A 288,358-nucleotide genomic window follows, 5' to 3' on the forward strand; every position below is an offset into this window, starting at 1 on the left:
AAAGTTAAATTACAGATCTCCATCATCAAAGTTGTCTCACACACACACACACACACACACACACACACACACACACACACACACACACACACACACGTGCGTTTACCTCATCATAACCAGGACAGCAACAACACATAACTGAACTGTTGCCAGTGTAACAGGGGACGCCTGACAGAAACCATGTTCAGCCTCACAGCCTCCTTTCTCCCTTCTCTCTTCCCTCTTCTCTCTGCCTCCTCCCCCCCTCTTTCTGTCCCTCCTCCCTCTCTGCCTCCTCCTCTCTTCCTTCCTTCCTCCTTCACCTAAACACCTCTACATCATCCTCACCTCCCTGATGTTCTTGACGGCATTAAAGACTAATTAACAATAAATATTACCTGTAAACACACAGTACCTCACCTTACGTCCTATATACATTTAGATTATTATTTACTTTACTTAAATTAGCAATATCGAACCAGCAAGGTAAGTCTCTGCGTCAGTGAACATAATTTACCTTAATGACTTTTTAGTTTGCGTTCCCGAGAGAAATAATAATCATCTCTCATTATTAATTCACTTAGTGTCCCTCGGGCGTGAGCTCCAGTAAATGTGCTTAATTAACCTGTGAGTTTATTTGATTGTTAATGTGTTCACTACTGTGTGCCTGATGCTATTAACCTGAATCACCTTTCTTCTGAGGATAGTTTGTGTTCAGGTGATCATGGCTTTATTGGTGGGTCTCACACGCATATGTTTCCTGAACTTGTAGTTTTAAATTTTCTGTGTCTGAGCACCACCACCAAAAACTTCTTCTCCCCTACTGAGCACCACCACCAAGACTCTTCTCCCCCACTGAGCACCACCACAGACTCTTCTCCCCACTGAGCACCACCACAGACTCTTCTCTCCCCCACTGAGCACCACCCTGACGTAACAATGTATCACCCATCCATCTGGTCATTGGTCCATCTCTAAGCTTTATATTTACCTCGTAGATCTGCCTGGGGTCGCTTGAGGCCACTGCTCTACCACCACCACAACCTCCCCTGGCCTCTACCACCACAACCTCCTGACCTCTACAATATCAGTTCCTCTTAATAATATTCCCGTACTTTAGTTTTCTCTTCTTAATTATCTTTACTTGTTTTTTACGTCTTTTATCCATCTCCCGTCGAGTGTATTTATAAATTTTCATATACAGTGGGATTTTGTTTTCATTTTTGAATAACAAGATTTTTCACACACACACACACACACACACACACACACACACACACACACACACACACACACACACACACACACACACACACACTTATACCCTCTGTACTTGTGTTTTTACACTATGGCTTCTGATGTTCGATTAATTATCTCGTGTGTTGATTGGACGGGAGAGAAGCAGATGTGTATCAGCACGACCAATCAGATAAATGTAAACACGGTGCTCCAGTGACGTATTTGTATTCACTTGACGAAGGAAATAATGAGAGAACGACTCACGATTCACTCATCTTCTGACACACACAAACCCCCCCTCCCCCACACACAAACACCCCTCCCACACACACAAAACACCCCCCTCCCTCACCACACAAACACCCCCCTCCCCCACACACACAAACACCCCCCTCCCTCACCACACACAAACACCCCCCCCCTCACACACACACCCCTCCCCTCACCACACACACAAACACCCCCTCCCCTCTACACACACACAAACACCCCCCTCCCCTCACCACACACACACCCCCTCCCACACACATTAACACCCCCTTCCCCCACACATTAACCCCCCTCCCCCCACACACTAACACCCCCTCACCCACACACACAAACCCCCCCCTCCCTAAACACCCCCCCACACATTAACACCCCCCTCCTTACACCACACACCCCTCCCCCTAACCCTCCCCCAAACACCCCCTCCCCCCAACACCCCCCCTCCCCCCTGACACCCCTCCCACACACACAAACCTCCCCCTGACCACCCTCCCCCACCAAACACCTCCCCCTCCCCACACAAACACCTCCCCTCCCCTAGCCACCTCCCCCTCCCCCACACTGAACCTCCTTCCCCACACACAAACACCCCCCTCCCCCACACACACACCCCCCTCCCTTCCCCACACACACACCCTCTCCCACACACACCCCCTCCCCCACACACACAAACCCCCTCCCCCACACACTAACACCCCCCCTCCCACCCACACCCCACTACCTCTACACAACACCTCCCACCTGAGCACCCCCTCCCCACAAACACCCCTCCCCTGAAACACCCCCCTCCCCACAAACACCCCTCCCCACCCCAAACCTCCCCTCCCCACACACAAACACCTCCCCTCCCCACCAACCTCCCCTCCCCACACACAAACATCCCCTTCCCCCCCACACAAACCCCCCCTCCCCCACACACAAACACCCCCTCCCCACACACACACACCCCTCTCCCCACACACAAACACCCCCTCCCCCACACACCCCCCTCCCCCACACACACAAACACCCCCTCACCCACACACAAACACCCCCTCACCCACACACACAAACACCCCCTCCCCCACACACAAACACCCCCTCCCCACCCTCCCACAAACACCCCCCCTCCCCCACAAACACCCCTCCCCCCACAAACACCTCCCCTCCCCCCACACACACACAAACACCCCTCTCCCCCACACACCTCCCCCTCCCCCACACACACAAACCCCCTCCCCACACACAAACACCTCCCTCCCCACACACCTCCCCTCCCCCCACAAACACCCCCTCTCCCCCACACACACCTCCCCTCCCCCACACACATCATCAACTAACATCCTTTTCCCATAAACAGATCGAGTCGTTATCGTAACTTGAGTCGTGTGTGGTCGTGCAAGGTTCCTCATCACTGACAAACGACCACCTCAACCATTACAGACGAACGACCATCTCAATCATTAATCTCTCTGGGGGTAATATAGTATAGGGTGTTTGGACAGATGCTATGATGTATAACTGAACCTTACCTGGTGTTGGATTGGTGGGTTATGGTATCAGCTGTTAATTCTGTCTCTGTCTGTCTGTCTGTCTGTCTGTCTGTCTCCATCCTTCACATGTAAGTTTGTCTCTGTGTTTGTGTGGTGTTTGGAATCTGTTTTATTATAATCATTAAATGGCCTCATGATACTGTGTTTTATTATTTAACATTATTATTTTGGATACCTGTGTGTTTATTTAATCATAACTTAAATATAACACTAATTAAAAATATTCTTATAACATCTTAATTAACAACTGAGGCTATTACAGTTATGGGTTGTGATTATTATTAATTTTATTTTATTATGGAGTTTATTTCATTGTTGTAATTAATCTACCTGGTTACAGTTCTTTTACCTGGTTCTGTCTTTAATCTTGATTCTTCTTATTCTACTTGTGTTGAGGTGTACCTGGTCCTGCCTACCTTAATTACTCCCGCCACTCAAGGTAAGTAATATTGACGCATTTTAAGATAATTTGTATATAATTTTACTATTTTTTTCATGTTTTTTGTAGCTATGTATTAAATTATATCTCTACATAAATCTGTTATAGTTCGTGTTTGTAGCGCACTGTGTACTTAAGTTTGCGTACACAAGGTTGCATCACGGCCGACACAACGCACAATCCCGCCTTCACATTCCCAACTTGTAAAATTCAGGACGCAATTACCGTTGGGTGGACTGGGATTACCTTGGCATTTGAGGTTAAGTTAGGTTAAGTTAGGTTAAGTTAGGAATCGTCCCCAACTGCAGTCTCACGCTATGACAGTCGTAATGACTTTTCCAAACTTTTCCCTCTGGTAGATATATACTTTGGAAGAGACCTGGCCACGAGTTATATACTTTTGAGAGAACCACGATACGGTTATATACTTTGGAGCCTGGCCTGAGTTTATCTTTGGAAAGAGACCTGTGTATACTTTGAGACAATACAGTTATATACTGGAAGAACCACAACCTGAGGTTATATACTTTGAAAACCTGGCCACGAGTTATATACTTTGGAAGAGACCTCCGCTTCACCTCCCATTCTCACCACCACTGTTGCCATCATCACTATCACCATCAACACCACAAGCATCACTACCATCACCATTAAAGTCATTCTCACTATCCTCGTCACCACCACCACCACTACTATCGTCATCACTACCACCATCATCACTACCACCACCACCACCACCATCACCACTACCACCATTACCACTACTAGACCCTATTCCTTCGTGATAAAATACTGTACAATGGCTAAGATTGGTCCATACCTTTTGTAAACGACACACACACACACACACACACACACACACACACACACACACACACACACACACATGCTTAGTTGTGTTGGTAAGTCATTTCTCTTAGTTCAATCCATCTGTTATCATATTGCTTCATTGTTTATATTTGTGTTTGGTTTGGTTAGGTTAGGTTGTTTGGTTTATGTTAGGTTGATTGGGTTTGGTTGATTGGGTTTGGTTTGTTTATTTAGATTTGGTTTGGTTATTTATTTGGTGTTATTTGGTAATAGGTTGAAATAAAAAGTAAATTATTTTATTTAATTGTCAGTATAATTTACCATATTTATCTTTGTCTGTCTGTCTGTGTTTTGTCTGTCTTCTTTGTCTGTCTGTCTGTGTCTGTTTGTCTGTCTCTCCTTCCTTCCTCCTTCCTTCTCTCTCCCCCCCCCATAACCTAGCACTAACTACTCAACCTAAACAGTTCAGCTAATGGTGTGTGTGTGTGTGTGTGTGTGTGTGTGTGTGTGTGTGTGTGTGTGTGTGTGTGTGTGTGAGACTTACTAGATAAATAGTAAGAAAAGAGTTTTTACAATTTATCATCTTTTTCCCTTTACTATATTGAGTTACTGCGGACGACAACAAACCCAAGGAAAGAACGAAAGGAAAGATGGAAAAAAAAAATTAGGGAAAAAATCATAAGGAAAGAAGGAAAATAGTAGATAGAAATAAAGGGATGAAATCGAGATAAAGAGAGAGAGATAGGAGGGTGAGATATTGAGAGAGAGAGAGACACGAGCGGCCGATAGTAGCAGAGGAAGTGAAATATGGTAAGGTAACACCGTAGACTTGTGGATTTTTTCGTTTTTTACATTTTCAATAATTAATGTTTATTTGACTTTATAGTGGTGATAATGATGGTGGTGATAGTGGTGATGATGATGGTGGTGATAGTGGTGATGAGATGGTGCAATTCTGGTGTTTCCGGCAAAAAGTGAAAAAAAAATGTGTTGGTGAAAAGATTTAGAAGAGACACTTTTATCTCTGTGTGTCCGTCTCTCTCTCTCTCTCTCTTTTTTTTATGCCACTCAATATATATCTCCGCCTCAACGTTTCCATGCCAGTTGTCATCTCGAGTCAACTTGATGATCTGGCAAAAAATATAAATTATATTCGGGATTAAAGAAAGATTATTTCGACCTGGTGGTTGGCAACACTGTAGGGCTGAGGATGGTATGGTGTAGTGTGGTGTAGTGTGGTGTAGCGATGGTGGTGTGACACGCAGCCTCCTGGGAGTCTTATAAACAAAGGCATTATTCAGCCTCATTAATGGTTGTATTCATGGATGTGTTTGTCAGGTAATTCCAATCGTGGTTTTCAATTATCTTTTGTTAATTAATTATAAAACTTAATTTTCCGAATTAGAGGCCTAGTGTTGAGGTGTTTGTGGTGGTAAGTGATTGAGCAGGTACGGCCCTGCCTACCCTACCCTACCTACCTACCTTACTCCCTACCTACCTTGCCCTACCCTACCTGCCCACTACCTACCCTACCTACCCTACCCCTACCCACCCACCTACCCCACCCTACCCCTGCCCCTACCTGCCCCTACCCACCCTACCCCCCTACCCCTTCTAACCCCACAGCTAACGTGGAACAATAATCAAAGCATGAGGCTACTGCATAAAGGGACGAATGTATACGGTAATGCAAAATATATCCCACCAAAAACACAAAAAACAGAAGAAACTGATTGAGATTTTCGATAAATTATGAATAACTAAAACAACCAATAAAAAAAATATAGACTATTCACATTAATACTTGAAATATATTTTTATTTATGAGTCAATCTTGTTTTTCTTCTTATTTTGTCCATCAACACGAGTACCATCGCCGCACATGAGTACCATCGCCGCTAGTACCATGGCAAGTACCATCGCCGCACATGAGTACCATCGCCGCACATGAGTACCATCGCCGCACATGAGTCCATCGCCGCACATGGTACCATCGCCGCACATGAACCCATCGCCGCACATAGTACCATCGCCGCACATGAGTACCATCGCCGCATTTTCATCGCCGCACATGACACCATCGCCGCCCTCAGTTCTGTTTTATCTCCCTCAGGTGTTTGCGTCACGTAATACCTGAGCAGATCTTTCATCCTCCTTCAGAAGTTGTATTCCCAGTGCCTGGCCTCAGCGCCTCCCTCGGTGAATATTTCCTGCCGTCAACTAAGGTGACAGCTCAGGCCGCGACGTGATGCGTCTAGCCTGCTGAGTACCTTGATCTTTCTGACCTGAGGACCCGTGGGAGGAAGGTGGGGAGAGTGAAGAAGGTGGTGGAGGTGAAGGTGGGTGGAGGTGAGGAGAAGGTTGGAGGAGGGAGGTGAGAAGGTGGGTAGAAGGTAGGGGAGAAGTGAGAGAGGAAGGTGGGGAAAGTGAAGGTGGTGGAGGAGGTGAGTGGGTGGAGGGTAGGGAAAGGTGGTGGAGGGGAGGTGAAAGGTGGGTGGAGGGGGTAGGAGAGAGAAAAATTGTTGGGAGGTGGCTGAGAGGAGGGGACAAGACAGGGTCAGGGAGGTGAGAAACTGGGGGAGAGGGGATGGGAGAAGGTGAGGGAGGGAGGGAGGGAGAGGTGAGATGTCTTCACAGTTCCCTCACGACCCTGGCGGCATTACTCACAGTTAGGGCCTGGATCAGCGACTCTAAACACAAAGTGGCTTCCTCTTCCCACCATAAATCTCAAGTACGCTGTTGTCTGGCCTCCTGCCGTGACCATCTGCTCTGCCCCCCTTCCCTGGTCTCTTGCTCTGACCTATTGCTCTGGCCTCTTGCTCTGACCTCCTACGCTGACCTCCTCCTCTTGCCTCCCGCTCTAGCATCTTACTCTGACCTCCTCCTCTGGCCTCCTGCTCTTCCCCCCTTCTCTAGTCTCTTGCTCTGGCCTCTTGTTCTGACTTCCTACTCTTGCCTCCTCCTCTGCCCTCTTGCTCTGGCCTCCTCCTCTGGCCTCCTCCTCTGCCCTCCTCCTCTGCCCTACTCCTCTGGCCTCCTTCTCTGGCCTCTTCCTCTGCCCTCCTCCTCCTCCTACACATTTGTTCCAATCTTCCGCCGCTCCAGTCGTAGTGAATAGCGAGCACCAGTTTGACCCAGTTCTAGTGACCTTAAGCTTTCCCATCTGTAATCCAGTCATTAAGGTGATTGACCCACAGTGAGATAGTTAACAAGATCATTCTATTGTACTGTGATAAGGAATTTTATATCTAATTGGTGGTATTCGTGGTGTAATGTGTGTAGGAACTAGTTAAACGAATCTGAATAACTGTGCCTTATACGATGTTGGTGTGTGGAAGTGTGAGGGATAATTTATTACGCCTTGGAAAACAAAAATGACGCCTCAGATATCCATGAATATTATTAGCTCTTTGTCTAGTAATTTCTACATTCATTATGACTCGCTTTCAGAATATACCCGCAGTCCAAAGTCTTTTTCTAAATGATCTTTCTTAATGGTATAAAACTCCTTTATTGGGTAGAAGATACAATATTCTTAAAAGGTAAAGTGTTTCGACGCGTCAGAATCTGTAACTAAATGCAGCTTGGGTGCACTTAAAAACTTTTACGTAAAATAAAAATAAATTTCCAATTAGCATAATGCGTTAGAAACATGACCACAAGTTATAGTAGTCTTGCAATTTGTTAATGAGTCTTACATCTCTAAGACCTGGGTAACGAAAATCTCTGTCAGGACTCAAAATTAACAAGAAACCTGCAGAAATATGTCTAGTTTCTTTATGTGTTAGGATAGGTCAAGTCAGGTCAGGTCAGGTTAGGTCAGGTCAGGTCAGGTCAGGTCAGGTCAGGTCAGGATATTCCTCAACTTCACCTCCAACTCCTCCCCACCATCTTGATCGTTCAGTAAAAGGAAAATGTTTCAATGTTTTGGTTTAAATATCTCTTGTTCATCATTCATCATCATTGTTCATCATTCATCATCAGTGTTCATCATTAATCATCATTGTTCATCTTTCGTTCATTCCACCAACTTGTTCTCCCACACAGACTCCGGAGCCTCACTATCCTTGTTCCTGGAAGATGTGTAAATTACCTTATTTTTTTTAAGCATCTCAACTCCTGCGTAAAGCGAAAAAAATATATGATAAAAAAAACAACATACACATTAATGATAACTGTAATGGCATTTTAAGTGACCATAATAAACTACTACTACTACTACTACTACTACTACTACTACTACTACTATTTCTAACAACACCAACAACAACAGCTAGAATATACAGAAGATTGTTAAAGGGAAGAAGATGAGTTAACTACTAATTAAGAGTCATTAATTACTTTGTGTATAGACTTAACCACGCTAGTATGTGATGATTGCTTTAATAGGAGCTAGAAGGGGGGGGTATTGGGGGGGGGGGGGCAGGAAGAGTTGGAACGATATGTAGGAAGGAACAGGTAAAGATGGAAGAAGGTGGAAGCAAGGGGGAGATGTGTGAGGGAGAAGGGACTGAACCGCCTCGCCTGGTATGTGCCAACCTCGTGATGGCCTTGTTGTGGTCTGGCATCAAAGAGACAATTGTTGGGATATGACTATTATACTTCCTACCACTGTGGCGTTATTTGGTGGCGAAGGTTGGTATGTAGGTTATGTGTTCTGTCCTACATAACACTTGTGGCGTTATGTGGTGGTGAGGTTTGGTATGTGGGTTCATGTGTTCTAGTGCCCTACATAACACTAGCGACGTCAAAACACCAACATAATGCGTGAAATAATATCTCTAAACTACTATTGGCTAATAACACATTGACGTCACAAGTAAACATAATATCTCTAAACTACTATTGGCTAATAACACATTGACGTCACAAGTAAACATAATATCTCTAAACTACTATTGGCTAATAACACATTGACGTCACAAGTAAACAAATATACAAGACCCAATCATCAATCAGTTTCTGCTATTGTAATCGTTTATTTGTGTTTTATTCGTCAAATATCGATTACTTCAAGAGGATTATTGTCCCCGATTATTCTCCATCCCTTGGTACGAGTTATTACTCCACTAAATAAACAATAAACTTGGGCTTTTGTAGACGACAAGTTTATGAAGCATGAACTCTCTCGAGGCTCTTCCTGCCGGCCATCGACCGCCTCCTCCTCCTCCTCCTCCTCGACCTCCTCCTCGACCTCTTCTTCCTTGTCCTCCTCTTCCTCGTCGACCTCCTCCGCATCGACACCTCCTCCTCATCGACCTCCTCTTCCTCGACCTCCTCCTCCTCCTCTTGTTCTCTACCAGTCTCACGTCATCCCAGGTTGATACGGCCTCATGTGTAAAATTCCATTGAAATTAACCTTACTAGTTACTTTGCCCGCAGGTAGGGATAGGGAATTGCTTTCTGTCCCGTCTGTCTGTCGGTCTGAGTACGATATCTTAACCCCTTGAGTACGATATCTTAACCCTTTGAGTACGATATCTTATCCCTTGAGTACGATATCAACCGTGAGTACGATATTTTATCCCTTGAGTACGATATCTTAACCCTTTAAATACGATATATTAACCCCTTGAGTGCGATATCTTATCCCTTGAGTACGATATCTTAACCCCTTGAGTACGATATCTTAATCCCTTGAGTACGATATCTTAACCCCTTGAGTGCGATATCTTAACCCCTTGAGTACGATATCTTAACCCCTTGAGTACGATATCTCACAGCTAGTCGTTTACTGCATCAACAAACACATTTTATTTCTCTTCTCATAAGTTATCAACAGAGATCTCATTCGGTCACCTGGTAATTAACCTTCCTAAATTGATCTGATTCCATTCCCAAGCAAAATTGATTTATTGTAATTATTCCTTATAAAAGAGATTCTATGTTTGAACCTGAATGATACTTTGTAAATTGAGATTATGATGAGAGACTAATTATATCTCTAAAAAATCTCATAAGAATTGTCCCTCATTGACTTAATTCACCTTTAAATTAACACCTGTATATCACCTTGAAATAATTACCCCCCCCCCTCCCTCCCCCCCAACTAAAAATAATAATAATTCCCCGTAAAAGAAACATCTATAATCCTCCACTTTAAAAATTCTATTGAGTGAAAAATCATAGAGAGAAAAGTGGTTTAATTACACACTAGAGGCAGGTGAGAGCAGGTGAGAGCAGGTAGTGTGTTGAGGCTCCACCTTCTTGAATTACCCGAGGGAGAGGGGGAGAGGGGGAGAGGGGGAGGGGGAGGGGGGGGGGAGGGCTGATTTAGAAAGGATGGGAGAAAAGAAAGGATGGAAGATGGTGAGGGAATAGTGGAGGATAGGAGAGAGAGAGGAAGGAGAGAGTGGGTGAAGAAGAGAGGAGAATGAAGGAGAAAGGAAAGAAGGAGAAGAGAGGAGAGTGAAAAGGAAAATGAAGGCATTAAATCTCCCTCCCCCTAGACACTACTCCTGCTATCAAATCCATTAATCCCTTCTAAATCCCCTTCCTAACTGGGATTAAATACTTCTCCATAGGGTTTGATGCTAGTGACGCAATGTATAAGAGCAACACTATTTTTTTTATCATAGCATCAATTATAATTTACTTCTTCATTCTCAAGGTAAATTATAATAGTTTCTTTGGGATTTTTTGTTTATATAATTGTAAACTTTTGAAAAAATATATATCCTTTTTTTTTAAATGTTTACTTGAAGAGGATTGAGTTTGCTTGGAGTGGAGGAGCTTCAGTGTGTGTGTGTGTGTGTGTGTGTGTGTGTGTGTGTATGTGTGTGTGTGTGTGTGTGTGTGTGTCCCCTTTCTCACCCTCCTCCATTATTTCTATTCAATAATGCTTCATCATTCAGAAACTCCACATATTCTTACTATTTTTCATTTTCATTCACTCATTCACACACAAATCATCAATATATCGTTCATTTTCATTCACTCATTCACACACAAATCATCAATATATCGTTCATTTTCAATCACACAAATCATCAATATATCGTTAGATGTTTATATTTACAATTTACCTTAATACAAACTTTCCCACGATACTAAAAATACATCACATTAAAAAAATCGTCAAAGGAATTTATTTTTTATTTTTTATTTTTTATGAAACCATCGAGGTAATGGGATGTTTATCTTCAGGGTGGTTGAGTTTGTCTGTCTGTCCTTCCATAATTTATTTTCATCAGAGGCGTCCGTGTTTGAAGAGGTCCACGAGTAACCTAGAAGCCTTTAATGTCTCGGGAAACTGAGTGTGTGTGTGTGTGTGTGTGTGTGTGTGTGTGTGTGTGTGTGTGTGTGTGTGTGTGTGTGTGTGTGTGTGTGTGTGTGTGTGTGTGTGTGTGTGTGTGTGTGTGTGTGTGTGTGTGTGTGGTTCTGACTGTCTTAGGGAGAATACTTGCCTACCCTGGTGTATCGTATCTCACCTGGTGTAACTTATCTCACCTGGTGTACCTTACCTTACCTGATGCACCTTCCCTTAATTGGGTTGTGAGCCAGGTAGCTTACACTACACGCCTTGGGGTACTTTTAGACTCATTAACTATAACCTTCCTTTCTCTTCATTTCTTAACAATATTTACCTCTTAGACTTTAAAAGGCTTATGTATAAATAATCAAACACCTGAACTCTAAATTAATTACTAAGAGCTTCAGACTTTTCACTAGAGGCCGCTTAATACATGCCAGGTTATACAGTATACATGCATCTATAATTATGAATACTGTTTGATATCTTAAAGTACACTGAAACTTTAAACCATCAATGAATGTTTGAAGTACAGGGGGTAAGGTTTAGTCTTGGGTTAACAGGAGTCTTGTTTAACCTTCCGAAGCCTGTCTCGTGGTTTATTGGTTTAGTGTAGGTTATTTAAGACCATCTGGAGGCTATTCATCTTATATTATCAGGTAACTTAAATAACACACGTGATTGGAGACTTAACCTAACACAACACACCTAACCTAACCTAACCTAACACACCTGACCTAACCTAACCTAACCTAACCTAACCTAACCTAACACACCTGACCTAACCTAACCTAACCTAACCTAACACACCTAACCTAACCTAACACACCTGACCTAACCTAACACACCTGACTTAACACACCCGACTGAAGACGTAGTGTAAACAAACAATGACGTAGGCGGACAGTGATGACGTAACAACCATGACGTGGGAGGACAGTGATGACGTAACAACCATGACGTGGGCGGACAGTGATGACGTGGGCGGACAGTGATGACGTCATAACCATCAGAAACAGCGAATTTTATGAATGAATATTAAACTCCGGCTGTAATTAGGAAGTTCTCGGGTGAATCTATTTTTAACTTGGGAAAACATTTTTATAATATATTCATAATCTCATCAGTAAACCTAACCTAACCTAACCTGTTGACAGAGAAAGCAGATCACATGCTGAGTTAGGTTAGGAGAAGAAGTAGACTGGCCAGGTTAGGTTAGGTTAGGTTGTGGTTAGGTTAGGTTGGGTTAGGTAGACTGGGCCAAGTTAAGTAGCTAGGTAGGCAGGTTAGGTTGTGTTAGACTGGGCCGAGAAGAGGTTAGGTTGGGTTGAAGTAGACTGGGCTGGGTAGGTTGGGTTAGACTGGACTGGGTTTGGGTTAGGTTAGATTAGATTAGGTTAGGTAGACTGGGCTGGTAGGTTAGATTAGATTAGGTTAGGTTAGACTGGGCTAGGTAGGATTAGATTAGGTTAGGTTAGACTGGCTGGTAGGGTTAGGTTAGGTTAGACTGGGGTTAGGTAAGGTATGAAGACATTAATTAACCTGTAGTAGCAATAGGATACACCTGCAAGTACCCTAGGGAAGAGGGAGGACGAGTCGTCTCTCTCCTCTCTCCCTTTATTTTATCTTCTCTTTGCCCCTCCTCTTCCTCTCTACATCCTCCTCCTCCTCCTCTACATCCTCCTCCTCCTCTCACATCCTCCTCCCCCTCTACATCCCTCCTCCCCACATCCTCCTCCTCCTCCCCCCACATCCTCCTCCCTCTCCACATCCCTCCCCCTTCACATCCTCCTCCCCCTCTACATCTCCTCCCTCCCTCACATCCTCCTCCTCCCTCACATCCTCCCTCTCTACACCTCTCCTCCCTCTACATCCCTCCTCCCCCCTCCATCCTCCCTCCCCCTCCCATCCCTCCCCACATCCTCCTCCCCACATCCCCTCCTCCCTCTCTACCTCCTCCCCTACATCCTCCTCCCCTCTACATCCTCCTCCCCCCACATCCTCCTCCCTCTCTCTACATCCCTCCTCCTCCCCACATCCTCCCCCTCTCTACATCCTCCCCACAACATCCTCCTCCCTCCTCACATCCCTCCTCCTCCTCTCTACATCCTCCTCCCCCTCACATCCTCCTCCCCCTCTCTACATCCTCCTCCCCTTAATCCTCCTCCCCTCACATCATCCTCCTCCCTCTCTCTACATCCTCCTCCCCCTCCACATCCCCCCCTCTCTACATCCTCCCCTCCCCACATCCCCTCCCCCCACATCCTCCTCCCCTCCTCTCTACATCCTCCCCTCTCTACATCCCTCCCCCCCTCTACATCATCCTCCTCCCCTCTCTACATCCTCCTCCCTCCCCCACATCCTCCCCCACATCCTCCTCCCCTCTCTACATCCTCCCCCTCTCTACATCCTCCTCCCCACATCCCTCCCTCTCACATCCCTCCCCACATCATCCTCCTCCTCCCACATCCTCCTCCCTCCTACATCCTCCTCTACATCCTCCTCCCCCCTCACATCCTCCTCCCTCTCTACATCCTCCTGGTCAAAAGGATTCCCCCACCTACTCTTTTATTTACACTACCGCATCGCCTTTTCTTCTTGGGCTTCAACTTTAATTCAGGTTTAACTTAATTGGGAGTTAATGACGGGATTAAAGTTTTATTGAGTGTGTGTGTGTGTGTGTGTGTGTGTGGTCCTGTAGTTAGGGGTCAGCAATGATGAATTGGCATTCAGTAAGTCCGTTAGACACTATTCATCCTTAAACTGCTAAAGAAATTCAATCTATACAGTTATATACAGTGAAACCTCTATTTAACGGACGATATGGTGAGGAAGATTCTTTATATCGAAGGCCCGTTATATATGAAACCTCCATCTAAAGAACTACATCGATTTAAAATTCCGTTATATCGAGATTATCTTGATATGAAAACCCCATCTAACGAACTATTTAGAGATGAAAGTCCGTTATGTTGAAATTCCGTTATAAAAACCCCATCTAACGGATTATATGGAGAGCTAAATCCGTTATATCGAAATTCCGTTATAAAAACCCCATCTAACGGATTATATGTAGAGCTAAATCCGTTATATCGAAATTCCGTTATGAAACCCCATCTAACAGATTATATGGAGACTAAATCCGTTATATCGAAATTCCTTATAAAACCCCATCTAACGGATTATATGGAGAGCTAAATCCGTTATATCGAAATTCCGTTATAAAACCCCATCTAACGGATTATATGGAGAGCTAAACTGTTATATCGAAATTCCGTTAAAAACCCCATCTAACGGATTATATGGAGAGCTAAATCCGTTATATCGAAATTCCGTTATAAACCCCATCTAACGGATTATATAGAGAGCAAATGTTATATCGAAATTCCGTATAAACCCCATCTAACGGATTATATGGAGACTAAATCCGTTATATCGAAATTCCGTTAAACCCCATCTAACGGATTATATGGAGAACTAAATCCGTTATATCGAAATTCCGTTATAAAAACCCCATCTAACGGATTATATGGAGAGCTAACCATATCGAAATCTATAAACCCCATCTAACGGATTATATGAGAACTAAATCCGTTATATCGAAATCCGTTATAAAAACCCCATCTAACGGATTATATGGAGAATAAACCGTTATATCGAAATTCCGTTATAAAACCCCATCTAACGGATTATATGGAGAACTAAATACGTTCTCTGGGGCCGCAGTCGATACAGATGACCATGCAAACCTCTAGTAATGTCACAGATCAAAGGCCCTGGAAGGCTTTATATTGCTTCTGTAATATATGTTGGTAAATAACTTTCTATTCTTATATATTTACGAAGCTTGTGAGAATATGTAGTTGTTTTTGGTTGTTGTTTTTTTTACATTTATTTACAGTTGTTTGTTTGTTCATTGTTTAAAAATATGTACTCGTTTTATTTATTTTTTTCAGTTATTTCCATTTCTATTTTTCAAGTTTTAAAAATATGTAATAATAGCGATTAAAGAATGGTATAAAGGAGCTTTATCGTAGTGGTGTGTGACATATGGTAAAAGGTTAATGGCCCCTGGCTATAATGACCAGCGCCATAACATTAACTCATAAGGTAGAGACAGGTGTGAAGATTACGGTCATTACCTTGTTATAGATTAACCTCATACGTCTTAATTAATAGACTCACCTGTACACTACCTGGTGGTGTTGATGTATTGCTCTGTAGAAAAGGTAATTTATTCTCACCTGTTAGCTATCAATATTATCACTGGCCTAAGGTGATAAGAACTCTCAGGTAAACACGTAATTATGCATAAGTGTATTTTGTAAGTTAATTTTTATGTAGTCTGGGGAATAGTAGTAACTTCAGATGGTATTTAAACGAAGGTAAAAATGGTTCTCTGTGAAAGACGCTTAAATGAGTCATATTTGTCGCTTTTGATATGATTGTTAAAGTTGTTTAAGACGTGTGTGTGTGTGTGTGTGTGTGTGTGTGTGTGTGTGTGTGTGTGTGTGTGTGTGTCTGTGTACAGTTTACCACACACACACACATACTGGGTCATGACGGTCTCGAGGTGGGTGGTGGGGGGGTTGATGAGAGAGGAGGAGTAACTGGGTGGACGTGTTGAGATTAGGGTGTAGATACATGGGTGGTGGGTGTATAAGGAAGGATGAGGCAGTTACTGAGGACTAAGAGGTGGGAGGTTAGGTTGAGTTAGGTTAGGTTAGGTTAGGTTAGGTTAGGTTAGGTTAGGTTGGGTTAGGTTAGGTTGGGTTACTGAGAGATGGGGCATCCTAAAGTGGCACCTGATATCCATAGTGCTAGGAGGGTTGGGTGGGAAGGGAGAGAGGGAGAAGAAAGAAGGAGGAATGTTAAGACAGTGTACCCACAGAATTCCAGAATTTCCACTCGGTGTGATACGTTCCAAGCATCAGGAAAGTAAAAAAAAAAAAATGAGACTGCTGAACGTGCTCACCGACGCAGAGGAGCATTTCCTGAGGCGAGTGTAGAGAGAGAGAGAGAGCGACCCTGGTGGTGTGTGTGTGTGTGTGTGTGTGTGTGTGTGTGTGTGTGTGTGTGTGTGTTTCTTTATTATACAAACCACATCATCGAGTTTCATAAATTTCCTCTGTTATTATTTCTTCCATCGTATATCTCTAACAACAGCAACTCTTGGCACCGGTGGGAACATAAACTCCTCAAGACTCTCGGGAGTAATGGAGACTCTTGAAAGACTCTTGGGTCAGTCACTGGTCCGGAGCCTAAAAGACTCTCTGGCAGTCACAGGGGTCGGGGATTATATATACTAAAACCTCCATAAAACGGACCTCGATCTAACGGATTAGCTACTTACATATAATCCGTTAAATAGAGGTTTCATACATAACGGACTACCCTACTCATATAGTTCGTTAAATAGAGGTTTCATACATAACGGACTACCCTACTCATATAATCCGTTAAATAGAGGTTTCATACATAACGGACTACCCTACTCATATAATCCGTTAAATAGAGGTTTCATACATAACGGACTACCCTACTTATATAATCCGTTAAATAGAGGTTTCATACATAACGGACTACCTACTCATATAATCCGTTAAATAGAGGTTTCATACATAACGGACTACCCTACTCATATAATCCGTTAAATAGGGTTTCATACATAACGGACTACCTACTCTATAATCCGTTAAATGAGGTTTCTACGACTACCTACTATATAATCCGTTAAAAGAGTTTCATACATAACGGACTACCCTACTTATATCCGTTAAATAGAGGTTTCATACATAACGGACTACCCTACCTATAATCCGTTAAATAGAGGTTTCATACATAACGGACTACCCTACTTATATAATCCGTTAAATAGAGGTTTCATACATAACGGACTACCCTACTCATATAATCCGTTAAATAGAGGTTTCATACATAACGGACTACCTACTCATATAGTCCGTTAAATAGAGGTTTCATACATAACGGACTACCCTACTATATTCAAATAGAGGTTCGCCCATAACGGACTACCCTATATATAATCCGTTAAATGAGGGTTTCATTACATGGATACCCTACTCATATAGTCCGTTAAATAGAGGTTTCATACATAACGGACTACCCTACTCATATAATCCGTTAAATAGAGGTTTCATACATAACGGACTACCCTACTCATATAATCCGTTAATAGGGTTTCATACATAACGGTGTATGTATCTTATGTAGTACCTGTGAGTGTGTCTTTTGTAGTTTGTGAGTGTATCTTATTGTACCTGTGAGTGTATCTTATGTAGTACCTGTGAGTGTGTCTTATGTAGTACCTGAGTGTATCTTATGTAGTACTGTGAGTGTATCTTATGTAGTACCTGTGAGTGTATCTTGTAGTACCTGTGAGTGTGTCTTATGTAGTACCTGTGAGTGTGTCTTGTACCTGTGAGTGTGTCTTGTAGTACCTGTGAGTGTATCTATGTAGTACCTGTGGTGTATCTTATGTAGTACCTGTGGTGTGCTTATGTAGTACCTGTGAGTGTGTCTTTGTAGTACCTGTGAGTGTCTTATGAGTACCTTGAGTGTGTCTTATGTAGTACCTGTGAGTGTATCTTATGTAGTACCTGTGAGTGTATCTTATGTAGTACCTGTGAGTGTATCTTATGTGTACCTGTGAGTGTGTATGTAGTACCTGTGAGTGTATCTTATGTAGTACCTGTGAGTGTGTCTATTTAGTACCTGTGGTGTATCTTATGTAGTACCTGTGAGTGTATCTTGTAGTACCTGTGAGTGTATCTTTTAGTACCGTGAGTGTGTGTTAGTAGTACCTGTGAGTGTATCTTATGTAGTACCTGTGAGTGTGTCTTTGTAGTACCTGTGAGTGTATCTTATGTAGTACCTGTGAGTGTATCTTATGTAGTACCTGTGAGGTGTGTTTATGTAGTACCTGTGAGTGTATCTTATGTGGTACCTAGTGTGTCTATTGTAGTACCTGTGAGTGTATCTTATGTAGTACCTGTGAGTGTATCTTATGTAGTACCTGTGAGTGTGTCTTATGTAGTACCTGTGAGTGTGTCTTATGTAGTACCTGTGAGTGTATCTTATGTACCTGTGAGTGTGTCTTATGTAGTACCTGTGAGTGTGTCTTATAGTACCTGTGAGTGTGTCTTATGTAGTACCTGTGAGTGTGTCTTTTATTATCTCTGGGTGTATCTTATGTAGTACCTGTGAGTGTATCTTATGTAGTACCTGTGAGTGTGTCTTATGTAGTACCTGTGAGTGTGTGTTATGTAGTACCTGTAGTGTATCTTATGTAGTACCTGTGAGTGTGTCTATTGGTACCTGTGAGTGTCTTATGTAGTACCTGTGAGTGTATCTTGTTAGTACCTTGGTGTATCTATGTAGTACCTGTGAGTGATGTTATGTGGTACCTGGTGTATCTTATGTAGTACCTGTGGGTGTGTCTATTAGTACCTGTGAGTGTATCTTATGTAGTACCTGTAGGTATATCTTATGTAGTACCTGTGAGTGTATCTTATGTAGTACCTGTGAGTGTGTGTTATGTAGTACCTGTAGGTGTGTCTTATGTAGTACCTGTGAGTGTGTCTTATGTAGTACCTGTGAGTGTGTCTTATGTAGTACCTGTGAGTGTATCTTATGTAGTACCTGTGAGTGTATCTGTTAATGTTTGTATGGTAAGGAAGATGAATCCAATGGTGATAATTCCTCTGACAGTCAGCTCATTTTAGCAGAGTTGTACGGAAGTCGAGGTGATGGGACGCCAACTCTCGTAAAAACAGGTAACAGAATAATTACTCCTTGATGAATTTACCATAACACTTGAATAAAATGTCTAGATGTTATTATTTTCTTTATTAAACTCATGCCGTCGTTTCAAGAGTGTTTTCAGCCATTGAGCAACAAATTTTTCATAAGGAAAGTCAATGTCATAACTCTTTACAAACATGGGTGGGAAATGTTGATTATTATTTTTATTTTTGGTATTTGTTTTGTCAAGTTTACAAACAAGTTTTATTTAAATCTGTTTTCTAGAAGATTCAGGTTAGGTTAGGTTAGGTAAAGTTAAGTAAGGTTAGGTTAGGTTAGGTTCTTCTGGTTTCTCTGGGTAGGAGGTTTCGTTAGGTCTCATTTCGTCAATTTTTTGCATGTTGCTTACCCCACAAATTCCCTCTACTTCAAAGCTCTGTTCTGCCCACATGGCGACAGAAATAAAGGTCAGATCTGCTTAAACCATCACAAAATACCCTAGAAAACCTTATTTTGTTTAGTAGTTTTAGTGGTTGACCTTTTCCGTATCTTAACCACGCTACCTCAAAAAAATTATTGATTGTAAGTTTGGCGACAGACGGACGTGCGAACATGGAGGCGGTGTTGTCCTTCCAGCATCATTAAACAGATATTATTTTCAACGTTGAGATAAATTATTGGTTTTTATCACTTATGCTGAGAATAAACAGAGATTTGATTACCTTTGCCCTAATTATGCAAGATCTTAATTACTTATGCGTAAAGGTAAACAAGATTGTGATCACCTTAAAGAAACATCAACTTTGGCTTATTATAGTTTGTATAAGGGGAGGGTCCTAACCAACTCTCTCTCTCTCTCTCTCTCTCTCTCTCTCTCTCTCTCTCTCTCTCTCTCTCTCTCTCTCTCTCTCTCTCTCTTCTTCTCTCTCTTCTTCTCTCTTATCATCATCATTACCCTCTTTCACCTCTCACTTCCCTCCCATCAGGCACCTGGTCATCAACAAACACGTCCTCCACTCCCCGTTTATTGCTTTCATATTTTCCGGTCCATGGCGGCAGCTGAGCCAAGGGAGGGAAGTGCTAATTATCTGATCGAAGGGTTGAGGGTCGTCTTCCAGTAGTGGGTGGAGGGGGTCGTCTTCCAGTGGGTGGAGGGTCGTCTTCCAGTAGTGGGTGGAGGGTCGTCTTCAGTAAGGTAGAGTGGAGGGTCGTCTTCCAGGAAGGTAGAGTGGCTGGGGTCGTCTTCCAGTAGTGGGTGGATGGGGTCGTCTTCCAGTAAGGTAGAGTGGAGGGGGTCGTCGCTTACCATTTAACACTTTATTTTAAGGTAACGTGTAAGTGCATGATTACACTTGACCTCAGCAGTGAAGCCTAAAGTTCCCCTAAAAGCCTAAGTCCCTCTTGAGTTGGTGGAGGTGACAGTAATACGTGTGAGGGAGAGGAGGAGTGAGAGATAGGAGGAGTGAGGGAGAGGAAGAGTAAGGGAGAGGAGGAGTGAGGGAGAGGAAGAATGAGGAAGAGGAGTGAGGGAGGTGGAGTGAGGGAGAGGTGGAGTGAGGGGAGAGGAGTGAGGGAGAGGAATTGGAGTGAGGGAGAGGTGGAGTGAGGGAGAGGTGGAGTGAGGGAGAGGTGGAGCGAGGGAGAGGAAGAGTGAGGGAGAGGAGGAATGAGGGAGAGGAAGAGTGAGGGAGATGGAGGAGTTACTACCATCACCCTCACTCTCTCCTTCTGCGTCAACATCATTCATTTATAAGTCCATCTCAAAACACCACTGCCATCAACCATCACTAAAACACACAACTTGTCTTAATTATCTCTGTCGTCCGTAAGTTTGTGATGAGTAAAACATATATGTCTTTTTCTTAACTCACTTTCAATAGTTGTCAAAACAATTTCGCTTTCTTCTGTCACCAAAAAAAATGATTAGCTTAACTTTCTTACCTTTCTTTAATAATTACCTGTGTTGACCTTACCTGGCTGTGTTAGTCTTTATAACCTGAGGCTATTTATCTTACCTCAAGGAGACATTATTCAGGTGCTTGTTGTGGTTAGGTTAGGTTAAGTTAGGTTAAGTTTGGTTAGGTTAGGTTAGGTGTTATATGCATATTGTCTCCACCATCTCTCTCCTCATCCTACTTCTTTGTCTCCTCTCTTTCCCACTTCCCTTTCATCATCTCTTACTTCACTCCCCCTCCATCATCCCCCCTCCTCCCCTCACTTCTCATCCGCTTTCCACCCCTCAGCTCCCAGTAGACTACCCACATCCTCCTGACATAATTAAATTCAAAGTGAATATCAAATCACCTCAGGAATAATTAACAATATAACTACAGCTACAGAAACTACTGAAGCTGACATAATGTGTGTAGGTTCAGAGACTGGTACAGCAACCGGTACATAAACTGGTACATAAACTGGTACAGCAACCGGTACATAAACTGGTACATAAACTGGTACAGCAACCGGTACATGAACTGGTACATGAATTGGTACAGACCCCGGTACATAAACTGGTACAGGTACAAATTAAAAGAACTTGTACGGATCTAAATACTCGTTAGATACAAATACTAATACTGTTACGGAGACAGGTACAGTTACGGAGACAGGTACAGGTACGGAGACAGGTACAGGTACGGAGACAGGTACAGGTACGGAGACAGGTACAGGTACGGAGACAGGTATAGATACGGAGACAGGTACAGGTACGGAGACAGGTACAGGTACGGAGACAGGTATACCTATCTGTATCTGGCCAGGTAGGGAAAAGTGTGGATATATGCTTTCAAGATCTAAGCTGACTTGGCTACCGGGAATCGGAGTGAACCAGTGGGCGGCGGTGAAGGCCAGGGAGTAGAGGTAACAGAGAGAGAGAGAGAGAGAGAGAATAACACTTGAAAGACTTAGTAAATATTGAAGGTTTTTAAGTGACGTCAGAGGGGCTGTGTACCTGTGAGGATGCTGAAGGAAAAGTGTATTTGTAGTAGTAGTCACCCAGCAGAAATATCACTCCTTGCCCCTCCACCGAGACTGGGAGGAATGGGATTGACCAAATCAGAGGAGATTGCTGCCACCGAACATCAAAACTCAAAGCTCACGGCAGCCCTCACGGACCACATAATAGCTCAGAACGCAACGAGGGAGGTGGATACCAGTGAAGTAAACAAGATTCGAAGGTCCATTACGACAGAACGACAGCACAACCAAAGTGATAAGTTGCAGCAACTGTTGCTGCAAGTACCAGAGAATTTGAAAAAAAACGTAGCTATAGCGCAGGAGGTGGGCGCCTAGAACTGGTTAACTATGTTACCGATAAGGGCAAATGGTTTCAGTCTCAATAAACAAGAATTTACAGATGCCATTGCTCTAAGGTACGGTCGGCCAGTAGAAGGTTTACCCTCCCAATGCGTGTGTGGCTCTTCCTATGACGTCGATCACGCCATGGTGTGCAAGAAAGGGGGCTTCATATGCATGAGGCATGACGAAGTAAGGGGTCTCACAGCAAATATGTTGAAGGAAATCTGCCGTGATGTCAAGGTAGAACCGACCCTCCTTCCATTGGACGGTGAGAATTTCCAACATAGGATTTCAAACACATCCAACGAAGCCCGTGTTGACGTCAGTGCTCAAGGATTCTGGACCCTGGGACAGCGAGCCTTCTTCGACATCAGGATTTTTTATCCCATGGCCGCATGTCACCGTAACTTAGCTCTCGATGCTGCACACAGGAGGAACGAGAACGACAAGATAAGGGCATACAGGGAGAGAATCCAGAACGTTGATCAAGGCAGCTTCACTCCTCTAGTGTTCACAACCTCTGGTGGGATGGGACCAAGTGCAAGATGCTTCGACGCCAGACTCGCGGAGGTGATATCCGAACAGAAGCAGCAGCCCAGAAGTTATGTTACAGCCTGGATGAGGTGTCGACTGTCCTTCTCTCCTTCGGTCGGCTTTGCTCTGCCTCAGGGGAACGAGAGCATCGGCCCCAAAGCCGACAACAGTTGCAGATATTGACTATGAGGCTACAGTCACTGAATGCCGCATGGATCTGCGGCTCAACTAACCCAACACAGCCATTGTAGCTACTTATGTATTGGGGTATTTAATATTAGGGTAATAAAATGGTGGCGAAGGTGTGGCTATTGGGGGAGGCTGGAGGCCATTTTATGATTTATGTAGTAGTAGTAGTAGTAGTAGGAGTAGTAGTAGTAGTAGGAGTAGTAGTAGTAGTAGTAGTAGGAGGAGGAGTAGTAGTAGTAGGAGTAATAGTAGAGACAATAGCACCAACCTTAATAGAATGACAAGGAGATAAAGGGAGTTAACAGAAGGGTCAACAGAAAGAGTTAACAGAGACAACAGAAAGGGGGAGGTGAGGTGGAAAGCTCTATTTTATTATTATTATTATTATTATTATTATTATTATTATTATTATTATTATTGTTATTATTATTATTATTATTATTATTATTATTATTATTATTATTATTATTATTATTATTATTATTATTATTAAAAACAAAAATCATCTCTTTTTGACGTATTTGTTTTATCTAAGAATATCCTGGGGGTAAATCTACAGTCTTTGTGATGGTGAAGTCACAGCATCCATCCAATCTCACGAACCCCACGCCACACTACACACGCCACACTACACACGCCACACTACACACGCCACACTACACACGCCACACTCCACACGCCACACTCCACACTCCACACTACACACACCACACTACACACGCCACACACTACACACGCCACACTACACACGCCACTACACACGCCACACTACACACGCCACACACTACACACGCCGCACTACACACGCCACACTACACGCCACTCCACACGCCACACTCCACGCCACACTACACACGCCCACTACGCCACTACACGCCACACTACACATACACTACACACGCCACACTACACACACGCCACACTACACACGCCACACTACACACGCCACACTCCACACGCCACACTCCACACTCCACACTCCACACTACACACACCACATCTTCCCCATTGTAAGAGAGTCGTGTGGTTTAAACAGTGAACGATCAATATGCAACAAAGTTAATAACAAAACATCAAAGAACACATACAGAAAATTATTTACAATGCATGAAATGAGATATTCTCTTTGGTGTACGAAGATTCACTACACACAGAAAGATTTGTATTATATAAACGAAATTGTCTACGGGAAGATTTTTTTTTTTATGTACTTAAGAATATATTTATTGAGATGGACAGTGATGAATTCAGTGTATGGTAGAAGTTTGGGATAGTTTGATGAGTGGTGGTTGTGGTAGGCGGTTGTCTCTCTCTCTCTCTCTCTCTCTCTCTCTCTCTCTCTCTCTCTCTCTCTCTCTCTCTCTCTCTCTCTCTCTCTCTCTCTCTGTTACAGTATAATAACATCTCATTAAAACTGTCATCAGAATTTCTAAAACTCTCTCACCTACTTTATTTTTATCCTTATTCAAAAGTGTGTTAGTGTGTGAGCCAGCCAAAGCCACCCAGCCAGTGAATAGCTTCCATAACGAGACGTGATTCCCCGAATGACTTGTTATTTCCATCCCTAAAAATTCAAAGCCTTACAGTAATTACCCTACAGTTGAATCTTGTGGTGAGGATTCTGGGAAACACCTTCTGCCGTCTATTCAGAAACGTAATAATTTCCTCGACTCTTGAAGGGGTAAAGGTTAAAGGAGAATAATGCTTTTTTTTCAGTCATTCAATAGCCATAAAAGTTTAATGGTGTTAGGCGTGAACTAAAGAGGTGTAGAGGTGGTATAGCGATGATGTAAGAGCATGTTATAATTGGACGATGGTACTCTATGACACCTGTATGGCACTCTATGACACCTGTATGGGACTATATGGCACCTGTATGGCACTCTATGACACCTGTATGGGACTCTATGACACCTGTATGGGACTCTATGACACCTGTATATGGCACTCCTACCTGCGGCACCTGTAGCTCTATGGCACCTGTATGGGACTCTATGGCACCTGTATCACTGACATCTGTATGGCGCACTATGACACCTGTATGGCACTCTATGACACCTGTATGGCACTCTATGACATCTGTATGGCACTCTATGACACCTGTATGGCGCACTATGACACCTGTATGGCACTCTATGGCACCTGTATGACACCTCACATACATATGATTATAAACTTGTTGTAATCATTTCCTATTTAATTCATGATTTGTTTTAGGCACACACACACACACACACACACACACACACACACACACACACACACACACACACACACACACACACACACACACACACACACACACACACATTATACTTCCCTATGCTTATCAATGATGCCCTAAGAGAAACCCGTGCTCGCTGGAAATAATCGACGATTCCACCATTGGGATCAGTGTCAACAATTCTGCTCCCGACTATACCGCCCTTCAGGATTTATTGAACAGACTCCAAAACTGGGCCACCAACAATCATGTCACCATCAACCATACCAAGACCATGGTTATGCACATCAACCTCTCTTTCGACGTTGTTCCACCCCCTTCCATTACTTTAGGTCCCAACACACTCCAGGTTATAGACTCCACTAAGCTCCTCGGCGTCACCAAAGACAACAAACTAAATTGGAAAACACACGTCAGTGAAGTTGTCAAATCCTCCAGTTTCCGTCTCCACCTCCCCCGCCGACTCAAGTCCCTCGGAGTTCCTGCACCCGAGCTCCTCAGTGTTTACTCAACATTCATACTTCCCAAGCTCACCTATGCCTCCCCTACCCGGTCTTCCTCCCTAAATGCCACACAACGTAAACACCTAGAAAAAGTGCAAAAGAGGGCATGCAAGATTATTCTCTCCCCTTCCTACTCCACATATCAAGAAGTGCTCAACACACTAACCCTCTCGGCTCTCACTGGCCATCACCACGACCTCATCAGCAAATTTGGTGAGAAGCTTCTGCACCATCCTCGACACCGGCTCCTACTACCATCCGAGATCTCTCGTCCGAGAATTGCTGTTCAACACCACAACCGCATCTAGCCCATACGAGCACAAACTGATCGGTATAAGAACAGCCCAGTCCCAACCATTGTAAAAAATTTCAATAACTTGAAATTAACCAGTGTATTCACTCCCAGTCAATCTTACGTTTTGCACTGTCACTATGTTGAAATGCCCTGTAGTTTGAGATTCTCCCCACCTAGTTATTATATGTCATATTTATATCACTTATGTTACTTGTATATTATTTGTAAATCAAGAGACCCATTCCCCAATTGTGTAACTATATATTTTCAGCCTTCCGCCTACCATGCTCTTTCAATAAACCGTTAATTATTACACACATACACAACTTACTGTTACTAACTGGATTTTCCTTTTCTTAACAGGTTCGTATGGCTGGAGGTGTGTTTCTTAACAGTGAGTATGTCTGTATGTCTAGTTAAGAGGATCTCTCTCTCTCTCTCTCTCTCTCTCTCTCTCTCTCTCTCTCTCTCTCTCTCTCTCTCTCTCTCTCTCTCTCTCTCTCTCTCTCTCTCTCTCTCTCTCTCTCTCTCTCTCTCTCTCTCTCTCTCTCTCTCTCACACACACACACACACACACACACACACACACACACACCTTCACCACCACACACAATACCACCACCACACACACCTTCACCACCACCACACACACCTTCCACCCACCACCACACACACACACCTTCCACCACCCACACCATCTCAGCATCTCGCATATATTAAAAATATATATATCACAAGGCGTCCTGTCAAATTCTCTCGAGGAATTTGAATGAATTAACCGCTAATGTATGCCTTTCAACACACACACACACACACACACACACACACACACACACACACACACACACACACACAAATCTCATGTACTAATATTTTATACTTTATGGAATCCTAAATCAAACTGGTTATGCCACAGAAGAAATTTAGTATGAATAAAGAGAATGAAATGAGATATGCCCGGTATAATATGTCATTTATAAAGAATATCTGTTGTTCGTCATGATTTACTTGCCATTGGAGGGAACACGACGTAAGCGGCTTAGCACGGGGGAAGCTGTGCGGCCGCTCTGGTGGGGTGGATGTGCTGGGAAATGGGTGTTGGATGGTGGAGGGAGGGGTGGGTGAGGTGAAGTCAGGAAGGAATGGTGAGGGTGAGTGAGATGAAGAATGAGGTGAAGTCAGGAATGAGTGTGGTGGGAGTGAGGTCAGGGGTGAGTTGGGTGGGATGTGATGGGAACGTTACAGAAGAAAGGGGTGAGAAGAAAGAGGGTGAAAGAGGAGGAGGGGGTAGAGACAAGATGGAATGTAGAAGGGAAGTGGAGGTGAAGGAGGAAATATGAGTGAGGGAAGGAGAGAGTGAGGGAAGGAAGAGAGAGAGTGGGGGAAGGAAGAGAGAGAGTGAGGGAAGGAAGAGAGAGAGTGAGAGAAAGAGGAGAGGGAGAGGGGGAGTGAGAGTGGTTAGGAGAGAGTGAGGGTGAGAGTGAGGGGAGTGAGGAAAGAGTGAAAAAGGAAGAGGAGGAGAGAGTGAGGAAGGAGGGAGAGAGTGAGGGTGAGGGAGTGAAGGAAGGAGGAGAGAGTGAGGGGGTGAGAAAGAGTGAGGGAAGGAGGAGAGAGTGAGTAGTGAGAGAGTGAAATTGAGGAGAAGTGAGGAAAGGAGGAGAGTGAGGGAAGGAGGAGAGAGTGAGGGGGTGAGGAAAGATTTACACTATCTCTTACTCACACCCACACACACACACACACGAGCCTCACCACCTCTGCTACTCACACCCACACACACACCCACACAAGCCTCACCACACCCTCTCACTCACTATCCGCATCCACACCCACACACGAGCCTCACCACACACCCTCCTCCACCCACTCACACACCCACACACGAGCCTCACCACACACCCTCTCACTCACACCCACACACGAGCCTCACCACACACCCTCTCACTCACTATCCGCATCACACCCACACATCTTCATCAAACTATCCCTCCTTCATTATGACCCACTAACTGCTCACACTTCTGCCCCACCTCTCAACCTAGATCAATCTCTTAACTGATCAATTAATATATAAATCCTAAACCACAACCTTAATCCTCTATAAGTGTTCATGATAATCCATATAATCCTCTTCTTCTAATCCTTTACATTACCTATAAATCCCGGTAAAGCCACAAAATAAATCCCTTCTTATCGTTATAGTAAGTGGTGTGAAGGTGGCTGAGTGGATACTGCTCTCGACTCCTATCCTAAGGGTAAGCTAGTTCGAAGCCGGGGATCCCATAGCCCACCCAGTGACATTTGTTGTGACATGACTAAGAGAAAAATATGAGTAATTCTTCTTTTTTGGGGGGGTATCTATCTATCTATCTATCTATCTATCTATCTATCTATCTATCTATCTATCTATCTATCTATCTATCTATCTATCTATCTATCTATTTGTCTATCTGTCTGTCTGTCTGTCTCTATCTATCTATCTCTAACTGTGTGTCTGTCTGTCTGTCTATCTATCTATCTATCTATCTATCTATCTATCTATCTATCTATCTATCTATCTATCTCTAACTGTGTGTCTGTCTGTGTGTCTGTCTGTCTGTCTGTCTATCTATCTATCTCTAACTGTGTGTCTGTCTGTCTGTCTGTCTCTGTCTGTCTGTCTTCTCGTACATAAATCATTTCCCACAATGGTACGGGGTGACAGGGCAGACGCTAATCCCCTGGACAATAGTACTCAGTTGGTAACTCAGGTAAAGGGAACACACGGGCCGGAGTACTCAGCCAGGTAAATGGGACACACACGAACCACTCTGTCCTAAACCTTGTACTCATTAAATGGTGAGTGCACAAGGACCAAAGCCTTCACACAGGTATGATCAAACACCTGATCAGACCATTCGCTTTCAAGGTCTAGCTATGGGGTCTGCCACTAATTGAGTTTCCGCTAAAGAAATATTACCAATAACTCGAATATATGAGTTTATTGGTGTTTGTAAATGACAGATATATATATATATACCTGAATTAATATATCTGTGAGTGACTTTTTTTTTTTTTACTCGCTACACATATCTGAACATTCGACAAGAGTTATGTGGTTGTTAGTGGTGAAGTTTGGAGGGTCGGTTAATGACGGGGTATTATTAGTAAAGTCATTGATGTATTTTACGGGAGATGGAAGCCGTTCTTGGAGAGCTTTGTTAACCTCAGCTAAAATAATGCGAATTGCACTCAGTTGGATGTCTTCTGTCGCCAGCTAACTTAATCTGTGGTTTGTTTGAAGTGTTTTATTTATGAACTTTGTTTATTTGTTTTTTGATGGATTGATTTTGTTTTTATTCCCAGTTTTGCGTTTTTGTGTCGTCCAAATTTGATATATTTTCTTTGTGTTTTATTCTCATTATTCCTGTTATCTTTCTGTTTCCTTGTCTTCTTTTTGTTAGTTTGTTGTTTATGTATTTTTTTTTATTATATTCTTCATAACATTACATTTGTTATTCACTTAAGACATTGAAAGTTATTTATTGTGAAGGATTCTGTGATATGTTATTCATCTTATTACGTACATTAGTTTTTATTTTGTCACACACACACACACACACACACACACACACACACACACACTTTTATCTTAATATTTATAAACATTTAAATACAGTAAATACACAAGCGGATTTCCCTGTACATGAAAATTTATATAATATTTTTTTTATTACGTGTTGTTCAAGGAGATAGGTTCCCACTGTGTCCATTACCCACAACAACATTAAACAAGACTTGGCCTGAAACACCTTATCTACCAGGTACATTAGTCTCCAAGTTGACCAATCACAAGTCTTAGAAGTTGACCAGTCATAAGTCTGCAAAGTTAACCAATCATAAAAGTTGACCAATCATAAAAGTTGATCAATCATAAAAGTTGACCAGTCATAAGTCTTAGAAATTGACCAATCATAAGTCTTAAAAATTGACCAAACATAAGTCTGCAAAGTTGACCAATCATAAAAGTTGATCAATCATAAAAGTTGACCAGTCATAAGTCTTAGAAGTTGACCAATCACAAGTCTTAAAAATTGACCAATCATAAGTCTGCAAAGTTGACCAATCATAAAAGTTGATCAATCATAAAAGTTGACCAGTCATAAGTCTTAGAAGTTGACCAATCATAAGCCTTAGAAGTCGACCAATCATAAATCTTAAAAGTTGGCCAATCACAATTTTTAGAAGTTGAACCAATCATAAATCTGGAACGCTTAACGCTCGTGTCTTTTCTAGAGAGTAAATTAACCAATGGCAAGACAGCTTAATAATAATCACCAAAAATTTAACCAATCAGAACCTCGGTTGCAATTTGTAAACAAGATCTCAAGTTGTCGGTATCAAAATCAAACTGACCAATGGGAAGCTTAGTTTTCTCTGGATCTAGACTAACCAATTGAAAGTCAGGAAAAACTGTCAAGTCACTACGTGTTTCCGTTAACTCGCCGTCATTGGCTATGATTGGTTGCCACATCAAGCCACACCATTTCTGATTGGTTATTAACGACCACCGCGAATTCCCTTCTTAGTCTTAGGAAGAAGAAGGACGAAGAAGGAAAAGGAGGAAGAGGAGAGGAAGAGGAAGAGGAAGAAAAGGAAGTGAATAACTAGAAAACGAAGGAGAAGGAGGAGGAAGAGGAAGAATAGAACGAAGGGGTAGAAGAAGAAGGGGGAGGAGGAGGAAGAGGTAGAATGAAACGAAGGAGTAGTAGAAGAAGAAGGAGGAGGAGTAGTAGAAGAAGGAGGAGGAAGAGTAAGAGTAGAAGGAGGAGTAAAATGAGGAGGGATATTGAGTGAAACGAAGGAGTAGAAGAAGAAGGAGGGGGAGGAGTAGTAGAAGAAGGAGGAGGAAGAGTATAAGGAGGAGGAGAAGGAAGATAAGGAAGTAATGAGGGGTGTGGACCTCATAGTAGTGTGTGTGACCATCGCGCTCCCTGACACGATATTACCTTTTGTTGTGCGTTTATTAAAGTTCTCGTGTAATTAATTCTCTCTCTCTCTCATTTTTTTCACACTCACACACATACATGTCACCATTACAAAGTGTAAGTGTGTGATGTAGGTGTGTGTAATAATAATAATAATAATGTAAATAATAATTAATTGTTTATTGAAAGAGCTTGGCAGCCAGAAGGCTGAAAATATACAGTAACATATTTGGGGAATGGGTTACGAATTACAAATAATATGCAAGTGACACAAATAAGACATATAATAACTTAGATGGGGATCAGCTCAAACTACAGTTCATTTCAACATAGTGACAGTGTAGGGAGCAGTGTTTACTGGGAGTGAATACACTGATTTATTACATGTTATTGATAATTTTACAATGGTTGGGACTGGGCTGTTCTTATAGCGATCAGTTCGTGCACGTATGGGCTGGATGCGGTTGTGGTGTCGAACAGCAATTCTCGGGCAGGGGATCTCAGGTGGTAGTAGGGGCCGGTGTCGGGGATGGTGTAGAAGCTTCTTACCAAATTTGCAGATGAGGCCGTGGTGATGGTCAGTGAGAGTCGAAAGGGTCAGTGTGTTGAGCGCTTCTTGATATGTGGAGTAGGAAGGTGAGAGAATAATCTTTCATGCCCTCTTTTGCACTTTTTCTAGGTGTTTACGTTGTGTGGCATTTAGGGAGGAATACCAGGTGGGGGAGGCATAGGTGAGCTTGGGAAGTATGAATGTTGTGTATACACTGAGAGCCTGTAGCAGGAACTCCGAGGACTGAGCTATGTGGAGGAGGTGGAGACGGAAACTTGAGGATTTGATACAACTTCATCGGACGTGTAGTTTCCAATTTAGTTTGTTGTCTATGGAGATTTTTGAGGATTTCTGTAACCCTGTGTGTGTGTGTGTGGTAATCACGTATCATCAATTCACTAATGACTCACAATCTCCTACTAAGCTTAAGCTGATAAAGAGCCTTGAAATATCCTTCAGCTTATCTATAAATCTGATAATTGATATTTTATGTTGGGTTATTTTCTTATTTCGCGGTGATTCTATTGAGGTGTTAGATCTGTTTCCATCTGTTGGTAATATTTCCCGACACCAAGTTTCCATAATTTAGTTGAAGATCATAATTTTGTCTTTCTGGATTAATACAAGAGTAAATTTTGTTTTGTTTTGAGGGACGAGGAGAGGGAGGGGATAGGTTGAAGTATTTGTGTCATATTAGTAGTTTAAGTTTCCAATAAGTGAACACGGGACAGCCTCCACACACACACGTTGTTCAAATACTTTTCTTATTATACTGACAGCTCACAATGGTTAAGTATCTCTGAGGCATTCCTTCCATTATGACTTCGTTTGATTTCGCCTGTCTGCTTTATTTATTTTTTTCATAGTTGACACCAAAAGGTTTTAATGTGAATATTCCATGATTTTCCCCCTTGAATAGTTCACGTCGATATATATTGAGAAATTGTATGAAACTGTTGAATAAAACTGGTCAATGACATTTTCAGTCCTAATCTATAATGCTTGGTTTTCATTCAGTTCTTGCAGTTAAGTAAGAATGTATACGATTTGTGATATAATGCCTTCACGAGTATAATGATATTGATTTAAGGAGCGTTATTAATATTGAGAATTGTGGTGGTGGTTGTGGGGGTCCCAGCTGAGTGGAGTTTAAGTTCACGCCTTTACCCAATACCATAAACGCCATTACCACCAACACCATAAACTATACAATGTGGGTCTTTAAGTACATCACAAAACAACATTAGGTAATTCTAAAAAAAGTTTCCTAATTAACGAAAGTACTTATAACACAGACCATAAGTATCATAATTATAAATCCTTTTGGGGTCATTAAAGACTCCCAATAATGCTTTACAATCTCTTATATATATTTTGAGTCTTAATAATAGTCTCACCAAACAACTTATAAAGTGGTTTGTCATCCTGTAATTACCTTGAAAATTTGTGTCTATTCTCTGTGATGATTGGACGGGTATTTTAGGTCATTAAAAGTTAGTATTTTTAGTCAAAGGTTTTTAAATTAGTGATTGAAATACTGTTTTTGTGTTTTTTTGTTATTGTCTTTATTTTCGATGGAAGTAACGTAGTGTTTTTGTTATTATTTCCTGTTTTTTTGTTGTTCTTTGTTTGATGTTTGTTATGGATTGTTTTGTAAGAGAGGAATTTCACTGGGTCTGCCTCACCCTTCTGTCATGTTATTCATTGATGGTGTTCCCTTTTCCTTCCCTCCTGGTGCTTCGTTCCTTCCTTCCCCTGGTGCTTCCTTCTCCTTCCCTCCTGGTGTTCCCTCCCTCTGGTGCAGGCCCCCCCACCCCCTGCCCCATGTTCAGTATATGTTCAGATCCTTAATTAATGATCCATGGATTTTCAGCAACGTGTTCTATCATGTACAGTTGAAGCCTAACTTGGTAGTAGACACGACCGCGCCTCCGGGAATGAGGTGCGTGTTGTTGTTGTTGTTGAAGGTTGTTGTTGTTGTTATTGTTGTTGTTGTTGTTGTGTGTGTGTGTGTCTATGAAGTATTGGACTGTGTTATGTCACGTTGTCTCCTGGGGAAAACTTAGCCATTTGCCTTTACTTTCTAATCGAGTTTATTTATTAATATCATGGCGGCAGCATCCTGTACAGTGTTAACAATTTATTTAAGATATACAGTCCCCTTCACTAGTGCGTTTACAGGAGCTCGTCATATAGCCTAGGTACAGTCCCCTTCACTAGTGCGTTTACAGGAGCTCGTCATATAGCCTAGGTACAGTCCCCTTCACTAGTGCGTTTACAGGGGCTCGTCATATAGCCTAGGTACAGTCCCCTTCACTAGTGCATTTACAGGGGCTCGTCATATATCCTAGGTACAGTCCCCTTCACTAGTGCATTTACAGGAGCTCGTCATATAGCCTAGATACAGTCCCCTTCACTAGTGCGTTTACAGGGGCTCGTCATATAGCCTAGGTACAGTCCTTCACTAGTGCATTTACAGGGGCTATACAGTCCCCTTACTATAGGTACAGTCCCTACAGGCACGCTCGTCAGGCATTTACTGCAGGAGCTCGTCATATAGCCTAGATACAGTCCCCTTCACTAGTGCGTTTACAGGGGCTCGTCAGGTTTTATGCAGGGTGGCAGCCCTGTGTTTGTTGACAGTCGACAGAAGGAAACTATCTCAATGCTAATGATTTGTGGAATGTTTATATGACGAGCCCCTGTAAACGCACTAGTGAAGGGGAACTAAAATACCCAAACATATCGTTTAATATCCTTCAGCCACATTTAGACAGTGTAGTATTTATTGTTTACAAGAGAGAGATATAATAAACAGATTATAAAGTAAGAGAAATATGAAACACCACCACTTCACCTCCCAACAGGATTCTGGCCATCATCTCAGAGCGGTAGGTGAGAGGGTGCCAACAGGGGTAAGGGATTTAACTATTTGTGGTACAGGTGTTAGTGCTTCTCTACCACTCTGAATGGTTGTGGGGTTCGAATCCTGCAAGAAGGAAGAGAGTGGTGTTACCCGTATATCTGTGTATAGTATTAAAATTTGTATCTTACGACCAAGATATACAAGAAATTGATGTGTTTGTTTATCTTCTGTGAGCCAAGGCCAACTATTACCCAATGACACAACATCTTTAGCTCAATAGGTGCCACACACACACACACACACACTCACTTAGACTTACTGTCAGTGTACCAAATGACCTGACAGCTCCACTCCTCAACCGGTAAGTGGGATTGGCAGATGATCCGTGCAGACCTTAAGAGGCGAGTGAAAGGAAACTGTATTAACCAACTCTGTGGTTATGAGATGAAATATAAATTAATACAAAGGTTCTTATGAATGACCTTGGCGAGGAGGTATTAAGTCAGCAAGCAGAGGGGGGGGATGGTGTTAAGTGATAGCCTGCGTCTTGAAAGGTTGAGTGTGGCAAGCTTCACCTTACACGATGGAATGTCAATTATATAAGCAAAGTTACCTAGACGTCATGCGTTTTGTGTATATAATAAGAGCGTTGATATGAAGAGCTTATCATATATCTCCCTGATGAAAAACTTGATGGAAGGATTTAGATATCAACACAAGGATGTTCTTTATACCTCCTTGACGTAATCGACATTGATATATTCATTTTAATTTACCATATGTCAGTCCATACTAATAATGACCCTTCAGTGTGTGTGTGTGTATAAACTATATAGCATACTTTCTCAGTTCTTAGATAAGGCGAAAATTTTAATATATTCATAGGTACTGTATGTTGATTGAAGTAAGTGATGTTAAATAAGAATATACACACACACACACACACACACACACACACACACACACACACACACACACACACACACACACACACACACACACACACACACACACACACACACACACACACACACATATGCGTGACTCTTCCTTGCTAAATAATTCATGACGAAAAATCACAAGAAAAAAAAATTATTTCAAGATGATAAGAGAAATCCCTAAGCCATGTTTTCCGTCTACCTGCCTTAGACCAAGACCATTACATGCAATTTTAACAGGGCAGCTCTCTCTCTCTCTCTCTCTCTCTCTCTCTCTCTCTCTCTCTCTCTCTCTCTCTCTCTCTCTCTCTCTCTCTCTCTCTCTCTCTCTCTCTCTCTCTCTCTCTCTCTCTCTCTCTCTCTCTCTCTCTCTCTCTCACACACACACACACACACCGCAGCACCCACCATTAAGATCTATAAGCGGCATGCTTTTTCCTCCTCACGAGACAGATGTCGTGGTCATATCTCTGACAGCTCAGGTCCAGAAATCTTTTAATGTATAGCGGGGGAGAGGAGGAGGTGAAGGTCAGCCGGAGAGGAAAGATATAATGGATGGAATGAAGAAAAAGAGAGAAGGGAGAGGGGTGAAGGAGGGGGGAAGAGAGAGAGACAGAGAGAGAAACATAAATACACGCTCGACAATTTACTCAGTATTTACCATGTTAATCCAAAAGCCATAAATGAATCACGGTTAAAAAAATGATCTAAATGAATTTACACTAGAGGGAAAACATTGTTGACAGTGAATATCCCAGCAAATTGGTCCTCTCAGGGGGTCATGTGGGGGAAATACGACGTAAATATATCACAGCGAGGAATGGTGAAGTTTATGGGCTGGTTTGTTTCCTCTACCCTACGTGTGGTGGTGACTGGCTTGGTGCTCCTCTACCCTACGTGTGGTGGTGACTGGCTTGTTGCTCCTCTACCCTACGTGTGGTGGTGACTGGCTTGGTGCTCCTCTACCCTACGTGTGGTGGTGACTGGCTTGTTGCTCCTCTACCCTACGTGTGGTGGTGACTGGCTTGTTGCTCCTCTACCCTACGTGTGGTGGTGACTGACAGTGGCCCTGTTTGTGAACTTGGTGCCTCCTTAGAGATATTCCTTAAGGCAATGGCTGGTCACCGTGGCTGATCTACACACACACACACACACACACACACACACACACACACACACACACACACACAGCTGGGTGGGGTTGGGAGATTGCGTGCGTGTGGGGGTGAGAGTTCTGTGAGTGAAGGAGTAGGGGAATATGGGGTGGGAGGTGTGTTGGGGGGGAGTATGGGATGAAAAGGGGGTGTGGAGGTGGGGGAGTGATTGAAGTGGAGATGACTGTGGGGGTGGAGAGTGGTGTGAGGGTGGAGAGTGACTGTGGGGGGTGGAGAGTGACTGTGGGGGTGGAAAGTGAATGTGGGGGTGGAGAGTGACTGTGGGGGTGGGGAATGATTGGGGGTGGAAAGAGTGATTGTGGGGGGTGGAAAGTGACTGTGGGGGATGGAGAGTGACTGTGGGGGATAGTAGGGATGCAGTGGGTAATGGTTTGGTTCCTATATAGCAAAAGGTAAAACGAGTGATATCTGAACAACTTTCCGTGGACCGAACTGTTTTATAATCTGTCTGTCCGTGAGTATGACTGTAAGAGGCGAGTCAGTTCATGTATTATAATCCTGCTGTTTGTGTGTATGTCTCTGTGTGTGTGTGTCTCATGAGTGTTTGTCTGTCTTATGTGTGTGTCTGTCTCATGTGTTTGTCTCATGTGTGTTTGTCTCGTGACCGTCTTATGTCTGTGTCTGTCTGTCTCATGTATGTGTCTGCCTCGTGTGTGTGTGTGTGTGTGTGTGTGTGTGTGTGTGTGTGTGTGTGTGTGTGTGTGTGTGTGTGTCTGTCTCATGTGTGTGTCTGATATTGTGTTGTCTCATGTGTGTTTGTCTCATGTGACCGTCTCGTAATGTGTGTCTGTCTCATGTGTGTGTCTGGTGTGTGTGTGTCTCATGTGTGTGTGTCTGATGTGTGTGTGTCTCATGTGTGTGTGTGTGTGTGTCTCATGTGACCGTCTCGTGTGTGTGTGTGTGTCTCATATATGTGTATGTGTGTGTGTCTGTCTCGCATGTGTGTGTGTGTGTGTGTGTGTGTCTGTCTCATATGTGTGTGCGTGTCTCGTGTGTGTGTCTCTCTCTCATGTGTATGTGTGTCTGTCTCATGTGTGTTTTCCCAGGCTGTAGTGATTCAAAATGGTACGATTTACATGTGTTTGTTGATGTAGCGAAAGACTTAAAAAAATAATGTTGTTTTATCAGTGTGTGTGTGTGTGTGTGCTCTGAAACTCCAACACTACAGTATATTTACACACACACACACACATCAACCCTCTGATAGAACCATTAACATAAATATAAAAATGAACCCCCACACACACACACACATACACACACACACACACACATACACATACACACACACACACACACACACACATACACACACACACATACACACATACACTAAGCTGAAATCAAGCTTGGTTAAAAAATGAGGTAAAATACAGCTTGTTGATAAATTCCTGGTGAAAAAAATGAGAACAATTTGAATTTCAGGAAGGAACAAAATACTCACTCATTAGGTAGCTGGTCTCCTCTCCTCTCCTCTCCTCTCCTCTTCTCTCCTCTCCTCTTCTCTTCTCTTCTCTTCTCTTCTCTTCTCTTCTCTTCTCTTCTCTCCTCTCCTCTCCTCTTCTCTCCTCTCCTCTTCTCTTCTCCTGCTCCTCCTTCCCATATCGTTTCTCCCATTTCTGCTTCAGGAATTCCCACTATATTTATTACGTTATTTTATCCCTCTTTCCACCCCTACCTTTTTTCTGTATGTTCTCTGTAAACATTTATCCATTTTGCACTTGGTTATTCTGCTCTCCATCTCATCATTCCATCCCCCTTTCATCCTTTTCACTTTATATTTTGCTTCATTCTCTTATTCACTGTTTTCTTCCATTTTTCTTTATTTTTATTCTCTGTTTCGTTTATCTCAATATTCTCGTGTTATCTCTCCCCCTCAGTTCTTCTCTGTGTAGTGTTGAGAGCAGAGAGTTAATGGCCACCACCACACCACCACACCACCACCACCACCACCACCACCATCACCACCACCACCACAACCACCACCACTACTAACAATATTTCCCCTCCCCTCTCCTCTCCATCTTGTGACTCCTCCTACACAGCTTATGCCACCGAGATAAATATTGCCCCGAACACATGAAACAGACATATACAGTATCCATACACACATACATACATACATATACTGAGTGAGTGTATGTACAACACTCTAGGGTTTGTAAGGGTGACAGATACACAGACAGATAGACAGACAGTCAGACAGACAGACAGACAGACAGACAGACAGCTCACATATACTTTGATGGGGGATGAGATGGTCGTGAGATGTGTCAAGTGAAAGACATGGTGTGTGTGTGTGTGTGTGTGTGTGTGTGTGTGTGTGTGTGTGTAATAATAATAATAATAATAATAATAATAATAATAATAAACGGTTTATTAATATAGTTGCAGCCGGTGGCTGAAAATATACAAACTTACATTTGATTTAGACAATGATATGCGTTGAATACATTTACAGGGCTGTACAGTACATAAATCAGGAGTTGTTTATTATTTTAACAATAGATGGGATGGTGCTGTTCTTATATCTATCGGTGTGGGCTCTTATGGGCTGAATTTTGTTGTAGTAGCGGACTGAGCGAGGTGTGTGGGGGACTGCCGGTGGCAGGAGGTGGCGATGACGAGGGTGGTGCAGTAGTCCACTGCCAAACCTTGCTAGTGCTTGGTGGTGGAGGACACTGAGGGATGGCATTTCCAGGGTGGAGAGAGCGTTGATGTAGCCGGAGTAGTCTGCGCTGAGCATGATTCTGCAGGCCCTCTTCTTAATGATATTATTGATATTATTATTGACCAATATTATTATTATTATTGTATTATTATTATTATTATTATTATTGGTATTGTTATTATTATTATTATTGTGACCGATAGTTTACCTAGCCGTCATTCAGAATACCCCACTCAGGAGAGATTCACAATCCTAGCTACTAGACCTTACCTGTATAGAATAGAGAGAAGAATTTACATTAATGGTTGGTCCCCTCTCTCTCTCTCTCTCTCTCTCTCTCTCTCTCTCTCTCTCTCTCTCTCTCTCTCTCTCTCTTATTTATATTTATCGTTCTCGTACTTATTTATCGTTTTATTATCTCTTCTCATTCTCTTCTTTTTTGTTTTTATTCCTCTCCTCTCCTCTCTCTTGTCTCTCCATACATTCTCTCTTTACTTCTTCTTCAATTATCTCTCAGCCTCACACTCCGTTTATTACCGTTCCTCTCCCCTCACTTTTCTTCCTGTCTTCTCTCCTCTATCCGTCCCTCTTCCCTCCCTTCGCTTCCTGCTTCCTCCTCCTTTGTCATCTCTTAATCTTCCAATTACACAATATCTCTTGTCCTGTCCTGTCCTGTCCTGTCCCGTCCCGTCCCGTCCCGTCCCGTCCCGTCCCGTCCCGTCCCGTCCTGTCCCGTCCCGTCCCGTCCCGTCCCGTCTTGTCTTGTCTTTATTCAATTCCTTTCGCATTTTCCTCTATTTTTGTCACATGAAAACCCTTCACTAGTCATTTCCCCTCCTCCATTTTCTTCTACTTTTCCGACCTCTTCCTCCTCCTCCTCTCCCTCTTCCCGTTCCTCTTCTTCCTCTTCCTCCTCTTCCACACCACACACAAAAGAGAGTATTTAAACACGACAGAAAAATATCAATTTGAATTACAAGAACTTTCAACGCTATATGAATGAAGTGAAAAAAAAATGAAAGAAAAAATTCAACACACGAATGAATTGCTTTCTATTTTCACTTAAGTTTTTGCTGGGTTTTTGAAGCGTAAAACTTTTTTTTTTAATATGAAATGAAACTTTTTTACGCGCTTTAACAGAAGACTTTGCTGGTTAAGGAAAGTAGTTTATTTTTCTCATTATTCTCTTCATTTTTTTCATTGAATGTAAAAGTTTGTAAAAGTTTTCACGAGTTACCGTTTTGTTAATGGGAATTCCTTCATGAATTCTTTAGTGTATATTGCCTCAAGAAATTACATTTAGAGCAAAAATAATTTCCATTAATGGAGAAAGTACATTCCCCTTCACTAGTGCGTTTACAGGGGCTCGTCATATAGCCTAGGTACAGTCCCGTTCACTAGTGCGTTTACAGGGGCTCGTCATATAGCCTAGGTACAGTCCCCTTCACTAGTGCGTTTACAGGGGCTCGTCATATAGCCTAGGTACAGTCCCGTTCACTAGTGCGTTTACAGGGGCTCGTCATATAGCCTAGGTACAGTCCCCTTCACTAGTGCGTTTACAGGGGCTCGTCATATAGCCTAGGTACAGTCCCCTTCACTAGCGCGTTTACAGGGGCCTCATCAGGTTTTGTGCAGTGTGGCAACCCTGTGTTTGTTTATATTCGACAGAAGGAAACTCGCAGGAGTAAACATAATGTGGAATTAAAGTAAAACAATATGAAAACATACTGTATATCTCAATGCTAATGATTTGTGGAATGTTGATATGACGAGCCCCTGTAAACGCACTAGTGAAGGGGACTGTAACTACGCTATATGACGAGCCCCTGTAAACGCACTAGTGAAGGGGACTGTACGTAGGCTATATGACGAGCCCCTGTAAATGCACTAGTGAAGGGGACTGTACCTAGGCTATATGACGAGCCCCTGTAAGCACTTGCTAGTGAGAGGGGACTGTACCTAGGCTATATGACGAGCCCCTGTAGAAATGCACTAGTGAAGGGGACTGTGCCTAGGCTATATGACGAGCCCCTGTAAACGCACTAGTGAAGGGGACTGTACTAGGCTATATGACGAGCCCCTGTAAACACTTTCGTGAAGGGGGACTGTACCTGGAAGCTATATGACGAGCCTGTAATCACTAGTGAAGGGGACTGTACCTAGGCTATATGACGAGCCCCTGTAAATGCACTAGTGAAGGGGACTGTACCTAGGCTATATGACGAGCCCCTGTAAACGCACTAGTGAAGGGGACTATACCTAGGCTATATGATGAGCCCCTGTAAACGCACTAGTGAAGGGGACTGTACCTAGGCTATATGATGAGCCCCTGTAAATGCACTAGTGCAGGGGACTGTACCTAGGCTATATGACGAGCCCCTGTAAACGCACTAGTGAAGGCGACTGTTCCTCACCTGTCAGGCTCACTATGCTACCTGGAGACCCACCTGTCATCCCTCACCACAATGGAAATACTTTGTTGTAATCCAAGTACACCGAGCAGTTGGATGTGTGTGGAATGATGAATCTCTCTCTCTTTCTCTCGCTCTCTCTTTCATTCTTTCTTTCTTTCTTTCTATTTATATGTATAATGCTATTTCATATAATTTAATATATATCTCTCAAGTTCTCTTCTTTACATGTACTCAAAAGGTTAAGTTAGGAAATGTTTCAAGACTTAGAGTGTGTTGTGTTTAAAAAATCCTCACTTGTGTTTCTCTGTGTTAAATGTTTAAATAATGTTATCTTTCCGGTGAAGTTAGTCTTGTGATTCAACTTTATTACGCGAATTTCAACATTTCCGGAGCCGGGGTAAAAATGCTTTTCAATTATCTTAAAAGGTTAGGTTAGGTTAAAATGGTTTCCAAGATAGTGTTAGCATTCTTAAGCCTCTCTTGCATACTACCGCTACCATGCTTACTGCCGCTTACTTTTTTAGTTTAGACTATTTTAATGGAGTATTACGAGCAACAGGTCTATAACACACACACACACACACACACACACACACACACACACACACACACACACACACACACACACACACACACACACCAAGGAGGAAGACTTTACGATTATGAAGCAAAAACTAACTAAGTCACAGTAAGAAGTGGGGAAACTAATTATTACTTGGCAAGGAAGACGGACGTTAGTCTTCCTCAACCACATATCAAAACCCTCTCCTGACATCCGTGACACCTCCAGGCACCACTAGTCCCCATCCCCTGACATATCCATCCCTAACCCCCTGACACCTTGATACCCCTGGCTCATGGCACCCCTCCCCTTACTGACCCTCTCCCCCCTGACACACCTGACTCCCCCTGACCCCCTCATCCCCCTGGTGGTGAGGTATGATATCCAGGGTGTGGGAAGGGTGAAGGAGGATGGCGGTGCAAAGGGGGACCAGTTATCTTCCTCTCTTAGTCTTGACAATGACAGAGGACTGGAGACTAAGAGGGAGGGGAAGGGGGAGGGAGGGGGGAGGTGTTTCTCTTGGTTATCACGATGACAAATGTTCAGCTGTTCTGCCTTGGTCCAGATCCTGACAGTTTGGAAAATAAGGGGTTGTGTGTGTGTGTGTGTGTGTGTGTGTGTGTGTGTGTGTGTGTGAGAAATTTATAAAACAGAATTTACCGAACAATGACTCGATCATACGTGTACGCCATAAATTTTTAGATAAACTCAAAAATAAATAATAAAATACATCACTAATTTTGTATTACAGGTTAAATACAAAAAATAAAATAAACCAACGTTACAAAACATTTAGTACGGACGTTAAAACTGACGGTAGAATTATTTTCAGTGAGTGGAAAACATTTTATGAAAGTGTCTGAGCACGAACTCAGGTATAGCGTCTGATTGGTTCCACACGCAGCTAATCAGAGAACGAATTGTGTTGCTTTCCATTACCTGATCAAAGTACATGTTTAGTTCATGTTTTCCAGTTTTAGTTTAAAGTGAAGTTTATTTTGCTGCCATGGATGGAAATTGTTAGTAAATATCAGACATGTTGAGCGGTGGGTGGTCTCTCTCTCTCTCTCTCTCTCTCTCTCTCTCTCTCTCTCTCTCTCTCTCTCTCTCTCTCTCTCTCTCTCTCTCTCTCTCTCTCTCTCTCTCTCTCTCTCTCTCTCTGTTTACTAGAAATTTTCGCTTATCTTTCATCGTCATCGTTAGATCAGGTTAGGTTAGGTTAGGCTAGGCTAGGCTAGGCTAGGCTAGACTTGACTTGACTTAACTAAAGACACAAAATAATAAACGATTGATTAAATAGTCAACTAACAATTAATTTTTTTTAGTATATTTTCATATTAACAAAAGTATAAAAGTTAAAAGTTTATAAAGAGATAAACTTTTCCCTCGATGTAATAACAAACTTTCCTCAAGGTATTAAGATAATCTCCCAGTTGTGTAAACCCCTCGAGTACACCCACAGGAGGCTGGCTTAAGATAACCTGGAATTAATCTTTGTGTAAAAGTACCAAGAGGTTTTTTTTTTTTTTGCTAGAGAAAGTAATTTGGTTAGGTTAGGTTGAGTGTTTGGGTTTGGATTAGGTTTTGGTTTGGTTTTGGTTATAATAGGTTAGGTTATGTTGGGTTGGGGTTGGTTTTGGTTGGAGTTATTGTGTTTGATTTGGTTTGGTTACATTGAGATGACTGGTTATTATTCTGTGTGTATTTTAGCTGGCAGAATAGACACACACACACACACACACACACACACACACACACACACACACACATTCATTCGGAATATAAAACTACCACAACCAGCAACCATCCAACCAACCCAACCATCAACCAACCCAACCATCAGCCAACTAACCATCAACCAGCAACCATCCAACCAGCAACCATCCAGCCAACCCCTTCATCCCAACCAGCAACCATCCCAACCAGCAACCATCCAGCAAGCAACCGTAACCAACCCCAACCCATCCCAACCAGCAGCATCAGCCCCAACCATCCACCAATCAATCTCAGCATTCACTTATTCTACTTTCATTCCCTTCTGTCTACTTCTCTACCTCCTCCTCTCCAGTTGCCATACTCACAGTCTCATTATCACTGACTCTCTATCCTCACTACTTGCCCTTGGTACCCTCGACTCAGGTTGTCACGCTCTTGTCTCTGAAGCCAGACACAAATATGCGTGCCTTGTTGACCGGGGTGTCAAGGTCAAACTGTTGTGGATCCCCTCTCACATAGGTCTCATAAAACATGACAGAGTTGATGCCCTCGCCAAACTCGCGTCTAACAATGACACCGTTGAATACAATTTGGGTCTGTCAAAAAGAACCCTTAAACTGTAATTAGGAAAGAACTTATTGATGAGTTTGACGCAAGTAGACTAGTGCAAACAGGCACTAGTCGATCCATAGTTTACCATGATGAGGTGTATCAAGTGAAACATATATATGGAACAAGTAACAAGATCACTAGATTACAAGATGTTGTTACCGCTAGATTAAGGTCAGGATATAAGTACCTTTGGCAGTATGTTCCTCAAGCAGATGTAAACAAAACTAAATGTAAAGTGTGTGGCCAGACATATGGCCACACACTTGAACACTACGTCCTCGACTGTGTGGAGATAGAACCTTTTAGGGACAGGTCCAAGCATACTGCCTCACACGCCTGTACTCACGCATTTGTGAGTTGGAAAGGAGAGAGAGAGGAGTTACCGTAATCAGTTGTAGAGAAAACAATCTCTCTCTCTCTACAGTATCTACACACGACTTGTCTCACTATCATAAGGAAGTACTCTACCTGTCGTAATTCACCTGTATGAGATAAGTGACTTTATGTATACAGGTAAAACTCCACCATACATCAGGTTTTAGATATTCATACGTGTATACATTTCCATAATACATTCCCTAAGTTCAAAAATAACTTCGAGAGGATACCAGCCAGACTAGATGATAATAAAATTCCTGACATGTGTAAGAATAATACGTGGAATTAAAATAAACTTGGAGGGAAATGTCAGAGAATACATACGACTGTTAGCAAAGTGTCCTAGAGAGAGGGAGATTTATCTGACGCAGCACCTTCAGGAAATATTTATACTGTAGAAGGAGGATAGCTGGGTCCTAGAGGCACTGAAGAAGGAGGAGAAGAGAGGACACGGAGGAATAGGAAGAAATATTATAAAGAATAAAGTGATAAATGAGGAGAAGGTAAGGAGGTGGGGAGGACAAATTGGTTTATTAAGACGCCGCGTGTGAGTTGGTTTGGTTAGGTTAGGTTAGGTTAGGTTAGGTTAGGTTAGATTAGGTTAGGAAGGGTGGAAAACTGATGGAATTGGGAGACATAATCGTATGGTTTATATATGACACACACACACACACACACACACACAAACTTTTCCAATAAACCGTTTATTATTATATATGACACACACACACACACACACACACACACACACACACACACACACACACACACACACACATCCTCCTTGTCACCTCTCTCCAAGTTTATCCAAATAGTGGGACTTTCTTCTTTGGGATGTCATGAAATTTATCACCTTTGCTTTCACCAATTGTTCCTTGACTCACTGTAATATTTCACCTTTCTTGATACCTGTATTTTCTAACTATATATTTGTTCCACCTATGTAAAGTCTCTTCTGTACAAGGTTGGGGTAGTTTTAATTCTTTGTCTTATAATAAATACTTGTGTTTCTCATTTCAGTAATTTTATTTTATTTTAATATATTTTTCTCTGAAGAATAATTAATGATATTCAAAAGTATTAGAGAAAGTATTATAATTCATCTACTTTTTTTTAGATAATTTTACAAGTACCATAAATTTTTCATTTTTTACATCGTTAAATAGTAAAGTTAAATCATTTATGTCCAATCAAAAACTTTGTATGTATGAAGATAAACAGACAATAAAAATGTGAACATAAGGTGTGTGTGTGTGTGTGTGTGTGTGTGTGTGTGTGTGTGTGTGTGTATGTGTATGTGTGTGTGTGTGTGTGTGTGTGTGTTGGAAAGAGTTAGAGCGAAAATGTAAAATTCATGAGTGTCTCTGGGTGAAAATGTGTCGTGCGGAAGTGTGAAAGTTTAGCAGCTATCTGAGGTGACAAGGCCAGAGAGTGTGATGAGAAATACGGATGGTCAGTTCTACGTTTACCTAGCACGAGATCTGAGGATTCGCCCTCCAGTTGAAAAGACCTGACACATGCTTGCCCCTGTGTTTTGTGGGTTGGTGTAGTTATTTGTAATATTTCTACGTGTGTGTGTGTGTGTGTGTGTGTGTGTGTGTGTGTGTGTGTGTGTGTGTGTGTGTGTGTGTGTGTGTTATAACCCTGTGTTTACTCTCGTCATTGCATTCGTCTCTGTCTATCTCTCTTCATTTCTCCTTCTCCTTTGTTTATTATCGTCTGTTTCTCTGCTCCTCACTTAAATTTAATCTCGCGGTAGAGAAAAAGAAAGAACAGAAAGAGACAGAAAGATAAACATGGTGGATTAAAACTCTACGGATAACACCTGCTTTAATTAATTACCTGTGTACCTTAAGCTCAATTTACCTTTAATCTTACTCTTACTTCACTACTGAGTCCATCATCTATTACTGAGGCCATTCCTGAGTCCGAGATATACTAAATGGGCCTCGAAGATAAAAGAAAAATAACGAAAAATTAAGGAAATGGTTAGTGAAAGGCTTGACACGAATAGTTCCTCAAATTGGCCAACAGCACGGAGACATAAACCATAAACCATCAAGTGTAAGACATAAACCATCAAGTGTAAAACATAAACCTCACACATATATACCATTTTTTTTATTACACCCTCTACCATGCATCACCAAACACAACACCAGCAACATCACCAGTAGTAGTCACCAATACACATTCATTTGTGAGAGAGCCAGTCAGTACGCCAGGTTAGCTACGAGTCAATCAGATTCCTCATGTACGATTTATCATCCATGGAATTATTTTTAACTGGATTTTCTGTTTTATTTGATGAAAAAATAATCTTGGGGAAATTTTTAGTTACAGATGAAATTTGTTGATATTTTTATTGTTAACATTAATATAATTACTCCTTGAAGATACTGATGTAAAATTGGAGTTTGAATTAGTCTGAATTTACATAGGCCTATTACACCACTTGATTACTTTGTTTATAACTGTTATTTAATGTTCTTGCTGGTTGTTATGCATTAATTAATCTTTGTTCATTTTTACCTGTAGGATTTCAACTTATGTTAGTTATACGCTTTTTTTAGCTCTGTAAAGTTAAATTGGAGTACAGTTTAACAATTAATAGCTCAGTGGCTTGTTTAATATATTTTATTTCGAGGTGATTAATGTATTTTGTGATTTATTTATTTTATTCTATTTGTATTATTTTGATGTTATTTTATGTTTTTAAGTTGAATAATAACGAGAAAAATTTATCGATTAAACTTTGGTTGAACTTAAATATTATACTAACCTTTTTAATACTATAAATATCATATATAGACACTATAATTTCTATTCAGACAATAAACATAGTCTAACCTAACCAAAACCTGACCTGACCTCACCTCACCTGACCTCACCTCACCTGACCTCATTAACAATAATTCATAAAACCTTCAATCTAATGTCTCTAAAGAATTTGCATACATAATGTCCGTAGGTTTGTAGATGAAATGTTGTGGAATGAACAGTGCATCTGGCCAAAAGTAAAGACGATTTTTTTTTCCAGTTTTAATAAGTCGGTTCATTAGATACGCAAATACTGTATTGTGAGGACGATTACATACACACACACACACACACACACACACACACACACACACACACACGCACACACGCACACACACACACACGACCTAATTATCAACACCATATCATCCTTTGTGCTGTGGATGAGTCGCTATCACCCGTCCTCTCACTCACTGGGACAATGGTTCGAGACATCATCTTCTCTGTCTAAACCCATGTTACTCTTACCTCAATATTTACCTGTCTCTCTCCCAGGTGTTCTTCATATACCTGTATTTACCTGTCTCTTCCCAGGTGTTCTTCATATACCTGTATTTACCTGTCTCTCTCCCAGGTGTTCTTCATATACCTGTAATTACCTGTCTCTCTCCCAGGTGTTCTTCATATACCTGTATTTACCTGTCTCTTTCCCAGGTGTTCTTCATATACCTGTATTTACCTGTCTCTCTCCCAGGTGTTCTTCATATACCTGTATTTACCTGTCTCTTTCCCAGGTGTTCTTCATATACCTGTATTTACCTGTCTCTTTCCCAGGTGTTCTTCATATACCTGTATTTACCTGTCTCTTTCCCAGGTGTTCTTGATATATTTATTTTCTTTGCGATTTTTATATTATTTCTCAAAGTTTTTCTTCTATACATATTCTCTTGTTCTCTTTTCTCTCTCATTCGTAGGTTTTATTCTCATGTTATTCGTTATATCTCTATTTCTACTCATATTTATCTTATTATCTCACCTGTTAGTGTCTCTCTCATCATCATCCGTCTCTCTGTCTCACTTCTCTTTGTTCTCTCTTTCTCCCTCATCTTGCGTTATCCTCTCTCTTTTTTCTACTTCCCTCTCTTACTTGTTCTCCTGTTTCCCTTTCCTTCTTTCTTCATCTTTTTCTAATTCATTATTTATCCTCTTTCACCTTCCTCTCACTTAACTCTTATTTTTCTCTTATTTTCCATTCACTCATTCTCTCCCTCTATCTCTTCTTCCTTCCCTCACCTCCCTCTCTCTCCCTCCCTCCCTCTCCCCTGCCTCTACCATCCTCTCTCCCTCCCTCCCTTTACCATCCTCCTCCTCCCCACATCCTCCCTCTCTCACTACTCTCCCTCCCTCTCTACCATCCCTCCTCCTTCCCCCTACCATCCTCCCTCCCCTACCACCTCTCTCCCTACTATTCCCTCCTCTCCCTCCCCCCTCAACTCTTCACCACTTCACACTGGCAACCGACCGTCGAAAAAAAAAAATCTCTATATTGTCAAACAGGAATCTTATACCGAGCTTGAGCCAAAGGGTTAATTTGCATACTGTCAATATTACCCACGGTCAGACATCACGGCCAGACATCACGGCCAGACATCACGGGCAGACATCACGAGCAGACATCACGGGCAGACATCACCTCACGAGGCTACACCAAACACGATCGTTTATTTAGATTTTTTTTTTTTTTAACAGGAAGGAAAAAATATATACACGAGTGGTCCAAATTAGTTCACTGAGAGATTGTTTGACTTTGAGAATGGAAGGAAGATTAGTGATGGCGTGGAGGAGGAGGAGAAGGAGAGAGGGTGAAGAAGAGGAGGAGGAGGAGAAATGTGAGGTGAGGAGGAAGAAGAGAGGAAGGAAGAAAGGAGGTAAAGAAAGCAGGGGGAAAATTGATTAAGGTGGAGAGGAAGAAAAAATGAGGAGAAAAGTATTTGAGTGAGTGAGTGAGTGAGAGGGAGGAGGAGGTAGAGGTGTTGGGAGACGTAGGAGATAACTACAGAGGGAGAACAAGAGATAAACAGAGGGAGGACGAGGAGACGAGGAAGGGGAGAGGAGGGGGAGAGGGAAAGAGGTCCAGGAAGGGAGAGAGAGAGAGAGATGGATAAAGGTTCAATATCACTTCAACCTTCAAGAACTAATTCGTATCTTTCTCTTCTCTACAGATTCGCCACCTACCACCTCTGCTGTCAGTGGCCGTCATCACCCCCACGCAGGTAAGGACACGGCAAACCATTTATTCAAATCTTTTTCCTGTTACTACCCACGTGATCAGGGCGACTCTACTCACCTCTGCTGTAATAACTCTTCGCTCGTGGGGGTCATTACCTAAAGTGTGTCAATAAAAGTAGCGTATAAAGGTTCTCAGGGTTTTTTTTTTTCATTTTGTATTTTAGTTTACTGGAGTTTATTTCCTGTTTATTCCAGCAAGTTGGGAAATATATGGTGTGTGTGTGTGTGTGTGTGTGTGTGTGTGTGTGTGTGTGTGTGTGTGTGTGTGTGTGTGTGTGTGTGTGTGTGTGTGAACTCTAGTTAGATCTGATATTTTATTTCTGTCATTTCCTAATTACCTTTGACCCAATAATGGTAAAATATATCACAGAATATTATAACCACACACTGTACTGAGAGACACACCATTATACTCCACTCTTTCGTCACTCACTCGTCACTCACTCTCGTCACTCACTCTCGTCACTCTTTCGTCACTCACGCATCACATTTTTACATTCCGCGTGAGATAACCTGAATCCGGGTGTCGATTGGCCTTGTGTATATGAAACCTCTCTATCCCTACTCTCGCTAATGACTGGCTAGATGCTCACCAATTGCTGTTATGTTTTGCCAAGGACCAATCAGAGCCTTTGTGTGTTGGGGGGGGGGGGGGGGGGGGGGAGGTGAAGATGATGGCACGTAGAATGAATGAACCTCATTATAGATAGTGGTAAATAATAAAGCTAGGGAAGAGGGAAATAGGGATGAGATGAATGATGGAGTCGGTGGATGCTGGAAGGTGGGTGATGGGGAGGATGCTGGAAGGTGGGTGATGGGGAGGATGCTGGAAGGGAAGGAATGGTTAGGATGCTGTTTGATGCAAGAAGGTGAGGAATGGGGAAGTTCTCCTTCTACCCACACCTCTTACCCATTGTGGTCTAACAGTAAGATAACACGTGTCTGTCTTTAGTTCAGCCAGCAACCACAACAAACACTCCTCAGAGACGATAATGTGTGTACTGTGTGGCCTTGTATCGAGCTCACTGCCCCCTCATGGACATACCTGCCTGTGATTAAAACAAAATCATTCCTTATTATGTACTAGAGAAGGAAGGGGAACGGTATTGGAAAGGTGGATGTGAAAGGAAATGATAATCTGTTTACTGCATCCACCAGCCTCTGTTTACTGCCATTATTTAAGGTGTCAAGGCCTCAAAAACTCAATAAATAATGAAAATATACCGTGAATGATGAATTAATTATATTACTGTTGTATAAGTAATGGTGTAAGATAAATAATCCAAGAGACGGGAATACACACTAAATGTCCTATACACGCCTTGTAAAAATCTCAAGCACATTCAACCTCCAAGACGTTATTTTAGGGAGAAAAGAGATTGGAAAATTGGAGTGCAGTTGAGTGTGAAGGATTTTCTGCGAATGTACATCCACATAACACACACACACACACACACACACACACACACACACACACACACACACATAACACACACACACACACACACACACACACACACACACACACACACACACATTTTATCAAGATAACAGCATTGACCGTCACTCCCCCCTCAACCATACGACTCAGGTAACAGGCAACCTCACTTACCGTTCTCACCAGTGTTCGAAAAAAATCCTTACACGTACGATTCACGCTTCGGACGCGTTAATTTCGCCGTCAGTTGGCGTGAAGAGAGGCGGACGTGCTGGTTTACTGGGGAGGAGACATCACGCAGGAGGCGCTGCTGGTGTGAAAGGCAGGTAGAGGGGCCGTGTGTCAATATCCCCGATGGAAGAGGCAACCAGGAACTGTCGGAGACCCCGTAGGGTGACGGGAATGAAGCAGGGAGGTAGAAGGGGAGGAGAAGGGTGGAGAAGCATTAAGGGTGACGAAAAGAGAGTAGAGATGAGGGAGAAGGGAAATGTAGATTGAGACAAGGGCTAATGAAGCTAGAGGTGGGAGACAAGATGTGAGGAGAGGAGAGGTTGTTAATAGTGAAGGTGCAATAGAGAATATCTTTGCGTACAATATAGGAATAGGCAAATGGTGGATTGAAGGTGAGGGTGGAATGAGGATAAGGGAGTCACGTTAAAGATATATGGTGGTCATGATGATTAGTGTTGGTGGTGATGAGAAGTGATGGTGGTGACTGCTAATGGTGTTGCTTGGTGGTGATCGAGGAGGTGAGGGTAGTGGAAAAGGACTTAGGAATAATCACTAGAACAAACCCCTGTGAGGAATGAACTCTTAATGGTCAGGGTGAGGATCTGGTAACACTGAGTTGCTGTATAAAAGATTAAGTGTCGTGGCTTGGTTTGGTTAGGTTAGGTTAGGTTAGGTTAGGTTAGGTTAGGTTAGGTTAGGTTAGGTTAGGTTAGGTTAGGTAAGGTTAGGTTCCAGGATTCCTTTATTATTTTTGAGAAAATATATTTTTTCGAGTATTTCACCACTGCTCTTGAATCTATAGTCCTACAGCAGCTCTTTTGTAACGGGAAATACAATAAAAGTAACAGCGAAGAATAAATTGCAGTTTGTAAATGATAAACAGAGTGTGGGCGAAGAAATGCAGCCAGTTGGATATATTTTTGCAAATGTAGCAGCGTCAAGCGCCAGCCGCTGAGAAAAGTGATGCTCATTTGTTATTGTTTACATGAGCAGCTGGCGGGGGGGGGGGCCTTGTTTATACTGTACCGTTTCGTCTTCGTCTTACGGCTTCTTGTGTTGCAACATTGTAAGACCCGTTGACAGTTTATTTATTTGTCCGTCTGATTATGTCTGTCTGTGCAAATATGTCTTTTTAAACACACACACACACACACACACACACACACACACACTGCTTACTTATCATTGTAAATTACTGGTAAATACCTGTCAATATCCCAATAATCTTCGTGTGTGTGTGTGTGTCAGCTCTCTCTCTCTCTCTCTCTCTCTCTCTCTCTCTCTCTCTCTCTCTCTCTCTCTCTCTCTCTCTCTCTCTCTCTCTCTCTCTCTCTCTCTCTCTCTCTCTCTCTCTCTCTCTCTCTCTCTCTCTCTCTCTCTCTCTCTCTCTCCCACCTCACCCCTCATCACCACTGAAATATGAAGAGTGGTAACAGCGGCTTGAGTGAGACCCGACAGAATAACACGACACCTCATAAGAAATGTTATTCTCTAATGGATACTAACAACAACAATAACAACAACAAACAAATAAAACAAACAACAACAACAACAACACTTTTTTGGGAGGGGAGACTTTTTTTTTTTTTGCATCGATGACATTGGTTAAAGGAATCGAATCTCGCATTTATGGCCCGGATGTGGCATAGCTCTGTCATGCCCTCGACGACCTAAATTAAGTGTAAAGTGAGGAGGTGGGGAGGGGTAAGAGGGGAGGGGTGTGGTGTGTTGATTTCCTAGGTTAGGTTAGGTTAGGTTAGGTTAAAAGACTTTACAGCAAGGTAGACTGACACAAACACAGAAACGCACATACACACACACACACACACCGAACGGCTAATGATACACACACACAGGTGAACTAAATCACTAGGAAGACGAAACAGAAAGACAAGTGAGAGAGATAAGATGTAACTAACTATAGGAGACAGTGATAAAACAACAACAACAGAGAGATAAAGAACGGGAAGGAAGAGAGATACACGATAAGCAACAGAGAGATAAAGAACGGGGAGGAAGAGAGATACACGATAAGCAACAGAGAGATAAAGAACGGGTAGGAAGAGAGATACACGATAAGCAACAGAGAGATAAAGAACGGGGAGGAAGAGAGATACACGATAAGCAACAGAGAGATAAAGAACGGGGAGGAAGAGAGATACACGATAAGATGAAGGATGTGTAAATAATCACCTGGGAAATACGTGTGAGGTACCTGAGTGTGGGGGAGGGGAGAGGAGGGGAGTAAGATGGGGAGTGGAGGAGGAGAGGGGAAGGAGGGGTGAAGGGAAGAAGTAGGAGGGATGGAGAGATGGGAAGGGGATAGCAGGTGGGAGGGAAGAGGTAAGAGAAGGAGAGAAGGATGAAGTGAAAGGTGGAGGAGGAGGATAAAGGAGAAATGATAATACAAAAAGAGAACGATAAGAAGTAGAGGAAGGAGAAGGAAGTAGAGGAGGAAGATAATAAAGGTAGGAGGAGGAGGAGGAGAGGTATAGGAAAAACAAGAAGTCATCTCTTAAATATATCAACAAAAATAATCATTTCTGAAACTCAAAACATCATTCACCATTCCCTTCCCATCCCTCCTCCCCTCCCTTCCCATCCCTCCTCCCCTCCCTTCCCATCCCTCCTCCCCTCCCTTCCCATCCCTTCCCATCCTTCCTTCCTCCTCCCCTCCTTCCATCCCTCCTCCTCCTTCCCATCCTCCTCCTCCCCTCCCTCCTCCCCTCCCTTCCCATCCCTCCTCCCCTCCCTTCCCATCCCTTCTCCCCTCCCCTTCAATAATAAAAATAGTAGTGAATTACGAAGGAGGTGTACAGGAATAGGAGAAGAGAGAGAGAGAGAGAGAGATTACCAACCTGTCCAGAATTTAATAAAATAATCACGTTTATGCGTCCTTACCTTACCTTACCTTACCTTACCTTACCTTATATTAAATTGAAAAGTAATGAATATTTATGTGTTATGGTGGGGTGGAGAAGTCTCTCTCTCTCTCTCTCTCTCTCTCTCTCTCTCTCTCTCTCTCTCTCTCTCTCTCTCTCTCTCTCTCTCTCTCTCTCTCTCTCTCTCTCTCTCTCTCTCTCTCTCAATTGAAGTTATAAACTATAGCCAAGTCTTCACCCAAGTCTAAACTGTACTGAAGGTATAACTTTTGTCGAGGTGTAACTCTTGTGTGTTTAAGCCACTGATAAACTCCTGAAGCTGACGTCAATGAACTCTCGGCCAATATTGCTTTTAAACCATCTTTGTCAACTTGGATAACTTTGTCTTGGGTGAAGTTCTTGCTGGTGTATAAACTCCAGTTAGGATTTTGTTGTGTTAATTTCTTGTGTATAAAGGGAAAGTCTTATTGATTTACCCGCCATCTGGTGAGTTAAGGCTATACTAAATACATTAAGACGTATTACTTACTGACTGGCCTAATGCTCTTGCTGACTTTGGTGGCTATTGGTAACACTGTCTTGTAAGTTTATGGTTTAACTTGACTTAGCCATTGGTAACACTGTCTTGTAAGTTTATTCTTTAACTTATAATCACATCAATGGTCATAGATATCGTCGATTTATTCCATATTTCTACATTAGGTTAAGTTTTATGTTTGTTTGTCTGTCTTAGTGAGGTGTGTTTATCTTCCCTTGTTTTACACACACACACACACACACACACACACACAACCTGCATAAACGTAAGACATCACTGGCCGTTGCCCTTGTTGACTTCAGGAAGGCTTTTGACCTTGTTGATCACTGCACTGTTATCAAAAAGGCCATTGCACTAGGGATGCCCACCAACCTCGTCTCATGGCTCACCGATTTCCTGAGTGAGCGTCGTCAGGCAGTGAGGTATCAGGGTTCTGTCTCCACATTCCAACACCTCACCTGCGGTGTTCCCCAGGGGACCAAGATGGGACCACTGTGCTTCCTAATCCTGATCAACGACGCTCTGTCGGACACTACTCACAGGTGGAAGTACGTGGATGATTGCACTGTGGGGGTTACAGTGGACAACACCTCACCGGACTACTCATCGCTACAAGGCACCCTGGACAGACTACAGGCATGGACTACGGAGAACAAGGTCACCATCAACCACACCAAAACCGTAGTCATGCACATCAATACCGCCACCACTCCAGTGCAAGCTCCAGCAGTCACAGTGGGTGCCCATCCTCTCCAGTTAGTGCAGTCTGCCAAACTCCTGGGTGTAACTATAGACCACAAACTGGACTGGAAGGCTCATTTATACAACACAATCAGGCAGCCTCGTACCGACTCTACATACGTGAGTGCCCCAAGTGACTCAGGTCACTTGGGACACCCACACCAGAGCTGAGGACCATCTACAACGTCTTTATTCTCCCCAAACTAATGTATGCGTCACCAGCCTGGTCGTCTTCTCTCAACTCTACCCAACAACGTCAGCTAGAGAAGGTACAGAAAAGGGCCTACAGAATCATGCTCAGCGCAGACTACTCCGGCTACAACAACGTTCTCTCCACCCTGGAAATGTCATCCCTCAGTGACCTCCACCACCACGCACAAGCAAGGTTTGGCAGTGGACTACTGCACCATCCTCGTCATCGCCACCTCCTGCCACCGACAGTCCCCCACACACCTCACGCAGTCCTCTACTACAACAAAATTCAGCCCATAAGAGCCCACACTGATAGATATAAGAATAGCACCATCCCATCTATTGTTAAAATAATAAACAACTCCTGATTTATGTACTGTACAGCCCTGTAAATGTATTGAACGCATATCATTATGTCTAAATTACATGTACGTTTGTATATTTTCAGCCACCGGCTGCAACTATTCATAAACCGTTTATTGTTATTATTATTATTACACACACACACACACACACACACACACACACACACACACACACACACACACCCACCCACACCCACACACGCCCACACCTACATACCTTCATCAACAAGCTTATACTCCTCCTCACAACACCCACGCACTCTATTCCCATAATGCACCAGAGAATAGAGGTAACTGAACATGTAAGTTAGATTAAACTCACAACAGAACTTTAGACACAAGAACTATAAAACAACTTATCTCATTTAACTCGATATAAAAACGGTAGAAGTGTGTGTGTGTGTGTGTGTGTGTGTGTGTGTGTGTGTGTGTGTTTGTTTGTTTGTTTGTTTGTTTGTTTGACGTTATTAGTAAACTAGAAATAGCAAATCGCCTTATCTATTTCCCCAGGTAAGAGCTATGTCATTACCGGGTCTTTAAAGCTCATTTGGGTGTTATGTCATTCCCTGCTTCTGGTGATTTACTTCAAAGCTGCAAGTGCCCGTACCAGGAGTTAAGTCGAGTTGGCAAATTCCATCCTCAATTTCCAGAATCAGGTCTTAGGAGTGCAAATGTCACTAACTCACTCATTCACTCGCTTACCTCACTCACTCGTTTACTCACTCACTTGTTTACTCACTCACTCACTCAGGAGTAAATTACAGTTGTTTATGATTGAGATTTATACACAAATGATGAAAGTGTTTTGGCACGAAGAAAATATCACAGAATGTTTGTTGTTGAAGACGAGTCCTTTTCCGTCCCCCCCTCCCCCCTTCCCCTTCCACCTTCCACTGTCTCCCCTCCACTGTCTCCCTCTCCCTCCTACCCCGTCCTTAATGAGAGGTATAACTCAGGTATATGATTGTGGAGAGTGATTGTCAGTTTACTCAATTTGCATTTATATTTGGTAATTTGCCGCGGTAGAAGGGACCGCTTGCAAGTCATATGTGGAAAACTGACTTGACGATAGATGGAGTCATTAAAGAACAACAACAAGGGAACTGAAGGTGATAGGAGATTAAAAAAAATGAGATACAAATGATAAGAATTCAAGATTACCTAATGAACGGTAATAAGAGAGAAAGACAATAAGGAAAGAGAATAGTCAAAAGATAATGAAAAATTGAAGCAAAATCTGGAATGAAGTCAAATGAGAAACTTTCCTTTCATATAATTAAAAGAAAACACAGCAGCCACGTGTATGCGACCTTTAGGCCTCCCATACAGGATAAAGATTAAAAACAAAAACACTTCAGGCTTCCCACACTGATGACTCTTTGGGCCTTAAGGCATAGAGTCTGTGGCATAGAACATATTGAACAGGATATAATGAAACAGGAATATGGAATGAGATAAAAGTGACGATAATTCAATGTTTAATTAAATGTAAGCAAGGTACAGAAAGATTTGCCACCACCACTACATAACGTGTTGCTTTATTCCTTACAACTTACAGAATATATAATACTGTATTCTGAACTTGTGAACTATATGGACTGTAATGTTGGGCGTCTTGTATCCGCTGAGCACTCATGACTTTCTGTAATGTGTTTTTCATTTCATAATTATAAGTAAAATAAGTGATTAAGGGATTAGAAATACTGTGTACTAAAACAGAATGCATTATAATTTATTGTTCTCAAGAGATTTATAAGAAACGATAATTATCGTGTATCATAGTTTCCTAAATTTACTGTAAACAAAAGTAAGAAAGAGACGTACAATCCCCTTCACTAATAATAATAATAATAATAATAATAAACGGTTTATTAATAGAGTTGCAGCCGGTGGCTGAAAATATACAGACTTACATTTAATTTAGACATAATGATATAATATGCATTGAATACATTTACAGGGCTGTGCAGTACATAAATCAGGAGTTGTTTATTATTTTAACAATAGATGGGATGGTGCTGTTCTTATATCTATGGGTGCGGGCTCTTATGGTCTGAATTTTGTTGTAGTGGCGGACTGCGCGAGGTGGGTGGGGGGCTGCAGGTGGCAGGAGGTGGCGATGGCGAGGGTGGTGCAGTAGTCCACGGCCAAACCTTTCCAGTGCTTGGTGGTGGAGGTCACTGAGGGATGGCATTTCCAGGGTGGAGAGAGCGTTGGTGTAACTGGAGTATCCTGCGCCGAGCATGATTCTGCAGGCCCTTTTCTGTACCTTCTCTAGCTGACGTTGTTGGGTGGAGTTGAGAGAAGACGACCAGGCTGGTGACGCATACGTAATTTGGGGAGAAGAAAGGCGTTGTAGATGGTCCTCAGCTCTGGCGTGGGTGTCCCAAGTGACCTAAGTCTTCGTAGCATGTAGAGACGGTACGAGGCTGCCTTGACTGTGTTATTTACATGGGCTTTCCAGTCAAGTTTGTTGTCTATAGTTACACCCAGGAGTTTGGCAGACTGCACCAGCTGGAGAGGATGGGCACCCACTGTGACTGCTGGGGCTTGCACTGGAGTGGTGGCGGTATTGATGTGCATGACTACGGTTTTGGTGTGGTTGATGGTGACCTTGTTCTCCGTAGTCCATGCCTGTAGCCTGTCCAGGGTGCCTTGGAGCGATGAGTAGTCTGGTGCGGTGTTGTCCACTGAAACCCCCACAGTGCAGTCATCCACGTACTTCCACCTGTGAGGAGTGTCCGATAGAGCGTCGTTGATCAGGATGAGGAAGCACAGTGGTCCCATCTTGGTCCCCTGGGGAACACCGCAGGTGAGGTGTTGGAATGTAGAGACCAAGCCCTGATACCTTACTGCTTGGCGGCATCCACTCAAGAAATCAGTGAGCCATGAGACCAGGTGCGTTTACAGGGGCTCGTCAGGTTCTGTGGCAGCACTGTTTCACATTCGACAGAAGAAAACTCGCAATAGTAAACATATTATGAAGTCAAAGTAAAATAATATTAAAATAAATATCTCAATGTAATGATTTGTGTAATGACGAGCCCCTGTAAACGCACTAGTGAAGGGGACTGTACATAAGTAAGGTATTATGTAAATAAAAATAATAACAAGTGTGTATATCAATGACAAGTTTCTCTACACTTAAAACTCAAGGTCTAAAATTTATAAGATTATAAAATTTACCATCGACCACAACAATAACATTCATGAGTCTGGGGTCCATACAGACATGGGGACCCATAAGAGGCCATAACCTCCAGCAATACAAAGTTAGGTACCTCTTTACTCTCAGGTGGACTTGGCATTCCCTGGGAGCGAACCAGTGCCCCTTAGGACGTTAGGTGAAGGTTGTATCCACTCACCCACGGCCTACCTAAAATATATAGTAATAAGTAATAACAAATAACAAGAACCCAGATTTCAAGGTGTGAGTCTGGAAAAATTTAGAAAGAATAAATTATTTTCTAAAAGTCAAAGTAAAAAAAATAAAATCTTTCACTTGGTTACTGACTCAACTTTTCTCTTTATTCCTCTACATTTGACAAAGACAAAATATACCTTACGATTAAAATCTTACAATTCAACAAAAGTTAAGAATAGAAGAGTGAGGAAGAATCAGGATAAGACTCTCACTGTTTCTCTCTCTCATTAGTCTCAGAGGATCACAAGTCTCATATTGTCAGTCACTACTAGCAAGATATTGATCCCATTATGACATCAACCCTAACAATAGCACGACTCATTACGACATCACAGGACCAGACTCTTGAGATAACGATGACGTAATTCTTACCGATGAGCTATTGATTATATAGGGATGAGGTGGTCGAGTGGATACAGACCTCGATTCTAGTCCTTAAGGGTCGTTGGTTCGATTCCATGGTAACTCTCAGTCTAGCCAGATAAAAATGATAGTTCACTTTACATGACACACACATACACACACAAACAAACATACAATCTCTTCTTCTGTATATGACCCGGAATTAAGTACCAACGTCAAGACTGAGATAAAACAGGGAATAAAAATATGGAGAGAGAGAGAGAGAGAGAGAGAGAGAGAGAGGAAACCATAAAATAACCCGAAATTAATGAAGGAAAATGATAATAAAATTAATAAAGAAGAGGAAGAGTAAAGGTGTGATATACAGAGACGAGGAAATAGAAAAATTGGGATGAAAAATACCAAACAAAGGCAGTGAGGCAATTGTCTAACCCCGGGTCATGAAAGGTGCATTCAGAAGTGCTTTTAGTGTAGCATTAGTCGCCCCGTCCACCACAATAGTGGGGAGGGGAGAGGGAAGATAGAAGGGGAGGATGAAAGGAGGAAGGGAGGGGAGGGGAGATGAGGGTGAAAGGAGGGAGGGAGAGGGAGGAGGGGAGGAAAGATGGAGGGTGAGAGGGAAGGAAAGTAGGGAGAGAGAATAGAAGAAGGAAGGGAAGGAGAGGAGGGAAGGGGTGGAAGGAGAGAGAGAGAGAGAGAGAGAGAATGGAAGTAGAGAAGGAAGGAAAGAACGAAGGTAACCATATTAAAAGACCCCCTCTTCTTTTCTATTCCTCTTCCTACTAGTACTGCTCTCTTTGTCTTCCTCCTCTCCCTCACTCTGTCTTCTTCCTCTCCCACACTTTATCTTCCTCCTCTCCCTCACTTTGTCTTCCTCCTCTCCCTCACTTTGTCTTCCTCCTCTCCCTCACTTTGTCTTCCTCCTCTCCCACACTTTGTCTTCCTCCTCTCCCTCACTTTGTCTTCCTCCTCTCCCACACTTTGTCTTCCTCCTCTCCCTCACTTTGTCTTTCTCCTCTCCCTCACTCCTTACCTTCTCTCCCTCACTCCTCTTTGTCTTCCTCCTCTCCCTCACTTTGTTTCCTCCTCTTCCTCACTCCTCTTTGTCTTCCTCCTCTCTCACGTTGTCTTCCTCCTCTCTCTCACTCCTCTCGTGTGTGAGGTGTGAAATGCGTTTATCAAGTGCAAAATACTCCTCTGGGTGTATTCTGCGGGTGTAAAGATCTTATATGAGGTGAAAACGGCTTCTGTAAGGTGTAAAGTGTTTTAGTAAAGTGTTTTTGTAAGGTTAGGTTAGGTTAGGTCAGGTCAGGTCAGGTCAGGTCAGGTCAGGTCCAGTCAGTTCTCCGTCCTTTCTATGAACCTCGAGACTCATAAACCTGTGGGTGATACCTTAATTAATGGATGACTAAGGTGTAAACAAAAGGTAAATACAATATATATAAGTAATTAACTCAATAGCAGGAAAAAAATATAAAGATAAACGAAAAAAAAAGAAAAAAAAAGATTGCGATATTGAGAGAAAGCGATAGGAAAAATTATGCTAAATTGAGAGAGAGAGAGAGAGAGAGAGAGAGAGAGAGAGAGAGAGAGAGAGAGAGAGACGCACCTGTGACACTCTAATACAGTTCTCTCCGTCAATCACCCAGGTAATAAGCTCAGACGGACCTATCATGGTCAATACAGGCACTGGAACAACTACCCTGCCACGCCAATCTCGTCTTTATCCTGATCGAATTGGTTCCTTTTCACCCCCCCCTCCCCCTCCCCCGCAGGCAGGTAGGCGAGCTTCTCCCACCTCGTATTATAGAATGGTAATATTGAGTTACCTGTAGGCAGTAACATCTTCACTACAATAACCTGATTCATCCTCTACCTGTTATTATTTCCTATTGGTTGGTAAATTAGATTAACTATTTTGGGTGTTGTGTTTTATATGCGTGTTTTATGTGTGTTTTATCTGTGTGTGTTTTATAATGCAGTGTGTGTAGGGGGGGAGGGGATCAAGGTTTAAGGGGTTTAATTATATCTATATTTCTTTAACATGTGATTTTAAATTAATATACTTTTTTTATTTAATGTTTTTTCTTCAATATATTAAAAAAAATCGTTCTTAGATCTGTGTTTCAATTAACATATATATAGACAAATCTTAACTACATAATTATCATCTTTTATAAACATTAACCTCAGGATTTTTCACATAATAATAATAATAACAAACGAAAACATTATCCACTGTATTTTTTTCCCTTCCAAGAGCCAAAAATTTCCCTAACTATACAGGGGAAAAAAATATTAACTCAATACCTGAACCTTGGCGCAGGTGTATACAGGTGTGGTTCACAGGTAAGTTATCATCTACTTCAGGTACGTAAAAAATATTTCATGAGGTGGTTTGAAAATATTCCTGTTGGAGACTTGAGCAAATTTGGCTTTACTGGGGGGTGTAGGTAGGGGTGTAGGAGGGGTGTAGGTAGGGTAGGAGGGAGTATGGGTAAAGGGGGTGCTGGGGGGTGTAGGAGGGGTGTAGGGGGTGTAGGAGGGGTGTAGAGGGGGTGTGGGGGTTGTGGGTGGTAGGGGGGTGTGGGTAGGGGTGTGGGGAGGGTGTGGGTAGGGGTGTGGGGGGTGTGGGTGGGGGTGTGGGGTGTGGGGTGTGGGTGGTGGGGGTGTGGGTGGGGTGTGGGGTTAGCCAGGTGGGGTGTGGGGAGGGGGTGTGGGAGGGGTGTAGATAGAGTTGTGGGAGGGGTGTGGGTAGGGGTTAGTAGGAACCCAAGACAGATTGGTGTGGTGGTGATAACAAGACAACACAACACTGTTGGTCATCATTAGCGCTATTAAAGTCTCTCTCTCTCTCTCTCTCTCTCTCTCTCTCTCTCCCACCACCACCAACTAACTAACCTAAACCTAACCTAAACCTAACCTAACACAACTAACCTAACCTAAACCTAACCTAACACAAACCTAAACCCCTTTGGCCTAAAGCCTGCTAACACAACCCTAACACAACCTAGCCTAGCCTAACCCCAACTGCCTAACCTAACTAAACCTAAACCTAACCTAAGCCTAAACCCTAGCCTAAAGCCTAACACAAGCCACAAGCCTGCCCTAACCTAGCTAGCACAACCTAACTAACCTAACCTAGCTAGCCTAAACCCACAAGCCTAACCTAACCTAACCTAACCTAACCTAACCTATTGATCTGTTCTTATACATCACTAAGAACGTTTATTTATACAATATATGTAATTATAGAACCACTTAATTCCACCTTAATGAACATCTTTGTCTAATTGTTCCTGCCAGCTCGTCGTGCACACTGTGGCTGTGAGAGAGATAAGGAAGAGGAGGAGGAGGAGGAGGAGGAGGAGGAGGGGGAGGAAGAAGAAGAGGGGGGAGGAGGAAAAGAAGGAGAGAGAGAAGGGAGGAAGAGGAGAGGAAATGATATCACGTTTGTTATCATGATGAAGGAAGGGAGTGTTATCATCTTCTCTACCTTCACTATTTCCCTCTTCTTTTCCTTCCTTCCTTCCTTCCTTCTCTCTACTCATCTCCATCATCAATATCTCTCTTTTCTCTTCCTCCCCCCTCCCCAATTCACCTCCTCATCTGCTCCTCCGGGCATTACCCCCCCTCCCCCCCTCCCCTCCAGAGTCTCTCCTCCTCAGCACTCTAGGAGCCAGAGAGAGAGAGAGAGACACATACACACGGACAGGAGATTCAGAGAATAACAAGTAATTTGACTGCCAACTTATGAGAGCGATCACCTACTTCCATCATTGGTCAGAAATGGGAAAGGACTTGTAGAAACTCGAATTGCTTTTCCATATCTCCTCTTCCTTTCCTCCTTTCCTCCTTCCTCCTCCTTCTTCCCTCTGTAACAATATTTCCATAGAGGCGAAAGATAGATAGATGAAACATGGGATGGGGAGGGAAGGGAACGGAAAAGGAATTGAGGAACACTGATAAAAGGGAAGGTGAAAGATGCAGAGAGAGACTTATAGGTAACGAAATAAAGTGAGGGAAAGACAGACATACAGACAGACAGAGACAGACAGACAGACAGAGACAGACAGACAGACAGACAGACAGACAGACAGACAGACAGAGACAGACAGACAGACAGACAGACAGAGACAGACAGACAGACCAAATTATTACCTCATCACCATCCTGACAAAACAAAACAAATCCTTTACCAGTTTTCAAGGGACAGGATAACTGGATATCATGGTAAGAAGTTGTATGTAGGATATAACCAGCGGCAGGATATTTATAGACTTAGTTCTTGTTGAAATCCTTGAGGAGTTAGATGGATAAGCTATGACGACAATATTAATTAGAGTTTTATTTTTATTTTATATATATTTTTTTTTCCGTTTAAAGTTTCGTTGGATTTTATTCTCTGGTTTATGAAGATAATTGAAAGTGGTTTACAAAGAGAATTGTTATTTTATGTTATGTTAATGTGTGTGTGTAATAATAATAATAATAATAATTAACGGTTTATTGAAAGAGCTTGGCAGCCAGAAGGCTGAAAATATATAGTTACATATTTGGGGAATGGGTTACGAATTACAAATAATATACAAGTGACATAAGTGACACAAATAAGACATATAGTAACTTAGATGGGGATCAGCTCAAAATACAGTTCATTTCAACATAGTGACAGTGTAGGGAGCAGTGTTTACTGGGAGTGAATACACTGATTTATTACATGTTATTGATAATTTTACAATGGTTGGGACTGGGCTGTTCTTATAGCGATCAGTTCGTGCACGTATGGGCTGGATGCGGTTGTGGTGTCGAACAGCAATTCTCGGACAGGGGATCTCAGGTGGTAGTAGGGGCCGGTGTCGGGGGTGGTGTAGAAGCTTCTTACCAAATTTGCAGATGAGGCCGTGGTGATGGTCAGTGAGAGTCGAGAGGGTCAGTGTGTTGAGCGCTTCTTGATATGTGGAGTGGGAAGGGGCGAGAATAATCTTGCATGCCCTCTTTTGCACTTTTTCTAGGTGTTTACGTTGTGTGGCATTTAGGGAGGAAGACCAGGTGGGGGAGGCATAGGTGAGCTTGGGAAGTATGAATGTTGTGTATACACTGAGGAGCTCGTGTGCGGGAACTCCGAGGGACTTGAGTCGGCAGAGGAGGTGGAGACGGAAACTGGAGGATTTGACAACTTCACTGACGTGTGGTTTCCAATTTAGTTTGTTGTCTATGGTGACGCCGAGGAGCTTCGTGGAATCTACAACCTGGAGTGTGTTCGGACCTAGGGTAATGGAAGGAGGTGGGACAATGTCGGAGGAGAGGTTGATGTGCATAACCATTGTCTTGGTATGGTTGATGGTGTGTGTGTGTGTGTGTGTGTGTGTGTGTGTGTGTGTGTGTGTGTGTGTGTGTGTGTGTGTGTGTGTGTGATTAAGCTTTCGTCAAAATTTAAGCTTCATCTACTGTAATATTTATTCTTTAGTAACTCAAAGTCATTGATATCTCTCTCTCTCTCTCTCTCTCTCTCTCTCTCTCTCTCTCTCTCTCTCTCTCTCTCTCTCTCTCTCTCTCTCTCTCTCTCTCCCTAAAAGGCAAATGGCAGTCCAGTAAATTCTCTTAAGTTTTTCCCTTAAGGATAATCTTTACTTTGATGTTACGTTTAAAGAAGAAAATACTCTCACTGACGTCAAGGAAGGGATTCTTAAACCAGCCAGCCCAGCCCAGCCAGTCCAGCCCACCCAGCCAGCAGTCCAGACCAGTCCAGCCCAGCCCAGTCCAGCCCAGCTCAGCCCAGCCCAGCCCAGCCCAGCCCAGCCTGAAGCCCACCTAACTAACCAACCTAACCTAACCTAACCTAACCTAACCTAACAGTAGATCATTTGACTTTTTTTGGTGGAGGCTTCATCCCTCTGTTGTGAAGCTGGAACGATATATTGACCGCGAGAGCCTGTGTTGTGTGTACCTCAAGGCAAGCAAAAGTCAGGATGCACTTACCTAATTATGACAAGACCCTCCACGTAAATAAATGAATAGTAAGAACCTAACCTAACCTAACCTAACCTAACCTAACCTAACCTAACCTAACCATTTACGTCTCTTTTGTTGTCTTGACGCCCTAGACTTTCTTTTGTTGACTTTAAAAAACTTGCTTGCTCTTCATCACGTTAGTTTAGGTTAGGTTAGCATCAGAGCAACAATGGCAGCATTGTGTGTCAGATCAAAGGTGAAGTTATCAACAACACGAGACGAAAGGTGTTCAGCTGTCAGCCTTCCCAAGTGAGTCCCCCACCGTCAGCCGAGTCTCCCACTATCAGCCGTCGTCTATTGTTATACACACCTATTGTCTTACTGAAGGTCTAAGGTTAGGTTAGGTTAGGTTAGGTTAGGTTAGGTAGCGCGTCTAAACAATTGAGTATTATAGTGCAAAGTGGTTCATTTATTGAGACAGAAGTACTGATTCTTGAGTGGAGTTTCTCAGAGTATATGAAGGTTTGTGTTTGACTGAGACGAATGTTATCAGTAGCTGGGAATCTTACCGTGTGTGATGTTAGCGTTAGATGGGTAATATTATCATAGAGGGAAGTTTTCATCTGCCATCTAAGCTAATGTATTCATTGTATTAAAATTATCATATATTCCCCCCCAAAATTATTATGGTATTATGGTGTTAGTGGTATAAGTATATCATCCGTTTTTTATGAAGGCGTTAAACTAGGTATATTTCTTCATGTTATTCTTATTAATGGTTATATGATGTCACTGTTCTCTACAATCTTGGAAATTTTCAAGTGTTGGACCAATTATTAGTTTTTGAATTATAACACAAATAATAATAATTACTTTGATATAATTTTAAAGTTGAATGAATCGATGCTGAAAATTTCTACCACGAGTGAAAATTGTTGAGGATGAAATAATATGATGGTTACCTGTGAGTCTTTTAATGCCTTGTTAGCCTCAGGTAGGAATGATTATACAGGTGAACAGATATTACCTTTGTATTTCTCGTACACTACTAGTACTACTACTACTACTTTTTAACGACTACTACTACTACTACTACTACTACTACTACTACTACTACTACCACATCACCTACGCCTACCCCAACCGTAAACACGAGGCAGGTGTAGAAGAAAGGCAGTACTCACAGCTTAGCTCTACCTGTACATCACACTCACCTGCTGGCTCTCACCTGCCCTCTACACCTGCCGGGGGGGGGGGTGAAGTGAAGAAGAAGAAAAAGAAGATCAGTGAGAGGAAGAGATACACACGTTGATATGAGATGAAATGGTAGAGGTTTGTTACTGTTTGTTCCTGTTGTGTTACTGTTTGTTCCTGTTGTGTTACTGTTTGTTCCTGTTGTTACTGTTGTGTTACTGTTTGTTCCTGTTGTGTTACTGTTTGTTCCTGTTGTTACTGTTCTGTTACTGTTACTGTTCTGTTACTGGTTATTGCTCTATGTTATAAGTTATTGTTATTTATTATTTTTTAGTGTTATTGTTCTTCTTTGCCGTTATTATGAGGCTTAATTTTAACAGTTGACGTTAGGGAGAAGCGGTGTGCCTTACTGAACAAGGAGTCCTACTGAGAGCTGTACAAGGGAGTCCTACTGAGAGCTGTACAAGGGAGTCCTACTGAGAGCTGTACAAGGGAGTCCTACTGAGAGCTGTACAAGGGAGTCCTATTGAGAGCTGTGCAAAGGAGTTCTATTGAGAGCTGTGCAAGGGAGTCCTACTGAGAGCTGTACAAGGGAGTCGTATTGAGAGCTGTGCAAGGGAATCCTACTGAAACCTGTACAAGGGAGTCCTACTGAGAGCTGTACAAGGGAGTCCTATTGAGAGCTGTACAAGGGAGTCCTATTGAGAGCTGTGCAAGGGGGTCCTACTGAGAGCTGTACAAGGGAGTCCTACTGAGAGCTGTACAAGGGAGTCCTATTGAGAGCTGTACAAGGGAGTCCTATTGAGAGCTGTGCAAGGGGGTCCTACTGAGAGCTGTACAAGGGAGTCCTACTGAGAGCTGTACAAGGGAGTCCTACTGAGAGCTGTACAAGGGAGTCCTACTGAGAGCTGGAGGTTAGAGAGTAGCGTAGGCGGTCGTGTATCAGTATAGAAGTTGCTAAGGATACTGGTGGAGGATTCTTGGAGCTCTGGTATAACTTTATAAAGGGCCCAAACTTTAAGGTGTTCTTTTCCCGTCAACACCATATTTTTCTCCCCGACAAATTCCCACTACCGGTATATAGTCAGAGAGAGAGAGAGAGAGAGAGAGAGAGAGAGAGTCCGTCCGTCCAGCTGTCCGTTCGGTTACACAGGTTTTTCGGTATCGAGGTATCCGGCTTCAGGAAAGGTCTGTGGATTCATTCCCGGTAGCAAGACTTTCTACTGATTTCTCTCCCTCTCTCGCTTCCTCCTCCTCCTGCCCTGTTCATCTATATACTGTATCTACATAAAATTTATTCACGTGAGATTAACGATTACCTTTTCTTAATAAATTCCTACAGTGAGTAATGTAGTTTGTACCTTTAATGATTTCTTTAAGGCTATACGTGTTAATTAGAGCTATAATAACTTAGTACATCGTTAGTGTCAAAACAAACGTACATACACTAGTTAACGTCACTAGATCTTAATAATCATATTTTAGTAACATAATATATCAATAAATAATGAGTCTTTTATAATCTATACTAATATCCCTTCCCCCTAAAAAATCGTTGGGTATTTCTATTTTTCATATCAATATTACGTAAAGAACTTGCTGCTGTCGATACCTGATAAGATGGTGTTTTTCTTCAGTATATTCCTGTGTTCTGATTACTGCTTCTGATTGTCATACATTAACATCACCACATCTTCTATGAGTGGTTGATTTCGTCACAGGAGTCTGATTGTACCGTTGGTTATCGTCATTACACACACACACACACACACACGGATGTTTCACTCTATAGTTTCCAAACTAATTATTTTATTTTTACTCTCATCACCAGTAGTGTAGCCGACTGCCAGCTTACACGCACCCTACTGCCTTCGCTAACACACTCACTCACCTACTCACGCACCCACCGATCACACGCACCCATCGACCACAAGCACGCAACGACTCACGCACCCACTAATTTAACAACCCATGCCCCCACCCACCTATGTATCAATTTACCCTTGCTCCCATGACCCCACCTAACCCATGACCCCATCTACCCATACCTCAACCTACCCATGCCACCACCTACCCATACCCCCATTTACCCATGCCCCCACCTACCCATACCCCCATCTACCCATACCCCACCTACCCATACCCCAACCTACCCATGTCGCCACCTACCCATACCCCCACCTACCCATGCCCCCACCTACCCATGTCGCCACCTACTCATACTCCCACCTACCCATGCCCCACCACCAGCCCCACCTACCCATGCCCCCACCTGCCCATGCCCCCACCTACCCATGTCGCCACCCACCCATGTCGCCACTACTCATACCCCCACCTACCCATGCCCCCACCTACCCATGCCCCCCACCCACCCATGCCCCCCACCTACCCATGTCCCCACCTACCTACCCCACCTACCCATGCCCCCCACCTACCCATGCCCCACCCTACCCATGTCCCCACCCACTCATACCCCATCTACCCATGCCCCACCTACCTATGCCCACCCTACCCATGTCCCCACCTACCCATGTCCCCACTCCCACCCATGCCCCCACCTAACCATGTCGCCACCTACTCATACCCCCATCTACCCATACTCCCACCTACCCATGTCCCCACCTACCCATACCCCCACCTGCCCATACCACTATCTTCCCATGCCCTAACCTAACCTAACCATCACAACACTATTACCACAGGAAAGGAAAAAAAATAGTTTTGTTTTCTCGAATTTATACATCAATTTGGGTGACTTAGTTTCTCCTTTCCCCCTCCGGCCTGAGTCCTTTAAAACGTAGTGAGGCTCTTTTTGTCCTGCGCTGAGTGAGTGTTAGTAGCAGACGTAGAGGTGCTGAAGGTCTTTACACTGGACTGTACTTTCCTCGATAAGGTATTCGGTCACTTTTATTGAATTCGAGGCCTTTGTGGTGAGATGGTGACGAGATTTTTAGCAACATTTGATTTGAGTCTCTAAGATCTGAGGACTAGTGTGTGTGTGTGTGATAATAATAATAATAATAATAATAATAATAATAATAATAATAATAATAATAATTAACGGTTTATTGAAAGAGCATAGCAGCCAGAAGGTTGAAAATATACAGTTACATAATTGGGGAATGGGTTTCGATTTACAAATAATATACAAGTAACATAAGTGATACAAATAAGATATATAAAAACTAGATGGGGAAAAGCTCAAACTACAGGGCATTTCAACATAGTGACAGTGCAAGAAGTAGTATTTACTGGGAGTGAATACACTGGTTTATTACAAGTTATTGATAATTTTTATAATGGTTGGGACTGGGCTGTTCTTATAGCGATCAGTTCGTGCTCGTATGGGCTGGATGCGGTTGTGGTGTCGAACAGCAATTCTCGGGCTAGGGATCTCAGGTGGTAGTAGGAGCCGGTGTCGAGGATGGTGCAGAAGTTTCTTACCAAATTTGCAGATGAGGTCGTGGTGATGGTCAGTGAGAGTCGAAAGGGTCAGTGTGTTGAGCGCTTCTTGATATGTGGAGTAGGAAGGGGAGAGAATAATCTTGCATGCCCCTTTTGCACTTTTTCTAGGTGTTTACGTTGTGTGGCATTTAGGGAGGAAGACCAGGTAGGGGAGGCATAGGTGAGCTTGGGAAGTATGAATGTTGAGTAAGCACTGGGGAGCTCGGGCCAGGAACTCTGAGGGACTTGAGTCGGCGTAGGAGGTGGAGACGGAAACTGGAGGATTTGACAACTTCACTGACGTGTGGTTTCCAATTTAGTTTGTTGTCTATGGTGACGCCGAGGAGCTTAGTGGAATCTACAGTAATGGAAAGGGGTGGGACAGTGTCGGAGGAGAGGTTGATGTGCATAATAATGGTCTTGGTATGGTTGATGGTGACGTGGTTGGTGGTATAGTCGGGACAGAATTGTTGACACCGATCCCAATGGTGGAGTCGTCGACATATTTCCAGCGAGCAGGGGTTTCTCTTAGGGCATCATTGATAAGCATAAGGGAGCAGAGTGGTCCCATCTTGGTGCCTTGGGGGACGCCACAGGTGTGACTGAAAGGTGGAGACAGCCCCTCGGAAGCGTACAGCTTGGCGTCGGTCACTGAGGAAATCTGTAATCCATGGTATAAGACTTCTCCGAAGCCCGAGGTCAATAGCTTTGTTGATGATTAAATTGTGGTCGACTAGGTCGAATGCTTTAGTGAAATCAATGAAGGCGACAGCTACAGACGTTTTTCGTTTCTCGATATGGCGGTATATGTAATCGAGAAAGCTGACAAGACAGTGAGTGGTGGAGGAAGTTTTCATGTTGCCAAATTGCTGAGGGTCTACGACTCCTGCAATATCAGCATAAGCCCAGTCGAACACAAAACTTTCACAGATTAGGCTGGGTATTGGGGTGATTGCAATGGGTCGTAGCTGATTTAAGGATTGTGGGCTGGTTGACTTGGGCACTGTTGATACATAAGAGGTCTTCCAGTCAGCTGGGCATCTGGCTTGACTGAGAGAAGCATTGATGATGGAGCATAGGGGTTTAGCAAGCTCCGGGGAGAACTCCTTGAAGAGTTTCATTGGTAAGTCAATGGGGGTGGTAGAGCGTTTTAATTTTAGTTTGTCCAGGCGTTTTGCTACTTCAAATTCTTCTACTAAGTCAGTGGGAAGGGGGGCTGGTAGGTAAGCAGGGAGAGTGGTTGTGTCAAGCCGGGGGAGCGTCTGGCATATAGTAGCGAAATGGTTATTTGTTTGCTCAGCTGCGTCAACATTAGTGAGATGGCTAAGGAAGGGGAGGGGGCGTGTCTTATTGTTTAGTCCACAGAGTTCTTTAAGCTTACCATACCATTGACTGATGTTGGTCTGCTTCAGGTGTTGCAATTTGGTTGGGTAGTGAGACTTCTTTGCAGTACGTATTTCGCGGATAACTCGGTTGCTAAGGGACCTGTAGCGGTTGTGGTCATTGAGATAAAAGGCTTTTTTTTTTTTTACGGGAATTAGCCCACCCGGGCACAGGTCAAACGACCCACAACGGAGCCTGGGGAGCGAAAAAAAAAGAACGGAAAGAAATTGTAAATATAGAAAAAAAGGTTATACTGTATTAATCTACACCACGAAGATGCCGGAAAACCAGCTTTTTAAAGTGAGACAGATTGTAAGAGCATGGAAACACAGAAGAAGGCAAAGCATTCCACAGTTTGGTTGTGTGAGGAAAGAAGGAGGTACTATAACTGGTTATTCTCGTGTGACCGACATCCACAGAGAAACGGTTGGCACCGCGGGCAAGACGTGTGTTACGAACCCACGGCCTTGCCGGCGGTACACAGGATGCCAAAGCCACCGAACATTGCCCGTTAAAGTACCTGTAAAAGAGAGAGAGTGAAGCAACATTGCGGCGAAGAGAAAGGGAAGAGAGATTGTCGACTAAAGGAGGAGAGTTAATAAGACGAAATGTCTTTGATTCCACCCTATCTAATAGTTGGACAGAAGAAAAGCCACACCAGATATGAGAGCAGTACTCCAAGTTAGGACGAATGAATCCCTTATGTACTTGGAGCAACTGCTCAGGAGTGAAGTAGCTGCGGCATCTGTACAGCATTCCCAACTTTCGGGAGACAGCTTTAGTTATACTGAGGATGTGTGATTTCCAGGACATATTGCAGGATATGGTGAGGCCTAACATATTTATTTTAGAATTTGGGAGGATGATAGCGTCCTGAAATGTAATTGGTGGGAGATCGTCTAATTTACAAAGTGTAATTGGTAAATATTGAGTTTTATTACTATTGAACTTAACCAAGTTTGTACCTCCCCATTCAGAGATGCTGCACAGATCCGCGTTGATAGAAGTAATGATATCAGTTCTAGAAACAGATCTAGTTTGAGAGTTAGGAGGAAGGGGAAAATGTGAGGAAGAGTGAAGAGTAGAATCATTAGCGTAAGAATGGATAGAATTAGTTGTGAGTTGATCCGAGGTGTGATCCAGGGCAAGTCAGTTGGGTGAGATCTGACGAGGGAAGAAGTGGTGGTGAGCTTCCGTGGTGGTGTTGGTATAATTTTTCCATTTGGTTTCCACGTCATCCACACTAAGTACTTCAATCCAGGGATGGTGAACTATCCACTGCCCGAAGAGGCGCACTGCAGAGTCAGTAATCGGCCTGTAGGTCTTGATGTAGGGTCTCTGTACTTGCGTGGTAGTGGCAGCTGGGGACCAGAGCACTGATAAGTGTGTGCTACACCCGATAGGAGGCATTGATTGAGGTGGTGTGTGTGTGTGGGTGTAATAAATCAAACAACAATAATATAAAAGTAGTACAGTCGTTTCAGAGCACCAACTACAACCTGACCTAACCAAACCCAACGATATACTTTCCATATAAAAGAGGTAAAGCCAGGCCAAGATATAGGTACACAGGTTCTTGCTATACATACAAATTAGCCCAAGCGTTGGGCCAAATAGGTCCGAAGTAGAAAGTTTTTATCGACTTTCCCGAAAAGTAGATTATCTACTTTTCGGGAAAGTAGATTATCGGCTTTTGGGGAAATATTAATTAATTTTCCGAAGTGGATTATCATAGAAAACGGGAAATTTGTATCACAGAAAATGGGAAATATCTACTTTCTGGGAAAGTTGGTTATCTACTTATCATAGAAAACGGGAAATTTTTATCATAGAAAATGGGAAATATCTACTTTCCGGGAAAGTTGGTTATCTACTTTCCCGAAAAGTAGATTATCTACTTTTCGGGAAAGTAGATTATCGGCTTTTCGGGGAAGTAGATTATCGACTTTTGGGGAAATATTAATTAATTTTCCGAAGTAGATTATCATAGAAAACGGGAAATTTGTATCACAGAAAATGGGAAATATCTACTTTCTGGGAAAGTTGGTTATCTACTTATCATAGAAAACGGGAAATTTTTATCATAGAAAATGGGAAATATCTACTTTCCGGGAAAGTTGGTTATCTACTTTCCCGAAAAGTAGATTATCTACTTTTCGGGAAAGTAAATTATCGGCTTTTCGGGGAAGTAGATTATCGACTTTTGGGGAAATATTAATTAATTTTCCGAAGTAGATTATCATAGAAAACGGGAAATTTGTATCACAGAAAATGGGAAATATCTACTTTCTGGGAAAGTTGGTTATCTACTTATCATAGAAAACGGGAAATTTTTATCATAGAAAAAGGGAAATATCTACTTTCCGGGAAAGTTGGTTATCTACTTTCCCGAAAAGTAGATTATCTACTTTTCGGGAAAGTAGATTATCGGCTTTTCGGGGAAGTAGATTATCGACTTTTGGGGAAATATTAATTAATTTTCCGAAGTAGATTATCATAGAAAACGGGAAATTTGTATCACAGAAAATGGGAAATATCTACTTTCTGGGAAAGTTGGTTATCTACTTATCATAGAAAACGGGAAATTTTTATCATAGAAAATGGGAAACTATCTACTTTCCGGGAAAGTTGGTTATCTACTTTCTCGAAAAGTAGATTATCTACTTTTCGGGAAAGTAGATTATCGGCTTTTCGGGGAAGTAGATTACCGACTTTTGGGGAAATATTAATTAATTTTCCGAAGTAGATTATCATAGAAAACGGGAAATTTGTATCACAGAAAATGGGAAATATCTACTTTCTGGGAAAGTTGGTTATCTACTTATCATAGAAAACGGGAAATTTTTATCATAGAAAATGGGAAATATCTACTTTCCGGGAAAGTTGGTTATCTACTTACCCGAAAAGTAGATTATCTACTTTTTGGGAAAGCAGATTATCTACTTTTTGGGGAAGTAGATTATCGACTTTTGGGGAAATAATACATAATTTTTCGAAGTAGATTATCATAAAAAACGGGAAATTTGTATCATAGTGTAAAGGCCTGGGACTTTGGGGATAGAAATCCCTTACCAGGTTCTTAATCCCTAATCAGGATCTTAATAAAGGAAAGTCAAAGACCATGGTTTTCTGAGGATAATCAAACAACCGTTTGAGATTGACATCTCTTTACTATAAAAATATAACACAAAACTCTGACACCACTCGACAAACATCAAATAACAATTACGGGAGTCAAACAATTAAGGCGGTCAACAGTTAATGGAGTCAAACAATTAATGGAAGCAAACAATAAAAGGGAGCAAACAATTAATGGGAGTCAGCAATTAATAGAATCAAACAATTAATGGGAGTCAACAACTGAAAGAATCAAACAATGAACAGATATTTCCTACGGCAGTGGCCCTGGGGGAAGGTTCTGGAACACGGTGATGCACATTCAGGGTAGGGAAGCGTCCATTCAACTCCACACTCGAGCGACGTCTTGAAATGGCAGGAGAACACCGGGGCACATACGGAATGAGATGAACTGACGGTCGTGGTATGGTAGTGGTAGATGACCAGAGAATTGACAGTCGATAGGTGAAGGTCTGTGGACACAGCCCACGAGTCCAGGACCTATGATGAGATCACAGCCAGAATTTGACGAACAGCGGGGTAGCTAGATAGTGACTGTATGGCGGCTGGGTTGAATCTGCCGGTGACCCAGATAGTCGCTGTGACCCAGATAGTCGCTGCCGTTCTCACCTCTGTCCAACCGCCCCAAGTGTCGTCCGCACCAGCAAACGAGCGATTAAGCAGCGGTAACGAGCAGGGAAAGTTGGTTATCTACTTATCATAGAAAATGAGAGATATCTACTTTCCGGGAAAGATGGTTATCTACTTTCCCGAAAAGTAGATTATCGAGTTTTCGGGGAAGTAGATAATCGACCTTTTGGGGAAATATTACATAATTTTTTGAAGTAGATTATCATAGAAAACAGGTGTATATGTATGTAGGTATGTATGTATGTATGTATGTATGTATGTATAAGTTCAGAAACGAATTGGCAGAAGAGAACATTATTAGCACTCGAGGGTCATTTGAAACACACACACACACACACAATCAAGGCAGCCTCGTACCGACTCTACATGCTACGATGACTTAGGTCACTTGGGACACCCACGCCAGAGCTGAGGACTATCTACAACGCCTTTATTCACCCCAAACTAATGTATGCGTCAGCAGCCTGGTCGTCTTCTCTCAACTCCACTCAACAACGTCGGCTAGAGAAGGTACAGAAAAGGCCCTGCAGAATCATGCTCGATGCAGACTACTCCGGCTACATCAACGCTCTCTCCACCCTGGAAATGCCATCCCTCAGTGTCCTCTACCATCAAGCACTAGCAAGGTTTGGCAGTGGAATACTGCACCATCCTTGTCATCGCCACTTCCTGCCACCGGCAGTCCCCCACCCACCTTGCGCAGTCCGCGACTTCAACAAAATACAGCCCATAAGAGCCCGCACCGATAGATATAAGAACAGCACCATCCCATCTATTGTTAAAGTAATAAACAACTCCTGGTTTATGTACTGCACAGCCCTGTAAATGTATTCAACGCATATTATATCATTATGTCTAAATCACATGTAAGTTTGTATATTTTCAGCCACCGGCTGCAACTCTATTAATAAACCGTTTATCATTATTATTATTATTATTATTATTATTAGTAGTAGTAGTAGTAGTAGTAGTATTAGTATTATTACTATTATTATTATTATTATTATTTCACACACACAAGGGAACAGTAGATACAGAATGCCACTTACATGTTTTTTCCTCTCATTCTCATTAAGGTCGACCCTGCTAACGTTAAGTAAGTCATTAGCACGTAAGTCATGTTTAAGAGAGACACTCAGGCTTACAGGTGTGGTGTGACTCAGGTAGATTACGTCACACCTGGAGGAACACAGGCCGGTGTGGTGGCGTGACTCAGGGGCATCGTGTTACTCAGGGAGGGCACAGGTGAGTGAAGCGTAATCCACTGTGTAATAATAATAATAATAATAATAATAATAATAATAATAATAATAATAATAATAATAGTAATAATTAACGGTTTATTGAAAGAGCATGGCAGACGGAATGCTGAAAATATACAGTTGCATAATTGGGGAATGGGTCTCTTGATTGACAAATAATATACAAGTAACATACTGTAAGTGATATAAATATGATATATAATGACTAGGTGGGGAGAAGGTCATACTACAGGGCATTTCAACATAGTGACAGTGCAAAAAGGTAAGATTGACTGGGAGTGAATACACTGGTTGATTACAAGTTATTGATAATTTTTACAATGGTTAGGACTGGGCTGTTTTTATAGCTATCAGTTCGTGCTCGTATGGGCTGGATGCGGTTGTGGTGTCGAACAGCAATTCTCGGACGAGGGATCTCGTGTGGTGGTAGAAACCGGTGTCGAGGATGGTGCAGAAGTTTCTCACCAAATTTGCAGGTGAGGTCGTGGTGATGGTCAGAGAGAGCGCTTCTTGATATGTGGAGTAGGAAGGGGAGAGAATAATCTTGCATGCCCTCTTTTGCACTTTTTCTAGATGTTTACGTTGTGTTGCATTTAGGAGGAAGACCAGGTAGGGGAGGCATAGGTGAGCTTGGGAAGTATGAATGTTGAGTAAGCACTGAGGAGCTCGGGCCAGGAACTCCGAGGGACTTGAGTCGGCGTAGGAGGTGGAGACGGAAACTGGAGGATTTGACAACTTCACTGACGTGTGTTTTCCAATTTAGTTTGTTGTCTTTGGTGACGCCGAGGAGGTTAGTGAAGTCTACAACCTGGAGAGTGTTGGGACCTAAAGTAATGGAAGGGGGTGAGACAACGTCGGAGAAGCGGTTGATGTGCATAACCATGGTCTTGGTATGGTTGATGGTGACGTGGTTTTTGGTGGCCCAACTTTGGGGACTGTTCAATAAATCCTGGAGGGCGGTACAGTCGGGAGCAGAATTGTTGACACTGATCCCAATGGTGGAGTCGTCGATTATTTCCAGCGAGCACGGGTTTCTCTTAGGGCATCATTGATAAGCATAGGGAAGCAGAGCGGTCCCATCTTGGAGCCCTGGGGAACGCCACAGGTGAGTGACTGAAAAGTGGAGACAGCCCCTCGGAAGCATACGGCTTGGCGTCAGTCACTAAGGAAGTCTGTGGGCCACGGTATAAGACTTCTTCGAAACCCGAGCTCGATAGCTTTGTTGATGATTAAATTGTGGTCGACTAGGTCAAAAGCTTTGGTGAAATCAATGAAGGCGACAGCTATAGACGTTTTTCGTTTCTCGAGATGGCGGTATATGTAATCGAGAAAGCTGACAAGACAGTGAGTGGTGGAGGAAATTTTCATATTACCAAATTGCTGAGGATCTACGGCTCCTGCAATATGAGCATAAGCCCAGTCAAAAATAAAACTCGCATATTAAGCTGGGTATTGGGGTGATTGCAATGGGTCGTAGCTCATTTAAGGATTGCGGACTGGTTGACTTGGACCACTGGTGACACATATGAGGTTTTCCAGTGTGTGTGTGTCCAAAAAATTCTAATTAACGAGAAACCAGAGCATTCTTTACCGTCTTATGAACAATTATTGTGAACATGCTGTACTCTTTACTCATCTTCGTTGAACATACAAATTGGCGAATAAACAAAGAATACTATAGTTAAATAAAGAGAGAGGAAGATAATGCAATAACGAAGTAAAACCTTTTCTTTACCTTAATACGGTTTATTTATTATAATGTTTCTTTAATTCTATATTACATTTTCATTTCGTTTCTGTTCTTTTTCGTCCGTTCCCCATCCACCCTATCTATCACCGCTCCTCCAACCCCACCTCACCCCTCCCCACCCCACCTCACCCCTCCCCACCCCACCCCTGTCTCTCACCACGTTAGTATTCTGAAACTGATCATTGCCGTCGAACGAATCAGAGATCATTCTAAATTTTCTGATTGTCACTCTGAATGGCTTGTGATGACACTGTAATTCAACTAAGCTTACTGATAGTGGTTTCATAACCTGATTTCCTGCTAGACGATGGAACACACACACACACACACACACACACACACACACACACACGCACGCAACAGTAAACAGTAATTAGATTTAGATTTCAAAGGCAAACATCAAAAGTGACTTCAAAGTTAGCTGAATGAAACGGGTCGGGTTGACGCAGTTGGTTGCCGCAGTTGGTTGCCGCAGTCGGGTTGCCGCAGTTTACAATAAATATTTCTTTACCTGGAGAGCAAACACACACCTTAGTAATTTATAGCTGTAACCTGAAGCTGAAATAGTGAGGGATGAGGGAGGGTGAGGAAAGACCAACACAGTGGAGGAGGAAATAGGGAAATGGTGAGGAGGAAATTGGTAAATAGTGAGGGAATAGGGGAATGTGGAGGAAATAGGAAAATAGTGAGGAGGAAATAGGGAAATGGTGTGGAGGAAATAGGGAAATGTGGAGGAGGAAATAGGGAAATGTGGAGGAGGAAATAGGGAAATAGTGAGGAAATAGGGAAATGTGGAGGAAATGGGGAAGCTCGTGTGAGGGAGGAAATGAGGAAATAGTGGCAGGAGAAAGAGAAAGAAAAATGTGGAGGAGAAATAGGGAGGAAATGGAGGAAATAAAATGAGCGAGGAAATAGGGAAATGTGGAGGAGGAAATAGGGAAATAGTGAGGAAATAGGGAAATGTGGAGGAAATAGCAAAATAGTGAGGAGGAAAGAGGAAAATGTGGAGGAAATATATAAGAAAATTGGTGAAAATCTGGTATATGGAACCCTGATATAACGGACTTTCCTCTCTATATAGTTCGTTATTTGGAGGTTTTACATCGAACAGAACCTTGATATAACGGACATTCATCCCCATATAGTCCGTTAAATAGAGGTTCCACTATGTACCAGCGAAAGAGAGACTGGGGGAGATAACAGAAGGTAGAGAAGAGAGAGACAGAGGGAGATAACAGAAGGTAGAGAAGAGACAGAAGGAGAGACAGAGGGAGATAACAGAAGGTAGAGGAGAGAGAGAATGAGAGACACAGGGAGATAACAGAAGGTAGAGGAGAGAGAGAAGGAGAGACACAGGGAGATAACAGAAGGTAGAGAAGAGACAGAAGGAGAGACAGAGGGAGATAACAGAAGGTAGAGGAGAGAGAGAATGAGAGACACAGGGAGATAACAGAAGGTAGAGAAGAGACAGAAGGAGAGACAGAGGGAGATAACAGAAGGTAGAGGAGAGAGAGAATGAATAGAAAGAGACAATGAAGAGGATGCGGAGACAGTGAGGAGGAAAGGAGAGACGAGATCTGACCTGACCCCAGTTCAGGGCCTGTACTGAGGACCTGGAGGATCTGTACTGGTGACCTGGAGGACCTGTACTGGTGACCTGGAGGACCTGTAGTTGGTGACCTGGAGGACCTGTACTGGTGACCTGGAGGACCTGTACTGAGACCTGGAGGACCTGTACTGGTGACCTGGAGGACCCAGAAGCTATGACGTGGAGGACCCGGCAGTTGGTGACTGGGAGACCTGTATTGGTGACCTGGAGGACCTGTACTGGTGACCTGGAGGACCTGTAGTTGGTGACCTGGAGGACCTGTACTGGAGGACCTGTGGTTGGTGACCTGGAGGACCTGCAGTTGGTGACCGGGAGGACCTGTATTGGTGACCTGGAGGACCTGTACTGGTGACCTGGAGGACCTGTAGTTGGTGACGTGGAGGATCTGTACTGGTGAACTGGAGGACCTGTAATGGACTATATCAATAAAACATGAAAATAAATACATGTCTTTTTTTAATTCAGTTTACGTCGTTGTGATTATTATTATTATCTTCTTCATGCAGGACTCAGAGCTGAGATCCAAGGCTGGACTCAAGCTGGGGAATCAAACTGGACTCAAGCTTGGAATCAAACTAGGACTCAAACTGAACTTAAGCTGGGACTCGACAAGGATTCAGGCTGGATTCAAACTATACTCACATAGAGGACTCAACAAATTTCTTTCATGAAAAAGTTTATAATTTTTTCATTTTTTTTTATTCCTGGACAAAAATAATAATAATCTAATTTACTTCTTGAGTGACTTGGTAAAATAAAATGGACATGTTTACTATTTTTACAGGTTTGACTTCATGTATTTCCTTTAGAGTGTGTGTGGGGTGGGTGAGTGTGGGGGTGGAGTGAGTGTGGGGAAAGTTGTGTGGGAGGGTGTGAAAAAGTGTGACTAAGGATTCCTTGTGTTTAATCATCACAAAGACAGTGGATACATAATACAAGAAGATACTATAGGAAGACAGGAAGGGCACTATATTCATCTTGGACACTATATTAAGTCACTATATTCATCTTGGACACTATATTAAGTCACTATAAACAACTACGAGATTTATTCCACTTGTAAACAATAAAGAACAAATTAATAGTGAGAGTCTTAGTGTTCCCGTTACCTCAAAGGCAAAAGTTATTCATGTTTACAAAAAGTGGTTGACGGGGTTCTTGCTTACGGGAAAACACTGACTGATCTTGAAACTCACTTCAGTTTGAGAGAGATAGAGAGAGAGTAGAATAGAGTAGAGTAGACCAGAGTAAGAGTAGAGTAGACCAGAGCAAGAGTAGAGTAGACCAGAGCAAGAGTAGAGTAGAGTAGACCAGAGTAGAGTAAAGCAGAGTAGAGTAGAGTAAGGCAAACAGTATAGCCAACTCAGCGTACCTCCAGATAATATACAGTATGTTTTATGGTACGAGGGAAGAAAGTTTTAATGATTTTATGCCTGTTAGGGGATTCACTCGGCACAAGTCGTTAAAAAATCTTAACTTCCAAAAAGATCCCAACGAGGAGGAACGTCACCCTTATGTCAGGTGATACTTAAAGGTGGATATCCCGTAGGTGCTGTATACTGACGCCTGATGGGAATTCCTGAAGGAGGAAAGGAGGGCGTAGGTGTAGTGAAGGTATCGAAGAGGAGCTATAACTATGTAGTAAACTTCCAGGAATTTAATAATATGTCGTGTATGTCTCGTCAAGAACAATGGTACGGGTGTTATGTATGTATTGAATGTGTGTGCGGATGTTGTGGGTGGCAAGGAAAGGTGTGTGGGTGGTAGACAGAGTATGTGGGTGGTAGAGAGAGTCTGTGGGTGGTAGAGAGAGTCTGTGGATGGTAGAGAGAGTCTGTGGATGGTAGAAAGAGTCTGTGGGTGGTAGAGAGAGTCTGTGGGTGGTAGAGAGAGTCTGTGGGTGGTAGAGAGAGTCTGTGGGTGGTAGAGAGAGTCTGTGGGTGGTAGAGTCTGTGGTAGACAGAGTCTGTGGGTGTGAGAAGGGGTGTGGATGGTAGACAGAGTCTGTGGTTGGTAAAGAAGTGGGATGGTGAGAGGGAATCTGTGGATGGTAGAGAGAGTCTGTGGAGTGGTAGAGAGGGATCTGTGGGTGGTGAGAGAGAGGTCTGTGGGTGGTAGACAAGAGTCTGTGGGTGGTAAGAAGGATCTTGTGGGTGGTGAGCAAGTCTGTGGGTGGTAGAGAGTCTGTGGGTGGTAGAGAGTCTGTAGGTGAAGTAGAAAGGGTTATGGGTGGTAGAGAGAGTGTGGGTGGTAAAGAAAGTCTATGGGTGGTAGAGAGAGTGTGGGTGGCAGGGAAAGGTTTGTGGGTGGCAGGGAAAGGCCTATGGGTGGTAGAGAGAGTGTGGGTGGTAAAGAAAGTCTATGGGTGGTAGAGAGTGTGGGTGGTAGAAAAGGCCAGTGGACAAGGGAGAAATGGCCTTCTTCGAGATAGGACAGGTGTGAGAGATTGAACAGGTGTGAGAGATAGAACAGGTGTGATAGATAGTACAGGTGTGAGAGATACAACAGGTGTGAGAGATTGTACAGGTGTGAGAGATTGTACAGGTGTGATAGATAGTACAGGTGTAATAGATAGTACAGGTGTGAGAGATAGAACAGGTGTGAGAGATAGAACAGGTGTGAGAGATAGAACAGGTGAGAGATAAAACAGGTGTGAGAGATAGAACAGGTGTGAGAGATAGAACAGGTGTGGGACAGATGTTCTAGCTACGTACAATATCTTGGCCTTGATACACCTCCCAGCCTCTGATTAGTGATGAAATTTCCAAGCTTCCTACAGTAATTGATGACCAGGTAAGGTTTCATTTAATTAACGAATGGTGGAAGAGACGTCAGCTGATTGGGTCTTGTGGGGAAGGTGCTAGGGAGTCTTTTGTAATGGAATATAGACAGATTTGTTTTTTCGTTTTCGTTCTGAAGTGAGTTTTGATGTTTGGCTCTTTGACGACGATGATTTGACCCTTTGGCGACGATGATTTAACCCTTTGACGACTATGATTTAACCCTTTGATGACTATGATTTGACCCTTTGACGACGATGATTTAACCCTTTGACGACGATGATTTGACCCTTTGATGACGATGATTTGACCCTTTGATGACTATGATTTAACCCTTTGACGACGATGATTTAACCCTTTGACGACGATGATTTAACCCTTTAGGACTCAAAGGGTTAAGTAGAATTATTTGTTTAATTACTTTATATCAACAGTGACTCTTATGTAAACTTTCCTCTGATGACGTGATGATGTTGTTATTTTTGTTTGTTTACTTCTAGAATCTTTTAACACACACACACACACACACACACACACCAAAACCGTAGTCATGCACATCAATACCGCCACCACTCCAGTGCAAGCTCCAGCAGTCACAGTGGGTGCCCATCCTCTCCAGCTGGTGCAGTCTGTCAAACTCCTGGGTGTAACTATAGACAACAAACTTGACTGGAAGGCCCATGTAAATAACACAGTCAAGGCAGCCTCGTACCGTCTCTACATGCTACGACGACTTAGATCACTTGGGGCACCCACGCCAGAGCTGAGGACCATCTACAACGCCTTTATTCTCCCCAAACTAACGTATGCATCACCAGCCTGGTCGTCTTCTCTCAACTCCACCCAACAACGTCAGCTAGAGAAGGTACAGAAAAGGGCCTGCAGAATCATGCTCGGCACAGACTACTCCGGCTACACCAACGTTCTCTCCACCCTGGAAATGTCATCCCTCAGTGACCTCCACCACCAAGCACTGGAAAGGTTTGGCAGCCAATTAATGCACCACCCTCGCCACCTCCTGCCACCTGCAGCCCCCCACACACCTCGCGCAGTCCGCCACTACAACAAAATTCAGCCCATAAGAGCCCGCACTGATAGATATAAGAACAGCACCATCCCATCTAGTGTTAAAATAATAAACAACTGATTTATGTACTGTACAGCCCTGTAAATGTATTCAATGCATATTATATCATTATGTCTAAATCAAATGTAAGTGTATATTTTCAGCCACCGGCTGCAACTCTATTAATAAACCGTTTATTATTATTATTATTATTATTATTATTATTATTATTATTATTATTATTTATTTACACACACACACACACACACACACACACATGTACTCTTCCTAAAATAATGTTTATACTTGTGGCAATATATCGTAACATGTCTCATACCTGTCACATACCTGTCTCATACCTCTCACATACCTGTCTTATACGTGTCACATATCTGTCTCAATATGTAGTGTGTCTAAGGTGCACCAGCCAACAGATTCACTGGAGTGCCGGGAATTACTAACTACCATTGATCAAGGTGGATTGTACAGGTTAAATTAGCCTATGATGTCACCCAGCGTATGATGTCACTGCTTGGACAATCACCAATGGTAGTGCCAGAAGCCGTCAATCACCCCCACCACCCACCCACCCACTCTCTTGCACTAGATGGAACGAGATGCATAACACCTACATAGTGGAACAGATTAGTGCAGTGGAACAGTTAGCATCGTGTTTATTGTGGAACAGATTAGAGGAATGGAACAGTTAGCATCGTGTTTATTGTGGAACAGATTAGAGGAATGGAACAGTTAGCATCGTGTTTATTGTGGAACAGATTAGAGGAATGGAACAGTTGGCGTTATCATCATAGTGGAACAGTTCATGTTATCTTATCCTGAAGAAAAAAAAAACACTTAAATAACAATGGGTCTTTTTATTATCTTATATTACGTCTAGATTTATTTCTTAACATTATAAAAGACGAAAAATTTGCTCTAAATAACTCTCGTCTGACTGAAGAGAGAGAGAGAGAGAGAGAGAGAGAGAGAGAGAGAGAATAATGGATGGTGGGTGTTCGAGCATCACGAAACCCCGGGACTTGTAGTGAAGAAAAAAGAGAGAGAGAGAGAGAATAAAAATCACTGAGAGAATGAGAGACTTGATGCTCGTTGTTGTCATGTTTTGAATGGCTTAAGTTAACAAAATGTGAGTAATCAAAACAAATAAAACTGATAAATATTGAAAAAAAAATATGATTATTCCCAGTACATCATTTTTGGGTACCGTCTGCTGGTTACCTGTGTGATGTAACCCTTTGAGGACCAGGTGTGTAAGTTATAGCCCTTTGAGGACCAGGTGTGTAAGCTATAACCCTTTGAGGACCAGGTGTGTAAGCTATAACCCTTTGAGGACCAGGTGTGTAAGCTATAACCCTTTGATGGCCAGGTGTATAAGCTATAACCCTTTGAGGACCAGGTGTATAAGCTATAACCCTTTGAGGACCAGGTGTGTAAGCTATAACCCTTTGAGGACCAGGTGTGTAAGCTATAACCCCTTGAGGACGATAATTCAAGTGATAATTTTCAAGGAGTTAAATTATTATCCTCAAAAATCTGGCAACTTAATCCATCGTCCTCAATTTGCTACGGATTAAATCATCGTCTTCAAAGAGTTAACCATCATCATCATCATCATCATCATCATCAAAGGGTAAAAAAATTTGTCTTCCCATAACTTGTCATCAACCTCACTCGTGTTCCAAAAATTAAATCGAGTGATTTTAATTAATTGGTAAATCTTTTTCTCCCACCAGATTCGTGGAGTCAAACAGGGAAGAAACGGTCTTTAGTGAAGGATTGTCTCGCCTATAGGACTTCACAGGTAGGATCCTCAGGGTTCCTTCTCTTACTAATGTTACGTACTATTAATCCTCTAAGGACACAGACAGACAGACTAATCATTCTTCAGCCTTCACACGGGATTAAAGTCATTCTACTGGACATCTTGCAAGTGAGAGTGGCAGAGTTAACATGATATCAATCGCTTAAAGACGAAGGCGATGCAGGGGAAACTATATTAGAACGTCAATCATTCTTCCTCACTGCCTCGACACAAGATGAATGATCGTGAGTGCCTGTTCGAGTGTTAAGTGGGGAAATATATCTCGTGTTAGACATTTTATATTACACTACGAAGATGTATATATTTTCTTATGTAATTTTTGCTATTTTTTTTTGTATTTGTGAAGATGTGTGTGTGTGTGTGTGTGTGTGTGTGTGTGTGTGTGTGTGTGTGTGTGTGTGTTTTCCTTCCTATAATTGAGTCTTATGGGAGAAAAATGTTCCAGACACCAATCACAAAGACGAACAGTCACGATAGGTTTCGAAGAACCAATCGCAGCTGGGCCAAAATTTATAACGTAATAACCTTAACCAATAACAGAGAGGAAAGTGGATGACGTTATTCATTTAACCAATCACAGACTAGGCATTTATGGTGACGTATACTTCTGTCATTGGTTGATAAGATGTAAATAAGATGTCGTCATCACTCATTGTTGACAGAATTAGTGTTTAAGTATAATTGTAGTTTCACCTGAGTCCAATAAAAGTATTACACCAGTTCTTCGTGTGGTAGAGAAAGTATAATTAATGAAAGGAGATGTGAGCTGGAGACGAGAGAGAGAGAGACAGAGAGAGAAGAGAGAAGAAATACGGAACTATGTGACAGAATCCAGAAAGGTTAATCCCAGGTTATTTTAGGTCATATTAAAAGTAATGGGAACCTGAACAACTGATACTGAGGAATTTACTGTCAGAGAGTAGTGAGGCAAGACTGGGAGTATGGGAAGTGCCGGGAAGTGCCAGAAAGTATACAGTGCCACCCCAAAACAGTGGGAATAGAGTGACAGATAGAAATATGTATTAAGAGTAAATTGATATTGAGTTATATATGGTTTCGTGATTGTGATGCATAATAACAAAGCTTTAAATATTCATGACAAAATTGGTGCTAAATCGTCCACCATGGTAAATATATCACCATCATCATATATCACCATCATCATATATCACCATCATCATATGTCACCATCATCATATATCACCATCATCATATATCACCATCATCATATATCACCATCATCATATATCACCATCATCATATATCACCATCATCATTATATCATCATATATCACCATCATCATTATATCATCATATATCACCATCATCATTATCACCATCATCATATATCACCATCATCATTATATCATCATATATCACCATCATCATATATCACCATCATCATATATCACCATCATCATTATATCATCATATATCACCATCATCACCATCATCATTATATCATCATATATCACCATCATCATTATCACCATCATCATATATCACCATCATCATTATATCATCATATATCACCATCATCATTATATCATCATATATCGCCATCATCGCCATATCATATATCACCATCATCATATATATCACCATCATTATATCATCATATATCACCATCATCATATATATCATCATCATTATCACCATCATATATCACCATCATCATTGAGCATCATCATATAATCACCATCATCATATATCACCATCATATATCACCACCAATACATCACCACCACTCATATATCACCACATCACCATACTCTACCATCATATATCACCACCATCATATATCACCATCATCATTATATCACCATCATATATCACCATCATATATCACCATCATCATATATCACCATCATCATATATCACCACCATCATATATCACCATCATCATTATCACCATCATATATCACCATCATATATCACCATCATCATTATATCATCATATATCACCATCATCATTATATCATATATCACCATCATCATTATCACCATCATCATATATCACCATCATCATTATATCATCATATATCACCATCATCATATATCACTCACTAATACGAACAGAATTATAATATATTACTGTAAACAAACAATTATTTTATCCTTTCACTAACCTCCCTTATATAATGACTCCTGCTTAATAACGTGAGGTGCGATTAAACGGAAAACAATTAATTCACCTTAAAATAGACTATATAACAACATAGACTTAACGAGCGTGAATATATTATAAGATTAATTCAATACTGTTATATTTTTTCACATCACAAAACAAAATACTTTATTCATTCTTATAATAATTGAATATGAATTTATTTTTTCCGGTCTTATGCTAAAGGAAATTATGACTCGGTTACAAGAATTACAGCCATCATCGTAGACTGTATTGAAAGGGATATAGTCAATCGTACCCTGTAGCTGGTGCACGCACACACACACACACACACACACACACACACACACACAGGAAACCTCATTAATCACCAGCCCCTCAGCCTAGCTCCCCTCCCTCCCACACACACACCTCTTCCCAGGTATCAAAACAGCTTTCCAATTAGGCTGAGCCGAGAAACACCTACTGCGCCCGTCACTAGCCAATAGGATCTCCCAGCTAGTACACTGCCTCTCTGCTATTGTTATTTGATGTTCTTGATGGCAGAAGCTCTTGTGGATTGTGAAAGTCTGAGTATGTATGTATGGCGACCTGTGGTGTAATGGTCAGCATGCTCGCCTCGCAAGCGAGTGGACCCGGGTTCGATCCTCGAGCAGGGTGAAACTATGGGCAAGTTTCTTTATGCCATTTGCCCCAGTCTACCCAAAAGTAATTGGGAACCTGGATATTAATCGATTTCCGGATCGTGTTCCTTGATAATGGTTAGCCAGTGCAGTTGGCGAGCTGTCCGGTGTTCTCGGACTATTCTTTGACACTGGGTCCTATAACTCGTTAACTCAGGGTGTGGTTGTTGTGTTTTGTTTTGCATCAGAAAATCGTCAGCTTCTCTGGTTTAATAAGACACAAGACTACACTGTTGGTCCCTTGGCTGTGAGCACAACACAAACCAGTCCCCACGAACCTCCATCACTCTCCCATCATAAGTGGTTCCTCTTAACACACACACACACACACACACACACACACACACACACACACACACACACACACTATCCTCGGATGTACCCACGTAAATTTTCAACTCTTATAAGCAAAAAAATTGACGATGCTTTTAGGGAACTTCCAAACTAATTAGTATGTCCGTCAGACGCCCCTACAAGAGGCTCCTTACTGACGGTGCTGTTCCCGAGGTCGGTGGTGAGGAAGCTGCCATACTGAGCTGAGTCTCTTTAAAAGGCAAATATTAATCTCTTCTTGTTCAGTTCCTTATTGTTATTCGTTAGTGTGTGTGTGTGTGTGTGTGTGTGTGTGTGTGTGTGTGTGTGTGTGTGTGTGTGTGTGTGTGTGTGTGCGTGTGACTAACTCCTCACTCCATTATATCATGGGGGTCGGAGATCGGGGTCACTCTCCTTCACAAACTTTTAACAAACAAAATTGGCTCCAAGAAATGACACAGAACTTTCATCTCGAGAACCTTTGTGGATAACTTTTTCTCCTCTTGATGAAGTGATGGCGTGGGGCTGAGGCGAGGCGAGGGGAGGGGAGGGGAGGGGACAGGCGAGAAGAGTACAGGTGAGATAATACTGTACACTCCTCCACGATCCGACATCTTAGGTTCGTGAATATTAGTTGTACTTGTGGTGCCCCGGCTAAGATCCTCCAGGCACCCGAGTTCCGAGACAGAGGACTCTACTAGAATACTGTACGTCAACAACACAAGACAGGCTCAAGAGGTGTTCCATCGAGGAGATAATGAGAACCTCCTTCAAAGTCTCCCATCACACAGCTGGATCCAGGAGTAACCTTTGACCTTATAAGTGGAAGTGGATGGTTTGTGTCAGGTGGTACCAGATGCTCGGCGCTGTACCAAGGTGGGGAAGGGGTAGGGGTGGTGGTATTATTGGTGTCTTTGCTCCAACGAATTGAATTGTGACCATCTTACGAATGAAATCAAGATGTCGTAATTTATCTTGTTTGTATCTGATGATAAACAAAATCAATCGATCAATCAATCACTCACTCAATCAATCAAGGTACCATCGCCCTCCTGTCTGCTGAGGGTTGGCGACCACAGTCCTCCACTCTAAATATTTTCGAACCAAATAAATTCTCTCAGATATTGCTTCTCTCTGGTGATCCAAATTCTCATATCATTCTTCCTTCTCACTCACTCTACCGTCCCTACTACCGTCACAACTACCGTCCCTACTATCGTCACAACTACCGAATAATCTATACCATCATAATTGTATTTCAGTGCCAGGCTCTCACCAGCATCTGCTTTACAATAGTGCCAACTGCTCGTACCAAACTCTTCCTTCCTTCCTCATCCTTCTTCCTTCCTTCCTCCCTCCCTTCCTTCCTTCCTTCCTTCCTTCCTTCTTCCTCTCGGCTCTGCAACACACACACACTCTGGAGATAATTAACACAGTTTAGTACAATGAACCACTGATTATGGCTTCGGGTCTGACTTTAAGATACAAGATGATAATAATAATTAAAGGCTCGTTCCCAGAGCTGACAGGATAGATCTGACAGGATAGATCTGACAGGATAGGTCTAACAGGATAGATCTGACAGGATAGATCTAACAGGATAGATCTGACAGGATAGATCTAACAGGATAGAACTGACAGGATAGATCTGACAGGATAGATCTAACAGGATAGATCTGACAGGATGCCATCAAGAGACACAGGTTCAGAGTGCCAGCTGTTTGTAATTGTTAAAAGCGATTCTCTTCCCTGAGTTATGAGTGCACTTGTATTTTAAATGGCGAAGCTTATGTGACGTTTGCAGTGCGTCCTCTGTGTTGGTGAGAGATAAATTTGAAATTCATGACGGAAATGAATTATAGACAGACAGATTTTCCATGAAGAGAGAGAGAGAGAGAGAGAGAGAGAGAGAGAGAGAGAGAGAGACTGCCATTATTACTTTAGTTACCCTTAAGACATATACAACTACTGGGCCGACTGCCATACCACAAGTCCAGATGTAACACGGGAGGTGAGGTTAGGTGAGGTTAGGTTAGGTGAGGTTAGGTTAGGTGAAGTGAGGTTAGGTGAGGTTAGGTGAGGTGACAAGAATAAACGTTATTTCTCCACTGTTTTGTTGATGATGAAACTAAAAACAAAATATTGAAGTATAATGAGAACAGAATCACCTGAGTGTCTATGTTATCTTGTTATCTTTACCTCACGTTAAGTTAGGTGTCTGTGTTACCTTGTTATCTTTACCTCACGTTAAGTTAGGTGTCTGTGTTATCTTGTTATTTTTACCTCACGTTAAGTTAGGTGTCTGTGTTATCTTGTTATTTTTACCTCACGTTAAGTTAGGTGTCTGTTATCTTGTTATCTTTACCTCACGTTAAGTTAGGTGTCTGTTATCTTGTTATCTTTACCTCACGTTAAGTTAGGTGTCTGTTATCTTGTTATCTTTACCTCACGTTAAGTTAGGTGTCTGTGTTATCTTATCTTTACCTCAGGTTATTACAACTTAGAAGCACAACCATTCCAAAAAAACTGGTTATAATAGTGATATAAAAATAAAGAACAGACCAAGAGAACATTTGCTGAACACTAATCATCTGGTAACAAATGTATAATATATTGAATAACGCATAACAAGATTAGTAGCCGCGTACTGTTATTAGCTGACACACAACAGAACTGGGAGAGGGGACGCTCTTCTGAAGTAATATTAAATTTATAGAAGAAAAATAATAATCATTAATTTTATCTCACAAGAATATTAGACTCGTGGCGTTATCCATTTATATAAACTATATCTTGGCGTAGATATATTTATTATTATATACAGTTATACAAATCTGTGTCAAAATTTATTCCGATGCAAAGTCCTGAAAACTATACTGGAACCTAACCTAACCAAAGACCTGAAAACTATACTGGAACCTAACCTAACTAAAGACCTGAAAACTATACTGGAACCTAACCTAACTAAAGACCTGAAAACTATACTGAACCCAACCTAACTAAAGTCCTGAAAACTATACTGAACCTAACCTAACCAAAGACCTGAAAACTATACTGAACCAACCTAACTAAAGACCTGAAAACTATACTGAACCTAACCAACCAAAGACCTGAAAACTATACTGGAACCTAACCTAACTAAAGTCTGAAAACTATACTGAACCTAACCTAACTAAAGACCTGAAAACTATACTGGAACCTAACCTAACTAAAGACCTGAAAACTATACTGGAACCTAACCTAACCAAAGACCTGAAAAACTATACTGAGACGCCCAGGCCGGTATATATATGTACAAAGTTTCAACCGATGACAGTAAAAGGTTTTAGACAGGAAAGTTTCTACTCTTCTTTCTGTCTAGTTATAATAAGAATCCTGTTTCTGGTGTATGTTAACATCGGGGAAGAATTAGGTTAGGTTAGGTTTGGTTAAGTTAGGTTAGGTTTGGTTAGGTTTGGTTAGGTGGACCATCCAAGAAACGATTGTTGAAAGTTCTCTCAAGATACAAAGTTTTGGGTGAAAGTTCTTTGCTGTTGAAAGTTTGTTGACGTAAGAGATAACGAACTGCCCTTACCACAGTGGAACATTCTATATAGCGGACTGTATGGAGAGGAAAGTCCATTATATTAAGGGACTGTTAGACACAATACCTGAAGATGACTGATGATTTAACGGATGGCTAATTGGACAGGATAGAGGTGGATAATGCAACAGGTGTGTGGTACAACAGGTGGATAATGCAACAGGTGTGTGGTAGGACAGGTGAATAATACAACAGTTGTGTGGTAGAACAGGTGGATAATACAACAGTTGTGTGGTAGAAAAGGTGTAGGAGTCACGGGTCCAGGAAATAATGAACAAATAATAATAGTCCCCCCTCGTGTAACGTGGATGGCCGGCCCAAGGGCCACCGAGGCGTGAATTTGTTTAAGGTGTAGAAGCTGTCGCCAACACAACCACCACACCCTGAGTTAACGAGAGCTGTATGACCCAGTGTCAATAAATAGTCCGAGAAGACCGGTTCCGAATTACTGCTGGGTAGACAGAGGCAAATGGCGAAAAGAAACTTGTCCATAGTTTCACCCTGCTGACCATTACACACACACACACACACACACCGGTCTGCTCGCTCAACTGAATAAGGAGATAAAACTATTTTTCTCGGTAATACTGTATTTCCACACTACCGCTTTCTATTATCTCTATAGGAGGGAGGGAGAGAAGGGGGTGGAGAGAAGGTGGGGGGGAGGGAGGGAGAGAAGGGGGTGGAGAGAAGGTGGGGGGGAGGGAGGGAGGGAGAGAAGGGGTGGAGAGAAGGTGGGGAGGGAGGGAGAGGGGGGGAGAGACAGGAGCTGAATAAGAGTTGCTTTGTAAACAGAACAACAAGGAACAACAATGTAGAGAAAAATCCCCATTAGTAAGAGGGGGAGTGAAGGAGTGAGTCAACAGAAGGGATTACCGGAGCGAGGGATTGAGGTGATTTTTTCAACATCAAGGTAAAGGATTAGTGGGAGGATTAGAAGAAGGGTTAAGGGGAGGATTAGTGGAAGGATTAAGGGAGGATTAGTGGGAGGTTTAGTGGAAGGTTTAGGGGGATTGGTGGAAGAATTAGGGGAAGGATTAGGGAATGATTAGTGGAAGGATTAGGGAAGGATTAGGGAATGATTAGTGGAAGGTTTAGTGGAAGGATTAGGGAAGGATTAGGAAGGTTTAGGGAAGGATTAGGGGAAGGATTAGGGGAAGGATTAGGGGAATGATTAGTGGAAGGTTTAGTGGAAGGATTAGAGGAAAGATTAGGGAGAGGATTAGTGGAAGGATTAGGGAATGATTAGTGGAAGGATTAGAGGAAAGATTAGGGAGAGGATTAGTGGAAGGATTAGGGAATGATTAGTGGAAGGATTAGAGAAAGATTAGGGAGAGGATTATTGGAAGGATTAGAGGAAAGATTAGGGAGAGGGGATTGGAAGGATTAGTGGAAGGATTAGGGAATGATTAGTGGAAGGATTAGGAGAGGATTAGGAAGGATTAGTGGAAGGTAGAGGAAAGATTAGGAGTGGATTAGTGGAAGGATTAGTGTATTCTGACTGTGGCGTAAAGTAACTCGTGTTCTCAAAGGAGAGATGGAGAGAGAAGGAAGGAGAGATATAGAGAGAAGGAAGGAGAGATAGAGAGAGAAGGAAGGAGAGATAGAGAGAGAAGGAAGGAGAGATAGAGAGAGAAGGAAGGAGAGATAGAGAGAGAAGGAAGGAGAGATAGAGAGAGAAGGAAAGATAGAGAGAGAAGGAAGGAGAGATGGAGAGAAGGAAGGAGAGATAGAGAGAGAAGGAAGGAGAGATGGAGAGAGAAGGAAGGAGAGATGGAGAGAGAAGGAAGGAGAGATAGCAAGAGAAGGAAGGAGAGATGGAGAGAGAGCGTTGTAAAGAATGAACCTCAACAAAGCTCCTGCCGACACAGTTCATAGACTTAGCTCCAACTTTGAGAACGCGAGTTACTTTACGCCACAGTCAGAATACAATAATCCTTCCACTAATCCTTCCTTTAATCCTCCCTCTAATCCTTCCCGTAAACCTTCCTCTAATCCTTCCCCTAAACCTTCCACTAATCCTTCCTCTAATCCTTCCACTAATCCCTCCCCTAAACCTTCCACTAATCTTTCCACTAATCCTCCCACTAATCCTTTACCTTGAAGTTGAAAAATCCACCTTAATCCCTCGCTCCGGTAATCCCTTATGTGGTTAAAATAATCCCTTCTGTTGACTCTCTGTTTCACTCCCCTCTCTCTCTCTCTCTCTCTCTCTCTCTCTCTCTCTCTCTCTCCCCACCAATCCTATCTTATATGCTCAGTCAAAAGAATCCCACACTCCTACACTCCCACCTCAAAGGAATCCAGTTCAACTCAAATAATTTCATAATCCTTCATTCTGATCAGAGAAGGCCTTTCAATCACCATATTCCCAAGGTATCTACAATAACCACAATCACAACATTAAATCACACTTTAACCACAATCAATAACACAACAACATTGTATATGTCATTGGCTCAAGTATCTGTCACATGTCTGATGGCTAAAATCATCTCCTCTGTCTCTCGTTAACACTTGAGGAGGACCCTTTGAGTGTGACTTCCTTTCCTCTCCCCACCCCTCCCCTTCCCCTATCTCTCTTAGCATTCTATAACATCATTCAACATTATTTCTCTCTCCACCAGCAATATAAACATTCTCTCTCCATTACTCTCATTCTACCTCCCTCACCATGTGTAGGAACATTCTTTCACTATCCTTCTACCACTTTCTACCTCAACTAACATCTCTACAACTCATCACGTTTACGAATATCGTATTTTTTCCTCCACCTAACCTAACCAAACAACTTAATTACGCTTTAATAGTTTACAAATATATTTCATTAATACATAATTTAAAAGAGCCATTTACACCAATTAAAATATTATCATTAGTCTACCTGTCAATTATACCTGTTACCTGTATGTCTAATGATAGTTTTGGAATATAATTAACCTCACAATCCCCCGCGACATCAACGCCAACCTGCACAGTGTAGTTCCTCCAGCGACGGCCACAACACCTTCTGCTATTGCTATTGCTACTGTAGGTTACGTACCCACACGATACACGCAGACACTTTCTCATATCAAAGTTCCAGTGACGAATTTAGCATTTTATTGCCACCAGTTGCCTGATCTTGGGATGCTCTCTCTCTCTCTCTCTCTCTCTCTCTCTCTCTCTCTCTCTCTCGTATGTATCTAGGCAGCCACTTGTATTTCCATTAAGGTGTCAAATGAGCTTCCACCATCATCAGTTTTGAGTGTCTCACATATGATAGACTTGGCTCTTTTATGTCTTATATGTACTACAGTGAAACCTCTTTATAACAGACTTCTATCTCTATAATCTGTTAAATAGGGGTATCACATCTAAAGGACTCTCGATATAACGGACTTTCATTCCTATACAGTTCGTTAGATGGAGGTTTTACATCTAACAGACCTTTGATATAACGGCATTTTCTCTCCATGTAGTCCGTGGAATAGAGGTTTCACTGAATACAGGAATCTGACTTGAGTTACCATTAGCGGGACGTCAAGAACGGCTCTGTGACGTCAAGAACGGCTCTGTGACGTCAAGAACGCCACTGTGCATCAAATCCCTGATCTCTCGCCTTGTTTGTCCTGGCTCTCAGACGTGTAGTTTGTTTACACTGTCAACGATCGTCTATCACGGGGCCAACCACCTCTACCTCACCCTTCTATACCTCACTCCTCACCATCTCTACCTCACTCCTCACCATCTCTACCTCACCCCTCACCATCTCTACCTCACCCCTCACCACCACTACCTCACCCCCCACCACTACCTCACCCCTCACCACCTCTACCTCACCCATCACCACCCCACCCCACCCACCACCACCTCACCACCTCACCTCACCCTCACCACCTCTACCCCACCCTCACCACCCCACCTCACCACCACTCCCACCACCACCACCACCCCACCTCACCACCACCTCACCACCTCACTCCACCCTCACCACCCCACTACCCTCACCACCTTTACCTCACCACAACCCCACTCACCTCACCACCACCTCACCCTCACCACCTACTCACCTCACCACCTCTACCTCACCCCACCACCTCTACCTCACCCCTCACCACCTCTACCTCACCCCTCACCACCTGTACCTCACCCCTCAAAACTAAGGTGATAATTCCTCTTAAAAAGGTAAAAGTTTCTGAAGACAAAGTATTCGTCGCGGAGAATTCAGGCCAACAGAACTTCAAGACAGGATTGTAGTCGTTTCTCAGAGTGTCAGCAGCAGTCAGGAAGATGTGACTGAGTTTTTTTTTTTTTTTGTCGCCACTACACGCCAATAAAGACTGGTGGGGAAGGTGACTGTCTGTGGACTGACTGTGGACTGTCTCTCTTATGTTTTTAGAATTTCTCGTGAAGGGTGACAGTTTAGTGATACAATTGGCTATATATACAGTACACGTCATCCTCAGAAGTAAAACAGATTAGAATATACAGTTAAACGTATGATAAGAGTATTAGACATAACACTAAGAGAAGTATACATAGAAATAATAAATCTTAATAGTTTAATAATAAAGCTTTCTATAATCTAGTCTCATAATGTCACCAAACCTCAAAATAATTAAAAAAAAATATTCGAATCTTCCTTAATACCTGGTGATCTATGATATGAAACAAGGTCACCTGATTACCATGTAGCGATGATAGCGGGTTGAAAGGAAATGTTATCACTAATATTTAAAAAAAGTTATTATATCATTTGTTTTACTAATTCGATTAATTGTTATTGTAGATGGAATTGGAAAGGATTTGTGGAGGGAGGAGAGTACAGTAGTGTGTGTGTGTGTGTGTGAGTGTGTGTGTGTGTGTGTGTGTGTGTGTGTTTTAAGGGACTCTAGCCAGCATCTCCATGGTAACCACTTGCCTAGCGTCTACTGCCTTACACGCTGCCATACACTTACACATTACTGTATTTTACACATTACTGTATTTTGTTATTCATATACAACATGTTTTATTGTCTTTATGTATACTGTGGTATGTATAACACTGATTTTGATTTTTACATACATTAATAACACTACACGTATATATACACGTTAGGTTACGTTAGTTGATCATTTAACTAAACATTACTTGAAGGTGTAATTATGGTCCAGAGTCTTAATGCTCAAAAAAAAATATATAAATTTCAACTTAGTTTCATCTATACTTGGAACGGGAGAAATTTTGTTGAGTATAGTAAAGTCTCAGTATGACTTAGACACCGACACTGTCTCGCTATTTTTCTTTTTTTTTTGTTACTGGGATTAGCTCACCCGTGCACATCGGGTCCTGGGGGGCGAGAATGTAATAATAATAATAATAATAATAATAATAATAATAATAATAATAATAATAATAATAATAAAGAAATACAAAAATGAAAAAAAGATCAAAAGTGAGAAACAATATATGTATGTCGTGTTGTCAATAGTAAGAGAAACAATTGAGACCCTGCAATTGTGTGTAAATGAGGCAGAAAGTCAGATCAGCAACCTGGGACTTGGTCATATATGGCAGCAGGGTCTACCATTAGACAACACATTATGCTTCCAATATCTTCCCAGGCGGTAGTACCTCAGTCTCAGTTATTTGCCCTATGACGAGAGAGAGAGAGAGAGAGAGAGAGAGAGAGAGAGAGAGAGAGAGAGAGAGAGAGAGAGAGAGAGAGAGGAGAGAGAGAGAGAGAGAGAGAGAGAGAGAGAGAGAGAGAGAGAGAGAGAGAGAGAGAGAGAGAGAGAGAGAGAGAGAGAGAGAGAGAGAGAGAGAGGAGAGAGAGAGAGAGAGAGAGAGAGAGAGAGAGAGAGAGAGAGAGAGAGAGAGAGAGAGAGAGAGAGAGAGAGAGAGAGACTCATAGTTTACCAAGTGGCTCTTACTGGCTCAATCTATGGCTCTCATTTAGTCTCTACTAATATTTGTCTATATAACCTTTGAGTAATGATGGAAGGATACTTAAGCACTTCTTCAATGTGTTTTTTTTTTCCTTGTGTTTGATTCTGGCATAAAATATTTCTTTTACACGAGAGGTTAAGACAATATCATGGTACTATAATATTAATTTCATCTCTTCTCTCCTCTTACCGGGTAGAGCACGGGTTCTTGTGTGTGTGTTAGTGGGGGATAAACAGCGCTAACACACACTCCTGCGGGGATAATAATGTAGCAGGTGTATCTACAGAGGCTGAGGTGTGATATAATTTCTGTAGGTAATGTACTTAGTTGGAGTCTCTCTCTCTCTCTCTCTCTCTCTCTCTCTCTCTCTCTCTCTCTCTCTCTCTCTGAAGCACGCAACCCTTTAGAGTTACCAACAGTTCTCTCAACCGTATAAGTAAAATAATCAGGTTTATTTTTTAGTACGCGATGACTTCACCTCCAGTTGCTGCCGTGTTCCCTATAATACTGGGGCGTCTGTGTCTACTGTTACCGAGTGTCTTCTGCAACCACTCACTCCCCTCCTTCGTCACTTACATAACCAGTCTAGTCAGTACGTTAGGTCTCGGGGTTTAAGCTACTGTACGTCATCAGTCTTCACCTTCTGTCGCCCCCTCCTCCTCCTCCTCCCACCTGCTCTTCCTCCTTCAGCTACCCCCTCTTCCTTCCTCTCATCCCTTCCTCCTTCTCCTCTCCCCTCCTTCCCCTTGTCACCACGCCTACCTCCTTTACAACAAAAACGCCTTTTAATAACCACACCTTAACCAACATCACATATACCCTCAAGAGCATCCACATCCAACATTTTTTTCACACATTTCTGTTACTTTCAACATCACATTCCTCCAGATCTTTTTTTCCTCGAGTAACATTATGTAATTTCTTCCGCCCCAACTTTTTGTAACCTCTTGTAACAGGGAGGGTCTTTGAGGTGCAGTTTATGGGGTGTTGACGTGGTTAATAAACAACAATAGACTCAAGTGCTGTGCCAGGCTGTGTAGGAGTCTTCATGATGCTCTGTGTGTGTGTGTGTATGTTGTTGAACTGGTGTGTGAAGTGACGTGTCTTGTTGATGTTCGTGGTGAGTAATAGCAGTTGCCAGCTGGTTTTGTATCGTTATCTGCTGCCATCCAAATTGTCAGTGTTGTATCATTACAACCTTACCTAACCTAACCTAACCTACTGCTATACTTCTTAATTATATTGACCAAGACCTCCAAAGTCCCTTATCTCATGGTTCCCGCGTTGCATAACCCTGAAGCGGACCTTATCTCATGGTTCCCGCGTTGCATGACCCTGAAGCGGACCTTATCTCTTAGGAAACACTTCACGGGCAAACTAATTCCTCTCCCTCGCTGCTGCTCCTTGAAAGTGTTCGCTCGTGCAAAACTTTCCCTCGGCGCGACTTGCAATTATATTCCACGGTGCAATTTCCATAACTTTCAGGAGACTTTTATCTTGTTTTACCTTGTCTTACCAATTCAGTTATTGACTCCCTTTTCAACACTACCTTATGCATAGGTTGTGAAAATAAACTGATTCATTTTTACTGAAGTTTTGGATGACCACAAAAGTAGCCACACCTTCGCGAATAGCATTAATTATCTCAACAAAGGTCAAAGGTCAAAAGAGGTATCTGTTCTTACACTTTAGGACAATGTACGGTGGTTAAGTGACCTAATAAAGTGTACAAACATGTATTGGTCTTGTTTCTGTAGTTGCGAGATATAAACACATATGAAACTGGAAATAACGATTAAATATACTTTTGTTACATTACTGTATAATGTTAGGGAAGAAAGTCAGGGATAGACTGAGTGAGGCGGGGGAAAACCACTGTTACAAGTCACTGTCAACACGTGATAACTTGGAATTGAACTAATCTTACCACTAGAGGGATGAGGGGTTGTGGTGAGGGGGGGAGGGGGATTATGGTGGGGGGGATAGAATTGTGGGGGGAGATTAAGGCTCTAAGTTACCCATGAATATTTTTTAAATAAACATTGCTACTCTTCTAAGCTTCTAATATGAACTAAACATAAACTTACTCCCGTCATCAAACTAATTTCCAGAGACTAATATTATTGTTGTTTTGTTTTATGTTTGTATGTTTATTTACACTGACCCTCATTCACGTGGATTTTTAATGTTTATTTCAGAAGCTGGGGAGGGACGTGAGGCCAGGCCGGAGCGTGATAGGCCGTGAGGTAACCTGACCCACTGTACCGCCACCTTAACCCACCAGGTGAGTTGTGTACCTGTTAACGAGGTGTATAACAGGTGAGGTAAGAGTAGAAGTATGGAGTGGCAAACAAAACTAGAGACAGACAAATAATAAACGGGAGGAGAGAGAGAGAGAGGAAGAGAATGATAGTAAGAAGGAAGAGAGAGTGTAAGAAAAAATATAGAGCGGGTGAAGAAAAATGTAAGGGAAAGAAAGGAGGAGAATTGTAGGAGTGGGAAAAAAGTATTGAGACAGACAGAAATCAACCAATGGAAGGAAGAGGGGGTGGGGGGTTAGGTTCTACGTGACACAAGGCAGCCAATGGGGGAACGACCTACGTGACACAAGGCAGCCAATGGAGGAAGGACCTACGTGACACAAGGCAGCCAATGGGGGAGGAAGGGTGGACCTACGTGACACAAGGCATCCAATGGGGAGAAGTTACGTGACACAAGGCTGTAATGATTGTTTATCAGACCATAGCTTACAGCCCAGAGAAGAACAGCATATATAACATAAGAAAATAAGGAGTCTGCAATAGGCCGGTTGGCCTGTGCATGGCAGCTCCTGTCGAGAGTTATTACCACTCTCTATCATCCATGAATCTATCCAGCCTCCTTTTAAAACTCCCCAGCGTTCCAGCACTTACTACAAAGTTGCTAAGCTTGTTCCACTCGTCCACCACCCTATTTGTGAACCAGTTCCTTCCTATCTCCCTCCTAAACCTAGACTTATCCAACTTAAATCCGTCGCTACGAGTCCTATCCTGCTCGGTTATTATAAGAACTTTATTGATTCCTTTCACCTACTTAAATACTTCTGTCATATCTCCCCGCACTCTTCGTTTTTCTAGGGCATGCAAGTTTAGTTTCTTTAACCTATCTTGATATGGAAAGTTTCTAAGTCCCGGAATCATATTCGTCATTCTTCGCTGCACCGACTCCAGTGAATTGATATCCATTCTATAATAAGGGCACCAGAACTGAACCGCATAATCGAGGTGTGGCCTGACTAACGCAAGATATAGTTGCAATAAGACCTCTGCACTCTTATTACTTACACTTATAGATATAAAACCTAATACAGTACTCTGTTTGCCTTATTTCGAACATTAACGCACTGTTTTCTAGGCCGTAGGTCCAGGCTTACAAATACCCCTAGGTCTCTTTCACAAGTCGACCTCTCTAGGTTGATGTTGTTAAGGCCGTATACGTTGACAGTATTTGTTCTTCCAGTATTAAGTACGCTGCACTTGCTGGTATTGAATTTCATTTGCCATTTCTCTGACCACTCCTGCAGTTTATTTAAATCCTCCTGTAGTGCATTTGCATCCTGCCCTGAATTAATCTGCCGCCCTATTTTGGTGTCATACGCAAACTTGCTTATGTCACTGCTGATCCCAGTAACTAGACCGTTTATATAGATTATGAACAAGAGTGGGCCCAGTACTGACCTCTGGGGAACCCCACTGGTTACACAGCCCCACTCAGATTTTACACCATCTACACTGACCCTCTGTGTTCTATCGGTGAGCCATGATTTTATCCAATTTAAAACTTTCCCCTCGATACCATGAGCCTTAATTTTTCTAAGAAGCCTCTGATTTGGTACTGTGTCAAACGCTTTGCTAAAGTCCAAGTAAATAATATCGTTATTACCGTCATTATCTACTACCTCGAAGACTTTCCTAAAAAACATCAGCAGATTTGTTAGACAAGATTTTCCCATTGTAAACCCATGTTGAGAATCGTAGATTAATTTGCTTTTCTCTAAATGCGATCGAATGCTATTTGCTGTAATTGATTCAAGAAATTTCCCCACTACTGACGTCAAACTAATCGGCCGGTAGTTCGACGCTGATGCTCTGTCTCCTTTTTTAATATGGGTACTACATTTGCCTGTTTCCACAAGTCTGGCACAATTCCCGTGTCTAATGATTTTGTAAATAAATTTACGAGGGGTCCGCTAATCTGTTCCCTACACTCTTTCAAGACTCGAGGGAAAATTTCATCCGGCCCTGGGGATTTTGTTTTCTTTAGTTTATTTATCTTTTTAAGAGCATCCTCTTTTCTGATAGTGATATTCTTTAATTTCTCTTCTTCGTTTCCCCTAAATATCAGTTCCACCTCTGGAATTTCCTCGTGAATTTCTTCTGTGAAAAATGATAAAAATTAAGTAGATGCCCTAGTGGTAACCCATGTAGGTTGACACACCCTACAGTGAGATGAAGACCTGACCCAGGAGAGGTACCTGAGTTAACCCGTGTTACTCAAGAAACTACACCTGGACAAACTGTCCAGACCTGAGTCAGTGCCTGACCCAAGAGAGGTCAGTCACATTGACCCAGAGTCCTCACCGCCACGCGATTAGCTTAACCCGGTGACATGACCATGTTAAATAAATCACACTCAGCCAAGACACACCCGGGTGGTAATAATTAGGAAGCATTACTGACCGGCGACATGACCACGCACCTGGGCAAACACAGCTGTCCAGATCTAACCAGTTTAATATTAATTAGGAGAGGTCATCTGACGACTCTCCTCCAATATAAAGACTCTACTAGCATTACTTTCACATCACTGAAGACAGAAGATGGAGTCATGCTCTTTTCTAGTCGAGGTTGGGGAGACTTCCCTCCCCAGCACCGCGTCTCCAGCTAGCAGAGTCTCCCACAGGAGACATTTTTTTTATTGGGCACTCCCCTACATCCTTGTGTAAGGTGAAGCGCAGAAGCGTTTACAGCGCCCAACAGGGAAGCATGCTAAGTTCATGCTTGCCTTTATGTCTCATGAGTCAAGGGCGTAGAAGCCTGAAGAGTCAATCGTTTTTGTCATCAAGTTATTAGAAGCTCCAACAACTCCCTGAATATGAATTCGCAACTTTCAATTTACAACAGGTACCTACTTTACTGCTAGGTGAACAGGGACCAATTGGGGCAAGGAAGTATGTCCAAACAACTTTTCCACCGGCCCAGGAATCGAACCTGTGACATCTCGCTTACGAGGCAAGAGCGGTAGTCCAGCACTCCCTTCAACAGCACCTGCTGGGCCTCCCTCAGGTCACACGTGAGTCATTGTCAGAGCGATCCATAAGGTGAGTTACTTACGGTGGGAAGTGTATCCGTTTCATGTTTGTGTCCGAGAGTCAGTGTTTAGTACCGTAAATATAATGTTCTAGTAACTTCGATATACAGTGAGTTCTGCTATAACGCGTGTTTTGACAACGCGAATTGGCTCTAACGTGATTTATGAATAGAGGAACGATATTTGTATAACGCGAACGCTTGTTTGCTGTAACGCGATTTTTGCTTACTATTTCTCCAATTTTGTGGTATTAACTGTGAATATGGTAAAGAAGAATATCTCCAAGAAGCGTTCTGGTGATCGCATTCCCGGTGATGATCGTAAAAGAAAGGCTATAACCCTTGAAGAGAAGCTCGATGTTATCAACCTCAAAATCACCCTTCTCCCCATCAAGTTATATTCATATTTTTTCAAGGTAAAGTGTTACATTTATTGTATGATTTCATTGTTAGATATGAATGTAACATTTATTTAGACTGTGCTATCCTTTGTGTTAGGCTAACTACGAATTTTTTTCGATTTCGAGTAATCTGCACCTAACCCTATTTTCTCCATAAGCCCTGATATTTCTATTACACGAATTTCTATAACACGATGTTTTACAAGAACACTACTATCGCGTTATAGCAGAACTGACTGTAATGTTCTATTAATGTGTCTGTGTCATTGAGTGAATAATAAATATCTGTACTTAGAATTGGTTTAGAAAATTCCCCCTACGAATATAATATACCAAGTGAAAGTGAAGAATCCCCCTCATTACAAGGCAGCCAATGGATGAGGACTTACGTGACACAAGGCAGCCAATAGGGGGAGGAGGGGGTGAACCTACATGACACAAGGCAGCCAATGGGGGGAGAGGACTTACGTGACACAAGGCAGCCAATAGGGGGAGGAGGGGGTGAACCTACATGACACAAGGCAGCCAATGGGGGGAGGGGGGTGAACCTACATGACATAAGGCAGCCAATGGGGGAAGGAGGGGTAGGACCTACGTGATACAAGGCAACCAATGAGGCACAAGGAATAAGTCACATTTGAGGAGAGTTTTTCAGCAGTTGTCACTGACCCGGAAACCCACATATCTACACAGAGTTATATCCGGCTCTTGGGGGAAAACTCTGGGCAATACATCCGGCTCTTGGAGGAAACTCGGGGTAATACGGCTGTTAAAACACACATTTAATCCGAGACGTTTTAAGGTCGTTTGTGGATTGCTTAATGATTCAAGCTGAACACACACACACACACACACACACACGCATGAAGCATTTTTCTACCACAACATTTTCCCTCACCACCACGCTCTTTTTCCCCTGCCGTCATCAATTACCTCCCTTGAGTCCCCTAGAGAAATGAGTCGAGGATTTCTTCATGTCAGACATTGTGTCGTAACGAGATAATATCCTCTTGGCGACGTCACTGACCCTTATGAACCTATATGAGACCAACAAGTTCCCAACGTGTATCGTCTCTCTGGTGTCATATACTCTATCGGCCTTTTTATCACTATACCTCAACGCTATTTACAGGTCGGTGTTATTTTAAGCTCTCAATAACACTTCTATATAATACCTTTTGTTCATCTGTTACACCTGTTAGTACGAATTTCTGTAATGTTTAGTTAAGTCAGGTTTCAAAGGAATTCAGTTTATTTTGTTTTAAGGATTTGTTTAATTTAATTTGAGAAGGACATGGGAGAGAGAGAGAGATATCCATGTAGCAAAATCTCTATGAAATATCATATTAATAATAATATAACCTACTGTAATTAATTTTCCCCATACGTCTCTTCTCTTACCTGTCTGATATAATTAATCACCTGTTCCATCAGATATAAATGACGTTAATTGTAAACAAAATTTAATTAACTAAATCACGCGTTCAATCCTTCAATAAACAACTAAAAAAAATATATTACTCTAACAACAACATTAACAAAAATATATACAAAGTATTATTGACCAGAAAAATCATTATAACTTCAAACTTTATTTCCATTTCTGATAATCTTTTTTTTTTTCATTTTATTTCGTATTTTATTTATTACTCAAAGTAGATAACGAAAAAAATTATCGTTTGGTTACCTTGTCTGATAAAGTATTCTCTCTCTCTCTCTCTCTCTCTCTCTCTCTCTCTCTTCTCTTCTCTTTTTTCTGTCCTTTTTTTTCTTCTTCAATTCTCTATTTCCTTTCGATATCCATTTCCTGCGACGCGTCTGCCAGCCTTTCCCTCTCTCAAGCTATTTCTATTTTCTTTTTTCCTTGTCATCGCCTTTCTCTCCTCCTCCACCCCTCTCCATTCCACCACAGCCCACTCAGTTCCTCCCCTCTCCCACTCCATCGCTCCCCACTCCTTCCACTCTCCCACTTCCCCCTCTCCTAGTTTATCTTGTAGATTCTGGACATAGAGGTCAAGGCGCTTTAGTAATGTGTATCTCAGAGAGAGAGAGAGAGAGAGAGAGAGAGAGAGAGAGAGAGAGATATCCTTGATTATCCTCTTGCGAATTAATAAGAAAATGTGATCAGGTGTGAGAGGTCATGTTGAGGGCCAGGGGTCAATAATGTGGCCGATATGTTATGAGGACACGACCACATACCTCGCCTTCATATGTTGGGGAATCTACTGACTTCTTAGTTTCTGTGAGGATCATGGAATATAATAGTCGCGTGATGGGTTAGTTCAGTGTGTGTATGTATGTATGTATGTATGTATGTTAATGTGTGTCTTATGTATGTTTGGTGATTTGTATAACTAATTGTGAGTTCATATATGCGTATTTTTATCAGTCAATTTATGTGTATAAGTGTATTTTGAGTTGATAAGTGTATTTTTGTACTTATACTTCCTGACGCATCATACACTTTATATTTTTTTTGTTCTAATATAAGCTAGAGTCTATACCACATTATCTAACTTTTAATTTACCGAATATCTATAAACTGTATGACTCTATACCGTATATACTGTAATTACTCTACCGTATATAATTACTCTACCGTATATTACTCTACCGTATATAATTACTCTACCGTATATAATTACTCTACCGTATATAATTACTCTATACCGTATATAAATTACTCAAGACTCCTACTGTATAAGCAGTTCCTTCACCTCTTCTAAACTAAACTAAACTAACCTAACCATAAGACTCACACAAGCTTCATTAATTTTCTATTTTGTTTATTCTATCGATCTTGTGAAGTTGGTGGCTATATATCCGGCAGGTGACTAATGGTTGATTTACGGTGAACTAGAGGGCAATGACGTGTGTAGTGTGGGCAATGACGTGTATAGTGTGGGCAATGACGTGTATAGCCTAGACAATGACGTGTGTAGTGTGGGCAATGACGTGTGTAGCCTAGCCAGTGACGTAGAATAGGGACGCAGTGGCCGAATAGTTATAGAGTACTTGGATTCTGCTCTAAGAGTCCTTGGTCCAATCCCGAGCCTTATGTCGAAACACCTATCCTGGGGTAATTATCTCACCTGTAATTCCGTCCACCTGTATCGTAGAGCTCACCTTAATGACCACACCACCGACCTTTAAACTTCCATTAGTGTGAAATATTGTAACTATTAACAAAAACGGAACTCTTTGAATACTGTTTTTGTTTTTTTACGGTAAATTTGGTAAATAAATCATTGTTTTCACTTATCACTGTTGCATTAAGGTAAATTTCTCTACCTGTGAGGGGAATTGACCAGGTGAATAAATTTTGTCTGGGGGAATATCGCGTGTTCAACTTAATGTAAATAGAGACAATGCCTTCCATAACACGTGAGATAAGTCTTGTGTAACCCGTATATAAATCTTGTAGCAGTCGAGAAAAAAAATGATTACTCTCTCCAAGCCGGAAATAAAGAGTATGTATCACACACACCACCCCCAACCTCTCCCCTCCCCCACTCACACCCTCTCCTCACCCCCCTCCCCTCTCCTTAACCCCTGCCCCCACTCTCCCCTCTCCTCACACCCTCCCCCCTCCCCCAGTCAGCACCTGAATGTTACCTAACTGTAATGTACGTGTTTCTCACATCACATCACTTCACATCACATACACACCACATCATGTGTTAAACCTTGAAAAGAAATTTGTTAAAACGATTCTACATTGTTGATTGATTGAGTGATTGATTGATCCCTGGCGACGCAACAGCTTAGGTCATATTATGTCACTCCACATTGTAGGAATTGTACACACACACACACACACACACACACACACACACACACACACACACACACACACAGTACCTTACCCAGCGTCTGAATGCGTAAACTAATCCTTTTTTCTTTCATTTCTTAGCTTCCTCTTTAGTTATCTATATAGAAAAACTATCTACTTTTTGGAAATATCTTGAAACTTGTAAATAATAATTGAGAGCACGACAACCAACAAGGAAACAAAAGACGTAAAAAAATTCCACTCTCTTAATTCAATAATAACACTGGGTGCCAAAAATAGTGCGAAGGATATTAGTCTGAAAATGAAACCCCACTTTCCATAATGTATTCGACAGCTTACGTAGTGTGTGGGAGGCTGGCCACGTGCATTTGACAAGTCGCTTCGGATTTCCTGAGGCTCCAACTTGACAGGGTTTTCGTGGTCAATTTTATAATCAATACAATGAATGATTCCCAGCGCCGAGAACTATTGATGATTTGTAAAGCTAATCATAATATAATAGTATAGGTAATTAAGTAGAGTTAGCCTTAATTAAACCAGTGTCTAAATCACTTGAATCACATATCTTACGAAACTAACCCCAGACTCACATAGCAACTTACGAAACTAACCCTAGAATCACATAACTAAATTAAGCTAACCTCCCGAATCAGCTATCGTAGAAGTATATCCTTAAACCACTTAAAATCCTGTGTTAATGTATAATAAGTTGTTCTAGCCATTTTAATAACCTAGCCTTACCTTTGGTGTGGGTCTAGACGAAGGCATATTGGAATTGAAGTTTAATAAGGTCAAGTGAATGGTGAATATTAGTTGTTTCTGAGGTGCATATTGGTAAAGAAACAACAGACAGACAGACAAAGAACACACATGCCCACAGACAATAAACAAACAGGAAAAAAATATAAATCAATTAAGACACAAGACTAAACCCCCCAAAAAAGATAAATTCTAATCGTAAAATTTTTCATTCCAGAAGAGAAATTTTATACATATCATCTCTCTCACACCAAGGTCTTCCAGGATAAGACTAAGACATGAAACACGCATATTTTCACCAGCTACTAGTGTTTATTTCACAGTGGAGATATTTTTGTTTTATTCATTGAGTCTGTATCCCCTTCCCCACTGTTGCCAGATCCCCTACATAATTCCCCTTTGGTAAAAAAAAAGAAGTAAGAATATTTTTTTAAGTGTTGGTAGTGTGTAATAAGGTAAAATAAAGCTAATGATGAGAAATTCCTGTTTGTGATGTTAATGGTACGTACATACATACGATTGTGGATTCTTTTTCAAACATTTATCAAGACGAATCTAAAAACAGTAGACAAGATTAATAACAACAGACTGTAACCAATTCTACATTATGTAGTTGTACCAAAGTTTACAAGTGAATATGTAAAACCTGTCTTGCATATTTTATTAATACAAAACGCGGAAGGACAGTCAAAGAACCGATTGGATGATGGTTACTCAGTCCACTTTAAGAGATATAACGAAAGATCCAAGGAAATTGAAATGCCAGTCGTGAGAGCGTCAGGGAGGAGTTGCGGTGGGGTGAAGGAGGGAGGGAGTAAGGAAGGGGGAGGAAAGTAGGGAGGGAGGGGGCAGCAGGGTGAGGGAGAGATGGAAGGAAATGAGGGGGAGGAGGGGTGGACAGTACAACAGGACCCTATATGACCAGTGGATGAAAGAGAACGTCAACTGGATCTGAGATAAATCATAAGTTGGTGGATTGGTTGATATTAGGATATTGGTGGTCCTCTTCAGTGGTAGGGAGGTTAGGGACCCCAGAGTATATGGAGGTTATGAGAAAAGTTTTTATCTGTTAGGCTAGTGATACAGTGTGTGTGTGTGTGTGTGTGTTTTGGTTCAGCGTGTATGTTTTTATCTATATGTACGTATACAAGTGTGTGTGCCTTATACATTCATCTTTAACTACAGTGGTCCCTCGGTTAACGAGCACAATCCGTTCCAGCAGGTTGCTCGTTAACCGAAAAACTCGTTAACCGAAACCATTGTTTCAATGGGATTTTGGGTAATTGGTTCCAGCTCACCGAAAATTGCCTAAATTCAACAAAAAAGGTAGAAAAGTACACTTACTTTGAGGTGTGTATGTAGAAGGCTCCTGGATAATGATGATGATGATGGAAATTAGAATGGGGGTGGAGGAGAAGGAAGAAGAGAAGGCATTGGGGTGGAAGAGAAGTCACCCCATGGCACCATTTCACCCATAAAATTTTAGTTCTCTTGGTGTATTTCAAGATTATTTTCTTTAAATCAACACTGCACTGCATTATATATTGTCAATATGTAAATAATTTTTCAAAATGACCAATAATTTGCTTGGAAACACAGAAAAAAGCATTTAGTTGAAGAGAGTCTCAAGCAAGATGTTACCTCCACTGAAAACAGAGAGAGACTAACGCCTGTCTGGTGTGTTAACAGGCTGGATGGCACGCCAGAATATAGTTTCTTTACCTTCAATTATGTTCAATAATTGTTAAAATGACTAAAAAAGTTAATATTAAACTTTTAAAATTATTGAATAGTATAAACTTCTTGATATTTACTAAAATAGTAAGGAATGTAAGCCCTAAAACCGATGACTGTATTGGTGGACTAATACCACAGCTGGTGGACCGCCAAATGCAAGCGAAAACATGTTGAAGTTGGCTCATAAAAAACTCAACCGGGACCACTGTATACATAAAACCTTCATTATCATTCTCATAAAATTCCTTGCATAATATAATGACTGACAACAGCTCATTGATTATATAAATTTAAAAAAAATCTGATGCTGTTTATGGAATTTGTTATTGTACAGTCCTCTTCACTAGTGCGTTTATAGGGGCTCCTCAGGTTTGGTGCAGTGTGGAAGTCCATGTAAACGCACTAGTGAAGGGGACTGTACCTAGGCTATAAGACGAGCCCCTGTAAACGCACTAGTGAAGGGGACTGTACCCCTGTAAACGCACCAGTGAAGGGGACTGTACCTAGGCTATATGACGAGCCCCTGTAAACACACTAGTGAAGAGGGACTGTACTTATGCCTAAATGACTGACTCTTCTCTTATTTTCCAGAGTGATGAGCCAGAGAGAGTCTTAGATCCTATTGGCAGTCTACCTATGGAGTCTCTTTTGTTTTGACGGTACGTATTAAATTCCCTTTTTTGCGTCAGAGTTGAATACCATAGTTAACTTAATGTATATATACAGCATTTAAGACATCACAAGGTCAAAGGGTCAACAGTCAGAGGTCACAAGGTCAAAGGTCACAGAGTTAAGGGTCACTGGGTTAAAGGTCATTCGGATGGTTTAAAAGTTTCAGAGTTCAAATGTCAGATAAAGTTTCAGCTTTGATTAGTGACAGAGTGAAGGGAATATTTCTTACATGCGAGTATTTTCATCAGGTAATATTCTGTCTTTTCATGTATTTATTTTGTTTTCTCTCTGTCTATCTGTTTATCAATCGGTCTATCTATCTTCTATCCATATGTCAATCCATTTACCTGTCTATCAATCTGTTAGTTTTTATTTATCTACCTGTCTCACACAAGTTTATAAGTATATTCTATTCTATACTATCACCTCACTTCACCTCATGTCACGTCACCTCACCTACACCAGTCCTTCTCTCTTACCTCACCTACACTAGTCCTTCTCTGTCCCTCACCTCACCTCCACCAGTCCTTCTCCCTTGCCTCACCTTAACTCCACCAGTCCTTCTCTCTTAACTCACCTCACCTACACCAGTTCTTCTCTCTCCTTCACCTACACCACCACTAACACCAGTCCTCTCTCCCATCTCACTTCACCTACACCAACACCTCTCACCACCTGACACCATTTGCACCACCACTTTCATCCTTGTTATCCACACACACACACACACACACACACTAGTACAGCTCAGTGACATATTGCTTAGCGTGTTGCGAGGCCCCTTCTGACACACGGCACTAGTACACTATGAGCAGCTTGGCCATCTGTGCTCGCTTTATGTTCACACAATGGCGATAAATTCCTTTAGGTTACAGAGTGCCTGGCCCCAGAGAGTAAACGTTATTGATGTTGTTTTGATGTAGTTTTGAGGAAGATATTGAAGTTATGTAGTTTTGAGGAAGATATTGATGTTATTGATTTAGTTTTGAAGAAGATTGAGAGCATTAGGTTGGATGGAGAAAAAACTGTAAAACCTGTTATCTCTATTAACTTATTTCCTTCCCGTGACAGACTCTCTACTCTACAGCCACCACCAAGATGACTCTCAACACTACCCTCTTGGAGACCATGGAGGAAGAATTCAGTACCGAGGGTTCCATAATGGATAATGAGACGTTGATGGAAGTGGGTGATTTAATGTGTTTGGAGACTTACAATGCCACCGCGCCATCACCCAGGCTTTTGCGGTTCATCGTGTATGGTTTCTTGTTAACCACTGTTGGCTTGCTGGGGGTGGCAGGCAATCTCATATCCATTACAATATTGTCTAGGTACTGTATCTAAAGTTTCCTATCTGTGTTGTGTCCACGTATGTAAATTATGTATCAGTTATTGGTATTTACATATTCAGCTTTGAAGTTATTAGCGGAGATTTTCTTTTTCACCGTAATTCCTTAGACAGGTGATAATTTAATGTGTTTTGGGGATGATATAGAAATCCTTGCAGCCGATTCTTTGAGGTTAGATTAGGTTGTTTTTCATATATCAACATCACGTGACCTTGTGCCTGTGGTTTGTCACTATAGTCTTCTCACTTTAGGCCCAAGATGCGATCGTCTATCAACTGCTGTCTAATCGGCCTCACCTCCTTCGACATGATCGTCACCACCACATCCGTGCTTATGTTCGGTCTGCCGGAGATCTGCGAGTACACACACACAATGTTATGGTACTCTGAGGGCGTCTACCAGAGAGTCACGCCCTTCGTCTTCCCTCTGGCGCTAGTGGCACAGACGGGATCGGTATATTTGACAGTGACGGTGACAGTAGAGCGTTACATAGCAGTGTGTCGGCCGCTACGTGCAAGGTATCTCTGTACATATGGACGGGCAAAGGTGTACGTGATCAGCGTAGCTCTGTTCTCCATCCTGTACAACATACCGAGGTTCTGGGAAGTGTCTAATAAGGTGAGGCAACCCCTCTTTACATTCTTCCTCGTAGACTTTGGCACTCACTGTAAAAGTTTAACCCTTGTATTGGAGTATTTCAGGACATTTAAGCTTATTAGTGTAAAAAATAAGTATAAAACTATTCGTAAGTGTTTATGTGTTTCTGTGTATTTACGTCTGGTTGAGTGTGTGCATATGATTGACTTTCTTTTAAATGGACGCCCTCATAAATCTACCTCAATCACCTCCACCTTACTAAACGTGTCTCTTGCGCCCCTAACAGGAGTGTAATGTAGACGGCGAGACCTTTGTGATCGTGGTACCGTCAGCGCTGCGTCTGAACCCTTACTACATAGAGATCTACATCATGTGGGTTTACCTGATAGTCATGTACCTGGTCCCCTTCCTTAGCCTCATGATCTTCAACTTCTTCATCTATAAAGAGGTGGGTTCATGTGTCCTCCTCCCAAGGCTGCCTCACTGTCACACCTTATACTGCGTGAGGTGTTGACGACCAAGATTCATCATGCAATTGTGTTAGTGATGCACTCTCTCTCTCTCTCTCTGATTCAATCTTACGTTTTCTCCCCCTCTCTGTTATCTCCTTTTATCTCTACTCCTTCTTTTTCTCTATCTTCGTTTCTATCCTACCCTGTCCCCCCTTTGAAAATCTCTCTCTCTCTCTCTCTCTCTCTCTCTACATTTGATGATTGTAGATATTGTGTTCCTTCTGCTCAGGCAAGAGGGATTATACCCACGTAGTTCGCACACTCAGTAAAAAGAGTTTCCTCAGTAGGGTTGGTAGGCATGGTTGTGAGCATTTCTTTATCTATTACGGTAGGCCTACTTTATTTATTTCATTCTAAATATAAAATTAGTTCGTTGTGGTGTGATTGGTGAGTAACAGTATGCCTCATGAGTACTAAAACCTTTAAGGAAACAGTTCTTATATTATTTATCTACCTGAGGTCACTGCTGTATTTATGATAGATTTAATTCGACAGGAAAATTCTTAATCCGACTGTTGATTTCTACGCCTTTTGATTACCTGTTTATAATGATACTTTATGGAAGTATTAAAATACATCTTGTAATTTCAGGTCCGGGCAGCCAATCACGAGCGCCAGCAGCTGAGTCGACTACAGCGGAAGGAGATTGGTCTGGCAGTGATGTTGCTGGTCGTCGTCACGGTGTTCTTCGTTTGCAATGTTCTTGCCTTCATCATAAACGTCTTGGAGCTTCTGGACATCACCATTGCTGAACTGACGATGTCCAGTAACCTCCTCGTCACCATTAACTCGTCCGTTAACTTCATCATCTACTGTATCTTCGGACAGAAGTTCAGGAAGTTGTTTTTGAGGATGTTTTGTTCGGGTTTCCTGTTTTGTGCCAGGGGAAGGGACGCATCCCTAGACTCGGCAGCCTACGGCAACAACAGTATTTACGGAGAATCTCGAACCTTGACCAACGGCAAGATGACTCAGACTATTCGACTGTCTTCTTGGAACGGATCACACCAGTCAGGTCGATCATTACACCCGCATGACATCCACGGTCACCACGGCCACTCCTGCAGCGGGACTTCCTGGCGTGCCTCTCGCTACTCCAGCATACCCTTAGGAGACTCCTCCACGCCTAGGACAGCCTCCACTTCCTTCACCCCCTCTAGAAGCCCATCATTAGTGCCCCAGCGCACCCCTTCAGAGAATGTCCACGTCCTCTGAATAAAGGACACAGCATCTTAACGTGTCGCAAAGTTTACATATCAGTTGTGGTGGCACAAACACTTTACGCTGTACACTTTTGGATGCCGGTTTAAAAGTTTAGAGAAGACAACTTTCTCATGTAGCATGAACTGTATTCCTCTATAGAGAGCTGTGAACTTACAGAAAAGAGTCTCCTTAATCCATTAATTTCCCTATTTTTTTAAAGAATGAACTCTGTAGACATATAAGTGTGACATTCTGTGGTGCTCTGTGAAACAACCTCCATGATTAGTCGGGCTGATGTGGGTGATGCTCTTGACCTCTCAGGTTAGGTTGTCAGTTCTTCAAGATTTCCTCCTTCTGAAGTGTCGATCTCAGTAGCACACCTCGGCAGTACTCTGGGTACATCACCTCATTATGAAATGTTTCCTCAGTAGATAGGTAACATGATTTCTCAGAGGCTCTACAAATAGTTCCCCAGCATGAGGATCCCCAGAAAACTGAACCAGAATATAGGTGGTGGAAACAGGGGCATCTAAGGGAGGGGAAACAACTGATAACAACTTGGGGAGGATATGAATATGAAGCCTGGAAAAACCTGAAAGAAGTGAAGCATGAAGCCTCCATGATATAACTTGAAACAAAAACAAATTACAGTGAAGAGGATAAAAAATAAGAGCTGTATGTGTCTAGCTAAGAGAACCATCAAAGAAATGAATCACAACTTCCAAGGCTGAGGACAAATATGAGGTACTTTCAATCTATACCTCTCGTCCACCCTAAACCAGTGGAGTGGTTCTTCACCTAAGACCCGGATTTGTTGACAGTGAAAACATTCCTAGTTGCTTAGTGACTCATGATCGTGTGTTGCTATGAGTGTGACATACTGTACATAGAAAGCAATTACACAGATACTCAGAAGTTTCAGTAAAAGACGCTACCGTGTGTGTCTGCAGTGAACCAAACAGGAAATGTAAAGACTTATTTCATATTTACATAGACAACAATTCAGTCATTCCAAGGTTTTTCTAGAATTTTAGCATTTGTTTTAGAAAGGCCCCCCCCCCCAAAAAAAAAAATTATCAAGCTGTCCTAAGATCATACAACCAGAAATATTATCAGCATGTTTCGAATGCATTTCTGTAATTGGTGATGAGATAACCTGTACCCTGCAAGCCAGAAGCAACACTACCAACAGCTGTAATGGAGAACGACAAACACAGCCTAATAATGTATGTGGAGAAACTATAAGACTGAAGAAATAGGAGAATATTATCCTTCGTATGTTTATGGCGCCTACACTCCTGGTGACGGCTGCGTACTAATGTTAATGTAAGCATAATTAACACACAACATGTACAGTATAATTATCTCCATTCCTAAACCTATCATGTTTGTCTTATTTGTATAATGTGATAATCCCAGAGAGAAACGAAGTGAAATTATAGAATATGTCTATTAATCTAGTCAAAGTTGAATGAGATTGTAAAGAACTAAGACAATATTAAGTGGAAATTATTAAACAAAATAAATAAAAACACTGTCAAAGTAAAGTAACCTGAGGAAAATACTTTGAGCTGTAATACTGTGGAGAGGACTGAGGCTCCACACCATTACATACAAAGTAGTTTTGAGAGAAGTGAAGGATGACGAACTAGTAATAAATTAAACCTTAAATGCATGTCAGTGTTTAGTATGTCAAGAGATAACTAAGGGTGTGTGTGTGCGTGCATGTGCTTATGCCCTACATAATATACTGTATTTGATAGCCAATATCCTTACCTGTGCTCACACTTGAGGTTATTGACAATCACTGTTAACTTAAAGATGTACTGTATGTGGGGCCATGTTGACCACTTGGATCCCATCATAGTTGTAAGTGAGCATTAAAAAAAAAAAGTATATATATATTGTATAGATATAAGATTGAAAAGTTGTAAGTGTGGTGGGGCAGGTAGAGCAAGACTTACCATGTGTATGTGATGAAGTCTGTGTTTATTGTTGCTGGAAGGTGATCCATGTTAATGTATAAAATGGTCTCTCTCTCTCTCTCTCTCTCTCTCTCTCTCTCTCTCTCTCTCTCTCTCTCTATAAAAACTTTACCATGGGTCACTCTCCTTAAGAGATATATACCTGTAAACCATGAAAATAATATCAACTACAGCTTCAGTTAAACCTTTCCTTGAGAGGTACGATTTGTTCTCATGAAGAGGAACACCTCTTCTCAGGAGGTACATGTGTCCTCAGGAGGTACATGTGACCTCAGGAGGTACATGTGTCCTCAGGTACATGTGACCTCAGGAGGTACATGTGCCCTCAGGAGGTGCATGTGTCTTTAGGAGGTACATGTGTCCTCAGGAGGTACACTTGTCCTCAGGAAGGACCTAAGTACCTGCTAACTATGAAGAAAGGAAAGTACTAACTTCCTTTATTGTTTTAAGTCACTTTCCTATTATCACTTCCCCCTACTTTCTAACCTTCCACTCTGATGTGGTTACCTTACTGTCCACACACCTTCCATAAGCTTTGTAATAAAAGTCTCTATTTTACTATGCCCGATATATTGCCATAGTGTAACGCATTATACTAATACCCATGCATTGCAGACTTCCCATTTATAATGAACACAATATTATTCACTAAGGAAAATTCTTCAGCCGATTCAACTTAATATCAAAATCACTTCCTCACAGTGACAGCATACAGTATATATACACTGCCTGACCAACACAGTTTGTGACATAGGTTGACAAAAGTGTTTGCAGCTTCTACTTCCTTAGCGATTCCATATTCAGTATTTCTAGTGTAATTATGAATTAATCTACATTTTTCTATTGTAAATTATATTGGGATAAGGGGAGAGGTAATATACAAACTATTACATGTTTTAATTCTTGATATTGAAACTCTTTGGAAGTCTCATCTAGCATTAAACTCTCACCACTATACTGTGACAAGTATAACCATATATTATACACTAATGTCCACATTTAGCAGTGTTTATTAGGGACTTGAAGTGAGTTGTGGCAATGGGACCGACCGAGTGTGTGTGTGTGTATCAAGAACAGCCTCGGTCCCCAACTCCCTACCCAACACTACTGACTGACACTCTTCTTATATTTTGATGTGTCATATATGGTCAAGTTCCTCCACTTGTTAGCTTTCCCTCAATTGGGTCGAAATTTTTGGTTATCGTTATGTCTTCATTTGCCGCAAACCGAAAATTATGACGTAAAAATTTTGTATTTCATAATTACGGTTTTTATTCTTCTTCTTTCCCTTCATCTTAACATTCTCTTGTGATATCATTCTTACTGTAACATCATTCTTAATCCCTGAATCTCTTTATCGTCTTCTCCTGTTATCTTCCTTGATACTATTACTCTGCTGAAATGATGTTTTTGCTTTAACCTGTATAGACAACTATCCCTATGTAATATCATCACTACATACTACCTTCCAAAGTTCTTGTTACACGGCAAACATTTACCCTCACCGTCACCTTGGCGTACACCAAAGATCACCTTCAGTAGTCTTTATTGTTGACGAAAAAGAAGGCTCGATCTCTGCCAGTAAGGTTTCAGGTCCCTTGCACATAACCCTGTCCTGCACCACCTTAATGTAGACGTTCGTAGTTATATCCAACATCTTCCAGTTCCCTGATCCGCCAGGTAACTGTTTTACGTTTGACCAACAACTTGTAGATATTTTGTCTAACTCAAACATGTGGAAAGTAAATGATCAGCATGTTCAAAAGAATAAGAAAACATGGAGAAATGAAGACGAGATTCTCCTACACAAAGTACCTCAGGGGGGACAAGATACGACTTGAAGATGTAATGGATAAATCCATAACTAAGGAGCCTGGAGCAGGATGACACGCCCGGCCCAGGGGGGAGGTGGGGAGACATTCCCCTAGGGCCGTTTACCTTACTCGCCTCATCCTACTCCGGACTACCACACTGGGGGATACGCTCTACAGAGAACATAGATCCTACAGATACCTAACTGTTAGCCAAATTAATCTGTTAACTTTTATTGACGAAACGCTGAAATATAATTAATATTATTTACACTAAAATTATACTTTTTTAATGATGGCAGTTCTTACAGTAACATAAGCACCATTAAGGTTCAGATGTTAGGAGAAGATCATTACTAGTGTTGATAAGATAGTTCCAGATTTCTACATATTGCCACACTTACAGCTTTAAGGCTTCATTTTATAATACAGCATAAGTATCACAGAATCGAGCATTACGTCTCAAGGTAATGCGTGTGAACGAGGCTTCTCAGTTTGCCTACGACACCTCACCTGATCAACATAGTAAAATAAGGTTAATATTCTCACTTCCATCTCCAACATAGTTAGAATATAACCTATAATCAAGAGTCCCTTATGGCAGCAAGTGTCCAGGTCGCTCGGTCTTAAAAATCAAAAGTTGTGCTGTGTCGTTAACAAGAAACAGGAGGTCGAGCCCTTCTTTTTCCTTCAGAGGACAACCTGATCCCCACCCCTCTCTCATCACCAACACACCTGACATTTCTCATCACCAGCACACCTGACAACCACTCTCATCAACACATACCTGACCTCCACCTCTCTCATCAACACATACCTGACCTCCACCTCTCTCATCACCAGCACACCTGACCACCTCTCTCATCACCAACCCACCTGACCTCCACCTTTCTCATCACCAACCCACCTGACCACCTCTCTCATCACCAGCACACCTGACCACCTCTCTCATCACCAGCACACCTGACCACCTCTCTCATCACCAACACACCTGACCACCTCTCTCATCACCAACACACCTGACCTCCACCCCTCTCTCTCATCACCAACACACCTGACCTCCACCCCTCTCTCTCATCACCAACACACCTGATCTCCACCCCTCTCTCTCATCACCAACACACCTGACTTCCACCCCTCTCTCTCATCACCAACACACCTGATCTCCACCCCTCTCTCTCATCACCAACATACACACTATGTGGGTACTAAATGTGCTACAGTGTGAAGCTTTGGATGTACACCATCATAATACCCAACACACAACTCACAGTGTACTTGTACTTAGTGGACTCGCTCACTGTACAATTGTTTTCAATAGAAGATGTAAAAATAAATAGTGTTTTATTTCCATCTACAGTATACTTCAAAGCAAAATAAAAGCTGTCCACACGAAGGCTATAAAATGTTGTTCACTTGGTATTCATTCTAAGGGTTGTCTTATGATGATAAAACCTTGATTCTGCTGTTGGACTGTTAAGCTTGTAAGCTGGAAAAGCTATTCATGGAAGTAGAGAAATGTGAGGGGCAGAAAGGTTTTCGTGCACATGGGAAGCAACCAGATATGATGGAACTCGTGTGGAAAAATGTCCCATGCTGAAAGTATAAAGTGTAAGGGAAGAGGAAGGTAAGGGAGATAAAAAGTCAATGATCTGGAAGGAAAATTAGGAAGAATGAACAAGAGACAATTAGCAATAGAAAAGAACAAATCAGGCATAAATGTTGTAATTATATCAAGTAAACAAGAAAAATGCTCGTGACACAGACGAGTTCATGTGAGTCGGTGACATAGGGAGGGGAAATTGGTACTTCAATCCCCTTTGGGACCCAGGAAGGGAATGGAGGATGGAACAGGTCACAGTACAAGGCATGATAAAGGTAAACCTATTAGCCACACGTTGAGGGTAAAGTGGATGTCGATACTTTCTTCCTGATATCAGAGTAGGATATTAAGTACTCTGGATAACGAAGATATGTTGCACTGAAAGTCAATTACGTACGAGTAGTAAAATGAGGAATCAAGGAAGTCAATAAAAATGTGGTAATAGGAAGGGCAATAATTTACTTTAGTTATAGCTGTCGGTTTTTCTTTGGTTTACCCTTTTAATAAATTTTAATTAAAATTTTCTGTGTTTAATGTGATTCTTACGTTTAGTATCTTCATTTCTTTATTCTTTTGATTCATTTAATAGTTTCTGTTCCTCCCTTATCATCCCTGTACACAGAGCAGAGTCACAACGGATATCAACGGAGTGAGAATTAATTGTAAACTCTTGGAACAACCTGCCAGAGTGATGTGACAGCACTGAGTGTGAGCCAGGGCTCCCGTTTATCCGTACCTTGCTCTTCCATATGTGCTGATTGGTTAACTTCTTGCACTGTGATTGGTTACCGTTTGACATCACAAAACCATTTTCTTTTTGTCAATACAGGAAACAGGAAATGTGATACCGTGCAAAGTAAACTAATGAAAAAATACAATTTACTTTAGTATTTGTTTCTCTTATAGTTTAAGATAGAAATGATTAATGTTTATTCCTTAAGTGAGAAACTGTCATATATATCTATTCTAGAAAGCTTAAATAATCCATCTATATGCCTGTACTTCCATTTTCTCAACTATATTTTGCCAAAGTTGAATAACTTAAACCTTCTTTTCCAACATCAAGAACCTTCAATACAAGTATTGCATAAAAAATACAGTGATCTTTACCGTGATGTATTGTGGAGTTACATGAAGAGAGATGGAGTGAACAGGATCTCAAGTATAGCAAATATAGATCCTGAAGACAACACAGAATTCCTCCCCCTTAATCAGATATACCTTGGGATAGAAGTTCCTGGTCTCCTCCAGTCTGAAGAGTATAGGGACAGGAAAGACATGATAGAAGATGTGATGAATAGATGCAGGTAATTTATGATTATATCTTGCAAAGAAATTAAAAAAAGGTTTCCACTTGGTAATGAACCTATACAGATGTGTTTTGTATTTTCAGTAGAATTTTTTTTAAATGAGCAGTTGAGGGTGACAATGCCTTCAATGTTACCGTTAATGAACACTTTCCCTAGAATATCTCCCACGAACAAACAGCAGTTGGATAATGAGTGGAGAGCCATTGACAACATAAAATTTCCAGACTATATGAAAAATCAGAGAAATACAGAGCTATTCTACAAGGAAATGTCAAGTATGAAAGATGATTTTGGTGAACCATATTTCCGTGAGCTGCCATACTTTACTCTGAAGATATTGTCATTGCCCACATCAAATGTTGATGTAGAAAGAATCTTTTCCAAGGTGAACCTGACCAAAACTAAGCAAAGAAATATTCTTTCTACACAAACTTTAACATCTCTAATCATTCCATCTGAAATGGTTCTCAAATGTGGAGGATGTGTTTCATACGAGCCAAGTGAAAATTGGATTCGGTTTGTAAAAAATCCTAATGATTAATTGTAAATACCATGTACTGTAATATCTATTGTTTATTACCTTTGTATTTCATTACAAAATGTGGAAATATATGCACAATTCGTTACAAATTTATTTTTTTCTAAACCTTATTACTTCTTTTTTTTATTTCATACCAAAATAAAACGTATTTCATTATCAATAAATATCGTCTTTGAATATTTTCTATTTATTTCCTGTTTAATTAAGTTACTCAATAATTTTACACGTTTTCTCTTATGTGACGTATGGCAACTGGCCGATGTGAACTAATCAGCAACACTGACGTTTACTACAGCTACCCCGGGCCAGAGTGATCATTCGTAATCATGGAGGTGGAAACTTTTTATTTTCTATTTTTTTGGAAAGAACACCAAAATTCAGTGCATGTCTATCAACCATCCTAGAAATTCGGATGTATAGTTATTCATGAGATATAGAGTGATCATCACCACGCCCGGGAACTAGACCTTTGCAACTGAAATATTGTAGTCAAATTTATAATGTAAGGCGAGTGAGTTCTGTTGCGGTCTTGAGGGTCACGCTGAATTGACATTTAGCTCAGAGCTAAAGCTGGAAAAGCGGTCACCAGGTGCTGGGTACAAGGTGTGGTCTACACTTCACTAACTCTATAGAAAACAAGACATGCAAAGAAAACGGGCCGCCCCTCTTGGAGTTCGTCACGTCACTTGTGTCGACACATCATACAACAACACACCTGCCAAACACCTGCTCAGTTTTTGGGTGTTTATCCCAAATTAAAAACAGGGGTGATATAACTTTCCATCGCTGGGCGAAGGATAAAGAACTGAGAAGGTGGATTCACTTGTGCAAGGGGAAATACTTTATAAATGCTGAAAAAGCCCTAATATGCAGCTTCTATTTTGATACCAGTGTGTTTGAGAAGAACTTGAAATATAAACTGCTTATTGTACCAAGAAGAATTATAAGGATTAAGAATGGAGCTATACCAGTATAACAACTGCCATGTTTAAAGGGTAAGCTTATATTATTTCAGCTACAACGTAAAAATTGGAGAGTTATAACACAATGTAGTCAACCTATAAGTTTTAAATCATCTTCATATACATAGTATTACAAATGCAGATTATCTTTGCTGTAAAAACACGTTAGTTTTCACTTCCCCCAAAAATGTCATTTTACGTCAAAAATAATTCCTGGCCTAATAACTTGCATTTCGATACTTGGGTTCATACAATTAATTTTGTTCAAATTTCATACAAAGGTACTACTTTATGTACTGATTGAGGGTCTGGGTTCACAATAAAAAATAGAAGAGTAATTCAAGATATTTAGAAGTCCATTACGCTATAATCTTAGTCCTTGTGAGACCTTAGGAGTCCTTGCGAGACCTTGTGAGTCCTTATGAGACCTTAGGAGTCCTTGTGAGACCTTGTGAGTCCTTGCGAGTCCTTGCGAGTCCTTGCGAGTCCTTGCGAGTCCTTGTGAGACCTTGCAAGTCCTTGTGAGACTTTGCGAGTCCTTGAGAGACCTTGTGAGTCCTTGTGAGACCTTTATATTCTAGTCCAATGATTGTTGGAACTGTCTAGTTCAGTGCTGGGTTTGTTCTATGTATCTGAAGCAGGTGTTGCTCATGGGTATTTTGAACCAAGTCATAGTGTAGGGTGTAACCGTATGGCTGGTCACTTGGCTCCCTTCCTCTGACCCAGTTGGTCACCTGCTACCTGTGAGTATTCCATATTATTCATTATCATTTTTGGTTTATGGTTCCTATGGAGTTATCTATGTTTTAAGGGTGCCTTGTGTAATGTTTGTTAATTAATATGTACACTATGTTCAACTTAATGTGTATGAATTGTGCAAATATAATAGCATGTTGACAGTTACTACTAAAATAATTAGTCACTACTGTATTCTAAATGTACTGTATTGTTGCAGGTTTTTCTTCATGGTCACATTGGTGGGAACTGCTGCACTCTTAGTCTTGTATGTCAGCACGCCAGCTAGGACACTGTCAGCCCTAGCCTCTGTGCTGTTCCTACCGGGTCCATTACCAAGTACCTGTGCCGGTTAGGATGATACTTACTCTCCTGCGAAGTTGTTGAGAAGACGCCAATTTACCACCTGTGCCGTGTGGATATACAAGACCCCACGTTTGACGGACAGTGTCGATCCTCCCGACAGTTGTTCCGACCGGCAGTCCAGCACTTCCATACCCTCCATGTTCATGTCTTCATACCGATTATCAGTGTAACTACTTGTAAATAGACATCTTTTGTTACAAATATCCATAATCTTATTCAATATCCTTGGTGAAAGCGGAAGTGTTCCACCTGACAGTAATCTTTAAAAGAATTAGACGACGTTAACATTTAAACCCTCGACATTCTTATTTTAACCTGTGTGTCCTTATCAGTCCTTGTGAGACCTCATTAGTCCTTGTGAGACCTTACGAGTCCTTGTGAGACGTTATGAGTCCGTGTGAGTCCTTTTGAATCCGTGTGAGTCCTTGTGAGACCTTGTGAGACCTTGTAAGTCCTTGTGAGTTGTTGTGAGACTTTGTGATTCCTTGTGAGTCTTTCTTAGACCTTGAGATTTTTGTGAGTCCTTGGGAGACCTTGTGAGACCTTGTGAGTCCTTCTGAGACCTTGTGAGTCCTTGGGAAAACTTGTGAAACCTTGTTAGTCCTTTTGAATCCTTATGAGACCTTGTGAGACCTTGTGAGACCTTGTGAATTCTTAAGATGCCTTGTGAGTCTTTGTGAGATCTTGTGAGTCCTCATGAGCCCTTGTGAGTTCTTGTGAGACCTTGTGAGTTCCTGTGAATCCTTGCGAGATGATGTGAGTCCTAATGAAACCTCTTGAGCCCTTGTGAGTCCTGGTGAGTCCTTGTGAGACCTTGTGAGTTCTAGTGAGTTTTTGTGAGTCCTTGTGAGACTTTGTGAATCCTTGGGAGTGCTTGTGAGACCTTGCGAGTCCTTGTGAGTACCTTGTGAGACCTTGTGATTCCTTGTGAGACCTTGAGTAGGGCGCCGGCAGCCCCAGGAACCCTCCCTCAAGCGGCGGCATGCCCCGGGACCCTCCCAGGGACAGCGGCGTTCCCAGCTGCCCTCCCAAGGGCGGCGGCGCTACTAGAGGCCCTACCAGGGTTGGTGGTGCCCCCAGGTGCCTTCCCAGGGGTGGTGGCACCCCCAAAGCCCCTCCCAAGGGCAGTGGTGCCACCAGGAGCCCTCCCAAATGTGACGGCGCTACTAGAGGCCCTACCAGGGTTGGTAGCGCCCCCAGGTGCCTTCCCAGGGGTGGTGGCACCCCCAAGGACCCTCCCAGGGGCGGTGGCGCCCCCAGAGGCCCTTCCAGGGGCGGAGGTGCCACTAGGGGTTCTCCCAGGGGCGGAGGCTCCCCCATGGGCCCTCCCAAAGGCGGAGGCATCCCCTAGGGGTCCTTATTAGTCCTTGCAAATCCTTGTGAGATCTTATGAGTCCTTGAGACCCTTTGAGACCTTATAAGTCCTTGTGAGTCCTTGTGAGTCCTTGTGAGACCTTATTAGTCCTTATTAGTACTTTTGAGTCCTTATGAGACCTTGAGAAATGTTATGAGTCCTTGTGAATCCTTATGAGTACTTATTAGTCCCTATGAGTCCTTGTAAGTCCTTATTAGTCCTTGTGAGACCTAATGAGTCCTTATAAGAACATAAGAACATAAAAATGGAGGAAACTGCAGCGGGCCTATTGGCCCATACTGGGCAGTCCCATTTACACCCAACCCCTTTTGCTCATATATCCATCCAACCTATGTTTTATGCTATCCAGTGTATTCGAGTTAATGATGATGATTGGTAACGTGTTCCATTCATCCACTACTCTGTTTCCAAACCAATGTTTGCCTATTTCGTGCCTAAATCTAAATTTGTCTAATTTAAAACCATTGTTACAAGTTCGCTCCTGGTTGGATAGTTTGAGTACCTTTTTAATGTCCCCTTTGTTTAGCCCTGACTTCCATTTGTACACCTCTATCATATCGCCCCTTACTCTACGTCTCTCGAGGGAGTGCAAATTAAGATGATTTAACCGGTCTCTGTACTCAAAGTTCCTAATGCCCGGGATTAGTCTTGTCAATCTCCTCTGAATTCTTTCTAGGGATTCTATATCCATTCTGTAATACGGTGACCAGAATTTAACTGCTTAATCCAAGTGTGGTCTCACAAGCGCAAGATATAGTTTTAGGATGACCTCGCTAGTCTTGTAACTAACACTCCTCTGTATGAACCCAAGTACTTTATTAGCCTTGTTTCGAGCAAATACACATTGTTTACTTGGCTTAGGATTCCTACTTATCATTACTCCTAAATCTTTCTCGCAGTCGGATTCTCAATAGCATCGTTGTTCATCTGGTATCTGGTTTCCCTGTTTACATCTCCTATACTGAGTACTTTACATTTGTCCACATTGAATTCCATCTGCCATTTTTCAGACCATTCGAAAAATTTGTTTAGATCTTCCTGTAGTTTTGCGGAGTCCTCGTCAGATTTAATTAAACGTCCTATTTTAGTGTCCTTGTGAGACCTTGAGTAGGGCGCCGGCACCCCAGGGGCCCTACCAGAAGCAGCGGCACCCTCCGGGGCCCTCCCAAAGACAGCGGTGTTCCCAGGGGCCCTTCCAGGGGTGGCGGAGATCGCAGGGGCCCTGCCAGGAGCTGTGGGGCTCCCAAGGGCCCTTCCAGGGGCGGCGGCTGTCCCAGGAGCCCTCCCAAGAACGGCGGTACCCCAAAGAGCCCTCCCAAGGGCAGTGGCGCCCCTAGGATCCCTCCTAGGAGCGCCACCGCCCTTAGAGGGCCATCCCAGGGGCACTCCCAGGGGCAGCAGCGCTCTTGGGGTTGGTGGCTCCCAAAGGTGGCGGTGTCCCCTGGTGGCCTTTCAGATGTGGTGGCGCCCTGCCAGGGGAGGCGGTGTCCCCAAGGGCCCTTGATTTCGAATATAAGGTCCATGATTCGAATGCAGGGTAATTAGTGGTTTTAATGATGCTTGGAAAATTAATGAAATTTTTCAATGTTAATTACTGGTCAACTATGGGTTTCCAAATTGTGATTTTGGTGTTAAAGTGTTATTCTGCAAGTACTTAAATAGTTAAACCTCTTAAATTTCATATCGGAGAGAAGAGTATATTTTGGTCGAAAAATTAGTAAGGTGTAAGGCTTACATTTTCGACAGTTTGGGCCCAAAATTAGATTTTGTTGAAAATCACATTATAGATACTCCTGAGCATGCTGATTTCCAATATATGCTCCACGATTCGATTGTGGGGTAATTAGGGGCGGCGGCGCTCCCAGGGGCCTCAAGAAGGGCGATCGTCACTTCACAAAAAACAAATAGACCAACAGTAAGGAGGCATATTATATGTCCCAACGAGACGAAGAAACTGCGTTAATTGAGACTGAATGTGAGAAGGACCTAGGTGTGTATGTTGACAATGAGCTGAAGTTCTCGGGCCATTGCGAGAGGAAGGTAAATCAGGCAACTAAATTATTAGGTCTTATATGAAGGTCGTTCAGATATCTAGATCGTCCGTCCCTCGTAACAATCTTCAAGAGTGAAGTGCTTCCTCATCTGGAGTACTGTCACCCCGTCTGGTCCCCGAGATATGCTAGGGACTGTCAGTTGACTGAAAATGTTCAAAGGAGGGCCACCAGACTGGTGCCTGCACTACGGCACCTCAGCTACCCTGATAGATTAGAGCGCCTAAAATTGCCTAGCTTATACAGTACTGTACTACAGAGATTTAATTGAGGTGTATAAGCATCTCAAAGGGCACTATTCAGTCGAGTGCCCTTACCTGGAGCTGACGGACGCTCGTCCCACAAGAGGTCACAGCTCAAGGTTGAAGAAGCCGCAAGTCCAGAAACTGTGAGGGGTTAACTTTTTTGGAGTGAGAGTTGTGAACTCTTAAAACAATCTGCCAGTGTTGTGATGGCACAGAGTGTGAGCTTTCAGGACCAGACTTGACAAGCACTGGAGCAGGTTCAGGTACATTCAGGAGCCAGTGCGTAACAGACGTGACCGATCGCCCAAGGAGCTAACGAGCCAATCAGTGGTGAAGAGGATAAAAGTAAAAGTGAAAAAGTATGTTAATGTAGTGTAGTTATGTTTGTTATGAAGATATATTTATGCTAAAGCTGCCTCCCAAAAGCTAGGAATGCTATACAGGTGCTGTAGCTCCTTCACTCCTGAGCAGTTGCTTCAAGTTTATAAGGGATTCATTCGTCCTAACTTGGAGTACTGCTCTCATATCTGGGGTGGCTCGTTTTCTGTCCAACTGTTAGATAGGGTGGAATGAGAGACATTTTGTCTTATTAACTCTCCTTTAGTCGACAATCTCTCTTCCCTTTCTCTTTGCTGCAATGTTGCTTCACTCTCTCTCTTTTACAGGTACTTTAACGGGCAATCTTCGGTGGATTTGGCAGTAGGCTCGTAACACCGGTCTTGCCCGAGGTGCCCACTGTTTCTATGTAGATGTCGCTCACACCAGAATAACCTGTTATAGTACATCTTTCTTTCCTCACACAGCCAAACTGTGGAATGCTCTGCCTTCTTCTGTGTTTCCATACTCTTACAATGTCTCGCTTCAAAAAGCTGGTTTTCAAGCATTCTACATAGAGTAACACAGTCTTTTTTTCTACTTTTTAAATTTTAATTTTTTTTGGTCTATAAAGTTTGCCCCCCCAGGCCCCATTGTGAGAGAGTTGATGATCTGTGTCCGGTGGGCTATTCCCCATAAAAAAAAAATATATATATATATATGAGGAAGCTTTACTCCCTTTTCTCGCCAGTGTCTGATATCACGGATTTGGTTTAAAATCCACATACAGTAAGTATGCTATAACGAACGGATTCTACTACGAATATTCCTATAACGAACGGTTTTACCTATAAAATTGAGAATGCTATAACGAACGAAACTCCTACAACGAACATTATTTAATTTTTTTTTTTCTAATTTATTGTTTTTTTATTACAAATATTAATGATATTCTTTATTTCAGGGGTTTATATGCATATTTATGCACTTTTTTACAATTTTTACAATTTTATATTATATTTTTCAGTGTTAAGTGGTTGTATTTGGGGGCCTGGAACGGATTAATCCTATAACGAACGAATGCTGTAACGAACAAGGTTCTAGAACCAATTAGATTCATTATAGCATACCCCACTGTACTGTACTAGGTACATACAGTACTTCTGAGAGTGCTGTTTAAGAATCTGCTGTCTGCAATTTGATATTTGTATACAGTAATTACTTGTCCAAATGACATCAAAAAATTTAAATTACCTTTCAAACGCTAATTACTCGTTGCCTATGGTTTTCAAAGGGTTGGCTGATTTAAACCAATGGTTGAAACCAAACAAAAAAAATGTTTTTTAATCTTTGCTTTTTTGTTTGGTTTTAATTTGTTTTTCTTTGGAAAAGCATATGACACGTGTTATGTGGGAGGCATTACAAGTGTATGGGGTGGGAAGAAGACTATCATATGCAGTAAAAGCTGGGCAACAGTAAGAGTAAATGGGACAGAAAGTGAAACGTTTTAAATAAATGTGGGTGTTAGAAAGGGATGTGTTATGTCTCCATGATTGTTCATATATACATTGATGTGAACTATTATACACTGGTGAAATTTAAAATAATAAGCTTTCTTACAGGTCTGCACACACCTCACATCCTGATTATAAGGGAGCCAAGTTGCCACTGTTCAGTATAACTGGTGACTGCTTCTGTTTATGGTTGGTCTCTGAGCCTCTAGACTCTAATGTGTTCAGATGATGTATTACTGTATATAGGTCCTGGGGAACCAAGTTGACACTGACCGTCTCCCTCTCTCTCTCCCTCTCTCCTTCTCTCTCTCTCCTTCTCTCTCTCTCCAACTGTACTTAAATGAATTCTTTAAGACTTTCAACTGTAAAAGGAAAATAGTTTTTTCATGCATTAATATGAACTTATTTTTTGCCTTTAAACATGTAGGAGGAGACTGGATGACTGATCAAGGCTTATGTTTGGCCTTTGTACAGTGAGTTTTTGAGATGAAAAAGACTATAAATGATTGCTAAATCATCCTGAATGTAATGCTTATGATTAATAGCATATTAAAGAGTTATTAAAAGGGCTAAAAGTACCTCAAGCTTATTAAAACCAACATAATGGCATAATATTTTTTTTAAAGAAAAACCAATGGTCTTTGCCAACCATGACTTTTGGTAACCTATTAATAAAGATGTAAAATAAGAAGCATTAATTTGTTTTTCATTTTTGTTAACCTAATTATACAGCTATAAAAGTCTCATAAGGTGAAGTGAGCTGAGGTGAAGATACTTGAGGTGGAGCTGAGTGGGGTGGATATACTACATGATCCTTAAAAACACTACAGTACAAGGCTCACAAAAACAGGACAGGACAGTATATATATTCCCACCAGAGGCTAGGAGTTTACTGACCTTGGGAAACATTAATATAAAAATTGGAACTTTTGTCCTTCTTTGCACCTTAACTGGGGGTTTTGTCCAGCACTCATACATCCAACCATTGACATAATAAATATGTACATTTGATGGTACACAAAATTTTCATGACTGGGTATAAGTTATATTTTCCTATACTTGTATGTTCAAAGATGAAAAAAAATTTTTTAATTGCCCCTATGCTCTTTCAAATGATGCTTGAAATTATTGAACATGTCAAATAAATTAATAACATGTTCAATAAACTCTACTGAAGAGCTGTTGCTGGTAGTTCACCTAATGGGATAAAATTCCATAGCAAAAATTCTGAGAGGATTTGTGTAGAGATTTACTCCTGTCTGAAACCCTGATGGTAAAAGTGCTGAGCTCAAGTGTATTAAAATAAAGTTGTAACAAGTTATATAATTTCTTTTTAACTGTAAATAATAAAGTAAACAAAATTAGGTAAGAAATCAAAATGTTATATACATCATTGGCGCTTCTTCAAATAAAAGTCCTCTAAACAGTAATATACTAACATGGTATAATTTGGTAGCCACACTATGTCACTAAACTTGCAAAACATTTTAACATTCACTTACCTTTATCCAGTGTGTGTATGGTGGCAGTTATAGCCTGGCTGTGGACAAACTTCTGTGTCCATCAGCATATCTGGGGCACTACTATCCATCTTATTTTGAACACTTGTAATTTAAGTCATTATTGTACATCAACTGAAAAAGAAAATGAAAATACCTGTAAATCATAGAAAGTATTTAAAGTTGATCTTAAGAATTTACTGTGTACATAAACTTTAATGTAATTCTAAGTACAATAACATTAATGTATGATCTGTTTCTTAAAATCATCGTCATCATCATCTATGAGTTTTAAGTGGCCGTAGGTTCATGAACGGGGCTAATTGGCATACCAATACATCCTTGAACAACTCAAAATGAAAATGTACAAATCATACTAGCTACAGTATATAACACTTTAACAATCATACTAGCTACAGTATATACAGTACAGTTGTACCGCTTACGTCAATGAACGGTCGTAAGTGAAAACCTAAGTAACAACAGAACATAAGGATTATTCAATAGAGACTGAATCCACTTTTGACACACAACTATGTTGTAGTAAAAATTTTATCTTAACTTTATATGGTATGCACAACAATTAATAATTAAGAGAATATCAATAATATTGGTTTTTAACACTTGCATTAGTAGAAAGATGCTGGTGGGGGGGGTTGTTGTTTTTTGTCAAACCCTCAAGCTTGTTATCTCACTATAACATACACTGCAAAGTTCACTGCAGCACGATAATGATAAACGCGTTAAGGAAACCAAGTAGGCGGGTAATACAGTACACTTTAACAAATAATCAACACAAATGTACCTATACAGTATGTTCTCAATAATATGCTTCAGAAGAACTTGTTTGAAGGATTCTAAATTTACTGGTGTAAGGATCTGAAAAGTTAAAAAGTTCAATGATCGTCAACAGAAAACACCTGCAAATTGATTATACAGTAAACCCTCGATAACTTGGCATTTGATAACTCGGAATTTCATATAACTTGGCATGGATATGGTCTCGGAATGTATTAGTATAACTCGGGAAATGCCGAGATAAATAAAATTATCTGGGAAAATCTAAGCATATCTTGTCACCTGCATCACCTACCATGCCGGTGTCACCTACCATACCTCTGTGTCACCTACCATACCTCTATGTCACCTACCATGCCTCTATGTCACCTACTACGATACTTCATTCTTCGCCTGCAGTGCTGGCAAGTGTTACTTTTTTTACATTTAGTAATTACATGCACACATGTATGGATCGATAATTTTTTATTGTTGTATTTTTGTATGATGGTTTATGGCATTGCCAACATAATATTTTGTAATAAAAGATGTATATAACTGTCTACTGCTCCATTTTACACATGTATTACACTCCAGAATTTCCATAATAACACTTTTGCATAAATCATTAGGTTTTCCCTATAAATACTTAATTTTCACAACAAATAATATAACACTAACACTCATTAATACACAGTAAAGAAATTAATGTGCCATATTCAGTAAATACACTTGGACATGAAATTAAAAATTAGTGTAAATTGTACTGCAAATTTAATTTTTTCATGGGTAATTAAACATTCGTAAAGAACCAGCCCAAAATTTACTGCGGCTCTCAGGGGGTTAAAGAAAAAATATTCCTGACAGAAAATAATTAGTGTACTGTATAATATATGAACTGTAGATTTATTACCTTCCAAATTATGAAGAATATGACCATTAGGTACTGGTCACGGACAAAATGGTCACTGCGTATATGTGTGGAATATTGCTGGCGGAAAGTTTAATCCTTATGACAAGCAATGTTCAAGCACCTCAACCAAACCAAGAACCTAGAAATAAGACAAATAAATCAGTATTTTGAATACCAACTATGATATAAAAAATAGTTTAGTATTTTATTAAAAGTATTAAATGAACTACAGTACACACATTACTCTGGCCTACTAAAAAAAAGAATAATTACAAATAGATAGCCAAGCATATTTTAAATAAGAACTGTAAAGGGGAATAAAAAATATAAAAAACCGTAACTAAAGGTAAAGGTGGACAACATAGTTAGCAGTAGAAAAATCTTATGGATTTTAACTAAATTTCTGGAGATACTAAATGCACGATACTTAACATAAAAATGGAAATACTGTAAACATGCACAGAACCTAACTTAAAATTACCTAACTTCTTCTCTGTCAGTTCTCTGCCTCATTTTGAACACTTGCACATCCTGCCATGTTGACAGATGAACTCTTGAAGACAGACTTCCTCCTCCACCATCAGAGATAACTTGTGAAATGATAAAGAACAACCCGCACAGGGCCTGAGAACTATGTAGTTAGTGTCAAGATGGAGAGCTTGTCTGTCTCTCTGAGTCTGTCCCCTTGTGGAAGAACAAAAAGTGCAGAGACATACAGTTCACTTAGAAACCAATTATAATCCAAAGAAATTGGGGATATGTATCCAAACCTTTAAAATGGGACTCGAATCCAATTACATGCAGTATTGTATAGGATTCTCGTCATTTAAATGCAGAATAGGTTTAAGAACCTATTCCAAAAAGAAAAACAAAATCAAAGGGATTTGCACCGACAGAACAGAAAAGAACCAGGAAAGTGAAACTTACAACATGAAAAAATGAAGAAAAAAAGACAATGAAGCCATTATTTATGGTAATAAAATCTGAGATGTGATGCACCATTGTTTATTTTAAAGATAATCAATAACGGATTCAAAATTTATTAGTTTAACAATGGCCATAAACACGCGGCACCATAAGAGAATTATCGACAGTAATCTCTTCGCTTACAAAACACGTAGCGACCTGGGTTAAGATGCAGTAAAGGTTGACAATGGAACTTCGTATTTATATAGGGGGATTTACTGATTTCACACAGGAACTTACATTTTGGCAGGAGACACTGTTCACAACTTTACATCTGACTCACACGAGCATGTTCCACCAATCGCCGTGAGTCTCGGTGTCATGTGACTCTGTCCCACCAATCAGCATTGCTCTCAGTGTCATGTGATACTCCTGCACATCCTCTGAGTTTTGAATTTTAGTTGGCTAGTCGCAAAATGGCTTCTCTCTGAACAGGTTGTTCTCACTAAGCTTGGCAAATCATTCATTGCGTATTTGAAAATGGAGCTACAGTACTTCCATTGACTTTGTAAGGCTCATGGTATTCTGCCAACCTCTGTGAAGTGCTATAGGCAATCATGCACAAAATATAGAAAGATTGTGTAAGGATATCATGTGTTGGTGTTTTGTGCCAACAATTAAAAGGAACATTACTGACAATATTTCACTCTGTACATGTTTCAAGCCAAACACTGTACAGTACAATGATCACAAGACTATACTCCTACAAATAGCATCATTTTATCCTCTAGCAGTCTCCTGGCTAGAAGGCTAGGTCAGGTTCTTCTGGTTTCTCTGATTAGGAGGTTTCGTTTTGATTTTTTTTGCAAGTTTTTGCCCCACAATTCCCTCGAGTTCAAAGTCCTGGCCACTGTGTGCAACCAATATTATTGGTAATTGGGGGGCGAAATCTCCATAATGGCTCATTTCCAATGTAAATGAAGGACAGATTCACTTGAAACACCACAAAATACACCAAAAAACTTATTTTTGTTAATACAGGTACAGTAGTTTCTGTGGTCGACCTTTTCCAAATCTTTACCGAGACCTGAAATGACTGCCAAATGCTCACTCTTTTTCTGCTTTCTACCCCCACAATTTCCCTATCTTTCATGGTCTGCCCACTACAGGTTATTTACTTTTATTTTACTTTACTTTTATCCTCTTCACCACGGATCGGCTCGTTAGCTTCTTGGGTGATCAGTTACGTCTCTGTTACGCACTGTTGGCAAGTACTGGGCATGCACCGGCTCCTGAATGTATCTGAACCTGCTCCCGTGTTGGTCAAGTCTGGTCTTGAAAGAGCTCACACTCGGTGCCATCACAACACTCTCTGACAGTTTGTTTTAAGAGTTCACAACTGTTACTCCAGAAAAGTTACCCCTCACACTTTTCTGGGCTTGCGGCTTCTTCAACCTTGAGCCATGACCCCTTGTGGGGCGAGCGTCTGCCAGCTCCAGGTAAGGACACTCGACTGAGAAGTGCCCCTTGAGATGTTTATACACCTCAATTCAGTCTCCCCTTGTCCATCTTTAGTATAAGCTAGGCAATTTCAGGCACTCTAATCTCTCAGGGTAGGTGAGGTGCCGAAGTGCAGGCACCAGTCTGGTGGCCCTCCTTTGGACATTTTCAATCAACTGACAGTCCCTAGCATATCTCGGGGACCAAACGGGGTGACAGTACTCCAGACAGGGAAGCGCTTCACTCTTGAAGATCGTTACGAGGGACAGACAGTCTAGATATGTGAACGACCTTCTTATAGGACTTAATAATTTAGTTGCCTGATTTACCTTCTTCTCGGTGTGGCCCGAGAACTTCAGCTCATTGTCAACGTACACGCCTAGGTCCTTCTCACATGCAGTCTCGATTAATGTAGTTTTTTCGTCCCGTTGGGACATATGATATGCCTCCCAGGGGGAGCCTCTTACACTTCGTGACATTGAATCTCAGCAGCCATTTCTTCGACCATTCTTGAAGTTCACAGAGATCCTTCTGCAGCTCTTCACAGTTTGCTTGGTTCTTAATTTCCTGAAATAACTTGGTTTCATCAGCAAACATTTGCATGGAGGAGAGTACAACGTCAAGCATGTCATTTATGAAGCAAACAAACAACCCCGCTTGTGACGGTTACACATTGATGATTTCGTGCCATTAATCACCACATATATTGCTTACGGTCATGGAGAAAATCTCCAATCCACATTAGGTCATTTCCCCGAATACCGTACCCTTCCAGTTTAATTTTTAACCTTTCATGGGGTACACTGTCAAAAGCCTTGGAAGAATCTAGGTAAATATTGTTGATATTACCACCCTGTTCCAGAATATGGGTCCAAATATCCAGTACCTTAAGTACTCGTGTTAAGCAGGAGCGCCCCGGCATAATTGTATATAGAGAAAAAATATAAAATAAAATTAAGGAAAAAGTTGTATCATTTTTTTAGTTACGATCACCCATACAATAACTGTGTAAAATATGAACAAATTATAAAATGTAGTGGATACAGGTACAGCAGGTGTAGGTAAAACAATCACATAGGATATTGGTAAGGCAGCTGTATTGACTGACTAGTAAGCAAAAAGGATATCAAAATAGGTTAGCTTAAAAGGATATTAAAATAGGTTAGGTTAAAAGGATATTACAATAGGTTAGGTTAAGTCTGGTTTGGTTAGGATAGATTGATCAGAAAGAAGGCCATCTTAGTCACTATCATTGTTTAGTCTGCCCACCACACATGCGCATTAGGCTGCCATACCAATAGACATCGACGTTTTGCACACAGCTACCGTACCCGTATCCTGTGCCATAACAACACCTTCGGGTACTAACCATCTCCTCCACTTTTACCCTATAACTTAACTAGTTATGGCTTAAAAGAGATAAGTTTTCTCATCATGAAAATTTAATATTACTGTACTCATAAAAATTAAATAGCATACTGGATAATTATTTGGAAGGTGACCATCCGCTGTTTTACACTGAAAATAGGGTTAAAAATACCCAGTTTTTACTCATTTTATTAAAGGATGCTGTATTATGTTAGGAAAAAATATAAATACCTCTATCTTAACTTGGCTATATCTAGAAGACTAAGCACTTACACAATGAATACAACTGAAAGTAATCAGCGTACAAAACCATATCTAAGAACACCCTCATAATTACCAAACCTCTGACGGCCAAGATACATTGTTCACATCTACCCCGACAGTAATTATTGACAACTGACCCGTCGCCGACTTTTTCATTGAAACAGATTTTTAAAATGCTGAAACTATACTGTGTTAAATTATGATGAACATTTGTAGTTTTGGCAAATGCGTTAAAAAGTGGTTATTTCTAAATTAAACCTAACCTAACCTTAGTTGATAAGAAAAAAAAGCAGCTTCTGGTAGCATTGTTATAAGAGCTTACCAGCCTAACCAAAGAAACCTACCTAACTTCCTGGCTGTTAGGCGCCCCTGGCATATTAAGCAGAAAGAACTTACTATGAAATGGTGTAATTTTAATTTTTTTTATGGACAAGAGAACAGCCACCCATCACAAGTGGCTCATAGACGTACAATGAGCCACCTGAGCAAGATGAAGTAGTGCAGTTAATGCGCGCCTAGGTGCCTAATTATCTACCAAACGAACCATTTTCAAATTAAATGATTATCATATCAGAATTTACCGATGAAAATATTTTAAGAAAATTAACATCAAAACAATTAACGCATCGGTGGGTTAGTCGTCAATATTAGCCAAAAGGGGGTAAATTTGCATTGTCACACCATTCACTTCTAGCAAGTAAATAAATATAATTTTCTAGTGTATTTGTGTGTGTTTAGACCGAATATGACCTTCATTTTTGGCGGAAATTAGCCTTTTTTTTGCGATTTTTTTTCGCTTGACGATTTCCGAAAAAAAAGTGGCTAAGCAACTAAAAAATAAAAAATAAAAAACACTAGAAAAACAAAAACCTAACCTAACTTAACTGACTCTCACCATATGATGGAATCATTTATTTCTTACCTTATTGGCCTGGTTCTTGTTCGTCGTTGCATTCTGGGATTCTTACCCAACGTCACACACGTTGGTCTTTGCGATATTTACATTCCGTCTTGCTCTTAGTACACTTTACTGAGGTTGGAAAAACACCACGCGATTGAAAAAATGCTATAGTTTCTACGTTTTTTTTCTCCGACAACTCGCAATCAGCTCCATATCCTTTACAGTACGTGCCATCCATCGCAGACCTCCATGGTCGGAACTGAACTTGAATTTCAAAATATGAGACCCAAAATAAAACGAGAGAGACAGGCAGTGTTGGGTGGGAGGCAGACGCTAATGGCTGGAGGTTAATGTAAGAAATATAAATTTTTTTGGAAGAGCTATCTCCGTTATTAAACATTTCCGCAGGTAATGTAATAGATGAAAATTATCTTAAAATTAGACGTCTTATTCGAATATGATAATAGATTAGTGGTAGGAATGAACGGTGTGTAAATGCAATAATACCCAAAAGGGAATAGAAGTGAAGGTAATCATCATACAAAACTATAAACAGTTTCCATAATTACCGAACCGCTGATGGCCACCAGTCGCATATTAGCTGCATATTGTATTGACCCAAAACACTAGGCTAAAAATTACATACGTATTTATGCTTTACTTTATCTTCTTCGCCACTGACCAGCTCATTAGCCACATGGATGGTCGGTCATGTCTGTTACACACTGTTGGCAAGTACTGGCTCCTAGAAGTATCTAAACCTATGCCAGTGTTGGTCAAATCTGGTCATTACAACAGCTTAAAACTCTTATTTAATAATAATTCACTTCAGTTTTTCTTACCTTTTGGAAAATTGTGGAATTTAAGGTCGCGGCAGTTAATTTTCACTCACCTGCATACAGTACTTTTCTTCTATGGGGGTCATTGTCAGTTATGGTAATGGAAGGTTTGAGGTCTCACGTACAGTACTTGTCAAATTTGTAAACCGAGCCAAGCCTCCTAGGGTCATGCAGAGTTGCCAAAATACCGCATTACCACACGTTTTCTTTATAGGCAGATGTGACTAGAGGAAATGGGTTTCCTTGAGTAACTATTTCAATTTGAGTTTTGGTATAGTCGTAGGATGAAACAAGTTGGATACACATTATTAATTTATTATTATTATACATGAAGCGTACAGCCTTGATGAATATTACAAATACAAACAAAATAGTTATTGATATCAGATATATAATAATACATATGTACAACTGAAAATAAATCTATACTGTAAAAATTTATTTTCTTCGCCACTGATCGGCTTGTTAGCCACTTGGGCGATCGGTCACCTCTCTGATTACTTTTCCTTTTCATTCATCTTCTTCACCAAAAGATCGGCTCGCTAGCAGCCCGGGCGGTCAGTCACGTCTCTGTCACGCACTGTTGGGAAATACCGGGCATGCACCGGCTCCTGAATGTACCTGAACCTGCTCCAGTGTTGGTTAAGTCTTGTCGTGAAAGAGCTCACACTCGGTGCCGTCACAACACTCTCTGACAGATTGTTCCAAGAGTTTACAACCCTCACTCCGAAAAAGTTTGCCCTCACGGTTTTCTGGACTTGCGGCTTCTTCAATCTTGAGCTGTGACCCCTTGTGGGGCGAGCGTCCGCCAGCTCCAAGTAAGGGCACTCAACTGATTCGTGCCCCCTGAGATGCTTATGCACCTCAACTAGGTCCCCCCTTGCCCGTCTGTAGCATAAGCTAGGCAAGTTCAGGCGCTCCAATCTCTCAGGGTAACAGGTGCCGAAGTGCAGGCACCAGTCTGGTGGCCCTCCTTTGAACATTTTCAACCAACTGACAGTCCCTAGCATATCTCGGGGACTAGATGGGGTGACAGTACTCCAGATGGGGAAGCACTTCACTCCTGAAGATTGTTACGAGGGACGGACCGTCTAGATATCTGAACGACCTTCTTATAAGACCCAATAATTTATTTGCCTGATTTACCTTCTTCTCGCAATGGCCCGAGAACTTCAGCTCATTGTCAACATACACACCTAGGTCCTTCTCACACACAGTCTCAACTAGTGCAGTTTCTTCATCCCGTGACATTGAATCTCAGCAGCCATTTCTTCGACCATTCCTGGAGCCCACAGAGGTCCTTCTGCAGCTCTTCACAGTCTGCTTGGTTCTTAATTTCTCGAAATAACTTGGCGTCATCGGCAAACATTTGTATGGAGGAGTGTACAACGTCAGGCATGTCATTTATGAAACAAACAAACAACAGCGGGCCCAATACACTGCCCTGTGGTACCCCACTTGTGACAGGTACAGATGACGATTTCGTGCCATTAATCACCACACACTGCTTGCGGTTTCACAAATCTTATCATATCCTGCATAGGTTGAAATTTCACACATTCCCTCTGGCTTTTACTGCCTCGGAAACATGAACCAAAGCTACTTGTGTTGAATTTGTAGTTTGTTTCTTTGCTTAGTTTTAACGTGACCCACCTTTTAAAACATCCTCCCCGCGTCTGCATTGGAAGTTGGAAGGGCCAGCAGATCAAGGACAAATTGTGGAAATACGGAAAATGCTGGTTCATCATCCTCATTTTTCCAGTTTACGTAATCCCATGAAAAATGTTTCGGTGTTGTTTGTTTGATATCATCTGGGAGAGACATGTTGTGCAAATGCCGCCATTCATCATCTAGTGCCTGGAGATCCCCATTATAAATTTGCGGTACTTCCATGGCTAAGCTTACGAAAGATGGGGTTACCATCAAGGCATTGTTGATTAGGCACTTTATAACTGATAGCTCTGTACAAAGCTGCAATAACTTATTATCGAAAGAAAATGTGGCCTTCATTTGTTGACAGGCTGTTATGAGGAATAATCGACATCTTGATCTGACATCTTTCAGTTGGTCTTTAATGCCTGCAAATTCAGATGTCTGAAGAAGTATATGCACACCAGCCCCAAGACATAGTGGGTCATCTGGTAGGTGGTCCTCTACTTTATTGGGTTCAATTGAATTTTTGTCATGTCTATTTAGGCGGTCGTGTCTATAAAAACATCTCAGGTCGCAAGTGTAACTTCAGCTCTGCCTACCATGCGTCACCAACCTCAGGAGAGTCCATTTCCTGGTCCATTTCTTCCAGCCTCTCAACATTTCTGTTGTGCATTTGTGAGAGTTTATGCCGTTTCAGAGCTGATGTTTCGGCGGACAAATCTGCACAGCATAAACGGCAGCACGCTTTATTGGCGTTGCCCTCGACCCTCCTGTGTCAATCCTTGAATTCCTCATAGTGAAGCCACGCAGCCCTAAATGTTCCCTTTGGCGGCATTGTTTACTAAGTTTTTTGCAACAAAGTAAATGGGTTAAAAGAGAAACTTAGGGAGAGAGGGGAACAAAGAGAGCATGAAGAGTCCAAGTGGTGTGAAATTAAACCAAAAGGAGGGGACTTACTTATTGTCGGGTGTATCTACAGATCCCCAAACTGTGGCCCACTAAATTATAGGAACGTAAGAGCCTCAACAACGCGGCGATGCTCAACCCTCGCCACCTCCTTATCATGGAGGACTTTAACGATGGTGACATCGACTGGAGAGACGAGTTCACCCCAAATGACTTGAATAACCCTGCTACTCTTTTTGTAGAAACTCTCGGAGAAAATTTTCTGTTCCAACATGTTAGAGACCCGACACATTACAGGAGGGAGCAAACACCCAAGCCACTAGACCTCATCATAACGAGGAGGGTATGGTGGCCAAACTGGAACACCTTGCCCCAGTTGGCACCAGTCACCATATAGTGTTATCATTCAGATTTAACTGTTACCTAGTTCAAGATAAGGCCAGGCCAAGGTGCAAATATTACAAGGGAAATTACAACGGGGTGAGGGAAGAGATGAGGGGTATCCACTGGCCTGACTCCTTAAGGCACAAGAACGCAGACACTACGCTGATTATCATAACTAGTAAAGTGACCCATTTGATCGATAAATATATACCCAAGACCAAACCCAGTGCGGTCGGCAAAGTTAAGAAGAAAGCCCAGAAATTCAAGACGTGGGTTGGGTTCAAACGATGAGCAGGACAGGAGGATGCATGCAAGAGCCAGAAACCAAGCAAAGATAGAATGTAGAAGGGCTGAAAAGGAGTTCCAAAGGCTGGTTGCAAGCGAGGTTGTGGGGTTTTTGATGTTTGGTTCACACTCAGGATGGAATGGAGAAAGGAAACTCCCAATGTGCTCTCTATATACATGTTGTATTGGATGTACAATGCAGCTTGGTACTGGGAAGGTAGCATGGTTACAAGCGTGATGTAGAGAGAGATGGTTGGTGAGGATGCTCAGAGGAGGACCAGCTTGTGGGTCGCCATGCTCGCCGGCGGGAGCGAGGGCCGCCAGGCAGCGGCGGAGGAGGAGGTGTTGCGTGTTCAAGAAGAGAGGCCAGAATGAATCTCAATGGAGAGACAGAGCTTATATACACAGCAGCCATGAGTCACCCGTGAGTCACCCGTGGGAACCCCGGTCTTTTGACTCGTTGCTAGGATACTGTGGCATCTGGTGACGCCCCCCCCTGGGCCGCTCGTTTGGTTGCTAGGGAAGACGTAGCAGGTGGCATGCGGCTACGCAGTTGTAGGGGAGACGTCCACTACAATACTCCCCCTTCCCTCCAGGCGGTGTAGGAGACTTGTTGTCTGTAGAGTTGCTTAGCACATGTGAGGCAGAACGGGCGGTGCATGCCTCATGTGAGACAACGGCGATGGCGTGGATGAGCCGGTCGCTGGATACAACTGTCTATATACACACTATCTGTGGGAGGAGAGAGGGAGAAAAGGGTGTGTGTAGGCGATGAATGTTGTGCTTCCCTCATGACAGGTACAGAGTCGTCAGATGCGCCTGCTGGGGTGTGTGGGCCTGGGTCAGGAGCAGGGGCTGCGTCAGCAGAAGCGGATGAGGGCTCGTGACAGCAGCTGGGTCCACGACAGCAGCAGGGTGCAGGACATTAGCAGGGAGTACCTGAGGGAGAAAAGAGGGGTGTGTGGGTCCGCACTCAGGAACAGAGGCCGCGTCAGGGGCGGCAGGGGTTACTGCTGGGCCGGGGTCGGCGTCTGAGGCAGGACGGGTGTGCTGGGGTCGGTAGGATGTGGTGCTTGGGGCAGGAAGAGGAGCTGGTGTCTGCTTAGAGTAGCAGAGCTGCTTCTGTGTGGATAAGCCAGTCTTCTATGCTGCTTGAAGACTGGGAGCGTGATCAGTGTCTCCTCCATCCTGTGTGAGTGCGAATCTCCGGGAGTCACCATTTGTAGGGTTTCGTGATATAATGTTGTCTAGCACTCAGGATGGATGGAAACTCTAAGGTGGTTTTCTTATATAATATAAGTTATATGGTAGACAGTCTGGTGCTGGAGGTGCCGTGTGGTGAGGAGCTGCTCAGTAGACACGTTCGGTGAGTAGCGTGTTGAAGGAGGTAGATGTGCAGGAGCTTCGTTAGAGAAGATGTTGCCTGTTGCTGGCCTCCAGGTTGAATGAGAACGGGACAGCGAGGAGCTTGCTTGGAGGAGGTGTTGCGTGTTCAGGAACCGAGAGCAGAATAAGAGAGCTGGTTGGTGAGGACGCTCAGAGAAGGACAGCTGGTGGGTCGCCATGCTCGCCGGCGGGAGCGAGGACCGCCAGGCAGGCGGAGGAGAAGCGAGGGCCGCCAGGCAGCGGCGGAGGAGGAGGTGGTGTTGTGTTCAAGAAGAGAGGCCAGAATGAATCTCAATGGAGAGACAGAGCTTATATACACAGCAGCCGTGAGTCACCCGTGGGAAACCCCGGTCTTTTGACTCCGTTGCTAGGATACTGTGGCATCTGGTGACGCCCCCCCCTGGGCCGCTCGTTTGGTTGCTAGGGAGGACGTAGCAGGTGGCATGCGGCTACGCAGTTGTAGGGGGCGTCCTACACCCATTTGAATGTAACGTCGGCCAGCTGCCAGAATCGAATACAATAGGAAGGTTTTATCAAATGTGGTACTGTACCTCTCGCATCTAGTACTGTACATACATGTATATCCATATTAAATAATTATGTCTGATGCATACAAAATCTTAATAATATTTGATCACTTTATTATACAATTGATAATATTCCTAAGTTTTAAGCTCGTGTGCTGTTACAATAAAAATACTATTACATTAGAGCTCATATGACTCCTGTCTTAATAATGATTCTTAAAATGCTGGAAAATATTAATTTAGCAGATGAATTGAAAAAGAAAAGGAAAGAGAGCGAGTAAAGCACGCATGTGAGCTTCAAGACTAGGCTTACCAATGACAGCTTTAGCTCTGACCGTGCACTCTGTAGGAAAAGGGCGTTTAGGGAATCTTTGGACCTTCTACAAATTGATGACCGCCTACTGCTTTACTACAGATTTCCTGGGGTTATACTCTGGCTAGATATTGGTCGAGTGGCAAGGCCGTTTCAGGCAATACCTAGATTCCCAATGTATACGTCTTTGTTGATAGCGTTGAGGATTTACACAAGTGGTAGTTTCCGATGTGTAGTTGATGACGTTACTAGCTTAAGACAATCAACCGCGTAAAATTATAGTGACATTTGCTCTTAAATAATAGTACAGTAATGACACTAATCATATGAATAATATATGGTTAAAATTCGTTTCTATTAATTTCCCCAGTAGCTATGATAGTTATATAGGGAGAAAGAAAAATGTAAAATACTTTATGCAATTACGTTTCAGGGCAAATTTATATTTTTTCGAGTATTTTAAGCGACAAGACTTTGGTTGTTCAAAGTGGGTAGGGCTTTGAAATAAAGGGAAAATAAGGGGGTAAAATACTAAAAAAAAGGAACACTAAAAATACCTTTGAAAACCTTACCTAACGTATAAATATCCTAAGGCTATACAGCACTTACTCTATTCTTGCTATCGGAGTTTAATGTATTGGTGTAGTTTTCGGTGTTAAGATGTGGGGGGAGGGGGGGGGGGTAATCCATGAACTCGAAAGCAATGTTAAGTTTTTTGTAGGTTAGGTAAAGTTAGGTAAGGTTTTCAAAGGTTTGTTCGGTGTTCTTTTTTTGTATTTTACCCCACATTTTCTTTCAAAGGGAAGGCTTATCTTAAAAGATACTCGAAAAAAATATACATTTTGCGCCGGAAACGTTATAAAATAAAGTACTTTTCTTTCTGGTCCCAGATTTGACCAACACTGGAGCAGGTTTAGATACATTACTATTTATTATATACATAAACGACATACCTGTAGTTAACGGCGTAGACAGCAACATAAGTAAATTTGCTGATGACACTAAAATAGGGCGTGTATTAAATCTGACGAGGACTCCGCAAAACTACAGGAAGATCTAAACAAAATTTTCGAAATGTCTAAAAAATGGCAGATGGAATTCAAAGTGGACAAATGTAAAGTACTTAGTCTAGGAGATGTAAACAGAGAAATCAGATATCAGATGAACAACGGTGTTATAAAGAAATCCGGCTGTGCGAAAAATTTGGGAGTAATGATGAGTAGGAATCTTAAGCCAAGTAAACAATGTGTATTTGCTCGAAACAAGGTAATAAAGTACTTGGGTTCATACAAAGGAGTGTTAGTTACAAGACTAGCGAGGTTATCCAAGAACTATATCTTGCGCTTGTGAGACCACACTTGGATTACGCAGTTCAGTTCTGGTCACCGTATTACAGAATGGATATAGAATCCCTAGAAAGAATTCAGAGGAGATTGACAAGACTAATCCCGGGCATTAGGAACCTTGAGTACAGAGACAGGTTAAAGCATCTTAATTTGCACTCCCTCGAGAGACGTAGAGTAAGGGGCGATATGATAGAGGTGTACAAATGGAAGTTAGGGCTAAATAAAGGGGACATTAAAAAGGTACTCAAACTATCCAACCAGGAGCGAACTCGTAACAATGGTTTTAAATTAGACAAATTTAGATTTCGGCGCGAAATAGGCAAACATTGGTTTGGAAATAGAGTAGTGGATGAATGGAACAAGTTACCAATCATCATCATTAACTCGAATACGCTGGATAGCTTCAAACAAAGGTTGGGTGGATAAATGAGCAATAGGGGTCGGGTGTAAATGGGACTGCCCAGTATGGGCCAATAGGCCCGCTGCAGTTTCCTCCATTCTTATGTTCATTCAAGAGGAGCCAGTACATGCCTAGCACTTGCCAACAGTGCAGAAGAGACGTGATCGACTGTCCAAGTGGCTAACGAGCCGATCAGTGGCGAAGATGATAAAATTAATGTAAAAGCAAAAGTAAATACAGTCGGCCCTTAACATTCGCAGGGGTTAGGTAACAGAGATACCCGTGAATGTTAAAAATCCGTGTACTATTGCTGCCCCCCTAAAAAATCCCTGGCCCCCCATGTCCTTATTTACCGTATATACCTGTGTGTAGTTCGAGTTTTTAAGACCAAATTATTTTGCAAAAATTGGGGGTCGACCTCTAAACGGGTAATAGTTTCGTTAGGTTGAAAAATATTTACCAGTAACTACCAGTAAACAATGGAAACGATGCACCAACACACCACCAGCTGTGAGTGTCAGTACAGTTGCCAGGGCAGATCTCTTGCGAGCCCAAAGTAGCCAAATCCATGGTATGGTAGCACAGGACGATGTAAAACAAAGTATTCATTTATTAAAGTTAATTTATAGATACTGGACATAAATTTTTGTTCATTACATTTGAAACATCAATCTTTGTTAATTAAATTTGAAACAAGAGAAAACTACGATACTGGATTTTCATTAAAATATTACATCACAAGTATATTTTACCTTAACTGTGACTGAATGAATATATTCTCGGAAATAAATATGGAAATGTAATATTTTTGCTGGAATGACGTACATATTATAGTGGGAAGTGGGATAAAATCATGACGAAAGACTTTCGCTTTCTTTCGTTGTTCAAAATATTTTACCGTAATCGCTTTTCGAATGGTTTTCAGTTAAAAAACTGTTGTACTCGTACTGTATTACAATAATATTCTATCCTATCATTAGCCTTATAATCCCACAACTGAAAACCATTCGAAAAGCGATTACGGTAACATCTTTTGAGCGAAAGAAAGCGAGTCATTGCTTTCGTCACTTTCCACTGTAATACGTACGTCATTTCAGCAAAATATTACATTTCCATGTTCTCAGAAATAAATGGTACTTTTGCTGAAACGTGATGTATTTCAATGTAAATTAGGATAAAATACATGACGAAAACAAGAGACTTTACCTAACCTTCCGATGTTCAAGAGATGTTACTCGTTTTTTTAGTAGTTTTCGGTTAAAATACTCTTATATTAGTGATATTCTATTCATACTGTGCTTGATATAATACATTCACGGAAATGTAATATTTTTGCAACTACAATGCTGATGTCAACACAAGTGTGGTTACAGCGAGACTGACTGAGTGAGGGAGAGCTATGCGTGTGTGTGTGTGTGTGTGTGTGTGTGTGTGTGAGGTTGCGGGAGCGGGCGGTGTCCTGTGTTTGGTGCCGCGCGCGAGTTGAATGGCGCGCGATTTGAATGTACTTCAATTACTTCAATGTACAGAATATTCCTCTGGCGGGGCAATCCGCGTATTTGCGAATCCGTGAATGCTAAACTAGCGTATGTGAAGGACCGACTGTATTCTCTTATAAGTACACATCATTGAAATCAAACACAGACACGTGACTAGACTCACATATGTATAGACCAGTTTATTAAAAAAATATCCAATATACATCGTTTGTACTATAATAATATATAAACCCCTTTCGAACTAACTTCACCTCGGTATCATGTTCTACGATTTATAATATTCATTTTTTAAAACAATCTCATCAAGCACAGTTAAGAGATGACGTAAATGGTGTTAGAATTATAATTTAGTTTGTAGTTTACGAAATGTTATTACTTAAAAATCCGATGATGTCGTAAGAGTGAAGTGATTGGAAACTCCAAGCACAGGAAGAGCAGCAAGCGGGAATCCCTATTAGCTCAAGCAAGTAAAGTAGGGCATTCCCCTAAATATAACGCAGTAGTTTACTTATAAACAGTATCTATCTATCTATCTATCTATCTATCTACCTCTCTATCTATCTACCTAAAATAACACCAACGTATGGACAAACAACAACCAAATTATTTGTTAACGTTTCAATAATATATCATCAAACCTTAAACGAGAGAAGTAACATGTAACAACAATAACAAAATTCATCATGAGAAATAAAATTAAATACAACATTGAGTATATTAAGTGTCCTACGAAATAAAAACTAACAGTAAACATCATAACGTTGCTCTATTGCTAAAATTTCCTCGGTTTGTTGTAAGAGCAGTGGGTGTGAGCGGTGAACTTGACGTCAGTACAGGCTTTGTGTTTTATCCTTGAGTTTGTGGGATTATGAACATTACTAGGAAAATGACTCGGCACTTAAAGCACTGTGTTTACCATCTGTCAATAACTGGTGTTTAAGCACTTTACAACGTTTCCTTTTTATACATGTCCATCTATTTATTTTAATTTTATTTTTTATGTGTTATTTATTCTTGATAAGGACAATTTTAAAACTTTATTAAACCATATCGTTGTAGAGAATTTCGAAACAAGTGAGTAACAGTGTCAATGGGGTGTTTAGCTTGTCCTAACCCTGAATTCTTGTTTTTCATCTGGTCACTACGTATCTACCTCGGCATTTCCGGAGGTTACAAATATCACGGTGCGGTGGAGGTTAAATGCAGTCGAGCATTTGACGAGCACCAAGGCGAGTAGTTGACTCCCTGCTTCTCACACTTGATCATCTGACTTGACATCATAACTGTCTCAGTTGAATATTTGATACTTCAGTGCTGCCGCTAAAGCCATCAGTGTTTCTACGATGTCGTCTCTTCACGGAGATCTGGAGGTAGAAGTTGTTAGTGGAGAGAACTTTGTCGACCGAGATAACGCTCTGTTTAACATCATAAGAGGGGATTGGTCGGACGTCTGGGTAACTGTGACGTTGGGAACGACTGATATTCTCACAACAGGAGTTCGTAAGGACGCCATCAACACGGTCTGGGGGGAACATGTCATCTGTCCAGTCTGTGAGGATGCTAAGTACCTCGATATCTCTGTGAGGGACAAAGATGACTTCCGTTCTGAGTTCCTGGGCAGCGGCCGTGTGGTTCTTGGCGACCGTGACAAAGCTTGGAGTAGGGATGGTCCTGTTTATCTTGAAGGAGGGAAGGGTAGAGTGAATATGAAGATCCGGTACACTCCTGCACTACAGTCAATGGGGGAAAGCATGGAAGTACCCCGATCCTACTTCCCTCTACGCAAGGGAGGATCTCTAACTCTTTACCAGGATGCTCATGCCACAACCGTGCCCGGGATAGTTGGCACCAGTGAGGGCGTCTTTGAGGCAATGGCAGATGCGATCCGTGGAGCGAAGAAGTTCGTCTACATCTCTGCCTGGAGTCTGTGGACGGGCACGCGTCTTGAGCGTGATAAAGAGACCCTTGGGGAGTTGTTAAAACAGAAAGCAGGCGAAGGAGTGCGAGTAATACTCCTTATCTGGAATGAAAAATTTTCTGCTATTCTTTGTGCTGGACTGCTCAATACCTTTGACGAGGATACAGAGAAATACTTCGAACACACAAGCGTTCACGTAGCGAACGTGAGAAGAAAACGACATTCGACATCTTTAATTAGAGCAAAGCTTGTGGAAACTGTCTGGTCCCATCACCAGAAAATGCTCGTGGCTGACGACGGTAAAGACGATCTTGTCGCCTTCGTTGGTGGCCTAGACTTGACTAAAGGACGATGGGACACGCCGGACCACCAACTTTTTTCCACACTGGCCAGGGAACACCGCGGCGACTTCCACAACGGCTTCGTTAATCTGAAAGAGAATCAGGGGCCCCGTGAACCGTGGCACGACGTCCACGCACGCCTTACAGGTCGGGCTGCCGTCGATCTCCTGAGGAACTTTGAGGAGCGCTGGAGACAACAGGTGCCAAAAAAGGCTCACCTGCTTGTGCAGTCATATGAAGAGGTCCTGACCCCTACAGTAGCGAACTCAAACCCAGCGGATGAAGTTACGTGGCAAATGCAGGTAAGCTTTGATGAATATATGGGAAGTCAATCAATCCATAGCTGATGTTACTCTCACGAATCCTTCAGCGTTTACATATAGGATTACTTTTTGATGGCGAGACTCTTATTCACGCCAATTGTGACTTTGTTGCAGACAGTCCACCATGATCTCCTCACTAAAGACTATTGACCTTAGATAAAGGGGTGCTGAAGAATTAAGACGTTTTTAATGTTTACTGTTTCTTTGACTCAAATCAAACTGGTAGTACGTAAGACATTCCTCCTTGGTTCTTCTTGTTCAACTTTTCGTGGGGAAACCTTGCAGCCTCTGAGTTATTTTTCTGTATGTAAGGTTACCATTCATTAACTGTGTTGTGAGTGGGTTCATTAACTGTGTTGTGAGTGGGTTCATTAACTGTGTTGTGAGTGGGTTCATTAACTGTGTTGTGAGTGGGTTCATTAACTGTGTTGCGAGTGGGTTCATTAACTGTGTTGTGAGTGGGTTCATTAACTGTGTTGCGAGTGGGTTCATTAACTGTGTTGTGAGTGGGTTCATTAACTGTGTTGTGAGTGGGTTCATTAACTGTGTTGTGAGTGGGTTCATTAACTGTGTTGCGAGTGGGTTCATTAACTGTGTTGCGAGTGGGTTCATTAAACTGTGTTGCGAGTGGGTTCATTAACTGTGTTGCGAGTGGGTTCATTGTGTTGCGAGTGGGTTCATTGTGTTGCGAGTGGGTTCATGCGAGTGGGTGTTGCGAGTGGGTTCATTAACTGTGTTGCGAGTGGGTTCATTGTGTTGCGAGTGGGTTCATTGTGTTGCGAGTGGGTTCATTGTGTTGCGAGTGGGTTCATCTCTACCAAGTGTTTCCATCAAGTCACTCAATATCCTTCGGCTGTAACCATCGTAGTTTATGGAAATTACAGTAAGTTAATATCTGAAACACAAAATACAGACAGAGTGTTGAAACGTATATAGATTCTGACTAACCTAAGTGTAGTACTGAATAAGACAGGTACTGTAATACACACACACTTAGGGAGATACTAACAAGGGGGGCCTCACCAGCTTCCTGTGACCTAGAATAAAACGATAGTGTTATTCAAGGGCACTAGACATATCCTGTTTATACACACACACCTGTCGAACTAACATTTCTACCTCCCTCTCTTCACCCCCCTGTGGGCTTCATAAACTCTCTTATCTCTTCTACAAAGTTCTACAAGTTCTGATTCCTATCTCTGTAGTTTGGTGCTCTGTATATTTACTTATCAATTAATGGGCTCTATTTTGGAGTTCTATAGACCAACTTCACGTTCTAGAGTCAGGGAGGACGATGGTCACCCAAGGCCCAAACCTTTAAATCTTAGACAGGAAACGATATCAACGCAGCCACCTGACTTTGTTGGCGTCTGAGGGAGAGTAACACCCCTGCCAGACGACTATCGAGAAGGATAACAAAGCACTGTGTTAACTCGAGAATCCTCCCTCACGTACAGAAAGAAAACATGCACCAGTGAGGTCAGGAGAGGCGGCTTATTAGTCTGATATAAACACTTAACGATAACTTTGATTATAGTACGAAATTTATCATCGTCAGGCTCAAGATATCAATTTTATTAATCCCCACAGAGACGGTAAACAGTGTGTGTGTGTGTGTGTGTGTGTGTGTGTGTGTGTGTGTGTGTGTCAGTTAATGATATATTTTTCTCTTCTATATCATAATTAAGTACATATTCTTTTCATTAACCTTTTGGTGTGTTTGTATGCTTGTAATATCACCCATAAACAAGCTCACTGAGTAATGATTAGAAGGAAATGATTTCTTAGCGACTTCATTCTTACTTAGGAAAACCCAAAACCCGGATGACCTTCACAAGCAAGAAGTGACGTCATGAGGAAATACGTCTATACAAACAAGAAGTGACGTCATGAGGAAATACGTGAAGATTCAAGCTAATTAGTGGTAAACGTAAACTGATTTATTAAACCACGTATTACCTCTGATTTAGTTCACAACAGGTCAAACTTGGTGAATGCTTTTGTGTGTTGTTTATATTTACGAATAACTTTAGCTGTGACATTGACCAAGTTGACAGGTAAGTGCAGCTAACCTCACCTCCCAGTCCATACTCCTAGACTTATGACTTTCCCCCACGAGACAAAATCTAACCTAACCTAACCCATAAAATATCTCATTGTCTCATTTCTATCCTCAGGTGGTTCGATCGATAGATGGAGACTCGGCGATGTTCAGCAGTGGGCGTGTGGGCGTGCTGGATAACGCGGGCGGGCGTGTAGTAGATAATAGCTTACATAAGGCTATGGTTAGACTCATCAGACGTGCCCAGGACTTTATTTATATTGAGAGCCAGGTGAGTGTGTGTGTGTGTGTGTGTGTGTGTGTATGTGTGTGTGTGTGTGTGTGTGTGTGTGTATGTGTGTGTGTGTCAATATAGATACGTTTGAGTGTACACGTTTACGTACTCGTACCATTATTCTGTGTGTGTACAATGAAAGTCACAAATAGGGTGGTGGACGAGTGGAACAAGCTTAGCAACTTTGTAGTAAGTGCTGGAACGCTGGGAAGTTTTAAAAGGAGGCTGGATAGATTCATGGATGATAGAGAGTGGTAGTAACTCTCGACAGGAGCTGCCATGCACAGGCCAACCGGCCTATTGCAGACTCCTTATTTTCTTATGTTCTTATGTTCATGACACACACACACACACACACACACACACACACACAAGGTCACGAACTCTATGGGAGATTAGAAGATAAAGAAAATAACATTATTCACGATACAAAATAGAGATCAATCATATAAAAAAGAAATTATTGAAAGATATAACAAACGAATTTGCTTGTAACTGTAGGATTTAGTTAACGTTAGAAAACTCATATAGTGTAGCCTTTTAAATTATGTCCCTTCACAATGATGCCATGGTTAGGGAATGGCAGTGAGAGAATGAAAGAAAGAAAATAAGAAAGACAGAGACAGAATGAGAAAGAAAGAGACAATGAGAAAGAAGTCACCGACGCTTCTCTTCTACTCCACAGTACTTCATCGGGTCGTCTCAGGCGTGGGAGGAGGACGACCAGGTGGGAGCCAGTAACCTCGTCCCCCTTGAGATCGTCCAGCGAGTGGTAAGTAGGAGCTGAAGGGCAGGGGATGGGTAGATGTTAGGAGAAAGGAAGGGACGGATGCTAAAGGAAATGGGTGAAGGATAAAAGGATAAGGTATTAGGTGGAGATTAGGTTTGGTCAAGGGGGATAAGCACCTAATATAGTTTAGACATTTTAATTTTTTCCTCTTTAATGTTTCCCCAAGTTCTAAATAATGTTTATGTGTTGTTTCTCACGCCAGATATGTTTATTGACCAAACTATATCCTGATAAAAGCTCTATTGCTGAATATTCTTAATAGTATCTTTAGATTTTTTTTAAAAGATTATATCACGACGTTCCAGGAGAGAATTAGAGGTAGGCAAACAAGACTGGGGTTAATGTTTTGGTAATCACTGAGTAGTTTATAGTCGTGGTTCTCCAATACGCTAATTACCGATTTGTTATTGGGAAGTATCAGTGTTGAGTTTGTACTTATTTATCTTCCTCAGGTGGGTAAGATCCGCGCAGGTGAGGAGTTTCGAGTGTACATTGTGGTTCCTATGATACCTGAAGGCAACCCTGATAGTCTCGTGGTCAAGAGCAGTATGAAGGCCATCCTCCACTACCAGTACCTCACCATGCAGGTAAGACATATCACAGGTAAACACAGGTACACACAATCTAGTTGGTGGTACATGTGAACCTGGTGACAAGTACATGCTATCCTAGTTACAGGCACACACCAACACAATTACAGGTACACTCCATCAGAGTTACAGGTACACTCCATCAGAATTACAGGTACAAAGCAACACAATTACAGGTACATATCAACACAATTACAGGTACACTCCAACACAGGTACACATATATTTGTCCCATATTCAAGTCTAAATTCCATAATGTAACCAAATGTCTTGATAACTTTTGATAACTGAACCTTTTCTTCAACAGTAAAACATCAATAAAAGTTCACCTATCCTTTACACAACGAGAGTTAAACAATTACCACCTCCCAGCTAGTCTTCATATTAATTACCCCGTTATTAAGCTAATTTGAGATAACGAGATAAAAGATTAACCCTATGTCACAGTGTATTAAAATATGTTTCTCATCTGTGTTCTTGTCTCTCCTATGTGTGTGTGGTGACAGATGATGTATGGAAGGATAGCGGCAGTGTTGAAGGAGGTTGGATCCAAACGTCACCCCACCGACTACTTGCTGTTCCTCTGCCTCGGCAAGGTAAACAAACACTGCCTCCGTGTCTGTATAGTATAAGGGATGACACTTTATACTCATCAGGATACCAAAGTTATAGTGGAAGTCTTAACTGGTATAAAATGAAATTAAATGTTGTTTATGGTGAGTGAGGCGGATATAGGGACCAGGTAAAGGTGTCTACAGTGTCATAAAACAGGTGAGAACCATAACACAACTCTTGATTACTTGTACCCAGGTATAAGATGATGCTCATTAACCTTGTACACCTTTAAAATACACACACACACACACACACACACACATATATATATATATATATATATATATATATATATATATATATATATATATATATATATATATATATATATATATATATATATATATATATATATATATATATATATATATATATATATGTTACCAACTTGAGAAGAAAACATAACAGGATGAATTCATGTGACGTCTTTAAATTTTTATTAGTGATGTAATTTATTGACGTAATTTGTAAGTTAGGTTAGGTTAGCTTAGAGACAACCTATTAAACATTTACCCATTCAGAAATATGAAAAAGTAGATTAAAATCAACTTTAGTTAAATAGGACGGCAGTTGTATGGTCTATATCGTCTTAAACACCACATTATATACCTGACCTCACATACCATGATACCTCCCTACGTCACTGGCCTCTACATCTCACAGTCTCTCATCTCTCCTTGTTTGTCTACAGAAAGAATCCCAGGCAAGGGTGGCGAGATCAGTTGGTGTAGAGAACCCGACTTCCGGAAGTGACGAGTGGAAGTGGCGCCAAAAATCTCGCTTCCTCATCTACGTTCACTCGAAGACGATTCTCGCTGACGACGCCCACATAGTGATAGGCTCTGCCAACCTTAACCAGAGGTCACTCGATGGCACCCGTGACACTGAGGTGGCTGTGGCGGCATGTCAGGTGAGTGGTGGGGTATAAGATCAGTCTAGACGTGTTAGTGATGGATATTTTTCTTGACCACTTCTCTCTCACATTCGAAATACCTTCCCATCAGAGCGGAGTTGTTTGAAAGTTACTTATCTTATTCTTCCTTATTAATAAACTCCTCCCCTCTATCAAGATGTCACCAACCTCTTTATTGATGGTACTAACCTGCACAACAGCTTATCTCACATCCAACACAGACTCAGTGGAGGATAAATAAGTTAATTTATGTCATCAACAAACATCTCACTTCCTCCGTACCCCCTCTTCACGTCAGACAGTCAATATCACTTTACTTCTCTTTTCTGTCATTATGTCCTGGCTCAGTATGTCAACAAAAACAGAACATCATCCTTCTTTCTTTTGATTTCAGTCCCTACAGATAGTTTTCCCTCACACCACCCCGACTTATCCAAATTTATCATCCCTTTACCTGTTTCATTCCTTGCGCTTCTATTTTACGAGCGTCTGTTTCCTCTTACGTCTTTCCATTCGTCTACAGTTTACAGCTTCTAAAATGTGAGACATTCACCAATATTTTTCTTAGAATATGATAATAAATATCCATGTCTCTTGTCCATGAAGTACTTGGCAAATCTGGATTAAATATAGGTCACTTATCAATGGTAGTGTTCCTCAGGGGACACAGCAGCATGTGCACCTCACTCACTACTATTAAGGTCTAAGTCCTCCCCGAGACTCACACTCGCCTCATAAACACTCAGGTATAACCCATGTATATACTACTACCTCATACCCCCCCCTACCCCCCACCAGGTACGGGAGAACAACACGGCGGTGGGTGAGGTTGTGAAGGACGGTGCGGTAAGGGACTTCCGCAAGTCGCTTTGGGCTGAACACACATCTGGTCTGTCAGAGGAGGAGCCCGAGTTGGCCAACCCCTCCTCACTGGGTGCCATCAGAAAGCTCAGGCAGCTGGCTGATGACTCACTTGACTCCTTCGCGAGCGACTCTTCTGAAAATGAATCCAGGAACCGCTTCCTCAGGTAATGAGATTTTATTTAGTATGATGAACCTGTGGTGGGCTTCAAGCACCTCTCTCTTTACATAATATTAACGGTTCGACCTCTTCTCATTCTCTCTCTCACTGGTGATGTCGTCTCTAATATTAGGATATTTACTCCCACAGGTATCCACTGGATATCTCTCAAGATGGAACAGTGACGGCTCGTCCAGGGATGCCAAATATACCTGACTTTGACCTGCCGGTTATTGGGTCAAAAGGTTTCCTACCAGTAGCTCCAACCATCTAGTGATACAATCATCATGTGTACTCTGTGGTCTAAACTTAAGAAGGCTGTCATTCTTAAGCTCATCATAAAACTCAACTTGAGTGCCGAAATTCTCACGAATACACTTGAGAGTATCTTTGGCAGTGTGTAGGAGGATCATACCAGTCCCCATGGCCATGGCAGTGGTAGTGTAGGTCTACGACACCTCCACCATCCACCCAGGTTAAGGGTGCTACTCTCACTAATGTTATCCACTTTCAGTATCTCAGTTCCCACATGTCCACCATCGCGGACATCGATGAAGAGATTCAATATCGGATCAGATGTGTGTCTCAAGCCTTTGGCAGACTCCGAAACCGTGTCTTCAGGTGTAGGGATCTGAAACTATCTACAAAATTGCACGTATATCGAGCAGTGGTCCTCCCCACCCTGCTATATGGCAGTGAGACATGGATCGCATACAGGAGGCACCTCAAGGCACTTGAAAACTTTCACCAACGTAGTCTACGTTCCATCCTCCGAGTTCGCTGGGAAGACAAGAGAACAAATGCCAGTATTCTTGCTGACACCAACTGTAGGAGCATCGGCGCTACCGTTGGACTGACCATGTTACACGCCTGGACGACAGTAGACTGCCTAAGCAGCTACTTTACAGTCGCCTAATGAATAGTAAACATAACGCTGGTGGGCAAATGGAAAGTGTATAAGTAAGAAGAAGTGCCAAATCGACCCCCTCACCTGGAAGATCACTCTATACCGTAACGCTTGGAGGAGCACCACACGAGAAGATGTCAATACTTTCGAGTTAGCCCGACTGCATACTGAGGCAGACAAGTGCCAGCGCCGGAAAGACGCTGCCGCCGCCCCTCCCGCACTAGATGTAGGCCTCCATACATGCAATGCCTGTGGACGGCTCTGCCGGTCCCGTATCGGCCTCTCTAGTCACCTCAGAGCTCACCAATGAAGGTGACATCCTTAATAACTCATATCATTGTATCATAGTTGGATGATCGTCATACTTGACTCCGAGTGACAACAAAGTAGTAGTTGTAGGTCAGGCCGGGGACATTTGAGACACAATGACCTCAATGAACTCATCAAAAGCAACCTTGACGCACCTTGACTCCTGTATAAAACCAAACGAGATCTAGAAATTATAATTTGTTCCTTCATATACAAAGATAAGAAAAATCTTCTGCGTCCGTATAAGCATCTCGCATGTCTTCCTCTATATATTTGTGCACCTGATGGCTGTGTTGGCTGCTCTTGGTCGCATTGCCATACTGGTTAACTGGCTACCAATATTTGTATACCTACATTGTTTATACACATGCTAAACCAATTGCAAATTTATATGACGATTTTTAAATAACTTAAATATTTACCTATGTCAGGACCCACTAGACGTAAACATCTGATGGTTTTGACGATTATCTGTGGTCAAACTGTCTTCCTGTTGTTGTATACCTGCATTATCTAGGTACATCATATACCTGCATTGTCTAGGTACATCATATACCTGCATTGTCTAGGTACATCATATACCTGCATTGTCTAGGTACATCATATACCTGCATTGTCTTCATACATGTCAAACTAAATGCAAATGTGCATGATAGTTATTACATAATTCCATTAAAAAAAATCTATTATGGTCTTATTTTTATGTTAACAGTTGTGAAGAAAATAAAGTTAAAGATCCATTTGGATAATTATTTAAACCAAAATTAATTACCACGATTACAGTACTTAATGATATGAAATACAAAGAAAAATATTATGGTTACCGTGTGGTGTATGTTACAATATTTCCCACACATTTACAGTGAGTATTTTATATAACAACCAGACAGACAGACAGACAGAGAGAGAGCACAATACACACCACTCATATCAGAACACACACACACACACACACACACACACACACACACACACACACACACACACACACACAGCTCAAGACATTAGTTTATGGGTTTGTTTCTTAACTTTTTATACTTTTATCTTCTTCACCACTAATCTGCTCATTCGCCGCTTAGGCGACCGGTCGCGTCTCTGTTATGCACTGTTGGCAAGTACTGGGCATGCACCGGCTCCTGAATGTATCTGAACCTGCTCCAGTGTTGGTCAAGTCTGGTCTTGAAAGAGCTCACACTCGGTGCCGTCACAACACTCTCTGGCAGATTGTTCCAAGAGTTCACAACTTTCATTCCGAAAAAGTTACCCCTCACAGTTTTCTGGGCTTGCGGCTTCTTCAATCTTGAGCTGTGACCCCTTGTGGGGCGAGCGTCCGCCAGCTCCAGGTAAGGGCACAAGACTGAGTAGTGCCCTTTGAGATGTTTATACACCTCAATTCAGTCGCCCCTTGCCCGTCTTTAGTATAAGCTAGGCAATTTCAGGCACTCTAATCTCTCAGGGTAGCTGAGGTGAAGTAGTGCAGGCACCAGTCTGGTGGCCCTCCTTTGGACATTTTCAACCAACTGACAGTCCCTAGCATATCTCGGGGACCAAACAAGGTGACAGTACTCCAGACGGGGAAGCACTTCACTCTTGAAAATCGTTACGAGGGACAAACCGTCTAGATATCTGAACAGCCTTCTTATAAGACCTAATAATTTAGTTGCCTGATTTACCTTCCTCTCGCAATGGCCCGAGAACTTCAGCTCATTGTCAACATACACACCTAGGTTCTTCTCACATTCAGTCTCAATTAATGCAGTTTCTTCGTCCCGTTGGGACATATGATACACCTCCTTACCGTTGGTACGTCCCAGGTGCAGCCACTTACACTTCGCGATATTGAATCTCACCAGCCATTTCTTCGACCATTCTTGAAGCTCACAGAGATCCTTCTGCAGCTCTTCACAGTTTGCTTGGTTCTTAATTTCTAATAACCTCTTCTGTGAACACAATGTGGGTCAGTGCTGTGTCGAACCGTCTGTCCTCAAACGCAGGAAGATTAACCGCATCCTCTCTTGTGAACACAGAGGAAAAGAAACTGTTCAATGTCTCTGCTTTTTCCTGGCCATAATCTGCGTAACTACCATCTTCAAGCCTCAGGTGTGATACTACTACTCGCGTTTTTAATTTCGACTTTGCATAGCGGTAAAACGCCTATGGGTTTGAGTTGATCTCGCTTGTAACCAGCCTCTGGAACTCTTTTTCAGCCCTTCTACACTCTGCCTTTGCTTGGTTCCTGGCTCTTGCATACATCCTCCTGTCCTGCTCATCGTTTGACCCAACCCACGTCTTGAATTTCTGGGTTTTCTTCTTAACTTTGTCGACCGCCGCATGGTTCGTGTGTAGGGATCCCCTTGAACAGTATTCTTAGAGGCACTAGGTTTAGTCTTGGATATATATTTCTCGATCAAATAGTTCACTTTACTAGCTGTGATATTCAGCGTGGTGTCTGCGTTCTTATGCCTTAGTGAGTCAGGACATTGGATACCCCTCATCTCCTCCCCCATCCCGTCGTAATTTTCCTTGTAATATTTGCACCTTGGCCTGGTTTTGTCGTGCACCGAGTAACAATTGATCCCGAAAGACAGCATTACATGGTGGCTGGTACCCTCCTGATTTGTTTTGATGAGGTCCAGTGGCTTGGGTTATTTAAATCTTTTGGCGTGAACTCGTTTCTCCAGTCGATGTAGCCATAGTTAAAGTCCTCCATGATAAGGAGGTGACTAGGGTTGAGCATCGCTGCGTTGTCTATTAAGGCTTTTAAGTTCCTTTGGTTTGGGAAGCCACAGTTTGGAGATCTGTAGATACACCCGACAATAAGTAAGTCTCTTCCCTTTAATTTAATTTTATACCACTTGGATTCTTCAAAAACATCCTCTCCCTGTACCCTCGCCTAGCTGGCTCTAAGGTCTTGCCTAGCATAGATAACCACACCCCTCTTGCAAGTTTCTTGAGAAAGGTTCGTAAACGAGTCATATCCGTCAATATTAAACTTGCATTCCTCTGGGTTGATTCTCCTGTTCTTGTACAACAGTTCTTCAACTCCTACTATATCGGGTTGGTGTACCTTCAGTAGTGTTTCAAACTCCTCTCTCTTAAACTTTGGTATGATATTTTCTGCTGAAAGGCCGTTCTGCAACTCAAATAGGCCATATACAGCACAACATCGGAAGTAAGTTAGGATCCATAGCTGGACAGATATATACTTTATATTTTCTGTATGTCAACAGTTATTGTGTATCTAAAGTATTAAATTATTTAAACTTTATTAACAAGAATTGCCTCGTCATTAATTAAAATTTTACTAGTTTCCAAAAATAACTACAGTGAAGACTCAAACGTTTGTTTTGTTTTTTAATGCAAGAGTTATACCTTCAGTAGGACATGACAAGAATATAAATATCACCAAAATACTGTATAATGTGAACACTAAAGTCATAGCTCCGCTACAAACCATTAAAGAAAATTGAACTAAAACTTATTTAGAAGAAAACGAATCTGATTGATAGGGATAACTTTTCTTGTTAGTTTACTAACCGGTGGGGCGGTCGGCCAGTTCTTTTTTAAGTACTGTTGGCAAGAACAAGCATGCACGGACTCCTGAGTTCAGCTAAATATGTTCCAGTGGCTGTCAAACATCTACAGGAGCTTACACTTTGTACTGTCACAACATTCTTAAAGGAAAATTTCGTCTAACCAAGTCTGAATCTAATGTTGTAATGAGGCAGCTCTCAACTTTCTAAAAAATATATTGGGGTATGATATCAATAGTAATTTGTGAACAATAATTCTTAATTCTATACATACTTCCACAGTCAGTGTTCCAATGAGCTACACTAAATAGTTCCGTCAACAAACACCGTTCAACGAGGAAGGTCCATGATTTTTCTGTTTAAATATAATTCTATATAACTCATTTTTCCCAGGACGAACACACTGCGGACTTCTTGCCAAAAAGTATTTTCCGATATCATCTATACATATAACCTCAATCAATTCAAATCATCTGGCTTCATATATATATTCAGTCGTTGTCAGGGTGACGCCTCAGTGAATATTCAAACACTTGTCTGATGACTCGCAGCAATTTATATTTATACTGAAGATAATTAACAGAAGTTGATCATACGAGATAGTTAAAAAAAAACATTCTTATTACTACTTGTATTTTTGTGACTTTAACTTCGTATTTAGAAGCAAAATAATTCAGGTGGCAGTAACACGTGATCACCAACCATATCAATGCATTTTTATCAATATACCAAAATAGGAAAACTGGATAAAGCGGTTCATTAAGGAGATGGTAGCAAAGGTAAAGTAAAGTAAACGACAGATAACAGATTGGTAAAAAAATATGACTGAGAAGGAAACTGGCAAAAATTGGTTGTTAATGAGTGACTTTATCTACTAAGAGGGCAAGTTGGGAGAAGAGAATGTGGTGATTGATGTTGTTACTCTTTGTTTCTGTCCTTCCATGTCGTTCCCATAAAATTCTTCCAACTCATTCATGACAAATTTTTTCCTCGGGGTTTCTGCTCCTTTTGAGGTAAGGGAGAGGATAGAATGTGTAGGTGGTATTGTGTGAATATTAATGGCAGTGTATAGATTTGTGTTTATTTTAGGAACACAAGCTTCTTCTCTACAGTTTCTGAGCTATTTCGATGAAGATGTGGGACTACCTTTTGATTATTCTTTGTTCAGTGGAAGGACGGAGGCAATTGACTCTAGATTAAGGAAACTGTGAGGGGTAACTTTTTCGGAGTGAGAGTTGTGAATTCTTGGAACAATCTGCCAGAGAGTGTTGTGACGGCACCTAGTGTGAGCTCTTTCATGACCAGACTTGACCAACACTGGAGCAGGTTCAGATACATTCCGGAGCCAGTTCATGCCCAGTACTTGCCAACAATGCACAACAGAGACGTGACCGATCGCCCAAGCCGCTTAAAGAGCCGATCAGTGGTGAAGAGGATAAAGTAAAATTATGATGTGAGTTCGAACACCCCATACACGCAGAGGCTCGTGGGCTACGGCGCTAAAGTTAAATGAACATTTCCCTAAGAAGTTATCAAGATAGTATATCGCCCTCACAAACAGTGGCAAGGTTAGTGAAGATGTGTGTTTCACGTGTAGTGATGACCACCGTGAGTAAGGTCTACCTGTCACTGAGTCCACGACACTAAGCTATTACTTCCTCACTGAGTTTCCCTCCTAGATGACACTCCCTTCCACCCGCAGTTGACCACTTATGCACACCACTGCAGCAATAGGTAATTTTTAACACACCACTGCTGTAGTTGACAAATTATGACCAATTGATTATTTATGCACACTAATGCCATAATTGACAATTTATGACACACCACAACCGCAGCTGACTGCTCGAGACACAGTTCTGGATGACAATACGTTGCATATCACAGCCGCAGGGAGACCAGCGTCCTGATTCATTTCTCGTCGGCCTTTGAGAATGAAATAGTGAGCGGCGAGTCGAGATTGTCACGACATCCACTCAAAGAATCTCAACAGTTTTGCATAGAGGAGCACAAGTTGCGTTTGATACTGCCCCAAAGTTACTGCCGCCCGGGAAGTGTCGCCACAGTTTATGTTATGCTATTGGCCACTTTCCTGTGATGTGAGAATAACATGTGATGCTTCAGGACAGTACACCTTCTCGTGAGGTTGGTGATGTATACCTCTCTAGTGTTGGAGCACATCATAATCATCTTTAATGTTAAAGTAGATTATAACTATTTTAGTATATTTTATTTCCCGGTGATGTCACATTACAGTGTACTCCCCACCGATGTTAAAGCACCATGTACTTTCCTATGATGTTACAGTATTGTGTACATCCCTCTGACCTCATAGTACCGTGTTTCCTTCTGCTGATACAGTACTTCGTGATGTTCGGTTTTGTACATTATGACGATGTACAGTTATTGTGTATGTATGGTGATTCACAGTCCAGTCAGTGTGTGCACGCAGAGACGCACCACAAACAAGTATGGAAGCACAGCCACCAACTTACTGCACACACCATCCTCAACACACCGCAGATCATCAAAGAAACACTATAATCAACACAATACAATAATAATGAAGCACCACAGTAAATGCACCAAGAACGATTAAAGAAGCGTCACTAACAACACCACGTAAAGATACACCACAAAAAACGCACCACAAAGCACTAAAGAAGCACAACTACTAACGCAGTACACACGGTAAAGATGCACTACAAAAAACCGCACCACAAACCAGTAAAGAAGCACCTCCCTCAGAAGAAAGGGGAACGACTCTCACGAGAAAAAAGGTAGAAACCACAAAGATGGCAGCACGGTAAAAGTGGTCCACTCTGGGATTATTCCAAAAAGGCGAACGCAAGTTTAAGTGGCGCGTTCATCTCTGGTGACAATCCACTTGGCTTTTCTCTTGAGAACTTGCTATGAATGTTGCCGTAAAGTTAAGTTAGCAAGGTTGTGTGGCTAGGCTTATGGCAGTTAAATAGGGACATACGACTTTCACACAGCCAGCAGATAAAAGTAACTTAAAGAATATGCAGTTACAGAAACAGGACAGGGACGTGCTGGGGTCAACACATTATCGTTTACCGTAAGTTATTGACCCACAGTGAGGGAGGGGGCTGCGACCATGTCCCAGGGCTCACCAGATTAAAAGAAACATACCAAGACGCGTGTTGTGGCAGCGGTCAGGAGAGTTACAGCGTATATCGGGGTATTTCTTGTAAGGGTTGACTGTGTGGGAACCTCAGTATCCCACAAGATCAACTTAAAGACTTCTCTCACGCCGCCACAGTTGTTTAGACTAACCGCGTTCACCTAGATATGTTGGAACCAGGTACAATTAACGCCGACCCTCCTCCATCACCTGTCTTATTATAAATTAGTACCATTAAATCACAAAAACCATTATTTCTATCTGTCCGTATCTTCATTATCTTCTACAACCGTGTGTCCGTTATTCCGTCCGTGTTTGTAGTCCTTTTTCGTCACTGTTGTTCGTATCTAGTTTGTCTGGCTACTTTATAATGGTCAGAAGTTCTCGTGAATTTAACTAGTCATCGTCTGGTTCTGTAAGAGGTGTTCAGGAGCGCGCCAGAACTGATATAAATGTCTGTCTGAAGGTAGAATTTATTGCTATATTATTAGTATTATCATTTATTATTTAATACTATGATAAGATTGTAAGATTGACTGGCCATGTGTGTAATAGGAATATCTTTCAAAGGAATTATTGATGTAAAAAAAAATGTCATTTCATCAATCACGTTTATTGTAGTTTAACACACAGGGCTGAACATAGCATTTTCGTGTCCATTCTTAAGACGTGGCACCAAACACCACTATTGGTCGTTATAATAAATAGGTTATATCAAACACAGTAAACGATTCATCATATTATATTTTAAATTTAGTCAAAACGAGAGAGAAACGTAAAACCACAATTTGACACCAGAGTAAATATTTAGTTGTTTGGAGTTCTTGAGATTTCGTTTGTTGATCTTAAGTTACTAACAACAACAACAACAACAACAACAACATTGGTGATCGTGGGGCGGGTGGGGGGGGGGCTGAATATGACTATACAGGTACTAGTAATTTTTTTTTACAAACTAATATGAAATTGTGTGTAAATTACCTGCAGTTTCCAGGTAATAATTTAATCACATTTCAAGTTTTAATCCATTAATGTTCAAGGTGACTGTAATCAACACACACACACAAACACACACATGGACACACACACATGGACACACACACACACACACACACACACACACACACACTAATGCTTATAATATAATCAACAGGTGACAATACGACTCATATTTCAGAAGTGATAAAGTAGAACCCCAAAATCCACTGGGTGTTGGCAAGAGTATGATGGCTGGTGTATAGAGAAGGACCGGGAATAAACACTACTACGGTGATAGTATTAACTTATAACCTGTTGAGAGTGAATGTAAATGATATTGTCTTAATAGTGTGTGAGGTGGTGGTGTTGTGACGGCTCCTTGCTTTACCCACCGCCGTCCATAAGATGCTTCATGATAGGAGAGTGAGTGATGACTGATGAACATAACACACACTATTTATTATATAGTGATGAACAAGAACAACAAAGATAACATGGTAAAGCTGTATCACGTTAATAACAAGACAACACTAAGAAGACAATGATAAAGTATTTTATATCTAACAATAATAATGAACCAAGACAAGACACACACACAGCAACGCCTGCACTCAACTCTTTAATATTAAAATGTATGTAGCAGTGTGGTGACGAACGTAAAAGAAGAAATTTACGCTTCCCTGGCGAGTGTCTGTGTCTGTGTGTAGCCTCGTTGTGTGATATGGATGATGGTCACTATCTCCCTCAAGTACACCTGTACAGCGTTATATTAACTGGTTCGTTTCTAGTCTGAATGGCTCACAATATGAGAGGGAAGAAACACAAGAGGAGAACTTTGCGCATGAGGCGGGCAAGAGCAGAGTGGGCGTGGCGGTGTGAGCAAGGCGCGCCTCCATTACCCAGTGCGCACCTTGGTAACGCTGGAGCGAGGCATGAAAAATGTGTACATTAGGGAGCTGTGGTGGCACGCGCTCCCCCACCACACCCTCCACCTACCTGAATAAACCAGCTTAAACACTCCCTCGGACGATAGTCGTAAACACTGCCTACAATTATTGTTATGCTGAAGAAAAAAAAAGAAAAAATATATATGATGTAACATGAAGTGGAATAAGACAACAGTAGTTGGTGTAAGTCCTCAGTGTGACACATGACTTAGTAGAGGAAATTGTTCTCACAGATTATTGATAGCTGTTAGTGGGTGTTTGTGTAGCAAGAACAAGGCGACCTGTAGTGTAACGGTGATCATGCTCGCCTCGCAAGTGAGCGGACCCGGGTTCAATCCCAGGGCAGGGTGAAACTATGGGCAAGATCTTTACGTCATTTGCCTCTGTCTACCCAGCAGTAATTGGGAGCCTGAATGTTAAGCAAGTTGTCCGGTCTTCTCGAACTATTCCTTGACACTGGGTCATGCAACTCGTTAACTCAGGGTGTGGTTGTTGTGTTGGCGACAGCTTCTACACCTTGGTACTGCCTTCCTCGTTACACGATGAGCAACCATTATTATTAGCATGAACCAAGACAAGACTCACACACAGCAACGCCTGCACTCAACTCTTTAATATTAAAATGTATGTAGCAGTGTGGTGACGAACGTAAAAGAAGAAATTTACGCTTCCCTGGCGAGTGTCTGTGTGTGTGTGTGTAAAGTAACCAAGATACAGTGAGTGTTCCTCGTGAAGCATCAAGAGGTTATATCATGTTTTGTTCTTGCACCATCACCAGCAAATATTTTCTCTTTAGCATCACCAGAATATATTTTGTCCTGCATTATCACCAGGATTTTGTTTTCCTCACACGGTCACCAGGTCGTGTTAGATGCTTGCTTACCTCACAACACAAACAGGACATTTCTTACCACAGGATCACCGGCAGGAAGATAAACAAACACACAGAGATGTAAACATTAAGCCGTGTTAAGGTCAGACGCCAATGCCACTGAGATCTGGAGAGGTCTAACAAAGGACCCAGGGAATCTAACCTAACCTAACCTAACCTAACCTAACCTAACCTAATCTAACCTAACCTAACCTAACCTATAGCAATTTGTATCCTAGTGTTAAACATTTTCAAGGAAGCTCTATAGACTACAGAACTCAAGGAACTCAAGCTCATAGACTAGACTCAACAGAACTCCAACAGAACTCAAAGACTACAAACTCAACAGATCTCATAGACTACAGAACTCATAGACTACAGAACTCAACAGAACTCATAGACTACAGAACTCAACAGAACTCATAGACTACAGAACTCAACAGAACTAGAACTTATAGACTACAGAACTCAACAGAACTCACAATCTTGTTCCATCTTCTCAAACTCATGCGTAAAATACCATGAACTACTTACATACCAGGATATATATTTATTCCCATCCCGTTATAGATTTCTCACACTTCAATCATGTCTCCCATCAGTCTCCTCAATCATGTCTCCCATCAGTCTCCTCAATCATGTCTCCCATCAGTCTCCTCAATCATGTCTCCCATCAGTCTCCTCAATCATGTCTCCCATCAGTCTCCTCAATCATGTCTCCCATCAGTCTCCTCAATCATGTCTCCCATCAGTCTCCTCAATCATGTCTCCCATCAGTCTCCTCATCTCTCAAGGGAAAATATTTAATTCACTTACCTGTCTTCATATAATTTATTTCTCCAAACTTAAGAGATAGATTTAGTTCTCTAGTTCCCCTCTTAACACTTCACTTACGCTGTCGATATAATATCCTGTTCGAGTGGACTGTATATTGCAAACAAAACTTAACAGAGGAAAGCATGATATAACGTGGAAATGGTACTGTTGGTTAGGTTAGGTTAGGTTAGGTTTGGTTAGGTTTGGTTAGGTTAGGTTTGGTTAGGTTTGGTTTGGTTTGGTTAGGTTAGGTTAGGTTTGGTTTGGTTAGGTTAGGTTAGGTTAGGTTTGGTTTGGATTGGTTAGGTTAGGTTGTATTATATGTTTACGTAGTTAGTAACTGTTCCCTCTATCAATGTTTCCTTAATTATACGCCCAGTGACTCTTCCTACTATGCCTCTTCGACTAATTGGTTCCAAATTACGCGGGTCTGTCCACCTTTTTTTTGGGGGGAAGGGGATGGGAGGGTTGGGGGAGGAGGGAGGGAGGTGGGGAGGAGAGAAGGTTTTTTGGTATCCCATTGTGTAGAAAAAATACCTGTGTCTGGCAATGAGTTAAAAGATTTGGTAGATAGATTCCTATTGGTGGTGATAAATGGTGATAGATGATGGTGGTGGTGAGGATGCCGGTGGTAATAGTGATGTGGTGATAGTGATGATGCCGGTGGTGATAATATTGGTGATGGTGGTGATAGTGATGATGGTGATAGTGATGATGCCGGTGGTGATAATATTGGTGATGGTGGTGATAGTGATGATGTTAATAATTATAACAGTAAGGTAACTAACCCATCAAAACAATATCATCATAACATATGAATAGATGAGGCGAGAGAACTATAATTACTTCAGGGTGAATTATATTACCCACCATTTTGAAGTGAACATTCCTACATTTATCCTTCACCAGCAACAAAACACAGGATTGAACAATGAACACAAGGCCCCCATAATGACATGAGTGAACAAGTTACCGACACACGTTCATAATTACCTGATCACCTTGTTGTTTAAAAACGTGGACACGACATCACAAAGACCCATCCTAGTTCACTGTCTCTAAAGGAAGGAACACCTGGAAGGAACACCTGAGACGCAAAGTAACACTGTCCAATTTATGAGGCTGGATTATACAGATCTATTACCTTGACTCTAAACTATTAATTAAAACTATAAGCGTTCAGTTTAGACGATCTTGGGGTTTGATGTGAGGCAGAGGTCGGGTTTGAGGTGAGGCAGAGGTCGGGTTTGAGGTGGAGCTGAGGTCGGGTTTGAGGTGGGTATAGGTGGTTAGGTTAGGTTAGGTTAGGTTACTCAAAGCATGTAACGTATGTCTAATTAGTGATAAATCTGTCTACACAAATACTGAGGTCGATGCTTAAGTGAAGAACACACACACACACACACACACACACACACACATTAAATCTACTCGTTCTATAGTGTTTACCTCACGTGTCATCTCTGAAATCAACAAAACACATATTAATTTCAATATTAGCATTTTCCTTATTCCTCCATTTGTAAATAAACAATATAGCCAAAATTCTACTCTGCCTTACATTAATATTTTTGTCTTCAGCAGTAGATTTTTTAGTGTTATTGATACCTCCAGCGTATATTTGTCACGGCGGATACGGGAGACGATTCACGCTGGGGCTGGCGACAGATTTCCCCAGATATCAACTAAGGCGGGGAAATGTGCGGTTTTTCATCCCTACATGTTTCCCATTACTGCTTTATAAATAACACTAAGAAGGAGCTTATGTAGACGTGGTTCAAAATAAAAAAAAATACAGCCAAAGAGATAGACAGAGAGAGAGAATGAGAGAGAGAGAGAGATAGAGAGGGAAAGAGGGAGGGTAGCCAGTATAGGTCCTGTGGTCGCTGAGACGAAGGCAGCTCGCAGTAAACCTGACAGAAGGAGCAATCTACGTTGGTCCCGTGAGAAATCTTGTAAAAAGGAAAACACCTGAAAGTATAATAAAAAAAAAGGAAAATAAAAAGGTAAAACAAAAAGTGAAAGCAACGATAATTAATAAGCGACTCCACACCATCACGAAATTTAATGAAAGGAGTTTTAGTTAAGTTTTACGCCTTTAAATACTGTGTACATGTTGTGTGTGTGTGTGTGTGGGTGTGTGTGGGTGTGTGTCAGACTGATAACACGTAAACCTGAGGTAAAGGTAACGCAGCTTCTCTCTCCAAAGGTCTAATTAGTCTAACCTAATCATCATTTACTTCTCACTCCTCACAATTCTCATCTACGGAACCCCCCTCACCCTCCCTCCACCCACACCCCTTACCTCTCCTCTCACTTTCCTACACCTGTATTTCCTCTCCTGGTAAGACTATAGGTAACTCTCGCTTAATTACAGGTAACATCAACCCTTTCATATACATCTTCACTATCACGCTCTATAGATCAATGTGTATACGAGATATTTCCTGCAGCACAAGTTCAAAATGTTCAAAAGCAATTATAAAAATTCACCTGTTTAACATTGTTCAAAGGAGAGATTGTTCAGTTGGTACAGAATAATACTCTAATTTATACAGCATTATCATAATACTAATATACATATGAATAAGGTAATAGCGGGGTGGTTATTAAGCTGGTTAACTCTCAAAGTATATTAATGTTGTTATGTTCCTTTATGTTGAATTATATCGAATGTTGCTTGTAAATAAAAAAAAAACACTGATACCTAACAATCTCAATGGCGACTGTTTAAAATCAGTTTTTTTTTTCATTTACACTTTATGATATTTAACTTAACATTGCTTCTATAATCTTCAGAAATATTTACTCGTGTATGCAGTGTGATGACCAGTGTTTAGGCATCTTTTCTGTCTCTGTCTGTCTGGTGGCCAAGTGGACGCAAAACCGTGAACTTTCCCCCATCTGCTCAGGCCAACACACCACAAGCAACACGCGGGGGGAATGTGGGTGGACCTTATGTAGGGTAGTGTGCTGGCGAATGTACAAGAGTGAGCTTCTTAGTTTATATCAGTTAAGAAAGAAGGGGAGAGATATGTTTACAGGAAGGGGCTAGTTGAGATGTAGGTTGTATCCAGGTAAGGTGGAGTGGAGGTGGGCGGGAGGTGGGGGTTTGAGGTGGGACTGAGGTGGGGTTTGAGGTGGGGCTGGTGGGGTTTGAGGTGGGGCTGAGGTGGGGTTTGAGGTGGGGCTGAGGTGGGGTTGAGGTGGGGCTGGGGTGGGGTTTGGTGGGGTTTGAGGGCAGAGGTGGGGGGTTGAGGTGGGGCTGAGGTGGGGTTTGAGGGTAGAGTGGAAGTAGGGTAGAGTTGGTATTTGGGGGTGATGTGGAGGCGAGTTTAAATGATCGAATAGGAGCAGGGTCCGTGGTTGAGGTGGAGCAAATGGAGCAAGGTTGGGCGTAAGGTGGGAGGTAGATCAGTGGGGGAAGGGAGGGGGAGGAGGAGGGGGAGGTGGGAGGAGGTGGGAGAAGGAGGTGGGAGAAGGAGGTGGGGAGAAGGAGGGGAGGGGGGAGGAGGGGTGGGTGAAAGAACGTAGGGGGAAGGGACGAACCAAAAGAATTTATAATAGAAAAAAGGGGAGAATGAGGGAGATAGGAGTGAGGGAAGGAAAGAGGGTAGAGGTAAGAAGAGAGGGAGAGGGGTAGAGTAGAGGGGGGGCAAAGGAAGGAGAGAGGGGAGAAAAGACAGGATAAGGGAGAGGGGAGGAGAAAGGGAGAGGAAAAGGAAGGAGAAAAAGATAGGGAGGGAAAAGGGGGGAGAGGAGAGACAGAGAGGGGGGAGGGGGGGTAAACGGTCTATCTCCAGTATTTCTCTAGGGAGGAAACAGCGTCGCCAACGTCTCCGCTTCCCTGCTCGTTATTATTACCATCATCCTCACTATTATGAACACACTGCCTCACTGATGAACAATAACGTGCTGCTGTTTTGAACGTTCTCCTGCCGCCGCCGAGTGTGAATGTCTTAAAAGAGTTATTTGAGGATTTCGGTCTTACTTAAATGTTCTAATGTTTAGGTAAATATTATGTTCTATAAGCTTCTTCTGAGCTTCTTGAGAACATCTTTCTACTTCTAATAATTGTGATGTTTTATATATAAACACTTTGATGTTTATGAATCTAAATGTACATCTTTAGTGTATATAGTCTGGCACTTAAAGTATTCAGCAGCCATGACCGCCAGGATGCTTAGGTTAAGTGCCAACAGGGAACAACACATTGAGGTCTAGCTTTGGATAGACTCTTAACTACAGTCGCTAAAATAACATCAAATGGCCGTTATCCTGTATGTCAGCTGCTGGCAGAGTTCTGATGATACACTGACCATTAGGATTGGTGTAATGGTCTTATCAAAACCATCATGAATACAGCCACAGGGTGATTGTGGTCCACTATGGTCTGTACAGTGCAGTACAACCTACTAGCAGCCATACTGTGATCTATAATGTGGGAGACATAGCGTAGGAGACAGAGTTGGTGACAGTGTGACACGCCATATGGGAGACAGAGAGAGAGAGACAGTGGGACACCCAATATTGGAAACATTGTGGAAGGCAGTGTGGGAGAGACAGTGTTGGAGAGAAACAGTGTAAGGGACACAGTATAGGAAATAGCAGGAGAGACAGTGTTGGAGACAGCGTGGATGGCTCTCCCTCTCTGACAGTACTTACGGTAACCACAGAACCAAATTTCAGCAAAAAAAAAAAAAAAAATCCCGTTATAGCGAGAACTGGCCAGATCCTTGTCTGAGATGAGCTCGTTTACTGCTCCACTGAACACCAATAGCGATAATACGGAGCCAGCCGCCACCGCCGACTTGCAGATCACCCAGCACACTTACGTGGATCATCAACACAGACGTCTGGATCACACAGCTCAGCTACTTGGATCATTTGAGAGACTTATCTGGATAACACAAGAGACTATCGGATCAGCCTGTACCAGTGAAGCATCCTTACCCCTTGAGATAGAGTAAATATATGTTAAATAACTATCTATCTAGCCGCTATAACCATCTGTCGTGGCAGCGTGAGGTACAGCACTGACTGGAAGAAGTTTAACTCACAGTGAGGCGTTTCTTCCCCATACAGACACCATTACTGTTATTACACGTTACAGTATGTCCTTCCTACTTACACAGCTTTGTATACTAATGTACCCTTATAGGTGTACTATCCTACAGCTAACTTGTACTTTATTATTATTGTTATTTTTATTGGTAATATTACTAATCTCATGTGTGTGTGTGTGTGTGTGTGTGTGTGTGTGTGTGTGTGTTTGTAATGTGTTTAGTTGCATGATCACGCATCTTTTTGTTTACTCCGCCATAATGGATGGTAAGGCAAACAACGTCGGTAGTGATTCAGTAATTAACGAATCTATCATATAACATTCAGGTGTGAAGAGGAATTATGGAACTCTACCTGTGAGTGAACTTAAGTCCTTCCACCTGGCTTCACTTAACTACCCACAGATATTATTATTATTACCACGCTTCAACAACCAAGGTCATTAAACACGTAACAATATTAGTAATTACACTTGTCCAACATTGAAAGAATTATGAGCGATATAAGTCTTCAGGTACGGACAGAATAATGCTTCGGGTTCACAAGTCTGAATCTTGGGGTTCGTTCGTTCAGGAGGAGAGACGAGAGGTTTTGTGTGGGTGACTGTACATCCACCTAATACACTGTACATCCACCTGACACACTGTACATCCACCTGACACACTGTACATCCACCTGACACACACACTCGAACATCAAGAAACACAAAATATTTCACGAAGAAGTTTTTTTTTACACAGTGTCAAGCAAAACAAGTTCATTCTTTCCTCTCTACAAAAATGTTCCTACAGACGCCAGAAGGAAAGTAGTTTTTTTTTTAGTTTTTTTTTGGCTCCAGGATAACACGACAAGGTCTGGTGGAGGATAACAGGTGGTGGAGGAGGGTGGCCAAGTGGTGGAGGAGGGCGGCCAGGTGGTGGAGGATAACAGGTGGTGGAGGAGAGTGGAGGGTGGTGGAAGAGGGTGGCCAGGTGATGGAAGATAACAGGTGGTGGAGGAGGGTGGAGGTGGTGGAGGATAACAGGTGGTGGAGGTGGGAGGGTGGTGGAGATAACAGGTGGTGGAGGAGGTGGAGGTGGTGGAAGATAACAGGTGGTGGAGGAGGGTGGAGGGTGGTAGAGGATAACCGGTGGTGGAGGAGGGTGGAGGGTGGTGGAGGAGGTGGCCAGGTGGTGAGGATAACAGGTGGTGGAGGAGGGTGGCCAAGTGGTGGAGGAGGGTGGCCAGGTGGTGGGATAACAGGTGGTGGAGGAGGGTGGCCAAGTGGTGGAGGAGGGTGGCCAGGTGGTGGAGGATAACAGGTGGTGGAGGAGGTGGAGGTGGTGGAAGAGGGTGGCTAGGTGGTGGAAGATAACAGGTGGTGGAGGAGGGTGGAGGGTGGTGGAGGATAACAGGTGGTGGAGGAGGGTGGAGGGTGGTGGAGGATAACAGGTGGTGGAGGAGGGTGGAGGGTGGTGGAGATAACAGGTGGTGGAGGAGGGTGGAGGGTGGTGGAAGAGGGTGGCTAGGTGGTGGAAGATAACAGGTGGTGGGAGGAGGGTGGAGGGTGGTAGGATAACAGGTGGTGGAGGAGGGTGGAGGGTGGTGGGATAACAGGTGGTGGAGGAGGGTGGTGGAGGATAACAGGTGGTGGAGGAGGATGAAGGGTGGCCATCTGAGGGTGAGTGGCCAGCTGGTGTCGGAGGCTGGAGTGGCCAGCTGCTGTGAGAGGGTGGCCAGCTGGTGTAGGGAGGGTGACCAGCTGCTGTGAGGGTGGCCAGCTGGTGTGGGAGGGTGGCCAGCTGGTGTGGGGAGGGTGACCAGCTGGTGTGGGAGGGTGGCCAGCTGGTGTGGGAGGTGGCCAGCTGGTGTGGGAGTGGCCAGCTGGTGTGGGAGGCTGGTGGCCCAGCTGGTGTGGGAGGGTGGCCAGCTGGTGTGGGAGGGTGGCCAGCTGGTGTGGGAGAGGGGTGGCCAGCTGGTGTGGGGAGGGTGGCCAGCTGGTGTGGGAGGGTGGCCAGCTGGTGTGGGAGGGGTGGCCAGGCTGGTGTGGGGAGGGTGACCAGCTGGTGTGGAGGTGACCAGCTGGTGTGGGAGGTGTGGCCAGCTGGTGTAGGGTGGCCAGCTGGTGTGGGAGGTGACCAGCTGGTGTGGAGGGTGACCAGCTGGTGTAGGAGGGTGGCCAGCTGGTGTAGGAGGGTGGCCAGCTGGTGTGGGAGGGTGGCCAGCTGGTGTAGGAGGGTGACCAGCTGGTGTAGGAGGGTGACCAGCTGGTGTAGGAGGGTGGGGTTTCTCAAGAGTTAATGTATTAGAGGTTGCAGTGATACCAATGGCCGTCATCAATCATGGCAAGACACCTGTCAACCACCAATTACCCGATGTTGGCCGGTGATTAACTTTCCCGGTCGTTTAGAACACCGGGATGCTGTATATTGTTGCCGGTCGAGGGTACGAAAGAACGCACACACACACACACACACACACACACACACACACACACACACACAAGACTCTCATCTATGTCATCAATTATTACACGTTTATTATCAGAGAGAGAGAGAGAGAGAGAGAGAGAGAGATAGGGGGGAGGGGAGGCTAGGGGAGGCTTACACCACTAATTCCAGGCTTTAAAGGTGTTACTTCACTAAACTTCTGATATAAAGATAAATTAAGTTGGTCTCGGGGCTGGCATGCAGATAGTGTGTTGGCGGCGTGAGTCACATAGTAATAACACTCTCAAACTTGTACTATTAACAAGTGTTCAATGACTGATGAACATACAGACAATCCATCCATGTTAAGTAGAAAACGTCAAAACATCCGCGTGTGATGTTTACGTTAAGTGACACAAAACGTAAACATTTTAATATATACACACACACACACACACACACACACACACACACACACACACACAGCTGGTGCACATGACTTGATCACCAGATGGCTACTGCACTCAGGTGATTCTTAGATAATGTACCTTGTTGATGATTGATTATCGTAATTGTGGTGAAACAGGTGACAATACATTACCTGTTGCTTAATGACACTCATCCATCATCCTTCGACGCCCGCCACACCTCCACCATCACCACCTGCCACCATCTCCACCACCTCCACCACCTGCCACCACCTCCAATCACCTCCACCACCACCTGTCATCACCTCCACCACCACCTGCCATTATCCTCACCACCACCTGTAATTATCGCCACCACCTGACATCACCTCCACCACCACCTGTCATCATCTCCACCACCACCTGACATAACCTCCACCACCTGACATCACCTCCAAAACCTGACATCATCTCCACCACCCTGCCATCACCTCCACCACCACCTGACATCACCTCCTCCACCACCTGCCATCACCTCCACCGCCACCTGACATCACCTCCACCATCTGCCATCATCCCCACCACCTGACATCACCTCCACCACCTGCCATCATCTCTACCACCTGACATCACCTCCACCACCACCTGCCATCTACCTCCACCTGACATCACCTCCACCATCTGCCATCATCCCCACCACTCCCGACATCATCTCCACACCACCTGACACATCACCTCCACCATCTGCCCATCATCCTACCTGCCATCCCACTCCACCACCACCTGTAATTATCGCCACCACCTGACATCACCTCCACCACCACCTGTCATCATCTCCACCACCACCTGACATAACCTCCACCACCTGACATCACCTCCAAAACCTGACATCATCTCCACCACCCTGCCATCACCTCCACCACCACCTGACATCACCTCCTCCACCACCTGCCATCACCTCCACCGCCACCTGACATCACCTCCACCATCTGCCATCATCCCCACCACCTGACATCACCTCCACCACCTGCCATCATCTCTACCACCTGACATCACCTCCACCACCACCTGCCATCATCTCCGCCACCTTCACAACTACCACTTTCACCACAACCACTTCTACTACCACAACTACTACTACCACAACTACCTCCACTACACTACTACACCTAGAGCAGGGATTACTCTAGGGTGCCAGCTAGTGCGCTCTAGAATGTCAAGCGGGAGGAGGTGAGGTAAATTACAAGATATTCGACCGTGGCTCCCAACTCGCTCTTAACACATGACAAGCGGTGGAAGTTGAAAGCCCTGAGAGGCGTTCCGTCCAAAGTTAGGAATAAAGGAAAAATCCACCTTGTAAAAAAAAACTCTCGGGCGATAAACGTAAATCATGATTAAAGTATGATCCGGAGCATAAAATCTGAGTGGCGGAGCATCGAGGGGTCCAGGGGAATTGAAGTGTAAAGATCTGATTCTCTCTACCAGGGGGTCGAAGATCGAGCACAGTTAATTCATATTATCAACAACTTGGGTCAGTCTTACTTTTCCTTTACAGCCGTCAAGAGGAAGAAGAAATTCTCTCTTTTTTTCCAGTAAGATTTGTTGGTTATACAAGATCACAGATGAGGAGGCCAGGAGGAGACCATGGTGTGTTAGGTTAGGTTAGGTTAGGTTAGGTTAGGTTAGGTTAGGTTAGGTTACGTGATACACTTCGGGTTATGTTAGGTTAAGGGATACAGTTCGGGTTAACCAAAATAATGTAGTTTGTTGATTTCACACCAGCGTGACCAACCTTCATCGTGAGAGTCTTGGCTAAACTAAAGACACAGAATCATAGATGTAAACGCTGTCTTATCAGGTATAGTGTTTATGTAAAAGATCCTTGAAGCTCTTTCCTGTACTCTAGTGTTTCATTATACCTGTTCTCTCACCTGAGATCTTCGAAGTAATTAATCTTCACCTGTAGATCCTAATGTACTACCTGTCTTGATGTGTTCTCGGGAAATTATATATTTGACTCAGTATAATTATTGTATATACTTTCTCTTGTTCGTTAATTACATCGACATGGAAAGATAGATAAACACGGGTACCATTCTATACTACCTAGTTTGTCTTTTCCTCCCCTTTCCTTTGATAAGATTCCGGCTTTACATTTACCATACGTCACCTGTATTGTTTTTAATACCTTAATGAACACACAATAACAGAAGCTGGATCTTGTCCTAGGTTGAGTAAATCATTCCTTTCCAACAAGAACACAAAAGTGACTCCTTAATACACTTGACAGTCTTAAAAGTTACTAGTGAGTTACGTTAGGTGAGCGATTAAACGATTTTAAGCCCCAGTTTTGCTTCTTCTATTGTAGAGTTACAGCCAGGGGTTTGAAGTGTCTGGAATATAACCAGAGTTGAAGTTCTTCCTCTAGAGAACGCTGAAGGCATGTAGCGATGTTTTGTGTGTTTTTTTTTATGAAGAGATGCCAGAGTTTGTGGTCGAAAAGCTGTGGTCGTAGATGGAGTACTGTTACAGGTTGTCTTGGAGCCTCAGGGAGAGGTCTTAAAATGTGACAGAACATAATGGACGGTGTTTGTGAAAAGGAATGAATTTTGTTTTGTTTTAATCGATCACTGAGCATTGATTTGGTATGTGGTAGGTGGAGGTGTAGGGTGGAAGGTGGAGGTGAAGGGTGGTAGGTGGAGGTGAAGGGTGGTAGGTGGAGGTGTAGGGTGGAAGGTGAAGGGTGGTAGGTGGAGGTGAAGGGTGGTAGGTGGAGGAGTAGTGGCGGAGGTGGTGAGGTTAAAGTTAATTGGCTGATGGTGGAGGTACTGGTGGGTGGTGATGGAGAGTGGAGATTGAAAGTAGTGGGTGGATGGTGGTGGGTGGCGGTGGTGGTGTTGGAGGCTAGAGGTAATGTTGGAGGTTGATGTTGGAGGGCGGTAATAGTACACACACCAGGCCTGACAACACTACAAGACCAGTGAGAGGAGAGTGACTGTCATCTTCAACTTCTGCATTTCTATAATACATTACATAATAATCTGAATATATATCATTCGCTTCGACGTTTTGTTTTATCAATAATACAGTGTGTGTGTGTGTGTGTGTGTGTGTGTGTGTGTATGTGTGTGTGTGTGTGTGTGTGTGTGTTGTGTGTGTGTATACACATGGTGAAATAACAACACAATGAATGAATACAATTTTATCAGCCATTCATTACTGATAGAAGTGTGTGAAAAAAAAATTAATGTTATCTTTTATGTAGGAATAATAGAATGACGTCATTTACATTATGCTGGTGACCTTTGACCTTTGACAGTGTTACCATGTTATTTTCCCATCAGTATTACCACACTGCCTATCAGTGTTACTCCCATCACCTTCCAAGTGTTACCAAGTCATAAGTTACACACACACACACACACACACACACACACACACACACACACACACACACATACACACACACACTAACCTAAACATATTCTCTCTCTCTCTCTCTCTCTCTCTCTCTCTCTCTCTCTCTCTCTCTCTCTCTCGGCCGTGTGTCAGGGAGGCTTGGCGGTATATTTGTCAGCATGAGTGTTGAGCAGACGGGATGAGACACACACAGGAGACTGAGAGAACCACATGATGAAAAATACACCGATAGGTCTTCTCGAGGTCCACCTAAACCAAGGACGACACCAGGGGGACACTAGGGACAAGGACGACACCAGGGGGGACACTAGGGACAAGGACGACACCAGGGGGATACTACGGACAAGGACGACACCAGGGGGATACTACGGACAAGGACGACTTCAGAGGCATTTTGGGTGAAGAACGACATCAAAGAAATATTGGATTGAAAGACGAAATTCCAGTAATCTATAACAATAAAAGAACCTCTTTTATCTGTGAATGTGTCTGTCTGTCTGTCTGTCTGTCTGTCTGTCTGTCCCACCCTTAGTTAAACGGAAGCAGTTAGAGACGTGGAACTTTACACACATATCACATGGGTGCCCAGGTTGTGCACCTTGGTATTACTATTGACCACGGATCCCGGGTGGCCCAGGCAAGAACCAAAAATCTTCCCCGACTGATATCACCACGGCGACTGCGGGAGGTTGTTACCCGTGTCAGGGAGGACAAACTGTGAATCAGGGATATACAGTACGTACCTAACCCGAACGAAACTAGCATTTTTTTTTTAATAATCTATGAAAATAAAAGAGCATGTGTGATTTTTTCCGTCTTAAAATAGTTTAAAAATAATAAAAATTTTGATTTTATTTTTTTCATCGACTTGTTACCCTCAGTAACCTTCGTGGCGGCGACGCATTGCTCGACTTATTTGCTGTCCCCTTTCTTGGTGGGTTTACACTGCTCCCGTGTCCAACGACGTCCTGCCCTCGTCACACCCTACATTGATAACTCCGATGACCACACTCTTCACACCCTTCCGACGTGAAGACAATAATGGGTGACCTGCCACATCTAGTTATACTCCACCCTGTACCTCGTCAACCACCTCTTCTGGCCTTACTCTCTTTAGTTCCCAATCCACTGTACCTATCATCCTGTGCTGTGCTTCCATTGGCTGTGGTGATGTGAAGGAACACCTGAGCAGAAGTAATGATAATAAATAACACTCGAGGGTACAAGACGTGCTCGCGCCCTATTACCTTGACAACACTTGGACAGTTTTGGCGTGAATTACATTAAAAATATACCTTGTGACAGGATAGTGTTGGGGTGAGTGTTGGGGGTGAGGGTAAGGACGGTTCTACTTGGAGAGGCAGAAGGGGTCATGTCCGTATGTACTTGATCCCCCGTCAGGCTAATTCAAGATGCTATGTGATAATTATTTGTTATATGTCCGTCTGTTTATGTATCGGCTGAACTAGTTATGTGCAGTGGATCAGTTACGGACCTGTGTGTGGAGTGGGCCAGTTATGGACCTGTGTGTGGAGTGGGCCAGTTATGGACCTGTGTGTGGAGTGGGCCAGTTATGGACCTGTGTGTGGAGTGGGCCAGTTATGGACCTGTGTGTGGAGTGGACAGTTTATGGACCTGTGTGTGGAGTGGGCCAGTGTGGACCTGTGTGTGGAGTGGACCAGTTATGGACCTGTGTGTGGAGTGGGCCAGTTATGGACCTGTGTGTGGAGTGGGCCACAGTTGTGGACCATTGCTTGGAGCTGGGCCGTAGGATAGTGAGCTGCTACTTCATTACAAGGCTTGAGGGAACGCTCAGGGCAGGGGGGTGGGGAGGAGAGGGAGGAGGGAGGAGAGGAAGGAGGAAAGGAGGGCTGAAGGAGGAGTGAGGAGGGAGGTCAGGGAGGGTAAAGGGGTGGGGGGGGGAACAGAATGGCCGCCCTAAATAACTAGACAGTACACTGAAACCAAGCAAAGGAAGTTGTGTGTTTCCGCCTAGTGCCTCACCCACCTGCCCGTGCCTGCTACAGTCTGCCGTGCCTGTACAGTCTGCCGTGTCTGCTGGTCTGCCGTGCCTATACAGTCTGCCGTGCCTGCTGCAGTCTGCCATGCCTGCTGCAGTCTGCCGTACCTGCTGCAGTCTGCGTGCCTGCCTGTCTGCCGTGCCTGATACAGTCTGCCGTGCCTGCTGCAGTCTGCCGTGCCTGCTGCAGTCTGCCGTGCCTGCTGCAGTCTGCCGTGCCCGCTACACTCTGCCGTGCCTGCTGCAGTCTGCCGTGCCTGCTACAGTCTGCCGTGCCTGCTACACTCTGCCGTATCCTGCAATTGTCTGCCGTTCCTCTTCCCTCGTCTGCCACAGCATTTCAGGAACCACAAACCACCAAACCTCTACCAATCTGTAGTGTTCCAATACCTTGTGTCCGTACAGGTGACATCAATAGGAAGTCTTTAAGCACACACACCTCACTCCTGTAATACTGTGTACCTGGAACGTCACCTTGTACACAATGTATTATACATGGCAAGATTTTTGTATTAGTTTTGCATTTAATTGACATGTTATTTTATCCACGGGTCGACAACTCTTAATAATCACGTACTTGGCTAAATATTGGAGGTTTATGATAGTTTTGAGAATAGTTTTAATTCTTCGTGGTTTTAGTGTGTTTTATTTTGATTATTTTGTTGATGTTGTTGTTGTTGTTTTTATTTGTGGGTATTATTCAGTCGAGTGTGTTGGTAATGTAGTGATTGAAAAGGCATAAAAGACTCGAGGTGAGGTGAGGTGAGGGCCGCGCTCTATGGCTTCCCCAAGAAAGGGTACTCGGAAAAAAATGTCACAGGAAAAAATGACACTGGAAAAAATGGCACAATTTTCATACTAGAAAAAAAAATGGCACAACAAATTTCACTTCGAGCTCACGAACCACAAACGAGGTTAGGTTAGGTTAAGTTAGGTTAGGTTAGGTCATAAAATTTTAGCAAAAACATGTCAATAAAAATTAATGTGCCGTTTTTTCCAAGTCTGAAGATTATGCCTTTTTTTTCCGGTGGCACATTTTCCTATTGCCATTTTCTCCTGTGCCATTTTCTCCTGTGCCATTTTCTCCTGTGCCATTTTCTCCCGTGCCATTTTCTCCCGTGCCATTTTCTCCTGTGCCATTTTCTCCCGTGTCATTTTCTCCCGTGCCATTTTCTCCTGTGCCATTTTCTCCCGTGCCATTTTCTCCCGTGCCATTTTTCTTTCCCGTGCCATTTCTCCGGCCATTTCTCCTGTGCAAATTTTCTCTGTCTGCCATTTTCTCCTATACTTGCATTTTCTCCCGTGCCATTTTTCTCCCGTGCAAGTACTACTCCCCGTGCCATTTCTCCTGTGCCATTTCTCCATGCCATTTTCTCCCATTGCCATTTTTCTCCCGATGCCATTTTTCTCCTGTGCAATTTTCTCCTGTACTTATTTTTACGTGCCGTTTTCTGCATGCCATTTTTTCTCCTGTGCCATTTTCTCCCGTGCCATTTTCTCCTGTGCCATTTTTCTCCGTGCCATTTCTCCCGTGCCATTTCTCCTGTGCCATTTTCTCCCGTGCCATTTTTCTCCTGTGCCATTTTGCCTCCTGTGCCATTTTCTCCGTCTTATTTTCTCCGTGCCATTTTCTCTAATGCCATTTTCTCCTGTGCCATTTCTCCTGTGCCATTTTCTCCTGTGTCACTTTCTCCTGTGCCATTTTCTCCTGTGCCATTTCTCCTGTACCATTTTTCTCCTATGTCACTTTCTCCTGTGTCATTTTCTCCCGTGCCATTTTCTCCCGTGCCATTTTCTCCCGTGCCATTTTTTTCTCCGTGCCATTTTTCACCCGTGCCATTTTCTCCTGTGCCATTTTCTCCTGTGCCATTTCTCCTGTGTCACTTTCTCTGTGTCATTTTTCTCCCATTTTGCCATTTTCTCCTGTGCCATTTTCTCCTGTGCCATTTTCTCCTGTGCCATTTTCTCCTGTGCAATTTTCTCCTGTGCCATTTTCTCCCGTGCCATTTTCTCCTTCACCCAAGAAACACAGTTGCGGTCTACAGGTCCAAGAATGTGAGGCGTCTCCTGTTAATCCCGGGCTCAGTGAAGGGTCTGTGAAGGAGCCTCTAACATCTGATAATTGGTTCTGATTTGTCGAGGATTTAGGGTCAGTCAAGCGGGGCTCAGGTCACGCCAGTGTTGCCAGTCTTGTCGTCGAGTGACACTTTCTTATCAGTGTTGCCAGTCTTGTCGTCGTCGAGTAACACTGTTTATTGCCATCAGTGTTGCCAGTCTTGCCGTCGAGTAACACTTTCTTATCAGTGTTGCCAGTCTTGTCGTCGTCGAGTAACACTGTTTATTGCCATCAGTGTTGCCAGTCTTGCCGTCGAGTAACACTTTCTTATCAGTGTTGCCAGACTTGTCGTCGTCGAATAACACTGTTTATTGCCATCAGTGTTGCCAGTCTTGTCGTCGAGTGACACTTTCTTATCAGTGTTGCCAGTCTTGTCGTCGTCGAGTAACACTGTTTATTGCCATCAGTGTTGCCAGTCTTGCCGTCGAGTAACACTTTCTTATCAGTGTTGCCAGTCTTGTCGTCGTCGAGTAACACTGTTTATTGCCATCAGTGTTGCCAGTCTTGCCGTCGAGTAACACTTTCTTATCAGTGTTGCCAGTCTTGTCGTCGTCGAATAACACTGTTTATTGCCATCAGTGTTGCCAGTCTTGCCGTCGAGTAACACTTTCTTATCAGTGTTGCCAGTCTTGTCGTCGTCGAGTAACACTGTTTTTTACCATCAGTGTTGCCAGCGTTATCAGTGTTGCCAGTAAGGTAAATGACAACTAAGACACAGACTACAACGTTTTTATCCGGTTTACATAACAGAAACGGTTACTGTATCCGACCTAGAGTGTACGTACCACTTCCCGAGCTTCTGTTACCCTCTATACCACCACTATAATACCATCTAGTAACCCCAGTGGACGGTATCAGTCATTAAAACAACACCAGTAACACGCCAGACACCTTCAGCGGTAATTACTGGAGCTCTAGGCGTTAAGGGAAACAAATAGCAAGTCGGAAATGTGAATCTTTTGAGGATTGACTATATCGTTGGGTTAGGTTTGGTTAATTTTGGTTAGGTTAGGTTAGGTTTGGTTAGGTTAGGTTAGGTTAGGTTTGGTTAGGTTAGGTTTGGTTAGGTTAGGTTGGTTAGGTTTGGTTAGGTTAGGTTAGGTTTGGTTTGGTTTGGTTAGGTTAGGTTAGGTTTGGTTAGGTTTGGTTAGGTTTGGTTAGGTTAGGTTTGGTTAGGTTAGGTTTGGTTTGGTTTGGTTAGGTTAGGTTATGTTAGGTTTGGTTAGGTTAGGTTTGGTTAGGTTAGGTTTGGTTTGGTTAGGTTAGGTTTGGTTAGGTTAGGTTAGGTTAGGTTAGGTTAGGTAATGCCTCACAAAACCGATCTGAGGATTATTATTGATAAGAGCGATTTCAAATTCATGTATTCCTCCTTTGTTTTGCTTTCACAGGTGTTATGATAGATACCTGCTGTACCTTAGAGAGATAAGTAGGTTAATCCGACAGGTAAATCACCTGGTATTGCTTCATAACACCAAGGGCCTCTCAACACCTTCAGAGGCACTTGGCCACCGTAGAGATAAGACTGCCCTATTGACTCCTAGATATAAATTCACCAAACTTATCTTCACTACGATAGATAGGAGCGTAAGTCCACTAAATAGGGTCTATTACCGTATGAGAAGTGGTAGTTAGTCTGGTGGTTTAGAGACGAGAGGAGAGAGAGAGAGAACAGGACACCAAGTTGAAGAATATATCTCTCTCCCTCCCCCATTTTCTTTCTCTTCCTCCCTTTTCTCTCTCTCTCTCTCTCTCTCTCTCTCTCTCTCTTTCTCTCGGGGTCCCACAGGAGGGGTCAGCGGACTCAGCCGGCACCATACACGTGTTAAGTGAACCGATAATTGGTGACCCCAGGTGCCAAAGGCGGGCTGGTGCACTGCAGCTCCACCCTTGTTGGTCCGAGTGGTGCTTCACGACCCCTGCTGGCCCTCCTGGTGCTTCACGAACACTGCTGGCCATCTTGGTGCTTCACGACCCCTGCTGGCCCTCCTGGTGCTTCACGAACACTGCTGGCCATCTTGGTGCTTCACGACCCCTGCTGGCCCTCCTGGTGCTTCACGAACCTGCTGGCCATCTTGGTGCTTCACGACCCTGCTGGCCATTTGGCCATCTTGGTGCTGACCCCTACTGCTGGCCCTCCTGGTGCTTCACGACCCTGCTGGCCTCTTGGTGCTTCGACCCCTGCTGGCCCTCCTGGTGCTTCACGGCCCTGCTGGCCCTCTGGTGCTGACCCTGCTGGCCCCCTGGTGCTTCACGACCCCTGTTGGCCCTCCTGGTGCTTCACGACCTCTGCTGGCCCTCTTGGTGCTTCACGACCCTGCTGGCCATCTTGGTGCTTCTCGACCCCTGGTGCTTCGACCCTGTGTGCCCTCCTGCTTCCCCTGCTTACCTCCTGGTGCTTCACGACCCTGCTGGCCCTCTTGGTGCTTCACGACCCCTGCTGGCCCCCCTGGTGCTTCACGACCCTGCTGTACCTCCTGGTGCTTCCGACCCTGCTGGCCCTCTTGGTGCTTCACGACCCCTGCTGGCCCCCCTGGTGCTTCACGACCCCTGTTGGCCCTCCTGGTGCTTCACGACCCTGCTGTACCTCCGTGCTTGGTGCTCCCTACCTGGTGCTTCACTACAGTTCATGGTACACACACACACACAATTACCTGAAGCAAAAGATACACAACAGCCCTCAATACTTGGCCTCTAATAACACGGCCTCAATAACACGGCCCTCAGCCCCTCAATAACACAGCCCTCGATAACAGCCCTTGATAACTTGGCCTCAATGCCCTCAATAGCCCTCAATAACGACCCTCGGCCTCAACACTTGCAGCCCTCAACCTGACCCTCAATAACGACCCTCGTGCACGGCCCTCAATAACACGGCCTCAGCACTTGCAGCCCTCATGGCCTCAACACGGCCCCTCATACATGGCCTCGCCCTAAGGCCCTCAATAACACGGCCCTCAACGGCTGATCAGACACGGGAGGAGGGTATAGACGCGGGAGGAGAGTAGACGCGGGAGGAGGAGTAGCACGGAGGAGGGAGTAGGCACTTGGGAGGAGTAGACGCAGGAGGAGGGGGGCTAGTGGACACGGGAGGAGGAGTAGACGCAGGAAGGGAGTAGACCGGGAGGAGTAGGCGCGAGAGGCTAAGTGGACCGGGAGGAGGGGGCCAAACGCGAGAGGAGGCGGGAGGACAAAACGGACCAATGCCCAGTCCATCAGCTATACTATGCGACGTAGACACAATGAGACACACACACACACACACACACACACACACTATTGATATCAAATTAATCTCGATATAATGAAAATAATTAGTCTCGAGTATGATTTGTTGTAATTGGCTGTGAATATTATTGCTGTTGTAATGATTGTGACAAACTAAGGTATTTAGTATGCATTATATGATAGCCGTTCACTCGACTATGTTTGGTTAGGTTAGGTTAAGTTAAGTTAGGTTAGGTCGTTGAGAATGTTGTAAACCAGATTTATGTAGTAAGATTAATACACGTTGTGAGGGTGTGATTGTTGTTGTTGTGTTTGTTTGTGATGATGGGGTGGTTGTTATTGACGGTTTTGTGGTTGTTGTTATTAGTTATTGTTGTCGTTGTTTGTTGTTGTTATTGGTGTTGTTATTATTGTTTTTTTGTTTTTGTCGTTGTGGTTGTTTCAAAATAACAACTACATGGGCTATAATTACCCATAACCTACCTCACTACTGGGCATCAATACTCGTACAGCATCAATGGTCTTCCTGTTTCAATAATGTAATCTAAATTTTTTTAGACTCCCATGATAGGTGTTACAATGATTACATCAGGTGTGTGTGTTAGTGTGTGTGTTAGTGTGTGTTAGTGTGTGTGTTAGTGTGTGTTAGTGTGTGTGTGTGTTGTGTGTGTTGTGTGTGTGTGTTAGTGTGTGTTGTGTGTGTGGTGTGTGTTGTGTGTGTGTTGTTGTGTTTGTGTGTGTTGGTGGTGTGTTGTGTGTGTTAGTTGCTTGTGAAATAATAATAATAATAATAATAAACGGTTTATTAATAGAGTTTTATGCGTTGAAGCAATATACAGACTTACATTTGATTTGGACATAATGATATAATATGCATTGAATACATTTACAGGGCTGTACAGTACATAAATCAGGAGTTGTTTATTATTTTAACAATAGATGGGATGGTGCTGTTCTTATATCTATCAGTGCAGGCTCTTATGGGCTGAATTTTGTTGTAGTGGCGGACTGCGTGGTGGGCGGGGGACTGCGGTGACAGGAGGGTGGCGATGACGATGATGGTGCAGTAGTCCACTGCCAAACCTTTCAGTGCTTGGTGGTGGGAGTCACTGAGGATGGCATTTCCAGGGTGGAAGAGCGTTGGTGTAGCCGGAGTGTTCCTGCGAGCATGATTCTGCAGGCCCTTTTCTGTGTGTTTTTGTTATGGTTCCTTTGTTCTGATAGTGCTTCTGGTTGGTGATGTCATGTAGCCCTCAACATGTAGCTCTCTCCACAGCCCTCACCAACACAGCCCTCCTGCTTACCAACAGCCCCCTCTCACCAACAAACCTGCCCTCACAACACAGCCTCACCAAACTAATAGCCCTCACCAACACAAACAGCCCTCACCCAAACAGCCCTCCTCTTTAAAACAGCCTCACCAACACACATTCTCCAACACAACCTTTACAACCTTTGTACCTTTGTCGTCACTACCACCGCTTCGCCTCCAACACACCCCCATGGATCTCTACCACAAAGTAGATCCTAACTACACATCGTTCATGACCTGGGGTTCTTGGGCTTGTGAGGAGGACAATGAGGTGTGGACCGCAGTGCAGGGGCCGAGGGCTTGCCTGTCCCTTAAGGCTCCTTTGGATAATTAACAAATCGTGTTGGACTGGGAAGAACCACAAGCTTGCCACCTCCAACACCCTCCCCTCCTGCCCCTCCTCCTCCCTGCTTGACCACCTGCTGCCTCTGGTGAAACTGAATGCCTCACCCACACACACAAGGGTGGATGAGGATTGATAACTTAATGGATAAATTGCTTCGTCAGGATAATCCACCAAACTGCGGCTGCGATTCAAATGTCAGACCAATAGGCTTGAGGTAAGAGATCGACTGATGGGAGGGAGGAGGAGGAAGAGTGTAGTTAACGCACCGTGGGAAGAGGTGGAGGAGGGGGAAGAGGTGGAGGAGGGGGAAGAGGTGGAGGAGGGGAAAGAGGTGGAGGAGGTGGAAAGAGGTGGAGGAGGGGAAAGAGGAGGAGGAGGGGAAAGAGGTGGAGGAGGGGAAAGAGGAGGAGGAGGAAGAGTGTACTTAACGCAACATGGGAGGGAGTGAGGGTGACGTTAGAGCGCTATATACAGTATATCTTGCGCTTGTGAGACCTCAGTGGATTACGCAGTTCAGTTCTGGTCACCGTATTACAGATTGGATATAGAATCCTTGGAAAGAATTCAGAGGAGAATGACAAGACTAATCCCGGGCATTAGGAACCTTGAGTATAGAGACAGGTTAAAGCATCTTAATTGCACTCACTCGAGAGACGTAGAGTGAGGGGCGACATGATAGAGGTGTATAAGTTGAAGTCAGGGCTGAACAAAGGGGACATTACAAAGGTACTCAAACTATCCAACCAGGAGCGAACTCTTAACAATGGTTTTAAATCAGACAAATTTAGATTCAGGCGCGAAATAGGTAAACATTGGTTTGGAAATAGATTAGTGGACGAGTGGAACAAGTTACCAAACATCATCATTAACTCGAATACGCTGGATAGCTTCAAACATACAGTAGGTTGGATGGATATATGAGCAATAGGGGTTGGGTGTAAACGGGACTGCCCAGTATGGACCAATAGGCTCGCTGCAGTTTCCTCCATTCTTATGTTCTTATGAGCGTGAGTGGTGTTAATGCGCCATGGGAGGAGGAGGAGGAGGAGGGAGAGAGCAGCGTTGCAGTCTTCCGTTAGCCACAACCAAGGTGAACCACAACAAAATTACTCTCTTCCTCCGGTACTATCGTTAGGCCGAGAGTGTCTGGTGTCCCACAAGGTTCTATTCTAAGTCCGATATTTTGTTTGGTTGACTCCAGCATAAGAGTGAAGTACTTTTTATTTATCAACAACAGTGATCTTTATGAACCTTAAAAAAAATAACTAAGTTTTCACAAAAGAAAAACCCCCCGCAAAATAAGCTTCTGTGGGGATTGGAAACGGAGATTATAAGTGAAAACAAAGCACTAAGACGCTACACATCCTCACTACAGTCAACATCCAGCATCTCACTCGTTATCAGTACAACATGGGAACATTAGTAATATACTGTAGGTCTCTAGTACTCTTATCTCCCCCACACTATTGCCAGACACAAAGTTTCCGGGTCCATAAAATGAGTTCTGAGAATAATGACTTTCTTGGCAATAATAATAAAAAATATATGGAAAGAATTGTAAACTCGATGTTGCCAAAATTTTATGATATTTACTACTACTATTACTACTACTACTACTACTACTACTACTACTACTACTGCTACTGCTGCTGCTACTACTGCTATCTTTTTTACTACTACTACTATTACTACGACTACTATTACTACTACTACTATTATTATTACTGCTACTACTACTACTACTACTACTAATACTGTCTTAGTTATTCTTGAATCTTTTTATCACTTGAGAATGATACAACAGGACACATTTAGGTGTACTTAAGACACTGTAATAAAATCTAAAAGCACTTTGATACACCTAGACACTTTATGGTAACCTTTGACCCCGTGTGGTGACCTTTGACCCCTTATGGTGACCTTTGACCCCGTGTGGTGACCTTTGACCCCTTATGGTGACCTTTGACCCCGTGTGGTGACCTTTGACCCCTTGTGGTGACCTTTGACCCCTTATGGTGACCTTTGACCCCTTATGGTGACCTTTGACCTCTTGTGGTGACCTTTGACCCCGTGTGACAGTTTAAGTACAGTGTGTTCCAGAAAGTGTACGCCGAGACAATATGGAATCCAGTTAAAATGATTCGGTAAATGATCCTGTGTGTGTGTGTGTGTGTGTGTGTGAGAGAGAATTCAAAACTGTATATTATCCAATTAGCAGAAGTGTTGTAGTGGACACAATCATATACAGTACTGCCTATACTTACGTTGTCTATAATGATACTTTGTTAAAACAACTTCAACCAGGAAAAAAACTTGTACACACACACACACACACACACACACACACACACACACACACACACACACACACGAGACCCAGCAGTTAGATGGAAAGAAAACAGACCCTCTCCCTTGTTAATACACCATTCCCTGCTTAACCCCTCGTTAATCGTTAACTACATCAGCCTCGGCTTAACCACTCGATAATCGTTAACACTTGACTCTCCCCTTCACCTTTCATAACTTGTTAACACATTGATCCCCGTTATTAAGCTTTATCAGTTATTATCACATAAGTTTTGAGATGGTTCTAAGTTAACTGTTATCACCTTAGTTCCTACTTGACTCTTAACTGTTAACACATCAGTCCTCACCAAGCCCTTTGTTAGCAGGCAACACATCACATCAACCTTACTCTTCGTTAATCGGTAACGCATAAGAACACCATTCTAAGACGCAAGCATAGTGCGCTAGGATGAGAGAGAGAGAGAGAGAGAGAGAGAGAGAGAGAGAGAGAGAGAGAGAGAGAGAGAGTTGCTTATAGGAAGAGGAAGAATCATGGATGCTGAGAGAGAGAGCGAGAGGGGGGAAGAGATACTATATGTGAGAGAATTTTTAGTTTAACAAATTTATTGACAAAGCTTGTAGGACAGTTTGCCTATTCTGAGTAATTCAGTCAGGTCTTGACACTGAGGGTGGTATCACTTCTCACTGCCACGCAGGACAGAGGTTCATACACAAAGAAATACATCATATTCATTAACAGCTATAAATGTATAGAGGTCAGGTTCATGTGGGTAATGTCACTGTTCACTGCCATGCAGGACAGAGGTTCGTACACAAAGAGATGCATCATATTCATTGACAGTACATATACATATATGTACACACACACATACACATATACATACATATACATATATACATACACATATACATGTACATATATATACACATATGCACACATACCCAGGGACGTTCTTTGTCTCACAAATTTGCTTAGCTTTTTCTGTAGCATATGAAGCGGTAGATAATGATAAGTCATATGATATAATTCTATTTAGATTTCTGCAAAGTTATCTGATAGAGTCCCTCATGAGAGAGATTGATATGAAGGTAGAAGCACATGGAATAGGTGATCAGTATTAAATGGATTAGGTCATGGTTAACTGGTAGGAAAAGAAAGAGTCAGCATATAAAATGATTAAAAGTCAGACTGGGGTGCGGTCAAAAGCGGAGTTCCCCAGGGATCTGTATTTAGGCCCTCGTTTGTTATATTCATTAATGATCTTGATTTAGGCATAACTAGTAGGATAGTAAATTTGCAGATGATACCAAAATGGGGAGAGTGATAAATTCAGACAGTGACTTTGAACACCTTCAAAGAGATCTAGATACCTTACATGAGTGGTCAGTAAACTGGCAAATGAATTTTAATACTGATAAATGCAAGGTACTACAGATAGGGAAGACGAATACAAACGTTAAGTATAAACTAGGTAACACGGAAATAGAAAACTCAGTTTGTGAAAAAGATCTAGGTGTATTTGTTAGCAACGACTTGAAACCTAGAAAAAAATGTATTAGCGTTCGCAACAAGGCAAACAGGATTCTTGGGTTCATATTCCAGGCCTGTGAGTAACAGAACTGCTGACGTTATCTTGAAACTTTACCTAGCATTAGTGAGGCCACACATGGATTATGCGGTTCAAGTTCTGGTGTCCTTATTATAGAATGGACATAGATTCTTTGGAGAGAGTACAAAGAAGAATGACAAAAATGATCCATAATATTAGAAACCTTCCATATGAAGAAAGACTGAAAAGCTTTAGGCTTACATTCATTAGAGAGGCGTAGAGTTAGGGGAGATATGATAGAGGTGTACAAGTGGGTAAGTCGGATTAACAAGGGTAAAATGGAAGATGTTCTAAAGCTCAGTAATAACGAAATAACTAGAACAAATGGCTTTAAATTAGATAAATTCCGATTCAGAAAGGATATAGGCAAGCACTGGTTTGGTAATAGAGTTGTGGATATGTGGAATAGGCTACCGAGTGCTATAGTAGGATCGGGGACGCTAGGGAGCTTCAAGACGAAGTTGGATAGGCACATGGAAGTGCTGGGATGGGTGTGAAAGGGATCTGCCCTGCATGGGCCAGTCGGCCTCCTGCAGTATCCCACTTTCTTTCTTATGTTCTTATGTTCTTACAGTTCTTATACATATACGTCGGTCAGATTCATGTGGGTAATGTCACTCTTCACTGCCATACAGGACAGTGTGACGAGAGTTAAAGTCGCCCATACACAGCATAGCATTGTTACCTGATGGCTTTGGTAACACGTCCGCTGGCAGTTCATTACACCGAACATAGATGTTATACAGCGAAAATTGATTGTATGCTGTCTTTACTGTAAATTGTTGACAGTGAATACTTTCATCATTGTGAGTTTTAATCCATTTACAGACCAGACCATTCTTTACATAAGTGAGCAGGCCACTTCCTGCTCCACTATTATATGCTGTAAACCCAGCTATGCTGGGTGCAACTTTCTTCTGGGTGCTGGACGTGTAAGGTTCTTGTAAACCAATTACATCAATGTCAAAAACTTTAGCAAACCATTGTAGGTCATTAATTCTGCGGTTAACACTCCGGATGTTCCATGAAATGAACCTAAGCGTTCGTGTTACTTTTCCCACCTTGAGAATGAGAGAGAGATAGAGTGAGAGAGGGAGGGAGGGAGGGAGGGAGGGAGGAATGCTGTGTGTGTCAATGAGAGAGAGAGAGAGAGAGAGAGAGAGAGGAAGGAATGCTGTGTGTGTCAATGAGAGAGAGAGAGAGAGAGAGAGAGAGGAAGGAAGGAATGCTGTGTGTGTCAATGAGAGAGAGAGAGAGAGAGAGAGAGAGAGAGAGAGAGAGAGAGAGAGAGAGAGAGAGAGAGGAAGGAAGGAATGCTGTGTGTGTCAATGAGAGAGAGAGAGAGAGGTGAGGCAAGGATGTTGGGAGAGGGTAGAGTGAGGGAGAGCAGATCACTCGCCCTGCAGCCAGGCACCAGGGCGGACGGACCCCTGCCACGCTCTTACTCTCTGGCCCGGCCGCTCTCACACACACACACTCTGGCTCTCCCACTACCTCCGTTTCGCTAATTAATGAAGCTAGTTTGTCAGGTGCATTAGGTGTGGAACTCAGGTGTGTAGGTGAGGTGGTCAGGTGTGGTGAGGAGCTGGTGGCGGGTGTGTGGTACATAAAAAAAGAGTTTGATTATGTTGTTTTTTGATGTGTTGAGTAATAATGATTGTTGCTAGAGTGAAAACAATACAGTGTGTGTGTGTGTCGTTGTTCACTGTGTCATGAGGAAGGAAGTCAACTGGGGTTTTATATAGGCGTTCATTATCACGTAGTCACTTTTTACGAGTGTCAGGAAGGTGTGAAGAAAATATTGACACAATGATCAAGGAAAACTGGCTGTTGGTTTGGCTGGTTTATAATACATAATAAATAATTGTGATAAAACATTTAGTGAACTCATTATTTCGTGCAACAGTTTGGAAATATTACTGATTCATATTTTTTTTTATTTCTAAGATTGAAATTGAATCACCAAAAAAATGAAATAAAAAAATCAAAGTTATAAAATTGATATAATATTGTATGGTATAAATCCGTTCAACAGTATCTTACAGTGTTGTGGAGTGTGATAGAGAAGAGTTAACTATCAGGGCAGGTGTTTGAGTACCGGCGCGGAGTGTGAGCCAGACCACAGCGCCAACTGAAGTCACTACTACCTTGTGGGAGGAACACTGGTATGTGACTCCTGATAGTAACTGTCGAGACTTTAAGGAACATTACTGACGAAGAAGTAGGAGGTGAGAGCATTGACCAGCGGCGTCACCACCAACAGTTGAACACACCACCCCATACCTCGGGGCAGTGGGTCACCCTCCCTCTGTCTCTACTCACACACACACTTCCTTCCCTCAGCCTCTTCTCAACTCGCCTCCATCATCTTCCACATTTATTATCCATTATTATTATGTTAAAACCAACACTATAAAATACTATATAGTATTTCGATTAGTTTATTCTCTGTAATGTAATTTTCAAATAATATCTGTTAACAAATACAAATAATTTTCTGACGGTAGAAATATTTGGTAAATTAATTTCCATTTAATAGTTTACTCTAGTGTGAGTTGTGTCTGCCTCGGTACTCTGCCGTGAGACTCCCTTAAACACACACCAATATTACCAAGCTGTTACCATCTCCCAAACTGTCTAGAAAAACTTCAAACACTCTCCTCTGACAAGTTGTATACACTCCCCAAGTAACCCAACAAAGTTTTATAAACTCATTACATCAGACTCTCTGAATCCTAGTCCAGGTTCCAAAGCTTTTCTCACAAGACTCGAACTTTCCATTTGGCTAAACTTTACATTTTCTCACGTACGACACAGCTGACAACCCTTCTTCCTGATCACCTGGTGACACCTTCACCCCATGGCCTCCTCGTCCCCTGCCCTTGGCGTTATGGCCGCCCCGCCATAAACTCCACTATACTCACCTCTGTTACAACTTGAGACACTATAGCCTCACCATCCCCGGGTCAGACACTGGAGACAGACGTCCGCTGGTCACGGCCACGTTGGCTCCACGACTCAGCCATGACCAGAAAAGTTGAAGGAAAGAGACGAAAAGTGAGAGCCAGGAACGTGATAATGAACGGGCGCGGAGTTTACGGGATGACAAGTGCTGAAGGAGGTTCAACACGCCGCGGAGGACTGGTGGAAAAGTTGCTGGTGATGGCGGTGATGGTGAGTGGCCTCTTGGCCATCCTGGCCAGCCTCCCCACCGCCCGGGCAGAAGGCCAGTCAGCTGATAAAGGTAAGTTGGGCTTTACATTTAAAGTTACGCTGTTTTAGATCTCAAGATTTGATGTTTAGTGGAAAAGTTTTATTGGTACGTCGTCACTTATTTTCTCTATTTTTCCGTTACTTCTATTATGTTCTTCTCGTGTTTGTTGTCGTGTTTGTGTGTACTGTCACGTGTTCTGCTTCACACACACACGGCACAACACTGTGTTCTCCTAGGTCTCGCAACACAATGTTCTATCGTCTAACTATTTTAATTTAGGATAAAAAATAAATTAAGTATAAATAAAATAAATAAATAAATCAATCAAATAAATCCCCCCTCAAAAAAAATCACCAGTTAAACGAAGATAATTTTTGTTGAAATGAAAAATAAATAAAACTATTAAACCTACCAAGTAAAATATAAGCGAAGGTTGTGAACAAACTAAAAGAATTACATAAATAAAGAGAGTTTTCCCCCCAATGTTATATTATACTTCACACAGCCCTCATTGCCAAGCTCGTTCTAATATCCTCTTCTTGATTATACTTTGCCATCAAAATATTACCTTGACAATATTAATTTCCTCTGTCCTCCACACAACATTACTACCACTCAACACTGCTACCACAACACCACTACCACAGCACCACTATCTGAATCCCAATACCACTACAAAACAATACCACTACCACACAACACCAGTATCACAACACCACTACCACACAACACCTCTACCACAACAACACCACGACCACACAACACCTCTACCACACAACACCTCTACCACACAACACCACATGTATATTACGTACAGTGTAACCTCTATTTAACGAACTAAATCGAGATAAGTCCGTTATATCGAGAGTCCGTTAGGTTAGGTTGGGTTAGGTCAGGTCACGTTAGGTTAAGTCAGGTCAGGTTAGGTCAGGTCAGGTTAGGTTAGGTTAAGTCAGGTTAGGTTAGGTCAGGTCAGGTTAGGCCCGCATGAGACGCCCGACCATGTTCGTTTCCTGAACTCGTTTGGTTCATCCGGAGTGAAACGTCCCGAGCGGAAACCTTTATAGCCACACCATCCGGAAGCTGTCTCTCCCCTTAACGCTGTATAATGGCGCCCAACACCTGTATAGCCACACCATACGGAAGCTGTCTCTCCCCTTAACGCTGTATAATGGCGCCCAACACCTGTATAGCCACACCATCCGGAAGCTGTCTCTCCCCTTAACGCTGTATAATGGCGCCCAACACCTGTATAGCCACACCATCCGGAAGCTGTCTCTCCCCTTAACGCTGTATAATGGCAACACCTGTATAGCCACACCATCCGGAAGCTGTCTCTCCCCTTAACGCTGTATAATGGCGCCCAACACCTGTATAGCCACACCTACCCATAAACTGGTTGATAAGAAGCGAGGTGAGTACAGGAAGATACTGCAGGTGCAGACAGACAGCTGGACGGACTTGTGGCAGACAGGTGAACGGGACTAGTGCAGACAGACAGACAGCTGGACGGACTAGTGGCAGACAGCTGAACGGGCTTGGTGGCAGACAGACAGACAGCTGGACGGACTTGTGGCAGAGAGGACAGACGACAGCTGGACGGACTTGTGGCAGAGGAGGACAGACAGCTGACGGACTGTGGGAGAGAGGAGGACAGACAGCTGGACGGACTGTGGCAGAGGAGGACAGACAGCTGGACGGACTTGTGACAGAGGACAGACAGACAGCTGGACGGACTTGTGACAGACAGACAGACAGCTGGACGGACTTGTGGCAGAGGACAGACAGCTGGACGGACTTGTGGCAGAGGACAGACAGACAGCTGAACGGACTTGTGGCAGAGGACAGACAGACAGCTGGACGGACTAGTGGCAGACAGCTGGACGGACTAGGTGGCAGACAGACAGACAGCTGAACGGACTTGTGGCAGAGGACAGACAGACAGCTGGACGGACTAGTGGCAGACAGCTGGACGGACTTGTGGCAGACAGACAGACAGCTGGACGGACTTGTGGCAGAGGACGACAGACAGCTGGACGGACTAGTGGCAGACAGCTGAACGGGCTTGTGGCAGACAGACAGACAGCTGGACGGACTAGTGGCAGACAGCTGAACGGGCTTGTGGCAGACAGACAGACAGCTGGACGGACTTGTGGCAGACAGCTGAACGGATTCTAGGCAGACAGACAGACAGCTGGACGGACTTGTGACAGAGGACAGACAGACACAGCTGGACGGACTTGTGACAGAGGACAGACAGACAGCTGGACGGACTTGGGACAGAGGACAGACAGCTGGACGGACTTGTGGCAGAGGACACAGCTGGACGGACTTGTGACAGAGGGACAGACAGACACAGCTGGACGGATTGTGGACAGGAGGACAGACAGACAGCTGGACGGACTCAGGTGGCAGAGCAGCTGAACGGGCTTTGGCAGACAGACAGACAGCTGGACGGACTAGTGGCAGACAGCTGACGGACTAGTGGCAGACAGCTGAACGGGCTTTGTGGCAGACAGACAGACAGCTGGACGGACTTGTGGCAGACAGCTGAACGGACTTGTGGCAGACAGACAGACAGCTGGACGGGACTTGTGACAGAGGACAGACAGACAGCTGGACGGACTTGGACAGAGGACAGACAGACACAGCTGGACGGACTTATGACAGAGGACAGACAGACAGCTGGACGGACTGTGGCAGAGGACAGACAGCTGGACGGACTTGTGGCAGAGGACAGACAGCTGGACGGATTGGCAGAGAGGACAGACAGCTGGACGGACTTGTGGCAGAGACAGACAGACAGCTGGACGGACTTGTGGCAGAGGACAGACAGCTGGACGGACTCTAGACAGAGACAGACAGCTGGACGGACTTGTGACAGAGGACAGACAGACAGCTGGACGGACTTGTGGCAGAGGGACAGACAGACAGACAGCTGGACGGGACTTGTGGCAGAGGACAGACAGACAGCTGGACGGACTTGTGGCAGAGGACAGACAGCTGGACGGACTTGTGGCAGGACAGACAGACAGCTGGACGGACTTGTGGCAGAGACAGACAGCTGGACGGACTTGTGGCAGAGGACAGACAGCTGGACGGACTTGTGGCAGAGGACAGACAGGTGGACTGGCTTGTGACAGGACAGTACAGCTGGACGGACACAAGCTATAGCTACCGCCTGCTTCATCTCACCGACTTAACAACATATATTTTGTTCATCACTAAAGAATTCTACAACACGTGTAAAAATTGTCAAAATTGTCTTATACAGTAAAATTCCGTTATATCCGAAATCCGTTATGTGTGAGACCCCAATTTAACGGAATATATGAAGAGATAAGTCCTTTATATGCAGGTTTCACAATATATGTATTTCACTCAGGTATGATAATGTTAAAATTTATTTCATATGTACAACAATACCGAATAATTATGCTTATAATGAGTATGAAAGTCGTTACAATGTTCTCTGTAATAATTGTAACTTTTGTAAATCTTGGATATTCTGTACTCGTATTCTTGAGTAAATGACAACATTATCCCTACATCTAGTGGGCGGTGGTAGGCGTTAGTGGGTGGTGGTAGGCGTTAGTGGGCGGTGGTAGGCGTTAGTGGGCGGTGGTAGGCGTCAGTGAGTGGTGGTGGGAAGTGGTATGTATTGGTGGTTGGTAGTGGGTGGTGGTGGGCGGTGGTGGGCGGGGGGGTGGGGCGTTAATGGCGGTGGTAGGCGTTGTTTTTCGAGAGGTGACAGGCGTTGATTGGCGGCGGTGGCAGGTGAGTGGGCGGTAGTAGGCGTTGGTGTGTAGACGCACGCCGGGCGGTGGTAGGCGTTGTTGGGAGGTAAGGGGCGCGATTGGCAGTGGCAGGCGCAGTGGGCGCTGGCAGGCGTTAGTGGGCGGTGGCAGGCGTTAGTGGGCGGAGGCGCGAAGTGGTAGGCGTTAGTGGGCGGTGGTAGGCGTTAGGTGGGCGGTGGCAGGCGTTATGGGCGGTGGTGGGCGCAGGGCGGTGGCGGGCGTTAGTGGCGGTGGCGGGCGTTAGTGGGCGGTGGCGGGCGCGGGCGGCAGGCGTTAATGGACGGTAGAAGCGTTAATGGGCGGTAGCAATGGGCGGTGGTAGGTTAATGGGCGGTGGTAGGCGTTAATGGGCGGTAGGCGTTAATGGGCGGTGGTAGGCGTTAATGGGCGGTGATAATAAACGTTAGAAGACTGTGCTAGTTATCAATGGGCGGCAGGCGTTAATGGGCGGTGGTAGGCGTTAATGGGCGGTAGAAGTGTTAATGGCGGTAGCAGGCGTTAATGGGCGGTAGCAGGCATTAGTGGGTGGGTGATAATAAACGTTAGAAGATCAGCAAGCATTGATGGGCGGTGGTAGGCGTTAATGGGCGGTAGGCGTTAATGGGCGGTGGTAGGCGTTAATGGGCGGTAGCAGGCGTTAATGTAAGGCGGTAGCAGGCATTAGTGGGCGGTGATAATAAACGTTGTAGGCGATCAGCAAGTATTGATGGGCGGTGGTGGGTGGTGGTGGGCGGTGGTAGGCGCCACGGGCGGTGGTAGGCGTTAATGGGCGGTGTGTAGGCGTTAACGGGCGGTAGCAGGCATTAGGTGTGGGCGGTGATAAACGTTAGAAGACTGGAAGTAAGCATTGATGGGCGGTGGTGGTAGGCGTTAATGGGCGGTAGTGGGCGGTGGCAGACATTGCCTGGTGGGAGTAGTAGAGAGTATAAGCATTAGTTAGCGTCGATGTGTAGCCTCTGTTAACTGATTCATGATGTCATTCACATATACAGACCCCGCGACCATAACAAGGGGAAGAGCTCGGCGTGGAGGAGTGACGCCTCTTATACGACGGAGGTGAGTTTATGTGGGTGGTCGTCAGGGTGAGTTATATGAGGGTGGGTGGCTGTAGCTGGTAGTGGGTGGTCGTTGGTTCGTGGTTTTGGATGATGGTGGCGGCTGGTGGGCGGTAGAAGGTGGATGGTGGGCGGTAGTAGGTGTTGGTGGGCGGTAGTAGGTGGTGGTGGGCGGTAGTAGGTGGTGGTGGGCGTAGTAGGTGGTGGGCGGTAGTAGGTGGTGGTGGGCGGTAGTAGGTGGTGGGCGGTAGTAGGTGGTGGTGGGCGTAGAAGGTGATGGTGGGCGGTAGTAGGTGGTGGTGGGCGGTAGGTGGTGGGGCGGCAGGTGGTGGTGGGCGGTAGTCAGTGGTGGTGAGCGGCAATGGGTGGTGGGTAGTTTGTGGTAGTAGGTGGTGGTGGTGGTGGGTGTGTAGGCAGGGCGATAGTAGGGTAGTAGTGGGGTGTAGTAGGTGATGGTGGTGGTGGTGACTGTGGGCGGTAGAGGTGATGGTGGGCGGTAGGTGTGATGGTGGTGGTAGGGGCGGTAGTTTGGTGTGGTATGTAATAGTGGGCGTGGTAGTAGGTGGTGTGGTGGGCGGTAGGTGGTGGTGGTGGGCGAGTAGAGGTAGTAGTGGGCTGTAGTAGGTGGATGGTGGGCGGTGAATGGTGGTGGTGGGCGGTAGTCGTGTGTGGTGGGCGGTAGTAGGTGGTGGGCGGTAGTTGGTGGTGGTGGGCGTGCAGTAGAAGGTGACACACACACACACACACACACACACACACAATATGACACACACACACACCCGGAGAAAAATTTATGTTACCTTCATTCTTGGTGTAAATACTATCGCAAGACATTCAGAAGGAACTACAGGTAGGTGAGACGCCTATACAAGTTTCACGGGCATGAATGTTATCGCGTTTACGTTTTGTGTACTTCATCACCTTCCAGGTACCGTATTATGGGTGGTGGCAGTGGGTAGTTATGGGTGGTAGTGGGTAGTTATGGGTGGCAGTGGGTAGTTATGGGTGGCAGTGGGTAGTTATGGGTGCCAGTGGGTAGTTATGGGTGGCAGTGGGTAGTTATGGGTGGTAGTGGGTAGTTATGGGTGGCAGTGGGTAGTTATGGGTGGCAGTGAGAAACAGTCAACATGATAACCCAAGAAGTGTAGTTTATGAGTCTGAGTGTCGTGTGTACTATCTCACTACACTTTAGTTTCCTATACTACATTTATCACTTCATACCACAGCTGTCAAGGTTCACAGAGAGAGAGAGAGCATTGCATTGTGTCCCCTGACCATATGACAAAAATTCACACTTGAAATAAATCATTTAGTGGATTATGAACAGGAAAAAAAAAACTCAATGGTGTGAAAGTTAATTTTTATATGTAAGGATTATTTAATTTTAGTCACAAAAGCTGAGTACAATAAAAGGATAATCTGAGTGAAGCGTCAAACAGATTTTATCATAGTTATGAATTATGTTTAAAACCTTTATTTTTGTTAAAACTCGGGAAACATTAATAAATAACATGGATAAATTAGTTTCGTTAACCAGTGATGTAGAGCAGCAGAACTACACCCACCTGTAACTCCTCTACTACACCCAGGACACTACAACACCTGGAATACTATACTACACACAATACGAGCCATCACTTTCACCTCACTCCGTCACCTGTGTATAAAGGAAGGGAAGAAACTGTATTAAGTGTGGGAAACCTAATCTAACCTAGCCCAACCAACCCTAACCAAACCTAACCTAACCTAACCTAACCTAACCTTGATAGAGAACAAGTGTAATATGACCTATAGTTCTCTGTTCGATCCACACACCAGGTTATTTACGAGGGCAACATACTTCCTCCTAACAGATAGAATATTAAGTAGACAAAACGTGAGGTAAACTCTCCTTAAACAACTACTTACCTCTCTTCCTCATCTCTTCACAAGGAATAGATTTATCACTAATGTATAAATGGGAAGACACTTGATCATAACGTTACTGACGAAATTAAATGGGGAAAATATATTTACTAGTTGAAATTGATGTCGAGTTAGAAGGAAAATCTCACGGAAGGCAGGACGAGGATGCTGAAACTACTAGCCTAGCCTAACCTAAGGCCAGAAATGGTGGCATTTCCGCCGTCATAAATGTACTACTAATAGCCGTTTTAATGTACTAGCGATTGTCATCATACATGTACTAGCAGTAGCCGTCATAAATGTACTAGTGGTAGCCGTCATAAATGTACTAGTGGTAGCCGTCATAAATGGACTAGCGGTAGCCGTCATAAATGTACTAGTGGTAGCCGTCATAAATGTACTAGTGGTAACCGTCACAAATGTACTAGCGGTAGCCGTCATACATGTACTAGCAGTAGCCGTCATAAATGTATTAGTGGTAGCCGTCATAAATTTACAAGTGGTAACCGTCACAAATGTACTAGTGGTAGCCGTCATAAATTACACTTGTGGTAACCGTCACAAATGTACTAGCAGTAGCCGTCATAAATGTACTAGCAGTAGCCGTCATAAATGTACTAGTGGTAGCCGTCATAAATTTACTAGTGGTAACCGTCACAAATGTACTAGTGGGAGCCGTCATAAATTACACTTGTGGTAACCGTCACAAATGTACTAGCAGTAGCCGTCATAAATGTACTAGCAGTAGCCGTCATAAATGTATTAGTGGTAGCCGTCATAAATGTATTAGTGGTAGCCGTCATAAATGTACTAGCGGTAGCCGTCATAAATGTATTAGTGGTAACCGTCACAAATGTACTAGCGGTAGCCGTCATAAATGTACTAGCAGTAGCCATTACAAATGTACTAGCGGTAGCCGTCATAAATGTATTAGTGGTAGCCGTCATAAATTTACTCGTGGTAACCGTCACAAATGTACTAGTGGTAGCCGTCATAAATTTACTAGTGGTAACCGTCACAAATGTACTAGCGGTAGCCGTCATAAATGTACTAGCAGTAGCCGTCATAAATGTACTAGCAGTAGCCGTCATAAATGTACTAGCAGTAGCCGTCATAAATGTACTAGTGGTAACCGTCACAAATGTACTAGTGATAGCCGTCATAAATGTACTAGCTTTAGCCGTCATACATGTACTAGCGGTAGCCGTTTTAATGTACTAGCTGTAGCCTTCATAAATTTACTAGTGGTAGCCGTACCAAATATACTAGCAGTAGCCGTCACAAGTGCTGCTGGATCCTGCCACTTGTAGATGCTAGCAACAGGACACAAGCGGTCAACCTACAACTAGCATAAACTATTAATAAACAACGGAAAGGAGATTTGTCTATCAAGTTTTTTCCTTCTCTGTATCCAAGTGACAAACTCATTCACCTGGAAGTAAGCAACAACGTGTATTAGGTTCCTGGCTTGTGTTGTTCCCGGGTGACCGAGCGCATCACACCTTTCATAACTACCTGGGTTAAAGGCACGGATTTAGCAGCTGGTTTGAAGGGGATTTTACCCACCCTCATCACTGCCGCTCCCAGATTACAGCTCTCAGTCCAGCCAACACTTTTTTTTTTACTTTCATTTGACTAATTATCCACAGAAAGGAACACTGTCACCTGGAACTGTCATTACTCATCACACACACACACACACACATTATCTACCTTTAAAACCTGATGGTGGGAATTAAATCACTCGAAGTAATGGTTTTATTCTACAAAATATCCCATCACAGATCAGACGTTGATTTTCACCGTTCTCGGCCTCACGCTGGGAAGCTCCGCTGGCCTAATAACATGCGCCAACTTTGTAACTTCCTTTGCTTTAAACTTTCGTCGCCGATAATATATAACATCAGCTATCACGAGAACTAACATAATTCGTCATATGTAAAAAATTTGATCATTTATTACAGAAAAAAATTATTCATTCCTCATGTAATTATTCAGATTACTATTGTAGAAGATAAAATGATCAAAATATTCATACAAAACTATTAAGGTAGATATTTAATTACGTTTTATTTAAGATGACACTGCAGTCTGGTAATATCACCATATAAACTAGATCGAACACCATATTAACTGGATCGAACACCATATTAACTGGATCGAGCACCATATTAACTGGATCGAACACCATGTTAACTGGATCGAACACCATATTAACTGGATCGAACACCATATTTACTATAGCAATAACTAAAATTTTCTCATTATACAGATTCTTAACCCTATGTAATGGGGTCCTCATGTCAGCCTAAGAATGATAATACTGATAAAGAAAAACGCCATAAAGGGATTCAAGACGCCATTAAAACATTCAAGAACTTATAAGGAAGTTCTCTATTGCCTTGCCAGTAGGAGAGGCAATGGGACTTGTGATCGACTGTACTGAACGTTACGGTGTGTCAATCTGTGGTTCATAGACTTAACGTTCTGGTGTCTAAGTCCTGAGTCATTTGTGTATTTCTACTAAAATTCTATTAGGGATTATTGTGGAATTTTGGTATGAAAGATAATTTAGTACTTGTGTGTCCAGTAACCTCTCTTCCTTCACGCGTTAACAACAACAAACAGGTAGAAAACTAAAGAAAGAAACAAATAACTTTTTTTTTAATAACTAGGGATCAATAATATATAAAAGGTCAAGCCTCATTAATTTTGTTATTAGTCATAAGTTCAAGTTTGGGTGATAAGACTTAAACCAGGTGAGTATTAACGCTGGGTTACCTGAGGGACCTGTGTTATGACCTGATGTTACACACACAGTGGTCATGTGACGTTTTACCTTTACCTGATATGATTAACAGCTATTAAGGTTTACTGGAAGTTTAATCAATAGTTATGGGTTTTTGCGAATCAATAATACCTAGATTGACATTAAATAAGAATGATCTAGTTTATTAATCATCTCAAACTGTGTTTTTTCTTGTTACCAAATGATATAAAGTTTTTTATTGCTTCCTAGACAAAATGGTGCCGAATATATTGGAGACATTATTTCCAAGTTTTCCAAAGTGGCGAACCTCAGACCCCTTGTGGAGCTAATGTGGCAGTGATGGTGGGACTCGTAGACCTGATTTAGTGGCTGGACGGATGCGACACATTAAACTACCCGCTTCTCTCTCTCTCTTAGTCTTAGGTGAGGATAACCTACCTCCATCGTACAGCCTCTCCCCCTCAGGTAATATATCAATGTTCAAGATACTGTTATATATGCTGTATAATTATATCCAGGTCTACTCACAGTGTATCTGGAGAGGAGGAAAGCCATCAGTTAACCATACCAACATCTCCCGAGGAACATTAGTGTGTTTTAAATATTGAGTATTTTAGCGGGCGGGAATAATTAATAGGCACTAACTTTTTGACGCTCCCGTAAAGTTGCTCTCAGGGGCTATTTTACGGCGCCTGTTTGGGTGTAGACAGTCACAGTGATTTACTTTAATATAAACAGTTCCTCCCTATTACTGAGTGTGTATAATAATTTATATAGTGACGCTTGGTGTATACAACACAAGACTCAGGTGGCCATCATGTGAGTGTGTATTAAAGGGTTGGTACCGTAATGTGTACAGTAAAGTAGATGTGTAGTGTTACAGTGAAAATATTCTTCCATTACGTAACTGATTATACCATAACGTTGTTTATAGTCACAGTCATCGCGTGTGTGTGTGTACCACCTCACATAGTTTAGGTTACACTTCTTAATGTAACACTAAGAATGACATTAACAGGTGAGAAACACGACTTTAGTTAAACCTTCACAAATTTAGAAATATTCTCCTAGTTAGTATATACAGTACCTAACTTGTCTCACCTGGGACAAAAGTGGTCTTCGTGATACTGTAAATAGGAATTATAAGTTGTTTTCTACTCACTTTTTTCCATCGTCAATTCTAATAACACGTAAGACAATGCTTCCGCGAACCAATGTGTGAAAGCTATGTTCAGGGTCAACCTTGAGTGTGTGTAAGTCCAGGTGGTCAAACAGGCAACGAACAACTGCTTTACTTGAAGATAAAGATCATAACTTCTTAACTTTATATTCATACTAACTTGAAATAGCCGCTGGTAAGAGACCATCAGACGAGAATGTACTGTACTGGCCCTTAGAGAAGAGTAAGAATATAAAGTAAAATATTATACAGTGATTCTATATGAAATATGTGTGTTAACGTGTAAAAATCGGTCAAGCGATATTTCTATTCAGAAAACGGTCAGATATCGCAAATACCACTCTTTGTTGACACCGGGGCAGGTAAAAAATTTTTGTCGCACAAACGTAGTCGAATCTGTTATTCAACCATTCGTATTCAAACTGCAGCGGAGTTTGTACAAAATAGTGTTTAACCGTGTTTGACAACATCACCTGATGTTCTTTTGTTTCATGTGCTACAGTAAAGTGTCGTTCTGTGTTGTGTCTGCGATGGCCGGTAGAGTATTGTACACGGGGTCACACCTGCAGCCTGTATCACACGTACCTGGGAAGATATGGCATGAAAACACCTACAGCTGTACTTCCCACGTATGGTTAAGACAACAAACTATATCCTTAATATTTACTAGGTTATGAGTGTGTAAATGTGCCTGTAGGACCTGGGTGAAGAAGGTGTCAGCAAGTATCACACAGTACAGAGGGTCAATCAGTTAGGGATACTGCCATCGTCTAGGTGGAGCGTCACACACCAGGACGGGTAAGTTGGTCAATATACAGTTACTTCAGGTCGAGGAGTATCGGTTATCACAGTCTTGGCAGATAGGGATAACTTTATAGATTTATTGATACACCTTAATGGAAATTTATCCGTACAGTGAAACCTCCATATAACGGATTTCTATTTCCATACAATCCGTTAGATAAGGGATTTCATATCAAACGGACCCTCGATATAACGGACTTTCATCTCTAGTTCGTTAAATGGAGGTTTTATATTAACGAAACTCTCTTTATAACGGACTTTCCTCTACATATAGTCCGTTAAATAGAGGTATATGGTAGAATTTGCTTTGGTTCATTTAAGACGTCGTTAACATCAGAAGGTAGACCAAATTGTGACTAAATTCAAGAAATCGTCATGAGACAAAAATCTATGAGCACAATTCTTCTTCTAGAATTATCGGGATAGCTAAACGATAAAATTAAGCATCACCTCACAACACCCACACCCACTCACCCACACCCACTCAACCACCCACCCACACCCACTCATCCACCCACCCACACCCACTCATCCACCCACTCATCCACCCACCCACACACGTGTTTGTTATTCTCTCACTCTCACCTCCAAGCTATATTTTCTCCTCTTCCATTGTGCTTCTTCTCTCTGCCGCGCCTCCCTTCTGCCGCGCCTCCCTCCTGCCGCGCCTCCCTCCTGCCCACTACCGCTCCATTTTACCTCTCCACCTCTTCATTCTGCTCTTCAGACCTTCCTCTTCCCCCTTTCTTCTCATTTCCTCCGCTTCTCCTCCTCTCTGCTTTTTCCTCTCCCACTATCGTCTGAACACTGGCTCCAACTAGCGACTTTTGAGGGGGGGGGGGGATCGCTAAAGGTCTAGTGCTGGTTAGGTTAGATTAGGTTAGGTTAGTGTTAGGTTAGGTTAGTGTTAGATACAATGTCATGTATCTTAAGATATGATCGATAGCGTGGACCGGATGTTGACGTGAGACATGATATCCGTGGAGGGGGTGTGGGAGCGCGTCGGTGTGAGGAGGCCGATGGTTATACTCTGCTGGGAACTTAATTAAACACGCTACTATACTTTCTCACAAGCAACGTCGTGTTCTGATCAGCCGAGATTAAAATTATAACAGTAAACTCCTCTTATAGTCCTGCTACCTTGGGTCTTTCCATGTTCATTCAAGATATCATGACAATTGGGTCTTTCCTCATTCTTTAATTACTCTCACGGTAATTAACACCTCTATGACCTCTTCGTTATTATTCATCTCTCTCAATAGCTATCCATAACAGCATAATTTCCCGCCCTTATCCTCTCTTACGCATTATGTCTTTCTATCGATAACCACAAACTCATCAAAATGATAATACAAACGATGTCAATCTTCACAACAACCTCTATTGTATTCGGATAATTATAATTCTTCTTGGCAAATATTTCGTAAAAGATTTGTTTATTTTGTGTCTATATCTGTTCTTACCTTCGTCCCTCCTAGATACTGTAAGTCTTATAAAGAAGTTAATGAACCGTACTCAAACATAAGGTAGTATTCCAGTCTTTCTTAAACCTCTATGCAATTTAATCTAAAGGTATATTAGTCGTAAATCAAATTTTTTCTTTCAGTTTTCTGTTATTTCGATGTTCAGTATGTTCTTTTTGTTTTCCTTTTGTTTATTTACCTTTATCTTATTGGTCAAGTGATCATCTTTCGTCTCCCTGAATGAAGGCGGGAAACTCAGGTCTCACACTTCACAGCGCCACTCCTCCTCCTCATTGTTTATTCCTTGCATCTCGTGGTCGTGAAACTCTCTTTGTCTAATGCGTCTTTCTCTTAACATCTAACCCCCAAGCTCCTCAGGTGTGTGTGTGTATATGTGTGTATGTATATGTGTGTGTGTGTGTGTGGGGGGGGTACAGCACCTCCTGGCATTTCTCACTAATATTCTTCTCTCCTACAGCAACATAACGTGTTGTTTGAGTCTAATACAGAGTCAACAATCTAGGTTTTGAATCGCGGTCGTTTCATTTCCTGCTCTTGATCTCTAAATAAAAAAAATACTAACAGAAATAGGATAAAAATGCAGTACCAGATGAGGCATTAAAAACAAAAAGACAAAAGAGAAAACAAAAGCCATGTGGCACGGTCGTGTTGTACCTCCACCCCTTCTCTTATCAGGAACGCCCTTGGACTGGGTTAATGAGACAAAATGCCTGGGTGTGTATGTAACTCGCACACGTTGTCAGATCCCTGAAGTCCGCTATCTTCGAGACATTTGCTTTCGGCGTCTCGCTCCCCTCTCTACCATGTGCAGGGGTTCCCTTGGTGCCACCATCCCTGTACTTCTCACCATGTACAAGTCCTTTGTCCGTTCCTGTGTCGACTACGCCGCCCCTGCCCTCGTCAACATTAGTCGGACTGCTGTCAACCGTCTCGAAGTTATCCAGAGGAAAGCTGCTCGTATCATCCTTGGGGCTCCTCAGTGGACACGCTCTACTTCTCTATATACCGAACTTGGTCTTTCCCCCTTACAGGATCGTGTCCAGGAGTTTTACCTAAAAACTGCCGTTTCCATTCTACGGGATCCTCGGGGCAACTATGTCCAAACCAACTTGACTCCTGCTGTCCGAGACCGACCTCCATCTAGAAGACAGTGGCGAGGGTCACTCATCCGAGCCCTTCAGGAACACGACCTCCTGCCTGATATTGTTGTCACCCCTGCTGTTGGTTCGTCTCCTTCTCCCTGGCTGGATTTTCAACCTGAAGTGATTGCCCTCGGTGGACCGCTCCCGAAATCCCAGGTGAACCCTGTTATTCTCTGCAAATACCACCTCTCCAGGATCGCTCACTGGTCCCCAGGTAGGGTCGTCCTCTACACTGATGGTTCTGTTGACCCCGCTACAGGTAGGGCCGGGGCTGGTGTCTACATCTCCCGTCCTGATGCCCCTGAGCCTATCAAACTGTCTCTCAGAGTTTCTGACGGGGCATCCTCCACTCAGGCTGAACTAATAGCCCTCCTTGCTGCCCTTCTCGCTGAGAAAGAAGCAGATGGTTTCTGCCCCTTGCTTGTCTGCTGCGATTCCAGGTCTGCTCTCGACGGGATCGCATTTGGATCAGGGGAAAATAAGGACCTCATCCTCCGAATACGAGGGTTAACATCCACACTTCAGGATGCAGGCCGTCCTGTGACATTCCTATGGATACCCAGCCATGTCGGTATCTTGGGGAATGAGGCAGCAGATGGCCTTGCCAAGACTGGCTGCAACAAGGCCACACCTGACTACGTTGTTCCTCGAACACTTTTACAGATTAGGACCCAAATTCGCCGCAAACAGAGAGAAGCTCGGGAAGCAGCCATCACCCTGGACTCCCCGCCCACCTGGTACGATGTCCTCCGTAAACTTCCTGACCTCTCGTACGTCTATGGGAAAGGGTCGCGGAAAGGGGACGTGATTGCTGCCCGTATCATCATTGGGTATGACTTTGCTTGGGAGATTGGTATCCCCGCATCCCCTGAGCAACGCTCTTGTGCATTATGCAGAAGACCCGACAGCAGCACCCTTATCCACTACCTCCTAAGATGTCCCCACACACAACGCTTCCGTGACGCCTGCTGGACCACCACTCCACGACCCCCTGACGGAGACACGATGATCCTCCCCATACTGGCCAGATATTTTGTAAATAACATTGATTATGTGTTAAAGGAATATCCTTCCTTCCTTAGGCTTTAGTAAGCCCCTTTATAATATTTATACTGTATATACTTGTCACACTTGCCAGATGCTTCTGGTGTCATTGTACAGGGGTACCTAGTGACAGCACTAGGATCCCGCTTCCTCTATCAAGGAATAAACAATTGAAATTGAAGACAAAAGAGTGATGGACTAGACTGACGGACAGGTATAAATAAACTTGTCTCAAAACAAACGTTCACGAATGAGTGGATGTAAGACTCGGCACTGTAAACCAACCAACGTACGATGCAAGAGGTGACATAACATCTCTTTCTCTGGAGTTGAAAAAGAAAATTAAAAACAATATCATAGAATCATCGGAATATAAAGAACAGAATCAACTCTCCCAAACATGAAGAATCTCACACCATCTATACTAACTGTGTCAGATGGACACCTCCTTTACAGTTTGTTTATAATTTAACCATATCACAAATCTAACCACGCACTCTCCTAATAAGGCATTTCAAGGGTAACTAACTACTTCTGTATCTTCAATTAATTACTGTTATTGTCACTTAACTCTTAAACACAGCTTGAAAAAAATATTGCATGTATTTTATTACCAAGAAAAACGGGTATTTTTTTTTGTCATTTGAAACTTTCCATGAACGTTCCTCTCACAATTATTTACCATAACCCGTAAGACACCACAGGAATTGCTACTTAACCCTCGGTGTTTGGTTTCACTCACTAATAGGTTCTCGGGGCACTTAGCTTAAACCTACAAATATTATCGAGTTTACGTCATTCAGTAAAATCATTCCTTTGTTTTAACCACGCTTTTGTACCACGCTTTTGTACCACGTTCTTGTACCACACTTTTGTACCACATGCTTGTACCACACGCTTGTACCACACTTTGTACCACACTTTGTACCAATCAACCTTTCTACAAATTCTGTTCTATCACTCAGCTCTCAGGACAGGTATCATCATCTCTCAGCGCTTACTCAGCTCTCAGGGCAGGTATCATCATCTCTCAGCGCATACTCAGCTCTCAGGGCAGGTATCATCATCTCTCAGCGCTTCTCAGGGCAGGTATCATCACTCAGCGCTTACTCAGCTCTCCAGGGCAGGTATCATCATTTCTCAGCGAGCCTATCAAGGTGTCTCCTCAGCGTCTCTCAGGGCCATCATTCTCACTCATCATCATCTCTCAGCGCTCACTTATGGTATCATCTGGGGCAGGTATCATCATCTCTCAGCGCTCACTTCCTCATCTCTCAGCGCTCACTTAGCTCTCTCAGGGCAGGTATCATCATCTCAGCGCTACTCAGCTCTCAGGGCAGGTATCATCATCTCTCAGCGCTCAGCTCTCAGGGCAGGTATCATCATCTCTCAGCGCTCTTAGCTCTCAGGTATCATCATCTCTCAGCGCTCACTTAGCCGGGGCAGGTATCATCATTCTCAGCGCTTACTCAGCTCTCAGGGCAGGTATCATCATCATCTCTCAGCGCTCACTCAGCTCTCAGGGCAGGTATCATCAGCTTCACTCAGCCGTCATCAGCGCCCCAACCCTCAACCTTCATCCGCCACTAACTGTCCCTCAGCACACATCACACACACATCTCCTGTGGTAACACATGGGTGACACACACCTCCTGTGGTAACACATGGGTGACACAGATCTCCTGTGGTAACACATGGGTGACACATACATCTCCTGTGGTAACACATGGGTGACACACATCTCCTGTGGTAACACATGGGTGACACAGATCTCCTGTGGTAACACATGGGTGACACACACACCTCCTGTGGTAACACATGGGTGACACACACCTCCTGTGATAACACATGGGTACATACGAGTGCTGTGGTTGACACATATCTACTGTGGTATACACATATGAGACACGCTGCTGCTGTGGTGAAAACAAGAGAGGCGGCGGGCGACAGTGCTGCCTCTCAGTGTATATTTGACCACACATATATATGAAAATGTGGGTCGTCGCCTCACCTCCACCATTTGCCGCCCTCTGCTATTGTCATGTTAAACCTTCCCTCGCCCTGCTGCCGCTGTTACCATTCTCTTGCTGCTGCTGTTCCTGGTACTGTTCTCGTGCTGCTGCTGTCCCTAGTACTGTTCTCCTGCTGCTGCTGTTCCTAGTACTGCTCTCCTGCTGTTGTTCCTGGTACTGTTCTGCTGCTGCTGCTGCTGTTCCTGGTACTGTTCTCCTGCTGTTGTTCCTGGTACTGTTCTCCTGCTGCTGCTGTTTCTGGTACTGTTCTCCTGCTGTTGCTGTTCCTGGTACTGTTCTCCTGCTGCTGCTGTTCCTGGTACTGTTTTCCTCCTGCTGCTGTTCCTGGTACTGTTCTCCTGATGCTGTTGTTACTGGTACTGTTCTCCTGCTGCTGTTCCTGGTACTGTTCTCCTGCTGCTGTTGTTCCTGGTACTGTTCTCCTGCTGTTGTTGTTCCTGGTACTGTTCTCTTGCTACTGTTGTTCCTAGTACTGTTCTCTTGTTCCTGAGTGTTCCTGGTCTGTTCCTGCTGTTGTTCCTGGTACTGTTCTCCTGCTGCTGTTCCTGGTTCTGTTCTCCTGCTGTTGTAACATTTCTGTCATTGCTGTTGTTGCTGTTATTCTGCTACTGCTGTTACCATACTGTTGTTTCCACCATGCTGTTCCTGTTAATGTTAAAATGCTGCTAATGATGTAATAATGCTGTTACTATGCTGCTGACGATAATGATGAAGGTCTTGTGGTCTTTATACTACGAGGGTATTGTCAGGCTCCTCTCGCTAATACTGACGATGCTGTTCCAAGGTTATTGGTGCTACCCTCTATGCTGCCGCTACCGTTATACTGCTGCCACTACTATGCTGATACTGTTAATACTCTGTTGCTAAGAATACTGAGGTGATATACTGAACATCCAATAGCTGCTGTACTGTTTATCAAGAACTTGTGTTACACCGCTACAGTTAAACCTACACATTTACATTTCCTCTTAGGTGTTTTCCTCCCGTCATCTCTTACTTACTAATGCATAAGTTTCCTTGGTTCTGAAAAATCACTTATTGTCATAGAAGAGTCGACTTTAGTGTGGTGGGAGATGTTCAGTCAAATGGGTTCTTGATAAGTCCTTAATGTTCTTTCTATGGCTGTTTCTCCAAGGTGCACACACACACACACACACACACTCGTTCAACCAACTGATACTAAATATTTCTTATTATACGTGAATTCCCTTTGTCATACTTAAAGATGATATCCTGTATACCATAGGCCAAACAAATCCACACCCTCTACATCTACACCCCACTCGTCCACCTACACCTCACTCATCCACCTACACCCCACTCATCCACCTACACCCCACTCATCCACCTACACCCCACTCATCCACCTACACCCCACTCATCCACCTACACCCCACTCATCCACCTACACCTCACTCATCCACCTACACCACACTCATCCACCTACACCCCACTCATCCACCTCCACCCCACCCATCCACCTACACCCCACCCATCCAGTTGCTCCATCTCCTCTCATAGCAGCCTTGTCCTCCCTCTCTCTCTCACACAACACGGTCCCGTCCTGATGAGATGAGTCCCATTCCTCTTGACTCATCCTCGGCAAAATGTTCCTCTAAATCTATACACGTAATCAGTGACTCAGGTCTTATCCTTCTGCCCCCGTCACCATCGTTCACCTTCAACCCTTTCTTTACACTACCGTTACTTTAATGCAACTTGTGATTGAAATTCATTCTAGTATTTGACGCATAGTTGAAGTGAAATGTTCAATGTGTAACTCCAATGCCTGTCATCAATATACTGTTCAAACGCTATATAGAAGAACATCGTGATAGGAATATTTCAAACCGTTCGATGGCTTTTCTTCCACACAAACTCCACAGCTTCTGAGACACAGGACACCAGGCCTCTCGTGACCACAACATGATAGTACTCCTCTCCCCTAAAGAATATTGTGAGGTACAGGTCAGAGCTTTGAGCTGTGTCACTATGTCAGTCGCTGGTGTTATGTGTATATCCCCTTACTACTGAACCCAAAAACATTCAGGTAAAGATGATAATGAGAGGTGGAGGTAAGTGTGGTATTGGTGGTGGTAGAGGTGGTGGTGAGGATTAAGGAACACAAGAGAAAGCATTACTGCCGCAACCTAACAATAGATTTTTTAAGGCGTTAATGTGAGGGGGAGAAGGATATATAGCGAGGGGAAGTAACACGAGTACACACAGGGAAACAACGGCTGAACAGCTTACACCGGACTAAGGCAAGATTATGTTAGGTGAGGGACCTGTTGTGTTGAGGCGGCCTCCTGTGCTGGAGGCCAGGTGGGCTGCTACACTGTGTGCTGGAGGCCAGGTGGGCTGCTACACAGTGTGCTGGAGGCCAGGTGGGCTGCTACACTGTGTGCTGGAGGCCAGGTGGGCTGCTACACTGTATGCTGGAGGCCAGATGGACTGCTACACAGTGTAGTGGAGGCCAGGTGGGCTGCTACACTGTGTGCTGGAGGCCAGGTGGGCTGCTACACAGTGTAGTGGAGGCCAGGTGGGCTGCTACACTGTGTGGTGGAGGCCAGGTGGGCTGCTACACTGTGTGGTGGAGGCTAAGTTGGCTGCTACACTGTGTGCTGGAGGTCAGGTGAGCTGCCACACTGTGTGGTGGAGGCCAGGTGGGCTGATACACTGATGGAGGTAATCCAGTCAGAGGAGACGTCTTAACAGTCGGGTCAGAGAGGAAGATAGATGGCAGGTGACGGGTGACAGACAACATGAGTGGGTGGATCACTACCTCACAACATGAGTGGGTGGATCACTACCTCACAACATAACAACATGAGTGGGTGGATCACTACCTCACAACATAACAACATGAGTGGATGGATCACTACCTCACAACATAACAACATGAGTGGATGGATCACTACCTCACAACATAACAACATGAGTGGGTGGATCACTAACTCACAACATGAGTGGATGGATCACTACCTCACAACATGAGTGGATGGATCACTACCTCACAACGTAACAACATGAGTGGGTGGATCACTGCCTCACAACATAACAACATGAGTGGATGGATCACTACCTCACAACATGAGTGGAGTGGATCACTGCCTCACAACATAACAACATGAGTGGATGGATCACTACCTCACAACATGAGGATGGATCACTACCTCACAACATGAGTGGATGGATCACTACCTCTGGCATGAGTGGATGGATCACTACCTCACAACATGAGTGGATGGATCACTAACTCACAACATGAGTGGATGGATCACTACCTCACAACATGAGTGGATGGATCACTAACTCACAACATGAATGGGTGGATCACTACCTCACAACATAACAACATGAGTGGATGGATCACTACCTCACAACATAACAACATGAGTGGTTGGATCACTACCTCACAACATGAGTGGATGGACCACTACCTCACAACATGAGTGGATGGATCACTACCTCACAACGTAACAACATGAGTGGGTGGATCACTGCCTCACAACATAACAACATGAGTGGATGGATCACTACCTCACAACATGAGTGGATGGATTACTACCTCACAACATAACAGCAAAGTACCAAGTTTTTTCCCCACACACAACACGAACCCCCAAAAAACGACAAAGTCAACTAAGGAAAAACTCAAATTAAAATTGTTCCTAAATAAGTTATCTGATTTGCATACAGGTTACATTATAGGTTGAGTAACATTATAGAGAACATAAACACAGGATGATACAGGGATGATAGGTAGTTGAATGATAGGTAGTTGTCTAGCTGAATGATAGGTAGTTGTCCAGCTGAATGATTGTGCAAAATGAATAAATGCTGAGGATGATTCATGAATAATGTATAATATAAGGAAGATATAAGAGAACACAAGCCTAAGTACACCTGCAGGTAGACACAAGTACTAAGAGTATTGCGGGTTTAGTTATGTTAATGAGGAACAGGTGTAAGGCAGGTGACTTACTGAGAGACGAGTGTGGGCGTGGTGAGAGACGAGTGTGGGCGTGGTGAGAGACGGGTGTGGGCGTGGTGAGAGACGGGTGTGGGCGTGGTGAGAGACGGGTGTGGGCGGTGAGAGACGAGGGCGTGTTGAGAGACGAGAGGTGGGCGTGGTGAGAGACGAGGTGGGTGTTTGAGACGAATGTGGGCGTGGTGAGACGAATGTGAGAGACGGGTGGGTGTTTGAGAGACGAAGTGGTGAGACGAGTGGGCGTGGTAGAGACGAGGTGGGTGGTGAGACGACGAGGGCGGTGAGGAGAGACGAGTGTGGGCGTGGTGTGGTGAGAGACGAGGTGGGCGTGGAGACGAGGTGGGGTGTGGTGAGAGACGAGTGTCGTGGTGGAGAGACGAGTGTGGGTGGAGAGACGAGTGGTGAGAGACGAGGTGGTGGTGGAGAGACGAGTGTGGGCGTGTGGCTGAGCAGGAAACAAGATTTATGGGCGGCCTGGGACCAGCAGCCTCATAATTACCAGGTGGCCGACTGTGTAGAGAGAGAGAGAGAGAGAGTGTGTGTGTGTGTGTGTGTGTGTGTGTGTGGTGCGGTTAGAAAAACAAACAAACAAACAGACACTCAGTTAGAAAAACAGCCATGGACTAAAATAATAGCAAGGCAGAGAGGAAGTCACACAGTTTGAGAGAGAGAGAGAGAGAGCGAGTGGAACACAAGTATATGAAAGTAAAAATTATGAAAATAGAGAAGAAATAAAAGATGTCAAAAAAACACTTCAGTGAATAAGCAAAAAAAGAAGAATTAATAAATTGTTCAGAAAATCTTAGATCATGTCGACCAAACAGGAAATATTTCTTGCTCACGTCAATGCTAATTTCTGGAGGTAATCAAAGTTTCCGCATTATTTAACATTTCTTAGATTAAAATCGACCCCTTGAGAAAATCACCATTGTTTTTATGCCGCAGCTTATACCCCTCACATCTTCCTCTTGGTGAGCGGCGGTGCTCCTTGATCACAGGTGAACACGGCCTTAATCTAAACTTTCCTACTGGATTGCTCGGGTCTTTTTGAGTCGCCAGGATGCCTCAGAAGACGATTATGGCGTCTCCCGGGTCGTTCTTCTGTCTAGTGGTCTCATGATGGCTTCCTGCTGCCCTCTGAGTCGCTCTTATGTCTAATAATCTGAGCCTATCTGTCGAGTACTTCAGGCAGGTCTTCTGTTAGAATATAAATTACGTGAATGTACATTATGAGTCGTTATTATGTCACACTTGGGAACTTGGTGACTCGTAAAGTCTCATAATTTTACTACTGAAGAAGTGCAGGAGTCACTAAGCACTGCCCTTATACCACAAGGGGCGTCAGGTGTTATAAGTGTAGTGGGTCTTGGTTCTCTAAGTCTTATGCTCTGTGTATCATTACGATCTTAAAGTGCCTTATGCCTTTGGATATTTTGTGAGTCGTTGATAAATTATCTTTTCTTTTTCTGTTTAGATTTTCCTTTTCTGTTCTCTCTTCTGCTCTCCTCTTTTTTTTTTTCCTTGTATTTCCAAGAAGTCAACCGTTCCGTCACGACCCCAGAATTACGGGCACTGTGTCCCCTGGTTCCCGATTTTGTCAGTACTGATTACATTTGTAGCCGAGCAGGACGGTGCCGCTGTGAGCCTCCCGGGAGCTTGTCTTCACCTCCAGGTCTCTTGGTCTTTCAGTCTCAATATTTATCTCATGCTCATCTCTCTCTCTCTCTCTCTCTCTCTCTCTCTCTCTCACATTCCAGTATTTTGTGTACCTCACTACTGTCTCCTAACTAGTGTTTGTTAAGTGAAGGAATCTAGTTAAGAGTCTCTCACTACACAGCTTTATATTATTAATCCGGGCGCCATTGCTCCACCTTACTTTAAACTAACCTGTTAGATACATTCTTACATCTTCAAGTGTGAGGAATACTAATCAAATATTTCAGTAGTCGTCCCCAGAAGCTGTCGGTCTAGCGGCTTCCTCAAAATTCTTCCCCACAATATTTTTAACAATTTTCTTCATTATTTAAACGTTTAATTTTATCTTAATTGCGATAATGGAAAATATAAACAGACGCCAAGTAATGTAATAACAGGAGGGCGTTACTTGTTATAATAAAGTCAAGAGAATTAAAAATAAACTCGGATATAAAAGTATTTGTAAACTAAACATAACTGATTTTTATTCAGTTTGCTTGTGGAGAAAGTTTAGGGCAGGACGCCATGGTAAGACGACAGGGCGAGTCTGAAGTGGGACACGACACACTACTGAGAGCTGCCACAGCACTCTAAGGGAGCGGGGCACGTTCTAAGGGGCACGAGGAACGCACTCTAAAGATATGAAACGAACTCTAAGGGGTGACAGGGACGCACTCTACTAGTAACTCTCCCAGCAGTCTTAGGGGACGAGACGCACTCTAAAAACCCGGAAAAAATAGCAAAAGCAACTCTCTCTCTCTCTCTCTCTCTCTCTCTCTCTCTCTCTCTCTCTCTCTCTCTCTCTCTCTCTCTCTCTCTCTCACAGAGTTATTCCTTCATTCTTCCCATCATTCTCACCGTTGTAAAAGATAGGCTGTGTTATGGTTCACTCTTCTCCATAATAGGCCGTTCCTTGAGACACGCTACAGCCTCCCATCATAATATTATGTCCTTTCTTAAAAATTACCCCCCGCCATTTCTCTGTAGTCATCCTCATATATTGTAGTGTCCTGGGTGCTCATCCTCCTCGTATCCTATGCATCCTTTTACCCTATCCTTCATATGCTTCTACATCCTTCATATCCTTTTTCTCTCCTTCCACATCCTTCACATCGTTCTCTTCTCTTTCCAGAACCTTCTCCTATCCTTCACATCCTTTCCCTCTCCTTTCACATTCTTATTCTCTCTTCCACACCCCCCCACATCCTTCTCCTCTCCTTCTACATCCTTCATATACTTTCCATCTCCTTCCACATCCTTCCCCTCTCCTCCCGCATCATCCCCACCAGTCTTTCCTTCCTTTGATTCGATTCTCTCCCTGTCTGTACGTTCCTCGATCATCCTCTTACCTTCTGCTACTCTGGTTCAATTCATTACCTCATACAGCCACTTGTAGATACATGAAATACTTCCCTATTTCCTCCTCCTCATCCCTATTCAAAGTACTATTCATTTCTACCCGTTTTCATTATCTATTTATTTTCACTATTTTAATATTATTTACTTTCATTATTAACTTTCCCCTACATTTTATTCATCCAAACTCATTCTTTAATAATTTGTACGGTTTTGTCCGAGTCGTCTACCACGGCGGTGATAATCTGTAAACAGCTGCTGCCTCACCTACCAAACTAACACGTCTCTCTATGACTCTCGTTACTCCAGCTATGTAAACAATGGTAATATTACAAGTTCTTGAAGGAGTGCTACTGTTACTAGGAGTTGGTTTCCTCCACCTAACCCAACCTAACTTAACACAAATATTTGATCCACATATTTCTCTACTTTTTCGGGTCCCATATTGTTCTTCCCCTGATACTGGTATAAGTGTTAAGCAGTGACTACCTTATACTTGCCCCTAGTACACACACACACACACACACACACACACATACGTTTGCGTTTCTGTATAGGATGCTACGCGTGGTCACCAGACAGAGGGGCGGGCTGGAGGTAGGGACCAGAGGAAGGGGGGGGTTGAGGATGGGACCAGAGGGAGGGGAGGGGTTGAGGATGGGACCAGAGGGAGGGGGGTGAGGAGGACCCACCAGGGGTTGAGGATGGGACCAGGGGAGGGAGGGGTTGAGGATGGGACCAGAATGGGGGTGAGGGGATGAGGATGGGACCAGAGGGGGGGGGAAGGGGGTTGAGGATGGGACCAGAGTGAGGGGGAGGGGCTGAGGATGGGTCCGCGGGGAGCTGTTCCTCCACCTGTCTCCCGGGAACAGTTATCCTCTGGGGAATGCGCCGCAATTTCCCTCGGTTGTTTCGTTAGCATTATTGTAGTTAAGATAATGAAAATAAGATAGTGTATTGTGCTTATGACCAATCAGCTGGTTTTATTAGCCCAGGTGTGTTAGTAACGCTCAATGAGGGGCCCAGGTGCTTATACCAAGTGTTAAAGGTGAAGCTACGGAGTTACAACACCTGCTCAGGTGTTTCTTAGGTGTTAAAGGAGAGACGACGAAGCTTATCCTGGTGCTCCCTAGATATCAAGGTTAAGGCTATTAGGCTACAATCCTCTATACGTTGCTCCCGGGTGTGAGAGGAGAGGCTACCTTGCTATAACACATGTCCGGGTGTATCCAGGTGGAGAAGCCAAGGTTGCCGCACGTTATAACTTTCCCAGGTGCTCCATAAATCTTTAAGGTGAAATTACAGACACTGACCTAGCTGCCACTGTCTCAACTGACGTTACAGTAACCATCATCAGCGCCAAGTTTCCCTACAGGCGAGGGAAGACAATTTATTTTTTATTTACTTATTTTTTTTTACGGGCATTAGCCCACCCGGGCAAAGGCCCACATCAGGGCCTGGGGGCGAAAATATAATAATAATAATAATAATAATAATAATAATAATAATAATAATAATAATAATAATAATAATAATAATAATAATAATAATAATAATAATAATAATAATAATAATAAGAATAAGAATAATAATAATAACAATAATAATAATAACAATAACAATAACAATAATAATAATAATAATAATAATAATAATAATAATAATAATAATAAAATCTAATAAAAACATAAAATATTAAAAATATAAATAATAATAATAAAATAAAAAAAAGATTAATAGTAAGAAACGATATACAGTCTGTGTTGTGTTGTCAAAGAGAAACAATTGAGACCCTGCAATTGTGTGTAAGTGAGGCAGAAAGTCAGATCAGCAACCTGGGACTTGGTCACAATTTTTGTGATGCCATATGGCAGCAGAGTCCACCATTAGACAACACATTATGCTTCCAATATCTTCCCAGACGGTAGTCCCTCCCTGTTTGATAGAAGTCTACTACCTACTACCAGCATCTTCACCACAGAAGCAACAAAGAAATCAAACCAGGAAAAAGAACCAGATTTAGTCAATATTATTTAAAAGATGGAATGAGAAAACGAAGAATGTAGGAATAACAAAGTTGGGTGGTTAAACTTTGGCCAGGCAGTGAGTGGAAAGACAATTACGATCTTTATATTTAAGGACAATGAAGCTAATATTGACACTGTTTAAAGTACGTGTACTCCCCTGACCTGACTCTTGTTAACTCACATCACCTTTTAAAGTCCATAAACATCTGAATTAAAGAGTGTTTTAAAAATCCCTTATCATTCACACTATCTTGATGAAGAATCTCAACTAATGTGAACATCTTAAGCACTCAGACTATACCCAACTCCCTGAAGAATATACACGAGAGAGTTACTTCATCACCTACAAACATAAAATTCCTGAGCGACTGATCCCTGACGCTCACTAAAACGATAAACAATGATGACAGTCACGGTAGCTGGTACAAGAGTCGTTCAGAGAGAAGCACGACGGATGCCACAAGAACCAAGGCCATGTTAACATCCGAGGCCCTAGATTCTTCACCATGTCCACAGTAAATGCAAAGCTGATGTAACATATGCATGACGCTTATTTCTCAATTGAAAGGTACTGTAGGTTATGTATCTAAGCTACTGTGCCGAGTAGCTTAGATACATAACCTACAGGTACAATTAAAAAAAATACTGGATTCAGAAAATTTCCCGAGCGACTTAATACAACAAACGTGTACCTAATCTTCAGCACGGGAGGTAACGGCGACTTACTCAGCGGAGATGTAAGACTCCCGAGCAAACACAAAAACAATCATATCTGATATATAAAACTGTTAACTTTCACCTTCATGGAAAAAAAATCCGATTAACCTTCCATCCCGCTTCACTCCTACAAGATATTTTGTAAAGGTTAAGGAGAAAGTCGTCACTTATACAGCGTTATACACAGGAAGGATCTCTAGGAGGTGTTTGTTCTAAAGTAAAAATGTTAATTAGGTGGTAGAGGATTAAATAATAACTATGAACCTACAGTAGTACCTTTACAAGTGTTCTTACGAAACGGCAACAGTTTGTGGCTACGACGATTGACGACAGAAACGAGTAAAACCTAACCAAATCACTAAATATCTAGGTCCTTTAAGTTTGGTTTAGCTGATTCATGTTGTCTGTCATCATTAGTGGTTTAGACCTTCAGCCTTCCCGAGAGAGTTTTGATGGCAAGGTCATAAAGTTCTGAAGGAAAACTGTATATATTTCTCATTCCTGAAACTATTCTGCCCCCCTCCCCCCCCAAAAAAGTGGCAGTCACCCTCTTCTTAAACTTAACCAACAATTGCACGATTCAACTAACAGGACCAGTAATGACACTAACAATGTTTTCAGTTAATACAAAAAATTAGTCAATATACTTGTCCATCATGTCATAATAAGAGCAGCAGAAATAGTATGCACCTTTGCCCTGGTGGTAGAGGAAGCCTTGACGTCACCCGTCATGTCTTGGACCAGGGACCATCCTGCCTGAAACAACGTTCATGAATGAGTCCACAGTTCTTTTTTCATTACTCTAATTATATACAACTTTATTGATATTCCAATAAAAATTCTCTAAATCGTAACACAAGAGATGGTGGATACTTCCATCCGCCAACAAGCATCAATACTGCTCCATGATATAACTTGACACAGCGAAGTACAAGAAGTAATGATGGTCAGGACCCCAAAGAGTAACTCACTCACAAACTTACACAGATAATATCCCGGTGCCATGATTCTTATTCATTTATTTAGGAATATTTGTCAATGACATTTTCTCTAAAACAAGTGATTCCAAATGGTGATGGATGTCACATCCCCACCTAGAAGATGTGGATGTTGAGGATTTGTATAACTTGGGATTTTTATAATATTTTTAAATATATCAATATTTTATAACACACACCTGGATAACAACATCACTGTTTTTTATAAATAATTAACATGCATCCACCACATGCATCCATCGCCAATTGTTGTTTCTTTACATACAAACTTACCAACTAATTACAGTATTAATATAATATAGATTTATGAGGGAAGGTTAGGTGAGGTTGGTTCATCTTATGTTTTTTCCAAGTCCATTATTTTTAGTGAAAAAAAATGCAATTCCTGCATCTAATTTGCGTATTCTTGACGTTAGGGAGAAAATGTCCTGTTAAATATTGACGAGATACCCGCCGAGGCATTACTTGTTTCTTTTCTTACTATAATTTCATCGGAGAGTTCTGATATGATATTCATTTCTTGGGCAAATGCTTGGTTTGGTAGATAATTAGGTCCCAAGGTTCGCATTAGTGGCACTACTTCATCTTGTGCAGCGATAAGCCGGTAAGGCGCCCAGATCAACATCAGATTTTGTCCTAGATCAGTGTACGTTTATGAGCCGCTTGGTCCGGGCGGCTTCTCTCACTTCCACAAAAAACCCTAAAATTACACCTTATTATAGTCAGTTATTTCTGTTTAATATGCCGGGGGGGGGGGCGTAGCCCAACGACTAGGAAGTTAGGTTAGGTTAGATTAGGTAGGTTTCTTTGGTCGGGTTGGTACAGTCTTAACAATGCTTCTGCCGCTTATTTTTCTTATCATATAAGTTATGGTTTAATGTAGAAATAACCACTTTTAACACATTTGCCCAATACAGCGAAATTTCGGCATTTTTAAAATAGTTTTCAATGAAAAATTGGCGGTGGGTAGATGGTCAATAATTACCATTGTCTTTAATATATAATTATTTGGAAGGCAATCGTGGAGGAGACGGCTAACACCTGAAGGAGTTTATAGCATTCGTTTATATATTCCATAGGAGTTGTTTGGGTGATAAGCAAAAAAGACGATACGACAACTTTTTCCTTTAAATTTAAGTACTTTCAATTTAATATTTTAGTTTTCTTGTATCTACGATCATAAATCACCTGTAGTGGGCAGGGCTTGAAAGAGGAGTGAAATTACGGGGTAAAACAAGTCTCTATGTGTTTTGAAGATGAAGAAATAAATATGTTATCGTAAATATTCTGCCCAGAATTCTGTCGTCCACTCTTAAACTAAAAATCATTGTCTTGGTTGTCTTTTGTTTTCATCGTTATGGGCTTCACTTTGCTGGTTTCCTTGTTTTCCATTTAACTCAACAATATGTCTATGTATTCACCCAAGGCTTTGCGAAATGTTATTGTGTTCTTTCGTGAAGGGATTGGTAAGAGTTTTTAGGTGAATAAGATAATGTAATATAGTTCAAGCAGTTAGTTGTGTTACGGGTTGAGTCAGCTCCGGCAAGTACATCTTTACTGTTCATCCTTGCCGTGTACTGTATATCCTCATACCTAACACATTAACCTCAACACATACAACCCGTGTTCACCAGGACTTACCGTTTGATTTTATATTCTCTCACCAACGTCAACGCTTCACTGTGACACATCTTCACTCTTTAACAGCGGCAACGTAACTGCCCGTCGCGGTTCATGACACTGATTCATATAACATCTCAAAGTAAGTGTCGGAGCTTCATGGAACTGAATGAACCTGTGTTATTAGTGAAGAGTCAGGGTCAAAAGTACGTATGAAGCAGTATCGACCCCAAATGAGATCAACACACTTGCACCAGATGACAGTCAGAGTAAGTAAGTTCGGAGTCTCATTCACGTGACCGAGCTTCATTGCTTCATACAGACTTGACTCTCAGACCTTGTATATCTGTACACCTTTAGAAGCACTCACACCACGACCTACATCAGCACCCACAGCCTACACTATAACTCACCATAACCTACACTAACACTGGAACCTACACTAATACTGGAACCTACACTAACACTGGAACCTACCCTGTCACCGGTGTTTTATATGGGATGAGGTATTAATGGAACTTATCCTCTGAGATACATATAACCTTATGGATTATTTGACCAACAATGATGTGTAGTAACCTAAGCACACACGGTAGAAAACTTCCCCTCGATACACTTAATTATCACATGGGGTAACACACTACACTTTAGCATGTTAGACCCAGACTGAAACACTGTTGTACTTGACCACCTTCTTGCCTGTTATAACAAAATCTTAAGAAATAGTTAACAAAATGACTAGAAATTATGGTCTCTTATATGAATCAATTTGGTCTCATGGTTAACCTTTTAAGTGAACAGTTAAGGATTACACCGTGATAGTAAATAATAATAATAATAATAATAATAATATTAATAATAATAATAATAATAATAATAATAATAATAATAGACAAAATAAAATTTATAAATCCCTCACCGAAATTTTTATATAAAATATTAATAATACAACGACAGTAACGAGATATATTTTCAGAAAGAGGATGAAGATAGTCATGTAACTTGACATTAGTAGTTATATGTAGCGTACAGTCACCCACAAAAGTCTGGTAACCTGATTCATTTTTCTGAATTCCAAACACGAGCCTTCGAACTACGGCTGACTGTCCGCCCTCTGGTGCGAGGTTTTGAACTTAAGGGACCTGGATATTGTCTAATAAATAAATGCCGTCATCAGTAACACAAAGCCTGATATGACAACATAGTGCAATGATGGTATGAATTACTAGAAAGCTTTTGCTAAAGATAAAGTATAGGCATTGAGCAACTTACAGTTTTATTCGATTTTGATATGAATTTTTTTCTAAGTCACTCGTGTTTATATTGGTTGAAAATGCAACAATATCACTTCAGCTTACAATGTTTTTAAGAAATTAATTTATATTGAAATGATAATACAAAGATGTTTTACTTACCACTTCGGAGTAGATCAGGGAAGCACCAACAACAGAGTAGATTACGATTCAGCAACAGACAGGGTGTATCCAGGCTCACTTTCCTTTTCTTTCTTTCCTTTCCTTTAACTCACTTTACTTTTATCCTCTTCGCCACTGATCGACTCGTTAGTAAATAAATTAAAAAAAATTAAATGTCACTTAAATTAGTCGGTCACGTCAATGAATGTATCTGCACCCGCTCCAGTGTTGGTCAAGTCTGGTTTTGAAAGAGCTCACACTGGGTGCCGTCACAACACTCTCCGGCAGATTGTTCCAAGAGTTCACAACTCTCACTCCGAAAAAGTTTGCCTCGACAGTTTCGTGAAGGCTTAACACTGGTCACTGGTCAGCAACTGAGTAGATCATAAGCTCAACAACAGACACAGAGAGGAAACTTAAAGGACTCATAACTAACGCCCATAATCTGGCGATGTAGTTTGAGAGCTGAACCACAGAGGAAGGCACAGGAAGGTTATTGGACTTTTGTTGCCGACTGTATTGTATGTTATCTTCATCTGAGAATAAAGTTTGCATGTTTTACATTGAAGTCCATATGTGTTTTATCTGTTCCTGAAAAAACCTTTGTATTTGTGTTACACTGAAAAAAGGAATGAACTTGAACTTCATCTACATTAAACTTCATATATGTAGTGAACAGAAATATGCAGGTTTAAGTCATTTTATCATTCAAAGTAACGTGAATAACACGGAGCTTCGATCTAGTCAGGCATACCAACTGATCAGATGCTGTCAGATCGAGCTGTTAGTATAATCTGCCGGGTTTAAAAAAAATCATCGAACAAAACTGGGAAAATACTTGTGTCTGACTCTACACACAGACATGCCCGCCCTTGGTTGATGGTTTCGACTCAAACCTCGAAGCTTCACTGTCATTGATGGGGAACTTTGCTATAATTCTTCATCCTGGTCTTTGGAACATAGAGCGCGGTGTGTGTAATGCGACTTGTCTCGACTTGTATTTCAGATGGAGGTCAGGTTCGGGTATATTTCCATTTCAACGTAAATAAAAAATTATATACATTGTGGTTGAATGTAACGCTTATAGAAACTTTTCTTGGGAATAAAGAGAATAATGTGTGTGTCTCTGTTCAGCACAAAGTTTTCTCTTCCATGTCGGGACTAAGTAGTTAGGTGTTTAAGAGATTTACAAATTAATATTTTTGAGGTGATGGTAAAATATATGAAAATTTCATTGAGAAGTTTTTTTTTCAATTCAAGATGTAGGTAAAATACATATATTTGCTCGAGTAAAACACATTGAATGTTTTGCCAGTCTTGATAAAATCCATGTACTGGATTTCCTCCGATGTACAGAAAGCAAAATTTCCTTTACCACTTTTCAGTTCCTTTGCTTAAAATATTTTTGTGTTTTCATTACGATTTAGCCGTGAAAATCTTATTTCAGATTTCGACCCAAAATAGTTTCACTTTATTATATTACACATATCGGAGACTATTCGTTTTTAATTAAGAATTGATATTTAAAAGTGACGTTTCTTGGGCAAATCTTTAGTTTTTAATATATTTATCCTCAAATATACACCAAAATACTCCAGAAGAACAATTTCTCATATAAAAAAATGGGAAAGGCGAAAAACAAATAATTCCCAACATTTCTTTCATCTCATTCCATTTTTTCTTTCATAAGACCGAATACCTTTTTCTTCACACACTCAAATGTATGTGTTGTTCAGTTCACCACGAATGCAAATGCGGTATTCATTTTGTCAACTCAACACAGATGTAAATAATCTTCACCTCAAAAATGCGATTCGTGGAGAGTAATGTGATCGGCAGTGGTAATGGGTAGGGCGCCTCCTCCCTGCTGCCCATTGATTGTGATATTTACTCCAGCACCATGCGGGAGGCCTTACCAAGATGTTTATTACGTTTTCTCCTGTGGGTGTGAGTATTAGCATGTTATCCTTTATCTCTGTCTCTTGTGTAGGGTTGAGTGAGAGACAACACTATATCCCGAGTGAGGTTGGTGAGAGACACACTGGAGGGGCGGGGTAAGAGACAATATCTCCAGGAATAGCGAGGCGTCTCTCCTAGAGCTGGGCGGTGATAATAATGGGGTTAATAATGATCCGGGGAAGAATGCCGCCCTCTGCTGCCTCTTATTAGTGGCACCCACCGTGTGTGGGGGCGGCCACCGTGTGTGGGGGCTGCCACCGTGTGTGGGGGCGGCCACCGTGTGTGGGGGATGCCACCGTGTGTGAGGGCTGCCACCGTGTGTGGGGGCTGCGACCGTGTGGTGGGATGCCACTGTGTGTGGGGGCGGCCACTGTGTGTGGGGCTAATGTGTGAGGGCTGCCACTGTGTGTGGGGGGTTGCGACCGTGTGTGTGGGATGCCACTGTATGTGGGGCTACATCGTGTGTGGGGGCTACACTGCAGTGTGGGGCTACACTGTGTGTGGGGCTACTGTGAGGGCTGTCACTGTGTGTGGGGGGCTGCCACTGTGTGTGTGGGGATGCCACTGTGTGTGGGGCTGCCACCGTGTGGGACTGCCACTGTGCGTGGGGGCTGCCACTGTGTGTGGGGCTACCACCATAGGGGGCTACCACTGTATGTGGGGACTGCCACTGTGTGTGGGGCTGCCACTGCATGGGGACTGCCACCGTGTGGGGCTGCCACCGTGTGGGGGCTACCACCATATGTGGGGTTAATACTGTATGTGGGGACTGCCACCGTGTGTGGGGGCTGCTAATCGTGTGTGGGGGCTGCTACTGTGTGTGGGGCTGCCACCGTGTCATAACGTGCCGCTGTGGACCATCGCTCTGTTATTATTCAGTGAAAGGGGCGTCCTGTTGCACTGGGGGGCACTTCCACATGGTATATATCTGGCCCAGGTTGTAGCCATGCGGCTAGGCCACAACCATGGAGTCAACGTGGCTACTAAGGTGAGGAGAGGGTGAGTGGCTATGAAAGTTTATTTCCGGAATACAACGTGAATAACATTGCACGGCATCAGGTTTTAATTTTCCCAGTCTCATCAAATCCCAGCATAGCCTCTTGCGTCATAGATCCCTGGCTGTCATAGTCCCTGGCCGTCATCATAGTCCCAGGCTGTCATAGTCCCAGGCTGCAGTCCCTGGCTGTCATAGTCCCTGGCCGTCAGTAAACCCTGGCTGCCGGTCCCAGGCTGCCTAGTCCCAGGCTGTCGCAGTCCCCTGGCTGTCAAGTAGTCCCAGGCTGTCATAGTTCCAGGCTGTCGTTGCTCCAGGCCGTCATAGCCCCAGGCTGTCGTTGCCCAGGCCGTCATAGTCCCAGGCCGTCGTTGCTCCATAGGCCGTCGCGAAGTCCCTGGCCGTCATAGTCCCAGGCTGTCATAGTCCCTGGCTGTCAAGTAGTCCCCGCCGTCATAGTCCCAGGCTGTCGTTGCTCCAGGCCGTCATGGTCCCAGGCTGTCGTTGCTCCAGGCTGTCATAGTTCCAGCCGTCGTTGCCCAGGCCGTCATAGTTCCAGGCTGTCGTTGCTCCAGGCTGTCAGCAGTTCCAGGCTGTCGTTGCTCCAGGCTGTCATAGTCCCAGGCTGTCGTTGCTCCAGGCCGTCGCGCAGTTCCAGGCCGTCGTTGCTCCAGGCCGTCAAGGTAGTTCCAGCTGTCGCCCAGGCTGTCATAGTCCCAGCTGCCGCTCCCGGCCGTCGCGTTCCAGGCGTCATAGTCCCAGGCCGTCGTTGTTCCAGGCCGCTGGCAGTCCCAGGCTGTCGTTGCCCAGGCCGTCATAGTTCCAGGCTGTCGTTGCTCCAGGCCGTCAGGTAGTTCCAGGCTGTCAAGTTGCTCCAGGCCGTCATGTTCCAGGCTGTCGTTGCTCCAGGCCGTCATAGTTCCAGGCTGTCATAGTCCCAGGCTGTCGTTGCTCCAGGCTGCGTCGGCAGTTCCAGGCCGTCGCCGGCTCCAGGCTGTCAAGTAGTCCCAAGCTGTCGTTGCTCCAGCCGTCATAGTCCCAGGCTGTCGTTGCTCCAGGCTGCCCAGTCCCAAGCCGTCGCTGCTCCCCGAGCGTCATAGTCCCAGGCTGTCGTTGCTCCAGGCTGTCATAGTCCCAGGCTGTCGTTGCTCCAGGCTGCCAGCAGTCCTGCCGTCGTTGCTCCAGGCCGTCAGGCAGTCCCATGCCGTCGTTGCTCCAGGCTGTCATAGTCCCAGGCTGTCGTTGCTCCAGCCGTCATAGTTCCAGGCTGTCGTTGCTCCAGGCTGGTCATAGTCCCAGCCGTCGCTGTTCCAGGCTGTCATAGTCCCAGGCCGTCGTTGCTCCAGGCCGTCATAGTCCCAGGCTGTCGTTGTTCCAGCCGCCGAGTAGTCCCAGCTGTCGTTGCCCAGGCTGTCATAGTCCCAGGCCGTCGTTGCTCCAGGCCGTCATAGTCCCAGGCTGTCGTTGCTCCAGGCTGTCATAGTTCCAGGCTGTCGCTGTTCCCAGGCTGTCACAGTCCCAGCTGTCGTTGCTCCAGGCTGTCATAGTCCCAGGCTGCCGTTGCTCCAGGCTGTCATAGTCCCAGGCCTGCTGCCCAGGCTGTCATGAAGTCCCAGGCCGTCGCTGCTCCAGGCTGTCATAGTTCCAGGCTGTCGTTGCTCCAGGCTGTCATAGTCCCAGGCTGTCGTTGCTCCAGGCTGTCATAGTCCCAGGCTGTCGTTGCTCCAGGCTGTCATAGTCCCAGGCTGTCGTTGCTCCAGGCTGTCATAGTTCCAGGCCGTCATTGCTCCAGGCTGTCATATAGTCCCAGGCTGTCGTTGCCCAGGCCGTCATAGTCCCAGGCTGTCGCTGCTCCAGGCTGTCAGGTCCCAGGCTGTCGCTGCTCCATAGGCCGTCAAGGTCCCAGGCCGTCGTTGCTCCAGGCTGTCATAGTCCCAGGCCGTCGTTGCTCCAGGCCGTCATAGTCCCAGGCCGTTGCTCCAGGCTGTCACAGTCCTGCGTTTTCGTCGTTGCTCCAGGCTGTCAACCGGTGCCGTCGTTGCTCCAGGCTGTCATAGCCTAGCTGTCGTTGCTCCAGGCCGTCATAGTCCCAGCCGTCGCCCAGGCCGTCATAGTTCCAGGCTGTCGTTGCTCCAGGCTAACAAGTGGAACCCAGGCCGTCGTTGCTCCAGGCTGCTATAGTCCCAGGCTGTCGTTGCTCCAGGCCGTCATAGTCCCAGCCGTCGTTGCTCCAGGCTGTCACAGTCCCAGCCGTCGCGCTGCCCGGTGGCCGTCATAGTCCCAGGCTGTCGCCGCTCCAGGCTGTCATAGTTCCAGGCCGTCGTTGCTCCAGGCTGTCATAGCCCAGGCTGTCGTTGCTCCAGGCTGTCATAGTCCCAGGCCGTCGTTGCTCCAGGCTGTCAAGTAGTCCCAGGCCGTCGTTGCTCCAGGCCGTCATAGTCCCAGGCTGTCGCTGCTCCAGGCTGTCATAGTCCCGCAGGCCGTCGTTGCTCCAGGCTTACCGCAGTTCCAGGCTGTCGCTGTTCCAGGCTGTCATAGTCCCAGGCCGTCGTTGCTCCAGCCGTCATAGTCCCAGGCCGTCGCTGTTCAGGCTGTCATAGTCCCAGGCTGTCGTTGCTCCAGGCTGTCATAGTTCCAGGCTGTCATTGCTCCAGGCTGTCATAGTCCCAGGCTGTCGCTGCTCCAGGCCGTCATAGTCCCAGGCTGCTGTTGCTCCCAGGCTGTCGGCGGCAGGCAGTCCCAGGCTGTCGTTGTCTGCAGGCTGTCAGGTCCCAGGCTGTCGTTGCTCCAGGCTGTCATAGTCCCAGGCTGTCGTTGCTCCAGGCTGTCATAGTCCCAGGCTGTCGTTGCTCCAGGCCGTCATAGTCCCGTGGCTGTCGTTGCTCCAGGCTGTCATAGTCCCAGGCTGTCGTTGCTCCAGGCTGTCATATAGTCCTGCTGTCGTTGCTCCAGGCCGTCATAGTCCCCAGGCTGTCGTTGCTCCAGGCTGTCATAAGTAGTCCTAGGGGCTGTCGTTGCTCCAGGCTGTCATAGTCCCAGGCTGTCGTTGCTCCAGAGCCGTCATAGTCCCAGGCTGTCGTTGCTCCAGCTGTCAAGTAGTCCCAGGCTAGCCAGCTGCTTGCCCAGGCTGTTACAGTCCCAGGCTGTCGCTGCTCCAGGCTGTCAGGCAGTCCGCGGGCCGTCGTTGCTCCAGGCTGGTCATAGTCCCAGCTGTCGTTGCCCAGGCTGTCATAGTCCCAGGCTGTCGTTGCTCCAGGCTGCTCATAGTCCCAGGCTGTCGTTGCTCCAGGCTGTCGTTGCTCCAGGCTGCTCAGTAGTCCCAAGCTAGCCATAACATGTAAGCCCAACAAAATATATATAAATAAAAAATATTCCTCAAAATATTGTTTTTGACTTTTGCTCTGCTCACCAGTCTCTCTCTTCCGTCACTCTCCCGTTATGCCAGGCCTCTTCTAACCTGCTGTGTGTGTGTGTGTGTGTGTGTGTGTGTGTGTGTGTGTGTGTGTGTGTTTTTATACCCATTTCCTCCCTTCCCATCACTTCCTCTTTCACTCTCTCTGCCTCACCAATTTTACTCTTCACCTCACCGCTTCTCCCTTCCCCCCTTCCCGACTCCCTCAGGTAGTCTCGTGGTGAAGGGGGTCATTACCATCACGTCACAACAGGATATGTATCATGAGTGGACAAGACAGCCTCTGATGTGTGTGTATGACAGTAAAGGCAGGTTAGACTCCCTCCTCCTCTGTGTGTGTGTGTAATAATAATAATAATAATAATAATAATAATAATAATAATAATAATAATAATAATAATAATAATAATAATAATAATAATAATAATAATAATAATAATAATAATAAGAAGAAGAAGAAGAAGAAGAAGAAGAAGAAGAAGAAGAAGAAGAAGAAGAAGAAGAAGAAGAAGAAAAATTACGGTTTATTAAGAAAGTTCTGCAGTCCGAAGGCTGAATATATACATTAGATAAAAATGACTTATTACATACAAAGAGACATGGGGTGGGTGGGTCGTTTAACAAAAGCTTTCATTACTGAAAGGAGAAGGAACAATGATTGAACATACAAATTATTATAGTTTACAGTTGATGGTCCGGGCATGGTCTGGTCATGGAGACACCAGGTGGTGTGGTGTTCACGTGGTGTAGAAACTCGTCCTCGGGTGTTGGTATGAAGGACCTCACGTGGTCATGGAGACACCGGGTGGTGTAGTGTGGTGCCAAAGTACCTCACTTCGTTGAGGGTGGACTGATTAACACCACCTGGTCAAAAGATGGTGCTTAGTTTCCAGGGGTGCTTATCTCACTGGTGGGTCACAGGCTTAAACACTGTTCATCACTGATTCTACTTCTTTCCGAAACGAAATTGTCACTTTTGACGGGATTATGTTGATATCCCGGTGGTGAGGATGGATCGAGGAGAAGGACTTGGGGAATGGGCCGAATATGGCCAAGGGGGGCAGCTGCACAGCAGGAGCAGCTGAGCAGCACCTGATAGGTCTTGACCCTCCGGTGGTCAAGGATGTAGTGTGTGGGTGTGTGTCTGTACAACCAATCAACCACTTATTTTGTTAAGTCTTTATTTACACCTGGAGTGATCTTTGTATTTCCTTACCTGGTCTGTAAAGTTTCGAATATAAAAACAAGAAGAATGCGAGTGCCAGAGTAAGTGTTTGAGGTGTATGTATGTATGTATGTATGTATGTATGTATGTATGTATGTATGTATGTATGTATGCGTGGGGATGCTGGTGTGTGACTCGGGGTGCTAGTGGGCAGTTACACAATTGTTTTTGTATTTTTTAATGTTAAATAAAGTTTTTTTGTGTGTGTGTGTTGGTCTGTGTTTGTCACCTAGTTTGTTTGTATTCATATATGTGTATGTTTTGCTGGAGGTGTGTGGGGGGGGGGGCGAAGCAGGCGAGGCAGACGATGGTGTATGATAGATGAAGGAGGAGAGGAGACGCCCAAGTGTAGGAGTGAACAAGATGATTGATGTAAAAAGTAAATAAATCAAAGTTAGAGAGAGACAACAGGCGGTAGGAAGCTTGTAGTAGTGTTTTGTTGTGAGAGAACAAGGATGGAAGCTTGTCTCAGGTTGGGAAGCAGGTAGGGAGGTGGTGACAGCGGACAGGTGAGGTGAAAACTTGTCTCTGTGTTGTACAGGTAGGGAGGTGGTGACAGCGGACAGGTGAGGTGAAAGCTTGTCTCTGTGTTGTACAGGTAGGGAGGTGGTGACAGCGGACAGGTGAGGTGAAAACTTGTCTCTGTGTTGTACAGGTAGGAAGGTGGTGACAGAGGACAGGTGAGGTGGAAGCTTGTCTCTGTGTTGTACAGGTAGGAAGGTGGTGACAGCGGACAGGTGAGGTGAAAGCTTGTCTCTGTGTTGTACAGGTAGGGAGGTGGTGACAGCGGACAGGTGAGGTGAAAACTTGTCTCTGTGTTGTACAGGTAGGGAGGTGGGTGATAAAGTGACAGGTGAGAGAGGGCTCAAGAGGCCTGGTGGCCTGACTGTCATCACTAACACTACATAGTTTTATGTCGCAGCAGCCATGAGTGCATGTAAAATGAGCTTATAATCGTTTGCTGGTGTGTGTGTGTGTGTGTGCGTGGATGCAAATTTCAGTTTGTATATATGCATGTGAATGTACTCAAGTGTATGTGTCTACGGGTGTCTGTAAAGTGAACACAAGTGAACACAAGCGGTATAAGAGAGAGACCGACATGATAACAATCTAAGGAACATGTTCACGAGGAAGGGCGTAACATGTGACACACTCTGAACATGAACCAACGGAAGACAAATATAATTATTTTTAAACACGTAAAATTTCTGGATTTTTTATGCCATCAGCGCCAAGTGGGGAATAAATGACAGGAATATGAAGAACTGTTTAAAGAGTTACAGAGTGTTTTGTGGCCACCTGGGCTTATGTACAGTGTGGTGTAGTAAAGTCAGCTGGTGATTCTAGAGGAACAGTCGCGGTTCATTTGACATACATTACATTGGACATGTTCTGTGTATCTGCTATACCATACACTTGCACACAGGTACTGAGCATATGTGGTACAGGTATATAGTACACTGAGCACACGGTACACAGAGCTCACACGGTACACAGACACACAGGTACACAGCACACACGTTACATAGCACATACACGGTGCCAAAAGCACACACGGTACACTTACCACACCTGGTACCTGAGCACACATTGCACACACATACCCAGTACACTGACCACACCTGGTACAGAGCACACCGTACACAGCACACACCAGTACACTGACCACACCCGGTACAGAACACACACTGTACACAGCACACACGCAGTACACTGACCACACCCAGTATACAGAGCACACACGGTACACAGCACACACCAGTACACTGACCACACCGGTACATGAACACACACGGTACAGCACACACCAGTACACTGACCACACCTGTATCGAGCACACACAGGGCAGCACACACCAGTACACTGACCACACCGGTACACAGAGCACACCCTGCACACAGCACACACGGTACACAGAGGTTGCATGTCGTATTATTTTCTGTTAGCAATTCCAATGGCGGTGAGTAAGAAACGATATGTGGGTCATAATATCGCCGGCATTAAGCGAGTCCTCGTGGCTGGAACTCTCGAGGCAAAATTGTCATTATTTCCGCCTCTGTCTCAAAGTCTTTTTTCGCTTGATAAACTTACTTTTTTATCTTGAGTCACCGCCGCCTTCTCTGTGTGTGTGTGTGTGTGTGTGTGTGTGTGTGTGTGTGTGTGTGTGTGTGTGTTTTTGACGGTTCATGGTACAGTAATGAGAGTGTGTTTTTGTGTGTGTATGTATGTGTGTGTGTTGCTTTTTGGTGGGTGGTGGTGATAGTTTGGTGGTACTGGTGCTGGACCTCTTCATGATAATTATTCTTTTGTTATTGAAAGTAAAGTCTGTTTTAGTTGTCCTTCTTGTAAATAATTTCACACCTTGGTCAATTTACTTCCTGTTATCAGTACCGGGATGGTAATAAATTAATCTTTTATTTATTTATTCTTATTCATTCATACAGTTTCTAGTTTTTTTATTTAACATTAATAATATATACAGTAAGTTCTTGATGTTGTGACTTCCCAGGAAATGTTGACTTTATTTACTTTTGTTTTTTTTCACTTTTATCTGAATGCTTCAAGAAACTTATGATTTTTTTTCTCTTTTTTCTGTCGTTTGTCGATCAGATTTTGTTTCATTATATGGAATTAACTGTTTGTAATTTTCAGTTAACAAGATATTAACTTATAAAGACAAACAATTTAACAACAGTTGATAAATTCCATAGAATCTTTAATAAATCAAATAGTAAAATTTTTAATATGTGTAACAATATCAATTTCAACGTAATATAGGAAGTATGGAACTGATACGCTATATATACATAAATACTTACAAGATCTTTATCAGTATCCTTAACGTGAGATACCATACAGCCAGCCTCATACCTACTCAGAATACTCTTAGCCACATATCTTGAGGCAACATCAGTTTCAAGTCTTAAGGTAAACATAGATACACGACATTGAGTACGAGTCTTAGTTTATGATTATTGTTTTTAGAACTTGATACAGCAAACCTGAGGCCGAGTTGTTGGTTGTTTGGTGTGTGTGTGTGTGTGTGTGTGTGGTGTGTGTGTGTGTGTACTGGCTGGTGCTTTACTTCCAAACATAAAACATTTGCAGTCATTGGGTTCATGACAATATCGAAATTCTTTGCGCATGTATTTCTACTAATAAAACTCATTTTGTCTTGTGTGGTTTCAGTGTTGAATGTGGCGATGACTGGAGCGTGACGGCAGCAATGGCACGCTATTTCGTGTCGTCAACAGCTGCCGTATTAATCTACGTCACCAATTGGCACTCAATTTATGTCGCAACACTGCCACGTCTTCGTCAACACTGGAAATTTTCTGCGTGCTCAAACAGTTGATCCTATGTCACCAATACTGGCACTGAATCTACGTCATCAACACTGCCTACGTCACCAACACTGCACTTTCTTGTCACCAACACTTTCTCTACGTTAGATCTATTTGTGGGTGTTGACAGCCAGGTGTCTAGTCAATGGATTATGAACATTAATCAAGTTCTTAGCTCTGTATCGTTGTTAACCACCTGAGAGCAATGACTCTTAAGGAGGTAAATGGTCTAATGATGATGGTGTGTGTGTGTGTGTGTGTGTGTGTGTGTGTGTGTGTGTGTGTGTGTGTGTGTGTGTGTGTGTGTGTGTGTGTTAGAGCAGAGCAATCTTTCGTCACAGTCAAATCTCATTGAGTCTTCTAATCACAGAACAATCCTCTCAGATCGTCACTATTTACCACTTTTCTTTCTAAATTTGTTGTCCTGTAAAAGATCCACTCCAATTATTCGCCTTCTTGTCAATTTCAATTACAATGCTCATTCTTCCTCATACCAATCGTACTCTGAGAAGTTCCATTTAATTGAACTTTATCATCATTCACCTATACATACCATTCTAGATAATTATCTTCTTCTATGATACTTCCTTCCTTATCACGTCCTTCCATCCACAAACGTCTTAGAATTATTTGAATGAAAAGTAAACCATCTCCCTGGTCGCTCAGGAACTTGCATGATCTTTGTTCGTTTTATTTTTCCATTGCAGGGTATGTCAACCCTCAAAGGACGTATATTTTCGTAGATGATCACACTTGAACCAGACATACTATTGCTACATACATACATTACGCACTGCAAGTAATATCACACATACTTCGCGCTCTCACACACTTTAACTGGAGAAGACATTACTTTCTTGGTATAATTTTTCACGATGGCATAACGTATGTCATTGTTTGTTGGGAAGAAAGTCTTCGACCCACGCTATGCTGACCTCTAGTGATGCTGTATTACTACTAACGTGACCAACAACAGTAACACCAGGACGCCTGGGGTTTGGGACAATAGTAGCAACAGGACGCCCACAACAGTGACAGGACGCCTATACAGTAACAACAATGCCTATACGTAACAGGACGTTCCACAGTAGCAACAAAGGCGCCAGGTAACAACAGTACGCCCACAAATAGTAAACAACGCCTATAACAGTGACAACAGGACGCCTACATCAATAACACCAAACCGCTCACAACAGTAACAACAGGACGCCTATAACAGTAACAGGTGACTACACTTGGGTACAAAAGCACCCCTTATAGTGCTGGTAACATAACAAAGGCTCCCCACTTTTTAGTTCTGCTTGGCACATTTTCTATAAACCTCTCCTGGAAACTAAAATTCCACTTTTTGGTCACAATACAAATGGAGCTTAGTTAAACACGCTAGGTCATGCATACTGGCCGTTATTTGCAGGTTAGGTTGCTTCCCCCGTCCCTATACAATGGGCCGTGGTGCTGGGAACGGGGTGAGGGGGGAGGGGCCCCAGGTACTGGACCTGGGGGAAGATGCAGACGGGGAGGGATTCGTACTGGGCCTGGGGAGAGGTTAGCGGGAGGAAAGTATAAGTTACTGGGCCTGGGGAATGGAATGGGGGAGCATGGGGAGGGTCCATCTAGGTGCTTAGCTGGTGGAAGGAATGTGAGGAGGGGGGTGGGGAGAGGAAGAAGAGCCCTTGGAGCTGCTACCTGGGGAGGAACTATGTTGGTACTATTGTCAGTCGAATGGGCTGGAACCGACATGATAGGGTTTGACGGTCTGGGGCTGGAGGACACAGAGAGGTGGCCTGAGACGTGTTGACAGGGAAGCGGGGCGGTCTGGAGACAAGAAGATGAAGTGAGACAGGCAGCAGACAGGTGAGGGCGGGGTGGGGCCAAGGAGAGGGAGGCTACACGAGACAGGTGAAGGAGGGGGAGGGCAGGGGCTGCAGCAAGGGTAAGCAGGGCTGCAGTGAGGTGAGGTCAGAAAGACAGGTGGAAAAGCCAGTTGGTGCGAGGTGAAGCCAAGAAGTATACGAGGTAGGGGTGAGAAGAATTAAGGCTAGGCGTTATAAGATGGGGTGGAGTTATGGGACGGGTGTGAGGCGAGAGGTGTAGCGTGGTAGAATGAGAGAGAATGAGGAAAGTCGGGGCTTGACGGTGTGAAGAAGTTGAGGTTGGGCTGAACGGCGGGTGTGGCGTGGTGGGTGGTGGGGTAGGGGGTGGGGAAACAGAGTACAATCACCAGACACTTTCAGGTAGGAGAGTTCTCAGCATTTTATTATATGTTTTGTTATGTAAAGTTAACAGGTGCGTGAAGGACCAGGAGGAGTGAGGAGGTTGTCTATCTTCGCGTAATGATGTAATATTATCACTTTTGTGGATGGACTCGACTCACCCACCTGTATGCCTACCTGTCACAGTTAGATGACCACTTGAGCTTAGATAGTCCTTCCATATATGACAATGGGAGGAGAGCAAAGTTGTGTCACCTTCACCAGTTGATGCATTCCCAACACATCTGTCAAAGTATGTTGAGAGTATAAATTACTGGAGAGTTAGAGATTTAGAGAGTTATCAATATTGAGAGGTCTTCAATAATATTGAGGATATTTAATGAGAATATTGAGAGAACAAGAACACGGATATAATAGAGTGAGAATGAGAAAGATACAAGGAGAATAAGGATTTAGAGAGACTTAAAGAATATTCTAGCATGGTGAAGATGTTCCCAGTTTATTTAGGGTCTGTTATGAAATTGGTTGCTTTTTTTTGCCAGGTCTGTGTGTGGTGCCTCCTCTAGTGTTGTTGTTGTGGCTCCTCTAGTGTGTGGTTCTCCAGGTTGTGGTTATTGTATTGCTCCAGTGTTTGGTGTGGCTCCTCCAGTGTTATCAGGGCTCTCCAGTGGTTTTGTGTGGCTCCTCAGTGTGTGTTTGTAGCACAGGTTCTCCAGTGTTGTGTGGCTCCTCCATATCATTGTGCTCCAGTGTTATTTGTGGCTCCTCCAGTGTTATCATTGTGGCCAAGTGTTATCATTGTGGCTCCTCAGTATTTACATGGCTCCTACATTAGGTGTGGCTCTAGCAGTGTTACAGTTGTGGCTCTTGAGTGTTTTGTATTCCAGTGTTATCAGCCAGGTTGTTGTTATTGTGGCCTCCAGTATTATGGCTCCTATAGTGGTTCTCCTGCAGTATTACTTTGGCTCTTCCAGTGTTTGCTTCATTGTGGCCTCCAGTATATTGTGGCCTCCAGTGCTTATTGTGGCTCTCATGTTAGTGTGGCTCTTACAGTGTTATTGTGGCTCCAGTGTTAGGTCTTCGAGTGTTTTCATTGTGGCTCCTCCAGTGTTATCTTGTGGCCCTCCTAGTGTTTTGTGCTCCAAGGTTAGTGTGGTCTTGCAGGTTGGTGGCTCTTTGTGTTATTGTATTCCAGTGTTATTGTGGCTCCTCCAGTGTTATCATTGTGGCTCCTCAGTAGTTATTGTGGCTCCTGTTAGTGTGGCTCTTACAGTGTTATTGTGGCTCTTAAGAGTGTTATTGTGTCTCAAGTGTTGTCAGGCCTCAGTGTTATTGTGCTCCTCCGTGTTACTGTGGCTCCTCCAGGTTATTATTGTGGGCTCCCAAGTGTATGTGCCTCCAGTGTTATCATTGTGCCCTCAGTGTTATTATTGTGGCTCCTCCATTATTGTGGCTCCTCCAGTGTTATCATTGTGGCTCCTCCATGTTTTGGCCTCCAGTCATGGGTTCTCCATGTGTGTCTCCAGTTATTTATTGTGGCCCTACAGTGAGGTGTGGCTTTTACAGTGTTATTGGTGGTCTCCAGGCATGTATCTAGTGTTATCATTGTGGCTCTCCAGTGTTGGTAGGCTCCTCCAGTGTTTATATTGTGGCTCCTCCAGTGTTATCATTAGCCCTCAGTGTTATTATTTTGGCTCACAGTGTTAGTGTGGCTCTTGTGTTGGTTGTGGCTGTTCCAGTGTTCGTTGTGGGTTCTCAATGCTGTGGCCCTCAGTTTGTGTGGCTCCTCCAGTGTTATTGTGGCTCCTCCAGTGGTGTGCTCCTCCAAGTGTTGTTGGGTCAGGTTCTCCAGTGTTGTTGTGGTTCTCCAGTGTTGTTCCTCCAGTTGTGTCTCCAGTGTTGTTATTGTGGCTCCTCCAGTGTTGTTGTTTTGTGCTCCTCAGTGTTTTGTGGTCTAGTGTTGTTATTAGGTCTTTGGTCTCAGTGTTATTTGTATTTGCTGTCAGGTTGTTGTGGCTCCTCAAGTTATTGTATTCTGCTGAGTTATTGTGGGTCCTCCAGTGTTATTGGCTCTAGTGTTATTGTGGCTCTTAAGTATGGCTGTGTCTCCAGTGTTGTTGTCTTTTTCAGTGTTATTGTGGTTCAGTGTTATTGTGGCTCCTTCAGTGTGTGTGGCTCCTCCAGTGTTAGCCTTAGGTTTGGTGTGCTCAGGCCTAGTTATTGTGCCTCCAGTGTTTTGTGGTTCCTTCAGTGTATTGTGGCTCCTCCAGTTGTGGCTCCTGCAGTGGTGTTATTGTGGCTCTTACAGTGTTATTGTAAGGCTCTTTCAGTGTTATTGTGGCTCTTACAGTGTTGTTGTTTGTGTTATTGTGGCTCTTCAGTGTTATGGGTAGGCTCCTCAAGTGTAGGCTCTTGCAAGTGTGGCTCCTCAGTGTTGTGGCTCTTGCAGTGTTATTGTGGTTCTTCAGTGGGATTATGGTTCTCTCCAGTGTTATTATTCCTTCAGTGTTGGCTCCTCAGTATGTGTGGCCTTGCTGTGCCCTTGGAGTAGCCTCCAAGTGTTATTGTGCTCCTCCAGTTATTGTGGCTCTTACAGTATTATTATATTCTTCAGTGTTATTGTGGCTCCTCCAGTGTTATTGTTGCATGTTGTTGGCTCCTCCAGTGAGGCTTGTGCCTCCAGTGAGGCTGTGTTATTGTGCTGTGGCTCCAGTGTTATTGTGGCTCCTACAGTGTTATTGTGGCCCTCCAGTGTTGTGTTCTTCCAGTGTTATTGTGGGTCTCTCCAGTGTTATTGTGGCTCTTTACAGTGTTATTGTGGCCCTTCCAGTTATTGTGGCTCCTCCAGTGTTATGGCCTCCAGTGTTATTGTGGCCTCCAGTTAGCTAGGCCTTCAGTGTTATTATGTCTCCAGCAAGCATTGGGCTCTGCTATTGGGCCCTCCAGTGTTATTGTGGCTCCTTCAGTTGTATGTAGCCCTCCATGTTGGCCTTACAGTGTTATTTTAACCCTTCATTATTATGGCTCTTTTCAGTACATTGTGGTTCCTGAACTTGCATTCTTGTAGTCTTAATTGCCAGGCTTCCAAATTTACAAAATAATTTCTATTAATCTTTTCACTATTATCATTGTGTCTCTTCACCAATTATGATGAGTCTCCCTTCACCATTACTTGTTGAGGTCCTCTTCACTATTTGCTGTGGGCTCCCTTCACTATTATCTGTTAGGTCCCTTCACCATTTCTGTTGTGGCCCTCACTTTCTGATTGCTTGGCCCCTTCACCGACATTGCTGTGGCCTTCACCATTACTGTTGTGGCCTCTTCACCATTACTGTTGTGGCCACGTTCGTGAATCAGGCCCCTTCACCATATTGCCGGGCCCATTCACGCTTAATGTGGCCATTAATACTTGTACCTTCGTACATTATTTGTCGTGGCCCCTTCACCATTGCTGTCGTGGCCCCTTCAACCATTACTGTCGTGGCCTCTTCTAATGATTGCTGTGGCCCCTTCACTTCATTATTGTCGTGGCCCCCTTCAATATTACTGTTGTGGCCCTTCACTACTGACGTGGTCCTTCATTATTGTTGTGGCCCTTCACATTACTAGGCCTTCACCATTGTCGGCCCTTCACCATTATTTTCGTCGGGCCCCTTCACTATTGCGTGGCCTTCACCATTATCGGCCCTTCATTACTGTTGTGGCCCCTTCACCATTGCATGTCAGCCCTTCACCATTATTGTCGTGGCCCTTCACCATATTGTCGTGGCCTTCAATTATTACTGTCGTGGCCCTTCACCATTATTATGTTGTGGCCCCTTCAACATTATTGTTGTGGCCCTTCACCATTACTGTTGTGGCCCCTCCACCATTACTGTTGGTGGTCCTACAGTAGTGTTTAAAGTTCCAACATTTTTTCCTGTGTCGTGAGCTTAAAAGTAATATTGTCATGGTTGGTGAGTTGACTGTGTGTCTTTATAGTCATTCCTCCATTTATGTTGTTGTCTTGTGTTTGAACCTCATGGTGTTTTTATGGAGGACTATTTTTTGTTAATTTGACTATAATGTTTTTGTTGAGGGGCTATACTGTTTTTGTTGAGGGACTATACTGTTTTTGTTGAGGGACTATAATGTTTTGTTGAGGGGCTATACTGTTTTTGTTGAGGGATATACTTTTTTGTTGAGGGACTATACTGTTTTTTTAATTTGACTATAATGTTTTGTTAAGGGACTATACTGTTTTTGTTAATTCGACTATACTGTTTTTGTTGAGGGACTATACTGTTTTGTTGAGTTAATTCTCTATCTGTTTTTGTTGAGGGACTATACTGTTTTTGTTGAGAGTGAACCATGCTGTTTTGTTGAGGGACTATGCTGTTTTTGTTGAGAGACTATAATGTTTTTTGTTAAGGGACTATACTGTTTTGTTAATTTGACTATAATGTTTTTTGTTAGGGGACTATACTGTTTTTTTTAATTCGACTATAATGTTTTTGTTAAGGGACTATACTGTTTTTGTTGAGGGCTACTCTGTTTTGTTGAGGACTATACTGTTTTATTGAATTGGACTATAATGTTTTTGTTAAGGGGACTATACTGTTTTTGTTGAGGGACTATACTGTTTTTGTTGAGGGACTATACTATTTTTGTTAATTTGACTATAATGTTTTTGTTAAGGGACTATACTGTTTTTGTTAATTCGACTATCTGTTTTGTTAAGGGGACTATACTGTTTTGGGGGACTATACTGTTTTTGTTGAGGGACTATACTATTTTTGTTAATTTGACTATAATGTTTTTGTTAAGGGACTATACTGTTTTGTTAATTCGACTATAATGTTTTTGTTAAGGGACTATACTGTTTTTGTTAATTCGACTATAATGTTTTTTGTTAAGGGACTATACTGTTTTTTGTTGAGGGCTATACTCTTTTTGTTGAGGACTATACTGTTTTTGTTAATTGGACTATAATGTTTTTTTTTAAGGGACTATACTGTTTTTGTTGAGGGGACTATACTGTTTTTGTTAATTCGACTATACTGTTTTTGTTGAGGGGACTTTACTGTTTTTGTTGAGGTGAACTATACTGTTTTTGTTAATTCGACTATAATGTTTTTGTTAAGGGGACTATACTGTTTTTGCTGAGGGAACTATACTGTTTTTGTTAAGGGAACTATACTGTTTTTGTTAAGGGGGCTATACTGTTTTTGCTGAGGGAACTATACTGTTTTTGTTAATTCGACTATACTGTTTTTGTTGAGGGGACTATACTGTTTTTGCTGCGGGGACTATACTGTTTTTGTTAATTCGACTATAATGTTTTTGCTGCGGGGACTATACTGTTTTTGTTAATTCGACTATACTGTTTTTGTTGAGGGGCTATACTGTTTTTGTTGAGGGAACTATACTGTTTTTGTTAAGGGGACTATACTGTTTTTGTTAATTCGACTATACTGTTTTTGTTATAGTGCTCCAGTTTTCTTGCTCTTGTTGTCTCGATGTTAGGTTTTTAATAAGGTAAATATGGTAAACTTCAGGCTGCTGTAATACTGCTGTTTATCTAATGCGTCTGCCTTATAGCGCCTTCTCTTGACTTTCATTTTGTACAGTGCCTAAACTCTGTTAGCATGGTCGCTCCTAGACTGTTAGTGTGGCCATTGTTACACTGTTATTGTGGCCACCCTTACACTGTTATTGTGGCCATTGTTACACTGTTATTGTGGCCATTGTTACACTGTTAGAGTGGCCACCCTTACACTGTTATTATGGTCAGTCTTACACTGTTAAAGTGGCCACCCTCACACTGTTATTGTGGCCATTGTTACACTGTTATTGTGCCCACCCTTACACTGTTATTGTGGCCATTGTTACACTGTTATTGTGGCCACCCTTACATTGTTATTGTAGCCATTGTTACACTGTTATTATAGCCACCCTCACACTGTTATTGTGGCCATTGTTACGCTGTTATTGTGGCCACCCTCACACTGTTATTGTGGCCATTGTTACACTGTTATTATAGCCACCCTCACACTGTTATTGTGGCCATTGTTACACTGTTATTGTGGCCACCCTTACATTGTTATTGTAGCCATTGTTACACTGTTATTATAGCCACCCTCACACTGTTATTGTGGCCATTGTTACACTGTTATTGTGGCCACCCTCACACTGTTATTGTGGCCATTGTTACACTGTTATTATAGCCACCCTCACACTGTTATTGTGGCCATTGTTACGCTGTTATTGTGGCCACCCTCACACTGTTATTCTGGTCAGTTTTACACTGTTAGTGTGGCCACCCTCACACTGTTATTCTGGTCAGTTTTACACTGTTAGTGTGGCCACCCTTACACTATTATTGTGGCCATTGTTACACTGTTATTGTGTTGAGGGAGGCAGTGTGTTGAGCATGACGATGGACGAGTGAGGGAGGCAGTGTGTTGAGCATGACGATGGACGAGTGAGGGAGGCAGTGTGTTGAGCATGACGATGGACGAGTGAGGGAGAGCATGACGATGGACGAGTGAGGGAGGCAGTGTGTTGAGCATGACGATGGACGAGTGAGGGGGTTCGTCCGGCCGGCATTATTCTCTGGATGAAAAACAGCGTCGGTAACAACTGAATGAGAATAGATTGGGCAAGGAGAAGACGCTGAGGAGAGTTATAGAGCGTTGATCCTGGCCCTATCTGGCTCTGTAGTGGCTCCTGTCTGGCTCTGTAGTGGCTCTTGTCTGGCTCTGTAGTGGCTCTTGTCTGGCTCTATAGTTATTTATTCTGAAAATTATGAAACAACTATTGTAGATACAGCCAAGAGCAAGATACACGCATGAAGAACTCTAGAAGTTTTATTTTTAAAGTACAGAAGTTCAATACGAACTTTTGTAGCTCTACAGGCGCCATAGTGGTGTTCTGTTTTCCTCCATACATTTTGTAGTATTTCCTACTGAACTTTTTGTAACAGCACGTTGTATCATCTCCAAATTTTCCAAAATTACCGGCAATGGTGGGACAAGAACTTTAGTTTAGACACAGACACAGAGAAAAAGTATTGTTGTAAGTATTTCATTATAAAAGTTTAAAATTGTGTTCTTGGACAAGAGCTTGGCATCCTCCACCACCCTTAAACGTGAGCCGATTCCCCTCTAAAATCGGCTCACCGGTATGTTATGTAAATGTAATTTTGAATTTTATGAATATCTAGATTCTAAAATTTTGCAATGTACTATACCAAAATATTGCAAAAGCTCATTTAGGGTGGCAAGTTGACTTCTGATTACCGAACATTGTAAATATAAGTTGATCTTTCTCAAAACTGATGAAGCCTTTATAAAAATAAATTTAAAGTTTACAAAACTGTGGCAAAATTTTTTTCCAAAAATGTAAAGAAATTTCAATTTAGAAAGAAAGCATCACGGGCAGACCACAGTAAGTAACCTTAATGTTCCTCCTCCAGGACTGTAAGTAACTTGTTTGTATATTTGTAAAATTTTAGTCTTCAAAATTTTTACTAAAATTTGGGTCGAATTTTACAAAGTGACGATTTCTTTTAGCAGAGCAAAACCCCGGGTGCGCTCAGCCGTGAATATGTCTGTGCTAAAGAAACAACTGTCGAGGTAAATTGTTCCTTAAAACAACACTCAAATAGTTCAAGGTCTAATATTAATAACATTTACGAAACAAAAACACGAGCTGAAAATTCCTTATATCTAAAGAACATTGTTTAGAATATTGATAAGGCGGACACACAGACACGCCTTCCCTGGTGATGATAACAGCGACAAAGTGATCCTCCACATGCGATAAATTCCTCCAACACTTCCTCGAACAAGGTACTGTCTCTCAGTTCTCTTTCACTCACGCCGCGTCTCTCTCAAGATACAATAGCGCCTCTCTCTATTGTATTTCTCTCGCTCTAATACCTCCTCCACCTATTGTACCACAGCTTCCTAGTTACTCACTCCCGCCTACATAATTCCCTCATTTCCATCGATATTTCTTTATCTACTTATTGCGTGTGTTCACCTGCGTCCGCCAGATCGTTATACTACAGACAATGGCAGGTAAGAAAAGGTGAATTTCAAGTCATTATACACCTGATTATACTTGTGTATACATTCATTCCACTTTTAAAACATCATAAATATACTGACATTTTCACTTAGAAGTTACTGGGGCAATAAGGCAAAATATACCATCAGAAAATACACCTTCCCGGGGTATAACATCACAACCGTGTTCACTCTCACTCATTCTATAATTTGTTCACATTTAATATAAGAAAACTATAACTAGTTCACTAACGCCATAATATGATTCATTAACTTACCTTACGTCTGTTGCAGGTAAGCTGGGGGGGCCGCTGTTGTCTCACATTGGCTGCAGAATGTGAGTAACACCTCTTTCTCCCACCCTGTGTCTCCCCCTCACTGACAACATGGAGCTAAGTCAGATAGTTCCTAATGTTGTGTAGTGACGTCATGGGTGATAGGTGTAGTGACGTCATGGGTGATAGGTGTAGTGACGTCATGAGTTAGTGGTGGTGACGTCATGAGTTAGTGGTGTATTGACGTCATAAGTGATAGATGTAGTGACGTCAGGTGTTTAGATATTTGTGAAGATGGGTATATAGATTTTTTTTTAGATTAATATAAAATTCATTCTAGAAAAAATGGATATATTTAATTATATTTTTTACCTCATGGATTATATTGAGATATATAATTCTCTTATGTTAAATATATATATAATAGAATGTGATGATGGTCTTGTGGTTTTGAGTGTTAATGAGTTAATAAAAAAACATTACTCATTTAATAATTTGCAAACATTACGACTAACATTTTCCAAAACCATTTTTCGGATTAAATAGTAACACTGAAATTGTTATTATTATTATTTTATTATTATTATTATTATTATTATTATTATTATTATTATTATTATTATTATTATTATTATTATTATTATTATTATTATTATTATTATTATTATTATTATTATTATTATTATTATTATTATTATTAAATTGAAGCGAAAAACCGTAAATTTTGATTGGTAAAAATGCGAATATCCAATCAGATCTTGATAAAACCGTAACGAACTTGCAGTGGAATCTTCAAAGGACCACACACACACACACACACACACACACACACACACACACACACACACACACACACACACCACACACACACACTCACACACACACACACACACACACGTCCTTGTTGAAGTGAAGTGAGCTGATCCCATCTGTTATAATTCTTATTTGTGTCACTTATGTCACTTGTATATATTTGTAATTGTAACCCATTCAAATAGATATTTTTCAGCCTCTGGTAGCTCTTAATAAACATATAATAACACACACACACTCACACACACACACACACACACACACACACACACACACACACACACACACACACACACCACACACACACTCACACACACACACACACACACACACACACACACACAGAGTCATTAGAGTGAAGACGTCTAAATCAGTGTCAATTACATGCACTAAAACCTCCATATAACGGACATCTTAACGATATTGTCCGTTATATGGGGGTTTCACTGTATCTAACCTGGGGGTCACTGTATCTACCTGGGGTCACTGTATCTAACCTGGGGTCACTGTATCTACCTGGGGTCACTGTATTCACCTGGGGGTCACTGTATCTACTTGGGGTCACTGTATCTACCTGGGGGTCACTGTATCTACTGGGGTCACTGTATCTACCTGGGGTCACTGTATCTACCTGGGGTCACTATTACGGGTCTGTATCTACCTGGGGTCACTGTATCTACCTGAGGTCACTGTATCTAACCTGGGGTCACTGTATCTAACCTGGGGTCACTGTATCTACCTGGGGTCACTGTATCTACCTGGGGGGTCTGTATCTAACCTGGGGGTCACTGTATCTACACTGGGTCACTGTATCTACCTGGGGGTCACTGTATCTACCTGGGGTCACTGTATCTACCTGGTCACTGTATCTACCTGGGGTCACTGTATCTACCTGGGGGTCACTGTATCTAACCTGGGGGTCACTGTATCTACCTGGGGTCACTGTATCTACCTGGGGGTCACTGTATCTACCTGGGGTCACTGTATCTAACCTGGGGTCACTGTATCTACCTGAGGGTCACTGTAGTTTTAACGTTGATGTCTAATGACGCACTACACTACACTACACTACACTACACTACACTGCACTACCTTATGTATAAATGTATTCATTATTGACTGTAACAAATTTTTAGAATGTTATTGAGGAAGATACAGTGACGCATGATAGTGTTGCCAACGTCACCATATATCATGACAGTGTGGCCAGAGTCACCATAATTATCATGATATACTATTAAGTCATTATCTGGCAACTGTGACATTATTTTGCTCAGAAACTCTGAATATTTAGCGTAATTAATATATTTTGTTTCCATATAATTAATTAAAATAAACCATTAATAATCTCAATGGTATCTTAATTAAATGATTAAAACCCTGAATTATAAAACAAATGTCCATATGTATCAATAATATCGTCAATAAGAACCGTAATCAACTAGACCTGGATTCCATGTCGTCACCAGCTCAGTAGACGACCCAAAACACATGGTTGGCTGGACACACTCAGGCTATATAAACACCTAACATCGTATTATGATATAGATTTACTCACCTGTATATTCCTGTGAGACGCGACAGGTGAGGGAGCTGTAGCAAAAAGAATTATTATCATCTGACACCTTCTGGCAGAGTTAGTAACGACCATAAGTACAAAAAGTTCAGAATATATCTTTTTTAATTTTTTTTTTCGATTTAATATGTAATACGACGATAGGGATAGAATTTATGACATTCACGACACACACACACACACACACACACACACACACACACACACACACACACACACACACACACACACACACACACACACACACACACACACACACACACACACACACACACACACACAGTGCATACGTCCATGTACATAATAATAATGTATATGCACTACTTATATTTTACACACAGTTAACTCTAACATTATACTTAAATGAAAGATTGTAGCATGAAATCCCCTTTTATGGTCGAGGGAACGGAATAAGTTGTGAGGGTCACTGGGCCTCACACCCCTAGCCCCAGCCCCCAGCCCCTAGCCCTAACCACCCAGCCCTAGCCCCTCAGCCACCCATCCACCCTAAGCCCCCCCAGCTCCTAGCCACGTCAGAGGAAATGTATCTAGTGAAGGTAGTGTTCCTCCTCTACAGTTCACTCTGGTGTATAATCGGTCCCTGTCTCTAAGCCTTATGTTGCCTCGGGTCATCAGTCTCTGTTACTCTGAGGTTTACTGTGTTCTCGATAGCCAAGTCTCCTTTGATTATAGAAGTACACACACACACACACACACACACACACACACACACACACACACACACACACACACACACACACACACCTCGTTCCACCATAGATGTGATCGCTGTCTCTACGATAGTCAAAGAGTAACCTAACCTAACCTAACCTAACCTAACTTAACCTAACTTAACCTAACCTAACCTAACCTAACCTAACCTAACCTAACCTAACCTAACCTAACCTAACCTAACCTAACCTAACCTAACCTTATAAAACCAAGTACTGTGGCGTTACCTGTGTACTGAGTGACCTTACCTGGTGTATTAACATAGAGCTGTATCTCACTGTGTTAATGTGTCATGTATATTATGTAAATGTGATATATACTGTATATATGTTACTGATGTGAAATGTATATGAGAAACCTATCTCTCTCATACCTCACGTTGGGTACATGTGAAATCTGATTTGTGTCTCACGTTAACAAATATAACATAAACTTGGATATTAGATAAATGACTGAATATTAAGGAGTTTCTTATGATTTTTGGTGATATTTATTTAAAGTTTCAATACTCAACACACGAACTATAGATTAATATTTATCATTGACTAACAAATGGGAATATAGTCAGCTAGAAAATTCCATAAAAATATAAATTAAATACAATAATAAATATTCATATTCTTTTTTTTTTACTATAATTACTAAGAAAATTAAAGGTATTACTTGATAGATAATTGATAATCTAAGTAATAATCAAGTAATAGGTATTTTATTATGGTAATTCATAGTAGTTTACATACCAAGTGGACAATCAGTACAGAACACGTATTATACTGTTTGTCCATTATATAATTCTTTCTTTCTTTCTTTCTTTCTTTCTTTCTTTCTTTCTTTCTTACTTTCTTTCTTTCTTTCTTTCTTTCTTACTTTCTTACTTTCTTTCTTTCTTTCTTTCTTTCTTTCTTTCTTTCTTTCTTTCTTTCTTACTTTCTTTCTTTCTTTCTTTCTTTCTTACTTTCTTACTTTCTTACTTTCTTTCTTTCTTTCTTTCTTTCTTTCTTTCTTTTCTTTTCTTTCTTTCTTTCTTTCTTTCTTTCTTACTTTCTTTCTTTCTTTCTTTCTTTTTTCTTTCTTTCTTTCTTTCTTTCTTTCTTTCTTTCTTTCTTTCTTTCTTTCTTTCTTTCTTTCTTTCTTTCTTTCTTTCTTACTTTCTTTCTTACTTACTTTCTTTCTTTCTTTCTTTCTTTCTTTCTTACTTTCTTTCTTTCTTTCTTGCTTTCTTGCTTTCTTACTTTCTTTTTCTTTCTTTCTTGCTTTCTTTCTTTCTTTCTTACTTTCTTTCTTTCTTTCTTTCTTTCTTTCTTACTTTCTTTCTTACTTTCTTACTTTCTTTCTTTCTTACTTTCTTTCTTACTTTCTTTCTTACTTTCTTTCTTTCTTACTTTCTTTCTTACTTTCTTTCTTACTTTCTTTATTATTTTTTATGATTTATTTACCTATAAAATAAATCTATAAATGACGCTTTTGGATTTGAGTTAACATCTATAGGTAAAGACATAGGAACTATCGCTTATGTTAACAGGTGAGGCAGCATAGATTAGCAACGGCGGTACTAGAGTGGTATGGTGGGGTGGGGGGGGGTGTGGTAAATCTAACATAATTTAACATAATTCAAGTAAATTCTGTGAGATTCGACCAAGTAAATTATCTCAATATAACTACAGGTGTTTACATCAACAGCTAAAGTAAGTTTTGTTTACATTGTCTTAGTACAGATCTGTGTCCTCATATGGTGTGGCTACGGATCTGGTGTTATTCAAATGGTGTGGTTATTACTGTTACCTGGTGTATGGTGTGACCTAGGGTAGTGTGGTCAGTACTGTTACCTGGTGTATGGTGTGACCTAGGGTAGTGTGGTCAGTACTGTTACCTGGTGTATGAAGACCTGGGCTGGTGTGGTCAGTCAGTATGTCGTGCTTTTGAATAAACAAATACACGAATTTATAAACACACACACACACACACACACACACACACACACACACACACACACACACACACACAAACACACACACACACACACACACACACATACAAAAGGCCTTCTGTTTGACAAATAGAATTTTCAATTAGATGAACCAAACCCAACAGTGACTATATTAAAGCTTAACTTGGATACCAGAATGACTTTTACTGACAACCCTTGTGGAAAGAGCCTAGCATGAGTGATTTTAACCTGTCTGTCTGTCTGTCTGTTTCTGTCTGTTTGTGTGTCTGTCTGTTTCTGTCTGTTTGTGTGTCTGTCTGTTTCTGTCTGTTTGTGTGTCTGTCTCTCTTTCTTAGTCCATTTTTACTTCTCTTTGGGGTTCTCTTCTGTCTGGAGTGGAGGTGTACGGACGAGAAGGATACGAATGAGGGAGTGAGGCAGAGTCCGGGAGGTCACGACAGGTCAGGGAGATGAGCTGAAGGAAGGAGGGAGAAGAAGGGAGGCAGAAGGAAGGAGGGAGGAAGAAGGGAGGTAGGAGGTGGAGGGAGGGAAAAGTAGGGTAGGGAGGGAGGGAAAAGGAGGGAGGGTGAAGGAAGAAGAGATAAATAGGAATAAATGAAGGATAAGAGGTGTACGAAAGAGACGGGGAGGAGAGAGAGAGAGAGCAAAGGAGGGTGTTGGGGGCGATGATGGGGAGGAGAGTAGAGTATTGTCCCCTCCCCTCCCCTCCCCTCCCCTCTACTCCCCTCCCTTCCACATGGGGTCAGTCAGACGTATCACCCTCTACCACACCCTCTACCACACCCTCTACCACACCCTCTACCACACCCTTTACCACACCCTCTACCACAAAGCACCACGCATCAATACCACAAACATTTATCTCATCTCGACAGAAACACTCAGTAACAGGGCCCGTCAGTACTAAACATTACCTTACTCTTCAGCGCCTGCACAGGAGAGGGGGGGGGGGGGTAACTGTGGACCTGGCAGAAGGAAAAGTGTCCCTACAGCTTCAGCTAATATTAAAGAATTCCCTGTATGTTGTACTGATTAACTTACAAACAAGAACTACCGCCCGACAAACGTTCCCACCACCTACCTCACCCATCTGCCTTGAAATACTATGAGGGTAACCGACCAAAACACTGGCCCAAAACCTTACCCTTCTCGGGGATATTTACACCTAGCTGTTTTGAGACGCCCACAACACAAGAGGGAGAGAAGGAGAGCTTTCAAGCCCCTCCAGGTATATAAAATACTTCGTTGGCGGTCACATCAAGGGCGGATTGTTCCTCTCAGCCTCAGCAACCAGTCTAGTGTATATTTTTTATCAAGGATCGAGTTACATCTTCTCAGTAAAGGGAGTGAGAAACATGACCGGCTTTGGATGTACTTGAATGAGAACGATGGCTCTCTCTAACTATCAGCCAGGTAGCTTTAGTGATTAACGAAATATAATAAAAACTCAAAACACTAACATTTATCTTGGCTTGTGTGTGTGTGAGTTGTACCTTGACCCACTCCGTAGCTCTCAAGTTCTTTCTAACCTTGAGGCTCTGCTTGATGCCAACACGTCCCAGTTGGAGAATTTTATCCCCAGGGTAATCAAGAACCATCTCTCGTTTGTCCTAGGAATAAAAATAAATACGGATTTCTCTCATAACGATTCATTCTATGACTTTACATTCCTGCAGCAACATTTAGTAAACAAACACTCATAAGAAAGTCTAGAGTAGCGTATCATATGTTGTTTACTTGGTGGTGTTGTGGATAATGGCGCTACACCTGTACTACACCCATTTCCTCACCTACCTACCTGTGGTTTGGTTGGTCCGTGGTCGAGCGTCACACACACACACACACAGTTTACGTTTCTGCAGACTAGTTGGTTCCAGAATCCGTCGCACTTGTAGGTGGAAAAATATCTCGTGACCCGACAGCTTCATGCAAAGACCAGTGAGGCAGCAGTGGGGGAATACAACTCACGGGAGAGAAAATCAAAGTTGAATGTAAAACTTGAAATAAATCCTTTTTAAGTATTTTCAAATATAAATGTATACGGGAGTGAACAGAACAATAATATTATCACTTAGGAGACTCACTTCATAATAAACAAAGTGAGTCAATAGAGCAAATATTAATAACACTGATAAATATTACAATATATACACGGTAACATTATCAAAAACGTAATACCGTAATTACTAGAAGACTGTTTGAGAGCTTTATTGGTTCAAATACCGTAAGACACCCATATTCATATTTACGGTTGACTGTGTGTTGGTGATCTGTCGGTGTGATATCTGTAAGTCTGTCCAAGTAAACTGATGGCATATAGATTTATGATGAGATGGTGTAAAATATTGTCTTTATAATACGAATTTCTGTGAATAAACTGGAAAAAATAGTTATAGCTGTAATGATCATGAGTCTTAAATTATCTTCGCTATACTTATTTCCTTCAATAGGTAACTTAACAGATGCTCTATAAGTCTCCACTGTTATGTCTTACCGTTAAACCATGGTTACCGTTAAGCCTCACCGTTAAGATTCACCGTTAATTCATGGTTACCGTTAAGCCTCACCGTTAAGATTCACCGTTAATTCATGGTTACCGTTAAGCCTCACCGTTAAGCTATACAGTAGTTACCGTTAAGCCTCACCATTAAGCCTCACCGTTAAGCCTCACCATTAAGCCATACAGTAGTTACCGTTAAGCCTCACCATTGCTTTCATACAGTAGTTACCATTAAGCCTCACCGTTAAGCCTCCAGCACTACAATCACGGTCTGTCAGTTCTCCCCCGCCACATATGTACGGAGTCTTAATGATGTATTCGTCTAGTTACTATTAAACCATTGTCTTAATTAACCTATGTCTAGTATTTACGTTTTAATGATATAAGTATTGTGGCGTTTATCAAGTTTTGTTGTTGCTGTTGTTGTCGTTGTTGTTGTTCTTGTTCTTGCTCGTCTTGTTCTTGTTGCTGTTGTTGTTGTTCTTCTTCTTATTATTATTGTTCTTGTTCTTGTTCTTGTTCTTCTGGAACCTTACTCATCTACCTTTCCCCCCCCCCCCACACACACGCCTCTAAATGTACAGGCACGCGCGCGCTCGCTCACACAGTTACAGAATTTAGGGAAGTCGGTAAAGTGAAGTCAATTTTTTGGATGATTTTACAACCACAATGAAATCGTTTTGTTGAAGGGAAGGAGAAGGAGGGAAATGAGGAGGAAGAGGGGGCGAAGGAGGAGGAAGAGGGGGAGAAGAAGGAGGAAGAGGGGGAGAAGAAGGAGGAGGAGGAGGGAAGAAGAAGGAGGAAGAAGGAGGGAAGAAGGAGGGAAGAAGGAGGAGGTGAGGAGGAGGGAAGAAGAAGGAGAAGAGGAGGGAAGAAGAGGAGGAAGGGGAGGGAGAAGGAGGATGGAGAGAGGGAAGAAGGAGGAGGAGGAGGAGGAGAAGAAGGAGGAGGTGGAGGGGGAGAAGAAGGAGGAGGAAGAAGGAAGACGAGGAGGAGGGAAGAAGAGGAGGAGGAAGAGGAGGGGAAGAAGGAGGAGGAAGAGGAGGAGGAGGGGGAAGAGGAAGGAAAGAAGGAGGGAAAATAAAGCCCAAGAAGATGAAGAGGAATAAAGAGGAAACTATAAACGAAAGAAGAATAAAGTGGGAGGTGGAGTAGACGATAAAGGAAGAAGAAAGGAAGATAGAGGAAATGGGAGGAAATAGAAGAGGGAAGAAAGAAGGAAAGAGAAAGAGGAGATGGAAGAAAACTGGATAACCAAGGCAGCGCAGAGGAACAGTCAAAATGTGGGGGAGGAGCAGAGGGGATAAATTCAACATTACTTTCCAGGGAGAGCCATCACTGAGAGGCAAGGAGAGCCATCACTGAGAGGCAGGGAGAGCCATCACTGAGAGGCAGGGGAGAGCTATCACTGAGAGGCAAGGAGAGCCATCACTGAGAAGGAGAGCCATCACTGAGAGGCAGGGAGAGCCATCACTGAGAGGCAGGAGAGCCATCACTGAGAGAGGCAGAGAGAGCCATCACTGAGAGGCAGGGAAAGCCATCACTGAGAGGCAGGGAGAGCTATCACTGAGAGGCTGGGAGAGCCATCACTGAGGCAGGGAGCCATCACGAGAGGGGCAGGGAGAGCATCACTGAGAGGCAGGGAGAGCCACTGAGGCAGGAGAGCCATCACTGATAGGCAGGGGAGAGCCATCACTGAGGAGGCAGGGAGAGCCATCACTGAGAGGGCAGGGGAGAGCCATCACTGAGAGGCAAGGAGAGCCATCACTGAGAGGCAGGGAGAGCCATCACTGAGAGAGGCAGGGAGAGCCATCACTGAGAGGCAGGAGAGCCATCATTGAGAGGCAGGAGAGCCATCACTGAGAGGCAGGGAGAGCCATCACTGATAGGCAGGAGAGCCACTACTGAGAGGCAGGGAGAGCCATCACTGAGAGGCAGTGAGAGCCATCACTGAGAGGCAAGGGAGAGCCATCACTGAGAGGCAGGGAGAGCCATCACTGAGAGGCAGGGAGAGCCATCACTGAGAGGTGCAGGGAGCCATCACTGAGAGGCAGGGAGAGCCATCACGAGAGGCAGGGAGAGCCATCTCTGAGAGGCAGGGAGAGCCATCTCTGAGAGACAGGGAGAGCCATCACTGAGAGGCAGGGAGAGCCATCACTGAAAGGCAGGGAGCACAGAGAACACCACGCCAGGGAGACACAACAGGGAGACCCCAGGGAGATATATCAGGTGACTCAGGGAGAAAAGGGTCGTGGTGAGGGAGGAAAAGAGTGTTGGTGTTGGAGGACAGAAGGTAGGGAGGGAGGGAGGGAGGGAGGGAGGGAGGGAGGGAAGACGTAGGGAGGAAGGAAGATAGGGCAGGGGAAAGGGAGAGAGGAGAATAAAGGGAGAGAGGAGACAGAGAGGAGAATGAGAGGTGGGGTAGAGAGGGAGAGAGGAGAGAGAGAGGAGGGAGAGAGGAGAGAGAAAGGAGGGAGAGAGGAGGGAGAGAGGAGGGGGAAGGGAGTCTAGCACTGCACTATCTCAGGCCGTGATCCGATTGTCTGGACCGTTGAAGACCGTCTCCCCGCTGCCCTAACATCTACACTGCTGACGCCACCGACATGTACCCTCCCCTCTCCCCTCTCCCCTCCATACACCCCCCACTGCCTCCTTACCTCCCTTCTATACAATAATAATAATAATAATAATATATTGTACATTAATTCTCGCAAGGTACACGTACATGTTCCTATATATAACCTCTTGTTGTTTTGAATATTTAAACCAAGTGAGATGACCAGATGAAATGTTAAGGTGAGATCCAAACATCCTATAGTTAATGGAGGGCTAGTTCTGTTAATGGGGGCTAGTTCTGTTAATGGGGGGCTAGTTCTGTTAATGGGGCTAGTTCTGTTAATGGGGTTAGTTCTGTTAATGGGGGGCTAGTTCTGTTAATGGAGACCAGTCTCTGTTAATGGGGGCTAGTTTCTGTTAATGGGGGCTAGTTCTGTTGTCAAGGCCAGTTCTGTTAATGGGGGCTAGTTTCATATTTGGGGGCTAAGCCTGTTAATGGGGCTAGTTCTGTTAATGGGGGGCTAGTTCTACACGGAGACTAGTTCTGTTACTATTTCGTTAATGGGGGACTAGTTCTGTTAATGGGGGACTAGTTCTGTTAATGGGGACTAGTTCTGTTAATGGGGAATAGTTCCGTTATTAAAGGAGAGCCATACACTGTTGTTAATAGAAGCTAGACACACTACTGTAGAAGCGATAGAAACACGACTACAGTAGAGAGAGAATGTACTGTACTGTATGACCACACCACACCACACCACAACCACACCACACCACACCACACCACACCACACCACCATGATCTCCCGTCCTCCCAATATTTCACTCACGTACTACTGGGAGGAAACACAAAGGGGAAACATCCACTATATATTTGTCCTTTAGTTTCCCTACAAATTAGATTCCAGGTATACAATGCTTATGAAAATTTAACTAAGACAATTGGATATCAAGAACACATATCAGGCAATACAGAGTTTTATCCCCTGGAGGTATACCTGTAATGAGTATGATATATTGTTACGGTAACTATTCAATATAATGGAAAGGTCCTTAAACAACCCCCCCCCCTCCCCCTCTGGATATTTATGACTTAGATCCAACAATTTAGGTCCAAATGTTCCTGACATACTTGGTGAGATTCAGATGCAAATAACACGTGATTCTGTCAGTGAGTGTTGGTTTGTATAATTATCTCACGGTCTTGTTGTGGTTGTGGGGAAAAAGAATTGAGAATGTGTGATGAAACATATTATTTACTCGTATGTATGTGAGAGAGAAAGAAGGTGTGATATTTCTTTACAAACTTTAAATGTTTAAGTATGGTTAAACTTGATAATCCATTCATTTCTTTTTTATTTGAGTATTTTCCTTAAGTATTTCATTTACTTATTATATTTTCATCTAAGAGAGAGTGACACGTGTTTTCATTCTCAAGAGACTGCGGCCACAACACCATCGACATATTTGAGATTGTATTATTTTGTCTTAACAACACCATTACGTTAATATGTAGTGTTTAAAATTGATTCTACTCTTTATACAATAATCAATATTATCCATTGCTTTATGTGTTTGGTATAATAATGGTTAGTGATAAGAGATGTAGGGGGAGCGGGGCTTGCACCATCAACTATAAGAAAAACCCACCAATAGCATTCGGTAAATGATTTAAATTACTCGAATTACACTGATATGACACTGATGAAATACATTGTACTGTATTTAGAGTAACAGTTAAAGGAAACGAAAAATTTAATTGTCGAACTATAATTTCCTTCCTCCACCTCTAATCTTCTTTCACACCTTCTTTAAAAAAAAAAATTGACGGAGCTAAGTGCATAAGATCGTTGAACTACAGTTAAACGTTTTAACAGTAGTTCAGTCGGTGTTGGAGCAGGAGCACCCGACACCGCTGCTGCGTCACACCGTCTAGTCTAGTTTTGATTGGCTGGTTCAGGGTAATGTAAATCAGTCGACTTTTTCACCCTTATGGAGACGGACGCTATTTACAAGTACTCCTGTGCCTGGATGATCTTTATAATGACGAAGGTGGAAAAGTTACTTGAAAATTAATTGTGGAAGGAACCAATTGAACTTAGTGCAGCGCTGTCAACCATCCGAGAAACATGGATGTTTTAAACAGTGACACAGTGAAATATGGATGTATAAAACAGTGATGCAGTGAAATATGGGTGTAAAAAACAGTGATACAGTGAATTATGGATGAATAAAATAGTGATACAGTGAAATATTGATGTATAAAACCGTAGCAGTGAAATATGGATGTATAAAATTAATAGTGAAATATGGATGTATAAAATAGTGATACAGTGAAATATTGATGTATAAAACTAATAGTGATACAGTGAAATATGGACGTATAAAACAGTGATAAAGTGATCAAGAACCAAACCCGGGAACTTGACCTTTGCAAGTGAAACAGGATTATAGTTTCGAAATTTAACATAAGGTGAGTGGCATATGAATGGGCATAGTGAATGGATATGTGAATGAATAACATATCAGTCTAAAAGATATTAAAAGTGTCCGTATACTTTGAATAATCTGAATAGTGGTTGATTTTAAGTTTGAATTATTCCAAAATTAATAAATTGGTCGGAATCAGTAGCTCGTAAATCAACTTTCTTGGATATTTGTATTAAAAGACCAAAGAATATTTATCACGTCTTATCATGTAGCAGCTTGAAATCAAATATACACAATGAACGACGCAACGATTATTAGGTAAGTTTAAGAAAATCGTAATTAAGTTTAGAATGTCAAATATTTAACCACAGCGTAAGCGATAAGTCACACGAAAAAGATTGTCATGTACAACTAAAACTTCATTAATTACAATAAGAAAATATAAATATTGACCACTGATAAAACTCGGTTGGATAAATGAAGAAATTGTATTAAAAAAATATTTCGAAATGAGATTGTAAAAGTAAACTAATTTAAAATAATGCAAATATAAATCATACTGAACTAATGAATTTACGCTTGACAATACGTTCCAATCTTCAATTCTTCGTCGTTGTGGTTGCTATAAGTAGATAAATTGTCGTTGTGTTTAACCTCTAATTTATTTGGTTAAAGCTTAGATATTCTGTCTTTAAGTGGAAATTCTAGGCAGCTTAGTCCTGGGGGTGGAAATATTCAATAGCCAACTTAGCGTCAGAGGAACATCGAAAAAAAAATTACACAATTATTATCGAGATGTTCTTAGTTTTTATTTATGTAATATTTTATACTTGAAATCAATGAATAGCTGACGTTATTATTTCTGCAGCGTTAAAGTGAATCCAGTGATGAAATTTTTACCTTAATATTATCTAATGTTTTTATAAAGTTTTGCTGGTAGTCAACGCTTGGGTCATTACTGTATTAAATAATATATTGTGAACACTAAACAGGATAAAGTACTCGTAAAGCTAACTAAAATAGGAATCCATTTGTTCATTATTGTTATTTAATGTTATATATGATTAAGTTACATTTTTTCTCTACTGATTTTGGTAAACCGATAATTATTGACCATTTTTGTTTAATAATGTCATGTATTACTCCACCTCATGTACGCTTTTCAGACCACACAAGATATAGACGAATAGAAATCGAATCAGTAACGTTTCTTTGTGTTTAGTGAAAATAAATGCTAATAAATTGCTTAAATACACCGCACAGTTAAAATAAACTTACTATTTTCTATCGTGTTTTAACTTCATTGTTTGAATTCTGCTCCCAGGCATTTATTTAATAGTCTTTGGCAGCAATGGAGTTAAACTAGCACCAACAATTTTGCAAGGTTGTAATTAACCGTTTTAAACCAGAACTGTTATTAAAGTACACGAAACTGATAGCTCTATTTGGCCAAACTCTTATATTCACGGGAACCAAATTCTGTATACAGTATTATGCGATCCAAATTATTAGTGTTTGTCTGTCTGTTATCTATGCACAGCTACAGTTTTGAAGATAAGAGATGAACGTGCAACCCAGAAGTGTTCATCAGAAAGTGGAATTTTGAAGCGTTGACCCAAAGGGGAGGGAAGAGTGTGGTAGGAATCCATGCGGTACGATAACGTTTCCCTCACCTGTACCCCCTACCAACTGCCAGACGTAGGAACAACAAACCCAAACCAGCACTTGTGTAATTAAAAAATGAAAAGTCTCCTACCCATCTCAGTGATTTAAAACCATATTATAAATTAAGATTCATAATCTAACCCAAACACCATTAAAACACAGGTAAATAGAGTGATCTGAGACTAAAACCATGACCAACGGGATATTGGTGGTAATAGTGGTGGTAATATATGACGGTGGTAGTGGTAATAGTGATACTTGTGATGGTGGTTATAGTGGTAATGATGGTGGTGAAGAAGGATGAGAGAGCCTACATGTAAAAACTGCCCCACCTCCACCCAACACCCGGAAAATCATAATATATGTAAATCTACTTTTCTTCTAAGAGGGGGGAAGAGGCCTGTGGTAGTGTGGTAGAGTCTCAGCGAATTTTTAACACCCTTTTGAGTCTCCTTATTAATATTTTAGCTTATGTGAGTAACTTAATGTTTTATTCACTTACCAACTGTTGAGGGGAAGGTTGACGTATAAGTCTAGGAGAGATTATCGTTAAATCAGGGTTGGTTTTCCAGTCACAATGTAAACATCAGTTAGTACTCGTGTATGTGAGCCTCCTATACCCCATGACACACACCGTACACCCTGGAGCTCTGCCAAACTCCATTACGCAACACCATTAAAAGGTTCTACTCGGTTGGACGATCCTCTTCTCGCATAGCGGCTGAGTCAGATTGATTTTGGTGATGGGGAACGGACAGGCTGGCGTGGGTCACCGCCCTACTGAGGAGGTTCTGGCCCTACTGAGGAGGTTCTGGCCCTACTGAGGTGGTTCTGGCCCTACTGAGGAGGTTCTGGCCCTACTGAGGAGGTTCTGGCCCTACTGAGGTGGTTCTGGCCCTGAGGGAGGTTCTGGCCCTACTGAGGTGGTTCTGGCCCTACTGAGGAGGTTCTGGCCCTACTGAGAGGTTCTGGCCCTACTGAGGAGGTTCTGGCCCTACTGGGGAGGTTCTGGCCCTACTAGGGAGGTCCTGGCCCTACTGAGGAGGTTCTGGCCCTACTGAGGAGGTTCTGGCCCTACTGAGGAGGTTCTGGCCTCCACCACAGGCGTCAACCACCTGGGTGAGGTCGGGTTAGCACTCATTATTGATGGGAAGGGTCACACACACACACACACAAACACACTCAAGCACACCTCAAACACACACACACACTCCAAGCAAACACACACACACACACACACACTCAAACACACACATCTCCTCCACTCACACACACACTCCTCACTCACACACACACACCTCTCCACTCACACACACACACACACACACACTCCAACACCTCACTCAAACACACACACACACACACACACACACACACACACACACGGCGTAAAATATGGTGATGGGAGGAAATAAATAAAGTTCATTTCCAAGGTAACGTTAAATGCCAGGCGAGTGAGAGTTACGGCCACGTTACTCCTGTTTAATGAGTCTGTCGTTAAGCGAGCGTCTTTTGTCGTTAAGCGAGCGTCTTTTTGTCGTTAAGCTTGCGTCTTTTTGTCGTTAAGCTTGCGTCTTTTTGTCGTTAAGCTTGCGTCTTTTTGTCGTTAAGCTTGCGTCCTTTTGTCGTTAAGCTTGCGTCTTTTTGTCGTTAAGCTTGCGTCTTTTTGTCGTTAAGCTTGCGTCTTTTTGTCGTTAAGCTTGCGTCTTTTTGTCGTTAAGCTTGCGTCTTTTTGTCGTTAAGCGAGCGTCTTTTTGTCGTTAAGCTTGCGTCCATTTGTCGTTAAACTTGCGTATTTTTGTCGTTAAGCTTGCGTCTTTTTGTCGTTAAGCTTGCGTCTTTTTGTCGTTAAGCTTGCGTCCTTTTGTCGTTAAGCTTGCGTCCTTTTGTCGTTAAACTTGCGTCCTTTTGTCGTTAAACTTGCGTATTTTTGGCGTTAAGCTTGCGTATTTTTGTCGTTAAACTTGCGTATTTTTGTCGTTAAGCTTGCGTCTTTTTGTCGTTAAGCTTGCGTCCTTTTGTCGTTAAACTTGCGTATTTTTGTCGTTAAGCTTGCGTCCTTTTGTCGTTAAACTTGCGTATTTTTGTCGTTAAGCGCCCCTCTGTCATTTACTGTGTATCGTTGACCTCCCTCCTCCCCCCTCACTCGTTGACTGTATTCTGATGAGCCTCGTTAAACCTTATCATCTTCTTTTAAACTTATAATAATTTTTTCTTCGTTCGTTAATCTCACTGTCATCGTTAAGTGAATTAGTTTATTATTATTATTTTGTTTTACTTTCGTTTATCGTATTATCAGTAAGTCTTGATAGTCTACGCTTTTAGTAAACGTATTTTGACGCCTTTAGTAAACGTATTTTGACGCCTTTAGTAAACGTATTTTGACGCCTTTAGTAAACGTATTTTGACGCCTTTAGTAAATGTATTTTGGCGCCTTTAGTAAACGTTAATCTCATCACTATATTGAGAGCGTTACTGTGTTTCGTTAACCTTAACTAACCTGCGCCATTAACCTTACCTAGCCTACGTCCTTAACCTTACCTAGCCGCGCCATTAACACTATATACTTAACGTTAAAATTTACATACAGGTTAATTATGTCATCTCGTTAAGCGTAAGAAATTTTGCTTCGTTTTTTCTATAGTTTTTCATTATTATTATTATTCATATTTCGGGTTCTCCTTGTCTGTTTCGTTAACCATTTCCCCTGTAGCTCAATAATCTTCTTACCTTTACCTGAGGCTCATTAACCATCAGTTACCTTTACCTGTGACTCATTAACCATCAGTTGCCTTTACCTGTGACTCATTAACCATCAGTTACCTTTACCTGAGACTTATTAACCATCAATTACCTCTACCTGACTCATTAACCACCAGTTACCTTTACCTGAGAATCATTAACCATTGGCTGTTGCATTTAGCGGCTACGATCATGGACACGACTGTACAATGATAATTATCCTTCGAGTAGTTTAGCTTTATCTTATTTGTGTACACTACAGCGTGGTGGTGAAGGGTGAGGCTCGTTAACCTCTACACTACAGCGTGGCGGTGAAGGGTGAGGCTCGTTAACCTCTACACTACAGCGTGGTGGTGAAGGGTGAGGCTCGTTAACCTCTACACTACAGCGTGGTGGTGAAGGGTGAGGCTCGTTAACCTCTACACTACAGCGTGGTGGTGAAGGGTGAGGCTCGTTAACCCCTACACTACAGCGTGGTGATGAAGGGTGAGGCTCGTTAACCTTACACTACAGCGTGGTGGGTGAAGGGTGAGGCTCGTTAACCTCTACACACTACAGCGTGGTGGTGAAGGGTGAGGCCCGTTAACCTGTACACTACAGCGTGGTGGTGAAGGGTGAGGCTCGTTAACCTCTACACTACAGCGTGATGATGAAGGGTGAGGCTCGTTAACCTCTACACTACAGCGTGGTGGTGAAGGGTGAGGCTTGTTAACCTCACACTACAGCGTGATGATGAAGGGTGAGGCTTGTTAACCTCTCTACACTACAGCGTGGTGGTGAAGGGTGAGGCTTGTTAACCGTGTGTAGGTATGTGTGACCTGTGGTGTAATGGTCAGCATGCTCGCCTCGAAAGCACGGTTCGTTCCGGCACGGTGAAGCAATGGGTAAGTTTCTATACGCCATTTGCCTCTGCCTACCCAGCAGTAATTGGGGACCTGGATGTTAACCGGCTTGCGGATCGTGTTCCGGGGTAATGGTTAGCCAGTGCAGTTGGCGAGTTGTCCGGTCTTCTCGACTATTCCTTAACACTGGGTCATGCAACTAGTTAACTCAGGGCGTGGTTGTTGTGTTGGCGACAGCTTCTACACCTAACAATTCACGCGTAGGTGGCCTTGGGCTGCCATCCTCGTTACAGAAGGGGCAACCATTTTTATTATTATTATTATTATTATTATTATTATTATTATTATTATTAGTTATTATTATTATTAGAAGTAGTAGTAGTAGTAGTAGTAGTAGGTATGTGTTGATAATCCTCGCTTGTTGAACGTGTGAGAGCTGTGTTGAGGTGCATTAAATTTAAGAGGATTACAGGTATATAGCCCACTTGTTTGATCCCTCTGCCCTGTCTGTCTGTCTGTCTGTCTGTCTGTTTGTTTCTCTCAGGGATAATTTCTATAACTAGGTATATCATATAATCGTGAGGGGGCCGTCGATGAGGAGGGGCCGTCCTAAGGCAGAAAAAGACGTACGTGTTAAAATTACCTTAGTAACTTTGGACCTAATGGAGCCACACCATAGGGGCGAGAATACCCCATCATACACGGGACACCTATACTAATTAGCCACAGGTATAACAAACATTAGGAGCTTATGACAATGTCCGCCAGATCATCTTTCTGGGCCATCACTAAACACAACATATTTTGTTTTTTGTCATAATTATCTACTGTGAGTGACGTGAGGTAAGGCAGCACTACTGAGAGACGTGAGGTAAGGCAGCACCTCACTGAGAGACGGAGGGGAGGGCACCACTGAGAGAGGAGGTAAGGCGGCACCTCACTGAGAGACGTGGAGGTAAGGCGGAACCTCACTCTAAGAATACTTTGATTCTTTCATTTGTGGACTGATGTAATGTGTTGATAGTGGGTGGTGTGGGTGTTGACTGATGGTGGTGAGTGGTGAGTGGTGGTATGAGTGGTAAGGCTGGTGGTGTGAGTGGTGTTGACTGATGGTGGTGGAGTGGTGTTGACTGATGGTGGTGAGTGGTGTTGACTGATGGTGGTGAGTGGTGTTGACAGATGGTGGTGAGTGGTGTTGACTGATGGTGGTGAGTGGTGTTGACTGATGGTGGTGAGTGGTGTTGACAGATGGTGGTGAGTGGTGTTGACTGATGGTGGTGAGTGGTGTAGGAGAGTGTCATCACCCTGTACAACTGCCCTCACATTACACCTATAGTCCTGTAGTTGTGGTAGTGGTCACGGATCAGTGCGTGGATTAGTTGTGGTCACGGATCAATGCGTGGATTAGTTGTGGTAGTGGTCACGGATCAGTGTGTGGATTAGTTGTAGTGGTCACGGATCAATGCGTGGATTAGTTACCTAGCATCCAAAGCTCCTGTGACGGGTTTATTGTCAATAAAACCCGCTAATTCATATCTCACCTTGACAGCCACTCTCCCTCTTTCTCAATAACTGGGGAGAGCCTGCCCAGTATTAACTCCCGGTAGTTGATGAGTAATCCCGGTAGTTGATGAGTAATCCCGGTAGTTGATGAGTAATCCCGGTAGTTGATGAGTAATCCCGGTAGTTGATGAGTAATCCCGGTAGTTGATGAGTAATCCCGGTAGTTGATGAGTAATCCTGGTAATTGATGAGTAATCCCGGTAATTGATGAGTAATCCCGGTATACTGGAGGTAATTAGTGGAGCCTGGAGCAAATAAATCCATCTAGAGCTAATTGGTTCAGTAGGGATTTATCTAATATAGAGCTAAATAATCCATGTAGGTACGTCTTTTTGTCTTGAGTGTATTTAATTACCTCAGGTGAGAGCTATGTAATCCAGATGGGAGGTAGATAATGTAGGAGAGAGCTAATTAATCTAAGTGACGTAATTAATCCAGGTGAGAACTAATTAATATAGGTGAGGTAATTAATCCAGGTAAGAACTAATGAATCTAAGTGAGGTAATTACGGGTAAGAACTAATTAATCTAAGTGAGGTAATTACGGGTAAGAACTAATTAATTTAAGTTAGGTAATTAATCTAGATGAGAACTAATTAATCTAAGTGGTATGACTTCCTGTAGTGTAATATCATCAACGTTTAACTAATTACTAGAACCACGATACGGATTATGTTCCCTTGAAGCCTCCATCTAAGTGTGGCTGAGTGTGGCTAGGGAATTAAGGGAGATTAGATGATGTGGTGTAGTGGTCACATGATGTGGTGTAGTGGTCACATGATGTGGTGTAGTGGTCACATGATGTGGTGTAGTGGTCACATTGAATATTGCAGGCTAAAATGTCCCCACTACATATTCTACAAAATCTACAGTGATACATTTTAGTCGAGAAATATCCCAGATTAAGATGTTTTAGGTGGATATTTCTGTAGCTTAAGAAATATATACGTGAGCCATAACTGCTTACCTTAAATTTGGGGTCAATTGTGTCAAGGGACTTTTACTGCAGTAGCTGAAACGCCATTGAAGCTCACGGGTCCTGAACATGACACAAGTTAAACGTGTCATAAACGTGTACATCAAGAATCAAAACATTTTGGGCCTAAAATATTATTGAGGGGAGATTTTTTTTTAATTCACCTTAAGGCGTCGTATTCATTCACCCTAAGGCCGACGTCTCATTCACCCAAAGGCGTCGTACGGTATTCACAGGCCAAACCAGACAACATTCTCAAACCTGGATATCAAAACTGCCCAAGACAAACTAAAACATCAGATGGTAATACCGTTGCCTTCACTTGTACATTTATATCTCCCAATGATTTCCAATTCTTCCCGAGCGTGAACTACGGAGGAAATTTCAACACCCAAATACTTCCTGGTGATTTATGAAGCAAAATACTCCTCTCGTGATTTATGAAGCAAACGTAACTAGTTATTGACTGTTGGTGACATTTGCGATCTTGCTCACAACACCTCCACGTTGTTATGTTGCTGGGCTGTATATATTGTGTTGTCGAAACGTTGTGTTGCTCGAACGTTTGTTATGTTGTCTAAACGTTGGATATGTTGCTCGAATGTTTGTTATGTTGTCGAAACGTTGGATATGTTGCTCGAACGTTTGTTATGTTGTCTAAACGTTGGATATTTTGCTCGAACGTTTGTTATGTTGTTGGAAAGTTGGATATGTTGCTCGAACGTTTGTTATGTTGTCTAAACGTTGGATATGTTGCTCGAACGTTTCATGTGTTACTGAAATGTTTGTTTGTATTACTGGAACGTTTGTTTGTATTACTGGAACGTTTGTTTGGTTACTGTCACTTTCCTAGTGTTGCAAGGAAGGGGTGCTGGTGAGTACCTGTCTCCCATTCCTTTCTCCCCTCTCACACTTCCCTCCTCACTGTATCTCTTCTCTCCCTCCTCTCCTCTACTCCCTCTTACATACTCCTTCTCACTCTTCTCAGCAATACTCCAGTGACTCTACCACTACCTACCACCACCCCCTGTTGCCCACTCAATACTCTCACAATACCTGTCACTCAACACCTGTCTACCTGTCTATGCCACTCCTTTTCTTTACTGTCATTCGGAGTAAGATTATAAGTATATCATGGAACAGTGTAAGGATGAATTTATTGTTAGGTGTGAGAGAGCAGATAATTATTACCAGCCTCACACCTCCCATCACGACTCTATACAATAACCTGACTTTAAATTCTCTACTTGTGATTTTGACTAAGAAAACTGCTCGGCCTTCTCCTACGACACTACGATATATAAACAATGGTCCTGTGTGTGTGTGTGTGTGTGTGTGTGTGTGTGTGTGTGTGTGTGTGTGTGTGTGTGTGTGTGTGTGTGTGTGTGTGTTGGTGGGATAGGTTTGTTTGGGTTAGTTGAGAGATATGTTGTAGCTCAGTAAGCTTTGTTGAAATAAATGACGCTCTTTCCCACCCCCGAGCGGTCTGTTGCCTCACAATGACTAAAGGAAACAAGTTGGAAATCTTATCTTTGCTGTAATCAATGGAAATATATCACCTGCTCTCTATTGTATGGTAGATAATTGTAAAGGTATATTATTAGCTAATTGACTCGTTTACCTGTGGACACTAATCACCTCATCTCACCTGTTAGTATTAGCTAATTGACTCGTTTACCTGTGGACACTAATCACCTCATCTCACCTGTTAGTATATCTGCTGTAGTTTGTCTGTGCTGTTCTTGTATCAAAACAATACCAGATAAATTTATTTTCTTTTCGTTCATTATTGTTTTTGTTATTAATATAGAATTTTAGACAATATAATGTACCAAGAGTGTGGGGCTTGACCCTTTGCTTACCTTAAATCAATCCTACAGAACTTTTCTATCTGCAGTTTAGAGGACCATGACATATACTGTGCTACATAACTCAACATACTGTGCTACATGACTCAACATACTGTGCTACATGACTCAACATACTGTGCTACATAACTTTCAACATACTGTGCTACATAACTCAACATACTGTGCTACATAACTCTCAACATACTGTGCTACATAACTCAACATACTGTGCTATATAACTCAACATACTGTGCTACATGACTTAACATACTGTGCTACATAACTCAACATACTGTGCTACATAACTCTCAACATACTGTGCTACATAACTCTCAACATACTGTGCTACATGACTCAACATACTGTGCTACATAACTTTCAACATACTGTGCTACATGACTCAACATACTGTGCTACATAACTCAACATACTATGCTACATGACTCAACATACTACAGCATAACTTGACCAGCTGCTGTGCCCCCATGTAGCTAAATTCAGCCCATCCTCATCAAATGCCGCCCCACCTCGCCTAGCCTCCCCCATCCCACCCACCCCACCCCACGCCACCCCACCCACCCCACTCACCCCACAACACCCACCACCCACCCACCCCACCAAAAAAAAAAAAACATGCCTACCCAACCCATCCCACCTCCACCCACCCCACCCCACCCCACCCCCACCCCACCCAGCCTTCTCCTATCATTATGGTGGTTTATAGGAGAGGGATCTCACGGGAATCAAACCAGTATCTACACCGACCTGAGACGTGACTGAGGTCCGAATCCCCTGGAGGAGGTGCAGCGCTGAACCCCTGAACCATTGAACCCCTGAACCATTGAACCCCTGAACCTCTCACTGATGGTTCCCAGAGAAGGAGTCCATTCACCACCACCCAGGAAGCACCAGGCCCTCCATCTCCCACCTAGGGAAGCACCAGGCCCTCCATTCCACCTCCCCCCTTTTCACCCAGGGAAGCACCAGGCCCTCCATTTTCACCCAGGAAGCACCAGGCCTCCATCTTCACCTAGGGAAGCACCAGGCCCTCCATCTCACCTAGGGGCACCAGACCACCCATATCCGCAGGAAGCACCAGACCACCCATATCCACCCAGGAAGCACCAGACCTCCATCCACCCAGGAAGCACCAGGCCTCCATCTCCACCCAGGGAAGCCCATATCCATCTCAGGAAGCACCAGACCACCCATATCCACCCAGGGAAGCACCAGACCTCCATCTCCACCCAGGGAAGCACCAGGCCCTCCATCTCCACCCCACCAGGAAGCAGGAAGCACCAGGCCCTCCATCTCCACCCAGGGGGCACCAGGCCCTCCATCTCCACCCAGGAAGCACCAGGCCCATCCATCACCTGTAGGAAGCACCAGACCACCCATATCCACCCAGGAAGCACCAGGCCCTCCATCTCCACCCAGGGAAGCACCAGGCCACCCATATCCACCCAGGGAAGCACCAGGCCCTCCATTTTCACCTAAGGGACACCAGACCTCCATCTCCACCCAGGGAACCACCAGACCACCCATATCCACCCAGGGAAGCACCAGGCCCCTCCATCTCCACCCAGGGAAGCACCAGACCCTCCATCTCCACCCAGGGAAGCACCAGGCCACCCATATCCACCCAGGGAAGCACCAGACCCTCCATCTCCACCCAGGGAAGCACCAGGCCACCCCTCCACAGGGAAGCACCAGGCCCTCCATTTTTCACCTAGGAAGCACCAGACCCTCCATCCAGGGAAGCACCAGGGAAGCACCCACCCCACCACCACCCAGGAAGCACAGACCCTCCTTCTTCAACTGAGGGAAGCACCAGACCACCACCACCCAGGAAGCACCAGACCACCCATATCCACCCAGGGAGGCCCTCCATCTCCACCCAGGGAAGCACCAGGCCCTCCATCACCACCCAGACCACCCATCTCCAACCAGGGGCCCTCCATATCCACTCAGGAAGCATGACCTCCATCTTCACCTAGGGAAGCACCAGACCACCCTCTCCACCCAGGAAGCACCAGACCCTCCATATCCACCAGAAGCACCACACCCCATCACCTAGGAAGCACCAGACCATCCATCTCCACCCAGGGAAGCACCAAGACCACTCCATATCCACCCAGGGAAGCACCAGGCCCTCCATCTCCACCCAGGAAGCACCAGACCCTCCATATCCACCCAGGGAAGCACCAGGCCTCCATCTTCACCTAGGAAGCACCAGACCACCCATCTCCACCCAGGGCACAGCCACCCATCTCCACCCAGGGCCCAGACCCTCCATACCCAGAGCACCAGACTCCACCAGGGAAGCACCAGGCCCCTCCATCTCACCTAGGGGCCCACCAGACCACCCATCTCCACCACACCAGGACCCTCCAATCCACTCAGGGAAGCACCCCCTCCATCTTCACCAGGGAAGCACCAGACCACCCATATCCACTCAGGAAGCACCAGGCCCTCCATCTCCACCCAGGAAGAAGCACCAGGCCCTCCATCCATCTCACCCTGGGAAGCACCAGACCACCCATCTCCACCAGGGAAGCACCAGGCCTCCATCTCCACCCAGGGAAACACCAGACCTCCATATCCACTCAGGAAGCACCAGGCCCTCCATATCCACCTAGGGGCACCAGGCCCTCCATCTTCACCTAGGGAAGCACCAGACCACCATCTCCACCCAGGAAGCACCAGACCACCCATATCCACTCAGGGAAGCACCAGACCTCCATCTCCACCCAGGGAAGCACAGACCCTCCATAGTCACAGGAAGCACCAGGCCCTCCATCTTCACCTAGGAAGCACCAGACCACCCATCTCACCCAGGGAAGCACCAGACCCTCCATATCCACTCAGGGAAGCACCAGGCCCTCCATCTTCACCTAGGGAAGCACCAGACCACCCATATCCACCAGGGAAGCACCAGGCCCTCCATCTCCACCCAGGAAGCACCAGGCCCTCCATATCCACTCAGGAAGCACCAGGCCCTCCATCTTCACCTAGGGAAGCACCAGACCACCCATATCCACTCCAGGAAGCACCAGACCCTCCATCTCCACCCAGGGAAGCACCAGGCCACCACCACCCAGGGAAGCACCAGACCCTCCATCTCCACCCAGGGAAGCACCAGACCCTCCATCTCCACCCAGGAAGACCAGACCTCCATCTCCACCCAGGGAAGCACCAGGCCCTCCATCTTCACCTAGGGAAGCACCAGGCCCTCCATCTCCACCTAAGGGAAGCACCAGGCCACCGCCACCACCCAGGGAAGCACCAGGCCACCCATCATCATAATCATCACTGAGTTGATCGAAAAACACTCCTCAGCTCTTCTATTATAAACAATCTAACACTAGAGACTTTACCTAACTTAACCTAACCTAACCTAACCTGAACTAACCTTACCTAATCTGAACTAACCTAACCTAATCTAACCTAACCTAACCTAACCTAACCTAACCTAACCTGAACTAACCTAACCTAACCTAACTTAACCTAACCTAACCTGAACTAACCTAACCTCACCTAACCAGGTATTGGATCATTTAATTAAGACCAATAATTACCTGTAATACACTTATTGAATTACCTGTAATACACCTGTTGAATTATATCATTTGGATCAGATTAAAAAGCTTTCCTGATTAAAATTTGGATCACGTGATTACTGGAGCTTTTATTTATTGTTTTGGTATATCGTTACTGCTGGGGCTATTGTTTTGATATGTCGTTACTGATGGGACTATTGTTTTGATATATGGTTACTGATGGATGCTATTGTTTTGATATATCATTACTGATGGAGCTATTGTTTTGATATATCGTTACTGATGGAGCTATTGTTTTGATATATCGTTACTGATGGAGCTATTGTTTTGATATATCTTTACTGTTGGATCTATTGTTTTGATATATCGTTACTGATGGAGCTATTGTTTTGATATATCGTTACTGATGGAGCTATTGTTTTGATATATCGTTACTGATGGAGCTATTGTTTTGATATATCGTTACTGATGGAGCTATTGTTTTGATATATCGTTACTGATGGAGCTATTGTTTTGATATATCGTTACTGATGGATGCTATTGTTTTGATATATCGTTACTGATGGATGCTGTTGTTTTGATATATCGTTACTGATGGATGCTGTTGTTTTGATATATCTTTACTGTTGGATCTATTGTTTTGATATATCGTTACTGATGGATGCTATTGTTTTGATATATCGTTACTGATGGAGCTATTGTTTTGATATATCGTTACTGATGGATGCTATTGTTTTGATATATCGTAACTGATGGATGCTATTGTTTTTTGATATATCCTTACTGATGGAGCTATTGTTTTGATATATCGTTACTGATGGATGCTATTGTTTTGATATATCGTTACTGATGGAGCTATTGTTTTGATATATCGTTACTGATGGAGCTAATGTTTTGATATATCGTTAGTGATGGATGCTATTGTTTTGATATATCGTTACTGATAGGGCTATTGTTTTGATATATCGTTACTGATGGGGCTATTGTTTTGATATATCGTTACTGATGGAGCTATTGTTTTGATATATCGTTACTGATGGATGCTATTGTTTTGATATATCGTTACTGATGGAGCTGTTGTTTTGATATATCGTTACTGATGGATGCTATTGTTTTGATATATCGTTACTGATGGATGCTATTGTTTTGATATATCGTTACTGATGGAGTTATTTTTTGATATATCGTTACTGATGGAGCTATTGTTTTGATATATCGTTACTGATGGAGTTATTTTTTGATATATCGTTACTGATGGAGCTATTGTTTTGGTATTTTGTTATCATAAAGTTATTCCTTAGTCTAATTAGCTCACTTTTCTTCACCAGATCTTGTTGAGGTATATCAGCTACTTAACTAATAGTGTAAATAACTCACTTTTCTGTCTCTATTTTGTTGATTTCTTCATTTTCTTATGTTATTGTTATTGTTATTGTTATTGTTATTATTCGTCTTTGGTGTTTCTCAGACGAACATAGAGTTAAGGGGAGTTGTGAGACCAGATATTGAGGATGTAATGTAGTTTTTGACGAATTCGTATAGAGGTGGTTGGTTGGTTGGTTGGTTGATTGGTTGGTTGGTTGATTGGTTGGTTGGTTGATTGGTTGGTTGGTTGGTTGATTGATTGGTTGGTTGGTTGGTTGGTTGATTGGTTGGTTGGTTGGTTGGTTGGTTGGTTGGTTGATTAGTTGGTTGGTTGGTTGGTTGGTTGATGGCTTGATTGATTGATTGATTGATTGTAGTATTGCCACTCTGGCGGCTTGTAATATAAGACTAAGCCCCCTCTTCCTCGTGTCCTCCCTCCACCCCCCCCTCCCCGTGTCCCCCTCCCCGTGTCCCCCCTCCCTGCGTCCCCCCTCTCCGCGTCCCCCCTCCCTTTGTCCCCGCTCCTCTGTGAGACATTCCATTCCTACTGTTTCTCTGGCCAGGTTGTCCCCGTCTCAGTCTGTCGTCCATGATGTCCAAATTCTGATTCTAATCCGCGACAGGTGTGTTCTAATCCGAGACAGATGTTTTAATCCGAGACAGGTGTGTTCTTAATCCGCGACAGATGTGTTCCTTTATGCTTGGGTAAATTAACAATATTTATCGAGTGTTTCAAAACAACCAAACTCTTTATATCATACATCATTAGCGAGGTTATTGGGAACAGTCATTACTACATTCCAAAGGTTGCCGATAGAGGTCGTGTTTTGGTTATTGTTATGTTTAACTTTTGACCTTTAGTGACCTTATTACCTGTCCTGTCTCATTGTTGTTGTTTATATTTCACGTAAATACAACAAGGTCAACTATGCTGGTATGTGTTAATCCTGTGTCTGATATAATGAGTTTTGTTTCACTCTCACTATTGCCAGTTTTTGTCATAAGTTCCAACAATGATGATTTTGAGCAGAGAATAATATAGAAGAGATTGTTATTTCTTTTGTTTGTGGATTTAATGAAATATTAACAAGGTTGTAATGACGGGTTGCTACTGGTTGGTAAACAGGTTGAAGGGAGATTACTTGTGTGTGAACCAGCAGAAGTGAACCGTGAACCAGGGAGACGAACCACAACACGATCCCCTCACAGGCGTTATGTCTCCACCACACACAAATGTTAAATAACCGTAGTAATTCCAAGGCTGAAAACAAATACGACACAACCACGCAATAACCAGGCAAAAGCTTTCAACAAAAAGGCAATAACCAGAAACCAAGCAGACAGTGAGCAGCCACCTGCAGGCGTGGCGCGTCAAGTATAAAGATGAGCAGCGTCCAGCATCACATCTCGTAATATAAAACAGGGCGGCGTTGGCCACCCTCAATGAGTCCCAAGAGTACAAATGATATTACCAAAAATGTACAAAAATACCTATTGTGAGGCCATGTAAAATTAGCGTGGCGAGTTATGGGGCCCCGGCCGCCACTTTATACTGCTCGTCCTCATGAAATGTGTCTTAAAATCTTACGTTTACTGCTGCCTCCATGTTGCTACCTGGCCACGCCTGCATTACTGAGAAGGGCCACCTGGCCACGCCCACATTACTGAGGAGAACCACCCGGCCACGCCTGTGCTGTATGCTCAGGAGATCCACTTGGCCACACCCACATTATTGAGGAAGGCCACCTGGCCACATCCACATTACTGAGGGCCACCGGACCATCCCCACATTACTAAAAACCTGGCCACGTCCACATTACTGAGGGCCACAGAGCCATCCCCACATTACTAAGGAGGGCTACTTGGTCACACCCACATTACTGAGGAAGGCCACCTGGCCACACCCACATTACTGAGGAAGGCCACCTGGCCACACCCACATTACTGAGGATGGTCACCGACCACGGTCATATTACTAAGGAGGGCCACTTGGCCACACGAACAGCACTGAGAAGAGCCACTTGTTCACGTCTTCAGTTTTGAGGAGGAGCAACACACGCACACGTTACTGAGAGAGGCTCCCGGCCCTCTCCACAACACTGAGGGCCACCTGGCCATAATAACAGTACTCAGGACGGTCATCAACAAACAACTGTTCTGACGACGCTACTGTAGATGCACAGTACTGAGGAGGGCCACATGGCCACATCCACAGGTTTTGAGGAGGGTCACATGGCCATTTATCTAGGTTTGAAGAGGGCCATATATTACATACAATAAGTGTTAATGATTTGAAGAATATTTGCATCATTAGCCAACTGTGATTTGTTACTGTAGCTGTAACGTCGCAGCCCCGTCACTCACCCCTGTGTGACGCCCCACCTCACCCCTGTGGCGCCCGTCCGCTGCCCCTGTGTGACGCCCCACCTCACCCCTGTGTGAGGCCCGCCACCTGTGTGACGCCCCGTCACTCACCCCTGTGTGACGCCCGTCACCCCCACCCTGTGCGGCATGCCCTCACTGCACCTCACCCCTGTGTGACGCCCCGCCACTCACCCTGTGTGACGCCCGCCACTCACTGTGACGCCCGCCACTCACCCCTGTGACGCCCCGCCACTCCACCCCTGTGTGACGCCCGCCACTCACCCCTGCGTGACGCCCGCCTCACCCCTGTGTGACGCCCTGCCTCACCCCGTGGGAGGCCCGCCACACCCCTGTGACGCCCGTCTCCACCCCAGTGTGACGCCCCTTTACTGTGTGACTCCCCGCCTCACCTGTGTGGACGCCCCGCCTCACTTCTGTGACGCCCTGCCTCACCCCTGTGTGACGCTCCGCCTCACCCCTGTGCGCCCGCCTCATCCCTGTGACGCCCCACCTCACCCGTGTGACGCCCGCCTCATCCCTGTGTGACGCCCCTTTCATCCTGTGTGACGCCCCGCCTCACTCCCTGTGTGACCCCTGCCTCACCCGTGTGACGCCCCGCCTCATCCTGTGTGACGCCCCGCCTCATCCCTGTGTGACGCCCGCCTCATCCCTGTGTGACGCCCCGCCTCATCCCCTGTGACGCCCCGCCTCACCCCTGTGTGACGCCCCGCCTCATCCCTGTGTGACGCCCCGCCTCTTATAAATGAATAACAATAATGATGAAATGTTTTTCCCAGTGAATTATAAAATAAATAAATGAATAAATATTGTAAACCTCAATTAAAGAAGACGATACAACGTTTTCTAGAAGGTGATGACAAAGATAGTCTCTCCTACCCTCTCCCCCTCCCATCCCCTCCCCTCCTCCCTTCCCCTCCTCCCTTCCCTCTCTCCCTCCCCTCCCCCTCCTTCCCCCTCCCCCCTCCCTTCCCTCTCTCCAGCCCATGAGAAAATACAAGCAAACGACAAGATGCCCAGACCGCAGCAGGACCACCGAGTCTGGTGGTAGAAAGCAGGGAGGGGTGAGTGATGAGTGTGGGGTGGGGAGATAAAGCTGTAGACGTGGGGAGATAAGGTGTATGTGGGCTCAGGCAATCATAATAGTTCTCACAAAAATACACCACAGACTTGTTTCATTTTCCTGACATAATAGATTCCCGGGGATCAAACAGCTGGGTGCCTTTGGGGGGTGTTGGGGGGGTGTTGGGGAGGGGGGTGGGGGATATATTTACATTATAGTGAGTGTGATTGGCAATATTGGTGGTAATAACAGAAAGAGAGAGGAACGATCCACTCTCTCTCTCTCTCTCTCTCTCTCTCTCTCTCACGTATATACCAAATGAATCAACAAATATCATGGTCCATTAATTTCCATTTTTGAATTATTTTGTAATTAGAACATTATGGAACAAAGGTATTTTCTATTGAGGGTTATTTTCCCAGGATGGTATTGGCTGATGACCTCTTCTTTATTTACCTGTGATTAGTTTATTTTTTCCCCCAGGAGGGTATTGGCTAATTACCTTTCTTTACCTGTATTTACACCTGTTGTCTGTTTTGATGTTTTGTTGTCATCTGTTGGTTTATCTGTTTAGGGGGGGGGAACTATTGTCTCCAGGTGTAATGATCGTTTACCTGAAGAATAATTACAACCCTTAAGCAGTTTATGGACAGCTGTGGAATTACACGTGTAGTCTTTGTACGTGTGATTGTCATAACACCCCCCCACCCACCACCCCCACCCACCCACCCCACCCACCCACCCCACCCCACCCCTCCTCCGTGACAGCGATAACGTGATTGATATTCTTGAAGCTTGTGATTGAACTGGTGTCTTAGGGGTTATTTATGTATGTTTTTTATGTTAGAAAATAACCTCTCGTGTTCGTGAGGGGGTTAGGGAATATATCGGGTGTTCGAGTTTAATTGATGCCACAGCCCTGTTGTCTGTGTACAGTCACCTGACTAATTGGTCATTAAGTCCTCCATGTCATTTGTATTTCCAAAACACTGATGATTCACCTGAGCTTAATTACTTGTTGTTCACCTATATATAAATACTTATCTCTTCACCTTTTTTTTATCATAACTGTACACGTGTATTTAATTACTGGTTGTTCATGTACACGTAAGTAATGTTTTCTTAGCACTGTACACACATACACACACATACAGTTCTCATGGGTAAAAAAATATATTGCTGTTTACCTGAGAAAGATTGTCTCTGTGTTCACCTGCAAACAATTATACAACTTTTATTGTTTGTTTACTTGTGTTGTGTTGTGTTGTTATTGTTGTTCTTGTTCATGTTATATCTGACTTTAACACTCACCACCACCGTGTCCTAATCGGTTCTTTATCCACCACCGTGTCCTAACCGGTTCTTTTTCCAACACCGTGGCTAGCAACCGGTTCTTTATCCATCCACCGTGTCCTAACCGGTTCTTTATCCATCCACCGTGTCCTAACCGGTTCTTTATCCATCCACCGTGTCCTAACCGGTTCTTTATCCATCTACCGTGTCCTCTTATCAGCGAGTAAAAGAACCTGCCAGATAAGCGGTTTTATCAGGACTTATCACCAGTGTTATAACTAGAGTGAAACATTACCGTCTCACTAACCTGATTGTCAGAACCAAATGGAGACGTAACTCACAGCTTCTTCAGCCAATAAAGCTTTTCTCTCTCGGGTAATTTAAGTTTTTTTTTCTCTTGGGTAATTTAAGCTTTTTTCCCTCGGGTAATTTAAGCTTTTTTTCTCTTGGGTAATGTAAGCTTTTTTTTCTCTTGGGTATTTGTTTTTCTCTCGTGTAATTTAAGCTTTTTTCTCTTGGGTAATTTAAGCTTTTTTTCTCTGATAATTTAATTTTTTTTCCTCGGGTAATTTAACCTTTTTCTCTCGGGTAATTTAAGCTTTTTTTTCTCTCGGGTAATTTAAGCTTTTTTTCTCTCGGGTAATTTAAGCTTTTTTTTCTCTCGGGTAATTTAAGCTTTTTTTTTCTCTCGAGTAATTTAAGCTTTTTCTCTCAGGTGATTTAATGGTTCGCATACATACATACTGTACACTACCAACGCTCCACTAACACCACCAACACACCAATAACACCATCAACGCTCCTCTAACACCACCAACACACCACTGACACCACCAACACACCACTAACACCATCAATGATCCACTAACACCACCAACACACCAATAACAACACCAACGCTCCACTAACACCACCAACGCTCCACTAACACCACCAACGCTCCACTAACACCACCACCAAATTTAGATTTAGGCGTGAAATAGGTAAACATTGGTTTGGTAACAGAGTAGTGGACGAGTGGAACAAGTTACCAAACATCATCATTAACTCGAATACGCTGGATTGCTTCAAACATAGGTTGGATGGATATATGAGCAATAGGGGTTGGGTGTAAACGGGACTGCCCAGTATGGACCAATAGGCCTGCTGCAGTTTCCTCCATTCTTATGTTCTTAATGCCCCACTAACGCTCCACTGACAGCACCAACAACAACGAGAAATAAAGTAAACCTTATCAGTGTTTCCAGCTGGATGTGAAGTAATAAATTAAGCTAACTAATAAAAAAATAATTACATTAGATTCAGTGGTACCACCACTACCACAACCACCACTACGACCACTACCACCACCACCACCACTACCACTACCACCACTACCACCACCACCACCACCACTACCACCACCACCACCACCACCACCACAACCACCACTACGACCACCACCACCACCACCACCTACCACCACCACCACCACCACCACCACCACCACCACCACCACCACCACCACCTGTCCACGATACCACCACCACCACCCCCACCACCACCACTACCCTGTTTAATACGGCACTAAGGTTATCATTGTATCTTGACTCCACGTAAATCATTAAAAAAAAGATAGAAAAAAAATATAAATCTTCAAAAAAACACATAATTTTTTCGTCATTTTTTCATATTTCGGTCATTTTCGTCTTTCATGATTTTTATTGACTTAATTCATCATTGTAGCGTCATTAATACAGTAAATGATATCTGTAGTTAATTCTAATTAATTCTAAAGCTACAAGACTTTTAATATTAGTGATTAATATAATTCATGTTTTTTTATGTAATTAAATACTACTGACAACACTAATATACTACTGACAACACTAATATACTACTGACAACACTAATATACTACTGACAACACTAATATACTACTGACAACACTAATATACTACTGACAACACTAATATACTACTGACAACATCAACAAGCAAATATTTCCATTTTGCTTTTGTGTATATATTTCTGTATGTATGTCTGTGTATGTATATGTGTATATGTATGTATGTCTGTGTATGTATATGTGTGTATGTATGTATGTATGTATGTCTTCCGCTTGATGTAATTTATTTTAAAACCATTAATTTTCAATAATCGACGTTACATCCATAAGTCTTTCAGCTCGTTGATATATTTTATTTAGATTCGTTATTTACATGAAAAAGTTCGGCTTTTATAGGATTAATATTAACTAACATAATAATTAGACTTTGTGAGTGATATTATAAAGTCTGATTATTATGTGTATGTTAGTAATTGTCTTTGTCTGTTTTTAGGGAAGAAATTCGAGTTTGTAGATTAAATATTAATGTTAAGTGATATAATTATGATGTGAAGACAGACATACAGTACAGTACGTCTTTTGATACATTGTAATTGAAAACCAGTGTGTGTGTGTGCGTGTGTGTGTGTGTGTGTGTGTGTGTGTGTGTGTGTGTGTGTGTGTGTGCAGCATCACTATTGACTTCCCCTTACAGTGACTTCCCCTGACAGACATCCCCCTCGACAGTGACATCCCCTGACAGTGACATCCCCTGACAGTGACATCCCCTGACAGTGACATCCTCTGACAGTGACATCCCCTGACAGTGACTTCCCCTGACAGTGACATCCTCTGACAGTGACATCCCCTGACAGTGACATCCCCTGACAGTGACATCCCCTGACAGTGACATCCCCTGACAGTGACATCCTCTGACAGTGACATCCCCTGACAGTGACATCCCCTGACAGCGAGAACGATGACATTTAGTGTTCTGAGGAAGTTCTGGCCCATTGTCTTGCCCATAAAGCCGAGGGCCGACGCTCGTATGTTTCTCCTTCTTGATAGCGGGAGCCTCGGCGGTCACTGACACACCCGGCAAGAGAACCACTGGTGCCAGGGACCCCACACTCCTGAAGCAGCCACCCGAGAGCACAGTATAGCAAGCTTGTGAAGATTAGCCACACACGACACCAGAACACAGCGATTTAGAAGTGGTTGTGTGGTGGCCTCTGTATGTTATCACACAGAGAAGCTCAGCCTAGGAGATAATAATGATAATAATAATAATAATATCCAAGCGATTATAAACACTGATATTTGTCCCTGTAGAAGAAGTGTTGGCTGCAGGGGCTGGAAATGTCCCTTAGCACATAAAGGCCCAAGCTAGTTGCGACTCCTGCTGGTGGCGAGAAGAGAGTATAGACCCTGGCTCCTTCACATCAAGATCTCATATATATATAAAGGCTCTGGCCAATTGGTCCTCTGGCCGCTAAAATCATAACAATTACCTACCAAACAAATTTCCGTCCATTTAACTATAAACGTCTCGGATACAGAGCTAAGGGAGACGTTAATATCGATCTTCCACCCTACACTACTGTCGGCTTCAGGTCCTTGTTGTGAGAGGAATTAACACGTAAATGAGACCTTGGAAAATTATAATCACATAATCAGGTGTTTTTTTTTCCCTTTGTTTCTTCCCTCTGTTTTTATTTTTTCATTATTTCCCTAACATACTACCAAGCCATGACCAATTACGTCAGTCCTCTATAATCATCTCACCTTAAACAAGCAGTTATGGTAAAAACTAATTTCATTGACTTAGAGCATTTCAAGCATGACTCCCTTAAGCTCCTGTCATCTTAGGTTAGGTTAGGTGAGGTGAGGTTAGGTTAGGTTAGGTTAGGTTAGGTTAGGTTAGGTTAGGGTTAGGTGAGGTTAGGTTAGGTGATGCTAGGTTAGTGATAGGTTAGGTTAGGCATAGGGGAGTGTGAGGTTAGGTTAGGTGGAGGTTAGGTTAGGTTAGGGTTAGGTAGAGGTGATAAGCTAGGTTAGGTGAGGTTAGGTTAGTGAGGTTAGGTTATAGTTATAGGGTGAGGTTAGGTTAGTTAGGTAGAGGTTAGGTTAGGTGGAGTAATAGTTAGGTGAGTAAGTTGTGTTAGGGTGAGGTTAGGTTAGGTTAGGTTTAGGTTAGGTTAGGTGAGGTTAGTGAGGTTAGGTTAGGTGAGTGTTAGGTTAGGTTAGGTTAGTTAGGTTAGGTGGAGGTGAGGGTTAGGTTAGTGGAGTTAGGTTAGGTTAGGTTAGGTTAGGTTAGGTTAGGTTAGGATCTTCAATGGTCATAATAAAACGCCAGTTATCAGGTGAAAAAGGTTTGATTATTATTGTTTTTTTTCCAGCCCTTCTCTTTTCCATTCACCCCTTCCCTTTTCCTTAATACCTAATACCCCTTCCTTAACACTTCACTCCCTCCCCCTAACACTTACTCCTCCCCCCTTCCTTCCACCCACTCCTCCCCGCCTCCTTCCCCATATGTATCCCTCTTCAGCTCCTCCATCCCAGATATTGCACCTCTTCCTCGTACACAATCCTCCTCCCCCCTTCCTCCTCCCTCCCCCCCACACCTCATACCTATTTCCTCCATCCTCCCATCTTGTTTATATTACCCTCAACATCACCTCCCTCCTCACGTGCTCCTCTTTCCTACCCCCCCCACCCCACAACCAGTCCCGAGAGAGGCCGTAAAAGCAGTCTAACTCGCCCCTCCCAGCCCCGCATCGTTACCAACCCAACCCACAGGAAAAACACCACATCAGGAAACACTGTTTATTTTTCCCCCATCAAGTCTTTCCTTCACAACCAGACACATTTCTCGTCGTTGTCATTTCATTATTCATGTTTTACTTTGTATAATTTATGTACATTGTTTTTGTCTTGATATAAGTGTGTGTAACATATAATAACGAAGGAGGTATTCTGTACAGGGGTTGTGGTAATACTTATGTTGCATTTCAGGTAGGTTTGGTGCAGTAAACGTCCGATTGGACCATGACGGCCGCCTCTTGAGGTAGGTGATTGTGGATAAATTTTTAGGCCCCCGCGCCCTCCTATACTTGTACACCGATTGTTGCCACTTTATGATGACTAGTGTGAGCTGCTGTAGGGGTCGCTGAAGGTTGCCACACTCTGATTAGTACCGTAACCTGGTTAACTTAATCTGACGTGATAAGTTAGCGTGATTAGTGTGCGTGTTAGCAAGTTAGGTAAAAGATTAATCGACGAAATTAGGTTAGGTTAGGTAAATGATTACTAAACGAACTTAAAATAACACTCGGTAAGATACTATAGTTGTAAAGACTCCTTGTCTAAATTATTGTTAATGTTGGTGAAACGACTTTGAAGACTCGAGGATAATTACGTATGAATGTTATGAATGTAATAAATGTTCCCGTGGTAAGGTTTCCTTCACTGTTAATGTGTAGATAATGTGAAAAATGTTGAACTTAAAATATTGAAATGATAAAATGCATAAAATCTGTTTGTTAAAGTACACAAGTCTACTAACCTAACCTAACCTAACCTAACCTAACCCAACCTTACCTTCAACACTATGCCAGACAAAAAGTTTCAGAACGTTTCACCTTCACGACTAGAGAAACAACTTGAGGACTGGCCGCTGTGCGATACTTTAATATGAGTAATGATCACACTGGGTCGAGCTTAACTATGTTCTGGACACGAGAGTAATATTAGTATAAATAATGAGACATTTTTGAGAAATATAAGAGAAGTATGAGTGATAATTCTGGACACCGAACACCAGATAGAATACTTAGGAGGAACAAAAGAGGAGGAGAGGGAGGAAAGAAGAAGGAGATGGATGGAGAGGGAGAGAAAAAAAATGGAATGATGTATAAAGAAGGAAATTCAAGACAAACAGGAGAAATGTAAAAAAAAGTTAAGTAGGAAAAATGTTCTTATGTTAACAGAGAGAAGAGAAAGATTTACAGAGGGGGAAAAAAGTATAGTTAATGCCTATAAAATGAGGATGGATGAGGTATCAGGTAGTAGGAGGATGAGGAGTCTTATTCAGTGAGAAGAAAGGGACATGGGCCAGTAGATAACACACAGGTAATGGTAGATGATCAGAGTGTTTTCAGTGTATGTAAAAATTAAGAAAGAATATTTTGAGGCTCTTCTAAAATGTCAAAGAACGAACAGGACATTTATTGACACAGGGTTTAAAGCACCAAGACTAACTAAGTGTGTTGGTGGGTGACTTACTCCGGGGGCGAGGGGGGGCTGGGGGGCTGGGGAGGTGTATTAAAAAAAGATTTTGTTGTAGAAAGAAAAAAAAATATTATTAAAAACTATCTAGGTTATGTTTCACCGGGATAGAACACGTCCTTGTTTTCTTAACTGTAATCTCTTTCAACTTATTAATATTAGTTTTTGAAAATTAAATAGTTAATATCGTAAAAGGTCCATAAATTAAACAGTAATATAATCGTTGTAGCATGAAAACTTTTCTTTTTATTTGTCATGTTTTGTATCTGACTAACCTATGATGCCCTGAGCACGAATGAGAGTGAAGAACTATATAAAACCTCTTGATAAAACTGACAAAAATTCTTCTACACTCTGCTGTTTAAACCTTAACTGAGAAAAATGATTATCACGCTGAGAGAAACACAAATCGTGTTATGAGCAGTAGGACAGGATACAGTGATGAGGCAGTGTAGCAGTGTTTAAAGATACATAAATTATATTCACGGTACAGTATATATGACGTGGTAGGTCAGGTTAGGTAATGTCGCGTTGATGTAAACATTAGGTGCAGGTAGCCGATCACACCTGAAGAGACGAGGAAGGTCTTAGGCGGTAATGAATAAGATTGGGAAATATTATACAAAAACAGCTAAAAATACAACGAGTCATAGGCCTAAGTGAGGAATAGCATAGGCCTAAGTGAGGAATAAGCAGGAGGAGTTTTAGCTACTCGTGTGGGAAAACTTTCTATACTTTGTAAGAAAAAAAGTTAAGGGTAAATATTAAAAATGTGTAGGTGAGAAGGGTGATGGATAGTGAGGAAAGTAGTGAGGAGAGTAGTGAGGAAAGTAGTGAGGAGAGTAGCAAGGAAAGTAGTGAGGAGAGTAGTAAGGAGAGTAGTGAGGAGAGTAGTGAGGAAAGTAGTGAGGAGAGTAGTAAGGAGAGTAGTGAGGAAAGTAGTGAGGAAAGTGACTTAAGGTGACGTGTGTGTGTGTGTGTGTGTGTGTGTGTGTGTGTGTGATATAGAAAAACAACAAAGAATATAAAAAACATACAGTACCAAAAAAAACCAAGAAACGGAGACTCTAAACAAGTGGTAAGGTTGCACGAAGGTAGAAGGAACGATTGACAACAAGGTGACGAGAGAGAGAGAGAGCTGTTGAACTAGACGTTGTACTGGAGACAGACAGACAGACAGTTAAAACTAATAAGAAATAACACCAGAAACGATGATATATATTTGACCTGAGGATAAATACTAGTGGTAAATATATAGGTAAATAGACGCTATATATTATAAGCGTCCTCGCGGTTATTAATCAAGCAGGTAAGATATCTTCCATACCTGTGTAAAACTAATAAGTATCACAGGAATAATGATTACGTCAAGGCTAGGGGAATTATGAGGTGATTTACAGGTGATTGTCGGAGGTGCAAATACTCACCTGTGCTCAATAATAATCGCCAATGACACTAAGATAATTTTTTCATGATAATTGTTATTGAAAAGATTCGTATTACAGTCGTTATTTAAGGATTTCAGGGATACAAACATGCATTCAATAATCACCAATCATCTTATAATACTGTAATCCTGTAATACTGTACTTAATAATAATGGTTGCCCCTCATGAAACGAGGATGGCCAGCCCAAGGGCCACCTAGTTGAATTTGTTTAAGGTGTAGAAGCTATCGCCAACACAACAACCACACCCTGAGTTAACGAGCTGCATGACCCAGTGTCAAGGATAGTCCGAGAAGACCGGACAACTCGCCAACTGCACTGGATAACCATTACCCTGGAACACGATCCGCAAATAGATTAACATCCAGGTCTCCAATTACTGCTGGGTAGACAGAGGCAAATGGAGTAAAGAAACTTGCCCATAGTTTCACACCTGCCCGGGGATCGAACCCGGCGAGCCTACTGACCATCACACGCTACAACAGCAGGTGACGTACGGTAAAGTGAGGCAGGTGAGGCGAGGTGCACGATAATTACAGGTAAAAGAAGTCTGACCCGCCAACCACTCCACGGGATTCATGGTAGTGGGTTGTTAGGTGTGGTGTGGCTTAAGGGGTAAACATCCAGAGACCAGGAATTGCTTCTTAGTGGGAGTCTTTAAACCGGTCACCAATTTCCTGATTATCCGTAACCGGTTTACTAAGAGTTTCGATTTTTGTTTATAAGTAACCGAAT

The 288,358-nt window shown here is 42.9% G+C and overlaps 5 protein-coding genes, 3 long non-coding RNA genes and 1 other non-coding gene across 13 annotated transcripts; 6 read left to right on the plus strand and 3 right to left on the minus strand.

The window, feature by feature from the left end:
• Positions 1-3,437: 3,437 nt before the first annotated feature.
• LOC121867403 (FMRFamide receptor-like) lies at positions 3,438-117,495 on the plus strand. 3 transcript variants are annotated; one of them, XM_042367316.1, is made up of 9 exons: positions 3,438-3,456; positions 50,153-50,203; positions 86,359-86,426; positions 101,265-101,350; positions 111,696-111,763; positions 112,848-113,107; positions 113,377-113,743; positions 114,009-114,170; positions 114,826-117,495. In XM_042367316.1, the coding sequence occupies exons 6-9, from the start codon at positions 112,875-112,877 to the stop codon at positions 115,447-115,449; spliced, it is 1,386 nt and encodes a 461-aa protein (XP_042223250.1). In that variant the 5' UTR covers positions 3,438-3,456; positions 50,153-50,203; positions 86,359-86,426; positions 101,265-101,350; positions 111,696-111,763; positions 112,848-112,874; the 3' UTR covers positions 115,450-117,495. The 3 variants fall into 3 exon arrangements, with proteins under 3 accessions (XP_042223250.1, XP_042223252.1, XP_042223251.1); XM_042367318.1 differs by lacking the exons at positions 3,438-3,456; positions 86,359-86,426; XM_042367317.1 differs by lacking the exons at positions 3,438-3,456; positions 50,153-50,203 and having other exon boundaries at positions 86,332-86,426.
• Trnaa-cgc lies at positions 89,163-89,236 on the plus strand. Its single transcript has one exon. It is a non-coding gene; the product is annotated as a tRNA-Ala (tRNA).
• On the minus strand, positions 117,471-119,619 carry LOC121867404. The gene is made up of 2 exons (XR_006089148.1): positions 117,728-119,619; positions 117,471-117,692 (listed from the first exon to the last, which is right to left on the minus strand). It is a non-coding gene; the product is annotated as an uncharacterized LOC121867404 (long non-coding RNA).
• Positions 119,620-125,732: 6,113 nt separating this feature from the next.
• On the plus strand, positions 125,733-126,101 carry LOC121867396 (basic salivary proline-rich protein 3-like). Its single transcript, XM_042367310.1, has one exon. The coding sequence runs from the start codon at positions 125,733-125,735 to the stop codon at positions 126,099-126,101; it is 369 nt and encodes a 122-aa protein (XP_042223244.1).
• A 5,693-nt stretch (positions 126,102-131,794) lies between these two features.
• On the minus strand, positions 131,795-139,420 carry LOC121867402. Of its 2 annotated transcripts, none has more exons than XR_006089147.1 (3): positions 139,221-139,420; positions 133,440-133,578; positions 131,795-131,884 (listed from the first exon to the last, which is right to left on the minus strand). It is a non-coding gene; the product is annotated as an uncharacterized LOC121867402 (long non-coding RNA). The 2 variants fall into 2 exon arrangements; XR_006089146.1 differs by having other exon boundaries at positions 139,271-139,416.
• A 9,709-nt stretch (positions 139,421-149,129) lies between these two features.
• On the plus strand, positions 149,130-157,351 carry LOC121867405 (phospholipase D gamma 2-like). Its single transcript, XM_042367319.1, has 8 exons — positions 149,130-150,477; positions 152,676-152,831; positions 153,520-153,606; positions 154,077-154,211; positions 154,721-154,810; positions 155,521-155,739; positions 156,541-156,770; positions 156,914-157,351. Exons 1-8 carry the CDS (start codon positions 149,260-149,262, stop codon positions 157,035-157,037), a joined length of 2,259 nt encoding a protein of 752 aa, XP_042223253.1. The 5' UTR covers positions 149,130-149,259; the 3' UTR covers positions 157,038-157,351.
• Positions 157,352-193,909: 36,558 nt separating this feature from the next.
• On the plus strand, positions 193,910-195,440 carry LOC121867406. 2 transcript variants are annotated; one of them, XR_006089149.1, is made up of 2 exons: positions 193,910-194,121; positions 194,540-195,440. It is a non-coding gene; the product is annotated as an uncharacterized LOC121867406 (long non-coding RNA). The 2 variants fall into 2 exon arrangements; XR_006089150.1 differs by having other exon boundaries at positions 193,910-194,106.
• A 17,498-nt stretch (positions 195,441-212,938) lies between these two features.
• Positions 212,939-214,860, minus strand: LOC121867398 (UPF0746 protein DDB_G0281095-like). Its single transcript, XM_042367311.1, has 2 exons — positions 214,784-214,860; positions 212,939-213,494 (listed from the first exon to the last, which is right to left on the minus strand). Exons 1-2 carry the CDS (start codon positions 214,858-214,860, stop codon positions 212,939-212,941), a joined length of 633 nt encoding a protein of 210 aa, XP_042223245.1.
• A 24,566-nt stretch (positions 214,861-239,426) lies between these two features.
• Positions 239,427-273,735, plus strand: LOC121867399 (basic proline-rich protein-like). Its single transcript, XM_042367312.1, has 6 exons — positions 239,427-239,467; positions 240,789-240,935; positions 241,175-241,266; positions 271,426-271,794; positions 271,945-272,393; positions 272,770-273,735. The coding sequence occupies exons 1-6, from the start codon at positions 239,427-239,429 to the stop codon at positions 273,733-273,735; spliced, it is 2,064 nt and encodes a 687-aa protein (XP_042223246.1).
• Positions 273,736-288,358: the final 14,623 nt, after the last annotated feature.

The sequence above is a fragment of the Homarus americanus genome, unplaced genomic scaffold (genome assembly GCF_018991925.1).
Source record: "Homarus americanus isolate GMGI-L3 unplaced genomic scaffold, GMGI_Hamer_2.0 scaffold31050, whole genome shotgun sequence".
NCBI lineage: Eukaryota > Metazoa > Arthropoda > Malacostraca > Decapoda > Nephropidae > Homarus > Homarus americanus.

Excerpts from the sequence above, each read along its gene's own strand:
- LOC121867398 (XM_042367311.1), bottom strand. The coding sequence starts at position 214,860 with ATGTTGTGGTCACGAGAGGCCTGGTGTCCTGTGTCTCAGAAGCTGTGG. Across the intron at positions 213,495-214,783 it reads GGAAGAAAAGCCATCGAACG|CAGGAGAACAGAACCAGGAA; the intron begins GTTTGAAATATT and ends ATGTTACAACAG.
- LOC121867405 (XM_042367319.1), top strand. The coding sequence starts at position 149,260 with ATGTCGTCTCTTCACGGAGATCTGGAGGTAGAAGTTGTTAGTGGAGAG. Across the intron at positions 152,832-153,519 it reads TTATTTATATTGAGAGCCAG|TACTTCATCGGGTCGTCTCA; the intron begins GTGAGTGTGTGT and ends TCTACTCCACAG. Across the intron at positions 156,771-156,913 it reads TCCAGGAACCGCTTCCTCAG|GTATCCACTGGATATCTCTC; the intron begins GTAATGAGATTT and ends TTACTCCCACAG.
- LOC121867403 (XM_042367316.1), top strand. The coding sequence starts at position 112,875 with ATGACTCTCAACACTACCCTCTTGGAGACCATGGAGGAAGAATTCAGT. Across the intron at positions 113,108-113,376 it reads TCCATTACAATATTGTCTAG|GCCCAAGATGCGATCGTCTA; the intron begins GTACTGTATCTA and ends TTCTCACTTTAG. Across the intron at positions 114,171-114,825 it reads ACTTCTTCATCTATAAAGAG|GTCCGGGCAGCCAATCACGA; the intron begins GTGGGTTCATGT and ends TTGTAATTTCAG.
- LOC121867399 (XM_042367312.1), top strand. The coding sequence starts at position 239,427 with ATGATAGGGTTTGACGGTCTGGGGCTGGAGGACACAGAGAG. Across the intron at positions 240,936-241,174 it reads GTGCTTATTGTGGCTCTCAT|TGTTATTGTGGCTCTTAAGA; the intron begins GTTAGTGTGGCT and ends TGGCTCTTACAG. Across the intron at positions 271,795-271,944 it reads ACCAGGCCCATCCATCACCT|GGAACCACCAGACCACCCAT; the intron begins GTAGGAAGCACC and ends ATCTCCACCCAG.
- LOC121867396 (XM_042367310.1), top strand. The coding sequence starts at position 125,733 with ATGCCCCGGGACCCTCCCAGGGACAGCGGCGTTCCCAGCTGCCCTCCC.